Consider the following 288,358-nt stretch of genomic DNA (forward strand, 5'->3'; position numbering starts at 1 on the left):
ACATGATCTATCAGCTGTGAAGAAAATTTATGCAGTTTGGGAGATACTGTAACGTATTAGGACAAAATGGATGTGATTTGTAGAGTAACATACTGCCAGCAGCCGAGCAAGTTTGCAAAGTTGCTCCTTTTTGTTCTCCAGTAATTTCTGCAATAACCTGGATTTACTGAGTCCAAAAAACACAAAAAATGAAACATTTCTCCTTACGTATATGGTCTACCTTGCATAGAGACAACAAAAAGAAAAATATCAAGCCCGCTAAGTCTATCTTTGCTGCTCGTTCTCTGTGTTATACGATGTCCCAGTGCCATGAATACTCAGGATCATTTTATTGCTCGCTAACATTGTTATTGGTGCTTTGTGACAATAGCCACCATTGTCTGCGTGGCTCATAGACAGAGTTAATTACACTTGTTTATTGCAGCAAAATGATGGGGGCTTAGCGACAGCAGCTGCACAAAGACTTTTGTTTGAGGGGTTGTTACCTGACAGATGTAAAAATACACTGCACACATATGACGCACACCAGCGCCTGCGTCATTCAGAGGCATCTAGAAAACCATCAATCTTTTCCTCCTTAATGTTTTTGCCAGAACGCATTTGTTCAAAATTGCACCAAAACTCCATTCATACCTATTTGTTTTTCAAGAGGCCATCAGGAAGATGCCAAGAGGACATCTCAAACCAATTAAATGAGATTTCTCTCAAATAACAAATCCTATAGGTTTTTCCATTAAAACCTTTGAAACTAATCTCCCCCTCTGAGAACACTTGTCTCTCCTGGTGGCATGGCTACGAATCAGCAGTGAGAGATAAATAAATGGCCTTTAAAAAAACATTGCCCCTCTTGTCAGCACACATACCCACTCAAGAGAAGCAACAGTCCACATGTCAACTCATTCTCTTCCCATTTCCTCCAGTGTCTTTGGGAAGACACTTCTGTCTAATGAAGGAGAGGGATTGCAATCCCGGAGGGCTAAGCAGCGTTCTGTCATCCCTTAGTGCTGCTTCCCTCCGGACAGCCCAGTCATTGTCCACTATCAAAGATAATACTCACCAATCAAGATTCATTACAACAGCAAATCTATGAATGAGCTGCTCACCGCGGGCTCAACAAACACAGCAACTAACAGAGAAACTGCCCAGGAAAAGAAACAGGCCTCGCAGGGCCTCCCCCCCAAACTAAATTGGATTGCCAATACGGCCCACAGACGTTTGAGAAGTCAAGAAAAACAATGGAGCAGAAAATAAATACTCCAAAGCCACAATGATGACTCCACTTGGTAAACTAACACAGTATTGATCGTATTCTTTTTTGTTTGTTTAGAAAAGCCTCATCCCTGCTAATAGCTGTCTGAGAGTGTAATCTCTCCCTTGTCCTCCCCCTCCTCTCCTCCCCTCCACATTCCCTATTATGTGGCTCCTTTCAGTGTGCCTCAAATAGTTTAGGTTCAGTGTCGCACTGGGGTATGGGGCATGGGACTGGGGACCAATTGTTTGCTAATGTTGACACCTGCCAGAGCAGGCTTGGTCTATTTGGGGCCCGCCAAGCTGCAAACTGGATGCTCCCCCTCTTTAGCGAGATTAAGTGTGGGTTGCTGGGGTCACAAATCACTGGACTCCCTCTGATGTTGTGAGGCACAGAGCCAGAGACTGAGAGGACTAAAGAAAAAGCTGGAGAGAGGGACAGAGGAGGGAAGAGGGATAAAGAATGACAGTCCATTGTCTACTGAAAAGGAGGGGAATAATGTATCTTCTTGAGTGCATAACTTGTGTGCCCCATTCAAAAGTATATCAACAGTGAATCGACAGCCGCTTTCAAGTGTACAACAAAAATTCTTCCTTTCTGTCTCCTCTAAAGCACATAAATGATCTTTAAACTTTGAAACGCATTTGTCTGAAATTCATCATAAAGAGGAAAACTTCATGCTGCAGAGGCTCTTTAAATAACAGCTTTGTCAAATTCCATATCCAAAATATTAGTAGGAGTGAGAAATATGATGTAGTGCAATTGACCATCTTTTCTCATGAGGATTTACAGCAACAGACTTTGCGGACTTGAATTTCACCAAAGACATGGCTAGTGAAATGTCCTTTATTCACTGTGTCAATAAAGATAATTGGTGAAGATACACTGCATTCCTATATTGTGTAATTCTAAGTTACAATTTCCTCCGAGAACTGTCTAAGAACACAACACAGTGTTTCTTTATTTACCCTACATTATATCTTATCTTAAGTTCAACTAAATTGCTTTTAAGCGTGTAGTGTAAAAACCCAAGGGAAAACCACCATGGTCATGACAGACAGTGCCCAGCTCCACCCCCCCTTCCTTTGCAGATGTACATTAATGCAAAAAAGATCTGAGCTGCAGCAGAAGCACCCTCTCTCCCTTTAAAACTGCTGCTGTCCAGCCTGATCGTGTCAGTTTGAAGGCCCTATTCAAAAGTATTCATGCATCTGCCTTTGAGGCACAATGGCAGCTAGTTTATAAACTGTCTGCCCAGGCACCCAAAGGCTTTAGTTCTTATTGTTTTCAGCCCCTTAATAAACTTTTTGGAGGAGTTCATCAACTTGCCTGAATAGCCTATGCAGCGAGTCTCAAGACAGAAAATAACAGAAGGGCCTTTTCTCCTCCCTCTTCTTTCTCTCTTCCTTTTCTAGTGGCTGTTCTTCTAACAATGGCGAGAGTAGGCTGTCAGACATCACAGGGCTTTTTGTACCAATACAAGAAAAAAAAAAGTATTCAATAAAAAAAGAGAACGCTGTCTCTAAAAGTGGGAATTGAAGACAATTGCATTTTCGCATCTTAACCGAGGAAGGCATAATTTAAGCAGCACAATAACTTAAAAATTAGAAAAATATAAAAGCAAAACACATATGCAAACAAATAATATTTGCCTTGTGACGCACTGAAGTCATTATTACTGTAAAATGACTTTGACATTGCTGAGAATCCTGTATGTTCAAAAGATATAAATGCATATTTGAAAAAAGTGTTTGAACTTTTCCATTAAAATGCTATTTGAAGGAAGAGGGAGTGGGGGGGGAGGGGGGGGGACAGAACAAATTAATATGAAATAAATATTTTTTTTCACATCCAGAACTCTAAGATTGCTTGACACCTGTTAGACAGGCAGTACAAATGACCAGGATGCAATAAAAAGTAATATTGGCTATAAGCCATTAATCCACTGTTATACCTTTAAACTCTGTGGAAAAAAATTAGCCAAACTTAAAAGACTTTAATAGATGTCTGCTCTAATTAATTTCATACCCAATTAAAACAAGGCTACAGTCCATGCAGGCTGCCCTGTTTAGCCCGCTGGATGGCCATAATTGAAGTAATAGCGGAAAAAAAGCCTGGTTAGAAATAAAAGCCCACAGCGATCCAATTCAGCAACATCACCATCCAACCACGCTGCTCATCCCCCCATCTGACCCAAAAAGGCCTTATTGGCTGCCCCTGACCAACCACCTACTGTTTCCCACCGATGCACTTGGTGCGTTTTAACACCCTAATTAGATGTGACAAGTTCAACGAGCTGGTTTCAGAGGAGGAAAAGCTGGTCAGGTTATGATTTCCGAGTCAGACTCACAGGGGATCTCTGGACAGCTGATTCCTGTCAGGCTCATTCATCTTCTTCCAACCAATTAAACACTAGTGCTAACAAAGCAGCGCCTATTTAATCATTTAAATGCCTAAATGAAAATGGAAATATTCGAGCCATGTCAATAAGAGCCCAACAGCAATGGCAACAGCAGTACGAACAACATTGGTAATAATAATAATAATAATAATAATAATAATAATAATAATATGAGCGGCTTTTCCAGTAATAATTTACTTAGTACAATAAATTAAATTGCTCCAAATATTTCTTACTAATGTGCTTTTTCCTCTACAAATTCCGTAATTCCTTCCTCGCAATTGGACAAAAACGAACTCACTTCGTATAAAAACGCAATATTCATTTCTGTGAAAACATTTGTGAAGATCTAAACAAAAAAAAAAAAAAAAAAAAAAAAAAAAAAAGGAAAAAAAAGAAGGGCTCCAGCGCACTGGGGGCCCTGTGCTATTTGCAATAGTCACTTGAAATGTTTTTAGGAACTTCGCCTCTAAATTACACAGAGAACTAATCACAATAAAATTGGCATATGCAGCTCAAAAGACATGAGAAGTCAATCTTGTCTGGGGTCTATTACCGTGGACAATAAAAAATAAATTAAAACAACATAATAGCAAAGTTAGACTTCAAACTCTTGGGCTAACCCCCACCTGTTGATATGCGTGAATGTGTGATATGCGTGTCTGCGCGCCTGTGTGCGTGTGTGCGTGTGTGTGTGTGTGTGTGAGAGAGAGAGAGAGAGAGAGAGAGAGAGAGAGAGAGAGAGAGAGAGCGGGAGGGAGGGAGAGAGAAACGAACCTGAGTGTGCAACAAATGATGGGAAAAGGACATTTTCTGTTTATTTTCGACTACAGCCCCCAGGCTTATAGGGCCTATAGGATCCCAAAGTCCTATAGTGAAAATTGGCGGAATAAAACACAGACAGAAATGAGAGACGCAGTGAAACACCCTTCTGTTGTGACAGGATACCTGCAGGGCAATGCTTCCTCTTTAATTTGTCTCGTATGGTTTGAGACCCCCAGCCAGCCATTCAATCTTCAGAGTCTATGTAAGCCTACAGAATTAAATTCTCGATGGTGAAATTAAATGTTATAATTAAATATCACATCATTTAAAATGCTCGGTGGCACGGAGTATCTTATCAACTTTGTCCTCCTCGTCATCTTAATATCAGAAGTGGCGACAGCATCTGAAACGGGCTTCTCAGCAAAATAGCCTGCTAAACAAAGACACATATGGGCCTTCCCTGTGTTCTCATATTTTCGAGTAGGAAATGTTAACCTTCAAATGCTACTATCTGCGACTAACAATGTGTGATCATAACCCTATAAATGAGGGGGGAAATTGAATCCTTTTAAGTTATTAAGCAGGAAAGGATTATAAACTCGTCTTTATAAATGAGCTAGAAATCCCCATGTCTTCCTCTGTACACTTTTAAATTTCCCACAAGAAGCTGGAGAGGAAAGATTGTCCCTTTTCAAGAGCCCCACAAGAGATGGAAAAACCATTTTTGCGCCCAGATAGGGACTCGTCCCACATGGTAAGCAGCACTTTAATTAATAGACAGCCTTGAGAGGTAGCCTATCACTGTCAGCCCGGATAATGGTGCCATAACTGCACTGTTTGTGCCTCCTTGAGTATTTCTGACGTGACCAAAGTCAAATAGCCTACCAGCAAAATGAATTTAGGCCTACTCCAGTTATTTTACTTTATTTGTATTTTATTTATTTTTTATTGGATGCTTAAATTTGCAGTTTAAATGGCTGTTTGCCCCCTCAAGCTGCAGCTGCAACTTCTTACTTAAAAAGCATGCTAATGTATTAGGCTACTCATTAGGCCTAACTTCTTGCTTAGTAGGAATAGGTCTGTTTATTACCTTAGATGTGTTTTTTCCTCAGCAGAATAGATCTAGCTAATTTGTAACACTAGGTCTAATGTTACTCTTATAATTACTTTTCCGCTACACGGCCCACCGCGCAAAAAAACAGCAGCTGATGGGCTGCCAGCTGCGTTACTCACAGCTGCATTAGACTACCTGTAAACTTCCTTTATCAGCACCTCACTGGCCTCTCCTGTCATCAGACCAACGATTTCCAGTGTGGCTGTCACACTTTGAAGGTACACATTTCTGCCAGGACAGCTTGAGGACTAGTCAAAAATAAAGAAATAACTGGGATCTGGGTTAGTAGAATATGCCCAATTTCACGTCAATTTACAGGGGTGCTGACTAAAGCAGACTAACAACTTGTTTTGATGTATTGGTAACTGTATATTAGCCTAATAGTCTTGCATCCTACTGAGGCTGAAACTCCTCATAGGCTACTGGCGATTATAATATTGCTGCAAGTCGGCACCAAAGCACTGCTCCACCGGAGGAAGCTAAGCAGTGCCTACATGAAGATAATTTGCTAGCTATTTATCCATTTGACTTGTTATCACCAGAGGCTGAGCAGCTGTTGGGGCTGTAGGCTACTCATAAATCGCCCCTGAGGCAGATGCCATGTCATCCTGCCACAGTTCATTACAATCAAAAGGGGAAGAGGCAGAGGCATATGGAAACCAATGCCACATAAATCAACATTGTTTTGAGCTACAAGCAAAACAGAGTATATCCTCTGCATGTAGGAGAGGCGTGGTGTGATGGTGCACACGTCTGGTACAGTGGGCCTGTGAGCCCTACAGGCTGGGCTGCTGTCGAGGAAAACCACTAGGCTCCGGAGGTTATCCTTCTCACAGTCGCTGAGTATCAACACTGTTGTCCACAATTAGTCCATGAAATTCAGGGATTTAAACAAATTTTTTTTTTTAAATAAAATTTGAGTTATTAAGTTGTTATTGAGTCATTAACCGGTGCCACAGTATAACTAGACTTACAGACTTCTGTTTGGCCAAATATCAGTGAGAGATCTAGATAACTGAAGTTTATGTCGTCAAAGACCCTGTTCTGCCACTATTATTCATTTATGTCTATATAACATATTAAATATGAATGAATAAATGAATAAATAAATAAATAAATAAATAAATAACTACGATTAGGCCTATTATTATTAATAATAATATTAACATTATGAGTATTATTATTATTATTATTATTATTATTATTATCATTAGAAAACGCATATAATTTTTATTAGTTGTAATCTTATAGTAGTATGAGCATTATTATTAGCATTATTATTTATCAATCAAGTCGTCTCTTTCAGCTCCTGCCCCCTTTATAAGAAATGTAGGCCTACCGATGTAAATTCCAGTGAAATGTGGCTTGAGTGGCTGCGGGGACAGGGGAGGTTAATCCGAGTTTAATGCAGTGAAGCACAGCGCAGGGTCTGGGCTATGATGGGTATGTTATCTCTGCCCAACATTTGGGTCTCCCTCAATTTCCACCCAGCCAAATAGCTGCGAGAAAGTGCAGATGGAGTCACTCTCAATGCCTGAGGAAAAAACGTTATTAATAGCTAAATAACTTCCCCATACTTTCACTAAATCTCTCTCACACACTATTCCAGATGGATTTGTTTGAAGTGGTCTCTCGCTTCATTCCCCTGTCCTTCTCATTCAGCACGGCTTTAGACCCGAAATATAGCTACATTATATTACCATACACTTAGAAACTGTGTGTGTGTGTGTGTGTGTGTGTGTGTGTGTGTGCGCGCGCGCGCGCGCGCGTGTTTAGGTGACTTGGACAGCGTGGAGGAGGGCACATTTTCACACTTTCATTACTGTGGGTCGACTTTATCATCATTGAGAAAAAAAAAAAAAAAGATTTGTTTTGTGTCTTTGTTTCTGTGTGAAAACATGGTTGGATTTTTTTTAATTGACAACGAAGGATGAAGGGTAATATCGACCAGTTTTTAAACTGATGTAAATTCTTAATAGGCTTTTTACATAATAGTGAGATTAAAACTGATGCCCTAAATTGAGATGCATGAGGATGGGATCTTTTAAGGAAATATTTTTAAATAATGATTTTCTCAGAAATACTAGACTCCATGTATCTGTGGCGATCTGCCCATCACCAACTGGAGGTCAGGAGCCAAACCTCCTTTTATTTACCACTGCAACGCAGGTTACACGCGTAGTCATTAAACTGAATATGCACACAGAGCCTACCACCTGACCTGGAGCTTTGAATTGTCTGACTTCCATACACCTTTCCACTGCTCTGTCATTATCCCTCCCCAGTGCTGAGAAATAATCCCACCTGGCATCTGTTTAATTAGATTGAGGACCTCAGGTAATCCGGCGATTTGCTGAAGTGTCCGTCGCCTGTCGCCAGCTCATCTGACAGTCAGGTTGGTTGCTTCACTGTTGCAGATGGACTTCGGAAAGCACATTCACCTTTTCTGTCTCACCAGCACGCGAACCAAAAGAATGCCCAGGTTTGCGCAGATGCAGCGCAACCTTCCCCCTTTCTTGCTCGTAACAAACTTCAGTCAACAGCACACTGAGGATTGGGATGCTTTTTCACAATAATAATAATAGTAATAATTAAAAGATTTAAAGTGAGAGAGAATGATGGGTTAGCTATGACTTTTTGTGGGTGCTAGCCATAAGGTAAACAATCACTATCAAGAAAAAAAAATACACATTGCTGAAAATTACTCATTTGTGTTTTTCCTTAAAAGACCCTATCCTCAGATGACATACCAGTTCGATATTATTTACTGCAGTTTATCGTATGAATTTGCCAGAAACATTTATATCAGCCTAAAAAGGTCGTTCAACAGCATTCAGCAAATCAAACTGAGTTTATACCCTCAACTACATCTCTGTGAGAAACAGGAGATGCGATTCTAGTTGGACTATTGCATGCAATAAAATAAAATCCACAATATTGTAATATGGTTAGCAGTTTAAATACGTGTTTAATAAAGATAGATTAGAGCTCGGATAAATCCGTGATGTAACCTCTGAGAAAATCAAATACATAATACACAAATAAACAAATAGATAAATAAATAAAGTCTTAAAATCTGGATAAGTAAACGGAAAAAAAAATCTCATGAATTTTGTGCCCAGGGCGAGCCACTGTGAGCTCCGCTCTGAGATGAAAGTGAAAAGAAATAAAAGGCTCTATTTAATCTGCTTTAAAACCCCTCTCCACATAAGGGCTGTGCTTCAAACTCGGAGAGTGAGGGGCTGATTGGGGATAAATACATTTCTTACCATGCCTGCGAGCTATTACACCCTGCCTGAACACAGCCACCTATTCAGCAAACATCGTTTCCAGTACTTACTCTAATAAGTATTAACATTATTAAATGCCATCCGGATGCCGGTAGTCTAAACTGCATTAGGCAGGGGATGCGTCTCTTTTTATAGCAATGCAATTCAGTGCCAATTTGAGACACAAGCAGCACTAAAAATAAATAAATAAACAAATAAATAAAAAAAATAAATAAAACATGAGATGTAAAGACGATTAATGGCATCGTGGAGTCATGTACATTTTGTATCACCACTATAAAATCAATAAAAATGAAACGGCGAAGTGGCCTTAAGTTAACAGCTCGCAGCTCATCTGTGCTCAATTTCTCCCACAGTGATATATCACCCGGACACAGTGCGACTAAAGCGACAGGCTGTTCTGCAAACATGTTGGTCAAGAGGCTACAGCCAGCAGGGCAACAGAACCAAACCTCTACCTATGGAAAACACTGTATTTGTGGCAGAAACGGTGACATTTCCCTTATAACTGCATTAATGCGTGGTGGGGCCGCCAAATGGACAGAAAAAAGGACCGTTTCACACTATCAAATGCTTCTCCTCCAACAGACCATTATATAATATTACAAAACTATCTACCAGCGGGGCGTATTGAATAATTCATCTCCTTTTATGTCTATCCTTGCCCTTTGTCCAAAGTTTTTTTCCTCTCTTTTACGAGATTTTTGAATGAGAATGGACGGGCCTATATTCCCCCTTTTCGCCGCCCTGCTTTCCAGGATTTGCTTTTGTACCTCGGACTCTTCACTTTAGAAAAGCGTCAATGAAGGGGAGGTTTTGCTCGTGAAGTTCATCTTCAAGTTTGAAAAAGTTTGGCAGTGTCGTTTTAAGAAAAAAAGGGAGCTTTTGTGAACTCTTATCTAAACCCCATTCACACATGTTTGATCATCAAAAGGGCCAACCTTTATGTCGTTTGGAGGGGTTTGTAAGCTGTGCATTTTCCAGTCCCTTGCCAATGAACAGTAAATACTGCGCTAATAGCATAAAAAACAGGACACTTCTTAAAGCCAAAAGATTTTTTTCTTTACCAAAAAAGGACTTTGAAAAAAAGTATAGGTTTTCTTATTTAAAGTCAAACATCTCTGTTCTCAAGTTTCCCCGTGTGCTGTGATACCAAGAGCATTTGATTAGTAGTATTCTATTATCCTATTGATATTAAAACTACAAACTATGAAAAAGTGCCATATGATTATTATAGGAATAATATATTTACATTGGAGATAACAATACTTAGCACTGAGTCTCATGGGCACAGCCTGTCAATACCTGGTGTGCAACAGAGCTATAGTTGCCTTTACTAGTTAAAAAAAAAAAAAAATCTAACAGTATTAATAATAATGTGAACGCAGCTCTCCACTTAAACTGACAAGTGGTGAAATGTCACTAAACTGACATTGATTGTGAAATGGGTCAACTGTCAGCTGTCGTTTAGAGGTCGTTAAATGAATGAATGAAAAGGGAATTTGTTACACAAATTAATTTTCTGCAGTTAAATACCTTCTGCCAAGGCTCTCATAAATAATTGAGTGATTGAACAACTGCTGGCTCGGAGGTAAAAGCAGGAATAAATTCAGCAGACGTGCAGGCTCCTGCATTCAGACTATATACCTCGGATGCGTGAGAATTTCCCAAGAGAATGTAAAGTAGGAAGTATATTTAAAACATTTGCTTCCTGCTTACAGAGCTATTTATAGGTTGATACTAAAGTAAACATAGCCTAATAATAATAATAATAATAATAATAATAATAATAATGTTATTTCAGACACAAAAACTATTAACCGTTAAAAGAGGCAAAGGGCCCATAATTTATATCTTTAACTTACCCTTATCCCCGAGGATACCATCGATGCTATGCTTTGTTTTCTTTTCCCCATCTTCATCCTTTTTATCACAATCATCCTCGTCATCTTTTTTGCCAAATCGGGCCCTCAAAACGCGGCTGATGGAGCTCACTAATGGCAACAAAAAGGTAAATTGGTGATTAAGCCTAAAATCCTTGACGAAAAAGAACCATAGTAATCCTATAATAAATTGCAGAACGACACCTTGCAAATATCACAGGCAAACTTTTACATCAAGCAACTATCATGAGCTCAAATTTTTAACAAAAAAAAAAAAAAAAAAAACATCCTAGGCTGTGATAAATATCAGAGGGGATTTCATATATATATATATATATGTAAATGTATATCATAAAGTACAGTAATGTCATCATAAAGTCAGTGTTGAACACCACAGGTAATATCCCCATAGGATTTTTATGAGATGATTTCAGTGTTGTTGATTTTTTTTTTTTTTTTTTTTTTTTCCATTAGAGCACAACTGGGTCAGAATATGAGCAAAAGCTATAGGTCTACCTCTTGAAACAGTTAAGCATGAGCAGAGAGGTATTAATATATGTAAATCGATTCAAATTGACGTTCAGGGGTGGCTGCATTTTTCACTTGTAATAAGAAAAAAGGTGCTTACCAGATGAAGCCTCACCTGAAGGAACTGTGCTTCTGTCGCACACCCCGTCCTTCAGCAGCTTATCCCGGATCTCCCAGCTGAACATACCCGGGTTTTCTCTCTTGTACTCCTCGATCCTCTTCTCCACGTCGGGAGTTGCCACCTGCTTTAGGTTTGAAATTGGGCAAATATCAAAATCCAGGAGCAAAAAAAAAAAAAAAAAAAAAAAAAAAAAAGGACAAAGGGAAAAGAGAGGAAAATTAAACCATTTTATTTGGAGTATAAACGCTTTAAAAAAGAACTATTCTTATAATAAATACTCTTAGGATATTATACACATGTCGCAGCAAAATTATAAATTTTATGTAATTCACAGATTTTATAGGCTATACCATAACAGATAAAGAAGTGTACTGAAGAAAGGTAACGGCATTATAAATTCCATATACACAAATATAAATCGCACGGGAATGTTACAGTGCAAAAAGATAAAATAGGCTATTCCTATAAAGTAAAATTATTATTACGTAACACTGGCACGGTTGGCTGTAAGTTTCCACAGTAAATATAAAATTATTTTTCGTTGAGGATTTTTTAATGGAAATTCTGTGTGTGGATTGTTTATGTTGCACGTAAATAGGAGGCACAAAACATCGGCTACAAAGTTTATTGTGGCCAGTATGTTAGGCTACAGGTAGGCGACAAAAGGCCCAGGCTTAATGGCCAGTGAAAGTAGCACAGACTGACCCGATAGTATTATTTGTTCAGTGTGATAAATTATTAGACATAGGTCTCCAAATTATTTTGCACCGCCACAGCTCAGAGGGAACACTGCTGCTTCCCTGATGTGAATGTGAAATTTTGGAGTGTTATTTTGATTGATGGGATTTATTTCACATATGGCCTCCAAACAGATTCCTGGCATTTTTGGGGATCATATTTGGGTTGAGTCAGGTGACACAGGCTACCTCGTGCCACAGAGCTGCCAAGTGCAGCTCAGCCTGCAGTGCCCCACTGATGCCCATTGTCATGTTGTGAAACAAAAGCCATTCATGGACCCCACTCACCCTGGGCTTGCTGCCTCCTATGGCCCCTGGACGAATCGACCCTGTCTCTTGGTACCGACAGAGGATCTTGGAGACACAACCGTGAGAAACTCGAAGTTGTCGCGAGATTACGCAGGGTCGGATGCCGTGGTGGGCCATCTCTACTATCTTGTGTCGGATGTGATTTGGTAGGGGCCTCCCGTTGATGAACACTCCACCAAGCTGGTTCACCCGACCTTGGCCCAGAGGGGTCGATACTGTGCCACAATAAACAACAACAACATAAATAACATTCTGCAGATTTCTCTGAAAAGATTAATCAACATGATCTATCTCTTTAAGTGTAGCCTCTGCCATAGCTCACTATATGAGGCCCATGGCACTGACTTAAGGGGACACAATTTAGGTGTATTATCATATTTTACATTTTCAAGAGAGTGTCGTGCCAAATTCATTCACAGCCAGCCTGGCTGACAGGATGTATCCGAGGCACTTCACTATCCAATTTCGCATTCAAGAGACACTAAAGAGTGTGACACTTTACACCTTGATTATTCCTAGTCATGCTGTACAAATATTGATGTGATCCTTTGAGCCATCTCTTTGCTGTGTGTGTTATTGCCATTTCCAGCAGCGGGACACTTCAACAAATCCTGGAGCTTGAGTAACTTGCAAGCTACGTGGTTTTGTACATTTTAGTTTGGAGCACTTGAGCACGAGCCGGGTGTAATGGGAAAACTGTTTTCATAAAGGCATGCAAATACAAATTGATCTTTTTTCCGCGCATATGTTCAGACAACTTGAATGTCTCGGCACCAATCCGCATAAAAAATAGTTAGATTAATGCTTTTTGTTTGTAACAATGCTATAGGATAAAATAAAAATGTACCATAAGGGTAGATGATTTACATAATAAAAACATGTTCCTATTGTGCCATCTAAATTAATATGAAGGTAAATTATTGTCCCCCTTGTCATGTCGGCTTCAGCTCTACAAATAAGAAATTACAATGCCTAAGAGAGAAATAGCAAAGTTTTGTATTTCTCTCTCATGTGAAAGTCAAAGCTTTGTTTCTGATGAGACGGCCTTGGCCATAAAAAACAAATGGTCATTAGTGGTCCAAAAATGTTTCAGGTAAATGTAGAATAAACAGGGAGGGCAAACCCACCTAAACTCAGTTCGGCCACATTTATAGGCCAATATAAATAACTTAAATTCAATATAAATAAGTCAAATTCAAAGAAAGCACCACAGTGTCAAAGTGATGTCGGGATAGAGTATTTTAAGGGGTACAGTTATTTTAAAAGAAGGAAATGATGCTTTCTGAAAATATAATATTTATAGGCTATATATAAATTGTCAAGATTTAATGATGGTCACCTACTGGAGGTCAAATAGTTTGCCAACCTTTTATTTACCACTACATCTAGCAAACTATAATCTGTGTGACCAACAAACACAGGCTGAGGGAGTGGACTAGTGAGGATTATTGTCTCATGGGAAGTTAAAACAGATGATTTCTTACCTTCCAGGGGGAAGCCGGTGCGGGGATAGTTCTGGCCTGGCGCAGGGCGCATCATCCGAGGCACTGTTCCTGGTAAAGTAGCCATCCCAGCTACTCTGATATTTAACAACACCAAATGGACTCTAGTAGGACCTGGTGCTCTCACAAAGTCCAAGTCTCACAAAAGCGGAATGTTTTCAAATGCACACACACACATAAAAAAAATGCTCAACCTGCTATCAAATCCCAATCCCAGATGAGAGAAACTTGTGGATAAACCCCTCCACGGGAAGAAAAACAAAACTGGTGATGCTCTCCTTTTGTGCGATGAATTTACCAACATAAAAATAAAAAAAAACCTTCGATTATGTATGTAGTGCAAAATGGAAGAGTTGCACTTTACAGTAAATATGAGAGAATTAGAAAAGAGGTGTTTTTTACGCCTTTCCCTTGGTGTATTTTGTGGTCAGTAGTTAATGTCTGCTTGCTGGTTGGAAGTAGTTTAAGTGGCCAACTTTAGTGCATGTTGTAGGAGGAGACAGACGAGCGCTCCCATAGGCTCCCTGGCCTTTCTTTTATGTATGAAAGAGAGTGGGTTTAGCCAGGGACCGGCCAACCAATCAGAACAACACATTCCACTTTTAATTCATCGCTGCCTCCCTCGTAAGACCCAAGACACCCGAGCCAATTCAAAATGCATTTTATCGAAATATTATTCTAAATGTCTTTTTGAATCGATCCAAAAGTGCCTGCTTGTTCCCACGGCACCCGAACTTGTAGAATATAAACTATAATATAAATTATTGTGTTTACACTATGATAACCCAATTTGCAATCACAAAAGTTCTTTCTTTCTTTCTTTCTTTCTTTCTTTCTTTCTTTCTTTCTTTCTTTGTATTACTGACCAGTGCAACTCATGACATAAAAAGTATGCCATATTTTACAGCGCATCTGTCATTGCCATGGTAATGACACTTGCCGGAAAAAGTGGACTAACTTCGTTAAAAAGAGAAAGCCTCGTTCTAATTTGTTCCAAGAAAAAAATGTTTGAATTGCCTATGATACGGCAAATAATCCAAATCTGATTAACAAAAAAAAAAAAAAAAAAAAAAAAAGCATCATATATTTGGATGCTGAGGGGGGTCTGAACTGACATCAGTTTTAATGTCCCACCTGTGGATAGGGTTTCAAAACAAAAATGAAACTGATTTCATTGTAAGATATTAAGGTACAATGTCACTTTATATCCAGGTTCCCGACCCTCCAATTAAGGTGCTATTTTTTGTCTTCTCCACATTATCATTTCCTGAGAATGACACCGAGGCCCAAAACAACTCCTCAACAACAACATGGTTAGTTAGTGAACTAAGCTGCGCAAAAGCAGGCCTGCTTAGCCTGGCTTAGGCTAAAAGATGGCTTTTGGCATGTTAACCTTTCAATTAACTAAATTTCCGCATCAAGAATGTCAAAATCGCTTCTAGGATCTTTTCTGGTAATTACAACATTGACATTGACCCGCCTATTGCTGACAACAGGTTGCCTTGCCCCGGAGTATTCTGCTATACATTGAAGAGTAATTGCTTAAAGGTGATTGTTATAAAATAACGCACAACTATTAAAGTCGAATGAAAAGAACGCATATGGTAGAAAAGAAGAGGTGCATGTGTCAACTCTGTGGGCCCACCGTGCATATAAAATTGTGTGACAATTGCCGTGGAAAACACTCCTGGTGGAAGGCAATTTCACAAATAATTTTAGCAACAATTAGGGAGTGTGGAGGGGTGAAATGGCGATTTCACATGCAGATGTGCCGGTGGGGAGGACCTGGTACCCTGCCGAATAGCTATGACCCTCACTCTCCCGCTTTGGTTTGCTTCACATGGGACAGGGGAGCACAAAGAGACCGCCTCACCCTCCTGGGAAGGCGCAACGAGCATTGGATTAAGTCAAGCATCAATCATGTGAAATCCAAACAAAAGCAAATTTCTCTTACGGAAAGCGCACCACGTCCTTTTACAAATATATCACCTCTCTCTCTCTCTCTCTCTCTCTCTCTCTCTCTCTCTCTCTCTCTCTCTCTCTCTCTCTCTAGTAGTCTAGGCTATAAGCTACAACAGGTATCTTTAAAATCGCTCCTAGACACGCAAATAAAGCTAATAACCCTGCAAATATCACTGTCTTAGTGGAACCTCTATTACAGTAATCATCATCTATTAATCAGCCTGGTATTCATTTATTAATGCAGCTGTATGGAAAATTAGCCTACGTCCAGCCGGTGGCTTCATCCTCAAAACTGTTAAGCATGGCAGTGCTAAACAATTTCTCATAATTTACAGTATTATGGATTCAGATTTTAGGAAAATATTCAATTTACATTAGTTTTCCAGGCAAAAAGAAACAACTGATTTATTGACTTATGCCTGCACTTTACACCGCCTAATATTGTAGGCGGACATGTCTAGAAACTATATTTTCATGCGGTTTAAAGAATATACATCTCTGCTATTGAAGTATATAATAACCTTTGTGCAAGAAGTAACTGGTTTACACTGTTAAAAAAAAAAAAAAAAAACAACGACACAGATTTAAACTTAGCTTAGTTCAATTCAGATATTCTACAGAAAACGCAATAGTGTCCTCAGCTATAGCTTGTGAATATTCTGGGACATTTTTAAAGAAATAGAGTTATGATCTTAAAAAATTTAAAGTTGCAATATTAATTTGCATCCTACTTCTCTATCAAGTTTGATGAACTGAGTTCAATTTCTAGAGGCACTGAACTGAAAACCTGTTAATAATAGCCTCCTTTAAAAAAAAAAAATCATGCTTTTTATGCTGCAACTCAGCTTTACTTCACCAAAATGGGAGAACAGCATGTTTATAAAAATAGCTGAATTTTACCACACAAAGGCCTATAAACGGTCTTGATTTTTTCCATTTTTTTTTTTTTTAATTTTCCATTGACATACTTTTACTTATTTTGTATGTATGTTCATGTGTGTACACACACACACACACACACACACACACATGCATATACACACGTGTGTGTGTGTGTGTGTGTGTGTGTGTGTGTTCATGCTACAGAATTATGTTATAAATTTCAGAATGCTGGAATTATGGAGTCGCCCTACACAGAAATGGCACCATGTCCACTAGTGGGCGACTAGCCACCCTTTGATATGTCACCCTTTGCATTCCCACATTTCTGGCCGAAACAGCAGAAATGCTGCATCAGTATCTTTCTAGTGAGCCGCTGAATGCATGGATCTCGACAACAGAGATGTACATGTATGTGTTATGTCTCCCTGCAGTGAAACACTGTCTAAACCACGCCAGTGCCCTTCGTGCTCTAACCACCTGCATTTACTTAACTTGGCTGTGCTGAGTTCACTTGAGCATCTGGCTCCACAGAGTAACTCTGTCACTTCAGCTTCCTTTGCAGCTCCAGCAGACAGAAAACACTTCCCCTCCTGTGATACTGTCTCCAATCTTATCTTGATCACGACTGCTCTTCAAACACTTCCCTACATAGCCTCTCATTATTTGTGACATGGCAATTACCAAAGTTTCTTTCTTGCTTGTAGGTGAACACTGCTTCTTCTCTCCTATCTATTTTCTGAATCACTCCATACACAATGTTTAGTTATTCATATTGAGGTGCACAAAGAGAAGAAAACACCTTTGATGAGAAGCATTGCCAATTTAGACATTATCTTTCTCTGAGCTGAACAAAAGTGAGAAATATGGGCTTAAAGCGTGTTTAATATGATGTAAACATTATTTTTACTTAGATTCTAAAAGCACTCTAAACCATTCATCAAGCGAGGATGAAGTGATAAATAGAATTAAAGTACATGTTGTCTTTAGTTAACATTGTTGGGAAAAATAACCCAAAAAACAAGATTTTTAGTGCAATCACAAATAACTATAGATTCATGTGTTTTACCGATACAGCTGATAAAATCATAGCAAAACCTCTTTCTGAAAACTACCTCTCCTATATGTGCTGCATTCGTAGTTTGTGCAGACTGCATGTGTTCATTTCATTTTGACACAATAACCTAAATCAGTGCAGCCAAAACACAACGAGACAGGCCTCTTATTTTGTTTTGTGCCCTGTATTTGCTAAATAAAGAAAGAGAAATATTTAAAACATGAGCATTTACAAAACAAGACATTACAAAAACCAAGAATATTACACTGTTTGGATTTCAAACAAATAAAAAACACAATAAACATTCCACCATAGACTCTATCTCCTGCCATTTCCCTACTCCCTTCAAGCCTAAACTCAAAAAAAAAAAAAAAAAAAAAAAAAAAATCAAAGAACTGAAGAATCTCTTTGGACAGTTTGCTGAATAAATGAATAGAAGTTTGTTTCACTTGCTAGATACATTAAAGCCAAAGGCGAGTTCTATAATGTGTTAAGAAGCAGACATTCATAAATATTTGTAGTCTGCACTGTAATGCTCAGTACATAAACTATAACCAGCTGCTTTCTCCTCGGAGCTGAGAGGACCAGCCTAAATTTTGTTATAATGAAAAAGTGATGTAAGCAAAATCTGCTGAGTGTGTTGCGCCCTCATGGTCTCACACTGGCTGAGAAGTTTACAACTGACTGTTTTCCACTGTCACTTCCTTTGCCACGAGTTGGCTTGCCATCAGTTGGACTCAGTTTACTTTAGGTGTAGAGCCGTGCCGCTCCTCTGCCAGGCTCAAGGCTCTGGAGACTGACCCTCTCAATACCACAGCTCCCACTGCACTTCCACCACAAGCTTGTTAACTTGCTGAAGCATTTTCACATCTGCTCAGAATTATCCAAATGTGTAATCGCTTCCTTATGGGAATTATTTTATCAGGATGCAGAGAGCGTATAAAATGTGCTCTTAGAGAGAGGCTGGTGAACTGCTTACTTTGTGTTGTAACTTTAATTAAAGGAAGCTGATTTGAGATATTCATCTCATTATGTGTGGTATAGGGAGGAGCTTTGAACAGGCATGTAGGGTCTGACAAGGTGGTTTTTAGCTAATAAGGAGAGCAAGGGTGCAGCCAATCCTTACACTCATTTGGAACAAGTTAGCTATATACGACCTTGGTTTGAACCCTGCTTGAACTCCCGCTGTTGAGTTTCCACCTAGCTGTCTACATAGCAAAAGCATAAAAGTATAATAAAATAAAAACAGATAAATCCAAATAAAGAAGCATATGTTATTCTAAGGAAAGATTATTCTACTAGAACAGATTCGGAAAACGTCATGAATTCTCAAAAGTACAATAGAGAACGCTATTCCATACAGCCGTAAAGATTTCTGTTGAACTGCGATAGGACCCTTTTTAAAATGGTTCTCCAGAGCACACACAGCGGATATCATACAACCTTGTGCTCCCCTATATTATCATCTACCCTGTTCACACACAATGTGTGGTAGGGGGAGAGGAACAACAACATATGTTATGATGACATCTGAGTCTGGTGTCTGAGTTATGAGTCACGGAGACATCCATAACTCAGCCAGTGATCAAACACAGCCAAAGGCCACTCGAAGAGGGCAACTCTCTCTGGATCTCCAAAGAGGTCAGAGGTAGTACCAGCAGGCAGGAAGACTGGAAAATACCAAAATGCCAAAACTGGGGTAGAGATGTGCAGATGACAGTCGTATCAGACAGAGATGGAAAGAAGAGAGATGGTGTACGTTACATCTCCAACGTTACACCACCATCAACAGACTTGTTGGCTCTGTGGAGCGCACAGATCTGAGGAAAAGAGTGGGGTGTGAGGGTGACATCAGGCAAACAGGCAGACTCAGCTGGATGGGTGCAGGTGGGTGCAGGGGTGGTAGAAATGGGGTGGGGGTTGATCTATGGCAGATTGTGTGACATCCTGTCACTGCTCATTATAGTGTGAATTCTGTGTATCCTCAGTAACAGGTTCACTTGGCACAGTTTGTGCAAGCTAGTGAGGTGACACTGCAAAGAGGCCTGGGAAAGAAAGAGCCTGCAAATCTAGTTTGATCCCTAAAGGCCAGCTGGGAGACAATACAGATGGTGGACAATACACTGCGCCTGGACAATACAGCACACCATTTCAACTGAGAAAGTGAGATCTCTTGCTAACACTTTGAGGCCTGTTTGAAGAACTTTTAAATACCAGCTGGGCGCTGTGGTGCATTTTGAGGGAACAAATAGATGGCATGTGGCAACAAGAGAAGACAAGGCATATGACAAAGCACTGGTAAAGACTGGTGGATCCTCAGGCCCAGCCACTGGGGAAGAGCAACAGTGCCTCTTTATTCTCACCAAACAAACCGGTGATATGTTAAGAAACCTGCTCTGCGTACATCCCAAGGCTCTTATCACCCTGCGGCAGAGCTCACCTGTCCTCTTCCGTTTAACGCTACCGAAGCCCAATAACAGATGCCTCTCTGTTTTACTGTCACAAGAAATCACACTCTCACTTCCACTTCAAATGCACCACCAGTTTTGTTTCGGAGCTAACATTTGTGTATGTAATGGAGGCATTGGATGGTGGCGAGAGTTTTACATGATGCCTGTTCTCCTTAGTTCTGTGTAAACAAGGTACCATATCATAGCCAATCGCTGATCTCATGTCTTTGATGATTCGCTTCACACCGTAACAAAAACACTGAGACAATGGTACGTTTTAAATTGTGTATGCTGCTCCTACAGTGTTACGGGGAGGAAGGACGCCTACGATGTCCCTGAGATAACGCTGCTTTTGGTTTAGTGTCAGTATCCTTGGAAAAGGGCATGATTACAGTTTTACAAGGAGAAATCTGTTTTGCTACCAAGAGTTCATATTATGTTCCCAGAGTGACCCATCAGTAAATAAACAGATTTTTTTTTTTTTACCCCACTACTTTAAGAAAGCTGCTCCAGTTTTTTAGTGTGTAACATCAGAGAAAAACAAGAGATTTCACTATGAAGGCATGCATGGATGAATATTTCAAATAGTTTGACGACAAAATCATTGACAGAACTGACTGGAAGAAGTTATCTTCCTTGATATTTGTCCTCTCTGAACCCCTTTAAATAGTTGACTAGAATACACCCAGAAATGGCTTGTATTAATTAGTACTTTGTGTATTATTCAAATAAAAGTAAAACTTTTATCACAACTTAACCTGATTTTACGAGGGAGACAGGATGCAATCCAATATTTGGGGATTTACCAGAAAAGTAATAATAGGACATTTGCAAGAAATCACTGTTCCCAGGGAATAACAAATAAAGCAATAATACTACTACTTCTGAATTGAGTTTTCCATCAGTTTTGGACCAGCAAGACCAATACTGAGACCCAATTTCACAGCTATGTGTACTCCAGCAGGTCGGTGACATAGGAACAGATATTTGTACAGCTCCAATCCCACAGCTTGCAATATTATAAAGTGTTTAAAAGAGAAGGTTGAAGCCTTTCTCTGCTCAGGACCTAATTCTGAATACAATTAGAGTCACAATCAGCTTCAGACTTATACAGACACTCCTCCAATGTGGGTGCCCACCATTTAATAAATACAAACTCACCTGTAGTGTGCGCTCTTTACTGAACATAAGGAAGACCAAGTATGACTATACATCAAACTGCCATGCCCTTCTCCACTTGCAGCCTGTGCAGCACAACAAACACAAAGATTATTTCCATTAAAATCACTTTTTAAAAACACTTTCTCCAGCTTTAACATAACTGAAACTGGACACCGAAAACACTCTAAAACCTTTAGTGGGTTTATTTGTAAAGGAATACTGTGGGTTGCTGGCATCATTTCATTACAGTGGCCAGTGTTACAATCCATTTAACACAACCAAGAATGCCGTGCGTGTGTGTGCCTGAGTGTGTGCGTGTGTGCAACCCAGTGTGTGTGGCATGTGACAGAACCAAAATGCTGGGGTATCACGCTCTGATGTGCATGCCAAATCCACTTGTCCTCTCACACAACCTACCAGTCTGGCTCTGCCGTCTCAGCTCTGCCAGCAGAGGTCTGGGGACAGCGGGATAGGAGGCGGGTCGTGACCCCTTAGGAGAAATCACAATGAAATGTATAGAGGCCATTTGCCCAAATTTTACCTTTGACCAGCTGTGATTATCATGGGTGATCGTGCAAACAAGCGGGGCCTTATTGTTTCTTACTGTAAATGTGATATAATAGAAATTCGGGCTCTTCAAGCAAAGTAAATTCAAGTGTTTTTATCTGTGTTTATTAATATTTTAAAACAATGCAGCTGGGTGTAAGAGGGACCAATCTGGCGAGACCACAGCTTGCTTTGGTAAAATAACACAGGTCTGTATGTCTAATATCCAGTGACAAATGAAACACTTTTTGAAATAACAGTATTAGTGACCTCTAAACCCACAGCAGAAAGATGGATTTGATGAATATTTAGCTTTTGTATTATCCACAAAATGTAATAGTTTGTTTGACTGAGGTAGGCAACTGCATGGTTTTCAGTTCCATAAAGTATAGCGCTTTATGTGCTTTAATCAGTGACTACAAGGGTGCACAAATCTTGGGGAAAAATAATAAAAGGAAAAAGAAAAAGTCTGTTTGTTAATGAAGATAAAAGTAATGCCTCCATTTTGCATGCTACTGCAATTAGTCTCACCACAACCATCTGAAAGATCCTCCCAGAGAAGGGAGATCACTTGACCCCCCATGTGTGACCGAATCCCGTCTTCCCATTAGGTGCTCTCCAGAACCATAACGTCTATCTCTGCTGAGGCTGGACACAGACACTTAAAGCAGCATGGGACATCACAAAGAAGCCTCAGACTCAAAAGTCACACTACTTTAGCGATTGAAAAGATCCGTTATTCTAACAAGCCAAGCTGGGGATCTCGGACAGATGAATGTACTGATTCCCTCACAAACACATAAGACAACATTTTTAAAAAATGCCAAATGGTAGAAAAATGCATGAAATTAAAATGCCGATCCTCATGTGAATTTGTGTCCACTACTACCCGCAATCCAGCATGGGACTACACAAGCTCAACTCCACTCTAGTTTGACAAAACACATGACATTTTGTATCTGAATCTGTGCGGCCACGTCACTTTATAATAAGTCACAGACATATCCCTGATTGAACTTTGATTTACTCTTAAATTACCCCTTAAGTAGCTTATAATAAATATTTTTTCCATAATTTACAACAATGGCACATACATATTCTGTATCTGTTGGTTGCACTTCATTGAAGCTGCATAATACTAATATTGAGAGAAATATTAAAGACAGTAGTGCAGCCATTGTTTTATTCTTGCACCATTACTTGAAACAGTAAATATCTAGTGGTTTTGTGCATCATCTCACATTTTCCTGTATTTCAGCAGGACATATTTGGTATCTTTGGAAACTGAAGGAACTCAGCTAGAATTTAAAATAAAATTCTGCGGGTTTGAATAAAGCTCGGCCACACAGCAATGACAAACCCACCCGTGGGCGCAGCAGAGTTGAAAAGGTTAAAGTGGAGGAATAAAGAGTTTGAGCAAAGTATGGAAAAACTGTAACTTCTTCTTAAGGTTCCACAACTCAGTATGAAGGTTTCAGCAATGATGTGAGACAAAAATTTTACCAGAAAAGACAGCTGCATATTTAGTGCAGCAAAACAAAAGGGCAGCACGCCAGTTTGAACCCCGGTCTTTGCAGTGTGGTGTTTGCATGTTCTACCCGTGTTCATGTGGGCGTCCTATGGGTGCTCTGGTTTCCTCCCACATTCCAAAGATATGCAAGTCAGGTGGATTGGAGAGCCTAAAATTTCTGAAACTGTAGGTATGAAAGGGACAGGCACAAAAAAATTCACCACAGCCCAGAAGATGATTAATTGTCATTATTAATCATTTTGTGATTCATAAAATATCATGCCATCATGCTTACTTTAGATGCAGAGATGAAAAGGATGTATCATGTTATGTAGAATTCTATTAAAAAGCTACATGGCATATGACAAAAGTTGGAGATGTATAAAGGAGGAGAAAACATTATCCATTATCATAAAATCCCTCAGAAACAGGTTTTAGTGAGTTTACAGAGATACTGAGAGTTGTTGTTCTGTTAAAAAAGTAACAGCGAGTCCAGTATTTTACACTGTGCTGTTTTAAAGCTGAAGATGTTAGTAGTCCCCTCCACTTAATCATATTAAAGTCAAACATTTTTAAACACAATGTCTGGAGCAGGCCATGTCTTAAAGCTCCTTTTGCTTTTTTCCTAGTAGATTATCTGGTCATCTGAGCGTCTCTAACTGAACTGTCACAGATGATTAGAGTAGGAACAACTCGTCTTGGTATCCCAAAGAGCATGGGGTCCTCACGAGAGAGTGAGCCACAACTGGAATCAATGTCACCGTTCAGATAATCACGCATTGCAGATTCACCATGTAAGATGCATTTTGTTTGCTGCCTAACTGTGTAAAGCCTCTATTCATTTTCAGATTTTTCCACAGAAACGTGGTCAACGTAATAATGATGCTTTCCTCTTGAATTTCTTCTCGAGACATTGAGAAGAAATGTTTTGTGTTAGCTTGCAGGTCTGGTTGTATATTTCATGTCTGTGACAAACCAAAGTGACAAAGTTTTCAAATCTTCTTTAAAGTCATATCATTGTAATCTTGCTATTCATTATAATCTAGGTTCAATTGTAGATGGTGAGATACCTCAATTAGATTCATGATAAATAACGTACAGTGTAGCATACAACTGCTCATTTAGGTAATTTAAGCATTTATCTTTAGCTGTTCTTATATTTACGTTGAAAAATAATTAAATAATTGCTAGTTATTAATATCACAGCCGCAGCAGAGTGGTAAAATTTTGCTAGACTACGTCACAACAGGCATGGCATGCTTTGGAGCGGCAACCACTTAAAAAGCATACAAAATAAATTTGATACAAACAGGGACAAATTAATTCAATCAAAATTCTGTATTTTTGCCACTGTTTACAGATGATGTTTTAGCAGTGTTTAATCACTTGAGAATGTTATTAGTGACTTATCAAGAGTCACCCAGAGACACTAAGATATTCTCAGAACAAGAAACAAAAACAAGGGCTCATCTATTTTATGTGTTTTCAATGACCTCTCCTCACAGGAAACCATGTGCTTGTCACACACACAGAAAAACAAGCTTTACACAACAGGAGTGTGAAATCACCATGTTCCATGATGGGGAGGAGTTGGGTTCCCAGTGGGCAGAAATCTCTGTGCACCCGGACGACATCAGGCAAAGCGCTGACCCCTGAATTCATGGATCACTCTCAGGAAATCAGTGTTTTCATCTCTGCCAGGGTCATCGGTTGAAACTGATTTAAAAATCAAACCCATTGCTGGTGTATGAAATGTGGCACATCTAGAACAGAAATTATACAATGGAACCGTTGGACATGATTGACAGCACAAGTTGGAAACACTCAACCAGAATAATAGATAATACTATTAATATCATTTTTTTCTTAACATTGGCATAGTATAGTATAATTATTGTTACTATGTCTACTTTTCATTACAGACCAGCTGCATTACATTTATACTGAAAGCACTGATCTGATGTCCTTATTCAGAGGCACTTACAATGAGTGTGACAGTAGAATAGGTTTCATGTCCTGGGTCGTCTGAAATGACAAGCAACCAAAAATTAAGGGTGCAAAGGTCAGAGTGTAATGTCCTAAAATACAATTCAGGCAGCATTTTCTAACTGGCCCACATTAATAAAATAACAATAATGACGATCATAACATCAAAATAAATAAATAAAAATAGTCATCTTGGTCTAGCACACAGCATCAAGTCAGTAAACTTTGACTGAGAGGTTTCTTGCAGAATGGAGAGCAGTGCAACAGCTCCATCTAGCGTCTGTCAAGTGTACTGACGGGAAGGAACGCATGACGTAACGTCCTGTGTAAACATGGCTGCGCGCTGGCGAAAGTCACATTACTGCAAGTGCTGAATACCTCCATTTATTAATGTTCATTATTAACTGTCTGTCCAGCAACAAATTAGCTACATCTGGGAGTACTTTCTACACTTCGCAACTGCAGCAGTCCGGCAGGTATTTCGCTAAATTACAAGCTACGACAGAGCACGTAAACTTTGAAACAGACGATGCTCTGAGCTGTTAGCCGTTAGCATCGGTACCTCCTAACGTGTTGCCATTTAACAACAGCCTAAACGCTTAGCTGTCATCTATTCATTTTGCTGTGTTTGTTGATAACTAATCGTAGCTGTTGGTGTACATTTTCGTTTAAATTTGTCTTATTATCTGTTTCAGGATAATTCAGTCAGCATCATGGTCCATCTATGTAAGTAACTCAGTAACTCAAGTAACTCAGTTTGTTGCACCCAAACATTTTCCCTACAACAGATCGGATGGTTCAAGGACAGAGGCGGGACATGTAAAACTTAGAGAGAGGACTACATTATCTACACGTTTACACCTTTTTGTCAGAAGTATGGCAGCATCTAGAGCCGGTGTAGAAAGCTTGCTCAGATACAGTATGTGAACTGCCGGCTCTTGCTCACAAAATAATAATGTGAGGAAAGGGTTGACCCATATCAAACGTTTGTTTTATCCCAAAACTCATTGCTTTGGCTCCTTTCCCCACACTTTGTTCCCCTAATCTTGTACCATGAAGTTACCCTGAGATGAGGAAAGGAGTGGAGATGGAGAAGGGCAAAATAAAGACCGCTAACAACTTGAATTTATGTTGTGCACACAATGTAAAATCTGTTCCTGAGAAAAAATGATTGATTCCACTTTTTCATTCTGAACATTTTCCTTTGCTGATTTTTTTTATTTAGCTTCCTGATTTCTACCACTGCAAGAGCATTGATGCACAAAAAATAATCCTGTTATGAATCCATTTATCAAACATTCATCTCTTCAAACATATTTCTCTTGTAGTTGATGCCATAGCTAGCTGAACCTTCAAATATCAAGAAAGATCATTATAATAGTTATGATAACTCAACTAAGGAGATAATAAACACCGAATGGACAATTCAGCCATGTGAGCAGGTAAAGTCAATTCATTAAGCATTTAATTCGTCACAGATATATTCGTCACATTCAATAGAAGGAAATTTATAGAAGGAAAAAAAAACTATTTGTTCCTGTTCCGCCTCACTAGCATAAACTACAAGGAAGTAACCTGAAAAACATGACTGAAGCATAGGGGAAAGTACACGTACAGTTTTAGGTGTGTACCGTGACAAATCACCGAGACCCTGACACCCACTTTAAGTTTGAAAAATTCAGAGACTGAAGTTGTATTTTCACTGTTGTGTGAGAAAGAAACTTGATGTGAGCTATCTGGTAGTTGTTTTGGATTGCATGTTCGATATATTAATGACAAATCATATTTAATCAGAAAACTGTTTCCAAATGACACAATGTAGACATGCTCACAGCCCTCTCACAGTCAGTATTAGCTAACAAGTAAAAGCTAAAAATTTAGACCGGGTTGGGGTTATGCTACACCTGTTTTAGGTTAGGTGTTCATAATTTTACAGTTGTTGTTGTTGTTGTTGAAGAAGTATCTTCTCTCTCTGTCTCTCTCTAACACACCACATGCTGAGAAAGATCTTTTCTCACTTTTATGAAAATATGAGATAATAAATAATAATAAAAAGATGGTAACAGCAGAGAAAATGTTCCTTTTCCATTGGTCTCCATTGCTTTTGTTGTCTTTTTTGTGTAAAAAAAAAAAAAAAAAAAAGAATAGAGTATTGATAAAGTACATGTCGATAGAAATAGCACTACTGATAACATGCTAATGTCACTCATGCCTACTTCTGATAGTGTCAGCCAAGAGCTGACATGATGAGTGGCAAAGTCATGGTGTTTAGAAAAACTAGAAGATTAATGGTGTAGAAGAGAAACAAAGTCTATATGTGTCATCACAGTGAGGTTTGCATAGCTTGTGCCATTTTTCCTTCTTGTAGAATCACGTTGTCTCTCTGTTAAACTTCATCAAAATTCTGGAGTAAGTAGGACAGTTTTGCAGTAGCATTTGGCATAAAATGCAAGGCACACACTAGTACGACAGTAAACATTTACATCCTGGCATCCCATGAAATATATTTGCTCTCTTTCATTGAGGATGATACATCAGCTTTGAATGAACGGCCTACTTTGTGTTGTGCTTAGCTATAGCCTTCTCTTGGGTAGGAGAAGGCTATATAAGGCACAATTTTGGCAAATTTAAATGAAGTTCATGTCATTTCTCCACCTTACACTGAGAAATACGGCATTTCTAGAGTTCTGGACAGTTATTGTAAGCAACTCTTTCCTTGTCATTGTCCTCCTAAAAAATTCCTATTGTGTTAATTTCTCCCTGCAGCATCCCTCCTTCTAAAGAAGTACCACGGGGGGCACGTCGTCATCCGCTTGGCGCTCGCTGGCCACAAACAGGCCAACAGACCCTTCTATCGTATTGTGGCAGCTTACAACAAAAGGGCACGAGACAGTAAATATTTGGAACAGCTAGGTTCCTATGACCCCCTCCCAAACATCTACAATGAAAAGCTTGTCAGCTTCAATTTTGACCGAATCAAGTACTGGATGGGCTGTGGTGCACACCCCACAAAGCCAGTAGCCAAACTTCTAGGTGCGTATTCACTGCATGAAAGTACATTCTTTTCGGGTGGATCAGCTTTGCTCAGTCTTAATTCAGGAGATCCGAATGAGACATTTCTGTGCTCTTACTGATTGTTTAATCAAGGAGGTCCATTGACCTGTTGCTCTATTATCTCCACCCTTAGCACAGTCTCTACCTAACAATAAATGTGACTGTGTTTACAGTTCATTGGAAATCTTAAATTATTTGTTTCCATTACACTCTATCTTTTCAGATGATGAAATGTGCTGTCTAGTGCTGTAAGTGTAGTGTGTCCACTGTGACCTCAAAGACTTTAACCCCCCCCCCCCCCCACACACACACACACACACACGATTTAAAGAGAGGTACAGCTTGAATCGGCCTGTTATAGTTATGTATCCATAAAATATTTTCCCACATGGAAGAAATCACTTAAGTCTCCCAGAAATTGTCAAAAATGTGGGTCATGACATATTTTTCATAACACCACTGTAAACAGGCTAAATCTCTAAAATAAATATCTAAAACTGTACCAGGTAAATGTTGATGGCTTTTTGATGGCGCAGTGTTTCCCTCCAACTGTTCCTTGGAACTCTGCAGTGTGATTTCTTATCTCGTTTGTCTGCAGGGTTGGCAGGATTTTTCCCTCTGCATCCCATGACAATAACAGAGGCAGAGCGGTGCAAAGCTCTCGCACAAGTGACAGAAACAGTGACGTCAACAGAGGAAGGTGTGAAGGAGGAAGAAAAACATCCAGAAGTATGAGAGTTATAGCTGGGGACTGTGTGAGAGACTGACCAGTATCAACAGATGTCACAGTCATTTGCAAAGACAACAAATCAATTCATTTTATCACCTTTCGGATGGACTTCTCATGGCAACTTGTTATTACACAGTGCACTTCTAGTCACTTAAATCATGTCTATGAACCATGCACATAGAATTGTGATATCTCATAAAATTCAAGCATGGGGCATCATAACAGATGGATGTTTGAATTCACTGCTAATTAATTAAAGAATTACAATGACACTAGTTTTATTGTGTTCAGCTGCATATTTTTATTGACTTCTGCACAGATTGTCAAGCAATGAATCAATTTCCTTGTTTCTTTTTGACTGAACAGTGGTTGCATACTTTCGTTCTCTGTTTGTTTTTTACGACCCATGCCAGAAGGTAAGTTATGGAAATTACTTGCATGAGTAAACATTAAACACTGGTGACCTTTTCGGATTATCAAAAACACAGTGGCATAAAGAAATCTTAAGTGGGTGGGTTTGTTGAAATGATTGTTGGCAGGATTTAAAATGCTTTAGTTTCATTTTTGCACAATCTTAAGCTCCCCACCCTTCATTACACTATGGTGTGTTGCCACCACCCTCATAAACTGGAAAATTACAAAGATTTCTATCAGGATGGTGACATGGAGCAGGTTACTGTCATCGCAACTGAACATACATTAATGAGAGATTTTTCACAGTATGCCCCTCCAGTACAGGTGCATGCACTGAGGAATGTGTCACTGTGTTTTCAAGGTGTAGGACACCGAGTTGATGAAGAATTGGGGTACAGTGATTGTGTTTCTGTGATCCCTGTTTCCCTCAGACAGTCTTCACTTCCAGAACGAGTGTATTTGGTTTGTGGGGACAAGGCCTATAGTTGTATGCCTTAATCCTTTTTGCAGGGTGTTTGTTATTTAGCTTACCTTGCTCCTGTGATAAGGGAGGTGCAGACTGCTGAGCTCGCTCAGCTGCACGGCTCGTTGAAGAGAGTGAGGAGAGAGATCTCCCGGTTTCAACAGGTTGCAGTTATCTCCCGGTTAGCTAATGGCATATTAGGTTTCATCTCAACAACGAAACAAAAAATTTGATGGTTGAAATTTTTCTTGATGTGTAAGGTTTAATGATATTTTAGGAATCATGATGGAACAGTATCATATTTTCTGTTCATGTTTCATAGAAGGCTAACTTTTTTCCACAGTATGAGTGAACCATCACAGATCAAAATCATTGTGGGTTTATAAGAACATCATTTATGCTTAGGGTTCATAAATATTTGGACGGTGACACAATATTTATAATTTTGTCCTTATACACCACCACAGTGGATTTGAAATGGAGTAACCAAGATGTGATTTAAGTGTAGACTTTCAGCTTTACTGTGAGGGGTTGAACAAAAACATGGCATTACCCATTTACAGCCAGTTTTATGCATTGTCACCCCAGAGGCTCAAAAGTAATTGGACAAACTACATATAACATATATAACTATAATTATAAGGATTATATTCAGTATTTGGAGGAAAATCCTTCGCAACTCTATGACTGTCTGAAGTCTGCAGCCCATGGGCAACATCTTCCTTCCTTGAGACGTTCTGCCAAGCCTTTACTGCAGCTGCCTTCTGTTGCTGGCTGTTTGTGGGTCTTTCTGACTTCAGTTTGGCCTTCAGCAAGTGAAAAGTAGCTCAGTTAGGTTGAGGTCTGGTGACTGACTTGGTCATTGAAGAATATTCCATGTCTTTACTTTCAGTAACTCTCGGGTTGCTTTCGCAGTATGTTTGTGGTCATCTGCATTGTGAGGCACATGCATTTTTTCTATTTATGATAATTGTAGGATAATTTCATACTAGCGTGCAAGAAACTGCGCCAAGGTTTCAGGGGAAGTTCTATACTATGACATAATACTATTAAGACACATCATTGAAATAAAAAAAAAAAAATGTAAATGCAAATGTAAAACTGCAAGTTCCCTGTTGCAGAGCTGGTCACTTGAAGATTAGCACATGGATTAAAGGTAAAGTTTCTAATACTAAACGTTTCTGTATATGCCATATAAATTGTTTTTTGGGGTGTCTTTCACATGCCTATCCCTGTATTAGCTCATTAAGTGAATGTTGTGTTTGCTGTAATTCAGATGCTAAACCACAAGTGTGTACAGTGTGGCTTGTGTCAGTCAGAAACAAGTGATAAAATGTGCCAGTAAGCTGAGCCAAGATACACTTGTAACACCCAGCTGTACATTTGAAGTTCCACCATGTAAACACAAAAGAGCTTAAATTAGCTTTGCTCTTATCATTTCCTCATGTCAGTCAGTTAAATTTCTGAATTGATATATATATATATATATATATAGATAGATAGATAGATAGATAGATAGATAGATAGATAGATATAGATATATAGATATAGATATAGATAGATATAGATATATAGATAGATATAGATAGATAGATAGATAGATAGATAGATACATATACAAAGCATGTGCTTATGTACTGTGACTTACTTCTCCCGAGGGGTATTCAAGGCTAAAATAATAGACAAATAAAAGCTAAAACTGGAAAGCATGTTTTCTACAAGTGACTTCAATGCTTTTATAATAATAATTAAAAAAAAAAAATAGCATAAAGTAGTGGGTATATTCTGTTTTAGTAATGCCTGACTTTTCATAAATGCACCTCTAATATGCAAACAGAGGTGTGGAGAGCTCTGCCCAAACTTCTTGTGCATTCAAGATTAAAGTGTGTTTCTATTTAACTGCGTCATATTTAACCTTTTCCTGGTAAAGCTGAGACTGTATTGACCTCTTGTAAGATCATGTTCAACAGTGTGTTTATAGCATAATCCTTCAGCTGACTGCACTGTCATTAAGTTGAACAAGGTAACATTCCTTAAATCAGAGTTATAATATTCCCAACTGATTGCCACCATATGTAAATATGAGATTAAAAAAATATTAGAATGTCAACAACACAGCACACTGAATAATACACTTGTGCAGCAAGGCAATATACTTGTGCAGTTATATAACCATAATTGTTATTAATTACTATGAACTTTGAGGTATTTATTTTCAGATTTAAAGGATCAATAATGTGGTGACAGTTGGCCTGGTTTTGATTTCTAACTGCTTTTGACTTTATAACACAACTCTAATAAAAACATTACACTGACAGGTAATTGATGGGTGATAGCCATCATCAGGTTACAAGTTCAGGTTACAGGTTCAGTATGAAGTTAGGCCACCTGACACATCTGAGCCACAAAACTATAAGGTCATGCACATGGTCAACCTATGGTATGCAGTTAAATATCAATAAAGGTAATTACACTGGTGACTAATGTCAATAAGTCGAAATTGGTGTCATGTATGTTGGCAAAGTCAATGCTTGCAGAAAGGCAAATGCAGATCATTGTAGCCACAGATAGTAACACAGAATGACTTTTCAGCAAGTATAAAAATACAGTATTTTCACTTTCACTGATAATGGGCTAAGGACCAAATTCTTCACTAACAACTTAGTAGGTGGCCAATGTGGGTCAATTAAAGTTGATTTAAAATGTAAGTAAAATGATATTATTTAAAGTGTGAAGATGTTATTCAAAGTGGTCATAAAGGCCAGGAATTCAATTTTCAGCAAACTACAGGCCTAATTTGAGTAGTGTTAGGTGTATTCACTACTATGTGGGCCAAATTCTTCACTCCAGCTCCTACTCCTACTACTCAACTACAGAGTAGGACCATCAAAACAGTCAAATAGGCTAAAATTGGTTTGAGGTGCAAAAGTGCTAAGCATCATGGAAGACAGGGAGATCAGTTTTTGGCAAGAACAATATCCGTGCCCATGCTCTGTTAAGTAACAAAGTTGTACAAATTTTACTAAGTCTTCTCAGCTGCACAGTGGTCTTTTGTTTGTCAAGGTTTTCCTGCAACAGCCACTTAAAGCAAGTCATTCATCACCTTGAGAATGGTAAATGGACTGCATTTCTATAGCGCAGGGACGGTTTTTATGGGCAATGTGGGCAACCGCCCAGGGCGCAATCTACTTGGGGGCGCACAAGCGCCGTCCAAAAAAAAAAAAGTGCGTCCGCAAAAAAAAAAAAAAAAAAAAAAAAATCGTTTCTACACTAATATCGCTCATTTCCATGTCAAGTTGGTGCAGTGGGCGCTAAGGCGCCCCTACTATCACGTCAACTTGCTGCTGAGAGTCATGTATACAGGTCGTGTGTGTCAGAAGAAAAGGCAAGGGGGAGGGGGGCGCGGGGGATCAACTTGCGACTGCAGAGGCTGTGCGCAGGTTGTGAGTCTCAGGAAAAGCAAAGGGGAGGGGGGCGGGGGATAGACTAACCTCTGATATGAAAGATCCCAGGCCAAACAACACAAACTGCTGCTTCCAAATAAATTGTATTTCATTCATAAAATTAATATGGACCCCTTAAAGCTACATGTAATTTATTGGGTTATGTGAAAATGCCAAACAACAACAACAACAACAAAAAGTCAATGGAGTATCATGGACAAAAGGCCAAAAAAAAACCATCAGGTGCCCAGTTCAGAAAGAGAAGGAGAGAAGAAGAGGAGAAACGTTCAAAAGATAAAGGTATGCAAGTCTCTATGCGTGACGTTAATTGTGCATGTAATGAAACAGTAGCCTATACCCTATTTATTAGCCTCTTGCTAATATATTGCCACTTAGCCACAGAAGTTTTTTTTTTTGTTTGTTTGTTTGTTTTTTTGGTTTTTTTGGTTTTTAGTTTTGCTGAACTAGCAACTATTAGAATTTTAGGCATCATGCCATGGAATTAATTTCACCCATAGGCTAGTTTGTGTTTGCAACACAACAAGTGCAAGTTCACATTGGCCTGTTAGTCTGTGGATTTGGTAAACAATATGTCCTGACTGTGGAATTTTTAATTTTTTTTGCTATACGTGGGTCTATGGTAACCTAAATAACTTCCTATACACTGACATGACATTTTGTAAGCTATATGTGATATAGCTTTAGGAGTAATTTCTAGTGTGTTATTCTTAGTTAATACGATGTTAACAAATGATAGGCCTGATGTGGTGGGGGTGGGGGACGGTTCGCCCAGGGCGCAAAACTAGCCAGGACCGCCTCTGCTATAGCGCTTCTTGAGTCTGCTGACCACCCAAAGCACTTTTCAGTGTGTGCCTCACATTTACCCATTCACTCATACATTCACACACTGATGGTAGAGGCTGCCAAGCAAAGTGCCAAGCTGCCCATCAGGAGCGGTTTCGGGGTGCCTTGCACAAGGACACTTCAACACACACTCAGGAGGAGCCAGAGATCCAACCAGGAACTCTCTGACTACCAAAGGACCACTCTGAATCCTGAGCCACCCCGCCCCAGAAGAGCTGTCTCATTGTTCTAAAAAAAAAAAAAAGCTCTAAAACCACATTAAAACTTCTCAAGTGAAGTCACTTTATTGCCGTTCCATAATATATTAACTAACATACAGAGGAACGAAATATTGTTTCTGTGCAAAATGGAATGGATTTTAATTAAATCACTAAAAGAAAACAAATATATGTATATTAAAAACCAAGATATAGCAACAGATACATGAAATATGTCAACAGTAGATGACCATTACTGCAAATAAAAATTAACTGACTAGTTGGCTAAGCAACCTTGGATTGGAATGCCCGTTAAGAAGTTTGTAACTGTTTAAGCAATGACATTTCGAATATTAACTCAAAAAGGCAGGATGATAGATGGAGTGATAAGTAGGCTGTGTAGTAAATACAGTGGCATTCTTCAAAATGTGATTAATACATCTCTTTACACATTGTTGCATTTTATTGTGGATTGTTTAAGCAAGTCTCTTTGAGAGGGAATTTCACAAAATGAGGAAGAGCACCTACCACTTACAGAATTAAAAAGTTAATAACATGAAAATTCGGATTTTGACCAGATCTTTGAAAAACATACTGTTTAAAGTGTAAAATAGCAGAGAGTTCAAAATACATAATCATCCATCCATCACACCTTATTTTGTCTACTTCATTGTCACTATGCTTGGATCTTGGTGTGTGTGTGTGTGTGTGTGTGTGGGGGGGGGGGGGGGGGGGGGGGGGGGGGTCATTTGGGGGCATGTAGAGGGTGTGAGTGTATTTTGTGGAACTAAAAACCAATGCAATACCAAGCCACAATATCTGAAGTTTGCCTAAGGTGTGCGCTAGATCACTACAGTCTCCTGGTTGATCATTGGTGACACATAAAAGTAAATCTGATTCTGATAGTCAAGTGTTTATTTAACCGACAACTGCCAACAGGATAAAATTGTACTTACAATACACAGAGGATTATTATAACAGTCAAAGCTGGGCATCCACTGGAGATTCAGCACTGAACTGAAATCACAGAAAGTCTAAATGATCCTGGTTTAATATAATACGAGCAGAAGATGACATCAGTGTACATGAAAATGAACAAGTGGATTTATTCGGGATCCCTTAATTGGGGAAGACTTTCCATCATTGGTGTAGTCCTCACTGTGGTCATTGTGGTCATTTCATTGTGCGTATTCTTTGTAGAAAAAAAAGGTAAGTTTGTGACTCTATAATTGCTTATTACAAATCAAGTTGAGCCATGGTGTTTATATTACTCTTTTATCATATTATTTGAGAATAATTTAGCAAATTGCTCATTATATATAATGTACAGTCATTAGACATAAATATATTTATATTCATTACATGTGGATTTACACATTTTGACTCATTTGAGAAGTAGGATTGGGATTACTCTTGATAAATCTCCAGGGAAAAAATAGATGCAATTAGTGCTGGCACTCACTATAGCATAATAATATAAAATATATTCTCACTTAACAGGCATACCAATATCTTAACACAGTTCTGGAATAAACACACTAATTACAATGCTGGAAATTTCGTCATCCAATCATGTTACTATCATGTATTCCCACTGGGATTCAGGCATGTGGAGTAATGTGATATCAGATGGATTAGCCTACTCAACAATTATTTCAACACATTTGTATACATAATGTATAATCCAAATAGCCCTGTCTATCGCATCTTTTTTTTTTTTCAGGTGCATTACTTTGCCAATGTACCCTGATGTTGTTGAGTTCTCATGGTTTTCTGTAGTTTCTTTTTCACGTCTATACATTATCATTAGACAATCTCTGTGAATCTCTCAAAAGTGCAGAGCATTGTGAACACAGTGTATGACAAGAGAGAAATAGCTGATGATACATATTCAGTCAATGACTGCAAAGACTGAAAAAAAAAAAAACAAAGATGCCACAGACATTAGACCTAAATGCACACTTAACATGGAAGGAAGGGAAATAACTATACTTTTATGAAAACATAGCCATTATTTTATTAAAACAAGCCAATAATCCAGCCTTTGCATTTTTGAGGACCAAAAAGAGGGAGGACTGACAAGAAATCCTACAGTTGCGTTTCTATCAGAGGAACTTTCCTCAGGGAGTAGGAACCTTTTGAAGAACTCTCTGTGTTTCCACGACAGGGACCTGCATCTAACTTAAGTTCTGGGAACATTATTTTACTCCCCTAAAAGTCTGTGCTCAGGAAGTAGCACTTCCCAAAATTACAGAAACTTTGCAGGTGGAGCTGATTTCTGATTGATAGAGTACTCGCTGCATGTTACTTAAACTGCCATTTTTTTTTTTTTTTTTTTTTTTTTTTTTTGCAGCTGCAAGCCAGTTTTTTTTTTTTTTTTTTTGTTAATTGATAACTGATTTCATGTTATTGAAATCCAAAAGCGCCAAAAGCAAAAGTTAGCTATATGCTAACACCAACCACAAATGCTAACTGCTAATGGTGTAGAATTGTGGTGTTCTTAAGGCAATGGTTAGCTAAATTGATCGTATAAAATGATATAGTGTTAAGGTCCTCGTAGTGAGACAAAAAAAAAGTTTATTTTTTGTGTATTCAAATGAAATGGGCAGGCACACAGAACTGTAGGCTTCAAAGACTAGTGTGTACCCCTGTTTACCCAAATATACAAACGGACATATTTGTCTAATCTCCGCAGGTATGTAGACCGTGGACATGCAGACAACAACAGGCTTATAGTCCAGTAATTTTAGGCCAAAATTGGGGCTTTTAATTCACCTTTTAATTCACTGTTATGTAGTAACCTTTTAATTCAAGGTTACTATATATATAGTAACCTTTTAATTCACTGTTTAAATGTCTCTTCTGGCATTTATTCCTTATATTCCTATTAGTGCATATCAAATCAGATAATGTGTGATATGCATGTGTATACAGAATAATTCAAAGAACTTGTAATTGACTTTTTTTCTTGTCTTTGTGTGTGTAATCACCTTGTGAATTTTTATAGTGATATCTGAAAGTAAATTTTGAACCCCTTTCCCCTGTGTGTTAAAAACAGTGTTTTTGGTAATTTGTGGTCATAAATAGGTGATTTTCAAAACTTTCCACCAATGGGATTTCTTGGGACTGTTTTTCCCTCACTCAGGACAAACTGAGGATACAAAATCAGTTGAGTTTGCTTCTCTTGCAATTTGTCCTAGGTTTTTTCATAAAATGACTGGACTATTAAGGAACCTTTTAGTTCCTTGAAGTAGTCCCTTGAATTACATTCTGGATACTTTGGATAGAAGAATATGAGCTTATGGTTTAAAATTTAAAGCTCTGTATTCTATCCCAATGATATTTCTGCAGGCAACATCACAACAATAAAAAATGTGTAAATATATTAAAAAATATCCAAAAATTCATTAGAATTTCTTACCTATACCTATAACAACATTTCGTTGAAAGTGCATACTGGATATATAAGTTTCTGATTCCACCCTTCTTAAGCAGTGAAAAAGGCTGTGGTACAAAGTTTTTCTAGTACACCAAAGAACCTGTTGGAAATAGCTGCGCAATTTCACTTACTGGCACACATTTCAAGTCTCATGTATAAAAATTCTGTGATTCAACAGGAAAACAAAATGATGTTCAAGAGGCTCAAGAAGGAAATAATCTAAAACTTCAGGAAAACAAGACAACAGTAAATGAATTCTTGGATGTGCTCAGAGTCAGTGCAAAACTAAATTATTCAGAAGACCAAATAATATCAAGAGAAGTAAAAAGACACTCTACAAAAAATGAAACAGATGTGAAATCACAAAAATTAACTGAAGAAAAAAAAGACAGGAATATGACTACTGCAAATGGTACAACAATAAATGTATCCAGTGCAAGTTACTTTAGTAGCCCAGCGACATCTTCAACAAAATATTCAACTGTAAAAAAAAAAAGAAATAAATCGGAAGAAACTTCACGTTCAACGCAATCTTCAACCCTTCAAAGCAATGGCTCTGCACAAACCCCTGGGAAAAACACATCCTCTCCAAGTGTTTCCATGACGATCACGACATCAAATGTTACAACAGCAAAGGTGTCCAGTGCACCTTCCTTTAGCAGCCCACCAACATCTTCAACACAATTTTCTACAACAACAGAGCCACAATCTACATCATTTAGTACTGATGCAGCCACAGCAGTAACAGAAGCAGTGACAATTTCATCCACTCAACGAATCAAATCCACAAACTCTATTACCACTAGGACACAATATTTGACTGACACAACTCCATCAGCTCCATCTGAAAAAACACCACCTGCAGAGATCTTCTCCACACCAGAGACCACGACCGCACAGCAGAAAACAGAGAATGTGGTATCCACTCCCAGCTCCACAATCACCGCTAATGTACTGTCACCAGCGACCACTGAATCAACATCGACAGTCAACCCAATCTCAAGTGCCACAGTGACTATCGGTACAGCTTCTACAGTCTCTCCCAATGTCACACCGCTGACTCAATCGAATCCTGTTGCTTCAACAACTGGACCAACAACAAAGCTGATATTCAGCAGTTCACAAGTATCCTCAATAATCACACTTTCCCCTACAAAGGAGACACACTCTACTGCAACCACAGAAGCAAATCAGTCAGAAACAACTTCACCTTCAACACAGCCCTCAACCCCTCAAAGCAATGGCTCTGCACAAACCCGTGAGCAAACTACATCCTCTCCACATGTGTCCATGACAATCACGACATCAAATGTTACAACAGCAAAGGTGTCCAGTGCACCTTCCTTTAGCAGCCCACCAACATCTTCAACACAATTATCTACAACAACAGAGCCACAATCTACATCATTTAGTACTGATGCAGCCACAGCAGTAACAGAAGCAGTGACAATTTCATCCACTCAACGAATCAAATCCACAAACTCTATTACCACTAGGACACAATATTTGACTGACACAACTCCATCAGCTCCATCTGAAAAAACACCACCTGCAGAGATCTTCTCCACACCAGAGACCACCACCGCACAGCAGAAAACAGAGAATGTGGTATCCACCCCCAGCTCCACAATCACCGCTAATGTACTGTCACCAGCGACCACTGAATCAACATCGACAGTCAACCCAATCTCAAGTGCCACAGTGACTATCGGTACAGCTTCTACAGTCTCTCCCAATGTCACACCGCTGACTCAATCGAATCCTGTTGCTTCAACAACTGGACCAACAACAAAGCTGATATTCAGCAGTTCACAAGTATCCTCAATAATCACGCTTTCCCCTACAAAGGAGACACACTCTACTGCAACCACAGAAGCAAATCAGTCAGAAACAACTTCACCTTCAACACAGCCCTCAACCCCTCAAAGCAATGGCTCTGCACAAACCCGTGAGCAAACGACATCCTCTCCACATGTGTCCGTGACGATCACGACATCAAATGTTACAACAGCAAAGGTGTCCAGTGCACCTTCCTTTAGCAGCCCACCAACATCTTCAACACAATTTTCTACAACAACAGAGCCACAATCTACATCATTTAGTACTGATGCAGCCACAGCAGTAACAGAAGCAGTGACAATTTCATCCACTCAACGAATCAAATCCACAAACTCTATTACCACTAGGACACAATATTTGACTGACACAACTCCATCAGCTCCATCTGAAAAAACACCACCTGCAGAGATCTTCTCCACACCAGAGACCACCACCGCACAGCAGAAAACAGAGAATGTGGTATCCACTCCCATCTCCACAATCACCGCTAATGTACTGTCACCAGCGACCACTGAATCAACATCGACAGTCAACCCAATCTCAAGTGCCACAGTGACTATCGGTACAGCTTCTACAGTCTCTCCCAATGTCACACCGCTGACTCAATCGAATCCTGTTGCTTCAACAACTGGACCAACAACAAAGCTTATATTCAGCAGTTCACAAGTATCCTCAATAATCACGCTTTCCCCTACAAAGGAGACACACTCTACTGCAACCACAGAAGCAAATCAGTCAGAAACAACGTCACCTTCAACACAGCCCTCAACCCCTCAAAGCAATGGCTCTGCACAAACCCGTGAGCAAACGACATCCTCTCCACATGTGTCCGTGACGATCACGACATCAAATGTTACAACAGCAAAGGTGTCCAGTGCACCTTCCTTTAGCAGCCCACCAACATCTTCAACACAATTTTCTACAACAACAGAGCCACAATCTACATCATTTAGTACTGATGCAGCCACAGCAGTAACAGAAGCAGTGACAATTTCATCCACTCAACGAATCAAATCCACAAACTCTATTACCACTAGGACACAATATTTGACTGACACAACTCCATCAGCTCCATCTGAAAAAACATCACCTGCAGAGATCTTCTCCACACCAGAGACCACCACCGCACAGCAGAAAACAGAGAATGTGGTATCCACTCCCAGCTCCACAATCACCGCTAATGTACTGTCACCAGCGACCACTGAATCAACATCGACAGTCAACCCAATCTCAAGTGCCACAGTGACTATCGGTACAGCTTCTACAGTCTCTCCCAATGTCACACCGCTGACTCAATCGAATCCTGTTGCTTCAACAACTGGACCAACAACAAAGCTGATATTCAGCAGTTCACAAGTATCCTCAATAATCACGCTTTCCCCTACAAAGGAGACACACTCTACTGCAACCACAGAAGCAAATCAGTCAGAAACAACTTCACCTTCAACACAGCCCTCAACCCCTCAAAGCAATGGCTCTGCACAAACCCGTGAGCAAACTACATCCTCTCCACATGTGTCCGTGACGATCACGACATCAAATGTTACAACAGCAAAGGTGTCCAGTGCACCTTCCTTTAGCAGCCCACCAACATCTTCAACACAATTTTCTACAACAACAGAGCACAATCTACATCATTTAGTACTGATGCAGCCACAGCAGTAACAGAAGCAGTGACAATTTCATCCACTCAACGAATCAAATCCACAAACTCTATTACCACTAGGACACAACATTTGACTGACACAACTCCATCAGCTCCATCTGAAAAACACCACCTGCAGAGATCTTCTCCACACCAGAGACCACCACCGCACAGCAGAAAACAGAGAATGTGGTATCCACTCCCAGCTCCACAATCACCGCTAATGTACTGTCACCAGCGACCACTGAATCAACATCGACAGTCAACCCAATCTCAAGTGCCACAGTGACTATCGGTACAGCTTCTACAGTCTCTCCCAATGTCACACCGCTGACTCAATCGAATCCTGTTGCTTCAACAACTGGACCAACAACAAAGCTGATATTCAGCAGTTCACAAGTATCCTCAATAATCACGCTTTCCCCTACAAAGGAGACACACTCTACTGCAACCACAGAAGCAAATCAGTCAGAAACAACTTCACCTCAACACAGCCCTCAACCCCTCAAAGCAATGGCTCTGCACAAACCCGTGAGCAAACTACATCCTCTCCACATGTGTCCGTGACGATCACGACATCAAATGTTACAACAGCAAAGGTGTCCAGTGCACCTTCCTTTAGCAGCCCACCAACATCTTCAACACAATTTTCTACAACAGAGCCACAATCTACATCATTTAGTACTGATGCAGCCACAGCAGTAACAGAAGCAGTGACAATTTCATCCACTCAACGAATCAAATCCACAAACTCTATTACCACTAGGACACAATATTTGACTGACACAACTCCATCAGCTCCATCTGAAAAAACACACCTGCAGAGATCTTCTCCACACCAGAGACCACCACCGCACAGCAGAAAACAGAGAATGTGGTATCCACCCCCAGCTCCACAATCACCGCTAATGTACTGTCACCAGCGACCACTGAATCAACATCGACAGTCAACCCAATCTCAAGTGCCACAGTGACTATCGGTACAGCTTCTACAGTCTCTCCCAATGTCACACCGCTGACTCAATCGAATCCTGTTGCTTCAACAACTGGACCAACAACAAAGCTTATATTCAGCAGTTCACAAGTATCCTCAATAATCACGCTTTCCCCTACAAGGAGACACACTCTACTGCAACCACAGAAGCAAATCAGTCAGAAACAACTTCACCTTCAACACAGCCCTCAACCCCTCAAAGCAATGGCTCTGCACAAACCCGTGAGCAAACTACATCCTCTCCACATGTGTCCGTGACGATCACGACATCAAATGTTGCAACAGCAAAGGTGTCCAGTGCACCTTCCTTTAGCAGCCCACCAACATCTTCAACACAATTTTCTACAACAACAGAGCCACAATCTACATCATTTAGTACTGATGCAGCCACAGCAGTAACAGAAGCAGTGACAATTTCATCCACTCAACGAATCAAATCCACAAACTCTATTACCACTAGGACACAATATTTGACTGACACAACTCCATCAGCTCCATCTGAAAAAACACCACCTGCAGAGATCTTCTTCACACCAGAGACCACCACCGCACAGCAGAAAACAGAGAATGTGGTATCCACTCCCAGCTCCACAATCACCGCTAATGTACTGTCACCAGCGACCACTGAATCAACATCGACAGTCAACCCAATCTCAAGTGCCACAGTGACTATCGGTACAGCTTCTACAGTCTCTCCCAATGTCACACCGCTGACTCAATCGAATCCTGTTGCTTCAACAACTGGACCAACAACAAAGTGATATCAGCAGTTCACAAGTATCCTCAATAATCACGCTTTCCCCTACAAAGGAGACACACTCTACTGCAACCACAGAAGCAAATCAGTCAGAAACAACTTCACCTTCAACACAGCCCTCAACCCCTCAAAGCAATGGCTCTGCACAAACCCGTGAGCAAACTACATCCTCTCCACATGTGTCCGTGACGATCACGACATCAAATGTTACAACAGCAAAGGTGTCCAGTGCACCTTCCTTTAGCAGCCCACCAACATCTTCAACACAATTTTCTACAACAACAGAGCCACAATCTACATCATTTAGTACTGATGCAGCCACAGCAGTAACAGAAGCAGTGACAATTTCATCCACTCAACGAATCAAATCCACAAACTCTATTACCACTAGGACACAATATTTGACTGACACAACTCCATCAGCTCCATCTGAAAAACACCACCTGCAGAGATCTTCTCCACACCAGAGACCACCACCGCACAGCAGAAAACAGAGAATGTGGTATCCACTCCCAGCTCCACAATCACCGCTAATGTACTGTCACCAGCGACCACTGAATCAACATCGACAGTCAACCCAATCTCAAGTGCCACAGTGACTATCGGTACAGCTTCTACAGTCTCTCCCAATGTCACACCGCTGACTCAATCGAATCCTGTTGCTTCAACAACTGGACCAACAACAAAGCTGATATTCAGCAGTTCACAAGTATCCTCAATAATCACGCTTTCCCCTACAAAGGAGACACACTCTACTGCAACCACAGAAGCAAATCAGTCAGAAACAACTTCACCTTCAACACAGCCCTCAACCCCTCAAAGCAATGGCTCTGCACAAACCCGTGAGCAAACTACATCCTCTCCACATGTGTCCGTGACGATCACGACATCAAATGTTACAACAGCAAAGGTGTCCAGTGCACCTTCCTTTAGCAGCCCACCAACATCTTCAACACAATTTTCTACAACAGAGCCACAATCTACATCATTTAGTACTGATGCAGCCACAGCAGTAACAGAAGCAGTGACAATTTCATCCACTCAACGAATCAAATCCACAAACTCTATTACCACTAGGACACAATATTTGACTGACACAACTCCATCAGCTCCATCTGAAAAAACACCACCTGCAGAGATCTTCTCCACACCAGAGACCACGACCGCACAGCAGAAAACAGAGAATGTGGTATCCACCCCCAGCTCCACAATCACCGCTAATGTACTGTCACCAGCGACCACTGAATCAACATCGACAGTCAACCCAATCTCAAGTGCCACAGTGACTATCGGTACAGCTTCTACAGTCTCTCCCAATGTCACACCGCTGACTCAATCGAATCCTGTTGCTTCAACAACTGGACCAACAACAAAGCTTATATTCAGCAGTTCACAAGTATCCTCAATAATCACGCTTTCCCCTACAAAGGAGACACACTCTACTGCAACCACAGAAGCAAATCAGTCAGAAACAACTTCACCTTCAACACAGCCCTCAACCCCTCAAAGCAATGGCTCTGCACAAACCCGTGAGCAAACTACATCCTCTCCACATGTGTCCGTGACGATCACGACATCAAATGTTACAACAGCAAAGGTGTCCAGTGCACCTTCCTTTAGCAGCCCACCAACATCTTCAACACAATTTTCTACAACAACAGAGCCACAATCTACATCATTTAGTACTGATGCAGCCACAGCAGTAACAGAAGCAGTGACAATTTCATCCACTCAACGAATCAAATCCACAAACTCTATTACCACTAGGACACAATATTTGACTGACACAACTCCATCAGCTCCATCTGAAAAAACACCACCTGCAGAGATCTTCTTCACACCAGAGACCACCACCGCACAGCAGAAAACAGAGAATGTGGTATCCACTCCCAGCTCCACAATCACCGCTAATGTACTGTCACCAGCGACCACTGAATCAACATCGACAGTCAACCCAATCTCAAGTGCCACAGTGACTATCGGTACAGCTTCTACAGTCTCTCCCAATGTCACACCGCTGACTCAATCGAATCCTGTTGCTTCAACAACTGGACCAACAACAAAGCTGATATTCAGCAGTTCACAAGTATCCTCAATAATCACGCTTTCCCCTACAAAGGAGACACACTCTACTGCAACCACAGAAGCAAATCAGTCAGAAACAACTTCACCTTCAACACAGCCCTCAACCCCTCAAAGCAATGGCTCTGCACAAACCCGTGAGCAAACTACATCCTCTCCACATGTGTCCGTGACGATCACGACATCAAATGTTACAACAGCAAAGGTGTCCAGTGCACCTTCCTTTAGCAGCCCACCAACATCTTCAACACAATTTTCTACAACAACAGAGCCACAATCTACATCATTTAGTACTGATGCAGCCACAGCAGTAACAGAAGCAGTGACAATTTCATCCACTCAACGAATCAAATCCACAAACTCTATTACCACTAGGACACAATATTTGACTGACACAACTCCATCAGCTCCATCTGAAAAAACACCACCTGCAGAGATCTTCTCCACACCAGAGACCACCACCGCACAGCAGAAAACAGAGAATGTGGTATCCACCCCCAGCTCCACAATCACCGCTAATGTACTGTCACCAGCGACCACTGAATCAACATCGACAGTCAACCCAATCTCAAGTGCCACAGTGACTATCGGTACAGCTTCTACAGTCTCTCCCAATGTCACACCGCTGACTCAATCGAATCCTGTTGCTTCAACAACTGGACCAACAACAAAGCTGATATTCAGCAGTTCACAAGTATCCTCAATAATCACGCTTTCCCCTACAAAGGAGACACACTCTACTGCAACCACAGAAGCAAATCAGTCAGAAACAACTTCACCTTCAACACAGCCCTCAACCCCTCAAAGCAATGGCTCTGCACAAACCCGTGAGCAAACTACATCCTCTCCACATGTGTCCGTGACGATCACGACATCAAATGTTACAACAGCAAAGGTGTCCAGTGCACCTTCCTTTAGCAGCCACCAACATCTTCAACACAATTTTCTACAACAGAGCCACAATCTACATCATTTAGTACTGATGCAGCCACAGCAGTAACAGAAGCAGTGACAATTTCATCCACTCAACGAATCAAATCCACAAACTCTATTACCACTAGGACACAATATTTGACTGACACAACTCCATCAGCTCCATCTGAAAAACACCACCTGCAGAGATCTTCTCCACACCAGAGACCACCACCGCACAGCAGAAAACAGAGAATGTGGTATCCACCCCCAGCTCCACAATCACCGCTAATGTACTGTCACCAGCGACCACTGAATCAACATCGACAGTCAACCCAATCTCAAGTGCCACAGTGACTATCGGTACAGCTTCTACAGTCTCTCCCAATGTCACACCGCTGACTCAATCGAATCCTGTTGCTTCAACAACTGGACCAACAACAAAGCTTATATTCAGCAGTTCACAAGTATCCTCAATAATCACGCTTTCCCCTACAAAGGAGACACACTCTACTGCAACCACAGAAGCAAATCAGTCAGAAACAACTTCACCTTCAACACAGCCCTCAACCCCTCAAAGCAATGGCTCTGCACAAACCCGTGAGCAAACTACATCCTCTCCACATGTGTCCGTGACGATCACGACATCAAATGTTACAACAGCAAGGTGTCCAGTGCACCTTCCTTTAGCAGCCCACCAACATCTTCAACACAATTTTCTACAACAGAGCCACAATCTACATCATTTAGTACTGATGCAGCCACAGCAGTAACAGAAGCAGTGACAATTTCATCCACTCAACGAATCAAATCCACAAACTCTATTACCACTAGGACACAATATTTGACTGACACAACTCCATCAGCTCCATCTGAAAAAACACCACCTACAGAGATCTTCTCCACACCACAGACCACCACCGCACAGCAGAAAACAGAGAATGTGGTATCCACTCCCAGCTCCACAATCACCGCTAATGTACTGTCACCAGCGACCACTGAATCAACATCGACAGTCAACCCAATCTCAAGTGCCACAGTGACTATCGGTACAGCTTCTACAGTCTCTCCCAATGTCACACCGCTGACTCAATCGAATCCTGTTGCTTCAACAACTGGACCAACAACAAAGCTGATATTCAGCAGTTCACAAGTATCCTCAATAATCACGCTTTCCCCTACAAAGGAGACACACTCTACTGCAACCACAGAAGCAAATCAGTCAGAAACAACTTCACCTTCAACACAGCCCTCAACCCCTCAAAGCAATGGCTCTGCACAAACCCGTGAGCAAACTACATCCTCTCCACATGTGTCCGTGACGATCACGACATCAAATGTTACAACAGCAAAGGTGTCCAGTGCACCTTCCTTTAGCAGCCCACCAACATCTTCAACACAATTTTCTACAACAACAGAGCCACAATCTACATCATTTAGTACTGATGCAGCCACAGCAGTAACAGAAGCAGTGACAATTTCATCCACTCAACGAATCAAATCCACAAACTCTATTACCACTAGGACACAATATTTGACTGACACAACTCCATCAGCTCCATCTGAAAAAACACCACCTGCAGAGATCTTCTCCACACCAGAGACCACCACCGCACAGCAGAAAACAGAGAATGTGGTATCCACCCCAGCTCCACAATCACCGCTAATGTACTGTCACCAGCGACCACTGAATCAACATCGACAGTCAACCCAATCTCAAGTGCCACAGTGACTATCGGTACAGCTTCTACAGTCTCTCCCAATGTCACACCGCTGACTCAATCGAATCCTGTTGCTTCAACAACTGGACCAACAACAAAGCTGATATTCAGCAGTTCACAAGTATCCTCAATAATCACGCTTTCCCCTACAAAGGAGACACACTCTACTGCAACCACAGAAGCAAATCAGTCAGAAACAACTTCACCTTCAACACAGCCCTCAACCCCTCAAAGCAATGGCTCTGCACAAACCCGTGAGCAAACTACATCCTCTCCACATGTGTCCGTGACGATCACGACATCAAATGTTACAACAGCAAAGGTGTCCAGTGCACCTTCCTTTAGCAGCCCACCAACATCTTCAACACAATTTTCTACAACAGAGCCACAATCTACATCATTTAGTACTGATGCAGCCACAGCAGTAACAGAAGCAGTGACAATTTCATCCACTCAACGAATCAAATCCACAAACTCTATTACCACTAGGACACAATATTTGACTGACACAACTCCATCAGCTCCATCTGAAAAAACACCACCTGCAGAGATCTTCTCCACACCAGAGACCACCACCGCACAGCAGAAAACAGAGAATGTGGTATCCACCCCCAGCTCCACAATCACCGCTAATGTACTGTCACCAGCGACCACTGAATCAACATCGACAGTCAACCCAATCTCAAGTGCCACAGTGACTATCGGTACAGCTTCTACAGTCTCTCCCAATGTCACACCGCTGACTCAATCGAATCCTGTTGCTTCAACAACTGGACCAACAACAAAGCTTATATTCAGCAGTTCACAAGTATCCTCAATAATCACGCTTTCCCCTACAAAGGAGACACACTCTACTGCAACCACAGAAGCAAATCAGTCAGAAACAACTTCACCTTCAACACAGCCCTCAACCCCTCAAAGCAATGGCTCTGCACAAACCCGTGAGCAAACTACATCCTCTCCACATGTGTCCGTGACGATCACGACATCAAATGTTACAACAGCAAAGGTGTCCAGTGCACCTTCCTTTAGCAGCCCACCAACATCTTCAACACAATTTTCTACAACAGAGCCACAATCTACATCATTTAGTACTGATGCAGCCACAGCAGTAACAGAAGCAGTGACAATTTCATCCACTCAACGAATCAAATCCACAAACTCTATTACCACTAGGACACAATATTTGACTGACACAACTCCATCAGCTCCATCTGAAAAAACACCACCTACAGAGATCTTCTCCACACCACAGACCACCACCGCACAGCAGAAAACAGAGAATGTGGTATCCACTCCCAGCTCCACAATCACCGCTAATGTACTGTCACCAGCGACCACTGAATCAACATCGACAGTCAACCCAATCTCAAGTGCCACAGTGACTATCGGTACAGCTTCTACAGTCTCTCCCAATGTCACACCGCTGACTCAATCGAATCCTGTTGCTTCAACAACTGGACCAACAACAAAGCTGATATTCAGCAGTTCACAAGTATCCTCAATAATCACGCTTTCCCCTACAAAGGAGACACACTCTACTGCAACCACAGAAGCAAATCAGTCAGAAACAACTTCACCTTCAACACAGCCCTCAACCCCTCAAAGCAATGGCTCTGCACAAACCCGTGAGCAAACTACATCCTCTCCACATGTGTCCGTGACGATCACGACATCAAATGTTACAACAGCAAAGGTGTCCAGTGCACCTTCCTTTAGCAGCCCACCAACATCTTCAACACAATTTTCTACAACAACAGAGCCACAATCTACATCATTTAGTACTGATGCAGCCACAGCAGTAACAGAAGCAGTGACAATTTCATCCACTCAACGAATCAAATCCACAAACTCTATTACCACTAGGACACAATATTTGACTGACACAACTCCATCAGCTCCATCTGAAAAAACACCACCTACAGAGATCTTCTCCACACCACAGACCACCACCGCACAGCAGAAAACAGAGAATGTGGTATCCACTCCCAGCTCCACAATCACCGCTAATGTACTGTCACCAGCGACCACTGAATCAACATCGACAGTCAACCCAATCTCAAGTGCCACAGTGACTATCGGTACAGCTTCTACAGTCTCTCCCAATGTCACACCGCTGACTCAATCGAATCCTGTTGCTTCAACAACTGGATCAACAACAAAGCTTATATTCAGCAGTTCACAAGTATCCTCAATAATCACGCTTTCCCCTACAAAGGAGACACACTCTACTGCAACCACAGAAGCAAATCAGTCAGAAACAACTTCACCTTCAACACAGCCCTCAACCCCTCAAAGCAATGGCTCTGCACAAACCCGTGAGCAAACAACATCCTCTCCACATGTGTCCGTGACGATCACGACATCAAATGTTACAACAGCAAAGGTGTCCAGTGCACCTTCCTTTAGCAGCCCACCAACATCTTCAACACAATTTTCTACAACAACAGAGCCACAATCTACATCATTTAGTACTGATGCAGCCACAGCAGTAACAGAAGCAGTGACAATTTCATCCACTCAACGAATCAAATCCACAAACTCTATTACCACTAGGACACAATATTTGACTGACACAACTCCATCAGCTCCATCTGAAAAAACACCACCTGCAGAGATCTTCTCCACACCAGAGACCACGACCGCACAGCAGAAAACAGAGAATGTGGTATCCACCCCCAGCTCCACAATCACCGCTAATGTACTGTCACCAGCGACCACTGAATCAACATCGACAGTCAACCCAATCTCAAGTGCCACAGTGACTATCGGTACAGCTTCTACAGTCTCTCCCAATGTCACACCGCTGACTCAATCGAATCCTGTTGCTTCAACAACTGGACCAACAACAAAGCTGATATTCAGCAGTTCACAAGTATCCTCAATAATCACGCTTCCCCTACAAAGGAGACACACTCTACTGCAACCACAGAAGCAAATCAGTCAGAAACAACTTCACCTTCAACACAGCCCTCAACCCCTCAAAGCAATGGCTCTGCACAAACCCGTGAGCAAACTACATCCTCTCCACATGTGTCCGTGACGATCACGACATCAAATGTTACAACAGCAAAGGTGTCCAGTGCACCTTCCTTTAGCAGCCCACCAACATCTTCAACACAATTTTCTACAACAACAGAGCCACAATCTACATCATTTAGTACTGATGCAGCCACAGCAGTAACAGAAGCAGTGACAATTTCATCCACTCAACGAATCAAATCCACAAACTCTATTACCACTAGGACACAATATTTGACTGACACAACTCCATCAGCTCCATCTGAAAAAACACCACCTGCAGAGATCTTCTCCACACCAGAGACCACCACCGCACAGCAGAAAACAGAGAATGTGGTATCCACCCCCAGCTCCACAATCACCGCTAATGTACTGTCACCAGCGACCACTGAATCAACATCGACAGTCAACCCAATCTCAAGTGCCACAGTGACTATCGGTACAGCTTCTACAGTCTCTCCCAATGTCACACCGCTGACTCAATCGAATCCTGTTGCTTCAACAACTGGACCAACAACAAAGCTTATATTCAGCAGTTCACAAGTATCCTCAATAATCACGCTTTCCCCTACAAAGGAGACACACTCTACTGCAACCACAGAAGCAAATCAGTCAGAAACAACTTCACCTTCAACACAGCCCTCAACCCCTCAAAGCAATGGCTCTGCACAAACCCGTGAGCAAACTACATCCTCTCCACATGTGTCCGTGACGATCACGACATCAAATGTTACAACAGCAAAGGTGTCCAGTGCACCTTCCTTTAGCAGCCCACCAACATCTTCAACACAATTTTCTACAACAACAGAGCCACAATCTACATCATTTAGTACTGATGCAGCCACAGCAGTAACAGAAGCAGTGACAATTTCATCCACTCAACGAATCAAATCCACAAACTCTATTACCACTAGGACACAATATTTGACTGACACAACTCCATCAGCTCCATCTGAAAAAACACCACCTGCAGAGATCTTCTCCACACCAGAGACCACCACCGCACAGCAGAAAACAGAGAATGTGGTATCCACTCCCAGCTCCACAATCACCGCTAATGTACTGTCACCAGCGACCACTGAATCAACATCGACAGTCAACCCAATCTCAAGTGCCACAGTGACTATCGGTACAGCTTCTACAGTCTCTCCCAATGTCACACCGCTGACTCAATCGAATCCTGTTGCTTCAACAACTGGACCAACAACAAAGCTGATATTCAGCAGTTCACAAGTATCCTCAATAATCACGCTTTCCCCTACAAAGGAGACACACTCTACTGCAACCACAGAAGCAAATCAGTCAGAAACAACTTCACCTTCAACACAGCCCTCAACCCCTCAAAGCAATGGCTCTGCACAAACCCGTGAGCAAACGACATCCTCTCCACATGTGTCCGTGACGATCACGACATCAAATGTTACAACAGCAAAGGTGTCCAGTGCACCTTCCTTAGCAGCCCACCAACATCTTCAACACAATTTTTCTACAACAACAGAGCCACAATCTACATCATTTAGTACTGATGCAGCCACAGCAGTAACAGAAGCAGTGACAATTTCATCCACTCAACGAATCAAATCCACAAACTCTATTACCACTAGGACACAATATTTGACTGACACAACTCCATCAGCTCCATCTGAAAAAACACCACCTGCAGAGATCTTCTCCACACCAGAGACCACGACCGCACAGCAGAAAACAGAGAATGTGGTATCCACTCCCAGCTCCACAATCACCGCTAATGTACTGTCACCAGCGACCACTGAATCAACATCGACAGTCAACCCAATCTCAAGTGCCACAGTGACTATCGGTACAGCTTCTACAGTCTCTCCCAATGTCACACCGCTGACTCAATCGAATCCTGTTGCTTCAACAACTGGACCAACAACAAAGCTGATATTCAGCAGTTCACAAGTATCCTCAATAATCACGCTTTCCCCTACAAAGGAGACACACTCTACTGCAACCACAGAAGCAAATCAGTCAGAAACAACTTCACCTTCAACACAGCCCTCAACCCCTCAAAGCAATGGCTCTGCACAAACCCGTGAGCAAACTACATCCTCTCCACATGTGTCCGTGACGATCACGACATCAAATGTTACAACAGCAAAGGTGTCCAGTGCACCTTCCTTTAGCAGCCCACCAACATCTTCAACACAATTTTCTACAACAACAGAGCCACAATCTACATCATTTAGTACTGATGCAGCCACAGCAGTAACAGAAGCAGTGACAATTTCATCCACTCAACGAATCAAATCCACAAACTCTATTACCACTAGGACACAATATTTGACTGACACAACTCCATCAGCTCCATCTGAAAAAACACCACCTGCAGAGATCTTCTCCACACCAGAGACCACCACCGCACAGCAGAAAACAGAGAATGTGGTATCCACTCCCAGCTCCACAATCACCGCTAATGTACTGTCACCAGCGACCACTGAATCAACATCGACAGTCAACCCAATCTCAAGTGCCACAGTGACTATCGGTACAGCTTCTACAGTCTCTCCCAATGTCACACCGCTGACTCAATCGAATCCTGTTGCTTCAACAACTGGACCAACAACAAAGCTGATATTCAGCAGTTCACAAGTATCCTCAATAATCACGCTTTCCCCTACAAAGGAGACACACTCTACTGCAACCACAGAAGCAAATCAGTCAGAAACAACTTCACCTTCAACACAGCCCTCAACCCCTCAAAGCAATGGCTCTGCACAAACCCGTGAGCAAACGACATCCTCTCCACATGTGTCCGTGACGATCACGACATCAAATGTTACAACAGCAAAGGTGTCCAGTGCACCTTCCTTTAGCAGCCCACCAACATCTTCAACACAATTTTCTACAACAACAGAGCCACAATCTACATCATTTAGTACTGATGCAGCCACAGCAGTAACAGAAGCAGTGACAATTTCATCCACTCAACGAATCAAATCCACAAACTCTATTACCACTAGGACACAATATTTGACTGACACAACTCCATCAGCTCCATCTGAAAAAACACCACCTGCAGAGATCTTCTCCACACCAGAGACCACCACCGCACAGCAGAAAACAGAGAATGTGGTATCCACTCCCAGCTCCACAATCACCGCTAATGTACTGTCACCAGCGACCACTGAATCAACATCGACAGTCAACCCAATCTCAAGTGCCACAGTGACTATCGGTACAGCTTCTACAGTCTCTCCCAATGTCACACCGCTGACTCAATCGAATCCTGTTGCTTCAACAACTGGACCAACAACAAAGCTGATATTCAGCAGTTCACAAGTATCCTCAATAATCACGCTTTCCCCTACAAAGGAGACACACTCTACTGCAACCACAGAAGCAAATCAGTCAGAAACAACTTCACCTTCAACACAGCCCTCAACCCCTCAAAGCAATGGCTCTGCACAAACCCGTGAGCAAACGACATCCTCTCCACATGTGTCCGTGACGATCACGACATCAAATGTTACAACAGCAAAGGTGTCCAGTGCACCTTCCTTTAGCAGCCCACCAACATCTTCAACACAATTTTCTACAACAACAGAGCCACAATCTACATCATTTAGTACTGATGCAGCCACAGCAGTAACAGAAGCAGTGACAATTTCATCCACTCAACGAATCAAATCCACAAACTCTATTACCACTAGGACACAATATTTGACTGACACAACTCCATCAGCTCCATCTGAAAAAACACCACCTGCAGAGATCTTCTCCACACCAGAGACCACCACCGCACAGCAGAAAACAGAGAATGTGGTATCCACTCCCAGCTCCCACAATCACCGCTAATGTACTGTCACCAGCGACCACTGAATCAACAGCGACAGTCAACCCAATCTCAAGTGCCACAGTGACTATCGGTACAGCTTCTACAGTCTCTCCCAATGTCACACCGCTGACTCAATCGAATCCTGTTGCTTCAACAAACTGGACCAACAACAAAGCTGATATTCAGCAGTTCACAAGTATCCTCAATAATCACGCTTTCCCCTACAAAGGAGACACACTCTACTGCAACCACAGAAGCAAATCAGTCAGAAACAACTTCACCTTCAACACAGCCCTCAACCCTCAAAGCAATGGCTCTGCACAAACCCGTGAGCAAACTACATCCTCTCCACATGTGTCCGTGACGATCACAACATCAAATGTTACAACAGCAAAGGTGTCCAGTGCACCTTCCTTTAGCAGCCCACCAATATCTTCAACACAATTTTCTACAACAACAGAGCCACAATCTACATCATTTAGTACTGATGCAGCCACAGCAGTAACAGAAGCAGTGACAATTTCATCCACTCAACGAATCAAATCCACAAACTCTATTACCACTAGGACACAATATTTGACTGACACAACTCCATCAGCTCCATCTGAAAAAACACCACCTGCAGAGATCTTCTCCACACCAGAGACCACCACCGCACAGCAGAAAACAGAGAATGTGGTATCCACTCCCAGCTCCACAATCACCGCTAATGTACTGTCACCAGCGACCACTGAATCAACAGCGACAGTCAACCCAATCTCAAGTGCCACAGTGACTATCGGTAAAGCTTCTACAGTCTCTCCCAATGTCACACCGCTGACTCAATCGAATCCTGTTGCTTCAACAACTGGACCAACAACAAAGCTGATATTCAGCAGTTCACAAGTATCCTCAATAATCACGCTTTCCCCTACAAAGGAGACACACCCTACTGCAACCACAGAAGCAAATCAGTCAGAAACAACTTCACCTTCAACACAGCCCTCAACCCCTCAAAGCAATGGCTCTGCACAAACCCGTGAGCAAACTACATCCTCTCCACATGTGTCCGTGACGATCACGACATCAAATGTTACAACAGCAAAGGTGTCCAGTGCACCTTCCTTTAGCAGCCCACCAATATCTTCAACACAATTTTCTACAACAACAGAGCCACAATCTACATCATTTAGTACTGATGCAGCCACAGCAGTAACAGAAGCAGTGACAATTTCATCCACTCAACGAATCAAATCCACAAACTCTATTACCACTAGGACACAATATTTGACTGACACAACTCCATCAGCTCCATCTGAAAAAACACCACCTGCAGAGATCTTCTCCACACCAGAGACCACCACCGCACAGCAGAAAACAGAGAATGTGGTATCCACTCCCAGCTCCACAATCACCGCTAATGTACTGTCACCAGCGACCACTGAATCAACAGCGACAGTCAACCCAATCTCAAGTGCCACAGTGACTATCGGTAAAGCTTCTACAGTCTCTCCCAATGTCACACCGCTGACTCAATCGAATCCTGTTGCTTCAACAACTGGACCAACAACAAAGCTGATATTCAGCAGTTCACAAGTATCCTCAATAATCACGCTTTCCCCTACAAAGGAGACACACCCTACTGCAACCACAGAAGCAAATCAGTCAGAAACAACTTCACCTTCAACACAGCCCTCAACCCCTCAAAGCAATGGCTCTGCACAAACCCGTGAGCAAACTACATCCTCTCCACATGTGTCCGTGACGATCACGACATCAAATGTTACAACAGCAAAGGTGTCCAGTGCACCTTCCTTTAGCAGCCCACCAACATCTTCAACACAATTTTCTACAACAACAGAGCCACAATCTACATCATTTAGTACTGATGCAGCCACAGCAGTAACAGAAGCAGTGACAATTTCATCCACTCAACGAATCAAATCCACAAACTCTATTACCACTAGGACACAATATTTGACTGACACAACTCCATCAGCTCCATCTGAAAAAACACCACCTGCAGAGATCTTCTCCACACCAGAGACCACCACCGCACAGCAGAAAACAGAGAATGTGGTATCCACTCCCAGCTCCACAATCACCGCTAATGTACTGTCACCAGCGACCACTGAATCAACAGCGACAGTCAACCCAATCTCAAGTGCCACAGTGACTATCGGTACAGCTTCTACAGTCTCTCCCAATGTCACACCGCTGACTCAATCGAATCCTGTTGCTTCAACAACTGGACCAACAACAAAGCTGATATTCAGCAGTTCACAAGTATCCTCAATAATCACGCTTTCCCCTACAAAGGAGACACACTCTACTGCAACCACAGAAGCAAATCAGTCAGAAACAACTTCACCTTCAACACAGCCCTCAACCCCTCAAAGCAATGGCTCTGCACAAACCCGTGAGCAAACTACATCCTCTCCACATGTGTCCGTGACGATCACGACATCAAATGTTACAACAGCAAAGGTGTCCAGTGCACCTTCCTTTAGCAGCCCACCAACATCTTCAACACAATTTTCTACAACAACAGAGCCACAATCTACATCATTTAGTACTGATGCAGCCACAGCAGTAACAGAAGCAGTGACAATTTCATCCACTCAACAAATCAAATCCACAAACTCTATTACCACTAGGACACAATATTTGACTGACACAACTCCATCAGCTCCATCTGAAAAAACACCACCTGCAGAGATCTTCTCCACACCAGAGACCACCACCGCACAGCAGAAAACAGAGAATGTGGTATCCACTCCCAGCTCCACAATCACCGCTAATGTACTATCACCAGCGACCACTGAATCAACATCAACAGTCAACCCAATCTCAAGTGCCACAGTGACTATCGGTACAGCTTCTACAGTCTCTCCCAATGTCACACCGCTGACTCAATCGAATCCTGTTGCTTCAACAACTGGACCAACAACAAAGCTTATATTCAGCAGTTCACAATTATCTTCAATAATTACGCGTTCCTCTACAAAGGAGACACACTCTACAGCACCCAGGGGGACCAGTGAAACAGAATCTCCACCTTCTTCCATGCCAACCATTGGGACACACCTTTCAACACTTCAAAGCAGTGTCTCATTACCAACCACTGGGAAAACTCTTACTACTACATCATTATCAGCTAGGACTAGAGTTACATCATCTATCAGTTTTTCTACAACAAAGATGTCCCAGTCTACATCATTTAATATTCACTCTACATGGCCATTGTCCACCCCAGAATTCAAATCCACACCCTCTATTGCCACTCAAACCTACCATTCACCAAAAACAATGCATTCTTTTACAACTGGGCAAATACATGAAACCAAATTAACTACCGAACCGACTGCTGCTACCATAAATACAGTGGCTGCGACATCGGTGGCAACACCCAGTACAAATACACTTACACCTGTGATCATTCAATCAGCATCTACTCTAAGGCCTTTCTCTAACACTACCATGACAGTCACATCATTTACAACTCTTCAGTGTCAAGATTCCACCTATGGAGAGAAATGCTTGTATGGAGTCAATGAGACAGAACCTGTTATTGGTGAGGCTTTTTTCATCTCCAAATATCATTCTTCATTCTTGTCACCACTGAAAATCATGCAGAATGTAGACTTACCTTCCATGATTGTTGTCTTACTTCTTAATAAATTGGTTTGTGCAATGATGATTCCCCTGACTATATTAATATTGAATGAAAAATGTTATTACTGTATTAAAATAATGTTGTAATTCTTTGCAGATAGTGGGGCAATACCAACAAGAAAAGCAAATATTTCTTTGGAAATTATGGTAACATTTGAGGATGCTTTTGATAATTTAAGCTCCCCTGACGCACAGCATTTCATTCAAAAATTGATGAATGAGGTACAGTATGTTTTATGTCAGTGTTGCATGCGTTATTTACTCATTCATTCATTTAGCATTTCATTTTTGCTCTGTTTCAATTTAAATGTCCAGAAATCTGCATTTTATTGCCCTAAACCGTGTTATATTAAGAGCTGTCATGTTGTCTTGTTTCCAGCTTAATGCCCTATGCAAACAGGCAGATCCACTCAACTTCAAAACTGTTCAAGTGATCAAATTAATGTATGTTTTCATCAAGTTCATTCACTATTTTGAGTGTTCATTGACTGCAAAATAGATCAATGTACTGCTTCATAAGGTGCAAGCAGTTCTTATGTGGGAATATTAATATCTATTTATTTTGTCTTTTCTTGCTGTAGACCAGGAAGTGTCATTGCAGAGACTGTAGCAGAGTACAACTACACAAACAACGAAACTCAAATTAATTTTGTCAACAATGGACTAGAGACCAAACTGAATAATATATTGAATGACACAAAGAACCTGGAGAAAATTGGTCATGCTTTTGGTACAACAGGTGCGCAGCTTAATGGATTTAACTTCCAGCCAACTGACATTAAAAGTGAGTATATCATGTGTCAAAGATAAATGTGCATTATTACCTTTTTTATGCATCTTAAATTTCTTAGTTTGGCATAATGGTGGCATGGTATTCATAGAAAATTATGTATTTGTACATAATTATGTAAACTTCTACATTTTTTAACCAAACAGATATCTCAGACCTTGAGAATTTCATCAACTGCAGTCAGTTTGCCAATTACTCTGCTGAGCTCATTAATGGCAGCTGGAAGTGTGTTGGACCTTGTCAAACAAATCCTGACTACTGTCATCAACATGGAGAATGCTTAAATGAAATTTCACTTGGGCCTATCTGTAGGTAAGCCACAAGCTAAATCTGATTATTATTACAATTCTGCTTACCTTCATTATGTTTGACTCCTGTTGATTCAATGCACCCATGTGCCCCTCAAACACAGGTGCTACGAGTCTAGCCTGGAGCAGTATTATGGCCAACGCTGTGACTTCTTCCGCCGGGGTCCAGGTTTCTATGGAGCATTATTTGGGTCGCTGGCTGGAGCCCTACTCCTCATTATTATTGTCACCACGGTCATTGTGGTCAAAAGGAAATACATGGGCATTTGGTGAGTTACAACGTCTAAAATACATTGTCTTAAACAATGGTATGCAAATGGTCAGAAAATTATATTTTGCTTTGCTTACAATGATTAAATTACAAAAACAGCCAATGTTTATTTGACATTTTAGGAAAACAGACAACTCCCATGGCAGACTGACTGATTTTGAGGAAGACTTTTTTGACTTCTCAGATATAGGTTGGTCCTCATCTGCTTTTCAGTAATACTTAATCATTTCTCCGCAGTGATTTTAATATTCACTATCTGGCATCTTTTCAGCAGGCCTGGACTGGGGGCACAGCAGCAATCCTAACTTGGGAGTGGAAGGCCATTTCACGTCAGAAGGTTTTAAGCCACGTCTAGAGAATGTAGACACTGGGTTGCAGGTATTCTTCTGCTTTTACATAATCACAATGCATGTAGCACAAAAACGACAAATAAAGTACTTTGCATTTACCATCTTATTTGCCATGAAATACTCAGAGATCAAAGACTGATACCTTAAATGTTCAGTGCTACTAAAATAACAATAAAACTACTGTCAATATTGTTAACATAATGATGTCATAATAATGTGCTTTTTGTCCTGTATTTCTCCAGGTCAGAACCAAACGCCCAGAGGTGCTGGCTACCAACCTGAGATGAAGACTACACACTGGAGAGTTTTGTTTTCATGATAAAGTTTCTCATGTCAAAGTGAGTTTACAGATCAGTTTGTTGTTGGAACCAGCAATAAAATGTTGTATATAATCCAGTTTACAAATATTTATTCACTGTTAATCACCACAGTCTACTGTACCCTTATATTAAATGATCATGTAACTTCAAATCCAGACTGTTGTCACTTAATTAAAGCAACAGCCATCCATATTTACAATAAATGTTTGGAGTGCTTTACTTTTAATCACAATTTACGATTTTATGACAAGCAATGAGCAACACTACTGTGTAGCACAGTGCAACACAAGGTGAGAACTGTTCAAACAATCTATCTATTCTGTCTCTATATAGACATCCTATTGCCACATTTGAAAAGATTAAATTTTGCTTCAAGCATTGCCCAAAATGTTTGTCACCATCTCTGAGATACACTAATTCATGTTTAATAATGTAAAAAACTGATTTAGATGAGAGTATTGGTGATCAGTAATAGGTGAGTGTGGGCTTAACTTACTGTTAAATCTGGAAGTGGTTCAGCTAAATGTGATGGAAGGTGCCCACACTCTTAACCCCATGCTTTACCTCTGCTATGACTGTAATATATTGCAATTTATCATATACAGTGTGTAGTTTTGTTTTGATACAGTGGTACAGAGACAAACACGCGTGGGAGGGGGAAAAGAGAGGAGCTGACCAGGAGTTTTACCTGTAGAGTTCAGGTGGGGTCAGGTGAACGACACGTGGCAAACCGGATGTTATTAGGTCTACTGTGGATGAGAGCAGAGTGGTAAAATCACACCAGACCGGCAGAATATGCCGGCAAAGGCAACAGTGCACAGAGCCATGGTCCAATAGAAATGTTTGAACTTTTAGCCGTCTTCCGCGACGGAAATTACAAGTACAAAGTGTTATAGCACGTCAAAAAACAGAAAACAAAGCGAATTTGGACAATTACAACATGATAATCCAGGTGCAACGACATCCTTAAGTGGCTATGCTAGATATATCACGTCTGAAGCCATATCGAGGTAGAAACACCTAAATTCTCAACGGCTGGCTACGCTATAGCCTACATGTTGTTATTATTATTTTGCAATATGAGTCACTAGTATTACTGAATTACATGAAACAAACTCATACCATTTTGTACATTTTTTTTTTCTGTAAACAACGCAACATCACCATAGCAACCACCATAGCACCATAGCATCTCGTAGTGTTCTTTTTTTTTTTTTTTTCGTTCTGTTGTTGATTTGTGCAGTTTGTTGATTCGTGTCTATATTTTTCCCTAGGATGGCGAAGTCACAACTTAATTGACTTATGTTCATTCTCTACAGCCTTATTCTAATCTTAGCCAAAAGCAGTTCATGCCTACCTCTAACCCTAAAACTCACCTTAACTTAACGCCAATTTGACCTTAACCCTAACCTTGACCAATAAGCAAATGTCACCGCTGAAATGACTTCGCCATCCTGGGAAGGAGGGAAAAAAAAAAAAAAAAAAAAAAAAAAAACTTATCAGTGTCCTGAAACCCCCCCTATGGTGACAGAATTTAGCACTACGTCTGCCCACACATGGCCGTTAATGGCGTTAAGCAATGGAATGGTATCAATGCTACCAACCTAAAATCCAGTATTAAATTGTGTTTGTACTGACTTTCAGTCCGTCGCTCTGCTCTGTCACTAGATGGCGTACGTGCTCTCATATTAATAACATGCTGCTTTTGCCATTTGAGTGAAAGAGGGAAAGAGCAGACCATGGCAAGAGAACATGATGTGTCTGTGTAATGAGGGGATATAGAGAGTGCTGCTTGGCTGCATTACAGTATCTGTTCCTAAGTGTGCCTTAGCCTTAAGTGGTAAACAGGCTGATTTACTTTTAAAATCAGAGAACACACAAAAATGGATCACACTTAAAGGAAAAAAAAAAAAAAAACATCCATTTATGCTCTCTTAAAATACCAAGAAGAAAAAGAAGATGACACTGTTTACTGCGTAGGTCCAATGCCCCCAACCCTGGTCCTGCTGCAGGTGCAAACCAGATAAACTGCAAAATTCTACCTTAAAATGTAGAAAACTCTGTTTAAGTGGATGTTTTTCTGATCTATATCTAAATCTATAAAGTGACAGGCAGCCTCAGGTCTGCAGCTGAAACTCTTTGGACCATTTCAAACTTCAGACCAAAGGTAATTGTTAACTTGTCATCAGGGTTTAGTTTCAAACTCCTGCTTTGAGTTGTTATTGAAAGCAAGTTGCATTTAACTTAAGTTGCACTTTCTTTTTGGTTCCTGTACACCTGGATGAACACACTCCTGAATATCTGAATTGAATAACTTGATACTCAAATCCACTTTTCAAATCCCTGACACGGTCTGGGTGATATATCATTGATATGACACTATTTATCATTTGGGACTTTGGATATTGTAATAGCCTCTTCTTTTCTAAACTTATTCAACTGATCTAGATGTGCTGTTATTTGCCTCCACCTGCCTGGTCATCATATCCACATTATTAGTTATTTTTAATCCATGGTGCAGATATCTCGTCAAAGCACCAGTTATCATTAATACAACAGCATCAGTATAATGGTATCCAGAAAATCAGTCAGAGATGTCATGATTTTTGATTGTGTCATTATCATACTGCCCATTTCAGAGAGTGACCTGTAATGGAGCCAATAATGTCAGTCATATCTACAAACACTATAAATAGTTTATTTATGACTAACCTTATTCAATCAGTGGTTGTTGCATTTGATATGTTTATTTTTAATTTTGATTTTTTTTTAAAGTTTATTTTTGACTACTGTTTTATTTGTGTTATTATTTTGTGCATTACCTTGTGAAAAAATTGCATTTCAGTGTTATTTACATCTTCACACAGTGTAGATTTATGCAGCACTGAGTTCTGTAAAAGCCAAACATAGAAAGCAGACGTGCTTTCTATGTCTGGCTTTTCCACTGACATCTGCAGACTAAATAGCACAGGTTACATAACATTTACTGAGGCAGTAACTATAATGAGCATTATAATTCCTATCATTAAGAAAGGAGTTCATTCCACTCATAATCCTTCAGCGAAACAGCCAAGGACCCCTGTCTAATTATGTGATACCAAAAACATAATTTATTTGTGTTGTACCTGAGCCACTAAACCTGGAATTCAACTTTTATCTTATGTCCTTGGTGGTTGAGCCCAAGTTGAATCCACATCCCGAGCAGAAATGTTCAGTGCAAGGCTCAAAATGTGTTTACAAGAACAGACAGTCAAGTCATTATCATGTAACTCTCTGTTCAGGAATCAAAAGTAATTCAAAAGTTCCAGCACAATACAAAGAGAGAGGGAAAAAGTACAGAATATAGCAAAGTGCCAGCTAGATCAGAAAACAAGGGAGTTTATTTGCAATTACTCAGTGCTTGTACAGTTATTGGACAAGTGGGCCTTCAGGAGGGAGAAAGAGAGAGAATAGAGGGAAAAGCAGAGAAAGACAGCAAGACAAAGACAGATTAGGGCACAAGGAGTGAAATTTGCCAATACACAGGATGTGGTGTAACAGTCCCTTGTACCACCTTGGTCAAATGCTGTCACATTTCAAGTCAAAAGTTTTGAAAATGGTGGAAAAAGTCAAGTCACAAGCCTAAGCCTTACAACAGCACACCAAACAATATATGTTGCCTTTATTTGCAAGTACACCTCACGTAAGGTACCTTTTTGATTCATTTGGCACTTGATCTTTTCTGCCATCATCAGACCACATTATGTGTAGCTTTTGTTACAGTTGCCATAGTCACCACCCCTGCCTTCACCTAGCAGCTCACCCAAGAGTGAACGAGGTGAAAGGGTTTGCAGTTGGCCTACATGATAGCTCACGCTGTCACCTTTTGTTCCACTGAGAGGATAGTACGTAATCAATTATTATCAGCACGCCATACCTACAAAAGTGATTACTGCCTTTCAAGAGATTATGGTGATAATGCAACTGCAGCTGAATACACCCTATTTAGGTAATTATTTTACCCATACAGCAGTTCACTGTGGTTTCAGCTCTGTGCCTAACCACTTGGACAAAAGTCAAGAGTGCAACAAAGTTGAACACACAAAACCTGAGGCATGAAGCTGGCTGCCACCGAGCACCCGAGCTGTCAAACAGTAAGAGGAGCTGTAACCAGGAAGAGGAATGGAATATACCTGTTGATCTGTGTAAGTCACTCTTCTCTATCTGGATGGAGGCCAGTCACAATAGGGCACAGCATGAGGGTGTGTGGGTGATAAAACAGGCCAAACTGCTGAGCTAGAGTTCACTTGTCACATTCAAAAAGTATAAGACTGAGGCAGAGTCATAAATAAGTCATTTTATTTTGTTTTCTTTTTAAAGACTATAGAGCGATCAGCTATTCATAACAACAAATGGAATTGTTAAAAAATACTGTACACAGCATACTGTACTCTCCCAGTGCATGTCTTCACCACAGCAGAGAACGTCAGTTATTTCTTGATGAACTAGTGTTCATTTGGTTTTGTTATTCCTACTAAGACATACGAATACGTTAAGATTAAATAATATCAGTGTGTAATGTAAACATTTTTCAGACATTTAAGTCAAAACAACATTTGTGTTGGCAAGGTTTGTGAGCAGGAGGGAGAGAAAAAGCATACTTCAATGACCGGTTGACCTTAGTGCTTATCTGCTTCCCAAACTGAACACCATGTTCTACACTAAGGGTTACTTCAATGCATGTGCTACATGTACTATATCATCCTTACTGTTCCTGAATCATCTATAAACAATAAAATTCATATATTTCCTTGGCTGCCAGCAGCCAAAGTCTCTCGGACCACACCCACTGCAATCATGTAAGACAGGAATGCATGAGCAGAACAGGAAAGTCTGTGTCAGGTAGGTAGGCCCTGCACTGTCTTTGTAATGCGTCTGTGTTAACAGGTTAGCCTAGCATCTCTATCATCTAAGATCTAATTGTAGACAAGACACCCCATGTTGGATCTCACTGTGTATTACTCTTTTAAAATACCTATTTCACTCAGGACATGTGTAACTTGTAATCACACACTTGACTGAACTGAAAATATTTCAGTCCACCTATTCATATGCAGCTGGTAACCTCATCTCATCTGGGGAATTTATATTCAGAATGTGACACTGGACACTATTCTAAATGTGGGGGAATATATATTGTAATATCAAGGGAGGTAGGACTTGAGGCAAAATAGTTCCAAGCAATGAGTCACAGCTTGACCAACAATGAACCCCTCCTGTTTGACATAATTCTGTAAGAATAGCATACATTCACATATGTTCAACAGGCCAGTTTCTGTGCAATAAAACAGACCTTGACACTGAAAGAAAGTAATATAAGTGTGCACTTTAGAGGGCTGTACTTAAGAGCAGGTGCTGCAGACAAGCAGAGCACGGTAACAAATATTGTTAAAAAAATTCTACTAATTGTAGAAAGTCATTCTATATAGTATCAACAGAACACTTTTTTTCTGCTGCGGTTCACATGCTTGTATGCACAATCACACACACATACACACACACACACACACACACAGACAAACATACATTACACACACCAACAAACAAGTACACCAACATAAGCTGCACAAGGCATTCCATGGGAAACATGCATAGCTACCAGTAGTGCATCCACCCTCTAGTACAAAATGTACATGCCATGTGGGAAACACCAAGTAATGCAGATATAGTGGCCTGGGTAAGACAGGACCTTCATCAGCACGGGAAACTATATCAATCTTGGCATGCATACTTTATAGCATATGCATGCATACACAATGGCAATTAGGATGGGGGCTTGCATGATAGCATCCTTCATTTCATCAAAAACAGATTGGCCTTTTATTTAAACTTCATATATTAAGTGATATATGGTTACTTTACTGACCTTTTGTCCCTTGTGAGATACATAACCCATGTCAAACAAATCTAATGCATCTCACAAAACATCGTCAACATTCCAGACACAAAACACTGAGCACGAGGTTAAAGTCCTGCTTGTACCTTTTGACTGCACCACAACATTAGCAAAACAGTATGATGTCAAATATCATGAAATAATAATCATATCAAAAATAATCTCTACAATGTTGAATTTTACCCACAATCTATAGTCAGAGACGCAGCATTTAAGAGAGGCATCTCTCTGTTGTGAAAGCCATTCAAACATTTCCAGTAACTACATACAGTGCACACATACCTAGTGTTTTCAGAATAAAGAGGGGGTAAATAAGAACTAATAACAATAAAACGGTAAAAGCAGCAGTTTGAGGGGAGTTAATGTGTAGTTTCACTGTTTTGCCAAGTGGTTTTTGCTCATGTACCGTAGAGTCCTGTCCTACCTTGACATTTCTGGACTATAATTTTTCAAACTACGGATGCCTCTGCATTACGACCTGAGGGGCTGTCCACATCCTGAAGTAACCTCTCTACACAAGGGTTGTCCACAAAAGCAGGCCGCTGAGGCAGAAGATAGTAGTGCGTGGTGCTGGCCTTCCTGCCATGCTCAAAAACGGGGATTATGCAGGGTGAGCCCTCACTGTTCTGTCTCTGTAAACCCCGACAGCTCACATACTTAGGATCCGGGGCAAAGCTTTGGGTGGGAGGCATCACCCCGTTGATGTACATGGGGAGGCTCTTGGGACTCGGGGTACGGGAGCTGCCTCTGGACAAAGGTTCCCTTGGGGGCACCTTGGGGGGTTTGTCTTCATCGCTATAAGCCCCTGACGAGACTTCTGCTGACCAGCGGCGGTAGTCTACTGTCTTGATGGGCCGTGGAGGGACAGGGGGTGGCACCTCTGGTTTATCCATGCCGTGGGCATGGCGTTGGTGGCATGTGAGGCGCAGTGACGTGGGCTTGTTAAAGGAACCAGCTGGTCCAGAGTGAGAACGTCGCAGTTTCCTCTGAGCTCTGTCCTGCGGTCTCGGACAAACCACCACCGGAGGCTCAGGAGGTTCTGGCAGCTGCTGCTCAGGTGGTTCAGGTGGCTGCGGCTGCTGCGGGCTCTGATGCCCAGTTGGACCCTCAAAGTACGCATAATTGATCTGCCCACAGTCCCTGAAGCTCCGTCGGCTCAGGACTCCGTAGCGAAAGGGAGAGGATTTGGAACAATGATCAGGCACCAAGCAGCGGCTGTCGTCTGAACTCGTGAAAAATTCTACCTCGTTGTCCATTGCCTGCTCAGGGGAGATGTCTATTTGTGTGGGAAGTGGGGGCAGAGGCTTTGAACATCTGCCTGGCGTCTGCGGTGGACTGCTACACTCGTAGACAGACAGCTTCTGGAATGAGGGGACCACCTGGTCGTCATCAGCAGGGCTTGGGGTGGACGGTTCAGCGCTGCAGGACAGGGACAGATGGGTGGGCCTGGATTTCTTGGGAGGTAATCTCTGTGTGCTGAGGCTATGTTTTTGTCCTGTGAGAGAGAAAAAATAAAGGCAGAGAAAGAGAGAGGGAATAATTATCACATAAAGTACAAGTTGACTAAAGATGAGGATTTCTTAAACAACAATGATTTACAACTTCAACTCCATTGTATCCTGTACAGAAAGTGAAATTCTGGCAGCTGACTCAAAAGCACAATTCAAGGTCTCCATTTCTAGCATGAGATTATGGCAGAAGACAAATGCACTATGGGGATGACTGACAGATCGTACAGTGGACCACATACTTACTATCATAAGTTAAAGATGGTGTAGGTGGCACCTGTTGCTGGGCACGGGAGGAGTGATCCATGTTTGTAGGATCCATACTGAAGTAGAAGCTGATTAAAAGAAAAATTACAATATCATTAATATCAGCTGCACTGCTAATCTTAACATTTTGGAGATGAATGGCAGTTCAAGCATGAGTTACATTACTTTTCATTACAAAGTCCAAGACATCATGGAAGAATGCCACAATCTCTGAGAATGTCATGCAGATTTCTAACATCTTCCATTTCTAGCAATGACCTGTGGGTACTGACACTTCAGTACTCACTTGTCCAGCTCATGGCGATAGGTCCATGAGGGTTTGGATCTAGCCATGCCGTGACAATAGCTGCCCCGCAGGAAGGGGCTTTCTCTGGGAAAACAGATCTCCTGGGCAGTCAGGCCCGCTGTGGACATGCTCCAGGCACACTCGGGTCGCATCAAAGCCAGGAAACACTCAGATCGCCCGGCTGGCTGCCACTGCTTCTGGTGTACCTGTAACACAGCCAAGAAACCGACATGAATGACAGTGAAAGGGGGTTGCAGGCAGGAGTTGATGTAGAGACACAAAACATTCTTTATTATAAAACCAGAGCCAATAACCTCTTGCCAAGTTTTGAATTTTTTTAACACACTTAAGAATGGAGGAAAAGCTTGATGTTAGAACAGAGGCCAGCTTTCCTTCTTGACAGCTGCACACCTAGCCCCCCTCTTCAGTCAGAGTCATGATGCAATTTTCTTTTTTACTTTACTGAGGAATGAAAAACGCCCAGAGTGATGGTTCGTTCGGACAGGGGTACCCCCAAAAAGACCTGGTGACCTGTGTTCTGTCACATATGACACTCTGTATAAGACACTAACAGAAGTTTTTTTTTAACGTGATAATGTGGACACATTGGCAGTACAAATATTGGGAAACTAGACATATAGACCTTCCTCACACTTGTAAGAGAAATCGAGGGCTAAATGAGTTCAACAGTATGGAAAAAGTGAGTGAAATGAGCATCTTTATTTTAACTTTTTTGTTTCTGTATACTGAAAAATGTAGGCTAATCATTCTTGCAAAACACAACAACTGTGTTCATACTCCAATAAATCACAAACAATGGTGCATCTACTGGCATTTTACAATCCATACACCTCGCCAGAGTCCTTGTTGTTGTTTCTGTATAAAAAGCTTAAAGGTTGCTGATTTCTGTATAGCTTTGCTGCTAAAGTTAACAAGTTTCTTCATTCAATTCTTCAATTCAGCATGTATGCTCCGGAACAGCAGAGGAAAGGGCTGCTGCAATCAGAGATATACCTGCTGTTGCAAGACCTCCTCATGTCAAATGACCTGGATGAGTGTATCATGTCAAGTCTGTGTCAGTGCTGAGTAAACAATGCACAGAACATTCAGGGGCAGGAAATTGAGCAGCACACGGATACTGTGTGGACAGCAATACGCTGAAAAAAAAAAAACTGATTTTGGCTGCTTACTAGATGAACTTGTTGCCCATGACACCATTTGTAACGCTTACATAAAGAAGATTTACTTTCTTTGTGCTGTGAGTTGGAATGAGTTTGGGAGGTCCCAAAATGTAAACTTTACGTAAGCTAAGTCTTATGCGGCAATTTCTATTAAGACTGGCCTATATATCAGAATAACTAGTGTGTGTATAATATGCATGTATAAGTAACTGTGAAACCAGCCATGAATCATGTCATCAGGCCTTCTGGCAACTTATCATGCACTAGCATTATTTTCAACACTATTAATCCCACTTTTCAGAATGCAGGAGAACAGGTGCACCAATAATCTTAATGGCCATCCCTTCTGGAGATCACAAATGAGCTGTGTGCGCACCCAGAGACATGCTGTCCTCCACATAATGAAGAAGTGATGACTGAGAGGAACATGGCCCCCTCGTTCCTTGTCTCCTAGGAACAAATGACTAGAGAAGGGACATATTTATGTGATGCCCAGACAGCTGGTGAGAAACAAAGCTCTACAACAACAACAGGAAGCTTGGGACATCAGCCTGAGCCAAACTGCCCAACAAGGCATCCAATCTCTCTACCCACGGCCGCTGATTCGGTTCGGCGGGGATGGGAAGCAACCTGATCCTTGATAATGAACCCCCAGGGGCCAGCGCTTCCTCTTGCAACAGGTGCAAAGACAGTTCACCCTGGCAGTTAACCACAGGGGCATTTACAGGCAACAGGATTAAACAAATGGTTCGTAGTCATGCAGAACATTAACCCTCTTTGGAAGGAATTTGTGAGCCACTCTTTTCAGAGCATTTGGGCAGAAAATGTTGGGTTTGTGTTCTTAATGCCTGACCTCTCTATCACCACATGGGTTATAGATTAAGTGGACAGCATCCTCCAGCAATTTCAAAATACAGAGCTTATGGGGGGCATGATGAGGAGTACACAGGGTCCAGGAGTCCTGGGGTGGGGGCGCTAGGGCCCCAAAACATCAGCAGATTGCTTGCTTTTTGATGGGACCTTAGGTACACACAACCCTTGCAGGAAGGAGTTCACACCCCGCTTATGACACCCCTGCAGCGGTTTCCGAGCAACCATACCCGCTCTACCTGTGCGGCAAGCAAACAGCGCGCACACCCCCTCACTTTACCGGATTGAGATAATAGTGGTTAAAAGCCCTCTAGCAGGCAGGTGACTCACACCACAACACACAAGTCAGCTATTTGACAAGTCTAGGAAACGATGAGTTAAGAGTGGACTTTTTGTTATGGCTCCAAGTGAAAAATATCACAATACAACATACAACACAATACAACAATGTAATATGAATACAATATGATGTTAGAGCCTGGAAAACATCATACGCGGTTGGTGGCTTGTATTTAACCATAAGGCAATGAAACAATTGGGAGAAATCAACTCATTTTTGGAAAGTAGTTCATAGATATAGGCACAATAAACGTTGCCAATGTTGACACATGCATTTCTTCTTTCTGTTGAATTATCTTGGGTTTAAAGAGGAAAAAATGCCTCCCCCAAAAGGCTACAGAACTCTCGCTCTCTGCGCAAAAGGTATCAAACAAACTACAACATATAAAATAAAATAAAAGAAGCTGCATCAGTCATAAGGCTGCTGTTGACACCTACACACAAAACAATCTGAGAAGACAAGATACGGGGCAGGCATTTCAAATTATTTTCTGAACTCACCTAAATAACTTGGCAATTTCCCTCCGCTGGCACAACCCTAGAGTCCTCTTCGGCAACAACAAATATAGCTCCTTTGTGTCTGTGGTGATTTGCTACAGTTCTGTAAGTAAAGTGTTTCTATTGCATCAGGCTCAGGTCGTCAGCGCAGCGGTAATACTCTCACTAGAGTGTGACACTTTGAAATAGTCCAGCATTATAGTGAGCGTTGTTGCACACTACAAAAACGCAGTCGCTCCGCCTCACAGCCCACAGCCTTAAAGATACAGCCTTGATTTTTTTTTTTTTTTTTTTTTTTTTTACAAGCCTGCCCCGAGCTGTGCAGCCTCCCTCAGCAGTGCATGAGCAAAGACAGTCTGAGTTGGAGCCATGCATGCCGATTGCAGAATCAACCTTGACCATGCACAGCTCATTTTAAGAGCGTAAGTTAACTTGATATGTTCAAAGTCTGTTGTACTTCTCTGCTTTTAACAGGTGTGGGCAAAATGATGCAGTCAAGTGATAAACTAATCCAGTGGCTCGGAGACATATTTCAGTAAGAATCAGTCATGCTGCTGCTCAGTGAACATTAAACATTAAACATTACAATCCAAGATCAGGTGAACTTCATTGGTTTTCATTCATTTTTCATTTTTTTCATATTCCTAGATAATTTCAAGTAAAGCAGGTTGCCCAAACTGCATGCTGTAATAATGTGTGTTGCTGGTTGCAGACCCTTAACTGAAGTATTACAGCAATAATCAGTAATAAGGCCATGAGTTATAGCTGCCATGACAACCTGTAGTTTTGTTTTTATTCCAACAATGTATGCTATTAGTAACACATTCAAAGAGTTTTCTAAAAGGCTTCATAAACAAAAGCAGGGCATAGACAACATGAGAAACAATTGCACAAGTCTGGGGGGAGACAGAGGCAGTAATGGGGATGGCTCCAGGAAAGATAAGAAGGCAGGCACAGCAACACAGCCAGAAACACTCTTATCTCCCCTGTGTTCGCCTGCTAACTGAATGGAGGAGCCCATATTGTTTAGCAGCTAGCTTATCAGATCGCTGTGGGCATTTTCTTAAGCTGGACCTGTTCTCTGTTTACTTGACTAAATGCTAATTTTCGTCTGAAATGCAGATTCAGGTTTGAAACATGGAGTTAGGTCACCTAAGGCTCTAAGATCCATACCAGACAAATTCTATTTTTTCCAATTTAGGTTAATAATAAGTTGAGAATTATCTGGGACATGCGATCCCATGCAAGCTCCATTTTCCAGTCATGGATCCTACCTGGATTTTTACGAGGTGTTGTATTAACTGTGTCCCCTAACCTATCCAGGCTAAACAACCCCCCCCCCCCCACCCCCCACCCCCCCCCCAGTGACATACATGCTATCCAAACACAGCAATACAATAGCTACAAACAACTAGAGTGCTGAATCAATAGTGGCAGAAAGCAGAGGTGTGTGGTAGAGAACACAGTGTTCTTGTGCTTGTGTAAGTAAATCCCCTTGGCTTGCCTTGGCCCCCAAACCTAACAGGCTTATCATTACATATTTGGCCCTTGCATGGACCAGGCTCCCTCTAATCCCCCTTTATAATTTCAAGAAAATTTTTGACATTCCTCTAGGCCAGTTGTGACCAGCGGGAGACAGAGGTATCTGTGAAACACTGTTAGGTGCGTTTCACTGTTTTTCAGTGTGTGTGTGTGTGTGTGTTAACCTGAATGTCTACAAGAATATCAAAGTCAGAGCAAAATTTATGGACCAATCTGTTACCAGGAATTTGATCTGGTGGATGGCACAGACAACACTCACCCATCTGCAGAAAAGTGAAAATTCAAAGGTAAATATAAGCTTAAATATAATGAAATTCAATGAGATGTTATGTGTTTGCATGGCATGCAAGAGTCACGAGTAATATTCAGTTTTCCTCACTGAATCTGTTATGAACAGTGTATTTGTACACTGAACAGGAATAGCAAATTAAGTCGACAGCACTCACAAATATGTATAGAACTCTTTTTTAATACAGCATATGCAGCAGAAGGAACAAGACATGTTTCAGCCCTAGGCTTTCCTCAGCGTTTCTCTCATTTGTACACTGAACAGAAACATTTGGAGGGATAAACAGACTCTGCCTCCAAACTGTCTCTCCTCCCACCTCAGCACCCCACCCGTCTGAGATGTCATCACTCACAGGAAGATCCATATAAAGTTAGTCAGAGGGAAAGGTGAGCAGGCACACACAAATGAAGCTCTTGAGAATACGAGATGGCACATGAAAGAAAACCTGTCATAGTGGATATCCTTCTCTGGAAAAATGACTTTGACTTTGCTTTGGTTATGTGTGGTGAGTCACGCTGAGCTTTGTCCACCACATCCGGCAAGCCCCCCTCCCCTCCCCTCCCAAAAAATACGACACCTCTCTTTAGTTTCTTTTCAGCTGCACTTATCCTTAAGGAATTCCCCTTTGTGGCTCACACAACCAACACAAGGGTATACTTATAGTATGACGCTACAGTCTATCAGCTGATCGCTATGAATCCTTCACCAACAGGAAGGGTGGAGTTTTTTCAACACAGGGCAAAACTCCATCGTCAGTGTAAATGATTTATTGGCTATAGAGGTCACAGGGTTGATGGCCTCTGCCTGTTGAGGTAATTAAGTTACATGCATATCAAGCCAGTGATCAAAGTTCACAAAGATATAAACAAGGAGCACAAGGTTTAGTGTTGTAGTAAGGTGACGTCAAAGTGACGTTAAGGAGGAAGAAAAAAGACCCCAGTGAATATTTGTTATTCGAACTTGCTATGCTTTGCCATTTTTTCTGTTTTTTTATTCAGCAAAGGGATGTTAAATGTGATGAATAATGGCAATCAATGTCCTCCTGTCCTCAGTGATACACAACAGTAACCAACAGGATGAACACACTTGTCACTTCAACGTGATTGTATCCCGTTCTCAAGAGTCATATTGAAGACAAGCTGTGTATCCAGTCAGGCCAGCTGTGAGGCTGCAGCTTACGCTTGAACTGACACATCACCGTGTATTATGGCTGGACAGTGGCTCTGTCTGGCAGACCCACACACACTTGGCTCCTGCTGTGGAAACAAAACACGAATCCCCAGGCAACAGGCTGTCATCTCTCGCTAAAATGTAAATATGACCATATTACAACACCTCGTGCTATTAACCATACTGCACTAAGAGTGTTCCAGCTGCCTCACTTATTAATCACTTCCTCCATTGATTCTAAGACTTCTGGGAAATGGAGAGATTTTAGGGTAAATTGCACACAGGTACTTTCTATTTTGGTATGCAATATAATCAAAAGCAGCAATAGCGAGTCACCATTGCATCACTCCTCAATGTTATTATGTTGAGTGGTTCAAATCGAGCCACAGGCTGCTGTTAGTAATGGGTGGAGCGAGCCAATCCTCCTCCTCCTCGATGATGACAGGGTGTGTTTAGTCTCCAGGACCCAAAGATCACTTGTGTCTGGGGGAGTTATTGGCAAGTTCATCCTATGACTGTCTCAGGGATTCAATAGAAATTATGGTCATAACTCTGATGACGTTGATTATTAGTGGCTTTATTACTATTAAAGCCACAAAATGAAAAACAAAACCTTTGATGGAAATGCTTTGTAGATTTTGAGAAATAGTAAAGAGAATGAGGATGGTACATTCACAGTCTCACACACAGAGCTATCCACAAAACACACACACACACACATCTGTGTCTGATGTTTGGGGAGAAGCTGTGAAATAGACAGCTGTGGTCTGATGGAGAATGTCATGCTGGACCGACTCCCTCCGGCTGCTGGTCCAGAGCCAACTCTGCTCACAGGCAACACCAGTGGGATTCAATAGGACTGACTGACACAGATGGAAGCTGCTTCCTAATATCCCTTGTTTCCGGGGGATTTGGCCCTACAGCTAACTCTTTGTGTGCTGTATATGTTATCTTTTGCCTGTACATCCTAATTTTCTTATATTGCTGTGTTATTCAGCATTGAATCCTAAAGGGTATCACAAAGAAATACTTAAACAGTTCCCTCAGTGTATTGCGTGTACTGCATTTCACACAGTCAAAACAGGAGTTTCTGGCTTTTGGCCGATGAGTATCCCAGGTTTTTCCGGTGTCTCTGATGGCAGCCTATAGAGGACGAGGTCAAGGCTTCACTTAATGTAACAATCTATTAATCTTAAGTAAAAACTGATTGCTGGGGGATTTCACTCCTCCCCGCTTTCCTGGTTCTGCCCCACTCATGGGAGATATTGCAAACACAGACACACACCAGGACCCAAACCCCCAGTTCTGCTGATAAAGATTTCAGATGTTGCGTGCACTCAGGAGATGAGGAGCCTTACCTTCAAAGGAGGGCACTGCTAATGGACTGAGGTATAGATCAATATCCACAAGGTTAAGAAAGCACGGCTCTGTAGGTACACCGCAAAGAGAGGAAAAAACACATGTTCAATGAGGAAGACAGTGGAAGCCCACAGATGAACTGCAGTCAGTGAGGTGAACGATGCCTGCTTCTCATTTGGATTTGTGTGTGTGCATGCGTCCATGTCTGTGCGCATTTTGCAATGCCTGATGACAAGGACTGACTCATCCGGGGTAGAGTATGTGCTTTGTCAGGACGCCTTTGTTCCATTCACACATGGATTTAGGGCCTCTGATGAACTCATCCTGGATACCTGATCTGCGGCTGGGCAGCAGCCACATTAATTCCTCACACCAGAAACGCTCTGGATCACTGCTCACACAAGCCTCTTAATGAGTGAGCCTACGGGTTCCCGAGAATGCAGATGAGGTCCAACTCCAATTTTCCATCTCCTACATACAGGTCGGCTGTGTAGACGCATTTGTTGAGGGCAAAATATGGTGCTCCAGGGAGAGATCAGTGCGTGGGTGGAAATGCACAGTCTCGTTCTGAACCCAATCATAAGGCTATGAGGACTACAAGAGCCTTGGGGCTACGTGCTAAGAGCCGAGCCAGATGAATAACCAAACTGCTGTCTGCGCCACAGCATTTGTATCTTCCCTTGCATTAATTAATGCAAAGTCACACACTACAGTACAACTCACGGACAGCTTTATATTGAAAGGCCATGATTTTAGAATGTGTCCAGGAAAGACATAGCCTTACCCATGTATTTACGGAAGGTGCTTGACAGTTATTTTTCCGGTGTAGTACACAGTTGTATTCCCATTACTGAGTCATTATTATTATATGTAATAATATATAAACCTACATAGCCATATTTTATTAGGTTATTTATTAGCAAAATATGCTCAAAAAGAGCTCAAACGATGACGTTTTCTCTACTATGGCATTACCAAGAACCCAAAATAGAGACTTAAGTTGACCCACAATCCTAACACCGGCAGTGCAACTGGCAAATTTAGCCCTGGATGGAAAGAACATTCAGAGTCGAGTTTAAATAAGGACTGTAATTATCTTTGAGCCAGTGGATTATTCTCAGCACTGAAGAAAAATAATGGGTTATTGTTGCTAAACACGTTCCTCTTAAATTACATTACAAGCAAAGCCAGAAGACAAAGTGAAACGCTCTGTCTTTGTTATAAGGGAGCTATCATTGCTTGTGTACTAAAAGGCTACCAGTCTGACTCTGACTTACTTCAGTGTCTTGAACATAGATAATGCTTTGTTCAGATCCTTCTCTGGAGTTAATGTATCTCTGTGGTATGCACTGTATAGCAGAGGAGGCCTGTTGGCTTTGCAGTCACTATGATGAGGACCCTCCGTTTGAAGCTGAAATGAAATCTTAAATTGACGGTTGTCAGGTCTTGTAAATTAAACAAAATTCTCAGTTTATCCTTGCCTTCTTTGCAGCTTCCAGCAAACCCCAGAGACGCTGTCCTCCCCACACTCCTGTGGTCCCTGGCAGGAAGTAAATCAGCCAGGGAGCCGCCCCAGACCAAACACTGCACGGGCCTCTGGAGCCTCAAGGTGTAGGCGTGTGGGAGGTGTGCACACAGCTCACAGGGCACAATGTGCTTGTTACTTACCCGACAAGTAAAAGAACAGACTGCTGTATACACAGACATGTACATAAACTCATGGTAACTCGTGCCAGAATTATACACACGCATAGAGGCATGTGTACATACACTCACGCACAGACACATACGCACAGACAGGCACACACACACACAGTCCTGAATCTCCTTACTCAAAAATGTTCAGGAAAACATTTAAGTGTTCAGATACACACTACATGGGACAAGGGGGTCATTTCACACTCTTCTAAGAGATATCACACTCACACACATGTCCCTCTCACCTCAGGTTGCCTTAGTTGCAGGGCCTGCTTTAAATAGGGGATCATGTCAAGGTGGTTAAGACACATTATGACATTCTGCCCATCCAGAAGAGCCATGCGGGTTATCTCTCATGACCCGGCCCTGGATCTCTGTGTGACAGCCCTCACAACACCTTTTCAGAAGAACAGAAGCAGTGGTATAATGTACATATGATTTCTTCAGTTTTCTACAGAAACAAATGCCATCTTCCTTTCTATAGGTTAGCAGACTATTTCTATAATAGCAGTTTCTTATTCACAGAACATGACGTTAAAAAACACCTGATGCCACAGAATAACTATGAAATGACTAAACTTCAGGACAAAAGATTAAGAAATATGTCGGTAATTATCTGTGAGCATGTGTGTTTGTGACATTTGAGACATCGGTATCAGTATCCTTCATTTGTAGGCGACAATTGCCAGCTGTCCAATTACCAATCACATTTCCTTGACTTGGATAAGCCACGCCATCCTGACAACCGATGATAGCCCAGTCCCATCTGTTCCTCAGCTCATTATTGAACTATGATATCCAGCTCTTATCCACATGCAGGACCTGAGGGCTGAAGGAAGAGGAGCTTAATGTTTACATTCTGCCTCACCACACACATAGAGCCGGCTTTTCCCACAGGCGGACTCTCTCAGGCCACCACTATGTCATAAATGAAAGAGAGAGGGACAGACAGACAGACAGATGGGCAGATGGGGAGACAGGCTGTCTCCAAATGTTTGCTCAGATTAGATGTTAAACTGACAATAAGCATTTTAAAATGGGCCAGAAGTAGACATTAGAACAATATGGAAAACTTTGCCATGTTGAAGTGTTTGACTTGAGGGGAAAAAAAGGAATGCATGGCAAAAGTAATTTCACACCAAACTGACCATGACCAGAAAGACAGAGCAAGTTGGGGTGAAGATTAATTCTCTTGACTAACAAACAGCTCTAGCTGGTATGTGTAAAGACACTTTGTATGAAATAACATCCGCTTTGAAACAGATACTTGACAGCTGAACATCATGGAATTTTACAGGCTTCTGTTTGCATGAAACCAAACTTTGCTGTACAATGTGTGCTTTGAGCCTCTCCTGATTACTTGAAATATTTTTTTAGGATAGCTTCTGTGAAATGTTCCCACCAGCAGCAGCTAATTAAGGCCAGGCTGATTACAGTGTCTAAACTAACTCCTTTGAAATACTGGTCGGAATGCTGCAAACACCAAATAAAGCAATCTTGCAGAGTTTTTAAGATTTTGGATTAAAAGTCACACAATTAAAGGTTAAATGTCTGTTGTTTGAGTGAGCCATAAACATCAGGATGTTAAGGCGTTTTCATACACTTTGATATGACATACAGTAATCTTCAGTACTTCATTGTGTTTACTATTAGTTGTGCAGAGGCTCTAACACGTTCTCTGAAACCATGGTGAGCACTAACTAGTGGATGCATACCAAACTCGAGCCAGATAAGATTGTAAGTCATTGAAAGGGGTCCAAAATCGCCCAGCTATTCCTCCCTGCTCCAACATCTCCTTTCAGGGCTATCGCCTCTTGGCGCTCTATCAGGACAGGAAGCACCAAGCCAAGAGAGACAACCACAGCTCTGCTTCCCCTGGCTTTTCTCTGCCCTGGGATATTGCGTTAATAGGAAGTAGATAAAGCATCTTGGAAATTTGAGGGTGTTGAGTCTGTGTGTGTGTGAGTGTGAGTGTGAGTGTGCATGTCCCTGTGTGTTAGGTGAAAGAGTAACGGCAGGACAAATAACGTCAGCGGACGACGGACAACAGAGCTCAGAGAACAGGCAGCACTTCATGGGAGCATGTCAGCGCACTGTTGGCACTCAGTATGAGAAGAAGCAGGCTCTTAAGGAGACACAGCACTAGAAGTGTTTTCACAGTCCCCGGTTGCCTGTTACTCAGAACAACCAGCAGACGCCCAGGAGAGGAATGGATTTTGTAATGGGAACGACAGTCATAATTCTGATGGACGTGCAGACCTGGACCCAACACCTCGCTAGCACAACAGCACACTCGCACCACTCCCTGCTGCCTACATGGCCTTTGTGTGCACTGGAACGTTTGCACAAGCACATGTGTCTAGGTGACGCAATGTGGCACTCTCATGTGACCCGGCCGCACTTGGCAAACAGAACTGTGTCATATTGCTCCGAGTCAGTGTAGTATTGGTGATATTTACACGTTCAATCAAAACATGGTCAAGAAGTGTAGAAGAAATCGTTGCCTCTCCCGTGATGATTCAAGTGGAAAGAGGGAGTTAGAGAGAAAAAGAGTGAGGGAATTTGAGAGAACATTGGTCAGGGAGTAGTCACAGGGAAAAGCCACCCACACTTACCACAAAGGCTTGACTCATGCTGTAGTTTGGCGGGCACATGGCTGTGGGACAAGGACACAAGCCTGGGTCTCCTCTCCTGGATGCACTGGCTGAGCCTCCCCAGAGGAGACTTTCCAAATCACAAACAGCAGCAGGCAAATCAAGGTTGGAGCAGTCCGCCACAGTGACTTGCAGCTGATTGGAGTGGACACACATTATCCAAATCATGACATATGACCCAGAACAGAAAACACTGTCATTACTTCTAGTCACGCACGTTGTCATTAGTGTCACTCCTAATAGTGTCTCAGCGAGGGTGTGTAGCATGTTTTACCAATGAATAATGAACAACCTCTGAGATAAAACTGTTTTTGTTTTGTTTTGGTCCAATCATTTCTTTTATATGTAATTGAAATCTCTGACTTAATGTTGTTCCAGTTGCAGAAATATCAACAGTGGCTGTTTGCAGGTGGATTTAACAGGGCTACACGGTTTGGCACATTGTGTGCTTGTTATTGCACTTCACCTGCTGTCCCTAATCAGTTGTATCCATGTTGCATAACACGGCCATTCACTTTAGAGCTCTTTAAGTGGGACCAACTTTCTTAGTCAAAGGGATGTCGCTTTTCTCACATGGCAAAATAATACCAAAATAACAACATACTGGGCTGCAGTGCAAGATAGTGCATCCCAAGAGCATTAATCATTTAGGTCCCAAATGAGCTGTCAACCTCTTCCCGTGTGGTGAGCACTAAACAGGATAGTTACATTTTTCCACTCTGGGTTTTAACCCGTCACTGGGCCAAAGGTATTTGATTTCCACACCTGTTCTGCTCAAATGTGTCAAAAACACATCATAATCTTTGTTTTGTTTCTGCTGGTGGCCGTCCCTTTCCTGTTTACATCTCACTGTGTCCCCAGTGTATTGACTGTGACTCAGTACACTCTGTTTTCTTCCAGTTTGTACAGTATAGCCTAGGTGATAATATCCTCCCTCCATAGACACTGAGATAAGAGCTGTTGATTACACCTGGGTAGAATATTGAATGTGTGCTCTTACCGAGACAAAACACACATGAGGTGTATGCATTTCTTCTTACCAGCTCTGTCAGGGCTTAAAAGGGTGTTTACAGATTCAATGTGCTGAAATCTCCTCTAGCTACAGAGGCCACACAGTGATGCAGAGAGTCTTGGAGCACTGAATGTATAAGAAATGACTACTCAACAGCCCAGGGGCCAAGTTGTGTTTGTCACCACAATATTATATCAAGTGCAGGTACCAATTTTGTCATGAATCAGATAGACCAGATGTGGACATTAGTAAACGATGAATCGGAACAGTACAGCACTTGGGGCTTCGTCATCTTTTGAACTGAATTGGCTTTGCAAAAATGTTGTTTTAAAAATGTTTGTTTTAAAAAATAGTGGCCAGCAGTATAAAAAAAAAATTGAGAAAATGAATTGCTGGCTGAAATGATGGTGGCCTAGCTGTCATCATTCTGAGCAACAGTGTTCCCAGAGGCATGGGAAAAGTTAAACAGTTAGAGGCCAACTCATCACAGAGTCAAACTAGCTCTTCGTTGGAGAGCGATGGGAAGCTAGTGAGCCCACCAGCTTGCTGGAATAATGTTGTGGCGACTCCTGTGTTTACAGAGCTTGCCGTTTTAATAAACATGGATAAAAAGTCATCTTTCATAGCTGCCTTCAAACTCACACCACCCACACTGTCTCATGAAGGCTGGACGTGGCCTCCGGCTTGAGCTGGGAGCTAAAGTCTCTCCATTCCCACTAACTGCATATTGTGTGGCGGACTCATTTGGGTCTAGTGTTTCATACACATACAAAACCCACACACTGTTTGTTTTACTTGTTGCCCTAGTGATAGTGGCATCCCTCAGTAGCGAAGCTGAATAGATGTAGTGGGGGTAGTGTTGGGCACAGCTTAGTATATAATTTATAGATTTCCGTGGTGCTTACTTTACGTGCCTCTGCTGACCTGCGAGAGGAGCAGTGGGCAAGACATAGTTAACTATTTCTGAAGGGAGCTCTGTCCTGGAATATAAATTACACAGGTTTATTTTTGGGGCCTTGGCAGTATCAGGTATACACAGTGTCTTCTTTGTTAAGATGAATTGTCAGACACACATATACAGTTTGGTGTGTACAGTGTTGCCCTTGGAGGGGAGGCAGTGTGTATTGTTTGTTTCTTCTCTCCACAGGGCTCAGCGGGTTGATCCCTTCCTGCTCTGTGAGCTGTTTGTTAGGCAGAGGGATATACTGCCTCATTATGATTGCTTTACAACCCCTTGGCACCAGACCGTCTGCCTCAGGTAGGATGTGCACCTGTGCAACAGGATTGATGTGGCACAGACACAAACTACACAGAGCTGCAGACGGCCTCCCAGCCCTCCACAGTCTGACAGTCTCCTGACTCACAATGTTTCAGATACTTTAAGAACAACGCATGCATGTAGACTCAGAAGCAAAACCACCATACACAGTATTGTGTAAGCTCGCGAAATTGACACCACTGTACTGACAGTATGAACATAAGCATTCTCCATATCCATAAGAGTTTGCTGGCAAAAAGTGGAATTACACAAGCGCGGTTTCATTTCAAAAAATAGGTTTCATGCTGTAGGCACAGAAATGTCTCCTCTGGACAAACTATGTTACAGGACTACACAATGGATTCTCATAAGGCTGATCTTTTCAGAGAATTTGTGTGTGAAAATTTTGGTTTTGATTTTGAAAGGGCTTCAAAGCATGACTCTTGCTGAGGGCTCACTCTTCTGTCAGATAGTCTTGGGGCAATACTGAGGGTTTGTCATCTGTGACTGGTTGGACCTGATTTGTCACATGTATCCATGTCCTTTCTTCGAGCACAGAGGGTGGGGTTTACCCCTGGTCTGTCTGTGCAGACGAGTTAAAAAAAATTATTTACACTGAAAGTCTCTGTCCACATAACTGAGTATTTTCTGTGTTTTGAAAAGCACATATTTCTCCCAGTATGAATAGGTGAAAAGTTAACCTTAGCTCCATCAGCTGTTTCGCTGATAAATTTAAGTTTAAAGTCAACGTACAGAACAGGCTAAGTCGTGATGCCACCACAACCTTCATATCAACACACTTCTAGGGAAGGAGGGTTGACTCTTGTTTTGATGCTGTGAGAAAATTGTGAAATAGTTTATAAAGTGTCAAGTATATCTCTAGCAGCTGTGGTACACCTAATCTTCACCATCTTCAGTGCATGACTTAGATCCCCACTGCATACATTTACTGAAGAGGAAAGGAAGATAAAGCAGGTCAGCAAATTGTGCAACCTTTTGGCACTGAGATTGACATGTGTTTGAGGGCACGCAAGAGAACGTGTGCAGAAATCTGTACAAAAATGCATTTGTAAACCGCATGTGCATGCATGTGCATCATTGAATCTGTGTCCGCTCACATGCAAGAATTCGTTCTCAGCAGAATTCACCCAGCAGTTTGATGCTGACAGATTTTGCAGATGATGTTCAAACTGAATGACTCAGTCATGGCCTCCCTCAGTACCAAGCATGTATTTAAACAAAAAGAAAAAAAACTTGAAATGTCAAACAGGTAAGTCAGGAACTATGAAAGCAGAAAAATGTGTGGCTACAAGGTTAACGAAGTGTCGTACAAGACAAAACGTACGCACTGATCTCAAACTTCGCACCCCCCTCCTCTCATCTTGCCCCTCATCACCCCCCTCCTTTCTTTCTGAACATGAATACATGTGCTTCTATAAGCTGTGGGTCTGTGCATGTACATGTGCAATGCAGGCTGTGTGTGTATCATGTGGCCATGGTTTACAAACAGAGTTTGTCTCCCGTCATCGGACACCAGAGCTATTCTGGCCTCCTCCTCCCATGCACCCCATCCTAATGTCCGCTCTCCATGTGGAAGTCTGCAAGCCAAGGTCACCGGGTCACATTCCACCAACTCTCTGGCACTCTGCCCCAGGGTTAAAGTAGTGTGGAAGGGTATGCTAGTGTTGAACAGCATGCATGTGTGTGTGTGTGTGTGTGTGTGTGCACGCGCATGGGCGTGCAAGTTGTTTGTCTTACATCCGTATGTTTGTGCTAGAGAAGAGTGTGCCACAAAGTGCATTCTGTTAGAGGAGACACATTACAGCCAGGTCTTTCTGTAGTGACAGACAGAAGTGAACAAGCATGCACCCACCCACCCACACACACACACACACACACACACATTAGGTTATATTTTGAAATGTAGAGCTTTTAAAGACTGGGTTCAACAGGTATGAAAGTTTAGTCTTGATTTCTAAAACAAGAAAAAAAATGTTTGTTGCTGTTGTATTTGATGGTCAGGCTCTTTCAATGGCTATGTGCTTTCAACAGTCCTTGCTGGCTGAGAGGTGAATGCAGTGAGAAACTGTGCTTTGCTTGAGGGGGTGAATGGCGATCCTTGACGATCAGTTGCAGGAGGACTTAGACAGCTCAATCGATTCAGGTTTTCTTGACACTTGAGCACCCTGACGGAAGCGGAGGAAGTCACTGATACAGCACTCGCCTGTGAGAAATACAGAACATGCAGACAAACCCAAACTGTTTTTCATTGGGAGCACATAGTTGAAAAGAACCCAGCTGACCAACTTCAGAGAAAGCTGCTGCTTGTTTTGAATCCAATTCATCATTTCCAACCATCAAATTTAATACAAATCTGACCACATTTGTTCAAACCGCAACACTTGAATTAGCATATTTGTTCTGACAGCTCATTGAGGGGGAGGAGGCTCAGGTAATCCCAAGATGAAAGACACCCTGTTCTGTTCTGGCCAGCATCTGGAAAGGGAGGGGCGCTGTGATGAGGCCACAGAGGAGGACACACAGCACATCTCTGTCTGTCTGGAGTGGGTGGGACGAGGGGTGTGGGACACCAAGACAAAGGCTTTTCTCCTGGAACAACAGTGATTATATCACAACATCAGCCACTCACTGATTTGAGACAAGTCTGATGGCAAAGACTTCTGGTATCTGAAAGTTAGAGGTTAAAGAACCATTTATTTGAGTGGAAGGATCTGTCTTTGACAAAATATGTGCCGATCTTCAAATTAAGTGGCAAGCTAAATCTTACTCTTGTTATTTTGTGTCAGTTCTTTTTTATATCAATGTTCACTCCAATAAGACTGATAGATCTCCCCAAAATTATAGAAAGATTGACTAGAAATTAGAATAAAATTTGAAAAAAAAAAAAAAAAATTAGTGGAAATTAAATGAAACAGAATAACAGCACTTTCTCACTGTTAGGCCACAAGTTTGCTCCTCAGCCTTATGAACAACTGACTAGTCCTGTCACATTTAAATTACGTTTTAGCAGATGATGTTATTCACCTATTCAGACATGCCAAAACAACATCAACAAGCTAGTGTGTTTGATCCATATATAATTTAATCTGATGACTCATGATCATGACCGGCTCTGGCCCTGTGATGATTGGCAACTTTGGGGTTTGACCTGGGCCATGTCCCCGCACAAATGACATCATATAATAATAACCTTTGTGATGTGATATCACACTTACCCATGCAGATTGCACACACGTCATCATAATTAAAAACTATCTCGGTTCAAATGAAACAATAAATTTAACCGCTGACAACATGACAGGTTGAAAAACACTGTAATTTTTCAACCCTCAAGCCCGTCATGCACACACCTTTTGGCTTCACTGAACTTTACTGAAGAACTCTGAAGGTTCAACAGTGTAGAATCAACAGGCTTCATACTGACAACCTCTTTAAGGGTGTAGAGTGTTTGATATATGCTTTTAACTTTACCGGCCAAATGAAGAAGAAACTTAATACATGTGTTTTTAAAAAAAATAGACTGGATTATTTGCGTGATATATTACGGGGGAGTTTAGTCTGAAAGCTGAAAAAAGGCAGTATTCCAGAACTTCCTGGAGTTCTGTTCCCTGAAATTCCAGGAGTCTTACCGGAAATCCAGCATGAGGCAACACGCAGCCCCCACTTCCCGCCCCCCCAACCCCCCTTAAAAGGGTCGCAGAGTGTGAATGAGTCCACAGAGTGAACATGGCCGTGGCTGACAGACGGACTGAGTCAGCGCTGCATTCCACTGGAGTCAACCATCCACTTTACCCTCGGCACACACTCCCTTCTACACACACATACACACACACACACACACATAGACACACAAAGTCCACATCACTTTTGCTACACTCTCTTCCTTTTGCTCTCCCTGCTCACACACACACACACACACACACACACACACACATACAGGTGTTCCAGATGTATACCATTCACATTACTCTAAGCATTTTTCATTTGTTCTCATCCAAAACACATACTGCACATGGTCCAGTTTACCTCTGTGTACAAACATAGATTTTGCCCTACAGTTACATACATCACACATACATCACTGTCCCTATATCTGACACTGGCTAACAAACGGCCAATGCAATCCTAAACAAACAGGATTTGAGACAGATGTTAAGTTGAGTACTATTTCCCTCTTCTTAAAAGGAGAATCCAATGCTGTGGGCAAAATAGCCTTTCTCCAACTTACCGAGGCTGAGAAAGGATGTTCAAAACCATTTTCACCCCTATACATCCAGTGGTTCGGTTCCTATGGGTAGTATTTCATGTTAGCCTAGCATAAAGACTTGATGCCATTAGCCTTTTTCCGTCAAAATGAATAAACTAAACAAAAACTGAATTTTTTTTAAGGGAAGTTTGATGGCGGAACTATAGAGAATGTGAAGATGACGTCACGGCGGGGTGCGCGCTGGATCGCATCCACCATCTTCCGAGGAACATCTTCAGTTTGTTTACAACCCGTTAACTAGAACATGTCACTTTCATGGAAAGAAAAAAAAAGTTGAATGGCTTACATGTGACAAGAGGGGAATAAATGGATAAACAGAAGGAAAATGAAAAAGGACCCTACTGGCAAAAACTACATTTCAGCGCAAAACAAAGATATAGAGAGGAATTGGATTGAGTTAGCAGCTCAGGACTGGACCTGATGATCTACCACCACTCACATATCCAGACTACCCAGTGTTTGTATTAAGTGCACACACTTTGCATGAGTTCAGAAATTATAAATCATTGGAAGTGCATGAACAGTTTTGCAGCGGATGGGTGCAACATCTGCAAATTCACAAGCCGGAGAACTCCATTCTGTGTGGGGTTTGCATGTTCTCCCCGTGTTTGCATGGGTTTCCTCTGGGTGCTCCGGCCTCCCATAGACTCCCATAGACTTCAAGTGTTTATGCCAAGCTAACACAAAATGCTACCCATACGAACAGAATCACAGGATTACAGAGGTGAAAATGGTATTAAACATGTCCTCTCAGTCTGGGTAAGTTGGAAAAGGGCGATTATGCCCAAAACGTTGGAGTATTCCTTTAACCTCTTTTGTTTTTGTTTTGTTTTCTTTGTTTTGTTTTTTTTTTGTTGTCGTTTTTTTTACCTAAAAGAAGTTCTAGCAAAGTAAGAATTTCATTATACGGTGTAACCATATGTTTTACTGTGCACATGACAATAAAACCGTTGAATCTTGGATCTTGGTTTGCTCACTCAGCCTTTTCTATTTAACGAATGCTGAAAAACTCCCACCTGCACTGCTCAAACCAGCGGCCAATGGCATGGACTAGAGCAGTGTCACATGACAATGCCTGATGATGAACAGCTGATTGCTGCCTCACACTCTGACAAACACCAGTTGGGCAGGTCCAGGCAAACAGGGGCTCAGTGCTCACCTCTGACTGTAATTTGAAGTGCATCTCTCAGTGGGCATGACAGTCAGTACACTATATCCCAAGCAGCTGCTAATGGATGTCTGGATCCTGGGCAGCCAACCATCCTACCCGGATTGATGTACTTGCAGACTAATCCGCTGCTATTCTTCCAGTCAGTGCTACTTTACATGCATTACTTTATACCAGAAAGTGACAACTGCAGAAACTCTAGCAATGATTATGTGAATGGTTTCATTAGTTGTGTGCATTTTTAATTCAGCTGTGTTCAAATGAAGCGACTTAAATGTTTCTCTCTCTCTCCCTCTCTTTCTTTCTCTCTCTCTCTCTCTCTGTGTAAGTGTGTGTGGGGCAGAGGACTCTGTTGTGCTGTGAAGGGGTGTGATTAGTCCTGTGTGAGTCAGATACAGGTGTTTTGCAATTTTAAGGAAGGCCTTTAACACCCCCGCCCCCCCTCCTCTGTTTTAGGCTTTTATTGTGAGGCAGTCTGCATCTTCACACGCAAAGCCTCCTGTCAGTCAGGAGGAGACAGGGCACACAGGTTATCATTCATCACACTGGAGACAGTTGGAGGGTCTGCAGCTGGAGCGTCTGTGTTTACACGATGACAGATTTACGCGGGGCTTACTTATGACTGATCTCTCTCACTGGGGATACACTGATAACAGGAACATTTGCTGTAGTTTACGATAACAACCACTGATAAAGGTCCTATTAAGGACCACATCACTCACACACAGATTTAGAACAGATAAGATACACAGGGATTTTTGGAGACCAGATGTTCCACCTGATTCAGACGTAGAGTTTTGTGGGACTCTAGGGTCTTAATTCAGTTCAGTCCAGAAACCTGCCCCGTATCGTACGGGTGTCATCATCAGGGCCATTTCCAGTGCATGATAATGGTGATGACTGCTATTGTCATCTACCTGGAGTAATGCAATGTGGATTTTCCTGTAAGGTCACCATAGTGACGCAAACCCCTGTGTCTCAAGAGCACAAACTGAGTCATCTATTTGAATAAAAAGCATTATACCTGGGAAGGAAATAGCACTGTTTCAAAAAGTAAGTGAAGTTCTTTGCATCTGAAACACTGATTTATATCAAAACATGTGTCAACATGAAGCAGTGGCCTCATTTTCATAAATTCTTAATTTGTGTGTGTTTAGTAACAGGTTTTGTTCCATTTTGTAATATCAGTCTAACAACATGACCACGGACTAAACATAACAAGGTTCATATGTAAACATTCATCAACAATGTATCATAAATATCCCACCATTGTCACTGAAGTACCTCTCTCCCATTTGATGGCAATTTAATGGAATAAATTACAGAATTTTTAGTATCTCTTCTGATACAGTAATTTTACAACCCTGATTCTTCGCCTCTAATGAAATGAGCAGATCTTTTTTGCTTCCTATTTCCCTTTTTCATCCCTCTCTCTCCTTCCTCTCACCCACACGGCTGCCCTTGGGCTGACGGTGCTAAAAATAATTGAAATAGTGATACACTGTCAAGCAGTCTTAATGAGCAGCAGGAAACTGCAGAAATACTGCCTTCATTCCAGCCTCATCAGTGAACTCTGGAAAATTTGTTCCAGTGATGAAGTGATAACATTAATGATTGGACTGCTCCACTGGACTTGCAAATGAAGTTTGATAGTGATGGTTATAGGGTCAGACTGCTTTACATTTTATCTTGCCATTGTACATGAAAGGAGATTCTGGATTATTTTTTTCTTTTATACATTAAGTGTAATGAACAATTTCAATATGACGGTATTCTTTTTGACTCACATAAAATCCAAATTTCACTTAAGAATGATCAAAGTTTAGAAAACATAAATTAAAAGGCAGAGCTGATAGTAACAAAAAGCACAGCATCTAGTGATTAAGAAATACACAGAAACATGTGTTTAATAACTTTGTGGTGCAAAGCATGACAAGGGCTATGACTGGTGACTGGAGGAGTCAGGTTCCCTGAAATGACTGGGCGTGTGGCTCAGGCAGCTCCTAACCTGCGCTGAGGAGGACAGACACCCTGAGGGTCAGACTGCGGCAGCTGGCATGTTTCTAAAAACAGGACAACCACCCTCCCCCCTTCTCCTCCCCGCCTTTATTCTTCACAGCAGATGCTGGGTTCTGTCTGTCTTCAGAGGAGAGCAATTATTTGAGTCAGAGAGGAAGACGCACCTCACTTTAATAAACCAACATAAAATCATCCGCTGAGTGACAGCCTCCGAGGGTGACTCACACATGGAGGGAAATGGAGAGTGAAAAGGTTCAACAATGGGAGAGAGAAAAATGAATTACAGACTTAGAGAGGCAGAGTCATGCAGTTAGGGCAGAGCTTCTGGCTCCAGACAGCCTTTTTTCAGATTCTGCACTGCCTTTTTTCTGCCATTCAGTCTTCCCCTTCACCTCTCTGTCGGCAGGTTAGGCTCTCTAGCTCATTATTACTATCTCCTCTCTTTCTAGCCACACTTCTCTCTCTCTCTCTCTCTCTCTCTCTCTCTCTCTCTCTCTCTCTCTCTCTCTCTCTCTCTCTCTCTCTCTATGACTCTTATCCTGTCTTCCATGGTAACTCAACCTCTTACATAAGGCTGACCTGGTAAAATTCCACAGTGCTCGCCTGCTCCGGGCTTCCCTACTTCCATGGGTTTTAACCCTGTGGCGGCAACAATTTCTCTCTGTTCAAATCCAGCCGCCCACTTGCGGGATGTTTTCCCAGCTGCTAACAAACAGGCTACCTCGGTTTAAATGAGGTCTGGATGGAGGTGGTTCCTGAGACAAAGAGAAGCTTCACCTACTACTGAAAACACTGCATGTCATTGTTTGAACTGGTTGCGCCTCCTCCTCTGGAGCCTCTCCTGAAGCTACTCATGTGAATTGGGGATGCTTTGGCTGCCACTGTTCTGGAGGATGTGAAACAGATGAGAGGTACCAGCTGTTTTATCATCACACTACCATCTACAGCCTCTTTTTTATTCTCTAGGAATGGAAATGCTGTTTGCCCTTGTTATTGCATCATAAATACTGACCACATGATTCAATACTGTTGTGTCCTTGTTTTTCTCTTCATTTTTTTTTTAACTTGTTTGAACTTGAAATTACACATTACTCCTCTTGGAGGATATCAGTCTCTTCCAGTGATGGAGATTAGCCTTGGCAAAACACATAAGGTATGCATGTAGTATGTAGCATTTGATATGCTGTTTTCTATCTTTACTATCTATGTTTAATCCCTTAACAAAAAAAAAAAAAAAAAAAAAAAAAAAAAAGATACGATACCTACATGTGAAATATTCCAAATAGAAAAAAAGAGAAAGGCTCTTCTTGAGATGTGTTTTTTGAAAGCTGCTATGCAAACAAAGCTTAACATTTATTTATTCATTTATCAATTTATTTATTTAATAAGGAAGTGCTACTCAGCACAGTAGCAGTTCCAAAAGGTAAAAACCACAGGAGGAAAGCAGATGTATGAAGAGATCACAGATAACTCCTCTGATGAGTCATCAACCAGAGGATGGCAGGTGAGGGCTATCAGCTAGCTATGGGATGTAACAAGACACCACAATATACACCCACCCGCCCACACACACACACACACACACACATACAAAATCAAACATGATGGATGTGAAGTGCTTTGTGCTTACTAGCCCACATTTATCCTGGAATCGATAGGCCTAAATAGTACACCACCATGAAAATTCATTAGCTGTGTGCATCCTGTTTAAGGTGATTCACTAACAGAAAATGTTTCCTCAAGGCAGTGAAAAACAGAAGGACAAAAACATTTAAACAACACTTAAATTGACAAACTCCATTCATATTTTTTCTTCAAGTTGTCAGAAAAATGATAAATGATATAACACGCTTGTATACCAGTGATGGAAATGATGATAGCTTTGATTGGGATCGCATGTGTACTGTAAGATAACACAAATCATAAAGATTCAAACTATATGTTTGTGTATTCCACTGCTGTTTTGCACAGGTCTGGTATAAATTGTACAACACAGGTCATAAGAACAGCAGTTTTCTCCAGTTTGTTCGTAATCATGTCACCAGAGTTTACACAGCTGTCACAACCTGGATCTGTCAGCACTGCACATTCACACAAACTGAAAGATAACCAATGTAATCATTACACCAATGAAAAAAAAAGGTCTACATTCAACTCTGCATCAACTCTCTACTGTCATACTAACACTCTCTCCTCACAGTCGGAAGAAATGATGCTACTCTTTTCATGTTACAGTGTAGCCCCAGCTTCCTGCACAAGATAAAACTGCTCTTACTCAGATTATTCACTGTGCTCACATAATTCCCTCTATAGCTCAGTGTGAGCCAGACAGCCTTGACTGTGTGAGCAGCAGAGGAGCCTGGCAGAGATGGAGTCAAACACACTTGTCCCTGATTTGTACTGTAAACGCTTTTCAGAGCTGAACAGCAGAGGCTGATTTTCCCCTGACCTGCAGGTTAGTCACTCTGCAATGTAAACATCATGTGTTCCAGTCCTTGGACATTGCTTACACAGTTCTAAGAATTGGGTTAATTAGTAGGTGTTTTTATTGAATTTTGTCAACATTCAATTCTGTTCTGTTATTGCTATGTAAACAAAATATCTTGGATAATGGATTAGCTTCCACAGTAAGCCGTCATGAGTTTTAGCACAGGCCCATGTGAAACGCAGCAGAGGCATGCTGAATGCTAAACTAATAATAAGTTGAACGAAACAATACACAACATTTTTTTCAGTCTTTTATGAATTTGTGAACATGCGTGTACAAACACAAGTTGCAAAACATGAATGTGAGGGGCACAAGCGCTCACACACACACACACACACACACACACACACACACACACACACACACACACACACACACACACACATACACACACACACACAGAGGCTAAAGACACGAAGAAGAACAAGTTTTACAGCTGGGAGTAGAGGAGGACGAATCCTTTATTTAACCCTTTGAGGTGAAGTAAAAACACCTCGACAGTACGCATGTGGTTAAGCTGCGATAGCATGTATAACAACATGCACAGAGTGTTCAGCATGCATGGTGCAATGTTGATTGAATGGTGTATTACATCACAGCTGGTTCAACCTTGGCCAACCTCCCCCGCTGTGGCACGGCAAGATCTCCTCGTTCCCACGTTTCCTCCAGCGTCGTTGCCACAGAGCTGATTGAGACAGATGGCCTCGTGTCCAGAAGCACAGTTTAGTATTCTCCTGCCTGGCTGCACTGAGTGGCTGGCTGGCTGTCCTCTCTCTGCACAGAGAGGCTGGCTAATAATTTGTCAGCCCCTGTGGGGTATGAGGCCAGCATGTCAACAACAGGCCCAGTGTTCCTCAGGCCAACGATGGAGATTAGAGAGCAAGGCTGATCCGGCCACTCTGCAGGCCAGGGGGGGAGTAGTGGGAGGGAAGGAGGGCAGAGGAAGCAGTGGAGAGAAGGCTGTGTTCCTGGGACTCTCTCAGGGGAGGGAATGTAGCTGAGACCGTGTTTTGCAACAGTGAGAGCCATCGGGGGACGAATAGAAGGGGCACCAGTAGCACATTATCTGTTTTCCAGCCAAGGAAAGTTGATATTGGCACAAATGCACAAACATATTCTAATGTGTAAGCCTATCTTATTCGTCACATCAAGTGGTGCATGACTTCCTTCAGATGCACAGGAGGCAAAGAGTGTCTGTTTTCTGAATCTGCGTGGTGTTGCGCAACAATGTTCCATCCTATGCAGGTCATAAAGAGAACCCACGAAAAATACAGCGGCCAACACAGAGAAAAATGTTTTGCGTTTGCAGGATGCAACATGTCTGTTCAGATTCAGGACAAAACGTAACACTTGGACCAAGAAATTCATGTACACATTTACGTAGGTAAACTCCCCTCTGTTATCACTTGTCCAAACAGCCCTTTGCGACACAATGTGCCTGCTGCCCACACAGCTGCATGCAGCCTCACCCTCACTCCATCACCAGCCGCATGGCTCTTCCCGATCCTTCTCACCGCAGTTCTCCAACTCCTCATAACATAAAAATTGTACATATCATATGTACAAAAGAACACTGAACATGCATATATCAGTGGACCAACAGATAGCACTGTGGGAGTCCAGTGGGTGGGGAAAAAACACACACACCTGACATCTAGTGGTCAAACTGTGCAAATAACATGTATCGCTACACTGATGGATTTCTGGAGCTCATATTTATGGATGTCAATAAAACGAGCATATACAGCTATATGGTCAGTATTAAATATGCATTTTTTATGGGAGAAGCCACAGTATGCAGCGGCACAGTGAGTAGGGAGACTTTTCTGAGCAATGTGAACACAAAAGTTTGATCTTTTCACATCAGATTTGGGCAACTATCCCATGCAGATTTAAATCAGATGTGTATCTGATGCTTGCACTCCTCCTGGCTTTTCTCTATGAAGATAAAACCTGCAATGCCAACTTGAGGTAAAGAGATGAACTGAAGATAAGAGAAAGAGGGAGGCTGGGCATGTTGTATTAAAGGAGTTTCATCAGCAGTGTTGCCTGCCTACGTCAAGATGCCAAACAAGATAAAATACCTGCTTCATGTGTCTAAACAGACCTTAATTGTGGCTGATACATCTACACATCAAACTGGTTCACCTCAAGTGAATGTGAAAGCTGTGACAGAAAAGAAAATGGTGATAAGAGTACAGAAAAGTTGCAATCGCAGATGAAATTGCAACGAGCCAAAGCAGAATGCACTGAAAGTTTGTGGTTCAAATGCAATACACTCAGTAGCTCATGGAGAAACAACATCACATGCAAATTTCATACCAAATATGAGAATCAACTAACAATGCAGGTTCAAAATGTATCATCAACTAATAATTGAGCTGAAGAGAACGTTCACACACCTAGAAAGACTTTTCAGTCTGACAGGTGGAAAGGATAAAAACCCAGAAGGTTAATACTGGAAAAACAAGGGAGATCCCACACACTGTCTGTACATGCAGAGAAGACTTTTTTGCACCATTTCCGTCATTCAGACTTTCATCAGACAAAAGTGATGATAATCTGAATGGCTGAACCATCACAAAACAGTCTTCTTGGCAAGTACAGGCAGCACATGGAACATCAGAGATAAAACCAAAATATCCACATTGCTTTTTCACAAACACAGTACCACTTGATATATATTCTTTGATAATGAACTAAGGGACCTCCATCAAACATTGACCACATAATTTAAAATGTCATTTTCACAACAACCATTAGCTTGCCTAATGACGCATAACACCATAAACAAATGTCAGGAAAATGCCCCGGAAAACCAAATGCCACGTGCCCACAACCAGGGGTTAAAAAGCAACCCTGGTTCACCACTAACAACGTGAACAGTCACAAACCTAATGTAATTTGAAATCAGGATGAAATCACTGATGAATTATCACTGAAAGTTAGTCAGTAATTTAAAGGTTAAGTTTGGGGAGGTGCAGCAGGTTAACTGCTTCGTGTGGAAGAATTGTCATTTTAGCTCACTGGTCAAATCATCATCACATATGATACCCTCACATGTGAACCAGAATAAGGAATAATGCTTTCTGAGTTGTGTGGCAAATAACTTAAGGTAGTCCTGTGTAGCATCAGCTGTGTTGAGTCTATCAGCACTGTGGCAGAAAGATAGGAAATCACTATTTGCTCTCTCACTCCCTTCCAGTTTTGTAGACAACAAAGTGTTTTTTGGTAATAAAGATGACTAAATTCAATACATCCCTGAAATCTAATACTATAAATATTTATCACTCACATTACTGTCCTTGCCTCTTATCCTCTCAGCGAGGCTTTGTTTTTCAAAGTTGCTTATAGTTTGAGTCTTCATGATTCCATAAAATTTCAGCTTATCTCTTCAGTTTCTTGATTTGTGTGTAGATTTAGTTTGAAGCACTCAACCAGCTCATCAACGACCAGTGTCAGACAATAAACAATGTGTGTGTAATGCATGAAATATACTATAAGTGCCAACTAAATGCTATTTCCATGTGTAATGCATGAAATATACTATAAGTGCCAACTAAATGCTATTTCCATGCACTGATCTGGCTATGAGTTTGTGTTGTCACTGTTATGTCTTCCTGACTGAAGACATAAGCCATGAATTCACCATAAAGTGCAACTACACTGATATGTGGCAGCTTTCTTCAGTCCCTGTTCCTCAGAGAAGATCTCAGTCAGTGGAAAACTAGAGCTCGTTTTCATCCCCACAGCTGACACAATTAAAAGTTAAAATATTAATATAACAAATACAATGAGATTTAACTATATCTCTCCAGCTGAAATTCCTAAAAAAAAAAAAAAAAAAAAAAACAATTATGACAGATTAAAACTTTTCAGATTAAAGATTAAAACACTTCCAAAAAAAGAAAAGACAAAACATAGCAGCTAAAATACTCCAAAGGGGAGTAATTGTGCACTACCGTCAGTTAATACACCACGTCTGTTTTTGCCTCAGATTTACTTCATAGAATAGTAAAAGATAATTCCAATGTCTAAGAGCAGCATACTTTGATGGAATCCCTGTGCAATTTCAGTAGTTTTCCTCTGTCCTCAGAAAGTGACAAGTGTTTCTACCCATCATTTCCCCACATGGCCCCTACTGACAAATGTTAAGTTGATGCCATGATGTAGGAGTTGGACTGGATGATGGTGGTGAGCAGTGAGATTGAATGTGAATGCCAAGGTGTGTGTGAATTCTCCACTATGGCAACAGATACATCCATGTGGGACCTATGAGGGCTTAACCGTAAGGGTAAAGCTGGTATAGAATTCTCACTTAAATATAGATTTTGACTATTTATCTAGTCTTTTAGTCTTTTTGGATTATTTGCTGATTATTTAAGGGAACGTAGAAAGGCCAGGTGTGCTGTGTTAAAGCCACACCAGCCATGAAAACATGAACAAGCAGAAGTTGAAGATTTGTTATCCGCATTCACTCACAAAATCCACACTACATGTGGATTTTAATGTTATCAGTCTCATTCACCAAATACATGGATAAAATGTACATATGTGTACATTTATGCAAAAACCGTGGGGAGAAATGTGTCAATTTGCTTGTATGAATGGACAACATAGCATGCAAACGTCCATGCAAAATCCTCTAACAACCAACAACACTGAGGTGAAATGCAAATCATGACAAGAAAACAAAAACATGCCACCAAAAAATTCTTAATATGCGTTATTCTGTAATGCAAACACTAACAACATAAGGAATGAACAGCTAATACTTACTACTGATTTCTACACCAGTCCATTGTAAAAACTGTCAATCATCCATGAAAACAGGATAACGAGGAGGCCACAAAATTAATAACATAATTGCATTTACACAGTAACAAATATGAGGCTTTACTGTGATAACAAGCCAGTGTGAGTTGGCAAAAAGGGGATTAACTATGTGCGCTCATCTCCTGCCAGATAGTTAAACCACAAAGACTTAAAGACAAAACCACAAGCAAATGTCAGGAAAATGCTCCGGAAAGCTACCACCAGCTGCATAACGCACGAAAGCAAGTCTTACCTCCATTTGTTTTATCCCCCTGAAGCTGAGAGAAAAGCATGATGCCATTAAATAAGATGGCACCCTAATTATGACGCCATACTAAGGGTTTATCATTCTAGATACAAATAAAAATATTACCCACATTACTACTGCTGATTTTCTTGTATTTTAAAAAATATTAACAATAATCATTGAAAGCAACAGCTTGTCATTATAAGATATATCAAAAGTCGTGTGCTGATGTTTTATTTAATCTCTTTGAACATGCCAAATGTAGATCTGGGTCAGTATTACAGCAATACAGTGTTCTCACAGGAGCTACACCAAGTCATTTGGTTTAGCTCATTAACAGCGAGGGGGGGCTGTGGGGGTGAGTTTGCATATAACAACCATCCATCATGAAGTGATGACAGAAGTGTGCTTGTGCTCATCCTTCCATCGTCAGCGTCCTGCTCTCCTGCAGCATGGCTGTGACTTTCAAACTGCTGGCCCTGTGCTGCCTCGTTGGACTGAGCTGCAGCTCACCTGAATGGTTTGAGAATATTTCTACTAATCTCTTCAATTTGCCAGGGGATATTATGCTTGGAGGACTTTTTCCCATCAACCTGCTCACCAGCAACCTGAGTCTGAGAGTGGAGCCCGGAGAGATCAGCTGTAAAAGGTACTGAAATAAGATGTGTTGAATAGTTTGTCAGGGATTTTGCTGAGCAACTTGACAAATTTTGGATCTGTTACCTTTGTCAGCATATCAACAATGTGTGCCTATCCTAACCACCTAGGCTTCATTTCTCTTTTTTGTCTGACTCAACAGCTTAAATGAGTATGGATTGGGTCTCGCTCTAACAATGAAATATACAGTGGATGAGATCAACGCCAACCAAACCCTTCTCCCTGGGATCAAGCTGGGTTATGAAATCTTTGACACATGCTTACAATCTGCCATCATCGTGACACCAACATTCTTCTTCCTCACTGAAAAATCCACCAGCAAGCTGGATGTCAAGTGTAATTACACAAACTATGAGACCAGGATTGCAGCTGTAATTGGTCCTTATAGCTCAGAGATGGTCTCAATCATAGGAAAACTCCTAGGATTCTTCCTAATGCCACAGGTTTGGTTGCAAAGATATTTAGTCACATGCATTTCAGTTTAGAATAGGGAGATTTTCTCAAACAATGAATGTTTACGTTTAAAGTTAAATTTAAAGCAGAATAATGTCTACTGCAATGTCACAGTCACAAGAAGCTGTTTTTTTCCTCCCTTAAACATTTCATAAAAAGTGATTCGTGCAGAAAAATGAAGCTTAGTATTTAGACAAACATATCCATAATAACTTAGCTAGTCACAACATTCGCTAAAACTGGAATTTGAACCATGTAGAATTCCCTGTAATACAATTACATACAATATTGAGATAATTTTCCAGTCCAGACGTCTTGCAAAATGAGAACAGTGCAAACCTGTTCGATTTGCATGATGGTCTGCACTCCAATCTCAGTGAATGTTAATTTAATAAATGTGAGAAATTAATGTACTGTAATCAATGTATAAATCAAACTTACCACTTACACATTCATTTGTACCATAACTAAAATAAATGGAGTCCAATATATATTTTCATGAGGATTATGCAGTCTGAGTAACATCATCGTTTGCAGAAAAAGCAGTATAATTTTCAAATAACGTCTAATATTTTTTTTTTCTCTTTAGATCAGCTATGGTGCCACCAGTGACAAATTCAGTGACAAACTTCTCTATCCGTCTTTCCTGCGTACGGCACCCAGTGACAAATGGCAAGCAGAGGCCATGGTGCGCCTGCTAAGGGAGTTTAATTGGAACTGGGTGGCAGTGGTGGGCAGTGAGGATGAGTATGGACAGGAGGGTCAGCGTGAGTTCTCCAAAATAGCAGCAAAGATGTCCATCTGTGTGGCTTATGAGGGGCTGATCCCTATATACAGAAATGCTACACCAGCAGTCAAAGCCATCTTAGATAATATCAACGCAACCAAAGTTGGAGTGGTAGTGATCTTTTCCCTCGCAGAACCTGCTGTAGCCTTCTTCAAAGAGGTTAGTAAAGCATTATGCATGGTTTGTTTAAAAAGAAGTTTAAAAAGATATAGCTCAGTGGGATTGTGAAATGGATTAAATTCTGCTTTGCTAATCATCCAATCCAATCCAATATCATGGCCAGGTAATCAGGAGGAATATAACTGGTGTATGGATTGCCAGCACAGCCTGGGCCATCCATAATCATCTGATTTCCCTCCCTGACATTCACACAGTCGGCACAATCATCGGATTCACTGACAACTATCAGAAACTGGACCTGTTCACCAGCTACACACAGGTGCTCTTCACCAGACTTAGTGAGGAGAGGACAAAGCCTAACCCGGGAACTACTGATCCCGACAGCCCCTGCCCACAGTGTTGGAACTTGTCACCTGATAATATTAGTCTGGTGACACAGCCTGTAGTGCAGAACAATGCTTACAGTGTTTATGCTGCCATCTACAGTGTGGCACAGGCCCTGCACAACATGCTGGGATGCAACTCAACCACTTGTGTGTGGACACCTGACAGCAAAATCTATCCTTGGCAGGTGAATTTATAATTGTTTCTTTTGAATATGGGGCGGCTGATGACAATTTTGAAATTCACAAAAAAAATTATTCAAACATCAGTCTTATTTGAGAATGAATACAATTTTCTGTTGCAGCTGCTGCAAGTATTGAAGAATGTGTCTTTAGACATAAATGGAATACATTTAGCTTTTGACAGCAATGGCAACCCAAACATAGGATACAACATAGTGGAGTGGGTCTGGGAAAACTCAAATACCCATTTCATACAAGTTGGGACCTTTAATAAGAAACTTTCCATCAACAAAAACCTTTTCAAGTGGCACACTCCAAATTCAGAGGTAATTTCAGAATTTTATTTCAAAAACACAAGTTCATACACCTGTATGGGCGAAACACACTTTGTGATTAAATCATATGTAACCACACTTAGATTCCTGAAATAATATATGTTTAGCAATAAAAATCCTCATGCACTTCATGCACTTCCTCATGCACTTGCGTGGACACTCCTTTTGCAGCTCCCTCTGTCTACCTGTTCAGCAGCATGTGTGGCAGGCCAAGTGCGCAGAGTCAAAGGCTTCCATTCTTGCTGTTTTGACTGCATTGACTGTAAAGCAGGCACTTTCCAAGCAAACAAAGGTCAGTGACCGTGTTGCCATTCATGGAATACTTGACACCTTTGTAATGATGACAAGATTCAATGTTCCATATTCAAATGTGTTTTAATTTCATTTCAGTGATTTCATTTTCATTTTCACAATGTTGTGTGTCCTATCGCACTTGTGGATGATGCCAACCCCCCCCCAAAATATTCATGGGGTGGCAAGAGGGTGGCATGGAGACTCTAAGGGGTGGCAGAAATAGGCTATATATGCTGATTTAATACCAAACGATCACATATATCAGTATTTGCTTGGAAAACCCCCAAATGAGGATATTTTAACTCAAAAACATGAGTAAAGCATTGAATAGAAAAGCAAAAGGTGGCATTAGAAATATTTATTTATTTATTTATCAACCCCTTAAATAGTGGGAGTGTCATCTTTTGCTGCATTTACTTGCACTCGTACATTTGAGTCTCGTAACAGCGAGTTTCCGAACAGCCACAATTAAAAAATAAATAAATAAATAGTCTAAAATTGGGGTGGCAACTAGGGTGGCAAGGCATTTTTCTTCCCTCTTTCCCCTGCCACCCCCTAGAACCGCCTATGGTTCCACTGTAGAATTCATGTAACATGTCTGTCTATCTTAAATAATTTGTTATGTATTTGTCTTGCTTCATCAATAAATATTGATGTTAGATGCCAAAACTGTTATTTAAAGCTAATTCTCTGCTGTCCCTCCTGCCCCACAGATGACTTTGAGTGTACTCAGTGCCCTGACAGACAGTGGTCCTTGATTCGCAGCACCAATTGTACTGACCCTACCTTTGACTTTTTGTTCTGGAGCAACCCTGAGTCCCTGGTAATGATGCTGGCTGGGGGAGTGCTGCTGGTGTGTCAGATATCAGTGGGGGTCGTGTTCATGAAACACCGAGGGACTCCGCTCATCAGCACCTCTGGAGGAGCCCTGAGTGGTGTGGCTTTGCTTGGCCTCATGGGAAGCTGCCTCAGTCTGCTGCTCTTCCTGGGGCAGCCAACGGACCTAAAGTGTAAACTGCAGCTGCCCCTCATCTCTATTTCCCAAACAGTCTGCATGTCCATCATCATGGCCGTCGCACTACAGGTGAGGAAGGACAGCTAGATCACAGTGGGACAGCTGAGCAAAATGAAGAGTATACAAATAACCAAGTTGCAAAATCTTATTTTCACGCAGATATTCTTGGTGACTGAGTTCCCTGCAAAGGCCGTCTCTCACTTGGACACAATCAAAGGTCGTGGACGCTGGCTGCTTGTGCTGGCTTGCTGTTGTGTTCAGGCTGGTATCTGTGGCTGGGCTGTTCAGACAGAGCCCTCGCTGTCTGAGTACCTGGCCACACTGAATATAAACTTTGTGAGGAGGTTTCTGTCATGTCCAATGAAGTCCTTTGTGGGAATAGTTCTAATGCAAGGGTTTAATGGTGCCTTAGCACTTACATCATTCATGTGCACATTCATGTCAGTGAAGCCTGTCAGACAATATAACCTCGCTAGGGACATTACCTTTTCCAGCCTGATCTACTCTGTGATTTGGGTGATCTTTATTCCCATCTATACTGGCTTGGATGACAAGCCCAAGTGCATTACCCACTTGTCTTTCAGCCTGGCCAGCAACATGGGACTTGTGGCAGCTTACTACTTCCCAAAATGCCATCTGCTGTTGAAGAAACCTGAGCTCAATACCCCTGACCACTTCCGTACCTTCCTGGAGGGAGTCCCACCAACACCTGAGGAGGCGCCACAGCCAGACCCGCAGCCACAACCAGGGCAATAATCTGAGACACTGAGGCTCTCTGGTCTGCAGCTCATATTTCAATGTAGGCCTTGCTGACATTATTGATGTACATAGATCATTGTACAAATAACAATAAAAATGCTTTGAAATAGATTTCTGTTTCTCTTCCGACTAGCCTCTGAATGATAGCTATTGATCACTTTCCTGGTAAATGTAAAAGATAACGTTTTAGATTCACCAAGGCATTAATGACAGACTGTTGCTCAATACATTTATACAAATTTAGACCAGCCACACATCAAGCTACTGGGTGATTGGTACTGAACATGATAACAGGGTACCTTTGTCAGCTTGTGAACTTGAATGCTGTAATGTAATAACATAAATCTTAGAAATTAAAGCAAAACTGTAGATTTGTAGGCTAATCAACACTAAGTAGCAAACACCAGCAAACAAGCTGGTATTACCATTACAGTGTTTTGCATAATATGTAGCCTAGTTAAGTACTATATGGACTTTTGGTGCAATTAAAGATTACTTTACTTACACTACACAGTTTCCTTCTATTTTTAATATTAGTGTCCTTTTTTCTGCTGACCTATCCTGGATGATGGTAGCTAACAGAGGTGGGACAATGTCAGTGTTCTGCAAGTCCAAGTCAAGATGCAAGACCTAAATTTTAAGGTTCAAGTCTTTTGCACTCACCAAACTTGAATCCTCACCAAACCTGATTGGTGAGGATTCAAGTCATCAAATTTGTGACTTGAGTCCAAGTCGAGTCCAAGTCATGTGTCGACTCCACACCTATGACAGCTAATGCCTTGCATCTCACTATTACATGAGATGTTAAAGACTAGCAAACTAAACCTCAAATCCAAATGTGTGTGAAGTCTGAAATGTAGGAGTGAAAAATAGGACACCTGATTTTGGTTCCAGATGATGTCATCATCCATAGAAACCGGCAAGTGGTGACATCACCTACCACCAAAGACCAGGCACCCTACATCTCACCATCTCAGGTCAGTCACGGAGACTTGAGTTTGGGAATTAGTCACTCTTCACTGTTACATCCTGCTTCTTCATTTCTACTTTATCTTTTTCTTTTATAAATTTATCTAACACTCTCCTCCAGAATAATTATGGCACAGCACAATATGATTAAATTTGCAGTTCCAAAATTAAAAGCGTCCAGCAGTTTGCACAAAGGCAAGGCACTTCGAGCCCTTATAATATTCCTTTGACCTAAGACTAATCATGAAATAGCAAAGTGCTAAGAAAAGAAATAAGCACTAAGGAGAGAGGTATAATTTATTTTGAGAGCAATTAGACTGGATAAAGAGGAGGGAATATTATTCACTGGAGAAAGAGTTTGTTCATCCACATCCAGCATCGTATTTCTGATAAAATGTGTCTGTATGCAGAACTAAATTTGGCCGGACGGTTTACAACACGAGCAAGATCATCAGTCAACGCCGAGACACACTGATGAGCATAAGAAAGAAACAAGAGTCCCATGCTGGGGAGTGTGAAAAACAAGGCGGTGTTTGGGAACAATATCCTGGACCAGATTAAAACAGATTAAAGAGCTGTTGCAGCACCTTTTCTAAAATGGAGTGACTGGTCAGTGAGGGAAGATAAGCTGGGCTCCTCTGCAGAGATCAGCAGGAGCAACAAATTTCCTACCTAGGTCTCTAGCCACTGGGTTGGTTGTTTTCTAACTCTGATTTAAATATATTTGAAATCAAATTCATATAGAGTTTTTAACACTGTCGGCACTCGGGTTAGCACTTGGTTTGTGTGTGCTCAGGGAGGACCATGGCACAGAGGAGTTTCTTCTCACCGATGTAGAAGAATCATCAAAGAGGTAAGTGAAATAAAAAGTGCAAAGGCCATACTTTTGCTACTATTTTCTAGTCTTATCAAAAAAGGTTCCCAGGTTCTGCTGAAAAAAAAGGTCCAGTCTGCAAGCAGAAGAGGGTATCCAAGATCAATCAGCAGTTCTCCAGGAGACAGCGCTCCCTGGAGGCCTTAATGATTTAACACAGTTGCCTGAACTCATCACTCACTCAACATAAGACAATGACAACTGATAGGGGGACTTTCCTTGGCTCGAAATGTTGCAGCTGTCACACATGATGATTTACACTGTAAAAATACTATGTGTACATCACCTTTTATGATGTATCATGGTCGTGGTCTGTTACGATTTCGGTGTGATTTGTTTAGTTGGAGCTAATTAGGTTAGGAGCTCTAAAGATGCCTTTTCAGACTCGGGTAACCAGCTGTCCTTTTGATCTGTGACTCTCCATCTGGCTTTGACTATACAATCTGGTCTCAGTACAACCAAGCTCCCTCACTGGCAGCGCTTCATTACATGATACTCACTGCTATGCTCAAACAAAAAGGTTGGGGGCAGCAAAACCTTTTGTAATTCTAATCAGCATGCTAAGACCTTGATTGTTGGTTCCAAAAAAGAGGCTGAAGCGCTTTAAACACTTCACTGTACCCAACGATTTAAGGCATTTTCTACATATATTCTCTGGCTAATGGTCTTTTGAGGACCAGCCATCCAATATATTTTTTTTTTTTTCCAGATGGTAATTCATGAATCAGCCTTATTCATGCTCATTCTGAATTCTGTTAGGAAAACAGCATCAGTCCAAAGTGTTATAGTGTATTAATGATGCTGTATGTTTTGTTTATTGGACATCATAAAATCTCTTCCTCAGAATTCATTCCTAGGAATTCTGTCCTGGTATTTCACAATAAAACATTATCAGTGTTCTACATTTATGCGTTGTGGAAGTTACCTGTTCCTGCAGTCATACCAGGTAGATTTCCATATTTCATGTCTATGAATTAATTCAGACTCATGTTTAATATGTTGTCATGATTTGGAATTAATATGCATACATTAGTGTGTGTGTGTGTGTGTGTGTGTGTGTTTTGTACTGTACAGGCCTAAAAAAAAAAAAAAAAAAAAAAAAAACTTCATAATCTTGCAGAGTTTCAAATGTTTCAGTCATCTTATCCAAACATCCTGGAGCCGGTGTTACCTTTGGGCATACACAGTATTCACTTCTGCAGAAAGCAACTTCCTCTGCACAAAAGAGAAAATCAGGATGGGAGAACTTATTTTAAGAAACATATTTTTACCAAAGGCATTCGGCTCAATGAAACAATTAACAAAGAGTGTTACTATATTTAGGTTTGAAAGGTCACAAGATTACATACTGCTTTCTTTCTTTCTTTTTTTTTTGCGCGGGCTAAACAAGGGAATTGTGCGACTTGCAAAAGGTGCACTTTGCATTGTGTCTTTCTAAATAAGGAAGAAACTTATTCAGATCTTTGTGCCAGTCATGTACTGAGTTTTGTGGCTGTAATTAGCCTGTTTGTTGGAGGATTTTCGTATGTTTGTCCAGAGATCGTTTGACAGCAGCGAATTAGGGAAGTGAAACTGCTACTCTGTAAACATTTATGACTGGATGACCAATGACTTGCTTTTGCTGAGATAATCCTCTCACAGTCTCAACTGTGTGGCTATGAAAACAGATTATCAAAGATAAAAGGGTGCTATGAAAAAACAGTCGTGGTGGTGGGAGGGCGGGAGGGGGGGCAGATGAAATGGAGGAGGCTGTTTTCTTTGAAATTCTACTCTCACTTAGCCCCCTCCTCTCCCAACAAATTCTCTGTGCACACGGCTCTCTGCATTGCCATAGAAACCTTCCCTTTAATCACAACAGAACCTCATTTCCTGTTCCCAACAAAGACGCCTCATTGCCTGTGGAGACCGCCTGCATCAGCCAGCTCCAAGGCCCACCTCCTTCTGCAGGCCGCACCTACCAGCAGCATGCAGGCCCCCACCACTCGTCCTCTTTACCCCTCCTCTCCATATAAGCACATTTTCCACCTTTTCTGTTCCTCTGTTTAATTTTCTTTCCATTTTTTGCTGCACTTTCTGTTTCTCTCCTCACAGCCTCTTGTCGCGTCAGTCCTTGTAGTCCACAGTTTGCTTTTGTATCCACTGCAGGCAGCAGAGTGTAATGTATGAGGCTTTACTCAAGCCCTCATCAAAGCAGTGTCTTTGGCAGTGGGGATTTTGCACCGGCACACCTACACGCCAAACCTGTGAACAAACAAACAGACAGTCAGGCAGACAAGCACAGTTAACATGTCTGTGCACTTCTTATCTGTCTTCTACAAACTTGTCTGTGCCCCGCTCATCTGGTCCTTGTCATACTGATGCATCTTTTCAACTGCAACAGTCCATGTCCTGTCATGCCAAATTCAGCATTTGTGTTTCCCTTCACACATACACCCTCTGCGAGCACTAATTCTTATGTCCACAGTTAAATGCTGAGGTACAAATGCAGCATGCAGTTCTCTGATTGTGTTCCAAAGGGTCTCAGCTCACTTTCAACAAAATGGACTCTACTTCCTGTACTTCACTGTTCTGGTGAGCTTCTGAAACAAAATGTGTGTGTCACTGGCACAAAAACATTTGTAAAAAAGCCTTGGCCCCTTAATCTCCAACAACACTGTTATCTCTTCACTGTCTGGACCCAGAAAGACCTCTCTCTCTCTCTCTCTCTCTCTCTCTCTCTCTCTCTCTCTCTCTCTCTCTCTCTCTCACTTTCTCTCTTGTTCTTCCTCATTCTCTCTCTCTCTCTCTTTCTCTCTTTCTCTCTCTCTCGTCCCCTCCTCTGTTTGTTTATTTGGGAATTTTGCCAGGTATTTCCCTAGTCTGCCTGCACCCAGAGCACTCCCTCCCCTCGAAGACCCCCCACCCACCAATGTATGTTGCTTAGCAACCACCCGCCATGAGATCTGGAGCGTTTTCCAGCCAATCACAGTGCTGAATTCATTTTCAAACAGTCCCGAGGAAGGATAGAGAACATATCTTTCTCTTATTAATTTGCCTTTCCATATATTTTTTGGCTGTCTTTCAAATGAATGCATTGTAGCTCACACGTGCTTTTGAGAAGTGAGCCTTTGATCGTTCTGGACACCGGCTCAACCTCATCGGCAGGTACCACTGGTCCACCACTGGGCGGCAGCATGACCAGTGTTTCCTGCTACCACACATGCTGCAAGAATTTTTTTACTGCTGTTGCTAAGCAATCTCTGACTCTCATCTCTTACCTGTGCAACATTTGTAATTTTTACAGATGTCCATGACACCATTTTGTCTCTATTTTCACCATTTTGAAATGCACCCTATTGCCTATTGAAATTTTAAAAATGGTTGCCCTTTGCATCCCCTACCTACCAAAATATGAGCCTTAAGAAGGAAACCAACTCATCACAATTTAGACCAATGTTCTCACAGCCACAAAGCTTGTAAGATTCTGTTGGCTGCCCAGCTGAATGAGTGAGATATCGCTTGTTTGAGATCCAGTGTTGGGTTAAACATTAGCCTTGAGCAGCCAGCCTAAGTTTCAGTTGACTCCATCTTATCATGCAGCAGGCAGGAAATGTGCTCTTGAATGATTAGGCGAGTAGCCGTCTTCCATTATCGTGCAGAGATCCATATACTGTGTTGCTGGGTACATATATTGTTCTCCCTCTCGTTTCCTTTGTGCAGAGAGCACTGAAAGGCTTCTGCTTTACACAAGTGACAGTTCTGAAGGTCAGTGCTCAGCCTATAATCAACACCATAATCCCTTTGATCAAGTCTTGTCACTTGAAATTTTCTTTACCTCTGATTTGTCTTCATCTTTTCTTTCTTACACTCTCCAGGTCCCTATATGTCCCTCCCCCACCCGATTCCCCTGTGTGTGTGTGAGTCCCTCATCTCAGCTTTGGTTGCTGCGCAGATGGCTCTTTGTTGGTGCTTCACAATGGGACTAAGGTCAGTGTGCCTCATACCATCAACACACCCAAAGTTCTCCACTCCAGCTGTCTCGATGGTGTTATCTGTAGTTTATCTAAAACACTTCCCCATCCAGCCCCAGGCGCACACTGCACGTATGTGAAACAGTCTCATTCACGAGGAGGAAGTCGTAAAACCACAGACGTACAGTAGAGATAGTCTGAACCTCTTAGGCTGTAAATCAGTGAAAGGCACCATCGTTCGTTTTCCAACCTGAGCCACACCCCAGCCTCCCCACTCTCCAAAGCGCTGGTCTGATTTCTTGAATCCTGAGTCTGAGATGTTACAGTAGTAGGCATGGCATGGTGTGGGCGATATCTCCAAACCAGAAACCAGAATATCAGATCAGCTAGGGAAATGCAAATCCACCATCTGTTCTGTGATCTCATACCAGCCCTTGTTTTAAGAGCTAATGTCCTAGTCATACTGGGCTATACCCCTTTCCGTTTATTCATTAGTTAACAAGATACTCTATAATTTGAAAATGGTAAAATAAAAGAAAGATTGGTCAGCTTCTCTCAGAATAGAGCATGGATGGATGAAAAGTAACGGGTAAGGCAAACTGGAAAACCACCTCCTAATGTCTGACCTGGCTGTTACCCCTACAGAATTAAGCAATTAGGCATTCTAATCTTCAACAAGCATCTTAAGTACAAAGTTAATTGTTACCATGAAGGTAAACAGAAAACCACAAGGTCTGTGTGATCAAGTCAGAAATTTAAAAAAAAAAAAAAAAAAAAGAAAGAAAGAAAAGAAAAAAAAAGATATATATTGGCCCGGTGAGAAACTGTCCAGTCTGCAACATAAAGTGCTTGACGTGAGAAGGTTGTACAGCAGAGGGCTTTGAGCTCCTGTTGAGTTTTCAGGGCAGCAGGGAGCAGGAGAAAGCAGGTAGAATGAAAGGCGGGAAACCAGAAGGAGGAGGAGCAATTCTTAAGAAGCACCAGGATTACTGGAAATTTCCACTTTCCTCTGGCAAGACAGTGGTGGAGGTGGAGCTAAGAGGTGAAATAAATAAGGTGGTAGAGCACAAGTTGAAGAAGAGGAAAATCCTTTGCTACCCCCCCTTTTCTTTAACTACTGTGTCACCATCTGTATCTTACACATGAGGTTTCTGAAGCTTAACATATTCTTCACACCTTCCAGATTCTCTGTGATCTCTTGTGGGAGAAAAAAATGCCTGGAGTATAGTATAAACACTTTACTTTTTATTAGCATGTTCTCAGCTGTTATAGCTTTATTTTATTGGAAGCCCTTTTCCTGTGCTGCAGCTATAATTACTCAACATGGTCTCTGATATCTACCATAAATATAGTTTGTCATGATGTGTGCATGGTGTATTTCCAAGAGTGAAACAGCACAATTTAAGCAAAACGTGCCAAGGTTTCCTGCTGTTTTGTTACTCAAACTATATGATCTCTACTATGGTTTGTCTAAGTGCGAATGCTTTCGGTCATAAGAGAGATGGCTCATTATTAGACATCACAAAAACCAGTTGGACCAACATTTTCTGTGCCGTTTTGTTGACTGAATAATGCTCATATTTTCAAGCTGTGTTGATTTTGGGACAAGAAACCAGCAGGAAGTCCTGGCACATCACACAGCACCACACTTACAGTGCTGCATGGCTCCTTATGCTAAAATTGCATTTTTGTGTACTTAAGATAATCAGGATAATACACTGGAATAAATCAAAGCAATAAATACGTCAAACAGTGTGGAAAGCATGTAAGACAATGTACATTGTATTATTAAAAAGTGCATTGTAAGATAAAATAAGATAAAAATGGGATTTTGCAGCAGCAATTCATTAAAAAGCAAAATACAGTAAGAAATTGCAGTAGAAGAGAATAGAAAATACATAAGCATATAGCAGAGGTTGGTTTGTTTGTGTTTTTTAAGGTAACTCGATTATCAGTTTCAATACTTGAAAATGTATGAACAAAGGAATAGGGAAGAAAAAACTACAGCATTATCAGACAAAATCATGGTACAACAACATACCAAAATGACAAATAAAAAAACATATATGTACATGTATCATATGAGAATATAACAGAATTGAATGCAGTATGACAAGAGTGGAAAAATAACAAAATATCAAGACACAGTACATGAAACGCAGCCATTATATAATGTTTATATGCAACATTACCACATGATGATGAAACTGAATGACTCAGCTCATGTTGCATGCACTGCAGTATGTAACAGCTAAAATGATTTTATATCTTTTAAATTATTCAGATGTTTTGTATACAAATTCATATATGATGAATTTATACTGTTATAAATATTCGATCAAAATGTTTTTCAGGTAAATTTAGGATAAATGTGCATTTGTACACATTTTGGGTCATAGTCATTGCTAATTAGTTTTAATATGAAAAAAAAAATGGCTGTACATCCATACAGCTAGTGGCTACTGAAGGTTCAATTCGATGTAAGTTGTGCTGGTGAATGGAGGCACAGTCACATACCGTGCACATGTTTGAGTAATTTCTGTTTTGGATTCCCTTTATTGGATAGTCAATAAAGGGACCATTTTATTTTATTTTATTTTATTTTATTTTATTTTATTTTACTTTATTTTATCGGCTGAGGCCTCAACTAGTAATTGGACTAAACTGTTATGATTCCCATGATGTAAATATTACATTCTTTATTTTTTTAATTGTTTAATTAATTAATTAATTAATTTGCGATTTGTGAAGGGACCACTATTCCTGCATTCTTCATACACTCTGTCCTCACCATCATGGTACACCAGCATTACCACAGCCACAGCTCCTAACATGGATCTTACAGCCCTTTTTGCTCGTGAGGCCTAACGTGAATGCGTCCAAAGACCCCAGGATATCTAAACTCTTCCACTTGGGACGGTTATTTACCTCCCACCTGGTTGGGACAGGTCACCACTTTCTAGTGGAGAACTGTGGCCTTCGTGTTTGTAGGTACTGATGCTCATCCCAACACATGACAGCTGCACACGGCTCCAGTCCCACCTTTAACCAGCTTGACTCAATGACAAAAATGCAAACAAGGCTCTCACCCTGAACATAAAGGGTCCAGTTAAGCTGCACAATTATTAAAAAAAAAAAAAAAAAAAAAAAAAATGTTGTTTAATGAGCAGCAGATCTAAGCTAGTCATTTTGCATAAATGAATTAGCACACAGTGGAGCCATAATACAGGAAACAAAATTATTTGATTAGTCAGTAGAATAGAGTGACTATTAGTTATCTAGTAGTTTCTTCAAGTGGGAACATCCCTGCAGTTTTGATTATTAAATATAAGCCTCATAGAATTCGAACTGGGGCCATTCCTATAATTTTTCATTATTTTTGGTGTTTGAAGATAATTATCTATATAAGCACACTTTGTCTCTCGCTACGCCTTCTATTAAAGAATATAATTTTGCATTATTTTCTTGGTTTTGTTCGTTAATTATTTTGATTCCACATAAATAATGTTAATCCCATGCAAGCACGCTTTCTCTTTCACCATGCACTCTGTTAACGAATCTCTGCAAGAGTCAACTTTATGTTGTCCCCGCTCTCTGCTGGATCTGCCTGAGAACCCGAGAAAGCCAGCCAGACCATGCAGGACACCGCTGTTCAAAACAAAAGAGCTCAGTTTGCCCCCACAAATTTCTCCAATTATGGGGTCCCTTCCCCCGCCTAATCCTGACCTCTGCTCTTTGATGGCCCCCACTCTGCTGCATTGACATTCCACAAGTCAGGTCGAGTCCTTTGTCTCTCAGTGCTTAAGGTGCTGGTTTAGCTCACTGTCTTTAATGTCATACATTGACCTGAATTGTTAGTACTTAGCAGCGAACAGTGACATGAAGTTTGATGCTTAAAGAAATTATACCCCAGGCAATGGAAACTGTTGCAAAACATTTCAGCTTCTTTCGAATACGGATCATTCTGAGCACAAAGAGTCTCTTGTCCTGTGCTGCTTCTGTGGCACCGTAACTGTGTATAACATAAAACAGTTTTCCAGGCTCTAGTTGTGGAAAGGGTGGGGGATGCTCCGGTTGGAGGGGTATAAAAAGTTTACAAAATCACTTCATAAATTGCATTTTTTTTAAAGGTTTCTCTTGCCTGCCCTACTTGCAGCAGCTGCGAAAATCACTAGTTTTACCTGAATTTGAATAAAGAGGTTTTTTTTTTTTTTGTAAGAGATCTGAGGCACATGGAAACATGTTGAGGTGGTAGGCAAACAAGAAAAAAAAAAGACAGGAAATGATCTCACAAACACTCCCCCTCTCTGATTGCGCCCATTTTCCAGTTACAGAAAAAGAGTGAGTAATGCTGTATGCTGTTTTTTAGCCTGCTTGACTGTTCCTCCCATGGATATAGGTTATGCACACACACTGAGGCCATTAGATTGTGGACGTCTGTGTCGATGCTCTGTGGGCTCCACATGGTCTTCATTTCCTAAATGAAAAGGCAGCGCTGTTGTTTTATGCAATACCACATCGAGTCCCTGCCTTCAAGTGTACTGACATGACTGATGTCTTTCATTTGTTGCTGTATGTCCATTAACATCTATTGCAGATATGTTCAACCACAGTATAAAAAATTTATATTGTGGAAACGCAGTAGTCTGGCCTTGGCATTCGCTGTTCAGCATGACTTATTTTTGACTGTTACGAGATGCATCATAAGCTTTGACATGAAAAAATAAATATCTCTCACAATCTGATATCTAGACAAGACAGTGAGGGAAAAGATATTTTTCCCCGTATGAAACAGAAAAAAACATCAAGCCCATCAGCTCAGGGTAACTGACTACCACACTGACACACAGCCCTTTGATCTTTGCATGTAATTACAGTCTTCATAATTATATTTCAGTTGAATGTGAGGTGAATATCTAAATGGAGCCTGGAGGCTTTATAAAATTCAGGGGCTTGAATCCTGGTGTGGCGAGGAGATGATAACTGAAGGTTAGGATTAAGTCCTTAGAAGGCCTAAAATTAGAGGCTGAGGAAAATACTCATATCATTTATGGTGATATTTTGTTTTGTTATGGATGTATTGTGGACTAGTTGAGGATAAGAACATGTGTAAGTCTATCTAGAAATGCTTGAAATCCAGCCCCAGGTGAATCTTACCATCATTTTGTGGACATGTAAAGATATATTGTTTCGCTTATGTTTACCTAGTAGATTTTACACCACTGTCCTCACTGTCTGATAACTACTGGCAAAGGTTTTAAGAAAAAGATTGATGACTCTGCGAAGGCAAAAGATGGTACGCATGCCAAAGAGGGCTGTTCAAGTGGTTTTGTCCAAACTTGAGGAATTCAAGAGTAGGCCAAATCCAACCCTAAGGGTGTCATGACCCACTAAAATATCCTGTGTAGCTTTTACCTGGGGAACAGGACATGAAAATATTCTGCCCTCTGTGTAACTGAGAGTGAAACACTGTTCAGGTGCTGCAGGCTACAATGCAAAGTTGTGCGTGGCCACACCTAAACATTTCACAGCTGTATGAGTAAGCAGTGCAACATAAAGGCGGAGATAACTGTAGTTCACCTCCTAACTCCTCAGGGAGAGGAAACGCTGTTTGGCTGTGACATCAAACACCATCTACCACCATTTATCAAACAAAGCCACCATAATTAACAGGGAAAGAAGGAGAATTTAATTTGTAAGCACTGCAGAATTATCACGTTTGATCACAGCTACACCTGAAATGTGAATCACAAGCAACATCGGAGCAGTAACTGAGCAATACTTAATCACTGTGATGGTCTGGAAAAAATCACTTGTTCCATTTACCCCCATATGGTCACAGACAAAGACTTATAGCCAGCACTGTTTGTCAAGGCTATGTTTGCATGCATTGATTTGTCACCGCGTGTGTGTGTGTTTGTGTGTGTGTTCAAATGTATGCATGCATGAATGCTTAGCTAGGTTACTCATCGTTCCAAACTACAGTATATAATGGTTTCTATTGTGTGCAATTCAGATTTCAGTATAGGGTTTTATTTGGGGAACGCATGATATCCTTATGTCAGCACCTCCTCAGATGCATTGAGTGAAATGTTAGTTTCTCAATTTAAAAAAAAAAAAAAAAAAAAAAAATCATTAAGTAATCAGATCAAATATGTAATCTGATAGGTGGTATGAAAAAGAGAAGAAAAAATGACCGTAATGTAATATATGCCGTACAAGTTTTACACATAACCATGCAGGCACATGCACTGCACACACAAATAAACACACCACACCCTACTGCAGTCTTTGTTAGGCTAACAAATCACAAAGCAACAGATTACTTGCACAGACTTTCCCCAGTCAGTGCAGAAACTCTCCTGGGCTGGTATGAGTTGTGAGAAACAGACCACTCATTTTGTGAACAGTCCTTTGCATATGTGCAATGACAGCCAAAATGCATTTAATACTTGTCATGTCCTTATGATCATTTCAGTAAGACACAAGTGGAATTTATCAGTTCATAAACATAGGCCACAAATAAATATTTTTGTCGATTTTAAACAAATGTGCAGTATTAGTGACATTAAAAAATGAAATAAAGTTAAAAAAAAAAAAAAAAAAAACATAGTTAAGGAAAAGTATTTTTTAATTGTCAAGCTGTGCAGGCCTGTTATAGATAATATGTATAATTCTAAATTGCCTACTTGGTTAATGTGTGTCTCCTGAAGATAAGCCTATTTAAATTGCATAATTGCCGCTTTTATTCAGATGAACAGGTCATTTCAAAAAGTGAAAGCGTAAAGGAACTGCACATTTGACCTGGCACACCACACATTTTGTTTCGGGTTAAATATAGAAAGGAGGAGTGGTAGCGTGGTTTTCACATCGTCACTCATTATTCCGTTTTACTTGTAACTTGACACCTCATCTTGTAAGAAAAAAAGAGCGCTCCTAAGACAAAAGATACCTCGTGTGGCTGTGTGTTGTTAAACTTCTCACAGACCAGAGGTTGATTTATTAATATGGTCTGATAGATTATTACAACACTGAACACAAAGTACTTGTTTCTCGTTTTAAATTTAGTTTAATATACCAAAAAATCAAACAGCAAGCTGATGGTTGGTAAGAAAAAAAAAGCTGTTGGCTAGCGTAGTACAGAGCTTTAAAACAGTTGACCAATGAAAAACGAGACAATTGGTAGGCGGGACGAGATCGTATGATTGACTACCTATTTCTCCAATGGTATGCCCCTCTTATTTCCATTGTCCAATCACATTCGGCCATAACCCGCTGTATCCAACGAGTGGATTTTCAACCAGCTCCAGAGAAAAGCGGAGACAAGCAGTCATCATTTCTCTCTCAGCTTCTTCCTACTAACCTACACGGAGGCGACGAGCCAAGATTAAAAATCTTCTTCACTTAAAAGGAAAACATATCAAACTTAAAATTCAGAAAATCATGGCTGACACAGCAGTTGACACGACCGCAACCGCAGAGGTTACAGCTAAGGTGCGTTTCATTCATTTCTGTCTTTTTTTTTTTTCGGTTGAAAAAAGAAAAGTCGCCATATGCTAACTTGGCAAACTTTGAATTATTTGTGTTAACGGTTCGTGGTGCGGACTGGGTCGTTGGTCCTAATAAACGTCCTTACTTCATGTTAAGTTACCAGTAACAAAAAAAAAAAGGTATTTGAGGCAAACGTCGCTTCCCACATCCATATAACGTCAGTTTGGTTGATTTTATAATGTTCGGCATCGACGAGTGATTATTTGAGTTGAAAGAGCGACCAAATTTTGACGTGTTTAGCTTAAAAATGTGTGTTTGGGTTAACGTTAAAAATGTCTGAGCACACAAAGCGGTCGAGATGATACAGCTGGTGGAGCGGTGCTGTTGTGGGCGGGAAGTCACAGTACGCGCCGACTGACATTAAAATGTGAAACACTGCCGATTTGAGAAGGTGATTTAAAAAAAAAAAAAAAAAAAACAACAACAGAGCCTTCCTTGAATGACAAACTTGGAAGTAGTAAAGTTGGATGTGGTAACCTATGGTGCTTGAGAATAACTGTCTTGAATGGCCTTTTTATTCAATGCATTTTTTTTCTTTTTCTTTTTTTTTTTTTTTTGCAGGAGCTGAAAGAGAAGAAAGAAGTGGAAGTGGAAGATAAGGAGAATGGCAGCGGGGAAGCACCTGCCAATGGCACAGTGAGTTGAGGCGCACACTCCTTGACAAGGAGCCTCATGGCCTTTTGTCTTAGCACCCTCATCATGCAGGTGTCGCTAGACCCGCCCCCTGTTCAGCTGCTCTCCAGACTGCTATCCCACCGCGCTTTGTTTGGGTTGTGAAATGGCACAGATGTTAGTTAGCGAGCTTTTTTGGACGCCTCGATTGGTCCTCTGACTTGGTTCCCAGAGCTTGGTAGCTAATCCTCTGGGGAGGCAATAAGAGCTCCGCACACATGCTTCTTTTTAACCATCCCCGAAGGAGTACAATGCACAAGACTCTGGGAGGATTATTCCTACCATGTTTTGGGATTGTCTAATTTGATTCTTGGACTGGGCCATAATCCTGTATTGTTTACATATTAAAGCCCAGGCATGACATTGAGTCTCCAGACTGACATTTCCTCTCCTCTTCATTCAGAATGGTGCTGATCACAGTGACAAAGTGGACAAGGCTGCAGAGGAGGAACACAAGAATGGAGATGGTATGTTTATAATAAATTAATATTTTCATGAATGGAATTTGTAACCACCCTATTTATTCGTGGTTTCCAGATTTGCTGATTTTAGTTTTGCCTTAATTGTGTGAATATGTTTCTCTTTTTTTGTTTTTGTTTAAAGTTCCGTTGTGGCATTTGATCCTGAGAACTGAGCGTGTATCATGAGTGGTCTGCATTACTCACAAAGTAAATGGCTGCTTTTCTGAAGTAATGTAAACTGTCCTTACAGGGAATGCAGAGGAGGCTCCCCCTGCTGAGGAAGTTGATGCACAGCCTGTGAAGCGTGCAGCTGAAGAAGAGGAGGTGGGTTCTCTTCTCAGTGCTAACTGCATTGAACACTTCAGCTTTGATCTTCACAAACCTATCCTTAAACTGCTGTTTTCCTTTCTCTTCCAGGAAAATGTGGAGACAAAAAAGCAGAAGACGGAAGAAAACGGAGATTCAAAAGAAGCAGAAGTGGAGGCTTAAGAGTTCTCCTCTGCTACTTGTTTGCAGCACTGTCTTAACAGCTTGGTCAACATTGTGTTGTAGAGCTTGTGCTTTCTGTATCTTTGAGAGATTTTTTTTTTGTTTGGTCCTATGTTATCATGTTGCACTGGAGTCCTGAAACATAGTGGCCCTGCCTCCTTTTTTTACGAGATGTTATTTATTGGTCTATAAAATGAACTTTTTTTTGTACTTGTACAAATCGGGCCACATTATGAGATCGGTTTTCTTTAATATCTGTGTTGTAAGCACATTCTCTACTATGTTACTGCTGACCAGCTGATTGATACATTTAGGCAGCTGCCCCCCTCCACCAAGGCTCATGTTGACCTCTCAGATTCACTTAAAGGACCAAAGATAAGTTTTAAGCAGGGGCTAATGGACAGTTGTCAGCATTATTAGTTAAGGCATAGTTTTGTGTTGAGCTGCTAGTACTTAATCCTTTGCCTGGCTGCCCTGTTAACATAACAGATGGCACAAATGAATGAAGGGGTCTCTGTCTTGAACCTCCATGATAAGATTGCTTGACCCTGTTTTATGGAGGCATGCTTTTGCAATGTTAATTAACCCCTCTTAAATCTTAAAGCTTTGGTCATTTGTTCTGTATGCATTCCACGCAAATTTGTACCATTTACACTCTACTGTGTTTTTTTTTTTTTTTTTTTTTTTTTTTTTTTCCCTGGGTTTTCAATGAGTTTGTTATGTTATGGCTGGGTAGCCCAGTTTTGTGTCCAAGACTGCCTTTCTCAGAACCAGAATGACATTCGGTTACTTCAGCCACTGCTTTGTATATTCTGATTAACAAATAAATTGTCTTTTTACTTAACATATTGTATCTAGTTTTGTGCACATTACCTGTTTATAGATCATTGGTGCCTCTCTTACAGCTGTGGCTTTGTAAGTCGATGATGTCACTTGACCTAATTTTCCTTAACATGGAGAATGGTTGGCTTAGATGTAGGAAGGAACAGGAATGATTTTCCCTGTCACTTGGTAATGGAAAAGATGCATGAATCAAAGGTTTTCCGTCTCATGTCTTCTAGCTCCACCATGTGGTCTATTCTAAGGTTGCACATAATTATTCAGGTCAACGGGGGTGAAATTTCAGTTGGATGTACAACCATAAATAGTGATGAAATTGGTGCAATAACTGACACAGGAGTCCAAAATGGCAAAATGATCATTTTAGTTTCAACCCTGAAGTAAAGTAGCTGTTACAGTAACACTGCTAATATTGAGCAATAGGTGGCACCATAGAACACATATACTCAAAATGTGTGTGTGTTTTTTTTTAAGCAAGCTGCAACAGCATGATCCATACAGTTTCCGTTTCCTTAGAAACATGAGCATGGCATGTGTCCAGTCAGCTATGGAGGTTTAATGGTAGGCGATGGTTAACATTCTACTGAGGCACCACCAGTTCTAAATGATTGGCATGATAAGGTTGGCATGCTTGAAGTGGGATCCAGTAGGTGAAACCAATAAAATTAAAGTTGTATACGGATGATTAACTTGTACAAACCCTGAAATATGAGGCTGTGTGCCAGTCATGTTGAAGATGCTCAGGCAATTCAAAGCAAGCTTGTTTGACATGGCACAACAGATCCAAAAGTAAATCATTTGCATCAGCAGCGACCAGACAGAGATGAAATGTCCAGGATGGAAGGGAAATGGATGTTCACCGCTTCCTGTGAGGAAGTTGGATAGCTAACCCAAATTTGAGAGGTTCGCACCACAGCGTGAGCCTCAGTGGGTCAAGAGTGTAGTGACAGAAGCCTACAACCTACAGCATGCGCCCTATTGGTGAAGATAAGCACTTGCTGCTGGCAATGTGAACCCCAAAGTCTTTCATCTCAGTGTTGTCCACCTTCACGGTTACCCATAGTTCACATCAATCTTCTGAGAATTCTTGCCAGCCAAACAACTTGTTTGTTTGTTTGTTGTTCTTCTGTTTTGTTCGGTTTCCGACTGAATGATGAATCACACCCCAGTTTCAACTTCTCCTCTTCCTGATAATGACAAGAATCACTGTCATTACAACGGTTTGGCCAGGAGTAGGGTGACAGCTCACAGTGCTGTCCATGGCTTAGAGAGGGCGCAGACATAATTTGCCACCAGTACACAGTTCTGTTTTTGAATGTTGGTGTGTGTGTGTGTGTGTGTGTGTGTGTGTGTGTGATTGTATGTATGGTGTGTGTGTGTATGTCTTCATATTAGTCATGGCTCAATTGGCATTGTATTTGGCATTGTACTCTTACTGGGGACGTGAATAAGAGTCTCCCAGCATAAATCTGTCAAGCGAGAACACATAGGTAAATCTAATGGTCGTGGCTGGTGAATGGATGGTGTGAAGCATGTTGTTTTCACTTATTCTTTGATAAGGTGGGTATTATGAAGCCCTTTGAGACCATAACAGTGATTAAGGGCTTAACAAATAAACTCGACTAGAATATTAAATATGTGTTTGCAGCCTTCTACAATCAGAGTTTCTGAATTAAAGATTTAACATAGCTGTGCGTGAGTGCTGTCGTGATGTTCAAGGCTTGAAAACAAAGGTCAGTGGCAGCACATTCAGTTAGTCACAAAATCCTGCTTCAAGTGGGGGGGGGGGGCTAATATGCTAACTCAGAGAAACAGGCAGGTAGACATTACTTTGGCCTTATGACCAAAACAAAACATTAACACAAGGCATTGAGAGACTGTATTGTAGCTCATGCAGACGTTAGGCAACTGATAAAAGGAAGAAAAAGAGGGAAAAGCTGTAGTTAGCCTGTTGTGATCAAAATTCTATCCTGAACATCAACAAAGAAGGAAAGATGATGAAAGGTTCAACTTACAGCAAATAAATCAGACACATAATAGCCTAGACTATCCTTAAGTCACAAACACACTCATAGAGGTCACTCCTTACACAGTGTAACTGTCACACACACACACACACACACACACACACACACACACACACTCACACACACTCACATACACGCACCCAAATCTTGCATACAAAAAGTCACACATTTGGAAAAGTTAGGAAAAAATGCATGGGCACACACACTGTATGAAACACACTGGTCATGTACACATATTAGAGCAGTGGCCAATGTCTGTCTGTCTGTCTGTCTAGCTCTGAGAAGAGCAGTGCTGAGTAGTATGAGCTAGTAAATGGAGTTGTGCTGTACAGTGTGCAGCAGGGTGTACAGTATGGTGTCCTATCGGTGCTGTGAAGGTCAAATTAGACATAGAAGCGAGTGCGTGTGTTTGGTGAGTGTGTGAGGTAAAGTAAATTAAGACGCTTTTCTAAATGTGCACCAGTAGTGGCTGGGTCTCGCTTTCGGGGGGCTCACCCTCAGGGGGGGGCAGCTGGTACACCACGCAGAGAGAGGAGTACAGGCAGCCCACGAATGACATCAGGCTTGCAAAGTACATCACTCCCTGGGCCCCACCCACCAGTGAGGTCAGAGGTCCCATCGCCACGGAGACCAGGATCTGAGCCAGAAAATACTGGCAGCTGAGCAGAGAGATGTCCACTCCCATCCCTCGTCTGGTCCCTTCTTCAGATGAGCCACAAAACTAAAACATATTTAAACATTGATTGGTTGTATGCTCTATCAAGGTGGCTCCCCACAAATCAATACCAAGTTTTTTTTTCCTTGAAAGAATCACCAAGCAGTCATTAATGATGCACTGTAAAACAATGCTGTAACTACATGCAGTGTCTCACCTGAGGGCTCTGGTAGTATTCACACAGCAGAGAGTAAGGCAGCGTACATAGAGAGGAGAAGAGCACCCCGTATGTGACACAGAGAGAGAGTACCACATAGAGGTTGGTGGAGAGTGTGGCCAGGCCTGTTCCCAAACCAAACGCCAGGTAGGCAAAAAAATACAGAGTGCGGAGAGAGAAACGCTCCTCCAGTTTCTCCAATATGGCTAGAGGCAGAAAGACAACAAGGATGGAAGAAGCAAAAGAGAAACAGAAAGATCAAAATGTATGCTGCGCACATGAAGAAAGATGAAAGCACTCTGTGCTGGTGAGAGCTGCACTGACGCTAGGTCTGCACAGTGAATCAAAATACTGGCAAAATCACAATATGGCCAAGTGCAATATCCAAATCACAGCTGCAATTTTTTGATGAAGGTAAAATGTATGACAAAAATTGTTCTAAACAGTATTATGGTACCATAAACACACCCTGGCCTATACAAACTGTATTTTACAGATGTACGAAAACATATTTCTATGTACAGAACTCAGAAAAAAAATCACACCATCACCATTTTAATTGCGTTTTCACTGAGAATAAAAAAATATAATGCAAAAATGATAATTCCTACTAGAATTGTGAATCATGTTGCAATCACAATATCTGTAAAATTAATCACAATAGGATTTTCTTTTGCCATATCATTCAACCCTAACTGAAACCCAAGCCACAATGCGAGAGTGTTTTGCTTGCAGTTTACCTGAGTAGAAAGCAGCACTGAATGCATAGATGCACATGCCCCAGCAGCCCATGCTGACCCCAGCATTATAGCGTTGGTAAGCCTCAGAGTCGTGGGGTGCTTTGGGGTCTCCTTCAAACACCACCTCCCCCATGAAGTCAGTGTAGAACAGCAACATGCCCTCAAAGGAAAGCCAGCCTAGGTCATAGAAAGACCCAAGAACAACATAAAACAACATAAATCATATACAAAAGGCCTCGCTTTTAATATGGTGTAGCAACGCTGTCAGACACATACTTGCGAATACATAACTATATTCAAATGAAAGTGCTTTTCTCACCCAAAAAATGATTTGTGCATAAGCTTCGCAGGGAGGGAGGCATCCTGTATATGGCCACACACAGCAGCTTCATTGACATCTGGGATTCTGCTGTCTCCACATTCTCACTCAGATCGCTTTCATAGCGCACCCCATTCAGCAAAATGTTTGCAACCTTCGTTAGACAAAAGCAAAGGGACAAAAATGCATTGCAACTGAAGATCTAAACCATTTGCACATGTAAAATGAACATTATTATTTTTAGTTTTGTTTTTCTTTTTCAATACATGGCTGACCTGCTGGCTGAAGGTCACTGTCCTTCTGCGTCCATTCTCCAGCCCAATAATCTGGGTTGCCATGGGCTCCTCCATTAGTGCAAGACTCTGAGGGCGCTTCAGAATGCCAGCAGATGAGCCACGATGTGACCCTGCACCAGGATGAGCCCCAGCTCCAGTCTGAGGTGCAGCTTCTCCTCCAGCCTGGGGCCCTTCTGCATGCTGAGCCTCTCCAGCTGCGTGAGCCTCCGCTTCAAGCTGGGGCTTTCCGGGAGGATGGGGCTCCGACCCTTGTGTAGACTCCTCAGGAGGTGGAGAGTTCCCTGGAGGCAGAGCCCTGGCTGTGGAGTCAGGGTCTGGGGGCTGTGGTGTCTGCTGGCCTGTGTAGCAGTCTATGAGCACGCTATCTATATAGGAGGTTCCCAGGGAGGAAGCAAATTCGTTGATGCCAGTGAGAGAGCTGTCCCTACTTAGAAAGCTGCCATATTTAGGAGTGAGGGGGCTTAGGGGCGATATGGGGCTAGTGAGGCCCGCACAGAGACGTGCATTGGCACTGCAAGAATGGGCCAAGGGGTCAGGGTTGTGTGGGTGTTGCTCTGAGAATTTGTAGCTGTAAAGACCTTCCTCCTCTTCTTCCTCATCCAATCCCAAAGCTGATCCTGGGGGAACCGGGGGAGATGGAGGGAGAGGGAGGCTGGGGCTTTTCAGATTGCTTTTGCTGGAGTTTTTGTTGGGCTGAGTCTTTGGTAGGGGCCGTTCAGGGATACTGGTCAGAGTCATGGCTGTGGTGACCACCAACGTGACACTTGTGAAGAGGTATATGACCCGCAGCTGACCTCCCATCGACCTTCCAAATTCTGTCTGATCCCAGTTGATTCCACCCACAATGTAGCCAAAACCACCGCCTAGTCCTGTAGGGCATGATTAAGACAAACACAACCGCAGATCATGAATGACATTAAACTGATAAAATATTGTGTTTAACCTTTTTTATTGGTAAATGACACTTTGACATCTAAATTTCACCAGTCTTTTGCAAATTATGTTGAGAAAATGTAGCTTTAAGTTGCCACATGCCATGTCACTACTGTCATGACAAAGCAAACTTAAGCTGGTGACCTTGTAGCACGAGTTCAAACCTGCTAACAGCGCATGGATGTTCAGGCCCCGGTCCTGGTCTTCTGGGCTGCATACATCCATCATGTAAGCATGGCTGGGGTTGTCGGCTGAGTCAGCACTGAAGTCCATCAGAACCACTCCACATACTGTCAGGACTATTCCCCACTTGTGATTGGATGCCGTGTCAGCCAGTGCACCACCGATGTCCCGCCCATTCAGCACCAGAGTCAGACCAACCAAAGCTCCTGTGAGGAAAGAAGCAGAAGAAGCAAAGTTTTGAATTTCAACACTAAACTAACATTTCTCAGTTAATATTTCTCTGCTAAAGTAAACTAGAAGAATCATATTTGCACATTATTAACATCTTACCTATGGCCAGGGCAAAAATGAAGGGTCTCCTTCGCCCAAACCGGGATGTACAACGATCACTCCATGCTCCAAGGAGAGGCTGAACAAGGAATCCTTGATGCCAATGAGAGGGGATACAGAGTTAAAAAATATTCATACACAAAATACAATGGATCATGTGTCTTTGTGCAACACTGGATAGTTCACATCAGTGCTATTTAATTGCCCACCAGTTTGTCATCTTGGCTTGCCCTTTACCTACCCAGTATGGGGCTGATGAACCACACCAGGCTGTAGAACTGGTCAGGCAGACCCATTTGTAGAAGCACGGGGGTCACATAAGCTGTTTCCATGGCATAGCTAAACTCGATACCAAACAGGATGCAGCCATTGAAGAGCAACTCAGGGAAGGTGCGTCTTGGAGGAAGCTCACTGAGGTCCAGTTGGTCCAGGGGGCAGGGGGTATTTGGCGGTGGCGGCGGAGAAGGTCTAATCAGCTTCCGACGTTTCGGGTGTCTTTGGAAGTTGTTGGCACGGTGGCTGAGGTGCCGAGTGGTGGATGTTGGGAAGCTGGCAGTTTTGGGGAGCGAGCTCCTCCAGATACCTTCCTGAGCCGAAGCTGACCTCCCCCCCGGACTGGCCAAGAGGGGGTCACTAGGGGTGCCCATGCCTGGAGATGACATCGCTCTCAACCCAGGTTGCTCTGCAGCACACAAAAGGGTGATTAGCAACATCAAGAAAAAAAAAAACTCAATTAGGATTAAAAATGTGTTTTTGGTCAATACGAACAGGCAATGTTGGATTCTAGAGGGCATGGAAGATAATCACATGATGTCATATTAATCATGTGATTCACTTGGTGTTAATTATGTAGGTATCAGTGCTTACAAGAGGACACTGCAGTCATCACCAGACAGTAATGATGGCACTCCTCGTGGGCACGACGCACTGCAACCAATGCGCATGTTGGTAGTGATGTGCGCAAAGCCCATGTGCTCGGTGTGGCTGAATACAGCAGTATGGTATGCGGCATCGCGTTCATGGAGCCTGTTTCCATTTTAATTTTTCATGGGCGAGGAGCAAATCAGACACAACGGAGCTGCTGGGGGAGAATGTCGTATTGGCTTTCCACACAATTACAATGATAGAAATTTCAAATGATTGCACAGATTCAAACTGAAGCATTTATTTGAACAGCAGACCCTATGCAGCCAAATAGCCAATCGATTGCCTTTTCATGCTATTTGGTTAACGATCCTCGTTATTTTCCTCGACTTGACATTTGCTTCTCAAGGTGAAGCGCCTACAATGGAACTAAGACTTGTGTTAGAGGATGAGGCAGGCGTGCAAACTGAAACGTGAAAGACGATAATTACCTTATCGGGGTGGCTCGTCATTTAATGCGGCATACTGTGTAGGTAAACAGATCAACCATTATTTATGCTTTATAAAAGATAGGATAAATTACAGGATTCATGTTTTTTTTCCTTTGATGCAGTCATGCCCCCGCTCTCTCCTCCGTCCCTTCTCCTTCCCCCTCTTCTTTTCTCCCCCTCCGCTCCTTCCTCCCGGTCTCTCCCGTGACGTCACGCCCCTCCCTGCAACATCAGTACCACGGATAGGTCCTACCTACAGATCATATCAGATAAACTGGCCGGATAAAGTAAACAAAATATGAAAATATGGGGGAAAAAATAGTCTCTTGTATTTTAAGCATCAAGCCACCGATTTAGAAGGATACAAACTGCTTTTTTCAGTATTTTAGATTTTAAAGGGAAAAAAAAGGAAAAAAGATGTGGCTACTTAACATGTGCCTAATTTTCACTTGAAAGCATTTTTTTTATATATATATAAATAATGCGCAATCTAATTTATATGTGCGAAATACCACAGTAGCTGGGTTCACTTGGACCACCCACCACTCTGATAAATACTTGGAGCCCCTCACCACACACACACATTAACTGTGCAACCCCAGCTAAAAACATAAGTACTTATAGGACTAATATTATTGTAGCTAATATCATATGAGATTAAACGTATAAGGTCACTAAACGCTTGCTAGGCCTATTAAGTGCAGCAGACACAAGTCTCCACAGGAACATTATGGGAATATTATGATTTTTTAATTAGAGCCATCTCTGACAGCTGCTTGGTCCAGGCCAGTCATATCATGGCTTGGTGTAACAGTCCGGCCTGGGCTCACCGGCTTGATAAAAGCAGAGGTGGAAACAGTGTCTGCCTTGTCCCAGGACACAGCTGCACCGGGGCATCACAGATCCTTGTTGTATGGAAAAGCCAAGCCTGTGCTGTTAAGGCAGTGGTGTTGAAGCATGTGCCATGGACATGCCAGGGCCAAGAGGCTGCAGGTTTTCAGTCTAACCAAAAACATCATTCACCGATTACCTTCAAGCAGAGAGGAGGGGCTGATCAGTGAAATAACCTGCTGGAGTTTTTGCTGGAGTGAAAACCTGCAACCTCATGGCCCTCCATGGCACATGGTTCGACACCCCTGTATTAATGGATAGCTGGACTGACTCTTAACCATATATACATCATCAAAACAATCATATGTCCTCTTTAAAACATGCTGCCAAAAATGGGAATCAAAATGTAAGGGGTGGGGCAACAGCTGTATTATCTCGCTCTCTCACTCTGTCTGATAAGAAATGGGCCCCTACAGTGAAACCTGACAGCCACTACAGGCCACGAGGACAAACACTGGCCATGCCATAAATCCCATCACCTATAAGCTCACCTGCTGCACCTTATGCAACCAGTTTTTCATAAACACAATATTGCCATGCATAAGGCAGGGTTCAGTCAGTGTACATTCAGCTCACTTTAGACGAGAGAGAGCCAAGTGATAATGCGTCATGCAGAGAGAAATTTGGACAACAAACAACAAAAACACTAAACTGAGATCCTCGCTGTATTACTTAGAGTCGACATGCACGTGCTCACAATTGTCTTGAGTTAGCCCCGCCTGTATTCAATAAACCTTGCACTGTGATTGGTGGTTATCTAGCGGCATCAGAATTATGATTGGACGGTCAGAAGTGGGCGTATGAGGATGCAGTTGTTTTGCAACTACGGGGCGGGCGTGTACTTCGAAATTACTACTGTAAACTGTAAACGTAACATTAGTAATATTGTTGCCTTGTAGGTCGTGTAGTGCCGAGAAAATGACAAATATCGACCTCGTCAAAGTTGGAAAGAACCTGCTGAAGAGTGCCGACACTGGGGAGGTAAGGAGTTGATCAACAAGCCAGTATGAAGCCTGTGGTACCGTTTTTATCCCCTGTCGTCTGCTGTTGGCTCTATAGATATTCGTTTCCGTACTGTATTGTTAAAAATGCCTTCACTTGACATAATGTGGCTCATTTTGTCGTCCCCTGCGAGGCTTAATGTATGCTGAGATCTCAGACCTGCTATTATCTCACAGTATGGCTTAATTACAGTAAATTGCCCCTCCAGGGTGTAGATCTGAGGGGAGTCGTGAATAGCAGCATAATATTGTGCTGGAGACCATATGTATGATTTCACAACAGATATATCAGTGCATACCACACTCATTTCCCTCATGCAGTTGATAATGTTATCTGCTTTTCCACTGGTTGACAGCCCCCCCTTGTCTGTGTTTCCAGCATGTGGAGCTCCAGGCTCTGTGGCAGGAGAGGCCAGTGGTCCTGCTGTTCCTGCGCAGGTTTGGCTGTCAGGTGTGTCGGTGGATGGCCTCAGAGACCAGCAAGATTGAGGCAGACCTGAGAGCCAGTGGTGTCCAGCTGGTCGGCATCGGACCGGAAGAGACAGGGCTGAAGGAGTTCATGGAAGGAGGATTTTTTAAAGGATGTAAGAAGCACAAAACACTCCTCACTGGGGCCTTTTGTAGCTCAGTTTTGTGTGGAACTGAAGTAATAGACCACAGAAGTCATCTTGACATGAAATAGGTAAAGACAGGTGTTACTGATGACATTAATGAAGGTACTATTCTACTGAAGTGTAGCAGAGCCAGGGTCCTGGTGTTATATGTGCTATTTCACTCGAATGACTCTGCTACACCTAAATGATACAGTACCTTCATTAATGTGATCAGTAACACCTGTGTTTACCTGCTATCTCATGTAAGAATGACTGTTGTTAAAAGGCCTAATGCACATACATTTCACACGAGTCTTGAGTGAAATATATGTGCAGATTTTTTTTTTTTTTTTTTTTAACTTTAGGAAAAAGGTATCCTTAAAACGCAGGACTTAATTAATGCCCATCTCCATTCTGTTCATGTAAGCTGTGTTCCAGCTGCAGGTCCAATTCTCAATTCTGTTCACTTTCATTTTTCCAAGTTCAGTTTGTGCACCTCTCAGCCATTCTCTTTTCATTTTGAACACTGGTCAACTTCAATATGTCCTGTGTTTTTCATCTCCTTTGTTATGACTCTGTTTAAAACCTTGTTGTCACTGTCCTCCATGGTTTTCCTGTTAGATGGACCCAGAGTTATGACAACATTGGTCTGTCCAGTTAACGAAAACACAAAAATCACCTTAAATTGGACATGTTCATTGAGACAACAGACATGCATCAGATATGTATCAGGTTTACAACCAAAAAATCAGAACTGGGATTCTTTCAACTGCAGTGTAGCTGTAACAACCCCTGTTTGTCTTCTCATAATTTTTAAATATCTGCATTGTCACCCTTGCACAACGTAACTTATGTAACACAAAGTGTGGGTGTGTCACAAGGGTCCATTACTGTCGATGTAGGATTATAAAGTTTGTTTGTCTTCCCTTGCAGCCCTTTATATTGATGAAAAAAAGAAAACCTACAAGGACTTGGGCTTTAAAAGGTAAGCGTGGAAGACCTGTGGTCCCAACTCGTAACAGAGAGGCTTTTCATTTGTTATGAATACAAGAACACCTTGACCTTGAATATAATTGCTTTAATTTGTCAAAGCAGGTCTGTCATGAGCCTAATTCTTCACTGGGAGATTTGGGTTTGACCAGTTAGACTAATTAGCTTCCTTTGCAAAAGATTAAGTGATGTGTAATTCAAGGACAATATTGTTTTCCCACTTAGGTACTCTGCCTTAAACGTGATTCCAGCTGCATTAGGGAAAAAAGTGCGAGATGTAATTGCAAAGGTAGGTAACGTCATTACACTGTTGATTATATTAGTGTTAATGTCAGTGGTGAGGGAGTGTTCATATGTCAGACATCACCAGCGACCTGGCAGCTGGGTGCCAGGAGCAAAATTGCTGAAGGACATGAGAGATCCATAGACTGACTTGTGATGGACTGTTCTCTGCTGTTGTTCAGGCCAATGCTGAAGGCATCCAGGGGAACTTCACAGGAGATCTGCTACAGAGTGGAGGCATGCTCATTGTGGCCAAAGGTAGGCCCAGACTTAGTGAGGAGAAAATGTTGACATATATATGTTGGTAGGATCTGTCTTGTGAGCGGGAACAGTATTGATTGCTCAATGAATTGGGGGTGAGAACAGCTGCCAACCTTTGAGCTCGTTGCACAGCACAGATAAAAGTAAAGTTTGCTCAGTCATTTTATTGCTGGTCACTTTATCTTTGAAAATGTCATTTTTTTCAGTCGTCAGTCTGAATGAGGATAGCAGATACGCTATCCTCCTTGAGATGCATTTTTGTAGTTTCTCCTCTAGAGGGCATTGCTGCATCACATTATTTCAAAGCTGAGAGGAAAAACAGATTTTAGAGTGGAGCGAGCTTACTTTTTGACAATGCCTCCTCCTGTGCTCTTCAAAGGTGGAGAAAAGGTCCTCCTGCACTTTGTCCAGGACTCACCAGGGGACTACGTACGTTTGGAGGACATTGTTAAGGCTGTGGGTGTCTCAGCCAATGCACAAGCAGGACAGATGCCGGTGGTAAGATATCCTAGAAATACAACAGTCCTCACAGGACTCGAGCTATATGAAATACTTGGTAACACATTAACCTACTGTCGAAGATACTGCTCAATTATAGCCACCTTAGGTTATTATTTAAACTCTGCATTCATTTCCCCACTGCTCCTCTTCAACTTCAGATTAATTGCTTGGCGACTGAGTGAACTGAAGGGGTATACTGAAGGATTAACAGAATGTAGATAGTATCACTGTGTTTTTAAGCCTAGTGCTGTGTGAGCCAGCAGGCCCTGTCGCACATCAGAAGAAACACTGTCAACACATCCAAGTCTTACACATTTTACTCAATATACATTGGCTGTTTATTTTTCTGCTTCAGACATAGGCCCTGTGTCATGGCCATTTGAATCTTCACTAATGTCATTTCTACATTTGCAAATGCTCTATTAGCTGAGTGACTTCAACAATTGTGGAATGAGAGAGAAAAGATTACCTTGTATAACTAAACTAGTGCTGGCAGTGTTTCTCCGGGATTGATCAAACACTTAAATTTTTCTAATTAAGGCTGCTAATGCAGCTCCAGCCGCGTAATGAGTGAAAAGTCAAACTTTGTGCATGACAGTTGTACATCAGCAGCCAGCATTTTGAGTCATTATGTTGGGATCTGAGGTAGAAGGTGTTGATACAAATACCAAAAAGCTCACAAGACATTGTAAATGTAGAATTTGCAATTTAAAAAAGTAAGCTTGGAGTCTGTGTACATTACCTGAGGGCAAATTGCTTTATAAGCTCATAAACATAGTATCATAGGTTGAGATGGATGGTGGTGATCCTGTGATTTATCAGGGCTTCAACATGCACGTGGCATCCAGCATGTTGGTCCCAAAAATGAAATCGCCCTGGGACTGTGATGCATTACGAAGAAAACCCAGCACCTCAGAGTTATGCAGCATGTACACTTCCCCGTGACATATCTTAAGACAAATGTCATCTCTGCAGCCCGGGATGACAATAGACTCAGTATTCTTCAGGGAGCCAGGAAGTGGTGGAAACAACTGCAGGTCACAAGCCTGTAACTGAAAGAGGCCATTAAAAAGTTTGCCGACATAGCAGTCAGAAATTTTGGGGACAGGGTGAGGTCATTTGTTGATCAGGGTAAATCCGGACTTGTCAGTGATTCAGCTTTAGATTCAGGAGTGATGACATGTTTTTTTTGTTTTTTCTTTTAAATAAAATTCCTCAAGATTTGCCTGAGTCATTCACTCAAACTCAACCTCAGCCTGGACATTAGCAGGCGATCCTCACAGAGAGACTACAGAACAGGTTCTTATACAAAAGAGGAATTAAACTCACAAGATTTTGTGTAGGCCAATTCTACTGCTGTAGCCTTGGACACTAGAAACACTTAAAAAAAAAAAAAAAAAAGCTAGAAGCCAGAGAAGCCAGCATTTAGTCTGCCATATCTCACTAAAGTAAAGCCATGAGCTGCTCTAATGATAAGAAGTGGGAGTCTGAGTTTCTGATTCAGTGAACGGTTTATCATTGTAGCGCCAATAGCTCTGAACCAGCTAATGTACATCGTCTCCTAGAGAATCATTTTCCAGTTTTATCGACTGTTTTTCCAAGTGAATAATTGAGTAATAATTAATTTAATTAAAATTCAAAATTATTTCACCTCACCTTTGGAATATAAGATACTGACATCTTCATTATGTTATATGGGATGTGTAAACTTTGATGCGTAATATCTCAAAACTGCTCAGAATGCAGACAGAACCTTCTAATTCCCAGGCAAGTCGATTTTGGTGATTTATCGTCTAGTGCCACTCTCCCACCTTAAAGTCAGACTGTTTTGGGCACAGTGAGTGATTTTCCTACCTTGCAGGCACCCAGGGTCATTAAAGTAAACGGTGCGTGGCAGCCTGGCAGGCCCTCAGTTGTTTACAGAGTTGTCCTATTTGGATATGTTGCAGTGGCGATGTGGGATGTCACTGAAGTATGTTTAATGTTTAAGTCTGCATAAACACTACAGTAAGTGATGCAACACAAAAATGCACAGTGTGCACATGGGACAGGCCCACTGCTGGCAGCTTTGGAGGAGGCGGCCGCCTTCCAGTCGACGCTCGAGGAACAAAAGTCCCTTGTGCCTGATTTTTTGGGGGCGTTTCTAGCAGCCAGGCAGAGCCTCTGCTCTGATTTGTCAGCAGTTCTTGAAGGTTTGCCTCTTCCTCCTGCCTCAAATGTAAGATAATTCATTGAGTCCTGTCAAGTCAGCTTTCTACATAGAGATGTTCTGATGGGTCCATGTTTTTTTTTTTCTTAATACAACTTTGGCAATGCATCCTCCAATAGAATTTATTTATTTATTTATTTATTTATCATAAATAAGCAACATCCAAGAGTAAAGATCCATGAAAAACAGTAGCCAATCGATCCAGATATCTCTCACACTCTTTTATAGTGGCATTAAAACAAATGTGAACTTTGGTCTTCAATACTGTATGTCTATCTCTCCCTTTTTTGAGGAAATTAAACAACCCTTTTCATATTATTTTCCTGTTTGAATTGTAAAGTAGATCTCTACAGTTGGACAATATTGCATTATACTTATATTGTACCTTCTCCTGCAGTGCCACGATGACGTCTGTACTCTATGATGGCCTCACTCTCTGCCTGAACGACACCTACACTTGGGAAGGTCACACGGACAATAAGGCATGGAGCTCTGTTAAAACAGAAAGTAATCAGTCAAACAAGCCTTTACAAAATGCTACAAAAGTAAAATTTTACATTCTTAACCTTAGTGTGATTGTGAACATAAGACAAGCAATATTCATATTACTTTTATATTACCTTTATATTGCAAATGTATAAAAGGCTTTATGTCGCAAAAACACTCACAGTCTTAATTGTATTGTAAATCCTGAATTCCAGTTACCTCAGTTGACTTGAATGTTGACCAGTGTGTTTGTCTTGTCTCGTCTTTAGGTTGATGTGTATATCGATTTACATTTTGTCATTGTCATGTCAAATAATTTTATACTAAATTAATTGCTTTTGTATGCACTGAATAGTTTAAAATCAGTAGATGGCTTCATTCATGCTGTCTCACAGCAGCTGTGGCGGTGAGGATGTTTTCTAATCCCTGGACATGAGAAGCAGCCAGTCTGCTCATGCCAGGTTGTTTGATCGCTTGATTAATAATACTTGATTAAAAACTCTGTCTGGCACCATCACAGGATCACAGCAGCATTATTGTGGTTTCCTTGTTGTCATTTTCAGCAGCGAGCAAAGACTTTATATCTAACAATGATTTATCTAGTCACTTCTTGTTCATTTAAAATTGCATCTTATGTCACTCTCGTATTAAATACTTGATGTGAGTTTGTCTCTGGAATTTAAATATGAGTGAGGGGAGCACTGGAGGCAGAGTAGGACAAGTTGGATGTCGGAGTAGAATGATTAGAGCATTATTAGAAGGAATTGCAGTTTGAGAATTACTAGGAGAAACGTGCAGTAGGAATATGTGCAAGCAAGCAGGTTTATTTGTATTGCACAACTTCTACACAGTGTGCTTTATGTAAGTAAAAGCAAATAGCAACATCTATATATAAAATGTGATTATAAGAAAGTATGAAGTGCATAAAAATTATTTTGTATGGAGTAAGTCTAGCAGGAGGTGAAGAATGAATGTATTTATAGAAGTAGTTGGAAGGTAAAAAGAGTGGAAGCAGGAAGAGGGGGCGCCCCGGTGGCTCACCATGTAGAGCGTGTACCACTGAGGCTAATTTAACCACAGCGGCCTGGGCCCGAATCTGCATGTCATCCCCTCTCTCTATCCTGTCTTTCCTGTCTCTCTCTGCTGTGCCTGTCTAATAAAGCAGAGATGTCCCAAAAAATACTCTTAAAAAACCAAAAAATGGGTGGAAGCAGGAAGTGTAGGAGCACTAATAAAAGCAGCAGCACTGGAGGTCTGAGTGACATGAATAGAACAGGTCCAGCTACAGTGAACTGTTACAGCCAGCTCGCTGATGATGCCAGTGTTTATGAATATTCCACTATTTACCATCTAAGGGAAAAATAAAGTAAATATCTCTCAAAAAGTGCACAGACAAACGTCATCTTGCATGTATCCACTCATCTCCTAAATTATGCGAGGGTAAAAAAATATTAGGACTAACATGACTAACAGTGTGTGATGCTGGCATGTAGTGTGTGCAAGCATATACTGTGAGGGCTCTTGACTGTATTTTAAATCCACTTTTGAATGGTAGAACATCTTAGATATTACAGTCTGACTCTTGATTACTGATTACGGAATGACAGCAATGTCATGGAGTATTGAGTAATGTATAAAATCCTTATTTGAAAAAATATATATGTATAAAATATATTTTAAAAAAACACATTAAACATGAAGCACGGGCAGTGTGAAGAGAACCCTAAACCTCACAGTGTTACGCTCTACCCATTCAGCTGAAATATGAGGGGAAAAAATACAAACGCAAAAAGCTTATGAAGATTAGAATAACCTTTAATCCTCTGTATTAGATGACAGTAAATCCTACATATTTTATGCCATGATGCATCTCCACAAATTGCATATCACATATGCAATATCTGGCGTTTTATCACAAAACACAGTATAGATTCTGAAAATTTTGTATAATTACGTTTTTTTTTTCTTCCTTACAATTATATAAGATTACAAGGAGATATTTGAGACCGTACAAGTAGGGACAGTCACTTCAAAGTCACAAAAATAGCAGTTAGTCTACATAATTACATAGCAGCATGAACATTCATAAGACATCTTTTACATCAGTTATTGTTTCAATGCAACAATGTTATTTTACAAATATTCATGTAGATAAATAAATTCCTCTGGATTGGTGGGTATGTAGCTGCTGTGACAATGTCAGAAACTGTTTTTCATATATAGCAAAAAAATATGTTGACAAAAGTCATTGCACTGGCTGCTAATTCAGAATGACAAATTTCACCACTGAAATGTAAAGCTAGAACTCAGGTAAGAAATTTGTGCTTTATTTCTTACCTGATCTGAACTGTTTATGTGTGAATACGGCAGTATAGGACATTTATCAATTATCTACAAAACCACATTGTGTATTATGTTTCCATTGCACTGTGTTTGTTAAGTTATTTTGAACAGTTTCCTCCTTTAGGAAAACAAGACAAGATTTACAAAAGACTAAGCTGTAATTCTTCAAATATTGTAGCCCAATGTATGCTGAATGTCTTGTTAAATGTGTATTTGTTTTAGATGACAACACACAACTATCAGTACTTATATAGTTTAACAGTCCCTAGTTACAAATGTAGCCTATTCCCCTGCTCAGTGCAACAGTATTCACCAATATGTCAAGTTAACAGACTAAGAGTGAGTATAAAGCTTCAATATTCACATTCAATTCAGCAGTCTCTGATGAGACCTAACAGTCATGTTCAGTTTACCAAGGCATCCTGAATGTGACCAATGACAGGCGAACATTCACAACTAGCCTTTTTGTTTGTCCTCCTGCTGCTTTTCAAAGCTCTCTTCAACACAAAACAGTGGCTTCCTGCAGCCTGACTGATCATTTAATCAGCTCAGTTCCTCCATCCTCTCTTGCAGGCTCTGCTCTTCCGTTCTGCTGTCATTACTTGTTAATAAAAGGTAGAAAATAACAGTCCTGGCCATGGCCAGCTCTTTAATGACAAGCCTGTTCCTCGGTGCGTCTACCTGCAGGCTCCTGGTTCAGCTGCAGCGGTCAGCACGCTCCAGTACACCACATCTCAGCCTTTTCATCTACACTACACTGATCAATGAGACATCAGAAGGCATACCACTTCATTGGTTACCTGTCCGAGTGTGTGTCTGTGTATTTGCTTCTCACCTATTCATCCCTAACCTTAGTGTCTAATTGGCTATGTCCAGAGGCTAAAGGTCTTGTAATTATGTTTCAGCTCCCAACATTTGTCTCCCCTCGGATGGAAAAAAAAACAACTCTTCCTCCACATATAGATTACCTTTAAATGTAAACTAACCAGTTTATTTGTTTATTTATTTTTTGATACCCACACATCAGCTATTAAAAGAAATGAGCTACAAGCATGTAGGAGCCCGGATCCCTTGAGCGTTGTGTGGAAGGTGTGGAATGTGTGGAAGCAGGAAGGGGAGAGGGGAGCAGGCTCGGCTCCCAACACAGAGCTGTTTAGGGATGTTCATATGGATGTATAATCTGCCTGTTTCTAGACTGCACATTACTTTGTGTAACACACTGTATGACATAAGCATGGTATCTCAGGCCCCTATGCACATGGTAACACCGGAATCAATGACCACTAATGCTCTGTAGTACTTCCATCACATGATGCCTTTTCTCTCACTTCTTCTCATAAAATGTAGCAAGCCACTGAGGTTTTCTGTATCTCTGAAATGTTTTCTCACAGCATGCGAGTACTGAGAATCCCATGAGTGGCAGAGCATGATGAATAAATTAAAAAAAAAAAAAAAAAACACTGTCATCTTTAAAAAATACTCAATAGCTTTGTAAATTTCAAATATTTATCCATTCTGTGGCTGTAAAAATATTATAAGCTGCCACTTTTTTTTCTTTTCAAAATGTTAATTTAAGGTTAAAGCTGCAAAGATTTAACAGTCTTAAAGTCTTCAGGTAATTTGTTTCATTAAACAGTGAATGACCAAAGCCTCAGAGTGTGACTAATTCTATTCTATTGTACCTCTTCCTTCAGCAAAGCTCTGAGCTTTCCTTTTATTTCATACTGATGCTTCAAGTCAGATTAAGACAGTTTACCATTGTTTCTTTTCAAGCGGAACAATGTCTCGAAAACAATAAAAAAAGAGAAAACATACCGAGTCAAACCAGTGCCAAATGTTTATGGATAATCACTAAGATCTGCACAAGATTTCAAGGATTAATTCAAGAAAGGCTGGTAAAGCATGTAAGCCAGCTATAGGCTTTAACCCTTTCACGAGCTCTTAATTTTCTATACAGCCTTTTCATTCATGTACCCACTCATCACCCACCGTGAGACACAGCAAAACCACTTGTATGTAAGAACAAATGACCTATTCATCAACACACAACACTTCAAACATGAGAAGCTATAGATACTCAAGCAAGTTTTGTTTTCATATCATATGTGCTTCAAAGTTTGAAACTAGAGCGTAATCCTTCCATATACAAATACATCTGTATGTAATTATCTTCTGCCATGTAAGTAAACTGGAGTTAGTCTTAAGCAGGATGTCTCTGTGATTTTAAGATGTCAACATTTTGAGTTGAGTTGTCCTGGTCATTAAATAAATATCTCCAATAAAGCTTTCTTTTTCTTTTCTTTTCTTTCTTTCTTCCTTTCTTCTTCTTCTTTTTTTTTTTTTTTTTTTTTTTTTACCACACTCGACATTTCAGCTCAGGGTTCATTGGACTACCTTTTTTGCACTGGAATGCTTCAGAGAATGCTTCAAAATTCTGGAGTGACCCCAGAACCCTAAAAACAAGAGATAAACAAAATATGAGGATTGAGGCGAAATGTTTTTATGCATGTTAGAGGTACACAGATCTCTGATTATTGGAATCGGTGGTAATCCAGCTTGCTACATGCTAAGATCAGCATATGAGGCCATTCTGATACAGATACTTAAATGAGCGGTGCTTTGCCGCAATGAAAATGTCTGCAGTGTGACCATTCTTTGATCTCAGTGAAGCAAAGTGCCAGCTGTGCCAAGCTACGGTGTCTGGCAGTGATGAGAGTGGAGGGGAGGCAAAGCAGCTCGCTGAAGCCAGCCGGAGACAGTCTGAATGCTTCTGTCTTGCAAATTAAATCTACAAACTGTGACTATCACTTTTGGAAAAGAGAATAATTGAGTTATGTTGGTGCGAGTATATGCTGTGAATAAGAGTTCTTTCGGGAAAAAAACATTCACCATCTATCAAATCCTTGTTTTACTTCACTTTGGTACTGCAACATATGTTCATCAATACAGCTTTCATTTTGGCCAGAGGGTATTATTTTTTTAATTCAGCTCATTTTGTGTTTTATTGTTTATGTTGTTTTTTAACCTTCAATTCTGTTTTAATAGGATAATACTAGGTGGCAGAACTGTACTTGTGACGGAACTTGGTAATCAATTATGAAAAACTGATTATTGTTTTATAATTGATAATAAAAAAAGAAAACCAGGTATCAGTGCACCTCTAATGTTTACTGATCACACTAACAGGTCCTCACCTGTATTCTAAGGGACTGTGTGAGTCAGTCTTGATGGACTGGCTGGCATATTCAGGCCGATAGGCACCACACCATACCTAGGAAAAAAATGGATTAGTTTAATAATTTATTTTGAAAAGAAGTCATTCTATGTATATACACTATTCGGCACCACTCACTCATTTTCTATAGTATTTCGAACTTGAACATTTTTGCAAGTAATATCTGGTAATTCTTCAACAGCTTTAATATATGATTTAGATGGAATACAAACCTTGAAATGTCAAAGACAGAAATAGTAAAAAGTAAAAGTAAAAGTAGCGTGTTTGGTATGAATAAATGAACTAGATCACCAATTGACTTTTCAGTGCTAGCAGGGAGAAAGAGGGGCTTTTATACAGATTTGTAATGGATGTTTGACCTGTTTTGTCTTTTTTTTGGTTGATGACTGTAAAATAGCCTGTTCAGCTTACACTTTATTTTCTCTGGCACCACAGTGGTCTTTACTTTGGCAGCTACTCCGAACCCTAGTCGGACATATGTGGCCTGGGACTGTTTTAACTTTTCACCTCCTCACCCCCTCTCTTTATCTCATTGTTCACTTCTGAACAACCATTCAATAATAAAAAAAATCCTCTTGGGCTTTTAGTTCTCGGCAATTACAGATAGAGAAATAGATTCAATCCACACTGCTTCTTCTGAAAAACATAAATTTAGCATTTAGCAATTACATTTTCCTCATTTATGTTACTCACTTGTGCAAAGTTGAGAAAGAAAAGTTGTTTGTGATCCATGTCCAGACCAGGTAAGCGGGGTTCTTCCCCCTCTCTCTCCACCCACTTCAGATAAGCCTGGAAATGTGCACAAAAAATGTATGTGTAGAAACTTTATCACAAGCTTTTTGAAAGAAATCACAACTAGCATTTGATTTTGTGATTTTTTTTTTTGCAAACATCCAACCTTATAAGCTTGGCGAACCCCTCCATTGTCTGCAATATTCTCCCCCAGCGTGCTGATTCCACTGACCTGAGGTCATAAAGTTAAAACTGTGAACACTCAAACGTGACAATACTCATTATGATGGCCACTTAGTTCACAGCTTCCACAGTCAGGCATTACAGCCAAGACAAACATCTAATTTTACACACAACACTTATTTGTGCATTCCACACAGAGTATGCTTACATTTTGTCCACCTGCTAGCTTCCAGTTGAAGTTGCCATATTGTTGCACCATGCACTGAGACTGGTCTTTAAAATGTTCAGCAGAGTAATTACTCCACCAGTTTAGCATATTACCATCCTTGTCAAAATTACGCCCTGCAACCAAACATAATGCAACAAGTAAAGTACCGTTTCCCAAACATGATGCAGTACCTCCACATTTTAAATTGGTAACCTATTACAATAAATTACTGGTCACAGTTACATGACAATAAATAATTATAAGGAAATTAAAAGAATAAGTATGTAATTATCAATTCTGTTTTCCCAAAATACCCAGTATGAATCAGCAGTGCCTCACCATTGTCATCAAATCCATGTGTGATCTCATGTCCAATAACCATTCCTATTCCTCCAAAGTTGAGGGCCTGGAGCTGATGCTTACTAAAGAAAGGAGGCTGCAGTATTCCTGCAGGAAAAACTGGACAGACAAAACAAGTAGGATCAATCTGCTTGGATGAATGTGAACATAAAAATGAGAACTCTGTGGCATTAGAATGATTGGGATTTAGTTACTTTAGTTTATTTGGCAATTGGACAAACAGTTGTGAACTAAATTAAAAACATATTTTTAGTGCGGTCCTTGCTGGTAAAAGGTTTTAGTGTCAAGATGGCAAACAGCACACAGAGACGTCAATAAAACTGAAGAAAGGTCATCTTAAAATCAATAGTTGTGTGATGTACTGAAAGAGAGCAGCAATTTACAGCAATTGATGCAGGCACTTGTTCTAACAGCCAGGTCATTAGATCCATCTCAGATGTCTGGACTAATGCCACTCCTGATATCAAGAGGCACCTTACTTAGCAGCCCCAGGGCACAAAATGACCCAGCTAGGTTGTACATCTTCAGAGACCTTGCTCTAATCTTCTGACTGTGCCCATCTCCAACTTTCTTGAAGTGCTTCCATAGATATTTGAGCAGCTCTGTTATTAATTATTCCGTGAACAGCACTGAGCTGAAGTTTCACTGCCACAGTTTTAAAGGGAAGAACATTTATTTTCCTGAAGTGTTCCCTCCCTAAATGGGCCTTCCAAGTAAAGTCCTAATATCACTTTAATCTGTTTGCTTAGGGATATTTGTTTCAGCTCCTTTGTGAAGCCTCCATACTAGGCACTGTTTGCATACTCAAAACGGCACACACGAGTGCAATCCTCATCCAGAAGCTTAGCCTTTTTTTTTTTTTTTTTTTTTTTACAAGAAACTCTAATCTTGTTGTTAAGCACTTGCAAGGCCATACTGCTGCTGCCCAGGTCATTATCCAGTAAGCAACCTATGGAGCTGACGGATATTTGATTCATTACAGGCTCTCCATCAAGCAGAATGTCTAACTGGGAAATACTGTTTAAACATGGCTTTATATCAATTACACTGATTTACTGTGTTACCATAAATAAATGTATGAGCTGATGTGCACTTCTGTGAGTCTGAAAATATTCTTAATGATCTTAATTCTTGACACCAGGCAGAGGGTGTTACTGTTACATTCAATGAGGTCACCTTATGGCAGGGGGGTCCTACACATAAGAAAATGAAACATAAATTTGTCAGTTGGTGGTTTAAAGGATTATTATAAAGTGGAAAGCTCCTACCTATCTGGTTTCTGTTAGGTGAGTAGAATGCATTCACTACAGCTGCACCGATGATCCACCTTAGAAAAGATTGAGAAATATGTTACAACCGATAAAAGAGCTCTACTCTGAATGTCCCTTACTAGCTAGCTGAAAGACTTAACCGTACAATCCAAACATCAAATATTTATTATATCTGCCTATCAGCAAAGGTCTAGGCTAGGCTACAAGGTCTAGGTACAAGAAATCCTTCTTGTACAGGTGTTTCTGCTTCTTCTGCTGCTGACTGCAACGTTTTCTTAGGCTAATTTCTTAATAAGATTGAGTGTATTAGATCTAAGACTACAGCCCCTTTCATCAGGTAGTATTCAGTCTGCAGTGTTGGAAATAGGTGCCAGCTTACAGGTCAGGGTCAACTGGTTCTCTGAGTTTCTTCAAACTCTTGTGAGCCTCAGCCTTAAGATTCTCAAGGATGTTTTCAAAGTAGTTCTCCTCACTAAAATTTAACTGAAAGGAGAAAAAAGAGAAAGCCTGATCAGAGATAACTGCAACATGAGCATATGCAGCTTTCAGTCATTTACTGCATCGTTGGGAGTGGAACAAGACTCAGTTCTTACGTACATGTGCATATTCCTGATCTAGCTTCTGGTTATTTTCTTCCAGAATGTGGTCTGGATAGCCAATATGCTCCTTGATTGCCATGGCCTGAAAGAAATGCATAACAATCAGTGTACACATAGCACATAGTGCACATAGCACCTGCAAAAGATAATATCTTGACTTATTTTCTCACACAAGTGAAAGAATATTTTTGCTTTGCTGTGCACTGCACCTTTTCTCTTGCCTTCTCCTTTGATGGAGCGTCCATCCAACTTAGCTCCTCTAGTGTTTCCACATATGCTTCCTGGATCTTACTGATGAGGTTGCTGACCTGCCAATATATGGTACAAAACAAAGTCTGAGTGTAAACACAATCCCGCACATAAACACACTTTTATATTGACTCATTGAACAGTCTGTGGAGGGCTGCTGTCTTGTGGCAGCTGGCTCTAAACTTCTCTTGTGGCAGTCATTTATTTTCATGCCCTGAAGGAGATTATTTTCTGTTTTGTCCAGGTGTGGTTTTAGAGAAAGGGCTCACCATTCGTTTACTTTCTCCAGCGAAGGTTTCACGCACATACAGAGCCCCAACGGCGTTCTCCATGCTGCTCTGGACATAACGGACGCAGTCTCGCCACCAGGCCTCTTCCACAGTGGTTCCATATAGAGCCTGACCCCACACACATGCAAAAAACACAACACACAAACACTGTGATGTTGTTTTTACGCTGGCATATTTTTTGTGTTATTCTATTGTGTCACTGACATCACACCTTTCTGTATTGGGCTCTGGCATCTTTGAAACGGCGGCTCAAACTATTAACTCTGTCAATGATGAGCTGCCAGGTGAGGTAGTTCTGCATAGTTCTGGAAGAATAAATTGAAAGTGGAAGTGATTGTATTTGCGCTGCATTGTAATTACTCTGCACCATTTTAGTCTCTATGGACTTTGCTTTGCACAGTGCTTTGGCAGTATGAGATGATCATCATGGGCTGACCTGACACTGTGTTTGGAGAGAACGTCATTCATCTTTTCAAGGTAGGGAGAGCTGTAGACCACCACCTCCTCCTCTACATGAACCTCAATGGAGACGCTGGACAACACACCTTGTATAAATCGAGTCCAGTTAAAACCCTGGAGAGCAAAAGGGAACAGACATTTTTACATTTAGGCTTGATGAGCATTCGTGCATTTTAGAAACACTGTGCTTCACAGTCATACATTCATACGCAGGAGGCATTAGCCCTGTGCACGAGCGCCTCATGTTTACAAAGAGGCAACCATCCTTATCCACTCATTCACTGGTACTCCCATGCAAATTTTCCGAGAAAGTTCCGGGACTTGAACGAGTGAAAGTGACCTGCTTATGTTCTGGTCAAGTAACACACAAAGATGTAAAGGATCAGCTCTTTCAAAATTTAAAGTTCTCATGAGTTTGAGAACTGTTGGGAGTTCTCAAACTAAGGCTGAACTCTCATGTACGTCTGTGTTTATACTGCTTTGCTGTGCATAGGATGACCACAAACAAACTCAATAAGTGTTTGGTCTATTGCCAAGCTGTTTTAGCTTTACTCCCTAGTGCTGATATTTTGAAAACCAACTTTTGCAAGCTCTTGTGGAGCAGAACATGGAGGGATGAGGCTTGGCTGCATGTTAGCATGAACTGTTTTCTTATCAAAGGCTATGGTGAAGATATGTGCCAAATAACAATGTAAATGACACAATCGTTTGGCTTCAAAAGACTCATGCTGCATGAATGAACTGGGTAAATGGGTAATTTTTCTTGTCATTTTTTGCCCCTTTTGAAATCTAAAAAGCAGAATCCATTGATTTCAGTTGTTTTTGGGAAGGCTGTACAGAGCTAACCTAGCTACTTCCCTTTGTGTGTTGTATACACAAACACAACCCACCTGTGTTTCAATGGGATCAAGTTGAGAAGATAATGGGAAAAAATCATTTTGGGTGAACTATTTCTTTAAGCTTCATATAATCTAAAAAGTGGAAGCACACTTACGTTAAGACTGAATGTGTCCTGTAGTTCACCGAGTGTCATCTTGTTATAGAGAACGGTGACATCTTGGCGCTCCTCTGCTGGGGATGTGGCCTGTTGAGCATCAACAAATAAAATAAATCCTTAAACTCATTCACATTTTGTACTCATTTTATTAGCCTATTTGTCATGATCTTGACAGGCACAAAAAAAAAAAAAAAAAAAAAAAAAAAAAAAAGATCAAGCGCTCGGTTGATTTCCTGAGTCTACACTAAACCGTGCCTGTTCTCTAAATTAATGGGAGTAGAGGGGATGGACTCATTTTTCATCTTGTCATCCATAATTCTCCTTCACCCCCCGTCCCACAATTCCATTTCCTGTTGTGGCTGGTACTCACATTGGCAATGTCTGTCTCCAGCTCCAGCAATTGCATCATTTCCTCCCACACACGGTCATCATCCTGAGTCAAGTTCCTGTCCTCTCGCGCTATCTTTGCAATAGCAACCATGAAATGGAGGTAGGCCTCCCGGACCTGTGGTACAATCATAAAATATAAACGTTGTTTTGTACAACAAAATCAACCTCAGATCACCGTCATGGGTTTTTTAATGCATTACCTTTTTGTAGTTTCCACCATTAAAGTAATAGTCTCTTGATGGCATTCCAAGTCCTGGCTGGTCAATCTGTTAATAACCAGAATAAACCAGCAAAGCACAGCATATCATGTTTGTGAATCAACACTTTCATTGTTTAATCATGTTTATATTGAACAATTGATGCTGTGTAGTGGCTGTAAGCTATTATTTGTGTTCTTACATAAATGATATGGCGTCTGGAGTCACGGTCATCTGTCCACACGTACATGTCCAACAGGGCCTTCTTATGGAAACGAGCAGTCAGTGTTGCCAGCGTGTCCTCGAGGCTCCATGCTTCCTCTGTGGCATCAGGTAGAAACAAGAGGTCAGTCAGTACAGCACTGACCTCCCCCAAGGTCGCAGCTTGAACCTACAGTCCTGTTTGTGCAAAGCCTCGCATCCTTTTGGCAATGCTGTTGTCACAGGACACGCCCCTTTCAGCTAATTAGTGGGTAAAGTTGGTCAGTGTCACCTTGACTTATGACCAACCATCCCACTGGGCTTCAAGGACGTTTTTGGAAATTTCGGCTCCGTTTCTGCTAAGTCCTGCCACTGCCATGTCCACTTGAGGCCAACTGGCCCAAAAAGTTAATCACTTCTTTGTTCGCCCATCACCAACCTCCCTGACGAGTTATAGAGTGTTATGGCCCTGTTTGAGCTTAGTATAGCCCTGTTTGTGCTGCATTCTAACCATTGCCACAACTCTTTGAGGCCAATTTGCACAAAAAGTTCATCACTTTTTTGCTGGCCCATAACCAACTTTTGGTACTTTTTGTGCAGTACTTTTTGAGTTTTCTTGAGTTATCTTGCAGGCAGACTGACAGAAGATGGACGGGGGTGATCACATAACCCTCTGCCAGACGTTTCAGCTCTTTAGTGGGGGTAATTGTCCCCTAAACACAGTGGTGTACGTTTATGAAGCTACCAGGTGATAAAAAACAGGCAGAGACATAAGCATTACTGCTGCACATTTAAAGGGATAGCCAGAAAGCTGTTTGTGCAGATGCAGTTATGCGTGCTTAATTCTGTTTGAACCACCGTCCTTGATTACATTTAATTAACGTGGCAGCAGTCAGGAGCTTGGGGAAGAGCAGAGTAGTCTATTTAAAGAATCAGTCACAGTCCTGATTGAGGACCTGCTTCTCTACCCACTCACTGCACTCCTAATCACAACACCTGACTGCTCAGCTGAAGAGCCACAATGTGCTTCTTGATCATGCCAACAAAGCTAGTGCTGCCCAACATTTCATTATGTGCAAATACAGTTAGATGGATATTTGCGTGAGTATGTGCATCTGAATAGGAGCACACGGGAGTGACTGCTGTGCAATGCTTGTGTGCCCCCATATGTGAGTATTTGTATGTTGATATGTTTATGTGTATGCGGATGTACTTGTATTTTACATGCACAGTGCTTATGCTGTGTATGCTAATCAAAGGGTGGCTCAGAGGTATTTTTACACTACCTGTAGTGGTGTTCCAATCATCTGAGGCAACAGGCCAATCTCCAATAGTGTCAATGAGCTTTAGAATGGGCTGGGAGTCACGATGCTCTATGAGGCCTGCAGGTCAAACAATACAAATCATCAAATATAATAGCACTACAGTCCCTCTACCATTTGGTCATTGCTCCCCTGCCTCCTTTTTAATCTAATACACACTGAATAATGTGTGTTTGAATTAAGAGAACCTTACTTTCATTCATGCAGGAGCTGTAAAGGATTTTGGCCTTCTTGATTGCATCCCTGTCCTGTTCATTCTCCGTCTCAAGAACACCTGCACAAACAAAAATTATTTGGGGGAATTTCTTCCTTATTAGACAGTCACAGTGGAGAGAGAGAGAGGAAGGATGGGGGATGACATGCAGCGAAGGGTCTAGGCTGGATTCGAACTCATGCCTTTATATTATGTGGTACACACTTTACACAGTGAGCCATGGGAGCACCCCCAGACATGAATAATTTGAATGAAACTCAAAGGCAGTGCAGTAAGACTGCTACTGATATGTGATATTCTTCCGGCTCACTGGCAAGCACCATTGAATTCCAGATAATGCAGCTCACTGACCAATGAAGATTAAAACCCTGACCCTTATACTGTATGACTGTGGAAACATGCCAACTGACCTTTGAGGACAATCTCCAGCTTGTCCCTCAGAATGTCAAAGACACTGTGACGGGAGCTGGTCTCTGGGATGACATGGCGCTCCAGCCAACCCCCGCAGGCGTACTGGTAGAAATTCTCACAAGGCTTCACAGACGCATCCATGTTCTGCAAGAGCCGGGCGGCTTCGGGTACCACAAGCGTGACAGGAAAGAGAGGCGGCATGGGGGCAGGATTCATAATGCAGTTAGAAAGTTCTGTTTTTGAATAAAATATTGGTGCATTTGAATTTGTTGAATTTGTTTGAAGGGTAAAGGAGCAGTAGTTATCACCTGCAGTAACACACTCCGCAGCTGTACACACATTGTTAAGGTTGGAGCGGTATTGTCCTGGAAAAAATCCAAAAAGTGCCAACAGTTATTAGTTAAACACACTGATCGCTTCATGATTAAAATCCCCACTGAGACAGGGAACTTTGGCATGTTGTTGTGTTGTGTGTTTTTAGAAATGACTGGTGTAGGTCTCGTCTCTGCATCTGACAGACAATGGCTTTGTCAGCAGTGACTCTGTTCTTTCACTGGTGTATGACACTGCTGATTAGGCAGTAAAGGGAATTAAAGGGGCGATCAGACATGGGCCTGTCCAGCTCTAACATGACACACACCCAACCTACTACCCCACAATATCTTGTGTTCAGGTTACAAGACTCACCCTCACTTGTTGAGCTCCTTGACACACTCGACCTATTAGACTGCTCTGAATTGGTTGAAACACAGATTTCAGACAGCATTAGATACACACAATTTAACTTCATGAATTTTATTCAAATTCAAATGCATTTGCTGTAGGCTACTAATAACTTAACACCAGGAGAAATTGATCTAGTCATGTGAACTCTTCCTTTAACTATTTTCTTTTTGGTTACCTAAAAATAAAATGCCATTTTACTTCTTGTATAGTCTGGGTAGCATTCTAGCTTTTCTAAAACTTTAATTATTTTATTTTATTTTATTTTTTAATTCTGACAGTCTTGCTTGTGCAATTTCATGCTTTAAGATACTGCAAAGGTTTGCTCCTCTTTTGATATGTAAACACACTGTAGGCTTTAAACAACCTACATAAAAAACTACATAAAAATGCAAAATAACATTGCCATGTGTGGCAAAACGCTAATGCAAAAGTTGTGAAAATCAAATCTACGGTGATTTTTCTGTTAGTACTGCTGGGGTCAGGATCATCTCAGGTGACAATGGCAGATGTCACACTAGCATTAAAAAAAAAAAAAACACTTATCTGTGCAGCTGCGTTCTCCCAGTGAGCTTACCTCTCAGCACCGATGTGTAGAGGACTATGAGCCCGGCCAAGGCACAGCTGACCAACAACAACAGGACAGACAGACCGATCTCTGCAACGGTCCAGCGACGCTTCCCCGGTTTGGTAGATTTCTCCATGATATCCATTTGGCTTTCGGATTTGCCCATTCTCCTGTCTGCCGGCTCTCTGGGAAAGGTACGGTGGAGTGGGAAGGTCCAGGCAGAAGAGAGCTCCCGGCCACCAGTGAGTGTGTGTGGGCTGTGCTGTGCGATGCAGCGCTCTGCCAAACTGACCTGCAATGAGTGAGCGCATTATGATGTGCACCGCTAGCTAACACCTACAACTTGTTCACAGTTAAGAGTTGTTAACCGCGCGAAGCTCGTCTCTGGAAAAAAAAAAAAAAAAAAAAAAAAAAAAAAGTAATGCGTTACTCGTTACTTCGGAAGAAACGTTACAGGGTTTGGTGTTACTCCACGGGAGCAGTGAGCCGTTACAGTTTCTGACGTTACTTTTCCGTCCAAGCCACGGAGTCGACGGTTAGGCGCTATAACGTTACCGTGAAAAATCGCGATAACTTCAGCAAAAGTTAATATGCTGTTAGCCAAAAATAAATAAATAAACTGAAGTATGCCTACTTGAAGAAAATGTAAGTAACCCTACAGTTAGACTATGTTTTTCTCTAACTCGATCAATGTTAGCTTACTCTGACAGTAGGATTTATGAGGAAATATATTTAGCAGAAATGACAACAAAAGTTATACTATTACAACTTTTTGGTGCTTAAAAATGTGTGTTGCCAACAGTGACAACTCACTGAGCAATGCCCGACCCCAGTCCAGGTTGATATATTGATTATTTTTCAATTGCTTTGTTAATTATACATGCGGTTGAATGGGCGACCAATAGCTATATCAATGCATGACATCTCTAAATAATAATATAGTCTAGGACAGAAACTCCTTGTGTTTATGTGTTAGTATTATGGGTAGAGATTAAATTAACTGTGAAGTTGACCTCCATTATCAGTTTGAAATGCTTGTGCAAGAGCTGGAAATTTCTCCTCCCACCACACACACACACACTTAGATGCACATGCACTCTCCAGGCCTATATCCTACTTCAAGAGAGCTAATTTCTATGCATAATAACTATGTATGTGTGAACACAATATTGCAAATGAGCATTTGTGCAAGGAACAAAATGACAATCACCGATGGCTTTCAGCAGCATTGCTTTGCATCTATTCACTCCCCAGCACCTGTTCCTCAGTAACCAGCCTGTTGCCCTATCATTAGGCCTGACAGAGGATGGGGCTGTAAATCAGAGGTTCACGCTGCTGTGCCCTATTAGCTGTTCCTGATGAATACTCATGGGCACACAGTATCTGGCACTGCAATGATGGAGTGCGGGCAGGGGCTTGTTAGAGCTCCACTGCCATCTTCAGCATGAGACTGTCAGAGCAGAAACTGCCTCCGCATCATGGTCCTTGTCGCCCAAACTTGCTCCCCTTCATGGGAAATTATGCCATAATGTGTACTGTAATGAGGCAAACAAGTTGAAACAAACAAGTTCAGTACCACAAAGGAAACATTATGGGCATATTTAAATGTTCTCAGATAGCTTATCAGCTTTTTTTTGTCTATCATCCCATACTTTGTCAGCATCCATATTATATTTCATATATTGTTTTCCTCTATTTCTGCAAAGTTGATACTATGCACATACAAGGTTTTGGTTGGATGGCCGTGATATTTAACTTAACCATGTAAGTCCCATTGAAATTTAAAATCTATTTTCCTGTCAAGGTGGCAGCAGTACAGAAAGTTACAGTATGTAGAAAGCATAATATGTTTTGGAGTAAAGCTTAAGATGCCAATGACCACATGATGCAGTCTAATGGGTTAGGTGCTCAGTTTGTCAAAACAAAAATCTTTTGACAGAAACTAATCTATTATAGGCTAAATCGTTTTAATGTTGCATGGTTTTAAGCGTATTTTCCAGGTAAGATTACATGTGACTTTGTTTGGTGACTGGTACTGTACTTCTGGAAACTCAGTATTTCAGACACAAGCAAGGATTAATTCACAGGTTAGGCTCAGTCAGCAATATGCACAAGGTTATTCTCTGTTACTCACTTTGCAACTGACTATTATCAACTCTATTATTGAGACATCAACATTTTCTTTGTGTAAAAAATTTCCACACGATCCAAACTTGTCATTTTAAAGTGCATGCACAATTGCAAATCTGTCCTGTGACTGCTGAAAATCTGACATCAGTGGTACCTCACAGGCTGCAATATCAGGTGGCAAACTTTTTCTACCTTGTTACCAACCTTCACTTTGGCTACAAGTGTTTGACAGTATACAGTAATCTAATCTAAGTGGCAGAACTTACCTCTTTACGTGGACGGTAGAAGTCCCTGAGCCGCCCCCCACAGCACGCTAATATCTCAAACACCCCCACTGAGCTTCCACTCAGAGCTGGTGTGTGGAGAAATGAGTCTGTGCCGCGGGATGAAGGAAACGTTATCCACTCTGCTGTGCCGTTCAGGGAATGAGTGAGACAACAGAGAGAGAGAGAGGGAGAGGGAGAGTGGGAGGAGAAAGGAGGAAGGTGGGGAGGTGACAGCATCAGGCTGCTCACTCTAGACTGTTTTGGATTACAAGATCGGTGATTAAAAAAGTATAGTTTGCGTGTGAATGTTGGAGGGGATGAGCTGATAAAAGGAGGTGTGGGATGTGCTTCAGTGGGCATCCATTTCTCGGGTGTTTTAAGTGCAGCTTTGAAAAATCTGGGAGGAGAAAAGCTTGCAGTGAGGCTAAATAAAACAAACTGGGCTTAAAGGACTCTGCAGACTAGTGCTACTATAACACTGCATTTCTCAGCCACGCAGGGGGGTATTCCAGAAAAACCAGGGTTACAAATTAAACCAGTTTACTTTGGGAAAGATTTTGCTATGTCCTGGTGATACTGATGTGAATTTGCAAAACATAAGAAAATGATTCCATCATCCATGTTGATGATTATAATAATAACCACAATTTCAGGAGATACCCTTTAACACTAATCATCTAATCCTGTTTTGTGGCAGCGAACCCCCCAGGTCTGTACCAGCTGTCTTTTTGCTCCAACTGCCAGGAAGGTATGGATTTGCTACCTGCAGGGATTGTTTCCATCAGAGGACTTAGCACTTGTGCCTTTCTCATGCCCCTCTCTCTCCTCTTGTGGCCAGAGAGGCTCTTCTTCGGGGAGAGCTTGGACGCCCATGGTGCAGCTGATGGAGATATGAACCCTGGCCTGGTGTCAGATTGAAATGGCATGGAGCCCAGGCTCATTATCAGCCTGATTAACCACACTAATTAGCTGATATTACGGCAAGAGTGCATAGCCACTGCGGTTGGCTAACAGCACTCCTTGCCACCCCGTTGTCCTTGATGCTCAGGTGCTGTCGCTGCTGAAGTTATGATGAGAGATAATGTTCAAAGGGGTAAACAGATTTAGCAGGGAGCAATCTTAATCAAACCCAAAATAGAACAGGTATTTGAGCCCCACCAATATGTTAAAGACCATTTTTAGGCCCCTGATAGAGACTGTGCAAAATCAAGACATTCAGTCTTTTCACTAGAATAATGAAATCAATAATATATTCCATATGATAAGTATTTTTTTGCAAAAGTGCCATTAACTTATTTTCATGTTCAATGTTTGCAGTCTTTATTAAGGCTTATGAGGAAAGTAAAGAGTCAGAGATTGTTAATGTGGTGGATGGGTGAATCTTGAGGTCGCGATGACAAAAAGAACAAACCATTCTGTTATTCAAAAGATATTCAACAACAAGTCATACAGAGTTTAGATTTTATTGTTTTGAACACCTCCAGTTTAATACAGAGGCTAAAAGATACATTTGACAATTTTTGCAATCTTAGGTCAAACCCCTTTTTCCCTCGTAGGTCAAAAAAATATAATTTTGTGGGTCCGCATGACAATCCAAGCGATATTAGATAAGAAAGCCCCAAGATATTGCTACATGTACAGTGCAGGCTTGAATGAATTGGCAAGGAATGAACTTCCTCCTTCAGGGGAAATGCTGAGATAGATTATTCACAGAAATCAGAAAAGGCCAGGAGAGAATAATCGGGCATGAAATTGTTAGGTCATCCTCCCAGCCCTCGTCTGAACTGTGAAGTCATCCCACAGGGACGCTGGTGTAGATGAAAATGAGAAAAGTCATAAATCTGTTCCAGGCCTCTTTATGATAGTATGGTTATAAAAAAGGCAATAAAATGCCTTTATATGGAAAAAGGTGAAATTTATACTACTGGGTCTTTTAAAAGAGAACTATTCTTAGTCCTAGTTTGCTGAAATGTCCCAGCTCATATTAATGCTTCTGTCTGCTCATTTCAGATATATGAAAGTCAAGTCTTTTTGGCTACTGGTTTGTTATGGTCGAGCCCTGTGTTTTTTGAACCAGAATTATGTTATCTTGGCAAGATTTTTCTCACATTTCCTGCCTGTAAACATAGTCAGCTGCATCTGTGTTTACTCTGTGTTGCTGTACACTTGTTCCACTTTGTCATGATCACTACCTGACTTAGAGCAAGCTGTTTACTGACATCGTTTGTCAAATTGTTATTATCTCAGTATTTTTCATTTATTTATTTATTTGTTTTTGCTTGAGCTGAGCAGAGACTGTATTCAAAGCTTAGCAAAAACAAGCCTAATTATATTTTAATACAGAATCTCAAATTCAATTATCGGAGATGTATTTGCTGTATTAAATGTAAGGCAGTGTATCTTTGCACTCACACAGGCCATAAATAAATACTTGACTGTCTTGGTGATTAGTGGATCTGAGAAACAAGCTTGAAAGCTTTTTAATTAGGCTGTTGTAGATTAATGCTATGTATTTGATAGAGAAGGTTCCACAATTTTGCTAAAAGCCTGTGCCAGAAAATCTGGTATGTTCTTGGAAACACTCTAAGTAAAAAGATGGGAGAGGGTTGTCGCGGTCACAGTATGACAGTTTGTATAGTTTTGAAAAATTTGCCTCAGATCTAAAAATGATAGAAATTACATTGCAGGTTGCGTAATTTGGACCAAACATTAATTCTCATTTCTGTTGTTATTATAGCAGGCCCAGATAAGAAAACAGTGTGTTCTTATTCGTTGCCAAATGAATTAATCACCATTTTAATATTCAATTTCTCAATTTTCCCTGTTTTTTGGTTCTGCTTGAAACCGGTATTTCAAACGCTTGCAGCTTGACAATAGTAGTAATCACAGCTGCAGATTTTCTGCTGTCTGTTAATTATGTCCCCTGTGAAATATTGTTGGATTAGGCCAGCGCTCAAAATATGCTCATCCAACCCAGCACATTTGTGTCTGTAATAGTGTAGCTCCCATTTGTATCACTTTGGGTAGGAATCCTATTAACACTACTTCATGATGAGGTGATTCTATCTTACATCAAAGGAAATGCATTCAATTTAAACTTAATCTGTCCCTATTTACAAATCAGAGCATACATTTATTCTTGGTTATGTAAGGAAGATTTGCTGAAAGTGGTAAAGACCTGATGAAATAGTGGCATTGATTCTTGTTTGACACAGGTGGCTGTTGAGGCAGTCTGTCTGATTAGTATGACAGCATTAGTCGTCCCTACAGACCGTCTGTCAGCTTGGTGGCAGTCGCTAGATTGATTGCCTGCACTTAGCTTGACACCAAGGCCGTGATTAACCGATATGTTCCTCCTCTGTTGATATACTGCATGTGTTTAATAGGCCTGACAGAAGCACATATATACAGGCCATTAAGCACAGCAGTGAAATAAAAGCCCCAGTACAAGGTCCTGTTGCTGGGAAAACTCGAAGCTAACAAACTTTAAGCAAACCTAATGGTCTTTGTCCTCGTCTCATCAATCAGCGACCATTAAATCACTGTTTCTGTGTATAATCTGTTGAAATATGGTTTACCACAGCATGATTACTTGGATCACTGTGGACATATTCACTGGTGTCTCCTCTCTTTGCTCTCACTCAAACAAAACCTGAGCATGGTTTTGCATAATTGCTTTGAGGATAAATTCTTTGAAAAAAAAAAAAAAAAAAAAAAAAAAAACGTGTAAAGAAAGTAATCTACTTAAGGAGAGCTTGCTAAACAAAAAATGTTAAGTGCGCCTCAGTCTCTCTTTCTTTATGCTTATGTGTGCGTGTGTGTGTGTGTGTGTGTGTGTGTCTGTGTCTGTGTCTGTGTATGTATGTGTGTGCATGTATACTGTGTGTGTGTGTGCACCTGCAGCTCTTTGGTGTGGCTGCTGTATATTGCTTAATCAAACACACTGTATTATTGCACACTAATTTCCATTTAAAAAAAAAAAAAAAAAAAAAAGATATTGCTATGCTTTAGGACAGCTCAGTCTCTATTAGTGAACATCAGCAGCAGTCTCCCTGAGACGCAAGAACAAAGACTTTTTCCCCTCCATATTTTTTTTTTCAAAACTTTGCTGAGAGAAAAAAAGAAAAAGGAAAAGATGAAAAAAATGGCAGTGAGTGTCCAGCATAATTTCCTGGGGATTGTCACAAAATTCATGCTTAGAAGTGATAACACTACTGAAGGATTTTGCATAGGAATTTGAAATGAAACTTCAGACACACATTGTTCTGTCCGTCTCTCAGTCATTCTCTGTGGAACAGCTCAAGGCCATACATCCATATGGTTCACTAATTAAGGTTCACTTGTCTGGAATTGCTCCAGGCTTTACATAAGTACAGCATCACATGTTAGAGTATTGGATGTTTCTTTTCTGAAGTTAGGAGAGAGATGTCCATGCTGACAAAATACTGCCTGAACTGCTCTAAATCATACCACTCACATTTGAATCCATGAGCTGTATTCCCATTTAAGCCAATCTGATAGAGTCTGTCTCTTTGTGCTCCTCAGACATCTGTGGCTGTTGAACTGCAGAGTGAAAACAGAGCTCCTTGCCGGGCTCTTTCACTCCCAGAATGTGATCTCTCCACCTGTCCCTCAGGTCTGTTGCAGCTTGGACACAGCTTTGGCCACGGCACTCTAATCCTCCTTATCTTAATGGCATCCACTGCTATCGCTAGAGCACCAGGGACAATCGACCCTTTCCGTCTTTTTATCTGAAAAACCTCCTCCCTTCCCAATACCAGCCTACCACCCACCCTGTCAGACACCCCCCCCCCCCTCCATCTGATCCCTCCACTGATCCATCACTCTCCATTATTATCTCATTTCATGGCTTTGTATTGCTAGAATCTTACCTGATCAATATTTACTTTGGAGATTTTTGTTAAAGAAACTATATGCGTGGCTCTTGGCCAAGATCAAAACTGATGTGTTATCTGCTGCAATTGGCGTAGCTAAGGAAAAGACAAGTGGCCTGTTTTTTTCAATGGCCCATCATGTGCACATGCATGTGCAACCCCAAGGAGAGCGTGCAGAGATGGATGTGGCTGTGGATGTGTATCTTGGCTTCGGTTTATTTTCCTTTGCCCTCCCATACTCCCACTGTGACGACGGCAAACTCTGAAACAGGGGAGTCAAGAAAGGCTTCTTAGATCAGATAAAAAAAGCAGAGATAGCTGCCAAACAACAGACCATATGGTAATATCAAGTTTCCCTTTCACTGGCCCTCACACAATGTTTCTCTTTAAAACAAACTCTGGATTCCCTGGACAATTGCTCAACATGACATTATATAAATTACATTACAATTACAATACTTGTCAAAGTCATGCAAAACTTTATTTGTATACCACAGATGCAAACAAGACACTTCCAAAGACACAGTGTGCTTTAGTTTAAAACAGCTGCAGTTTGTGATTACGGAGGGATTTAGACTGCTTCTCTTGAGGGAAATAAGACCAATAGCTAAACCTAAATGCAGCTTTCCTGCTTATTTGTTTGACATTTTGCTGTATTATGCTTCCCCACTCCCTTCTCTTCCCTTTCCTCCACTAGAAATCGGTGATACCTAAGTTGTTTGAGGCAAATGCGCTACCTCTGTCCTCAGTACAGTGTCATTTTCAGCCAACAGACATTAATCTGACAGGTCCTGCCGAGGGTACTGATAATCCAGGCTCTATTTTTAGACTGTGACTATCTCTGCTGTAGGTATGATTTAAACATCAGGGGTTAGATCATTTTGTGTCATGTGCTATGCAGTGTCTTCTTGTGTATAATTTAGTGTCATGTCCCATGTAATTAGGGTGCTGTACCATTAGGTGGCTGCTGTGTCTTACCCTGTCCTTGTGTCTTGGCCTGTGTAATGTAGGTGGCTATTGTCTTGTCATGCCACATCTTTAGCGCAGCCACACTTTTACTGGAATGACATCAGTGTTTGTTCATTTAGTGGTGAGCAAAGGCCACAACAAAGAGAGGGGGACACACGCCAAGCTTAACAATAAACTCAAATTTATTGAAGTAAATATCAAAAAATATAAATGCAATGAGGTGAGGACGTCAGTGTCAGTGATGTTTGGAGGTGTGTGATTGTAATGCATGACTGGCCAGGTGTTTCCAGTTAGCACTTGGCACCTCAGATCCACCCCTCCCAGGACCTGCAACACAACACACCCACACAGGACCAGAGGGAACACACTGGAGCCGTAACAGCAGGAAATGCATTACAGAAAACTCCAAATTTTGTAAACGTGGCCCTGTCTGTACCGCCTGCAACTAACTTTTCAAAGTTGCATGTGGTGTGACAGAACAAAGCGCCAACTGTTGGTCTGAATCCCTTTGCCTTTTGATCACCATTTGACACAAACATTTCTGGACATATACAGCACTGAGAACAATGGCACAATAACAACATACGTGACAAGAGGAAGACTGTAGTGTACAGCGATGTGGGAGAGGCATGAGTATGAATGTCAGCTTTTCACAATATGTTTCATTTAAAGGAACGTTTTTGTTTCTCTCAAATAGAATTTAGCGGTGTATTTACAGTTGATGCAAGTTGGAGCATCTGATGTACTTAAATGGTTATTTATCAATTCAGTTTGTTCTCCTTGAGTCCACAGCGGTGTTCACTCTTACTCTTACCTATTCCTGCAAACCTGCCAAACAAAAAGCCTATTGGGGGCTGCATTGTGTTTAAAATAACAACAAAAAGCAAGTGAGATTTGAGCCCACATCTCCCATGTGGCAATCGCTGACATTACATACAAACTATGCTGCCCTGCTCATGTGAACATGTAGGCGATTATGTAACTGTTCCCAATATATATCCCAGTCTTTGATGTTTTCCAAGCACCTCATGTTGGATTAATTGATTATTCTGTATGTAGATCTCTTCTGGGGGGAAAAAATGGCGATCAAAAGACATAGGGGGATTTAGACTGTCAGCTGGTGTGTCGCTCTGGCAGACCACATGCAATTTTGAAATGGTAGCTATGGGCTGCATAGGCTGCAGATTGGACTGTATTTTTGGAAAAGTTTTTACAAAGTGGCAGTTCTTTTCCATATGTATAAATAATACTGCCATTCCAATAAGAGTTTGTTTGTGCTTAATGTACTCAAAGATAGAGTGTGACAGTAACACAATCATAAATTTTAGCCTTTTTATATGGCACCCTGCAGTTTACAGCTTTACCAGTTAAAACAACATGAAAACAGCACAAACAGTAACATTTACCACACAAAACAAGAATAAAACATAGGTAAGAGGTAAAAATAGCAAGCAAAAATAAGCAAAGTGTGCTAAATATGAAAAAGGCTACTCTAAAAAAGTGAATCTGACTTAGCAAGCCTGATCTCCTCAAGGGTCTTGGAGCCCTGACACCAAAACCGCAGTTACCCTTTGACTGCGGTCTGGACTCTGAAACAGCCAGCAGGGTGGAGTCAGAGGAGAGTAAAGAGTGAGGCCGGCTTATGAAGGATTAGAAGGTCAGAGATGTAGCTAGGAGTCCGACCCATCTGACGATTAAATGTTATCAATAACATTTTAAAATCTATTGTAAAACTCAACGGTAGCCAGTGGAGAGATGCAAGTACCGGAGTGAAGTGCCAGTTAACAGTCCAGCTGCTGAATCCTGGACAAGCGGAGGAGCAGTGAAATGTATTGGTTGTGCCTGAGGAAAAAGAGTCACAGTGATCTAATGAACGCGTACATGACTGCATCTAGAGTCTTTTTGGAGATGAACAATGTAATTTTCGAAATTTGCCAAAATTGAAGAAACGATGACTAAACAAGTGATTTAAAGTGTATCTATGGTGAAATGATTGTAAAAAAAAAAAAAAAAAAAAAAAGTGAAAGTGAAACCGGCACAAGAATCTTTGTTTTTGGTGTTTAGCTGCAAAAAGTAGCCACCTAATTGGACAGGGCGAACATGATACAGTACAAGGGACAACAATGAAAAGGTAGGATGCAAAGGAGACAGGAGAGCAGGACCCAGATGGTTTCCTACTGAAGGCCATGTGGTTGTGTGGTTTTAATATTCTTAGCCACGTATTATTATTTGTAAAGAGATGGTGCACCATGGGATGTTTTTTGGAGTGATTCCCCGTTTTTAATGACCTCTATGTAGCCTCTAAGTATATTTCCCCTGTATTGTTTGCTTCCTACCGTATTAGCACCCACGTACAAAGAGCACCTATCCACTCCATGCTACGACCCTCTGTAGCACTCCTTACCTCCTGTAGTTGCTCAAGAATCTATGTATTTGTTGTTCAGTTGCAAAAGCAGCCACCTAATTTCCCACAGAATATATTATATGGGACAAGAGACTAAAAAATGAATAGGACAGGGCACAAGAATACAGGTACAAGCCTCTCATTATCCCAGGACATGGTACTAAATTACCAAATAGACCTCGACACTGCAGAGGTTGGGAAACAAAATTAAATGAACCTCAATCTAAAAAACTCTGTAAAGTGACATGTCCCTGTCTAAAATTTATCAAAATATTAAGAGAACAATAAAGATGTCAATCAACATACTGCTGCCAGGTTTTCTCATGGTGATACCTGGTGTTGGTGCTGTAGATCCCGAGGATTTTAAGCACACTTTTTACATCCTTATGATGATGACATGAAAAATAAACACAGGGTCAATTTTCTGCTCAACAGCTAATAATGACATGTTTGTAAATCTGGAGTAATTCCCCTTTTTTGTTGTTGTTGTTGCTATGATGTGCGTTATCTGTCCCTAATGAACAATGAAGCATTCCGGCAACAGGCAGTAATTGCCTGGAGCCCAACAGTGGGAGAGTAATTAGAGAGACAGAGAGGAGTATATGACTTCATGACTGGCACCGTTTAATGATAATGGGGTGCAACTCTACACAACTGTGGTCAACTAATCACACTGGACTGGCTTGGACACCTCTTGATGCAAACGAGCCGTGACTGGAATACTGAACACGAGCTCGCCCACGCAGTTCTGCACCATTCCCTCCACAGGGGATCATGCATGTCATTATGGCTCTGACCCTCTGCCACCTGCAGTACTATGATTAGTGCCACCACGGATGGACAGGTTTAATGTAAATAAACTAATGCCATCAAGCCACACAGCAGAGGAAGAACACGTGAAAATATCTCCGCTTTAACGGGAACTGACTGTCCTGGGAGAGTGATACAATGGGCAAAAAAACAACATCAGCAATCACAAAAACACTGTCATCAGTTGTGAACACATTGAAGAAAATAATTGTTTCCATCACGCACATTTGGCTGACAGTTAACACTGGCATGTAACAACTCAGATTAATTGGGGTTATCGAAATCGAATGGTAAATTAAGCCGCATACCTTGTGAAGGTGTTACTTGTTTTGGCGGTACAAGATTAAAAAATCATTACGCAAAGGAAAATGATTCAGTCTGGCATTGATAGGAATGACAGGCCAAATGTAGTAAGTGCTGAGGAATTAATAAAACGTGGCCAAAAAAACAAGGCTTCAAGTCATATGTTTATAGAATTATAACTGTTTAATAAGTTGGTAAATGTTGATTTCATCTCTAGTGTTTTTACAGCTTGGCCTGGTTTATTAGCACCCATCAACATGACTGAATCAGTCCTAGACCTGATGTTCAAGTTTGATTTTACCGTTTTAATCCAGTATCACCAGAAAACAGAATCTTTTTCACTGTTTCACAATAATTTTACTTGCTGTACATACTAGGTGAGTGTCTGCAGAAGCATGGCCAGGTTTTGTTGAGAAACGATGGATGACACTTGTAGGTGGTGCTGACAGGCCAACAATCCCGCCATCAAATAAAGGTGTGCAGCCCATTAAAGTGCTTTTGAATAATTGTTATTCTACTTCATATACTTTTGAAAAGGCACATTGCATTCTTTTGCTGCACAACGATAATAGCAAAAGGGCAGGTGCTCTGAAACATTTTGGTGTTTAAATGCCTGCCTTAAATGCCTGTTGTTTTTACTGATTTTTATTTGCTCTGTTATGAAGCACTTTGAGCTGCATTCCATTGCATTGGCTGTGCTAATAAAATAATAAAAAGAAATCTTGTTATTGTAAAATCATAAGTTTTGTAAATAAAGATTCTTATTCTTATTTTATTGCATCTCTGAACTAGACCCACAAAAGCCAGTGAACAACATTCAATAAGATTTGCTCCATGGCAATAATTTTGTACAGAACTAAATGACTGTTTATACTACCAGCAGGGAGATGATGAGTTTTCTAACTCGATATATAAATATAATAACATTGTCCTAACTTCAAATGGAAGAAATAGAGAAATTAAATTATTCTGTATTTCGCTCGGAACACACTGAAACCTCATCAAGGACCCCTGGCCTTGATAAAACTTTAATTATCTGACTTAAATGATGGTGTAACTTCAATTTTTCCCAGCGGGAATTTGGGGTTTTTCAACAGATACAGTAACAGAATATGAATGAGAATATAGACATAAACATAAGCATTCTCTGACAATTACAATTTCAGCACCTTCCAGCTCCTTCAATGAGGAAAATATAAATACAATTTGTATGAAATCAAACCAAGACAGGCAAAATAGAATATTAAAAAAAAAAAAAAAAAAAAAATAGTGACACTTTCGTAAGATTAAGTTCATAATCAACATCAACAGATCTTAACAGATCTTTAAAATCCTATAACTTTTCTGCTGCTCTTGATGTAGGCTGTATCTCTTGTTTTATCATTCTATATGTTCAGTCTACATACAGTAAGAAATGACAAGAAACCTAATAATGAAATACGTGATATTACTTCATATATATGAGTAAAAAATATGGTTGTACTCACAGAAAGTGTCTGGTTGTAGGGTGTGGGACATGCCTTGGACATGGCATCACCAGCTGTCCACCCTATCAAAAACAGAGAAAACATAATGGAAGAGTGACAACAAAATAGGAAAAAGAGCAGCACATGTGCCTGTCCTGGTTATTATCATAATCATAGCACATAGTATGGCTCTATATGGATGGCAGTATATTGTATGTACAGAAGCATTTCCAGAGATATATTCATATACTGAAACGTTGTAAACAGAGAAGGCAAATGCTGTAGGATCATTATATTGTTGGATTATTCTGACCAGGAAAATACAAAAATGAGTCCAAGAGAATTTGTATTAGTAGTTCAGTCTCTGTGCTTCAGGAGCCGTCTAGCTGGCTGTGGCTTTCATGCCCGTCAGGTAGCAAGAAATGTGCAGTCTGATGGCTTTCAGTGCAGAAGGCCAGCTAAGATGCTCCCTTGTCCCCGTCAAGAGATGAGCCACAACCTGAAGATGCTCTGGAGCTACCAATTTGTCACCAGAGAGGGGTGAGTGATGGTTGTTGCTGGGATTTAGTTCAGTTTGGTCTTCCTCGGTCACTTTGCTGCTGACCCCAGTGCGACGAGGCTCAAGCCAGCAACACAGTCAGCTCTTTCACCAGCTTGTTGTTGATAGAGGCTGATGGATCGATGAAGTCACATGTTTCACACACTCAAGGACCTGAGCCTCTTCCTCCTGCCTCCTGAAGGGGGAGACTGACAACCCAGAGCCCCGGTCTGAGGGAGAGGCCCTCAATCTCTGGACTGGAATGCTTGTTGCAGCCCTCAAGTCTATATAAATATTTTATAGTTTTACCTCACACTGCTCTGGTTCTGAAAGTGTCTCAAATCCTCAGAACTGAAAACAAAACTTTTTTTCCTCAAAAATATGACAGAGCAGTTTTTATGTTACTTAAAACAAACTGGATCCAGCAAGAATAATATTTGGCTAGGGTTTTCCTGTGCAGACATTTAAACAAAGCTGCCTCCTCTCCTCCCCTCCCCTAGAACGGCTTTGATCGGGGGAATAGCCCACTCAAGTGCTTTCATCATGTTCAAAAAAAAAAAAAAAAATCCAATTTCCAGAATGAACAGGAACTGTATTGAGAAACACATTGAAATGAAAAAAAAAAGCCTGTATCAACCACAGACTCCTTCAAAATCCCATGGGTCTTTTGAGTGGCTGATTTTGGCTGTGATCCGGAATTGTATCTGAGCAGAAAAATGGTAACATGGTATAGTTGCCTTTACCAGTTAAAGTATGTTAATCCCAGCCAATTACTCGTGTCAGAGTAACACCCAACACCCAGAAATTATGATAGGAATATGTCAAATAATTGATGAGTGTGTGTTGGTGTGTTTTGCTTTTGAGTGAGTAGACACAGATATTTTGATTGAATACCGGCGATTGTAGACAGGAGGAAAGTGGAGGTCGACTCAGTATCAGGATATGAAAGGTAGCCAGATAACTTCAAAACATGTTATATAACTTATGAAATTATTGTTTATTATTCCTGGTTGCTGGTTTTATCACATGTAACCAGCAACATGACTGACTCATATTCCTAGACCTGATATTCAAGTTTGTTTTTTTTTACAGAATCAAATGAGTATCACCAGGGAAAAAAATAACATAATTCTTTTCACTTCAAGCCAATTTTCTAATCCTGCTTTGTAAAATACCCCTGGGATAGACTGAGGAGGAAGTTGTATTCTCTCCTATATATTTCAGTTGGTGGTTATAATATAAATGGTCAGAAATATAGATGCACATACTTTGTATTCATATACCCTCCACTACACCACTCCTGCATCACTTATGCTTGGGCAATTCAACAGTAATCTGTTTGGACTAGGGAGATACAGATGTCTTAATTTAAGGATACACAGAGATTTTTTTCCAAAGAGACACATGCCATCCGTTTTATATGATCTCAAAGTGGTTCTCCTCATCTTCAAAGCAGTCAATTAAGCTGTTCAGAGTGTGAACCACAGTGAATGACACTCCCTGCTGTTCAGTGCCGTGCCCTGCACTCCGAGCCGAGCCGCGCGCCTGTCGCTTTAAACAGCCCCGCACTGCGCCAAGGCGTTATGGGTAAACGACTCGCAGCCAATCAGATCAATGTTGTGAACGCGTTGTTATGGAGGTGGTAAAGTCAAGTTTGGAAGACAAAAGCGTCTGAAACTTCTCGATGTTTGTGAAGTAGGCACTGGTAAATGCATGTAAAATGTCCTCGACCGACAGGCTGGGTGTTTTGCGAGAGCGCAACAAGGATTTACTGACGCAGCTGAGGCGGCAGAGTGAAAGACTGCAGGGAGTGAGCCGCAGCCGAAACAGCAAGGAGAGAGGAGGCGAAGAGAAGGAGAGAGGAGAAGCCGAGGAGCTTTTCAGCCTGACTGATGGACACTGTGGCTCTGCCAGGGCGGCCCTCGCCAGGCCCTCTGTGTCCTGTGCCGGTAATACAGCTTGTGGCATCTGAGTCAACATGCGGTTAAGCATCTGAAACTATTGGCACTTTTCCAGTTTTATTTTTGTTACATTCTCCGATTAAAGCAGCTTCAACAGTGCTGAAATTCGTCCGAACGACAACCACAAGCACCGTAACAGAAAAGTCCTAGCTAATTAGTTGTAGTTCTAGAAAAATAGTGGTAGGTTTTGCTGAAAATTTTAAATAATATCGAGCTGAGCGTTTTCATATCAATGCGCGCATTAGCTACACCATGCTCACTGTCAGTCGGATTCCCACAGGGAGAACTTAAAGGTCTGCATCAGGAAATAGTCCCTCAGCTTGTCAGCCCACATGACAAACTTGCAAACTTTATCATTATGTCCATGTCTTCTTATTGGAGAAGTCATTGTTAGCCATGGTGGTTAGTCATGGTGGTTAATTTTTAAGTTAGGTTTGGTTCTCTAAAAAACATTCAGCATTCGTTGTTTGCTAAATAAATTAGAGGAATTTAAATAGTCTTTGTGACACACTATAGTTAATTTCAAGTTAGGTATGTTTCCCTAAAAAAAACATACAGCAGACATTGCTTGCTAAATAAATTAGAGGAATTTAAAATAAACAGACAAAATTCTGACGTGACACTTGTCTTGTTTTTAAAATGAAATCATGATGTTGTGGTTCCTCCCTGTCATCATCAGATCCGCATGAGAGACAGACAGACGACCGATGCATTATTTCAGTACCATCTTCGACCTCAAAGCACAGCAGAGAAACTGCAGATCGCACTGTGGCATCAGACCTGTCCACACACAGCCGCAGACACACCCGGCTGGATCAGGACAGACAGCAGGTGTGCACAAGAAACATGGGCTCTGCTCGGTTTCATTTCCTACTTTATGAACAGTAGATTGTTTTGACCTTTCTCTGTGAATGTCGGCTTACCCACAGAGTAAGTTGTGTCATCCAAATTGGTGTGTCACCATTTCAGTGGTAACTCCACTGAAGTTCATCAGAATCCCAAACACAACAAATTAACCCCTGCTGTTCCCACTCAGTCCTCTCCCCAGCTACTGAAGTACCAGAACCATACCACAACACTGGTTGCATACACTCACTGCAGAGCTACTTCAAGGACCATACCAATGATTTTGCGTGATTAGCTTAAATCTACAGCTGTATGTTCTATGTTTCTGCTAGATTTTAACCATCTTTTTGTATTTTAGAACTCCAGTATGTGTTCCTACCTTTTATCCAGCCATTGGTTTCCATTCATGCCACAATGATATGAAAATTAACTTTCAGAGATGTCAAACTTTCTTCAAACCAGTATTCCATCGCCATAACAAAGTTGCCCTTAATAGTTTTTGTAAAAGTAGCAGCACTGTTTGTGTTTTGGACTTGAAATTGGGTGAAACAAAGTGATCCCTCCACCAGAAAAAAGTCCCTGGGGAAACGTTTGCTTTACACAGTCAATTATCAGTTCTGTTTTATGAATGGAGATGACCTGGTTTGCTGTGGAAGCAGAACATTATATGGTGGATGTTTCAACCAAAAAATCACTTTTGTAAATCAAGGGATTTTGATGATATGTTTAGTAATCTTTAGTACCACAACATGATTTGCAAAATGTTTTGTTGCAGGGTAAAATGTGGTTAAATTGTAGTAAACGTTCATAATTGCTGGTATGATCCTTCAAGGTGGGGGCTTTTTTGCCAAAATGAATCACATTGGTATATGCTGGTGATTAATACTTAGCATGTTTTCTCTGCAGAAGGAGGTGGGAAGCCGAGTCACATTCCAGTCTAATGAATGGGAAGAGACGCCTGCCCCAGATAGGCATCATCTCCAGCCCTTACTTGGATATGACTGGATAGCAGGTACTCATTATTGGTCTCTCTTGCATGCTCTGTCTCCCTCACTCGTACGACAGACCCCATGAAATGGACTTAAGTTGATGCATTTCCTGTCGAAACAGGATGTTTGGGTGGGACATGGTGCAGGGGAGGATCATCCACAAGTGCAAACCTATAATGTCAGTTTGGGAGAGAAACACAATTTTATTTGAAGGGAGAGGCCAATGAGAGAGGATGTTTAAAGATTTGTTGAAGTTTTATTGGTTGAAACTTTAATGTAAATCCACTAGTGCAGGATGATGTCACTATTTAATTTGCTCTGTTTTAAAGAAGTAGAATTCATGTGAGGTCATTTCATGGTGACTTTAAAACACATTTCCAGTAATAGTAGTACCAGCAGGTGCTCTGATAGGTCTGTTTCCTCCCTGTAAGGAGTCCTGGACGTGGAGAGCTCCGTGATCGAGCGCTCTGAGGAGTTCTTCAGTGACCTACACACATTTCGATTACTCAATAAAGATGAATGTGTTTATAGCCAACAAACAGGGTGAGTGCTTTTCACTTTATTGGCTGATCATTTGTGTCAAGCCTACTTGTTATTGATGATGGTTTCATTGAATGACTATTAATTGGCTCTTGTCATAGATTTTCTGAGGAGAACCATTCGGTCCCTCCGCTGCTAGCAGACAAGGACCGCCCAGAGGCAAACATGGATACTCATCAATGTAAGAGGTGTAATTTACCAGAGCAGCATATTCTCATTAATTACTTCTTTCAAGACATCTCAAGTAATCCTGTGCTCTGCCTGCTCTCCTTTTGTGCAGGTACCTTCTCTTACAGGATTAACAGCAGACTATTCCCTGTCCCACTTCATTCTCAGGAGTGTTGCCCTGTGTGCAAAAAGCCAAAATCCACGCACCCTCACACTGCTGCTGAGCCAGCTTTTATCAGGTGATTGTGATGTTCAGGCACATGCTGTGTGTTCCTTCAGCAACATTTAACTCTTCTGGATTCTTGTGAACAACCAGTAACTACAACTACAAATGTCCGTAATCTTATATAATGTACATCTTTCATTCCTGTCCAATAAATGCAAAAGACAGTAGGGTTTCTGAATACCATTTTGCCCTTGATAATTTACCTTATCTTTGACTAGAAACATGATTTTTCCAGCATTTACAAATATCTCCACAAATATAACTAAGAAACAATCTCAGCTATAGGAAACTCAAATGACTCTTAACACTTAAATGCAGGATAACAGGATTATGAACTGTGGCAGAGGTTGTTTAAATGGGGTTTGGGGACAGCCAGGGCCGCTTGAGATGCTTCCAGGTGGTGCCTAGCAAAATGAACAATTCTTTCATTTAGTTAGAATTTAATTTACTGAAAATTAGCACCATTGAAGAATTGTACAAATGACTATTCTAATCATAGGCTTTGGTGTTTATCACTGTTACCTCTCCATGTGATAGTGTTCAAGATTGAATCATAAACATTAAATATCTTTTCAAATGTGACAAAATCCTCTCAGCAGCACAGGAGCATACACCCTGTCTACAGCATCAAATGTTTGGTGGCCTGTGGCATAAAAATGTTTGAGAAGCCATGCACTTAGACATGAACTTTAAGCAGTATTATTATTTGTGAAGCTAAAAAGCTGAAGCTGACCAAACAAATGAACCTGCAGTTGTACGTCCTGACTTTGTGTATGTCTCTGATGTTGAAATGTGATCCCTCAAAATCTTTCTTAATTAAATGATCAAATGATGACCATTGTGGTTGTTCTATCTATCTATCTATCTATCTATCTATCTACATACATATGTGTGTGTATGTGTATATATCTATATCTATATATATATGTGTGTGTGTGTGTGTGTGTGTGTGTGTGTGTGTGTGTGTGTGTGTATGTGTGTATGTGTCTATATATATATTTCCACATGACCTTTCTTCCTTCCTTTTTTTTCCCCTCAGAGTCAGCATTCCTCGTACCACTCTCTTGCCAGCTTACAAGTACCAACCCCATCGGCGATGCAGTTTTGACCCTTCTAATACTTTGGGGTTACCATCGGTGAGTGTGGCCCAGGTCTTTGAATGTGCAAAGTTCCTTGACTGCACAATGACTTTTGATTTTCAACTCGAACAATTGTGGTAATGAATTGTGCCGTTTTCAGCTGCTTAGTGTGTTGACTCCTGTATTTTTAAATTCACTTGTGTTTTTTTTTTTTCATACATTGTTGTTTTGGTCATTTTTATGGCTCTCACAGTGTGCCTTGCTTGATATTTTCTAGCACTGTCTGTCAGGCTGGTCAAACACCTGTCAGAGCAGCCCGTCACAGCCCAGCAGCCTCGACCTGCGCAGCAGTCTGAGCAGAAAGACCTGCACTGGACTCCCGCTGGCACAGCCGCAGGACAAGGAGCAGACAGTAAGACACTGAAGGCTTTCTGTTTTGTTTTAAACAAAAAACAGCACTTTAAGTATATTGCTGGTCTTAGAAAAAGAAGAAAACATGATTCGATATGCAGTGTAAAAACAGGAAGAAACAAGATCAGTGCTGAGTCTTATATGGAAATAACATGGTCTGATGCTCTATTAATTCTGTTTTTTTTACAAAAATCATTTTTCAGGATTTCTTTGTGTCCAGAGTGCCCGGGAATCCTCTCTCCGGCCAGACTTTAAACGTGTCTCGTCTGCCTCGCTATCATTTCCAGCACTTTTCTCCCAGACGAAAACTAGAAAACACATCTAGGTAACGTGTACAAGCTGTGATAAACCACTGGAGCTCTGGTTTCGAATGATCATTGTAATTCCAAAGACAAACATTTGATAATGCAATTAAAATTGTTGCTGTTGCTGTTTTTCTGTTCACATTTTAAGAATCTGTTTGTATGTCTTGATCTTTATGAATATATTTTCTGAAATTTAATGGTTTTCTCTTATAAATTTGTACTCTTTACATAAAGATTTTGAATTTGAAACAAAGATAATGTCTGCTCTTGCCAAATTACTGGACTCACTGGACAAAAAGATATTGCATCACCCTTTTGCAGCTGACTAACACCACATGCACACATCCTAATTAGATTATTGTTTTCAAAACCTAATTGGGTTAGAAGATTTTGACGTGTACTGGTTGACTTAGTTTTGCTATTTTTTAAGAGATAATGTGAGTCAGAACACATGCAGATTTGATAATATAGTCATTAGCAAAGTCATTTGAGGTCAAAACCAGCGCACTGACCAAAAACTCAAGCTTCAAAAGAGGTTAAGGGTCTGTACTCAAAAATCTCTTTGTAATCTTTAATAAAACATTCAGGGAAAAGAGACAAGACAATGTTTTATTTAAGCATACAAAGAGATTTTGTGTGCGTGTGGGCCACTCTTGAAATTTGATGAGATAGAAGTAATGTACAAGATGGAGCAGCCTGTCTGTGCCCATTTCACCTCATGCAGAATTAAATTTCACATTTATTACACTTGATAAATATCCGTTTGAGTTGAAACCAGCACCGATTTGAAGTGCACATGTGGATGTCAGCAGCATGTGTGATGTTAGGCAACAGATCATAACTTTACGCCACTGACAACAAGGGGAGCAGGCTAACAGAGTAGGTGGCAGATGTAGTACACACTGTTTCAGAATTATACTCTAAGTGTTCATCTGTATAAATATACAAAAAGTACATTTAAATGTAATCTGACACACCCCATGTGTGGTTTCGTGTACATTTTATAGCTTTTAGGAAGTGACTTTGAGTAAGCTTGCTGGTGCTAACAGATTGCTTCACATCTCCCTCTCCAGTTTCCAAACTGACACATACTTCTGTTTTTAACTTCCTTGAGGCTCACCATACCGTGGGACTGTGTGCTCTACAGCGAGGGCAGAGGGCCGATATACAGTAGCTGCATTTCACAGGAAACCACAGCCACACAGCTACTTAATGTCAAATAATGTCCCACCTATCACATCTAAACAGAGGCACGGCAAGTAGAGTTTTTCCGACTCCTCTGTGTGTGCACCCTGTCTTGTAGGCAGCGTTATTTATCAGAGCTTGTGTTGATAAAGCTGAAGAGGCTCAATCACAACTCGAGTAAAATGAAATGAAACTTAATTCTGTCGTACAACAACTTATTTGATTTGGCCAAAGGTTCAAGATAAAAATATGAGCGTGCATTTTTTGAGTTTCTGTTGTGCTGATTTGATGGTAAACACCGGCTTGTGCTTGATTGTTTTGCGGCATAAACAGCTTCGACACTAAATGTCCACAATCTGTTATTTCCTGGCAGACCTCCTGCCGATAACTATCTTAGAGCTTGGGTGCATGTACTAGAGAGTTATGATTTGTGTTTGACTTTTTTGGTACTCATAAAAGACGTGTCAAGGGAAAACACTGCTGCTCATGTAGTGTCTTGGTTTGAGACACCGAGATGTCTGTCTCGCCATTTGCATGTTTCATTAAATAACTTATGTAATGCAAAGTTGCCATCATCCCATTTAGATTCGAATTGTTGCCACCCGTTGACACTAATCTTTGTAAATAAATAAAGCCCTAATCCATCATTGGGGATTTTGAATTTTTGACAGGTATATTGCACAGTAATACTGTAATTTGTAAAAGTGTTGTTAGGGGAGAGGAACTAAAAACTGGAAAGCACAGGTATTTTCCAGGCCCACTCTATAGAAAACAATTCCTGTAAACCCTGAAAGTACAGGAGAATGCCTCAAAATGACGTTTAAATGTTGAGCACAACAAATTAGCATGGTACGCTATAAATGGCTCTAATATAGTAGATAAAACATACAAAAACTACAGTGGACGATGTGAGCGTATCAAGAGAACAATGATAGCAATGTACTTGAGTAGTCAATCAGGATGTGGGAGGGGGAACTTCATGGTGAAATGTCATCGCCACACACAGAACGGAGCAGAGGGAAGTACAGTGGTATTCAACTCGGGGCACAGCATTACAACTTGTCTTCTTTTCATTTTTCTTTCATTTTTCTTTTTCTTTTTTTTTTTTTTTTTTTTTTAAATTCTTTTAGCATCTTGTATCCACAGCCTGTATGGACTTGTGAGAAATTATCAGGAAAGCAATCTCTAAGGGCTGCAGGGCTGCGTTCAGCATGAGTCAGTGTGTGTGTTTGTGAGTGAGAGTGTCCCTTAAGGTAAAAAAAAAACAAAAACAAAAAAAAAACAACAGGTTTCTGCTTTCCAATTCCACCGCAGGGAGGTCAGAGGGCAAGGTTAGAGATAGCAGGGCTTCAGTGACTGGACATGAACCTGGGTTGCCTGGCTGAAGGATGTCCTCCCTGTCACAAATGAACAAATGTGATGTTTCTCATTCATCAGTCTTTAAACCTGGTATTTAGCCGTAATAGTGGGTTGGCCTGATGGAGCTTGAAGTTGGTAAGGAGTGCTTTGTAGATCTATGAATCCAGCTCAAAACTAGGTCACTGAATTGATCTCATCGAAATCAGAACGGGAATAAAAGTAGTATCCGCGTAAGATAAGCTGTAGCTGATTCACAGTGAATAAACAAGACGCTAATTGACTTGCTCGGGCTTCCACATCCTCACTGCCTTCGTCAGTTCAGACGGAGCGCATCTGCCTATCGCTTCCTGCTGAGAAGCTCTCGCCTCGCTTCAAGGAAGCCACTCCTGACTTCACCCTAACGGACCGCCCTTTTAAATGGAAGTACACTCATAAAAAAAAAGTCACTTCCATGGTGCACCCTAGTTGTAGCTGTGTATAATTTGCTCTAGAGGCGAAATGAAGGACGCAATTGCACTGCTGTTGATTCTGCTGAATGTCCAAATTGCCAAGGTAGGGTGATCTTTCTCTTCTTCTGTATGGAGGAAATGTGTAGGAGCACCTGTAGCAGGTAGCAGATCAGTGGGATGCGGTCTCGGATTACAGCACTAGCCACAGTGCGGGATTGAGTCCGCGTGGGAATGTTCCTGCAGGAAGATCAGACCAGTAATAACCTGCTGATAGACGCTCACGCATATCCACACAAGCGGCGCGCTTGAACATCAGTAAATTTCAATTCCACATCTCCCAGACCAAGATCAAGACCGTTTACCTCACGTTTCACCGGCCTCCTTAATGTAATGTGTTAACCTGTAAGTGTAATCCTCTAAACTGTGAGCGCCATGAGGACAGAGAGCTATACCACGGGAATGCGGAAAGGGACTGTCAGCCAAGCGCAACATGCCATGTTTGAAACAGTCCACCAACTTTTTTAAGACTTTCAAGGACAAACTCCCCAAAGCGATTTATTCCCGCTCAGTGCGTGCCTTCAAACCCACCATACCCTTATGTGTTTATTTTAAATACTCTACGGCACATTATATTTGGTCATTTATCCATAAGGGATTTTTCATTTCTAAGGATGAACACTTTAGTTAAGTTAACTCTGTTTTCACCCTCCAAAATGTCCACTCTCCTTTCAAAATGTCCACTCAATATGGCCAGAGTCACCACGTTGGCTCATTTTCTTTCATTTTCTCTCATTTTCCTAAATAGCCCGATCTGCCACCTCTCTCTCTCTCTCTCTCTCTCTCTCTCTCTCTCTCTCTCTCTCTCTCTGTACCTCTCTGTTTCTCTGTCACAGAAAGCTGAGAAGAGGCTTGAGCAATCATGGCAACAACTTGGCACAAAGCCAGTGGAATTTGTGGAATTTGTCAACAGTTTTAAAATATTAAGGCAACTCTGTGACAATAATTAAAAAAAAAAAAAAATGTCCCGTTGCCAATGCTGTAAAGATATTAAAACGTTAGGGTGGGGTCAGCCTGTATGAATATTGAGTTTCATTCTCATTGCATGTAAAGCAGTATCAGAATGAGTCAATCCAAGTGTGAAATAACACAGGGACGTTTATTGCTGTTTTCCTGTTTCATTGTTTCACCGTACACTTGCATTTTATCTCTAAGAAAAATGATGCTTGTTTGGGCTTGCAGCCAGGGGAAAAAGGAATAACAGGATGTCCCTCCAGAAAGTTTTTGGGGTTGATTCAAGCTTGGCAGAGGTGTATCTTTACCGTCAGGCCCAATGCTATCAGTGGTCAGACCACATACAGTACAAAAGAATTCAGCTACTACATTCGAAGGGATTCTCAGAAGAGTCCTTGGCTGCCACCTCCATTTCCTGTTACAGAAGAAATAGGCCGCTGTTGTCAGCAGAAGTTATTTTTGCATGTCATTGGAGGGCATTGTTACTAGCTGTCAGCAAGGTAATGTCATGTCCTCAAGGCTACGTTCAGACAGCCAGCATAAAGTGGCCAGATCTGATCTTTTATGCCAGTGAGTGAACACCAAAAAACCACATTGGATATGACATTTTCAGTTCTGATTTGAGACACTTCATATGTAGTCCTAAATCAGAAACGGATCTGATTCCTGCTGATGTGGTGGCTTTGTGAATGTTCAGATCATTAGTCATGTGGTTTTTCTACTGCTGAGCACATTCACATCTCGGTCAGAGTGACATTATTCACTGATTGTCAGCAGTGACAGACAAAAACAAATTTCAAGGATCGCTGTAACAAGGACAGCGTGTTACAGATTTATATATATATATATATATATAATAGATACATGGAGATTAAAGCCCCTTTTCTGCCTTCCTGCCACCAGACCACTGTCACTGCAGCAAACTGTTCATGCCTGCACTATTATTATTTTTTTTTTTGTCTTGCAAATCATGCTCAGCTGCATGCTTGCTGTAAATGTGGGTCATGGTACAGATCTGTTCACACTGATGTCTGATACAGGTCGCATACAAAGATGAAAGTGAACAGTCAAGGAAAAAAGATCAGATCTGAGGAAAAAATCATTTTCAACTGCTGTGTGAACGTAATCCTTTTAGGCCTCAGTGCACAACATTAATACCTTAACGCTGTTCAGCAGCCAAATGAGTGTATGTGTGTGAGAAAGTTTGAGTCTGAGTATATAGATGAATATGTCTCAGAGGGTTATGACGAAAAGCATATTTCATTGTATGTGTCTTCACTGTGTTCATCTGAACTGCTCCAGATGGGATGCTCCTTGTGACAGTCTCTCCTCTCCCATAGATGCACCCACTGCCATATCAGGCTGACTCAAATCGACAATGTCAGGACCCCAAGACAGAATATCTATTAGATGACGGCTCTAACTTGTGCTGCAAAAAGTGCGCCCCTGGTAAGGGTTGCGAATATTACCAACACATTTTCAAAGATTTATAAATTTCACACTCTATCGTAGTCATGCTCTGAAACCAAGCGGAAAGATGTCACTGCTTCAGTTTATGATCAAAGGACAGAGAAATTTGATGACACAAGCTGCATGTTTATGTGACAAGGTGAGGTAAGAAAAGCGGCTGACGAATCTTGGGGTGTGATGGAGTCTAACCACAGAGGAGCCTTGAGACGAGACTTCAAGACGCTTATCAGCAGGATCTAGTTGCGTTATGAGAGAGAAAGATAGAGAGAGCACTATGCTCCTGTATGCTTGCAAGTGCCTTCATTTATTATGAGCCCTGTTCTACTTGACACTACTGATTTGATTTCAGACTTTCTCATCATGTCTGTCCTCCCAGTTTCATCTCCACCTGGGACTGTGTTTATTCTCAAGGCTCTCTGCGGTTTAACTGTATAGTCTGATAATGGCTGATATTCAAGTCATAACTTGACCTGATCTGACTGCCTGCTGGCCTCCTCTCACCCCTCAGTACCTTGTTATGCAACCCTTTTTCACTATGAGTGAAGTGAGCACGGCAGTGTCCGTGTTTGTTTAATTGCATGGCCCAGTTGCCAAAGAGGAAAGCTAAGACTCCCAGCGGCATCCAAATTAAATGGGCGGATTTATTGTCTCTTGAAATGAAGGAATTAGTCCTCACGCATCTCACTTTTTTTTAAAATACTTTTTTCCTCTTGACCGTAACTGATGGCTGTAAATGAACAACATTGTTCCCCACATGTAGAAAAAAGGTTACACGTTAACCTGTAAGTGTCTAATTTTTTCAGTTAGTGAAATGTTAACATTTTGGAGGTACACGGCCTCTGCATTCCACTATAAAATTCATTTGAATAAATGAGTGTGTAAGTTGTGGATTTGTTCATCTGTTATTACAGGACATCGGCTGGTAGAGCAGTGTTCTGACACTACCAATAGTGTGTGTGAACCGTGTCCGAGCGACCAGTATCTCGTGGACTGGAACTTCTCTCCAAACTGCTTTTCCTGTCCCAGATGCAAAGCAAGTGGGTGGCTGAGGTTACAGTAAAAAATAAACAAATGAATATGGGCCCTAAAGCGGTCAAAATATGTTGAATCATAAGAAGTGTGAGGTTGTAAAATAACCACAACATGACTTTCACTTTACTGTAGTGACTTGCACACAAATTCGCAAATGCATACTCCAGTCTGCAAAATTGAGGCAAAAGGCTGTTAGTGCTGCAAGGTTACAGCACAATCTGCAAACTTGTGATAGATTTTATAGCTTTGAGTACCTGAAAATGTTCCGGACACATTTTGCAAACCTGGGGCCAGGATATAATCAATGCTCCCCTTTGTGCATCAGTGAAAACATTTGCAGCCATATTGGCAGGGTCCACCTGCAGAGGAGGCTTGAAAGCTTTAGTCCTGGCACCTCTTGCCCACTCAGCCGTCACAGTGTGGGATCCTTCATGGACTTGGCCCTCCAAGGTCTCATATCTTTTTTCCTAAAAAGGTTTTCTTGGGGGTTTTTCTCTTTATACACTGAGAATCTAAGGGCAGTGATGCCAGGGAGGCAAGACTGTGCAGGTTAGGTTTGCTGTGTCCAACTAGAGAGACTTATTGTTTGTGCTTATGCCTAGATTTAATACTGGCTTAAGTGAATTGATATAATAGATATAATGCAGAAAGATGTGTGTGTGTGTGTGTGTGTGTGTGTGTGTGTGTGTGTGTGTGTGTGTGTGTGTGTGCATATTTGTGTATAATATACCAGATCAATTCAGGTGCAAAGTTGAGTTCCACTGTGGATATTTTATTCCGGGATATCTAACTTTAATGACCGCCTTATTGATAACAGCTTCAATTTGATTGTCAAAATAAATATTTAACTCACTGGGTTGGCAAGGAGGAGTTTGATCTCTTATAAAATCCAGTCCTCTCCAGCATAAACACTCGTGATCTGCAGCTCTGAATGAGAATGTAAGTTCCAGTGCAATATTACAAAATTAAAAAGTCATAATATTCTAAAAGCTGAATACCAGCCAAAAAAAGACTTTGGTTATTCTCAGGAATTTAGTAATGAGCTACAAAGAAAATTGCAAATCAACTGTGGGAGGACTCTGCCAATGTGGCCGCAGATGATTGAGTGATTCACAAACTGAAACTGGTTCTGTCTTCCACAGGTTTGAGACAATGTGGTGAGCACGACTATGACTCGGCAGGGTTATTATAATTTTGTATTCTTTCCAGACAGGGTTTTCTTGTTCAGTTAAGTTTTTATTATTTAAAAATGTTTAGTTTTAGTTTCACTATTTAGCTTTTTTAATTACAGTGGCGGGTGTTTGTCAGGGGGAAAATGTAAGAAGTTCAGAATCGGTTTTACAACACAAACACAACATGCTGTGAGGGGAGTTGACTCACAGTCATGTCGGCGTCCCAGTCTCAATAAACATCAGCACCAACGCCTCCTCATGCCGGTTTGACTACAGAGACATTTGACTACACTGACAGACTAAAACTAAAGACATTTTCTGGATACTTTATTAAAATTATTATTATTAGTTTGGACATGAGTACACTATATCGTTTCAGTTAGTTTAGTTTTTTCTGAAGTCTAGTTTTCATTTTTATTTCAGCTAACAAAAATATTTTCTCACACCTAGTTTTGGTTTATAATTTAATTATAGACAACTATAATAACCTTGGAAAGTCAGAAATTACAGCCTTACAGGACACGATACACACACATGGATTTTGCTCTTCATTATACAGAATGGGCTTCATATATGAGCATTTAGCACAGTTTGTAGTGTGATTTGCTGTGGTAGTACACTGTCAACATAACTCCAAATATTTTTTAATTCACTACAAAACAAAATATCAATTACTGCTCATAATATTAACTACAGTAGTTTGTGAAGTGTATTTCACACATTTACAAATAGCTCTTTACAACCACAAAATGCATCACAAGTTTGCAAGTTTGGTTACAACCTCATGAATTTTGTGATAGAGGCACAATTTATTTTGGCATGCTAGGCCCATTAAGTGAATTTTATGTCAGTGTTCCTTTATGTAAAACATTTTTTTTTTTTTTTTTTTTAAATTTATGACCAGAAAAAGGTCTGCAGTATGCCCAGAACTGTTCCAGTAGCACCAAGTCCAAATGTGTGTGCCTGCCTGGAATGTATTGCATGCTGGATTATAATGCTCCGTACTGCTCCGAGTGCGCAAAATACACAACCTGCAAGCCTGGCACTGGAGTCTCCATACAAGGTACTGTGCTTTTTACCACAAGGCCAAAACAGCAGCTTTACAGCCAGAAAAGTGTCTATTTGATACATGTATTTCTTAAGGCAAGTTTATTTTAAATGACAAATGTGTGATTTGTTATGGTTTGAAAGTTTTATTCCATATTCCAAAAACTACAAAATATTATTTTTTTTCCCCACCAGAAAATATTCTTAGCTGAAAAGACTCTGAAGTGGCATTTAGATCATGGTGGGCTGAAAAAATTAGTTGAACAATCTATCATTTTATCAACATGAAATTAATCCATTGTAATTCTAATCCTCAGTTAATCATTTAAATTATTTGTCACTTAAAAATCTCAAACTTTTGCTTTGCTGATTACAGCTTCATATAGATCATCATGACATTTTTTTTTATCTACTCAGATCACTGTAATATCAGTATTGTGGGTTTGTTTTGGATGCTGGTCAGGTTGCAATTTGAAGACATTACTTTGGCTTCTGGTAACAAGAACAGCAATGAATATATCTGTGTAATCCAGTTAAAATGGTCGATCATATAATAAATAGGTAATCAGGCCAGCAGCCTTAAAATGTATACAGAAGGTCAGACAGAAACATCAATAGAAACATCATATCTTATCTTACTTTACATCCATCATATCAGAGGTGGACCACAGTGATACAATGATGAAAAGATAAGATAAAATAAAATTAGCAGGGAATTGTGACATAGTATTGCCTACAAACCTCAAGGGACCCTCAAGGGGCAGTATATCACTGGAAAAAATTCAGCAGTGACATATACACAATTTGTATGTGTCATACCAATAATTTTAAAAAGGTAAAAGAAAAAAAAAAGAAAAAAAATGTAGCCTAGCACTTGACAGCAATGCATCCCAGAAATACCCATCTGTTACGCAAGTATAATGAATTAAGTCATAGACACAGAGTATACACTTGTGATATGGGTGATCATGAGTTAAGTATGAGTTTCCATAAGACAAGAAAGTTAAAACAAAATAAGCACAAACAGTTGGGGAAAAAAAAGATAGAGAAAGGGAAAAAACAGGCAAAAAAGGCAGCATACATAATAAACCTTTGGATGCATCTTAAACAGGTAGTCCATGTGGAAAATATTGATTAGTCAGGAGAAGTGATTTCAGGGGACTTTTAAACTGCTGTGAAGACAATTTCAAGAAAGGTAAAGGCAGGGATTTCCATATTTTTGACCCTCAGTAAAATTATATGCAAAAATGTCATGAGAAATCGTGGAAAGGGTTCTTTTTATTAAGGAGTTATGAACAAATAAACCAGTCTGGGAATGGCTCTCCTGATAAACACAGAGGACACCTACCTGAAAGGATGTTTTTGCTGTGCATAACTTATTATTCTTAGTGCTTGTTTCTGAAGATGGTATATGGGCTCAACTGAAGACAGTGTTTGGGTGTGGTTTTCAGGGACACCTAACTCCAATGTGAAGTGTGCACAATGCAAGGAAGGAACATTCTCCAACAAAGCCTCCTCCACTAACGCCTGTCAGCCTCATACAAAGTGAGTGAAGCACAGTCACACAGGCTTGCAGGTATTCTGTGTGTATGGTCTCAGATCTCTGACTTCTCTCCCTCTCTCTCTGTGTCTCTGCAGCTGTCAGGGGAGGGCTGTTCTGAGAAAGGGCAATGCCACCTCAGACACTGTGTGTGAGCCAGAGCCGCTTTCATCCACCATCCTGCCTCAAAGCCCACCAGCTGAGCCTCGGGGCAATTTTGTGACCTCAAATGGAAGTCCACTGACCACCGCCGCCTCACCAACCTCAGACCCCAGATTGCCTGTCACTTCATCTTTTTCAGGTGTTATGATCTACCATTCAACAAAAGCCCCGCTACCAGACACTAACATGAAAACAGGTAGGGACACTGCACTGCCTCTGTGTTTTTAAGGTATACTGAGGAAGCACTGAGGTCTCCCCAATGTTTTAACATGCACCCCCCCCCTTCTCTTTTGCCCGCGTGTGTGTGTTTGATGTGTGTGTGGGTGTGTGTGCATATGTTTACCTTTCTAGTAGTTGCAGCCATTGCCAGTGCCATTGGACTTATTTTGCTTTTCATCATTGTCTCAATTCTGCTATTCCGATGTAATGCGAGGAAGAGGAGAGGTAAATATAGCCTGCAAAAAGCTTCTTATGTGGAAGGTTCTAATGTTTTCACAACTTTATTGTGTGAATTGATCATGAGCATTGTTTATTCAGCGTTATTTGAGATGAGAGTTATCTGTATATTTCAAGTTCAAGTTTATTTGGAGCCCCATATCACTGTTCACAGTCTCAAAGGGCTTTAAAGGCCCACAGTTTAAAACAAACAAAACAGGGGGATTCCCAGCTGATGAACCCTGGGAGTGGGCAAGACAAAATTCCCCCCTAAAAAACCCAAAGATACTAGGTAAAAAGGGAAGCAATCTTGAGACCCTCCCTGGCCAGCCAGAAGTGCAATAGGTGGCGACCAAGTGGGCACATCAAATTAAATTAGCCAATTAGACCAAAACGAATTTGAATGCAAAAGGTACAAAATGTAGACTTAAATAACAAATTAAATCAGCCAGTTACACAAGAACAGAACAAGGATCGATTTACACAAGATATACAATATTTGACATCTTCACCATCTTACTGTCTGCCTCTGTGTGTTCATTGTGCTTTGCTCTCCAGGGGCTGAAGATTTTCATCCTAAAACCGATGCAAATGGGAATTGTGAGAGGGATGTTAAAGTGAGTCTCCTTTGGTTAATGTGCATCATATTTGAATATAGTTCTACACATGCATGATACACAGAATATAACTTCCCTGTTCTTTTTTCTTTTTTCTTTTTTCTTTCTTTTTTTTTTTTTTTTTTTTTTTTACAGCAGATCAGTCAGAATTATTCAGCTGACACTCATCTCACTTCATTCACTGTTACGTCTCCGGAACAACAGTGTCTGCTGGAAAAAGGCGAGACCTGCAGTCCTATCTGTCAGTCTAGTGACGACACTGAAATTTCAACAAAGATGGAGGGCTGTAGCAACCAGGGCTGCGAGTCCATCAGCACTTCCCTGTACACCACAGCACCGCATGACCCACACTCGATGCTGTCAGAACCGATGTCCTTACTTTCCAATAGCGAGCCCATCAGCTCCCAGCCCAGCATCCCGCCTCAGTCGTCCTCTCAGCCCACCAGCCCCCAGCTCATCAGTCCTGTGGCCGCCAGTCCCCACGTCAATGTCAACATCACTTTCCACATAGGGAACGGGTCCTGTGGGACGCCACCCGTCATACCCACAAACTCAGTGCAGACGGACAGTGACCTCCCCGTCGGAGAGGAGGAGGAGTGCTTCAGTGTCCCACAGCAAGAGGCCGGCAAGCAGTTGCTGACATCGGTGGCTGAGTCTCTCGGTCTGTCAGATGTATGAACTCTAGATAAACCAGTATATAGACATATATGTATGTATGTATATATGTATGTATGTGTATATATATATATATATATATATATATACACACACACTACTCACAAAAAGTTAGGGATATTTGGCTTTTGGGTGAAATTTATGGAAAATGTAAAAAGTTCACGCTACAGTGATAATATATCATGAAAGTAGGGCATTTAAGTAGAAGCATACACTGGTGATTTCCTCATCTCAAACAATTTCTTGAAAAAAAAGCCAACAACAGTGGTGGATATACCACAACAAAAAATGTCAGTGTCTCAATAACTTGTCATGTGCATCAATTACAGCTTGACAACGACGTCTCGAGTTATTGTCTGCTGAGGCATGGCATCCCACTCTTCTTGAAGGGCGGCCCTCAGGTCATTGAGGTTCTGGGGTACAGAGCTCCGAGCCTCTACACGGCAACTCAGTTGATCCCATAGGTCTTCTATGGGATGCAGGTCTGGAGAAAGTGCAGGCCACTCCATCTGAGGTACCCCAGTCTCCAGCAACCGTTCCCTAATGATGCAACCTCGATGAGCTGGAGCATTGTCGTCCATGAAGATGAAATTAGGTCTGTGTTGTTCATGCAGGGGCACAATTACTGGATTTATGATGTTATTCAGGTAGCATGGGCTTGTCACTGTACCATTCACTAAAGTGTAGGGCAGTTCTGTACTGATGTGTTGTCTTGGTCTCATGATGTCAAGATGTGAACAGCATGATGAGGAGGACTGTTTAAATGCCAATTCTAATTGAACCAGGAAATTTATTGGTTGATTCATGGATCAAACACTTGATGTGAATTTTGCCGTTAAGCTCCTTGTTAGAGAACAGCAACTTGTGCAAAAAGTACTGAAACATTGAACAGTTGGACATGTGCATTCAAAAGTTTACAGAAGGTCACATTAAGTTCACCTGTAAAGGTTATAATGCATTTTAGATTCATCCTGAAATTTCACCCGAAAGCTGAATATCCCTAACTTTTTGTGAGTAGTGTATATATATGTGTGTGTGTGTGTGTGTGTGTGTGTGTGTGTGTGTGTGTGTGTGTGTGTGTGTGTGTGTGTGTGTGTGTATTTCTTCAATCACGCCACAGCCTTGAAATGAGTGTAACTGACTGGAAAAAAGCACTATTTGTTTACAAGGACAGCAGCAGCATTGCTTTAAGCTTATTCCTTACCCCTTATCAAAGTCATGGCAGTGAGTGTTTTCCATGTGTATTTACTGTAAATGTGTATTTACTGTAAATAAAGCAAATGTGTATATTGTGTTGTCGTCAGTGATGTAGAGGTGAATAAACAGGTGGGTAAATCCTCTGACCTCTGAAATCAAGTCAGAGATCATCACAAGGCAGCAATAAATGTTCAAAAACAAAGCTCAGGTACATTTTATAAAAACATTAACAGAAGCAAACAATAGAGGGAAATAGGGAAGCAGTGAGATTTAAACAATTTTGATTATGATTTATTATCTAGAAATCTTATTTATGTACAGTGGTTTCCTCCCTCTTCTGATTTTTTTTTTTCTTGGCTTGTTTGCAATTCCTGTTTCTCTGCACAGTTTTGAGCGGAAACATTACAACATCTACTCATGCCCTCTCACCCTCCCCAAGTTAATGAAATCCCATTTAGAGAGCATCTTGTTTCCTTAATGTAATGTGTTTCTATTTCCTGTTGAAACAGGGATAATTGGAGCAGGACATAACAGGATCATTCAAAAGTGTAATCAAACAAAATGGATATGAGTTAGGGAGGAGAAGGGCACTTTTATCTAGGGACAGAAAGATACACAGCACTGGTACACAATTAAATCACCACCACCATACATACATACATACATGTACACACAGATAGATAGATAGATAGATAGATAGATAGATAGATAGATAGATAGTTTTGCAAAACCTTTTATTTATTCTTTATTTTGGCCAAAACTGTGTAGGGTAAACAGTTACAATGCACTCATAAAATCAATAAGTCATTTACATTTCATTGTGTGATTTTACATTTCCCTATTTTGCTTACTTACAGGCCTATCAGTTAAAAAATATTTGCCAAGCTGTCTTGCGTGAAATAAATGTAGACATCGCTAATATTTTAGTATGACTTTTTTAAAATTATTATTATTATTATTATTATTATTATTATTATTATTATATTTTATTTTATTATTATTATTTTTTTTGCTGTAAATGTCTGTGTATTAGGCAGGACTGCAGGTCTTTCTGTGGAGGCTCCTGCCCCCTGCTGGTTGAAAACGGGCACAACGGGTAATGTCAGCCTCTGTCATTCAGCTGACAAATACGCCAGAAACAAAATGTGTCAGCGCGATTTGATATCCGTTTGTCGATTAATCGGTGAAGTTAGTCGTTTTCTTATTCATATTTGACAGTACTTTGGTGTCTCTAATGTAGTCGACTATACATCCGATCCGAGCAGCTCGAGCAGAGGGGACCAGGAGGCGGGAGCTCGTCATCGGCCGGGGTGGGGGGGGTGAAGGAAGTCTAAGCCACTCCATGACTGAAGGGGGAGTCGATGTTGTATATCAAAGATAATCTGTTTCGAAATGATTATTCAGCCGTTTAAGTTTCTGTGTCAGGCGGGACTAAATATTAAAATGTAAATGAATTTATTTGAGGATAAATTGTCAACGTCTTGGCTAATAATTGGAAATATGTTTTCCTGAACCCCCCCCCCCCCCCATCGCTCTTACAGGTGGTATCTTCGGCTTTCCCTGTGTGTTCTTCCTGGACTCGCACTGGAGCTGCTGATGTCGCTTGTTGGTGAGCTGGTGAGTTGGGGGCTTTTTTCCCCCTCTGTCTTTCTGCCTTTTCGACAAATTGTGAATTGTCACAGTAAGATGCCTATATTGGCGTTGTGTTACAGGCTTAACCAGGTAGCTACCGCTGCGTTCACCTTTTTAACATGCAGGTTATGTAGTTAGTGGTATGCTTTCTTTTCCTACCCTGGCTCTCACATCTTCCTGTCGTGGTGGTGTCGTGGTCCGGGGTTGGATGTGTTTACAAATCCGGCTGTAGCCAGCAAGGTGGAGCAAGCCAATTAAACAGCAAGCCGGGCTGAGCTGCAGCACAGATGTTGGCTCGATAGATAGGTGAGAAAAACTCAGCCTTGCTGCTGAGATACTCCTCAGAGGAAATCAAGGAGTCATGTTAGTGGTCGAGAGGGAGAAGACAGCGGTGCTGCTGCAGGTGTTTTCCTCAGGCTAGAGGCTGGTGGAGACAGCTGTGGAGATGAACACATCTTTCACCAACTGGGGAAAAAACGGGAACACAGAGTAGTAGTAGTAGTAGTATGATAAACGCAAAGGCTGTCCATTCAGAAGTACTCGACTCCATTGCATAAATCATTTTGATATCCTGGGGATTCACGGGTCAGAGAGCACTCTTTAACTTCAAGACAAAACTGGATTTGGTGTGTTTTTGCCGTTTGGTGATAGCCATACAAATGGCATCAAAAATTAGTTTACTGTTTTGATGAATAGGGCTCTAAGAGGCATCCGGGGCATGTTTCAGAATTTGTCCGGTAACATCATTATGTAGCATTACATGGTGGTGAGGGTCGGTAATAGTACTGTGTGAGGCAGTGTGACAGCCAGCTATGAAAAAAGACTGAAATCTGTATTAGTAAGATGTAATGGTCATTGGATTCTCATTGAAGTCTATTTTGTTAATATGTAACTTATCCATTCACAGCTGTGAGTGATTTTCCTGTAGCCTATTAGAATTCTAATTGTTTTTAACCATATTTTCAACAGAGATCAAATCTCAAGACCCTGAAGCCGTTGCCGATCTGTAGTTCTACACCCACATGACAGTGAGCCCTCTGCAAACTAAAAACTGAGCTGAAGAATAAACCAAGTACATTCCACGACAGAGCATTGTCCTCTTAGATGCAGCTCACTCTTTGTTTTTGCAAATGGCTTGCTGTCTGAAGGACGAGCTCCTCTGTTCCATCTGCCTGAGCATCTACCAGGACCCTGTCAGCTTTGGTTGCGAGCACTACTTCTGCCGCAAGTGCATCACTGAACACTGGAGCAGACAGGAGCCCCACGGAACGCGGGACTGTCCCGAGTGCCGGAGAACCTTCACTGATCCGCTTCTCTCCCCGAGTCTCAAGTTATCCAACATCGTGGAGCGCTACTCAGCCTTCCCACTTGACGCCATCCTCAACGCGCAAAGGAGCTCGTATCCCTGCAAGGACCACGAAAAGGTCAAGCTCTTCTGCCTGAGCGACAAAAGTCTGGTGTGTTTCTTCTGTGATGAGCCGGCGCTGCATGAACAGCACCAGGTGACCACCATTGACGAGGCTTACGAGGAGATACAGGTCAGTTACATCACAAGTCTGACAGCTGATTTTATCCACAGGAAATAAACGGAGCAAACATGCTCTGTTCCAGCAACACATTACTTCACTTTCATGCTTTTGCTCTCTGACATCTGGGATCTGTGCAGTAAAGTTAGAGTCTTCGAATACTGGCCACCGAGCAGCACTACACCAACAGTTTGGAGTTAAATGCCATGCTTAAGGAGGCCTTAGAAGTAGTTGTTTAAGGTTGGGAGAGACTTACTCATTCACTCTTCCCTTCTCGGTACCCACCTTTTCTCAGTTGGTCTATACTTGGCCATCCTTATTGAATAGTGAGGTTTCTGCTCTCATGCATCACACAGGGAGAAATGTTAAACCTGAGACTCACTTCATCAGCATTAACATTCATTTTCACCAAGTCTAATTTTGAAAATGATCGAGAAATAACATCATTGTGATCACTTGGACAAACATCCGTGTGTGATAGATGTCCTTTCGAGGGATTAGATGAAATGTGGGCGGTCAATTTCAGTAGAGAGTTCTTGACACTGAATGAAACCTGCATGCATCAGTAGATTTAAAGTGTTAAAAAGAAGAAGAAAAAACTCTTATGCCTATATGATACATGAATTTCTATACGTTTAATACACTATGCCATTGAACTTGAGCATATCAGCTTCTTTATTAAGGTTGTGTACGTTTATGGCAATTTGACATTTATTTAGATTGAGTCATATTTTCCACATTTACATAAATGGCTCAAATTTTGCCTTCTTCTCAGTGTGTGGATAATTCCATTTAACCGCAGAGGTGAAATCCCATAACTGCGAAACAAAGCTGCTAATCCTGTTCTTTCTTTGTTCCAGTATGCATCAGAATAAAATCCTCTCCAGTTTTATGTAGTTTGCTATACTCCCGTGCCTGCCGTATACCAACATAGATATTGTCTGAATCGGTTTTGACTCAAGCTATAATACAGTCTGGGTAACATAACATTTGCTTTCCAGTTTTCCTGGCAGGCAGCAGAGTGGAAATTCAGATAAGAATCAGGCCAAAGAGTTTGTTAACACTTGACTGTGCTGCTGACTCCACTGAGGAAAGGCTTGGAAAGGGCTTATACCTCCTCACTGCTGCTCACACCGCCACATGGGACACTTTGAGTGTCACATTATCAGTCTATTATTATACCTGTTTGATAGTTTTGGTGATATATAACTTGCACAGCTAGATGCTAGGTGTTTATCATCATGTTGCTGTGCGTCTTCATTGAAAAAAATGCTGTAATCACTGTAAGAAGATGGTTAAAAAACAGAACAGTATCATTTTAGGTAGAATATTGGTATTTTATATATTCCTCTGTCCTTTCTTGTTTTTCCAAAGGTGGTATCAGTGAGACTGGCTCAGTCTTACAGTTTTGACTATCTCATTCTGAGCGTGTATCCTTGAGACAGTCCTCTCATTGTCCCGAATCAGTAACTGTGTTTATATTTAGGCTACAACTGAATTATTCAACACACCTGACTGAAAGTTGTGAAATGAAACTGCTGCTTTTATTGTCTTCTTTTTATCTGCGAACTGGTCTGGGGAGAAGCTCACCTTGACATTTCATGATTTGTAACCAGCTAGTCCTGTTGAGATGTTTGTGAGAAAGAAAAAAAAATACATGGAATAAGCACCATTAGCTTGATTATGATTACATCAGTTAATAGGCTGCTTGCAAACATAGTCAGGAGTGAGTTGTATTATATAAAATTAACAGCACTTTGAACATCAAGGTTGTCCTCCTTAATTTCATATTGGGCTTTGTACTGGAAGCATGGGAAAGGTCAAACTGTGTAATCTTGGTGCAGAAGTAATTAGGCCCAGTACAAGATGTTGCTCTTTTCTTGGACACTGTCTTGTCCCTCTGCTTGAAGCTCTTTTCAAAGCAGTGATCTGGCATTTCGAATTCTGGCAGGAGGTTTGGAGGCTTCCCAGATCTACAATACTAAAAGGGAGGAAGAATACACAGAGGCCCCTTCTGAAACAATCATGTCCCATGATGAGCTTGGCATACTTGCCTTTTCAGATCTACAAGTGGGGTAGTTTGTTATGTAACTTCTCATCCTTCCCAGACACACACAAACTTAAAAAAAGGAAACAGATGGTGTTAGAATTACTTTTTTATATCTAAAATTACAAAGTAAATGGATAGAAACGTGTCTTCTACAGCTGTAAACTATATTCCCTAAATTAGTTCCATATGTAGGACTAGGGCTATGACGATTATCGCAATACCGCAGTTATGTCATGACTAATCTGGGGTGGAGCTCATTACCATTGTGGCTGCAATCTTTAATGGGCCAGGAGTCAATAAGAGATGTGAAATTTTTCAAAGTGTCAAAATTTTATATATCTGTAACGCAAGGTTGTAGAGACACGGGATAGAGACCAGCATGTTCAGAGACCTCAAAACCCCCCAGGAGGACCTTGGTTCTGAGTCGATAGGAGGTTTTTTGCTTTTTCACTGCAGTAAGAGACAATCCTTATCTACAAAGCCCTATGTAGGACAGAACCCACATGTTAAGTAATGCCCTATTAGTCAATTAGTTCTTTTAGTTTCATTATATGTTGTTCTTTCTTTTCAGTGAGCAGATGGGAGTTGTGTGTGAGATAGAAACAGATGTGTGCGGATTGCGCCTGCGGGCACAAACATAATTTTTAGCACTAGTCCTGATAATGTTTAACCAAAGTGCCAAAGTATGATGAGGATGTGTTAAAGGGCTCCAGTGTTTTGACTCTCTAAGCCAGAGGGACACTCGCTGTGCCAGCTTGGTGGCCTCTGAAATAATAGACCTTTAATAATAGAGTATTATGCAAGATGGGAAAGTTTGTCCATATGGAGAAATGGTTGTCAGGTTTGTTAGAGCCAAAGGTTGGCCACTTCGATTTGGGATTTGGAGTTGGCTAAAACTGTGCTTGGTCTTTTATCTGCCTATATGTTGTTCTCTTTGCTGCCCTTTTCCGCATGTAATGACTCCTCATCTGTGTGATTCTGGAGAATCATGTAGAAGGAGCTCACACAGAGTGGGAGGAGAACAGCTGCAGTGTGACTCCTCCATCAGTTTGAAATTACCTAATATACTGTGAAGAGACACGACTTTTTCTTAGCGACACTGATGCCTGAGTCGTAATGGCTGGGCCTGTCAATTTGCTCAGCAGAGTTTGCTTTTAGGTTATGTCATCCTTGCGCCCCATCACCCATTAGAGGAGCGAGATGACACGGAAATGTCCTCCATCACCTTGTTGTTTACCCATCTATCCTCAGACAGCAGAGCAGAGCAAGGATGACTGGTGTGTTTCATAATCAACACCACCAAATGCCAAAATCAACTTTCAGTATCTCCTTTAGACACTTGGTAATCCAAAACTCAGACCTACAAAATAACCTGATGTACAAGCCTAATGAGCACAAGAAACAAGACCTAAAGATGTTCTATTCATTGGCCAAATTGTGGCATTTTCCTTGGTGACACATTGAACTCTCTAGTATTTATTCAACTCTGAGTACTGAAAATATGACTATTTACAGTGTTTCAGCATATGTGTGGCTTCATGGTTTATGTTTTAAATAATCTTTAGGCCAGTGTTACAGTAAATTATAATTTAGAACAGTTGACATTTTTAAACATCCTCTGTTCCCAAAGGACTCAGATAAATACTGGTTCTCTCATGTCAGGTCCAGCCCATGTCATGCCACCATTGCCTTAAGTATGTGTTGACACTGTTTTTGGCTGGCCGCTGATGAGGGCAGCCTTTGGTTGGTCTATGGCAGGGTGTAATCTCCTTAGCTTGGCATGTCACTTCCCCTGACCTCAGGCCTCAACTCTTTTGGGAGGGCTTTACTTCCTGCTGATTTGCATCCTTTTCTCTCATGGATGCTGCTGCAGTCAAATTTATAATGCACAATCACGTATAACACTCATGCAGGGTGACACACACACACACACACATCTGGCAGGCATTCACGCAACACAAAACTGCTTGCCTGCGTGCATTTCCCAACATAAAGGACATTAAGGTAGGATCGAGGAGGATTTGTCTGTGGCTCTGCCATTTGCTTCAGGGAGCAGAGATTTCAGAGGAAACTAATGCATTCTGATTAGGAGGGGCTTTATTCCACTGATCGCATTGGATGGCATAAAACACTATGCAAACCCAAAGTACAAGAGCAGAAACTAGCCTCATGACAAATTATTGTTTGTATCAAACTTTGTGCAGAATGCTTTCCTCTAATTATGACCTGAAAAACCTAAACTGAGCCAAGATCAGCTTTAGAAATCTTAAGATTCTTAACACTCAAAAGCATTCTCCTCTTATTAATCCATTGTTAGATTTTTTTTAAATTTTCCACTGTCAATTGTACTTTGTGCTCATTAAAAGAGGATATCCTAACCAGGAAACCAAACATTATCCACCAAGCCCCATATTTTACTGTGTGCTTTTTATTTTTGGGAAGTAATAACTTTATTTCAGGAAGCATTAATGGTGATAAGATTAGTGTTCCCAACCTTGGTCATGCCACTCTTGGAGCCTTGGTGCCATTGAAAATAAATTAGGTGGGTTGCTGTATCCTGCACTGGATGTTCTGCACATGTTCCCAGATGATTGTGGCTTGACACTGGCGATGTAATCCTATGGAAGACAAAGTACGAGCCACAGTGGACGTTACTAATGATCAAGACTCTCAGTGGGCTGCCTGAGACCACAGTGTTACAAGGCTAGACAGACTTTCCCAGCCTTCCAGTCGCCTCAGGGAGGTCTTTATGCTCCACTTGTCATTAGCAAGTCGTGTAGGACCAGATAAGAATGGAAAGGGGTGCTGCAGCCCCTGGTTATCCATGCATTCTGGTTAGTATTTGGGACTTAACTGGGCTCTGCAGATTGAGGATACATGGTTCGGGCAGAGGGGATTGCATCAGGCAGTGGTGATGTGACGTTAGTGTGAGTTAGACTACAACCCATACTGCTGAAGAGTCAAAACTATCAGTGTTAGTCACTCACCGAGACCTGTCAATCAAAGTGGCTTGCTGTAGCTGTGTATTGTTTCCCATTAACACCATCCTTTTACTTCCTTATTCCCTCCTTATCAGAGCTCAGACAAGGAGGTTAAGCATGTGAATGTATTAGCATTTTTCTCATCTGCTCCACTATAATGCAGTGTGGTATTTGAAATGAGAGAATAAGAGGAGCATGCCAGCCTTTGAAGTGTTCCTCTAGGGGTTAAAAACAGGGCTGTCTTTCACTCTCTGACTGTCAGAGCCCAGCCGAGGGTTCTCTCTGAGCCTGCCATCACCACGCATGGCCGTTGCTGCTGCAGTAATGAGTCAGGCAATTTCAAGGGCACCCACGGCTGCCATCTCCCCTGTGGCTCGCCTCAGTCTGCTCTCCCTCCCTCTTGCAGCTCCATCTCTCTCTCATTTACTCTCTTGAGCTGTCTACTCTCCGCTCAATCTTCTCCTCATTCCCAAGGTATGTGCTTTATTAAATGCCAGGGATCTAGTTTAACTAATTCTTTTGAGAAAGGCCCCCCCCCCACTCACCCACCACCTCCTCCACCCAAACAAATGAGCTTGTCCAGCTTGGCGGTCAGTCAGGGTGGTGTGGCAGAGAGGTTGCGCTCATGCGGAAATGGAGCCATGGGGAAAGGCAGAACAGTCATGTTCTATTAGAGGAGTGCAGGCATAATATCCTCGTCCAGGGAGAGGCAGTAGCTTGTACTGCACTTGCTACTGCAGCCGCTGACGCTGCTGGAGGCAGGACGCGGTCGAGCTGGCCATTTATTGAGGCCCACGTTTTTGGTATATCGGCACGTGCTACCTGTACAACATCAACCGCTGCACTCATTTGAGAAAAGTAACGCTCATACTGTGCCCACCAAACTGTACGTTTTGCCTTGTTTAGATGATTACTTTGACTCATCCTTAAATTTAGTGCGTCGTTGTGGTGCATCTGTTGTGCATTACATTTGATATTTCCCAGGAGAATTGTTTACATCATTGCCATTTCTCATTTACCTAAGCCTCCTGTGCAAAGGACATACGCTTTCCAGTGTGTAAAAGGACTCATTGTAATGGAAATCAGGATACAACAGGCTATAGATGGATGATCTTGAGATAGATGATTCTATCTGATTGTGATTGCTTTCCTTTGCATTGTCTGCATTATTTTGTGAGGTTTCCATAATACATCTTACATAATACACTCTTTTCTCTGTTTGTTAGCAAGTTGGCAAGTATGCTTTTTTATGTGTATTATTATTATTATTATTATTAATATTATTATTATTATTATTATTATTATTATTATTGTTGTTGTTGTTGTTGTCATTACTTCTGGTAGTTTTTCTTATTGTCTGCATCTGTTCCTTAGTGTCCAGGCTTGCCTTCTCTCTTTCCGTTCTTGGCTTTTGTTATAAGATTATCACTGCAAATTGAGTTAAACCCTACAGGCACAGGCAGGCAGGAATTGTATAGCCCTGTCCAAACACCAAAATATAGATCATGTCTGAAGATGACTCATTTCCATGAGAATGTATCACACCTTCTGTTTACGGTTGCCGTTTCGGTTGTTGGACTCCAGAGTGCTGGGCTTACGAAGGAACTGGTCTGGCAGGTCAGGGAAGTAGAGGCAGGATCACTGGAGTGGGGAAATTTTCCGGTCATCCTGGTCGATGAAAGGGGAAGTGCTGTCTTTAAAGTTTTGCAGCTTACAGTAAGGCTTAATGCTGAGCCCTGGCCTTCCCAGTGTTTGACAGATCAGCAGGGAAAGGACCTACACACCAGTGACACTGCTAGGATTAGATTAAACAAAAAAAGACCAAGTAATGAAAGGTGTTGTATGTTTTGTTGATTTGTTTTCCAGTCCTTGTAATCAATGTGGCGTATAGCAAGTTGTAAAAATGAGAATTTAAGAAACATTTGTTTTATGAAGACGCTAGTAAATGTCAGTTGCAAAAATACCTAGAGCGGTGAATGCAATTAGTATCGAGTACCTTCTGTCTCATCGTTCTGTCTGACTATTCTTTAGTGTAAATTTGATGTTTGTTTGTGACCTACTAAACCCCCCCCGCCCCAGCCATGAGTCTCTTGAGCCCTGCATTCCTTGATTAGCTGGGGAATTAAGGCAGATTACGGGTCATTGTTACAGGGGGGCTGGGCTGGGCCGGACTGGGCCATAATCTCTTGTAATTCTGTGTGTCTGTGATGTGCTGCAGATGATTTAATTAGACATGCTGCTGATCGGAGTGCTCGTTTACACCTTCCCATCAGCCAGACTCAGATCTGACCCTGTTCAGGGAAACCATGTGATGGGAACGAGAGAAAAGAAGCCTGAAGATGTTTACTCGTTAAATGTCTCTTTTGTCTGGCTTGCAGAATCCAGCCATACTCCTGTTTACCTACTGACTGGTGTTTCTCACCAGTCCAGGTGCACAGGGAAAGGAGGAGACGACTGATAGGCATGCAGGTGCTGGGAAATCCCTCACATGCTCAGTCTGTCTAGTTCTACCTGTGGGTTTAGGGCTATGTGTTAGCCTAAATGAAGCAACAGCTCTTGAGAAAACCAGAGAAATGATTTCTGAGTTGAGAAAGTAAAGCTGGTATCGAATAATGCTAAAGGGAAAAACACAAGATGCAGGGGCATAAAAATGGCAGTGTTGTAGCAAGTATGTTGTACCTAGATAATGTGTTTTGCATGATTGGTCTGGTTCCTTGGTCTTATTGTGTGTTTTAATTCATATCCCCATTAGCAATTTAAAGACCATAACTCCGTAGTTGCCTGTTGAGATGATGCATGGCCCGGTCCCATTTCTCTGGCCAAGTACTCTGGGTTTGTTTGTTTCCCAAAATGCATTTGGATGTAGGGTTAGACTAATCACTGGGGAGCAGCCAGCCAGGCTGCCCTATGTGGCCTCCCCCTGGGTTTTCTAGCTGGCACCGCTCTCCGATGGAAGTCCACACATTAGCAGAGGTTTCCCCACTACAGCGGTCCCTGTCCTCAGGCCACATCTATTTAATGGATTCTGCTTGGGCGTTCTGACCTGCTTTTTTACTCAGGAGTTTCTAAGATGTGTACTAAAAGGTAAGCCTATTTTTTAAAAATAAACCTGTTTTGTGGGAGTTTGAGGGTATATGTGAACAGATCACTTGCTATGCTGCTGTACTTTTGAGCACTTCACTTATATATATGGTAGCTGAGGCCGCATTATATCAAAGTTATTGTAAATAGCTACAGAATTGGACATCAGGCAGACCTGAAGAGATTACTTCTATATCGTATATACCTATGTTTTGAAAGGAAGCTGAAATGATGTGGCGTTTAACAGTGTGGTGAATTGACAAAGGAGGCATGCTTCCCAAATCTTGATCTCAAGGGATTCGGTGAAAGAGAAGCAGGCCCACACTTTATTTGGTCAGATAGAGATGCTGGCAAGCTGCGGCAATCAAAGTCTGCATAGTGCACACACAACAGCTCCAACAGAATAGCTCACAGCTGCGTCCACGCCGCCAAGATGAAGTAGAGGCAAACAAATCTGTTTGTTATCCCTGCTGTGTCTCCCCTGCATGCAGCGACATCATGTTTTTGCGCAAGGTGATTTGTGAGCCTCACGCATATTACATGGGTTTTAACTAAACAACATGCTGACTATCAGAGTTTTTACTAATCCTAAGAAGGTTTTTTTTTTTTAAGATGACATGGCCATGGTGTTGGATGTGGTGATAATCCCCTGCCATCAAACACATTATGAGTGATTTTTAGGGTGTCGTTATTCCGCATGTCCCCAGGGTGAAGGCACTCAGCAGCTGGAAATGGTTAGCAGGAAATGCTGCTCTTTAAAATCATGTTGTCATGCTTGCGTTGGCAAGAGTGTGGCTGAGCTTGTTTTGCATGGCCAGGTGGAGCCTATAAATATAGTTTTATGAATCTGAGTTACTAATGGCCTCTTTCTTTGGAAGTAATTAGGAAAATGATTCATGAGAAAAGCTAGCTGCTCAATAGGACATGTAATGCCAGAGGCAGAAAACTAATTTTTGTATACGTTCATGTTTTTTTGCCCCTCCTTCATCATGTTGAAATGATGTATGGCCCTCTCCCAGGTTAGTGCCTCTCTTGTGACATGTTTGATTGATGGCTCTTCAGAAATGGGAACTGGTAGCTGTAGGTAGGACTCTGACTGCATGACTTCCATACTAAACCAGCATCTATAAGCACTGGAAGTTATATATTGCCCTCTGTTAAATAACTTGGAATGTAAATATTGCCTAGGTACCTTGGAATCATGATTTAAGTAGCTCTGTAGATGCTTGTTCTGGTCTGTAGTCAGAAAAGGATTGGCTTTAATGGCCACAGGATTCAAGGTGTCTGCTTCGAGTAGCTCTTATGAATGTGGCTCTGCCCAATCAGCTGGCCTTATCATCTGCCACCGCTCAGACTTCCACTCCAGTGCCAACCCCCTAATTAATGACTTGTCCTGTCTTGATTATCAAAGTTAACATTTGGAGCTCTGAGACCAGGGTGTCTTACTAATGACCCTCTTTTAGCTCAAAACATTCACCTACTTTGCTGGCCCAGTAATGCTGCACACTCCGTTCTCACTGCCTCCTGTGCTTAGTTCTTACTGGAAAGACCTGTAGACCCTTGTCAGCAGTTTAAATAATATGAATCTGGTTTATTTTAAGCATAAAAAAATGATTAGAAGTGACATATCGTGTTGGATTTTTTTTTTTTGCTCCTCAGCTATCCATGTTTTGAGTAATACATTTGCATACCTTGTGCCCTTCCTCACTCTAGGAAGTGGAACAGCGAGCTCTGAACATTCATCATTTACATGACGTGCCCTACATTCTAAGGACCGGAGGAGGCCGGCAGCATCAGCCCATCCACTCATCTGTGCCTCTTTTAATCAGAGTTTCCTGTGGATTTTTTTTTGTGTGTGTGTATGTGCATGCGGGGTGTAATTTTGCGTCTGATACTCAAGTTCACTCCTGGGTCCCCTCTAGTATCAGTTTTAGTAGCTTTTACAATTTAGAAACGGTTCTTATTGGATATTTATTTGTTAGCAATTGTGCTGGCAAATATAAGTTGTTTAGAGCAATAAATGAACACAAATATAGGCTTGGTTTAGCAGCTACTCAGTCACAAAATGTTTGAAGCTGTTCCTGAGGCAGGATGCTGCCTCAGGAACTGCACCAAGAGCTTCCTGAAGCCGCTTCCTGCCAAGTTCTTGTTTTGGGCATTGTAAAGTTTTCCACCTTTCCATATAACTTACTGGGACCCACTGGGAACAGATTTTTCCCCTTCCTTTTTATGTGGATTGTTATCTGAATATTCACCTCAACTATATGGGCACTTGTGCTACAATTGCCATTGAAGAGTTTTCATCCAAAATAAGATATCACCATTAGGAAGAAGGGACAGCTCTTCTTGTAAAACAATTTAAAGCAAAAACAGTTATAAATTATGGTACTTTTTAAAAGGATTGCAGATAACTTGCATCCTCCCTTGAAAAAATAGTCACATTTTTACTGACTGGATGCTCTTTATTTTAAAATACTGTGGGTTGAACCTCAGCTGTTGTTTTTCCTGGGCATTTAAGCATTGTGGAATGATAGGAATGATAGTCTTGTTGTATTTATATTCTAGTTGCATTTATATTCTAGTTGCCAGGGTAATTTCTCAGCTGTAAGGAATTATTGCAGCTAAATGAAGAACTTTCAGAGGAATAGAAAATGTAACCCACACTTCAATATTGCAGAATTACAACATTATTAATTGCAATATTGTCTGAAATGAATTGTGCAGCCCTAATCACAAGAGAAGCAGACCAGTACCACAACCGAGTGAGGGAGGGAGCTTTGAGGGAGGATTGTTGGGATGGAAGGTGAAGGAGGAAACTCTGGTCTGTCAGTGGGTGATCCTGCCATTGCCCGTCTATGCTGCTGCCAGGCCTGTAAAACACAACAGGCCAGCATGCCAAAGACTGTCTGTGACCCTGTTCCCACCTGGTATTAACGTCCTGAGAAATCCAACACCTCTAATTGCAGGTGTAAACAGCAGCAATGCGTCCTCAATGTGTCTTGAGAGTTGATCACTCAGGCCGTATTCAGAGGTGGCCTGGGACACTTTTGTCCACATCAACTTAGAAGTGTAAATGGACATGTGTCCCAGGACACACTGAAGGGCCACCTACTCACCTGACGTCCTCTTCGTCTTAAGCTCTGGTCCAGCCCAACAGCCCCGACACTGGCCTGACTGTCACTTTTCCTATAGAAAAATCTCCTACCTGACTCAGCCTAGCACAGCTGAACTGTCAGCTGATGGGCAGGTCGGCTATAAAGCAGCTGTTTAATGAATAAAAACACAAGCTGCCTACTTGCACGGTGGGAACTTCAGGGAAGCCTGGAGGGGCTCAGTTTTTCTTTATAAGACATGAGCTGCCCCAAAAATATGATGCATACAATTTTGGGGGGTCTCTAAAATATGTTTTGACTACATGCATGACAACATTCTTTCTAACCCTAGATGTGAGAGTTACTATAGGAATACTACAGTTGCAGTTACTACAGAAATATTACAGATTGATTTATTGACATAAGCAGAGAACCCGACCCACTCAGACCCACTGGAATAATTAAATAATCTGAGCCTGAACGTGATCGGGTCGAGCCTGTAAAAGATGTGAAATGCATTTCAAGTAATTGTCAGTGCATTAAAATGAGGCTGGAATGACCGAGGATGTCTCCTTTTGTTAAATACCTGCTACCTGTTAAATGCCATTTGATTTTTATTTTTTGCATGGAGGGAGGACTAGCAAAGTAAGAATTTAATTGTACATGGAACCTGTGACATGGCAATGTCTGTCTCGGTCTGTCTCCCTCTGAAATGATACATGTTTATTTACATATAGAGCAGGAAAGTGATATCCAATCACAGGTGAGCAGGCAAGATGCATGTAGAGATGCATTTTAATGTTAAGTGTGAACAGACTGACTGCAAGCTGCCCACTTGTGTTCGGAACACCAAGGACGCATTTTAATACCAGGTGGGAACAGAGCCTGTCTGTCAGGCTGCCTTTCTCATTTCTCATGTCAGGCCAGTACAATGAGTTTGACTAAACCACAGCCAGGCCTGTGCGGGAGACACCCACAAAAGCCCAAACTGTGCATGTTTCAAGCTGCCTGTGTCTCATTAGCGCCGATCATGGAGGTGTGGATGCTGTGGTTCCATCCTGCAGCTTTCTCAGCCTGTCCTGCTCAGTCAGCTCAGCTGGCCTCTGCCTGCTCTGCTCTGCTGGCTGATCGCAAGCTGCAGGGACGGGAGCCTCCCCCTGGAGAGGCTGCAGGCTCTGCTGATGCTAGGGGAAACAAGGCACTGGGATACAAGGCACAGCGTGAGCACAACTTGATGTCTTGGAATAAACACACTGGACTTAACAGCCTGAGATAGCAGTTTTGCTGCCCTCTTTTTTTTTTTTTTTTTTGTTATTTTATTTTATATTTTCTTTTCTTTTGGTCATGGTCTCAAGGGCCGCAGGAGGTCATCATCATAGCAGCAGACAGACAAATAACAGTGTGATCTGTGAGCATCTTTGCCTTCTTTGGTTCACAGTGGAGCATAACTCTGCACATAATCAAATAATACAGTTGCTATGGTGGCTAAAATGGTGGCCTGTACAATATTTAAAACAGATTTTAGAAAGCTCCATTGTAGTCCCAATAATCAGTGGTTTGCATTTTGACATTGCAATGAGTATTACTCGACAAATGAGTCAGTCGTGAGCATATCCAAAAAGCATTTTCTCCATCATCCCTCTTGGTACACAGAGCTCATGTAACTACACGAGCCTATTGCTGTGATTCTCATTTGATCTCCTTCTAGAGATCTGATGTTAGTTCCTGCACAGCAGCATGTGTTGGTGTCTTCAGGCTGTGCTTGCTGTGGCATTGAGCGTTTTGAAAGGGTTCTTGCGCTGTGTGAAAGCATGCCCACACACAGGCTATAGTTGCCACTGCATCACTTTTCGTCATGTTTTGTCAGGGCAAACTACTGACGAAGGGGGGTGCAAGTTCAAGTTTATTTAAAGTGCAATATTACTGTTTACTGTCTCAAAGGCCTTTACATGCCACAAGTTTACAACAAACAAAATAGGACAACACCGCTGCCTTAATCCTTATAATGAGCAAGAAAAAACTCCCACCCAAAAATCCAGATGAACAGGGAAAAAACTGGAGGAATTCTTTCAGGACCACAGAGAGAGAGGAGACCCCTTCATGGCCAGACAGGTGTGCAATAGGTGCCAACCCTGTGGCAAATTAAAAAAAAAAAAAAAAAACAATACATTCATAATGCAAAGGAAGACACACTAGGAGACAAAACAAGACAACAAAAACAGCAGGGAGACTCAACTGAGGCCGTCATTAAGCCACAGCAGCACAGGACAAGGATCAGCCACAGAGCTGCTGCAACAGCGAAGAGAACGGGGAATGATGAAGATGACAGTCAGGGATGAAGAGGATGGGGGAGCATTGACCGATGGAGGCAGTTGGGGACATCTAGGAAGAAGACAGCCACACACACACCCAGATGGAGTATGTAGATGGAGAATAGGAGAGGGCCAAGGACCGACCCCTGAGGAACACCTTAGTTAAGCTCTTCGGACTCAGAGGTCAAATTATTGTACGCTTTCTCTATGAGAGGTAGGATTTAAACCAAAACAGCGCCATGCCATAAATACCAGTTTTATTTTCCAAGTGCTTTAACAAGATGGCGTGATCGACCGTGCTGACGCTGCACTCAGATCAAGTAGAATAAGAATAATAGCAGCAGCGTCCATGGCTGGTAAGAGATCATTTGTATCTCTAGTGAGTGCAGTTTCAGTAAAATGAAAACACCTGAAATCTGATTGACACATTTCAAACAGATTGTTGGAGGACATATGGTCTAGAAGGTGAGCAGCTACAAGTTTTTAAAGTATTTTTTAAACAAACGGGAGATTAGAGATTGTCCTAGAATTATTTAAGGCTTCAAGGATAGTTTTTTTTTTTTTTTTTTATGCAGAGGCTTGATCAAGGCCATTTTAAAAGCAGAGTAAAACACAAATTGTGTGTGTGTGTGTTTGTGTTTGTATGGATAGTAGCACCTTGTACCCCTAACTACTTCATCCCAATTAGAAAATGCCCTACTGTATACAGTTCCAGGAAATTTTAGTCTGTCAGCAGATTATTAATCCTGCTTCCCTCCTCTCTACTGTTTGTGGTTTGTTTATTCCCAATTCTACTTGCCTGTGCCATGTTTACTTTCAGTTGAATTTAGTAATAACTTGAAGCCTTGGTGTTCTTCATAACAGAACCTTAAGTGAACCCTCTCCCTTCTGTCCTCCTTCTCCTTGTCATTGATCAGTCCTTTCCTGTATCAAGGAGTGATTGAATTTCCATCTGTGGTTGAGCAGGAGCCATAGCATTGAAGAAAATGATCCGCACACAGTGTTCCATTATAGAAATCCTGCATGGTGCACCAACGTAGACTAATTGTGCATGTGTTTGTGCATGCTCCATATGCTCTTTCCCTCGTAACATCCAAGCTGATGACAAGGTACGTCTTTGCTCTTGTGACTCTGTGCCTGTGTGTGAGCACTGACTGGGTGTGGATAGCATATTTCTGACCCAGTCCACGGTGAATTACAATAAGCCCATAAAGCTGGCCTGACTGTAACGGCTGCTGTGTTGTGCTGTGCTGTTGGCTGGCATCCTATTTACCCACCCTGTCTGCTACCTGACAGAATTATGCCCTGGGCTTGTGGAAGGTTATGCTAAACTGTCCTTGTAAAAATCACTCGCACAGTGTTGAGTTGCTATGGGTTGTGGTGGGCCGTGCACATGTAGCTTAATGATAAGCAGATGAAAGGGATTCCAATGTTTTCAGTGGAAAATGAATTATGAGCCTAAGCAACACATTTCCTATGCATACTGTATGCCTTTCAGGAGGGCTTTGAGTCACCACTTTTTGCTGATTATTTATTTATTTTTTGCATGGCATCAGTGGATGTGAATGATATCAGAGGCAGCTATTCTTCTGTGTGTGTGTGTGTGTGTGTGTGTGTGTGTGTGTGTGTGTGTGTGTGTGTGTGTGTGTGTGTGTGTGTGTGTGTGTGTGTGTGTTTACATATGTGTGTATGTGTGTCAAAGGAAGTTCTCCATCCTGTAGGCTTTTCATTATTCATGCTGCGACACTGCATGTTGTTTTGTTCCTGTCTTTATTGGGGCTGGCAGTTTGAAGCTGGTAACAAGTTGAATTTAATAAAGCCAGCAGCTGTACGGAAAGTTTGTGGAATTTTAAGCTCTGTATATGTATCTTGAAAAAAATGTGCACCTATGGTCTATTGTTGTTTCTATTTATACATTTTTTTAACTGTACCTGGGAGCTGCTAATGTGACAGGAGAAGAGACGGGATGACAGAATGAAATGGGTTTTAGATTTATAATCCCGCAGCCATGACCCTCGTTTCCTGCAGTGTGGTGTCCTGGGGAAATGTCATGTCAGACTTTGGTTGGCCAGATGAGATAGACGCAAAGAGACGCCTCCACACACAAGAGAAGTACACACTAACACACTCCACACATGCACAGACATCTCTGATAACATGGTTGTTATTAATACCAGCATTCTTCTTTGTTTTTGACACAAAAAGGCAGTGCTGCTTGCTATCATGCACACTTTTTCATGCTTAACTGCACACAGTTGCAAAGCATTCCTCAAGCTCCAGGTCTATGTTGAGAGACTAGATGCCTGTGGACAACATCCAACCCCCACATACCTGAAAATACAGCAATCAGCTCCAGTTTCTTGCCCTTATGTGTAGTAATCGACGGTACAGCCGTGGCCTTTCAGTGACTGCAAGAAATGTCATCAAGGAAAATCTCCATCTGCGGGACACTTTAAGGACCTTTTTGCTTCCAAGCAGATTTAAGAGGATTATGTAATCAGATGTTATGGAGGTGGTTTGGAGCCTTGAAGTGTATGAGGATAACTTTAACTTTGATTTTTGCTGTTTTCACGCATGAAATTGTAGCTTGTCTACATAATATAGTGCCCTTTAACACATTTAACTTTAGCTACAACTGCTATTTAATAATATGAAAGTGGTAGATATTTCCACTTTTCTCTGTCATGGTTGTTAGCTTCCTGTACACTATAGTGCAAAGGGTGATATAGATTTCTCAGATAACAGGAATCCTCTGCAAGCAAACTAATATTACCCCAAGGTTATGGATTAATATTGTCTTTCATAAGAAAGAATTGTGCTGTTTTTCCAGTTGTTTGTTGGGTTTCAGAATCGTGTGCACTTGTCTTCACTCCGTCAATCTACTGTAGTAACAGTAACCACAATCAAAGTTACCCTCCTCTGAGCCAGTCAGTCAGACAATGTGCAACAAAAGTGAAGAGGAGCATGTTTTCTCTGCCAGTCTGTCAGAACCGGGCTTCCTTAGCCTGTGGGATCGTCCTTTGACCTGCTGCAGACAAGAGCCTGGCCGTGAGGCAGCGAGCCTGCTGATCCTGCTGCACTCTGATCATTAACATGGAGAGTCACGTTCCCCCTCTGCAGCAGCAATTGTTTTCTTCTGCTTCTGTCCTTGAGAAGAAAAATGCTTCTTCTCCAACAACCCACGTTTGTCCCTGTAATTTTTAGCTCATAATCAAGGTCAAGGATTTTTGAATACATCATAAATTGAGGCGGGGGTGTTTTTTTTTTTTTTTTTTTTTTTTTTTACTTCCCAGCCCTATTATAGCCTTTTTTCATTCAAACGAGATGGTTGCCTCATTATATATTTTCCTGACATTGGCGATCCAGTTTGGTATTCGTTTCAGCCCACTGGCTGAGTGACGGTTGTTTTAATGGCCTTGCTAAACTGACAGTTCCATTTGGAGGATTTCCTGCTGCAGCCAGTGTTCAGGGGAGGTGTTGACTGTCTGGATCACAGAAGGTGACACACAGGCTGCAGGAGTGAAGGGTCCTTGCAGCAGGGTGGCCCAGTAGCTGGTAAGACTGTTCTGTAACCCAAAAGGTCACAAATTTGCTTCCTAGATCTGTTATTGTGTGTCCTAGTAAATATTAAATTGAACCAGACAACTGGTGACAGTATGTCTTGTCAAAATGTCCTTGAGCAAAACATAGAATCTCATCTCTGCTTAATCTCCACCTGCTCATTCATTGTCAGGCACTCCGCATAATCTAAATATCACAAATTTAAATCAGCAATACAAAACAAAGTGCAGAGCTGCACCTCAAGTCATGTCCTTCCTTAGCACTGTTGTTTATTCTTCCATACAAGGTTCTACCAAAGTAAGTTCGAGTGCTGTACCGCTTCTGTCCCGAAACTTAAAGTCACAGCGCATCAGTGCTGGCACATCATGGGACCTGTGTTAAACTCTGCACCATTTGTGACAGCAGCCGTCTCCGCCAGCTCTCTTTAGTGCCTTCCTCTTGCCTTAGGGAAACTTGGAGGTGGCGGAGAGTGCCGGTTCTGCCAGGTTTTGCCTGATTAGAGATGAGACCCAGTTTCTCAAACGCAGCCAACCGTCCTCCCTGGAGACCGTGTTTTCTCTGACTGAACCCACTCCGCTTCATATCTCCTCTTCTGTCTGCTTAGCACTTTTGTAGCCTAGGTTTAACCTTTTGCACCCTTTTGCTCTTGGCACCCAAGCATGGGGAGCAGTTTTGTAAATACCGTCCGCCTTATTCATCAATTCATGAAATTTAATTCAAGGCATAACCAGAAATAATAAAATTGTGTTTGTTGTGTTGTGTTTTAAAAATGTATAATCCAGTATTTGGGTGATATATAAGTATTTATCAATATCATGACATGAATCTCATCACCTGGGATTGGGAGCTAACATAATATTGTGATGTTAAATTAAAGGCTGCATTACAGTAACAGAATGTAATTTTCTGAGCTTATTAGACTCTTCTATCTGTTTTATTATTTGCTTCTACTATCCACATTAGTAATGATTGTTTATGAGAAATCGCTTGTGTGAAAATATGGAATGAAAGCAGCAATAGTCATCATTATGGTGTCATCACAATATTGATATTAAGGTAACTGGTCAAAGATGTTATGATATTTGATTTTGTCAAAATCATCCAGCCCTATTTGAAAAACCGAGTCAAGTCAAGTGAAATGTATTTAATAAATATGTAGCTATGTAAAACTATCTCTTAAACAAATGCTACATTTTTTGCATAATTTAATTAGAGACAGTTTTAGTCACTGGTTTATGTTCTTCAAGTCAACAGTGTGTGTGTAGTATTTTAAGATGAAGGCTGTGTTACACAGCATTTTAAAATGCATTTTATTTTGCCTGATTAAAAACATTTCTACCATTCTGTATTCGTATTAAATTGCATGAGTGACTTACATGAAGCCTTTCCACCATGTACTGACCTTTGATTTATTTTGTTGTTTTGTTGTGTTGCAGAGGGAGATGAAGGAGCAGCTGGCCACCCTGCAGGACAGTGAGAAGGGACACACTGAGGCCCTGCAGCTACTGCAGAGACAGCTCACTGAGACTAAGGTGCCATAATACACTGTACCTTATAAAAACCCAAGAGAGAAAAGTAGCCATGTCATAGTTAAATTAATAGAGCAACATATTTTTTGTAGCGCAACTGTCATAACTACTTTTCCTCTCTAATGATCCATTTTTGTCAACAGCACCATGTTTTCTATACTGTTTGAGCCTAGACTTTTTTTTAATCCATTGTGCCTTGAAAAAAAAACACTCATTCACAGAGGTATGCCGCCAGCAATAGCTCTCACTTACATGAACTTAACTATAGTGTTACGCTTCCCAGTGGCAATATTTTGCTTTTATTTAAAGAATAATAATAAAACAACAACAAAAAATAGCATAAACAAAGCAGCAGAAACACTGTGGGTATTTCCAGAAACAAGGCATTTCTACTTTACATCTCAAGCATCTATCTCAGACCAAACTGAGACAGTAAAACTCACTTAGCAGAGGCAGTTAACACACAAAAAAGTGCAAGAGGGTGGTATGTATCTTCCTGCCTAACTGTCTTAGATTGACAGTGAAGTTCCAGCAAGCAAATGTGTTTATTGAGCAGCTCTTTAATCTGGACACCTTGTTTTAATCAGTGGACCGTGAGCGCCCAGTCGATATGTCAGTCCCTCAGCCCACACCGCCGCATGTCTCATCTCTCCCCTGCAGCAACGCTGAAGCTATTGAACAGGGAGGCTTTCTGACTGAGATGGTGTCACTGCCGTCAGCGATATTTGTCATTTAGGAGTGCATCCCTCTTTTTCCTGTTTTTGTGCTGCTGTCCAATGTCACAGCCACACTCATCTCACTGTCCAAATTCTGCACTGCAGGACCTTCGACTGCCAGCTCCCAGACAGAGCCAGGGCTGTCCATATCGGTTCTGCCACTGACTCAGTCTGACTGCGAGTTGCAAGTCTTTGAGCCAAGCTCCACTCCTCGTTGTAAATCAGCTGATCTCATTAGGTTTACATCCATTTGTACAGAGTGCACTCCTTGGAAGAGGGCCACAGTGTGACTCAAATTGATCCCTCCATCTCTGATGCATTTAGAGAGCTGACAATGAAACATCTCCCCACCTCCATGTCCATTTTGATATATCTCCCTGATGAACACTGCAGTGACACACTGCAGTATTAAGAACATGAGCCAAAAAACAAAATTCTGTTCTTTGAACAGATTCTAGGTAAGGTTTCTTTATCATAGTTTTTTCCTGAAAGGTTCACCTGTTCCTCTAGCTTTCTCCTTGCTAAATATGAGTTAGCTGTAGTCCTCTCTATTACTCTGACTCCTTGCTGTGCCCTTCAACTTAAGTTTGTCTGTTGTTTTAATAATAGGGTGGGCTGTGTCCCAGTCCTCCTGCCCTGTGAAAGGTGAGGAGAAAGAGGTGCAGCAGGTGAGGCGCCGCTACCGCCTAGCTCCCGTTTTCACTGAATGTGCCTGCTTTGCTCTCTAGTTTACGTTGTGGGCTCATGTGTGCTTGGGAAGGTCTCAGACTGAAGGACAGACATTGTCCCATTCCCATGCCCATGGGGGACTGTCTTGACAAGCACATGCTTCCCTGAAAGCCAGCCAGCCTTCCTGTCTCCAAGGGCTGCAAATATCCTCCCAGCACCATCGTAGCCTGCTGCGCCAGACAAGCAGCCCTGTCAGCTGGAGTGATAGTTGAGCTGCTGCAGTCCTCCTCCCGGTCTTCTTCTCCCTCCTCCACACCATCAGTTTCCAACTTTAACTAGGTAGGAGGACTGGGACACGGCCCACCTTAATGTCATAGCACTCATGCCTGCAGAGAAAAAGTGATCCTAATAGGTTCCCACTGGCACAGAGAGAGAAAACCCACCCTTGGTCTCTGAAAGAACAAGGGAAACAGGCCTGTTGTTTGATGGGGATTGATCGATTTTAGGGCAGGTGTAATGGAACCTCATATCACACAGCTCTGAATCCAACACCTCCCGTGACTAAGGGGATCAAAGAGCAGAATTTCAAACTCCTGACACTGAAGCCCCCTCCCCATTCATCACAGGTTCAGACAAACACATTTGATCTCAAATGCTTGTCAAGAGCGTTATCACTGCCATTCAGTAGTCCTTTATTTTCCTTTGTTTAAAATTGCTCTTTGATGTACAAATGTTTCTGTTTTTTTTTTTTTTTTTTTTTTTAAACTAGACTTACGAATCTTGAGTATAGTAACTTTTGATTGAAACAAATCACAGTTAAATGGTGATTATGGATGACTAAGGGCAGATAATAAAAGTTTAAGAAATTGTCTGTGAATGAGTCTCGGGTTTTCCTTTGTTGAGAAGCCCCAGAGTAAGAGGCTCATGCTACTCTCTGTGCGGTTATTATAGGGCTCTCACATCACACCCCTTTGTTGCTAACTCTCTTAACTGCTCGTAGTCAGATGTTTCATTCCCTTTGATGTCCAGCTTCCCATTTTTCTCCCTCAACTACAAATCAATTTCCTCAACTCATCCACTCTCTTCACCTTCCAGTCTAGTGCCCCCTGCGAACTGCTTGGCTGTGTTTGTAATAGCATCAGCTTATCTGGCTGTTGGCTGGTCTTGTAATCACCCAACTTCACACACAGGATGTCCTTGGCAGCCCCTACCTGATCAGCCTTATAAGCAGTTTCACTTACTGAAATGTACACACTTTTTTTTTCCTCCCTCAACATAATGGTGAGATGTACCTTATTTTGTCCATGAAAGGGAATGCATACACTGCTCTCAGCGGCCTACTTAAAATCAATACACAGAAGTTGAATCAATGAATAAATGTTTACATAATGTTTAGCAGTTAGAGCACTCTGTAAGCCTTGGGGACACTGACCCGTGTCCAATTAAAAGTCAAGAAATTGTGACTGAAACACTCAACAAAGCCTACTCAACGTAGCTTTAGCTGAGAATGGTTTGCAGTCTTCTGCCTCTTTTTTCTAGTCCTCAGCTAAGAGTCTGCGTGCGACCATTGGTGACGCGTTTGAGCGCCTTCACCGGTTCCTGCGTGAGCGTCAGAAGAGCATGCTGGAAGAGCTGGAGATGGATACAGCCCGCAAGCTCGCTGACATCGAGCACAAGATCCAACGCTACAGCCAGCAGCTGCGTGATGTCAAGGAGGGCATCCAGATCCTGCAAGAGCGACTCAATGAGACAGGACGACACGACTTCCTGGAGGGAGTGGCCATCACTTCTGAGAGGTGATCCACTCACCCTGCACTCACAAACGCAGTCCAGTCCTCATTGGGGTTGTTCTTTATTAAAAAAAAAAAAAAAAAAAAAAGAGGCCAAGTGAAAAATGGGGGTATTTGTTAAACAAATATGTTTCGTCGCTTTAAATCCTGGAGCTACACTTAGTACAGATTAGCACAGGAAAAACTATTTTGAAATTATATTGATGGTGACGCCTTACAACACGTCCAATGTGTGTTTGACTCACTCTGTTAAAAGTAAGGCTGCTGATTTTTGGAGAAAGCACAGATTTGAGCAACAGGATTAGCTAATCCCCGAGCAGATGGCATATTAGGCCTGATATAAACCAGCTGTAATGTTTAATCTGGGAAGGGGGGCTTGAGGGCGATTTAATTGAGTAGTTTTATATCTTAAAGGGGCTTAGTAAGGTGGACTTAATAAGTCAGACTGTGGAAGCTCCATTATTATGGCTTAGAGCAACACAACTTAAATAACACTGTGGCGCATGAAAACAACAAACAAGGGCTCTTCCATTCAAATTCATTCTAAAACAGAGAGAAACTTGGAAGAATCAGGAAATCGGCTCAAAAAGGTTGTCTTTTATTGCAGCACACTATGATTAGCCTCATTTATACAAGATGTTTATAAGCCCCCCTTTCACATATTTGTATATGTTGCTTTGAGGATTTTTGTTAGTAGCTGACTCCCTCTCTTGCCTCAACTTTGGGCATCATCAGGACTGGAGAGAGTACTAAAACCTATTCATCCTATTCAAGTAGAAGCACTGTTCAGATTGCTGATATTTTACGTGAATAAAAGTACAATTACTGGTGTGAAAATGTACTTAAGGGAAAGTAAAAAGTAATTGATTCAAAATGTTGTCAGAATGAAAGTCACTGATTCACTTCTTAGAAAACAGAACATTGTGATATGTTGCAATTCTAAAAGCACAGGATCACATGGTTCAAATTGGATTTTTTTTAATAGGAAAAATGAGAAATGACAAAATCTAGCGCACAAAGGAACGCCAGATTACTCTTTTCCTCTTTGCTGTTCACTGTGAACGGAAGCCCATATTTGTTGCTCCTGTTTCTGATGCTCGTGGAGGAATTACAAAATGTGTAATCTGTAATGGGTGTGATGTAAACTGTAAGAGTAATACTTGCAGAAAAGAGGCTAAACAGTTACCGTAAGAGGAGTAAATGTAATCAGTTACTTCCACCCTTGGGTTTCATGTAGGAGTGCAGTGAATGATTCATGTGGAGGTTGATGCTGTAATAGCAGAAGAGCTGACCCCCCCACTGATACTAACCTCTGCTGCTGTGGGAAGATGGCCATGGGCAGTTATGAAGCAGTTGTCAGTTAAATGTCAATAAAGACACATTCAAAAGACACAAATTAGTTCATTAACTCGAGGCAATGCTATGGGGTGAGAGAGGCAGCATCTGGCAAAAAACAAGAAATGGATTGAGAATGACATTGATCTGTTTTCTGTCATAGGATTAAGGGGAAGATACATGAGACCAATCTGACGTATGAAGACTTCCCGACATCCAAGTACATGGGGCCCTTACAGTACACAATATGGAAGTCTCTCTTCCAGGATATTTCACCAGGTATGTTGATGTATGTAGCTCAAATGTGCAGGTTGATGGATTTAAACACAAACTAGCAAAGATTATACAGCATGGAAGCCAGTGTGCAGTGCCGCAGACACTGAAATGAGGCCGATAAGCAAATTTTCCTCAGAAGAAAGAATGTTTGACCTGGAAATATGCCGGGTAAGAACTAATCCTGGCCTGCATTAAGATTGCTGGGACGCTTTGGAGCTTATTCTTTGATGAGAAATGGTGGTTGGACCTGGAGGGCTGTGATGCCCTTTTGTGTTTGAGAGTGCTGAGAGGAGCTGCACTCCCTCCGCCTGCAGCCATCACTCACTCACTCACTCCCTCACAGGAGATTATTGAAAATATTGTGCCAAGGAATACTGTATTTCACTCCCTCAATTAATTCTCCCATTTTAGCCTGCTCCTGGCTGAGGACAGGCAGGGCAGGGTTTTTTTTTTTTTTGGCCTCACTTGACTAGCTGCCAAATGGAACAATTGGTTACGATCCATCACCAGAAGCTGCCAGGGAGACGGGAGACGGGACAAAGACATTCCTCCCATCATCCCTCATCCCTCTCTGTTACTGATGGGCTATGGAGGATAACTAGCAGTGCCTGTGATTTCCTTCTCTCATCCAGCAGAAAAAATGGTTGTCCGCTGATGTGTGTGTCTGTGTGTGTGCGCCTGTGTTTTTCGTATGACACGAAGATGCACTCAGAGTATGAAATTTTAATGAATACATTGTAACACACACTAGGGATGTCATTGAATGGAGAAGACATTGTCCTGCCCGCTGGCCAGCCGCCAGGCATTTCACCTCCATTTATGCCCACTGATATAAATACACTGATATAAATACAGCGGAAGTGGAAATCCAATAAAATTCCTCTCCCACTCTATGCCAAGCCTGCTCTTTGCATGACACAGTGAGGGGAACAAGCCGTTATTGTTTAGCGTGATATGGCTCCATAATGACTGGATTGAGTGCTGTGCTTCACAGAGGTAGAGCAGGCATGGGTGCAGAGGCTCCCTCCCCAAGCCACAGAACTGCACAGAGAGGCCGCCTCCTACCAGCTTGGGGCCTTTGGAAGCTGTGCTCCTCCCACAGCTGCAATTACTGCTCTCTGCTCCGGCGCTGCTTGCACTCTTTGCATGGTGTGATACTGCACAAATTGAGCTATCCTATCAGGCTCTGGAGAACATTTGACTTTGAAGACTATAGTTTATGCATGAAGTTAAAAACAGATCATGAAAAATAGATAACGCGCGACTCACAGTCACCCTTATTGCACGATTCTTTGTTTTATTTTCTTGAAGTAGGACAAGAGCTGCAGCTTGGTTTGCCATAATAGCAAGCCATCAGTCATCTTTTACCACAGGGTATGGCTTTTATCACCTGCTTATGCTCAGGCATTAGTGGGATACGCTTTAATGAGTCCTCCAGTCAGTCTTTAGCCCTTTGAGTCACCTCCTCGGTCAAAATATAGATCCCCCAGTGGACACATTCAGCGGTGTTTTTCAGCAGCTGCCTGTGATAAATCGTTTTCAGGGCCAGTGTTTTGTAGATCAGTTCATAACCTTGACTCCACTACCTGCGTCTCCTGTACTGTGGCTGAGCAGCACAGATGCATTTCCCTGCTGCCTCAGCATAAAACACTTCACTCAGCAACTGCAACGATAAAGAAAAACAGTGATAAGAATGACACTGCAATTCTAACTACTCTGTCTGGCTGAGCTCCCACATGACATTGATGTTTGTTTTTCTTGGACACCACCTTATCTTCACACCTGTAACTGTCCTTATCACGACCAGCTGTTGTCTTTTCATAGCATATGTGTACAAAATCTTCTTATGGCCGCCACGCACTGAATTTTGATGCTGTATTCAATGTGTTAGATCACAATGTGTGAAATGGAGTCGCTCGATGTTTATGCCTCTTGAGTGATTAGAATGTGAGAAATAAAACATTCAAGAGGAATGAACCTTTGACTCTGTTTTACACATTGTGCTTTCCACAGCTTTTACCCCTCTAAGGTAAGTGAAATAAATTCACCGTGTCCATTGCTAAATCTCTGTTTTTGTGCCTCTCTGTCTCCCTTTCACTCTCTGAACCAGTGCCAGCAGCTTTGACCCTTGACCCCATCACAGCCCACCAAAGACTCATCCTGTCAGATGACTGCACTATCGTGGCCTACGGGAATCTCCATCCCCAGCCGCTGCAGGACTCTCCACGCCGCTTTGATGTGGAGGTGTCCGTTCTGGGCGCCGAGGGCTTCGGCTCGGGTGTCCATTACTGGGAGGTGATGGTGTCGGAGAAGACCCAGTGGATGATCGGTGTGGCCAACGAGACGGTCAGCCGCAAGGGCAGCATCCAGATCCAGCCCAGCCGCGGGTTCTACTGCATCGTGATGCACGACGGCAACCAGTACAGCGCCTGCACTGAGCCCTGGACCCGTCTGAACGTCAAGAGCAAGCTGGAGAAGGTCGGGGTGTACCTGGACTACCCCAAAGGCCTGCTCGTCTTCTACAACGCGGACGACATGTCCTGGCTCTACACCTACAGGGAGAAGTTCCCCGCCAAGCTCTACCCTTACTTCAGCCCCGGCCAGAGTCACGCCAACGGCAAGAACGTGCAGCCGTTGAGAATCAACACTGTGCGCCTATAAGTACACACACCTGTGGTTGTGATTGTCCAAGGGGGTGTATCTTTCACCATCACAGGTGAATTCACAAGACTACCACCGTTTAAAAAAAGTTAAAGCAAACGGTTCTTAAAAAAAAAAAAAAAAAAAGTTTAATGAGGTGTTTGAAATGTTTGTTTCTTTCAATTTGGTGTTAAGAATTGTGCGTGCCACTGCTCTTATCACCTGCACCGTGAATTTTTTGGGGACTTTTGGATTGACCGTACAATATGGCCTGCACTTGAGCCTCATTCTGCTTCTTCAATTAAAAAAAAAAAAAAAAGATGATGAGACTAATGGAAAGAGAGAGAGAGGCTTGGCTTTTTGGAGTCGGTGTCAGTGATGTAACCCCTGAAGTGATTTCCCCTCTTTAGTGACTGGCCCACCTCGCACAGTCCCAGGGGGCACTGCTCTCCTTATCAAGCTCCTGGCTTGTCAGACTCTTGTCCCCTCTCTGTCCCAGTAAGTGGATGCCGAAAACCGGTCACTTATCTTCTCTGTGCTGTATAGTTGGCCTAGCTGTGTTTGTGGAATGTGTTTGAGAGCACTTGACTCCTTTTTGCTTTTCTGTGGCCACCATTTCCAGAGATGGGACCAAGTCATTGTTTTCCAAGTCACAAGTAAGTCTCAAGTCTTGGCATTCAAGCCCGAGTCAAGTCACAAGTCAAGACTTAAGTCTGTAAGTCAAGTCCTAAACTTTGAGGTTTGAGTCCTTAACAAATAATAATGTGCTCTTTACCAATCACAGTTTGATAATTAATTTAAGTTATGCCTGCCCTGTATATGCAAATTATTGCACATGGCCCATTAGCACCGCCTATTTCAACTAACTAGTCTGTCTTAACTGTTATTCAATTTGGGAATAACAGTGGTCCTAAAATGACAAGGCACCTCTTCATTCAGTTAATTCCAAAGAATGGCAGGACCAGCTTCTTGTGCAAGTATTTTTTCCTCCCACATCTGGCGCACCAAGACTGTTCCTCACATTCTTTGGACGTTGCACTGTTGTATCACACGTTTCACAAGAAATCTGCTGGTGAAGTGCAACTGTTAACAAAGAGAATGTCATGTTCCGGTGTAAACAAATGACAATGTTGGCAGATTTGGACAAGAATCTGGCTGAATTAATTAATATCAAGGATTTCAAAGTCAGATGGCTAAAATCCAAGTGAAGTCTTGAGCCACTGGTTTTGAAGTCAAACTCGAGCCACAAGACTTTCTTGATTTTTGGCAAGTTTATAGTAATCAGATTTGTGACATAAAGCCCGGTCAAGTGTCGAGTCCACACCTATGACAGTTTCAGCAATCCACTCTGAACGGATCAAGCCTGTTGACACTTTTCACTTCTGTCTGTTACCATCTACCAGTTTGGGGTGTGTGGTGTCCCGTGTTCCTGCAGGTCACATCCAAGTGTGTCCATTGAAAGTCTCCATTATTGCAGAGAAGGCTCTTGTTCCATATCCTCAAGTGGTTCTCTGTGTCACTTAGAGCAAATTAAATGAATGAATAAGTGGTTGATAGATCAGCCATCCCTGTCCACACCCCAATCCCATCTACATGTAAGGTCTGAAGGTATGTATGGAAGTTATCTGAGAATATGCTGCTATTCTGGGAATGGGGACGTGCATGTTTACATGTGGGGGGGGGGGGCACAAGTAATCTAGCATTCCACATAGACATTGGTATTGTATCCACTTTAGCATTAACACTAATTTTTGACCCCATTCTTTTGCCTCCTGTTACAACAATATATCATTTTATTCTAATGTAAAATGGCTCAATCAGAATGATAAATCGTTCCATCTAAATAGCCAAAAAAGCCAGATATCACTGGCCTGTAGCAGGAAAGGTTAAGATGAGATATTGCTTAAAACAAAATCTGTTGAAAATCAAAAATGCTGTGGAGACCAACTTTTTTTTTTTTTTTTTTTAAATCATATCTATACAAATGAATTAAAGCTGTATGTTGAGAAAACTGTAATTAGCAAGGGAAGGAGTGATGGATGGACAATAGCTTTGTTATGTCATTCCCGTGCACTTGGCCTTCACAGAAATGTCGCATTATTATGTAACAATACAATCACTGACAATTCCTCTGAGGCTCAGTCATGTTTGCTACTTTGCCCATGTGTCTCAAGTGCTCTTGTCATTCATTGGTTGTACACACAAGCCCTCCAGAATCAGCTCTAAGAGGCCCTTGTCCCCTAGCCAAGCGCAGCATACTGAGAGATGTGTGTCTGTCAGTGGGTGGGCATATGTGTGGGTGTGTTGTCCAGCCGGGGTCAAACACAAGTTTAAATTCTACCAGCTTTAGCTGTGCTTCATAAAACCCATCTGGCCCTCCAAGTGTGCTCATGCAATAGCTAAATGTATTTACTATAAATTACTTTTGGACCAGATGTGACTTGAGAGATTTTTCTTTGAATTACAAAAGAGTAAAAAAAAAGAAAAGAAAAGAAAAGAAAAAAATCACCTCACATCCTTTGCCTCTCTACACCTTCGTGTGTGTATGTATGTTGTCTGTGTTATTCATTTAAAAGAGTTGGGGCAGTGCCCCTGTTTAGTTGGATGTATTCGTGTGATGTGATTCCAGTATGTGCAGTATGATGCAAACCATGGTCAAACTGTGTGTTTTCCAATCATTTTTAGCATTTGTTTTAGCGTGCATGGAGTAGCAGTGTGTGGATTTCCATATGGAATATTATAACAAGTACCAGAAGGTGCAGACAATCAGGGCAGCGTATGAAAGTCACTTTGCTCTGTGACTGACACGGTCTGTATTGTCCTGATGAAGTAAATCCCAATCACCTGATGTTTAATGTGGGCTACAACAAATGCTAAAAATGTGAAATACTTTTTGACCCTTGTCTGGTGTGCTGCAGACCTCTGTGGGGCCTGCTTTAAGAGAGACTGTTTCCATTAGGATATGAAGAAGGAGATTATTATTGTGAGACGGTGGCGGGTTACTGGTGGTGGTGGTGATGATGGTAAAAATGATATCTATGACACTTTTAATGATTATAATGATTGTGTGTTTTGATGATGGCCGCTGTGCACCCATCATTGTGTGAACACACTCTAGTGTGCTTTTGCTGCTAGAGGTTTGTGAGAAATGTTTTAATGTACAACAATAAATTACTGCTAAATCCAGTCTGTCTGTCTAAATCTGTCCTGGGTTGCATGTGCACAAATACTCATGCTGCACTGGATAGTGTATCAGCACTGGCGTCTGCTTAATGTTTGTGTCTTTAGAGAGCAAATATAATCTCTCCCATTATTCTGAGACCTCGCAGTATCAACCCAGCTCAGATGGAAAACCCTAACAGGAATGATATCTCAGGCAGAGGAATCCTGTTTGAAATGTAGCAGGGCTTTGCTCCTGCTTGTCAATACCTGCTCCATTTTAGTGCGCGCTTCATGCCAGAAATTTTAGTTGACATGTGCCAAACTCCCAGCCCTGCAAAGCTATCCAACAGTGAGGTGGGAGGTTGTGCACCATCTTTGTTCTGGTTTCCTATTCTCACACTGAGGCACTTCTGAATTTGATGAATAAAAAGCAAAGATGTTTGCCTGGGTTCAGTGTTTCCTCACTGAGAGCTACAGTGAGCCAGCTCCACATCATTTGCCATTTCTGCTAGGTTTGAGAGTGATCGCTACACTCGGGGCTAATTAATTATACATTTTTAATTAAGCCATTGTTGAAAATTAAACAGCCCTGAATTTTATACAGCATCAAATAAGACACAAGTCAATTCAAGCTACTGTTAACTGTATATGTAACAGTAGAGCTGTTTTTTGTGTAACACCATACCCATTTTTTTTTTCCATTAACTCACACCCCAATGCAATTGACTCTTGTTGCATCATGATTACATCTGTTTTACTGCAAACTGTGCAGTTTGAAGCAGAGCCCAGACCCCCAGGACAAGTGGCTTCTTCTTCTCAGCTTTGATTTGGTGTGGCTTTCCTCCCTCACTCAGCCTTCTCCTGTAATAGACATTTTTACCTCTGGAGAAAGTGTCCATTAAAGAGTCACTGACCCTCGTTTGTGAGACCTCCTATCTCTTTCCAGTAAGATGCAGCTCTCCTGAGGCGGTAGTGTAAGGATTTGATCTTGTAGGTGATTGAGAAAAACAGAAATGACAGTTCACCTTTGTCATATCTTAATTTGTACTATATCCATTATTGCACTTGTTTAGCGGCAGGATTATATGAGATTAAAATGTCCGTGAGCCAGTGATTTTATAAAATAAAACACCAACACTGAGGATTCCCACCTGGAGGCTGGATATTAATAATTTAGGAATTTATTAAACGATACTCTGCATTATTTAGTCCCACACAGGCTGTGCTTGTGCTTGTTTTAGATTTAGAGTTCTTAGATTTGTTGGCATTTAAATTTATGTCCAACTTTGACCATAATGACACCTTGAGCCTTTGCGGTGCCTGCATAGCCATGTGTTGGCTCTTGTGTTGTGAGCCGGTCTTCTTCTGGCAATCTCTTTTGAAACCAAAATAGCCTCTAAATATCTCTTCTTATGTGAAGCTGAGGACTCTTTAAGATGCTGGATGTGGTTGTTAGCTTGCCTCAGAAACTGTCATTTGAGAAAGCAGTGCACAGAGAACAAGTCACATGTAGGTGAATCATGCGCTTACTCATTTGCCTGGGAGTAGCTAAATTACTTATGGATGTACTATTTAAGCCATAGAAAAAAATCCCTGAGGAAAGACAATTATCTTCATTTCTGTAGTGATTTTTATGCCATTTGAAGACAGACCAGATTCCTGCGCTGATTAGAACCAATATCTTGATTGAAGAAACTGACAGCAGCTGACATTTTCCCTTTGATTTCATCATCCCTCATTTTTTGAAAAACAAAAATAAAAACACAGCTCACTCATTCAGCTCTTCTGCTTGTTCATTCACATGCCCACCTTGTCATTTTACACCGGTTGAAAAGACGCTGCACAGCCCTGTGATGTTGCCAGTCTGACGCAATGGCATGCCTGTGGACGCAGAAGGGCATTACCAGGATCTTCATCTGTTTTAATGCAAGCAGAACAATACAAACACACACGCTGAGGATATTGGACCTCTCCCTTGATCTCAGTTGAGGCAGTACACCATGGTATTTGTCTGTACAAGTCTGAATACTTTGGCAGGAGAGGTGGTGTATATGCCTCTGTTAACTCAGCATTCACCCTCTGGGAAGACAACCTAAAAATGTATTCTTTTGTTCCCAGAATCCCCTTCATCCCTCTCCTGTTTCACCCTAAAGCATATCTATCATGCATCCTGAGAGACTCATGGTCTTAGTTGTCGGGGTTGTTGTTATACCACAGTGCCCTCTGGTGTTGCTCTGTGACATCAGTGTCCCTGTTCACCTTCCAGCTCCATGTGCTTCCTCACAGTGTAGATCACTCTCCTATATGTGACTGTGCAGCAGCTCTTTGGTTGTTTTACTGTGTTCAGTTTCTCTTGCTACACTCCATCTCGCTGTACTATCCTGCAGTGATAGCACACTCCTTTGATTCCAGGATCTAAGCACAGGAACAAACTACAAAGACAAAACTACAAAACAAAAATCTGTGGCACAACTTCGAAGTCACCTTTATTTATTTATCTATCGGTTTATGCGCGGTTTATTTGACGCAGTGTACTTCGATATTCAAAATGGTGCAGGCTCCAGCATTGGGCTTGAACTCCTTGCACTCTGATTTTCCCTAAAATTTCCCCTTAAGTAGCTTCAAAGTTTAAAACCACATTTTTTTCCCCATTGCACAACAATGCAACTTACATATTTTGGATCTGCTGGTTTCAGTTCTTCGCTGAAACAACGTCATGCTTACAATGAGTGAAATACTGAAAGCCAAGATGCCATTGTTTTATGGCTGCTGCATTACATTAAACAGAAAATATCTAGATGTCTTGTGCCTTTTATACACATTTCCCTGTAATCCAGCAGGGCATATTTGGTGCCTCTGGAAACCTTGGGATCTCTACTGGAATTTAAATTAAGGTTAGAACAAAGCTCAGCCACGCAGCAAGTGACAAACACACCCACAGATCTGAAGAGGATAATTCAACTGAAGAAACGTGTTCTGTAACCCATTCTTTAAAGACAGAAAGATACTCAGATGTGCTGATTTGTAATAGGGCGAATAAATGTAGTTAAAATGAATATCCTTCCAAAACTATTACACCTGTTTCAAAATATAAACCCTTGTCCCTGCCAATATCCTACGTGTCTAAATGAAGAAAAACATGTTTGAATTTCATTTGGAATAACAGACAACACCGGTTATGTTTGACATTATTATATTTGCCGTATGACAGAGTGGGGGCTTAAACTTCCAAGTTTCCAGTGGTATTGCTGGGCCACACAGTTGCGCACTAGAATGTATTACTTCTCCTCAGAGCCTTCCCCAGCCTGGGCAGACACTGAATCATTGTCACTTACACCTAAAATAGCACTTAACACATACATGTACTCTGCAAAATCTTAAAAAGCTTAGGGAACAAACGACTAACCGCCCTCACAGCCCTAAGGGGGACTGCACATGCTCACTGGCTTTTCCTCATTCTTCACCAGTTATAATGTATGTCTAGGTTTAATTCCTAATAAATAATGAATAATAAGTAGGTAAATTTTATAATTCGAAAATGAAAAAGACATGAGTTGGACATTTTGCCAGTGACCACCTGTGGGCTTTATTTATATTTGGTCATATTGTAACCTTCTATAGGGAGTTGGATCAAACATTTCCTTGTGGAAATTCTAAGAAGGCTATAAGAAGGTGCTTGGGAGCGCCTCTATAAAGGCCTAGACTGTGTATGTTTGTTGGACTGTATGTTTGTTTGTTTGTTGGTGCACATCACTGTTTGCATTGCTTGGAGAAATTACAGTAAGACTGACAAATACCCAGGAGTCAGGCATGGAAGGAAACACTCTACATTTTACGTTCATTCGCCGGCAGTATGACATAAGTGATAGCTCTGGACTCTCGCTGAGTGATTGTTTATTTATTAATTTATTCGTTCATTTATTTTATTTATTTATTTTTTTAAATTTCTGTCACTACTATTCTCAGTGTTGTCTTGTCTTCTCTATGCCTCTGTTACCGTTACCTGTACTTTTGTCTATGTGGATAAAAGAAAATAAACACACTGAAGCACCATTGTTTAATGACAAAACAATGCAGATCAGATGTGCACCACCTCTAACTACACAGTGTTATGGCTGTTCAGTCAGGTTGAGTGTCTGTGTTTCTGGTATAAGCACGCCTCAACCTGCCTTTTCAGCACCTTTCAGCTTCTTTCCCCATGTTATTCCACACGAGAGCAGTCGCTGGGGATGGGCTATTTACACTATTAAACCACTATTGATAGAAAGTGCAGCTGTCTGCATGCATGCAATATTAATTTGGTGATCCAGTCACATGGAAAAAAAAAAAAAAGGCTTCCAATCATCATCCACCATTCTTCACAGCTCTGGCTTCACATCAGTGTCATTTTATGAGAGACTGGCTGCTCTCATGTATTTGCTGCTGAGGTACTAAAGATTTAATACACAATTCCAGCAGCGTCTCTAATGTACGGATCAGGAGAATGTTCACACTGAGGTTCAGAGGCAGTACAAAGACAGAGAGCACACCCACCAGCCCTGTCATTATATTCACCCCCAGGCAGGGAAAGCCCCATTGTCGCCACCCACACAGGCTCCTGCATTGTGAGTCCATGCGTTCCAACGTGATAAATGCCAGAGGTATACCTCTCTTTGTCCTGTCGCACTCCTGTCTCCCCCAGTCTGCAGGCAAACACTTTGGGGAAAGGAGGACAAAGTCTCCATGGTGATGCGGCGACATCTGTATGCTGTTCCAGGAATATGCTGTGTGAACAGTGCAGCTGCTCTGTGTTTTCTCTGGGTCAACATGCTGCGCTGGCTCTGACACCCACATCCCAGGGTTCACAGTTTTGGATGGCACAGAAAGTGCTGGGACGAGGTGTTGCCAGCCACTGTTGCTGTTACTGTCAGCTCCATGTTTCTTCCTGTGTGTCCTCGCAGTGTGTGCGGGGGCCTGGTGTCGCCTGTGTAGGCCCATAACCATAGAAAGGAACAGGAGGAGGGATACGAACGCCACGACCCAGCAGGGATCCAGAGTGCTGGGCATGGGGCCTGGTAAACATCCAACGAGGGAGCCGGTTGTGTGCATGCAGGCAGCAGCCCACACCTCTTCCAGCTTCCATCCACGCCTGACACTGAGGCCAACCACAATCCACACCGACAGGCAGCACAGGTAGCCGATGACATGGGACAGCCCCTGCCCTTTTTCGGGGTCAGAGTCCATGTCATTCCCATCATTCCTATTCCCCTTGACCTCTAAATCGCAATAATGCTGGTCCACAGCACCCTCACAGCCCTCATCACCCACTCCCCTGTCAGTGTCAGTGTGCGGCCACAGCAGCCTAGTTACCGTCTCCGCACCAATCAGAGGCGTGATCAGGAGCAACACTGCCCCGTATGTATGGCTAAGAAAGAGGAGAAAGCGCAGGGCGATGACATCACTGAGCACAGACAGCTGGGGTAGCCAGGACTCGGCAATCCACACAAAAGTTAGAAACACTGCAGGGAAAAAGAGACAAATGTCAGTGAGTGTGCAAACTCAAGCCTGGGAAACAGTGCAACAGGTTCAGAGCGCTCTAACGGACCAGTCGACAGTCCCATCTTGATGTTGTGTGAGTTGATTTGTACCTGTGACGAGGAGGTCAGTGAAGATCAGCAGGCTGCAGCAGCAGAAGGCAACAGCGCTAAAGGAGGCAGTCACTGAAGGCAGGAAGGGAAGACTGCAGGCTAGTTTGCATGCACACAACACAGCAGCTCCCTCCAACACGCCATCCATGGCTCGGACAAAACAAGTTAAACTGAGGACAAAATATCAACATGATTCCGTTAAGTTTTTAGGCAGGAGACTACTGGAATGCCAACTGACTGTAAACTCCCCACTATGGTAGCATGTTATAAATTTACTTTTAAAAAAAAACATACCACGCTTGATCATTTTACTCTTAGTCTGTTAAATTTAAATATTTTTGACCCATTGCCGCAGATCAATATTTCACTGTGTACATTAGAGGTGGACCCTGGACTGTGAGTCTGTCCTACAGCTTTTTTAGCCCTCAAAAATGAAAACACTCAGGAATAACATCTGTCAGAACATACGAGAACATTTTCAATCATTTACCAATACCAGTACATTTCATCAGCAAATACAGTGAAACACTTAAACATGTAAATCCAGTTGCAAATTTGGATAAGTATCGTGCGCGCAGATTCTGCTGCTATCGGCTCAGTACAGATTTATCTTACTCATGCAAACCAACACCCCTAACACTGCCACAACATCCTGAAGTCTAATTAACTACAGACTGGTTCGACCTGTAAAACACATTTCTATAGCCCTGTAGAATTTGTATGTATAGAGCTGAAACAGTGAGTGTTAAGCGCTGTCAGGTTGTTAGTTAGGTAAGATTTGTAAGGTTGTTCTAGTCCCTTACCTGTCCTAACAGGAGCCTTCAGAGCAGCATGTCAATATGAGTCTCAATCGTTTCATCCTCTTTCTTCACCTCCACTTTGCCCCGCCCCTCGGGGGATAATGACTGCCCTCCACCCCATCCCCTCCCAATACTCCCTGCACCTGGCCTATGTGGAGGTGAGCACATGTGCCGAGGGTGTGGTCCTGTTTGTATAGATCACTGGAAAGAAAACCTGTCCAACAACCGTCTAACTAACAGAGTTGTGTGAAGTACATGTCTGCATGTGTGTGTGTGTGTGTGTGTGTGTGTACGTCTATGGGAACATATGCATCTGGCTACCTTTGAGTACAAACACCAGGTGCAGTACAAGCTAGATAAGTGTGTATGCAGGATTGGAGACTTAAAGATTACAGCTGTAACCGTACAAGACACTAATGACTGTGAACTGCTATACTACAGTGAAAATACTCAATCCTTTGATTATATGGACTTTGGAGGAAAGGCACACGTTTGAAGGACGGAAACACATTATGATTTCAGACACAAAAGCACTTTAGACAGTGAGGAAATTAATGAAAAAGGGGTCTGTTGATGAGGATCACACTTAATTAGGATAAACTGTCTCTTTAATGTCACATTGCAATCCATTTTTGGCAGCAGCGTAATCCAAAAGTGGTAATTAGACTGTGTTTTGTGTGTGTTCAAGCACCATGTGTGGTTAAGTGATAGTTCCTACTTGGCAGCATCCACTGATTAGCAACTCGTTTCAGCCAACAGGAACCTCTTTGCCATTATTTCCCAGTTGAGGCTCTCAAATAGTCGCAGCTAATACACTAGTGCCATCTCCTGCTGAGCTAAGCACAGAGCATATTAGCAGCATGTCACGGAGCTCCTGAGAGGATTAAATTTCATATTTTCTGTAGATGTAGACTGTGCTCTGGCAGAGGCATGTTGTATACTTGAGGGGAAAAAAAGTGAATGGGATGGCAAACTTGTAACACCGCAAGCTTTTAATATTATTTCCATCATTTTATCATTTGAATAATATAAAATTAGTTTTCTTTATAACCTCTGGGATCTGTAACTGCAACCATAACATTATTACTTATATGCTCACAAGCCTGTATAGAGAGTTAACCTGTTAATAACATGTTAATAAACAGGGAAAAGCTGTTTCAGTGCACACGGAAAAGATTTAATATATTTCCCCTGCAGTGTGCACAGTTTATTCTAAGATCACAGCCAGCCGATTACAGTGTCTCGAGAAAAAATACAGGCGGCAGGCTAATTATTGTCCTCTGAAACCACAAAATGGGTTAAAAACGGTCTCGGCTCTGTATTTTACAGCGAACAATTCCTCGCCTGCAGCACCCAGAAGTGAACAGTAGGCGACCCGGAAGGTTTGAACTCCGACTGAGAGCAAGCAGAAAGAACAATCTAACCCTTTATAAAACATTTCTTCTGTCCCAGGTTCAGGTATGTAGGCAACTCGATGCAATTATGTGCCTCCCTTTTTTGTTAAAAAAAAAAAAAATCGTTTGTGTGATTTCGCAGCTGTCCCGGTGCCGCTTCGCGATCCGCTTCCATTGAAGTCATACAAAAGTTGTAATAAAAAAAGACTATTTGCAGTGGATGTGTGCTAAAGACAGTTTTTTCCTGTGTACCGTGCAGATATAACGTGTCATTACGCGCCAGTGAAAGCATCGGCACGAAGTGAATAGGACTCTGGTAGTTGTAATTGTCATAACGCCATGCATTCAGCAAGGCATGATGATTGTTGTAGGAAGTGTCTAGGTTTTTTTTTTCTTCCTCGAGCCGGGCTATTCAAAACTGCAAATCAAAGTAAACAATCATTCGTACACTTAATGCAAATAAACGCACGGCGCGTTCCGGTGCACCGCGACCATCTGAATACACCAGGCGAATAATGCCGCTTATATTTTTTCGGATCTGCAGAATATGGCGTCCTGTCCTTATAAAAATAAGACAGGGCTGCCATTTTTGTTTTCCTTTTGTCTGAAATTTTTTAATAAACTGTCTGAGAATGTGGGAGAGGCTGTGGAGGAGATGGGCGCTGCGGAGGAGATCGTCTCTCCGTGTCGATGATGCTCCCGGTTTTAGGATGACTTACATTTAGCACATCTTTACACCGTCCGGCCCTTGTTCTTCTAATAAACGCAGCTCAGCGCAAAAAAGGAAAAGTTAACCCTAACTTTTTTTTTTTTCCACGGCGCTTTCTATCCATTCCACTAACGCAAATGTTTCTAAAGACGGCAGGCAATGCAGGTTTCTCTTAATGCAACTACTGCTGTGATTTGCCATACATTCAAAGTGTTTTCTTGATTCTGTTCCACTATGTTAGCCTTTATTATTTAAATAGGCTACTACGATTTTAAAATAGATTCACACCAGGAAAGGAAGTGTTACTCTTACCATGTCAGTCTTAATCCTTATGGGCTCAGTGTATTCGTAAATCTGGCCATCTGTCAGACATTATAATACTTTATCAGCCACTGGGATGTTGTAACTCAGAAGTTATTATAGGCTACAGTTCACACAGCAAGTAGCCATTGTAGGCTGGGCCGAAATTATTGTGAGTTTAATTACAAGATCTAGTGTTGAACATTTACTAACCCTAAGCTTTTACTTGTAAATCAAAATAGACTGCTTGAACATTCTTAATGTAGTATTTGTTTAAAAAACACAGAAATATAACATTGTGGCACTAACGGTGCATGCAGTCCTGTGCCAAAGTAATTGAGATTGAGTTCAGTAAATTAGAGGTGTGCAGTCTAAATTAATCTGTTCATGGGCAGGAGGTGTTGGATTGCCAAATTAAGGTGTAGAGTTGACATCTCACATCCAGGAGACAGAGTGAGAAAAAAGAGCTCCACAACACAGAGCAATACACAGTAATCCACAGCAACTGTTTCATCCTGCTGTGAAATACCTTGCCGGCACAAAATGTTGTTTTCTCAGTGAAATGTGTCATGTCAAAAAGTGAGACAAAGCTGTCAAACACTCAGCTCCTCTGGCCTCTTCGGCCTGTTTCCCCCTGAGGCAGACAGCCTCCAGGAAGTGAAACTGATACCCACTGGCATCATTATAGAAATATTTTGTGGGGTTTACTGTACGTTCATACCCCTGGACATATCATTTTTGTTTCTCTTGGCTCCTAGATGTGGACTGTGCTATGCTTTTGCTAAGTCAAACAGACTTCGGAATGGCGAAGTGTGCCAAAGCACGCAATGCAAAATGTCGTATAAAGACTTCATAAGGCTCGAGAAGAGAAGCTATGGAAAGAAAGGCCTTAAGATCACAACTTTGTGAGCAAGCAGCTCTCTCCGCCTTGAAGTGTAGTACTTTTCTGTCCCTCTAGCCAGAGAGAGAGAGTGCGGAAAAACATATACAGTCTTTGATCGAACTTGATTGTATCCAATGAAAATAAACTTCTTCTCTCCTCTAGATTTTTTAAATAGATTCCAGATTAATACATCTAATCTCTTTTGGTGTTTGGAGCTACTTGAATCCGGTTACAGTCACAGATGTAAAATGTACAGTACAGTGTCTGTGTCCACTGCACTACCATGCCACTTACCCATCAGTGTAGCATGGGGGCTTTTGTTCAGTATCTTTAGTTTAGTTATTCAATGTGAATGATAGTTAAATGGATTACTGACCTCTCAGCATTTGAGATACGCTACGTCTGGTCGGCGCTGTGTTCTGAGGTGACTCTACAATGTGTCTCCTGTTTCCCATCAGGCGACCTGTTGGGGCCAATACACCAAGGAGGAGACAGGCAGGAGCAGATAGGATCTGAGCCACACTGGTTCAGCATTTCTGTTTTCTCTGATAACAGTTTTCAAGTGTTCCCTAACTAGCTGTTGTAATCATGTGATGTTGTATCTCTCGGCAAAATGCCCATGCTGCAGTCGTGTGGTTGGAAATCCTAAGAAAAAGTTGCCAAACTGGGAGGGAGTGTAAACAAGCCCCCCTCCTCACCTCCAGTCCATTCTGTCTTCATGTCACTCTTTGTCTCACTTTAAAGTCTTGTCTTTTAAGAAATTCTTGCTGACTTCAGACACCATGGCAACTCCAGAAAAAAAAAACTTAATGAGAAGTGTGAGGAAAGTGTTCTGTAGTTAGACATTCAGTGTTTGTGGAAATGAGGATTTCTCATGCCCTCGAAAAAAAACAAAAAACAGAAAAGGAGGGAAACCAGTACAGAATGTCTTTCAAAAATACAGTGTCACAAGACTGGAACAAGTTATCCCAAATTATCACATCAAGCAGTCAGCTGCTGCATGGGTGGGGATCTAGTGATGCAAGGCAATTTTTAACCACTGTGTGCTTTTGGTAACATTAAATCTACACATCAATCTGCACAGGCGTCAAGAATATCTTAGAAATATGTTCTCAATGCACACTCGCCACTGGGCAGGAGCACACAAATCATCTTAGATATACTTTATTAGTTGTTTTATTTCAAGGTTATATATGTTGGTGTCATTTCCTGGCTGTTCAGACTGCGACGAAGACGCTGATTATGTGGAAACAATAGTCTTTGTATATTTGCACCTAATAAAATATATCTAAGCTGATCCGTGTACGCCGTTACCCTCCCTTTGCTCATGCTACAGTCTTGCCCTGAGAAGACCCAGGCTGTCATCTTTATAAACAGGTTGAAGCACACAGAGTCAACTCTCAGTTTGGACATATTGGGGATATATATATATATATATATATATATATATGTGTGTGTGTGTGTGTGTGTTTGTGTGTGTGTGTGTATGTACAGTTGCCCTCATGATCCTGTTTATGACCCCTGTTTCTTCATTTCAGGATGGCTGAGCCTCGCTTTAACAATCCATATTTCTGGCCTCCACCACCTACCATGCCAGGCCAGGTGAGTCTGGTGTCTCCATTTAGTTTGTGCTCAGGGCATTGTTAGGCAGGAAGTGTACTGCATTATAAACGTGCCAGGAATTCCATGAAAAATTTGCTTTTGTTTTGTCTGTACATTTAAACACAAACAGGGAGATTCATCAGTTATGGGTACAATGTCATGTAGCATCCATTAGAGGGAACCCACGCAGCATAAAGTGCCACTGACTGAACTGATGAATGTTCTCCTGTCACAAATGTTGTTTCCTGGCTGTCAGCTGGATAACCTAGTCTTGATCAATAAAATCAAGGAGCAGCTGATGGCAGAGAAGATCAGACCGCCACATCTGCCCCCTGCCTCAGTCCCCTCCCAGCAACCCTTGCTGGTTCCTCCCACCCAGACGGAAGGTGGCCAGCACGGGATGCACATTCCCAAAGCTCAGCAGATGCAGGCTCTGCACACCCATAGTCCATCTCAGCCGGATATCGCCCTGCACGCCCGCCCCGCCTCCAGCTCGGTCGCAGGTACGGTTCCTCTAACTTTCACTCATCACCAGCCTCCCCTTTGAGCAACCTCAGTTGACTCCACTCACCCCTTGTGACTGTGATTTGCTTAGTGATGTGCATGAAATTTACCCATCCCTCATCGTCAGAGGTGGTCCAGTTGTCCATCAGTGCCATCTCATTACTTTCCCCTCTCATTTTACAGCATAAATATTATGTTTCATTTGCTATATGATTATCTGCTGTTAATAATTTTTTTATTGACTGTTACTGAATTTTTAATCAATGTCATGTTGACCGTGAGGAATGAGGGGATGAAGTGTGTTGTTTGTAAAAGTGTGAATTTTCTGCACATCTCTAACAGGGCGCATTCTGGGGGACGTAAACTTGAATCTGGATGATAAGGCAGCTATAAAAGCTAGAGGATTGTGGGAAGACTGGCATTTGCGTCAAATCATAGAACAACCCTCTAGAACAAACCACGTATCAGGTAACAACACAGTTGTCATTACAAAGCTCTCAACTGCAGAAGGCCAATGGGGCAAAAACCATCTTCCAAAACACTTGTCAACAGCAGACATTTATTAGCTCTCAGCATATAACAGGCCAGCAGTGACCCCGATGTCCCCTACAATTCATGTAAGTTGGGTGTTTTTTTATGTGTGATGTGTGGTGTCTGAAACATGGCTGCTTGGCTCTTGGAGACGATTTGTGATGAGCCAAGCACTTTCATCGTGTAGATGCTGGATATCGATGTAATAATGCATCGTTCCCTAGTGGGCCACTAGATTTGGCTCAGTGTCTGAGACACTGGGCATGATGCTTAGGGCCCTGTTGGCCTGCAGGTGGCGCTGTGATGGGTCAATCAGGTTTCTACACAAAACACTGGACCCCAGTATCAAAATCCAACATTCCCTAAACTCTTATCCAAAATGGGCAGCAGAGGCTCAGAAATCAGAGACCAATCAGAGACCAATCGATGGACTCTTCCTCAATATTTGATTGTGAGGGGCAAAAATCCACAGTGAAGCGTCTTTTTCCCCTGTGTCATCACATCTTCAAGCACTTAAGCTAGGGATCTTCTTTATATTTGCATTTCTTTTTTTAGCATGCCGCCTTGACCTTCCAGATGACATCAGGCTTTAGTCACTAACTACACCATGGTGCTTACCATGTCAGTGACTATGGAAAGAAATGCAAATATAAGGAACATCATCATTTGAGATGCTGAAGATGCGAAGACACAGGGAAAACACCAGCTTCAGTTTGTGTCTTTACACGGTGTTCACTGATAATGGCTGTGTTGACAAGTATTTTATAAGACAGTTCTTTTGGCCTATTGGCCTTCTGTATTCAGCCCCTGATGATGTACAAAAAGAGAAACAAAGATTGTTTTCCTGCTTTGGCCTAAAATGTATTTCATCCAGAATTGAAGCGAGGACATATATGTTCCTCAATATGATGTAATATTAAGTTCAGTGTGAATAGCTTTCACTCTGCTTGTAATTTTTTATATTCTGTCGTATTCCAATAAAAATTTAAAGTCATTTAGAAATGTAACCCATCATTCAGAATGTACTCCAGTCTTTTCCTCCTTGTTTCCTGTGTTCAGGCGTGGCACTGGCATCCAGAACAGGTAACCTCAACACCTCAGATGTCATCACCCCGACCACACCCACCTCAAGCAGCCAGAGTCGGCTGGGTGGAGCCCCCACGCCTCACCTCATCTCAGGGTTAGCCAGCGGCCATGGGATGGAGCCACTAAAAAACACTGGGGGCTTGGCTGGACTCCTTGGGCCCCCTCCCAAGATGGAACGTGGGCGTAAGAAGATCAAGGCAGAGAACGGGACGTCTTCTCTTTTGGTGGTGCCCTACCCCATCCTCGCCTCAGGCAACGACCAATCCTGTGTCACCATCACTGCCAAAGAGGGAAAAACTTACAGGTAAGGAAGCAGATTTTTTTTAGTTGTTCCTCTTACTTGGTGATAAATGACGCTAGAGCTTGGTGTACAAATTGTTCCCAAATAATTAGGGGTCGCAACACCTTTTGGCGTTTAAAAGACCATACTGGCATTTTTGATGTTTTAGTCAGGTTACTCACATGTGTATATTTTTGATTCCCACTGACCATTTCCAAAACAGATCGTAATGTTTTATATATTTGTATTTGTATTTCCCTTCCCATCACCTATAGGGATCATGTTATTTAAATGCATTTTAATACAGAAATTTGTTTGAGATAAATAATCCATCACAGTGGTCCAGTCCAGATTGGATGGTCAAAGCTAGAATCACCATTTGTCAGAAAATGAAACCCAGAAAACAAGTGCTAATCAAACATGGACATCTTTAAAAGGGTAATGTGAATTTGGTTTGTTGTTGCTTTAAAAAAAAAGTTATGACAGGCTATGTAATCAATTTCTATTCATTAACAGTACACGACTACACAGAAACTCACAGAAACAAATGTCCACCTCCGTCAGAAAATAAATTGCTTTCTAAACTAAATTGAATTGTCTGTGATTTCTAAACTCAGGCACAACTGTTCATCAGAGCAGCAGAGAATTTTAAGGCTGGGTTATCACCTGAACATCTGAATTTCTAAAAGTCAGAAAATCATCAGAGAAAGTTTGGTGCACTTGGTTGGAGAATTATCTGTAGTAAGATATGGGATGCATGCATTGTGGTAAATGGGCAAAAACCTGTACAGCAGTGCATGGCACATTTACCATACATTTACCATACATTTACCTGCGATCTCAAACTGAGATCGCAGGTCCAAGAGTCACCAAATTTGGTACATGGATTTCAAATCTCACCAGATACTACAACCTTGATTCAAATCTATTGCAAATACCAGCTTTCATGTCTGTCACTGTTCATTCTACTGTTCTGAATTTAATGCAAAGGCTGTTCAAATCTCTACTTTTTCTATAATTTTTCAGTCAGAATATTCTGACTTCCTAGATTACAGCTGATTCAAAGTGTTTTAAAAATCTAAACTGTCTGGACATGACACACAAAGTTGATGGGAAAAAAAACTTGCAAACAGGAAATGAGACATTATTCCTAATCTCTTTATGATGCAATAACTAAACTTCAAAGACAGGCACCAAATCCGAGTGCAGCAGACCCTGGCAGACCACATTCGACCCTGCTCTTTAGCAGCACCATCAGGCCAGCATTGCAATAGCACTTTTTAATTTATTTTTTTTTTTGTTACCAGTTCCCATGAAGTTGACTCAATTTCCATGAGCTTTTACTCACAGCATACGTCACCAGCCTTCATCATGGCTATTCCAGAGAATTCTGACACACATAATCATTTGACGTCCGATGACGCTGACAGAGAGAACTGTCGTGAGTTGAGACAGCTCAGGCATCTGGGAGTGTTGTAAGCTAGCCACATCTGGCTATATTTTCTGCATGGCTGGGTGACATAGCCTATTAATAATATCACAATATTTTACAGCTATATCACAACACACAATATATACTTTGATATTCTGAAATCTTCTCTAAAGCACTTCATAAATGCTCAATTTAACCCTTTGATGCATACAGTCACATCAGCCTGATGATTCTAGTACAGCGGGGCAATGTGGACAGAATCAAATGTCATGATATTTTTGACCAAAAACCTCAATATTTTTTTTTCTATTTTATTGCAGGTTTTCACATCATCATTTATTGCTTTCATCAATTATGTCATTCATCCTGCTACCTCAATATTAATGTTGTGACAATGTTGTGGGGGTCATTGTTGGTGCTTTCACAAAATATTTACACAATGACATTTTGATAATAATAGAACAGCAAGAGCAGTTTGGTAACCTCAGAAAATATATTACTTTAAAGTAATGCAGCTTTTAAAACCAGGAGAAGACAACATTTAGGCCATATCGTGATCATATCCAAAATCCCAGACAATGTCCAGGATTTTTTTCATAATATCACTATAATATATATTGTGATTTGTTGTGTGTCTGTCCATCTATCCTTTTGTCTTTGCTGATGTGTGCAGTCCATCTGTGTCTCTGTTTTCTTGATACAGGTGTAAAGTTTGTCCCCTGACCTTCTTCTCCAAGTCAGACATGCAGATCCACTCTAAAACCCACACAGAGGCAAAGGCTCACAAGTGTCCCCACTGCACTAAGTCCTTTGCAAACGCGTCCTACCTGGCCCAGCACCTCCGCATCCACCTGGGGGTCAAACCTTATCATTGCACCTACTGTGAGAAATGCTTTCGCCAGCTCTCCCACCTGCAGCAGCACACCAGGTCTGATCTGCACACACACACACACACACACACACACACACACACATTCCAATGTGTTCATGGCACACTTTGTGTAACACCCAGCTTCACAGTCACACCCCTCCATACATGATATTTGTCCACTATTCTCATACTGTTTGCATTTGTGCAGCACACAGTCAAGAATTTGTGGCGAAATATGACTGCCATCAAAAAGAACGATGTGACTCGGAGCATTGTGTATTTTCTTTTTAAAATCACTAACCTTCCAATCTGAAGACAAACTGACAGATTAAACATGTAACCTTGGAATCAAACTCCCGGCGCGGGGCCTGCAGCTCGCTAAGAAATGTCAATCAAAATGTCATCACCCCAAGAGCAGCATGACTCATCAAAACAGTGCACCGAAGGAAGAGGACACAAACTTCTCGGGGTTGTTTTGAGGGCAAATGTAGAGTAAGCAGGTTATTTTTTGTGACATGTTGGCGTGTTAAGCAGATCGGTTCTTACTGCAATTCAATCAAGTGCTGGAGTTTTTGCGCTGTCTTTCTGACGTGCTTGAAAAGGCCTCAGATTGGGTTATTTTGTCTCATCATGCCTTTCTGTTCAATTTCTTTCAGAATCCACACGGGCGATCGGCCCTATAAATGTGCCCATCCAGGATGTGAAAAGGCCTTCACGCAGCTATCGAATCTGCAGGTAGAGCTTTGAAACAACCACTCCATCTTTTTCATCTTTTTCTCCTCTCCCCCTGCTTGATTTTTCACTGCTTAAATGGATTCGTGACTTGGGTGACAGTGGTAGCTCCTGTTAGGGGAAAAAACCTGAGACATGCTGCAGACACTTTAGAGAGCTGTGTTGACAACTTGGTGTAATTAACAACTTTTTTTTTTTTAAACGTTTTTGTCTCCGCTCCAGTCTCACCAGAGGCAGCACAACAAAGACAAGCCCTTCAAGTGTTCCAACTGTTACCGTGCCTACTCAGACTCGGCCTCGCTGCAGATCCACCTGTCGGCCCACGCCATCAAGAACGCCAAGGCCTACTGCTGCAGCATGTGTGGCCGGGCGTACACCTCAGTGAGTTCCACATCCCAGTCTCTCACTCCACAGATGTGGACACTGAACAGACGGTTTTTTCAACACCTCGGCACTGTAAAGTCACACTGAAATGAAAAAAAGAAACACTTTGTTGCCAGTTTTTTCTGTTTCTTGGCATAAACAAATAGACATGAAACTGAGAAAAACAGAACATTTTTTACGGTTCACCTCTCAGCTTAACGAACTGTAGCACAACGTAAAGCTGCACAACATATCTGTACATTTAATACCATTCAGAGCAGCCATAACAAACACAATCTGCTGTTATCGGAGTCTTCAATATTGATGTTTTTGGCCTTTTTTTAGTACATTTTATTCTACCATACACCCATCTGACCCCTTACTTATGCAAAACAAATCACAAACATGCACAAAATTCAAATTTATTCTACATGGAAATTGCATTGCTTTAAATTGCCAATAGTTGATTTAAGTGAGGACCTGTGGAAAATGTGGATTAGGACCTCATTTATCAGTGAGTGATGAGAATCATGTAGACTCAGCCAGATTACAAGGTTATTCCATGTTTTTGGTCAGTTCTAAACATCCTCGCTTAAATCAGCACTCAGTTTTTAGTTGTGCACTTTTAATTACGCTAAAATGAAAAATGACTGTTTTTCCCCCTAAACTTTTTTTTAGTTTTTGTTTACATAAAGTTGTTTACCTACAGAGCGTAGCGAGACAAAAGCAAAAATCACAGCACACCCACTGTCAGCAAACATCACATAATAGTAACAAACCCACTTTACAGTAATTTGAGTTTTCACTTACTTTTTTCCATTTACTTTTTTTTTTTTTTCAATGGCTGAAATTTTAATTTACAGCCACTAGTGCAGGGTGATGTCACCATTTATGAGACTCTGTTTTACAGGAAACAGAGGTCATGTCGGGTCTTTTCATGGGCTTGTAAACCGTAAAATCTGAAGGTTGATTTCCTTTGTTTATGGGTGTGTAAGTGTTGACAGCGGCTCTCTTGTGTTGCAGGAGACCTACCTTATGAAGCACATGTCCAAACACACGATGGTGGAGCACCTGGTGACCCACCACTCCCCACAGCACAGGACAGAGTCCCCCTCCATCCCTATACGGATCTCCCTCATCTGAGCCTCTCCTCAGCCGCTCTGCCGTCAGAGACTGTCTCTCCTCCACCGGCTCCTGCTCCCTCATCAAAGGGTTCCAAAAATGTGCCAGATTGTATTTGTATCTTGTGAAGAGGTACTCTGTTAACGAGTATATCCTCCTTTCCTTTTCTTGCTGACCAGATAGTATTATCGGGGACATCCAAAGATGATCTTACAGCACTTTCAAGCCTAGAAATGATAGGCCAAAAAAGTTTTTTTTTTTTAAGTCTGACTTCATAGAAAAAAAGGTATCGCTCCAGGCAGCTACATGAAAACTTTTCACGTTAAAATGGATTATTTTGTCTTTTTATATGGTCCTTTTCTTTCTTTAACTCAAGTCTTTGCAAAAAAAAAAAAAAAAAAAATTGCATCAGAAACCTTGTCTTCCTTTAGCTAGGCCAAGTGACCATAAAGGTGAACGCTTATATAAAGTGTATTCATGTGTCTTGTGCCACTTTTTTTTATTTTACATCAGTGTTTGCAAGATTTTGCTGATCAAGTCTGTCTGAATATAACTCACGCGCATAATTTCTGCGTCTGTTTTTTACTCCATAGATTTTCTTTTACATATATATTTTTTTAGTGTTATGAAAAACACTCAAGAACATCGTTAGGAGTCCAAATTTTGATCTGGACACATTTGAAAAGTGTTTGGGCTCACTTTTAATCGTAAGCACTGCCATGTAGTGTCAATGAAAGACTCCAGCTTATTGGTTTGGCACTCACACACATTTAAAGATTAAAGTAAAAAGGTGTTGAGGGTGAGAGCATCTTCTTTTCCTTTAAGTGCTACCAAGAATTGTATGATTTATTTTGTTTGTTTTTGTATTGTGATTTTTTAAAAAAAAATATCTTTATATGCAGGTCAAGACTCCCTGAGAATGTAATTTTTTTTAAATAATGTTTTTCCTTTCCAAATTAACCACAATATTTATGTTAACTGTTATTATTACATTGAATGATGCACTTAATGTACTTTTGCCCACTTTATATTTAATTGGGTTCGCCAAAAATAAATAAATAAATAAATAAATAAATAAAGTAATGGCAAGACTAAAGTGTTACATGAATATTTGAGGTCTGCCCAGCAAGCAGATTCATTTCTGCCCCCAGAAACTGAGCGATAAAGTTCCTCCTCTGAGTGTTGCGTTATTCTGTGTAGGTGCACTACCGTTATGTAAAGACGACCTTGTTTTGAGTATTATTTTGACATCATATTAATAATCAGCATCATGCATTTAAGCCTTAACTTTATTACAATTTTAGGGTCCACTTTTTGTTTTTTTTTTATCACTTTGCATTTGCCTTTTATGTCACAGCATGATATATACTGTAAATAAACTATATTAACTGTTAACCCCTTTTATAATAAATAATTCTATAATAACAGTCATTTTTTTGGGTGTGTTTTTGTTTGTTTGTTTGTTTGTTTGTTTGTTTAGCCCATGATGTGGACAGAGTTGCACTTCACAAGGTTTGGGCAGCACAGGAACGCCCATGATGCCTTGCTTCTTGTTTAGTTTATTGGTTTATTTGACAGTTTCATTAATAATTTAAGTGCAGCTGAATGCCTATGAAAGCAAATGGCATAAGTGACTGAAAGGGAAGGGCTAAGATAACACGATAAAGCCCTGAGGTGTGTTTCAATTGTGCTTCCTTTTTTCCTTTCATGCAAATTTTGATGACCGTTACGCAGTTATTTTTATCAAGTAAAAGAAATCCGCAAAAATACATTACTGCTCCATGTTTACTTCATATTTGTCTTATCAGCTGTCGTAAAATGGAGATGCTGTACGATTTTATTGCGGAAACAGTTTCGGGAAATGCTGATGAGTCAGAGGCCATACAGTTCCTACTGGGTGGATTTAGGTATTTGTGTGAAAAACTTGAATAGTGTCACTTTGTGTTTTAACTCAAATGAAAACAGTATCCAGTTATACAAGATGAAGCTTGCGCAGGGAAAGGTTATCCAGAGGCTTGCCGGACTGGACCGTTAAGATAAGATAAGATAAGATATTCCTTTATTGGTCCCACAGTGGGGAAATTTCCAGCATTACAGCAGCAAAGTGGATAGCAAAATATGAAGCATCAGTAAAAATAGACAATAAATAGTAAACAAGCAATATAAGCAATATAAACAAGTAATATAGAAAATATAGGAAAATATGAACAATTTAAACAATGGAAACACAGTAAAGTGAACAACAGTTGCGTCTCACCTTACTGTCTGGGTAGGATTACGGTATTAGACATATTATCGAGTCCTCTGTGTTTACATGCAGCACCCAGGTAAAACAAATGTGAAGACATTGAAACACTGAAAACAAAAATTAGGACGTTATTTTAAGTATTGCTGACTATTCCTCAGAAATCCTGATTCCTCAAGTCTCAGTGGATTTGTGACCAAGTTGCACACAGCCTGTCATTCGGTATAGATAGATAGAAAGAAAGAAAGAGTACTTTACTGATTCCCATAGGGAGAAATTGTGTTTACCGTTTACTATTTATCATATCACTGACAGTAATAGACTTTATGTTCACTTGGCAGATTGCCAATCAGATAACACACATTTCTATGTTCCCAGTTTACTGAGGCAGGACCATAAAGGCCATGTGCACATCATATACACCTGTAAGTGAACCTCCTATATCCTAGATCAGAGTTAGTTCTTACTGTGATGCGTCAGGTAAAAATGTGTGCATGCTGAGTTTATATGTGACACACAGAAAAACATGTCACTTACAAGTTGGACTGTTACTGGTGATCATGGCATTCACGCAAGCATTTTATATTTTCAGTGTGGTGGTTTTATATGTAGCCGACAGTCGCCTGTGTTATTTGCTCACTGGGTCGATGCCTGTTGCACACCTGTCTGGCCAAGATTGGAATCTCCTCTCTTTGTGGTCCTTTGTGCTCCTCCCTTTGAAACTGTTAACAGTGATATTGAATGAACTAAATGAACTTGAACTTGAACTGTTGACCCAAGTAAGTCCACGAGTGACAGAGAACATCTAAAATCACTGGCTCTCTCACTGTATGAAATGATTAAAGCTGACCTGCAGTAATGTACACAAAAGGAGCTGAGCCTGAAATTTGAAAATTAAGATAAAAAAGAAAAAAGACTGATCTTAAATTTACTGTGGGATATTGTGATAAAAACTAATAATGACTTACTAATGTAGTGGTGAATCCTGGTAGATTTATGGATTTGAAATGGAAAACTTGCGTACAATTCATCTGAGGCGGCTGCATGACATGTAGCACACAACCGTCCCAAAAGTGTGCTCTCCTGAAGACGGTACATGTGTTCACAATGCACACCCTTGAAAAAATCAGATGATATTTTAAATATTTAAGATATTTTAAATTTTGCTACTTATTCCCTGCAAGGTCTTCTGCAAGTAGGTTTGCAATGAAGCTGCACACATCCTGTCTGACAGTATGGAAATCAGATAACTGATAACATCAGTAAATGCAATAATTTGCAATTATGCAAATCAAAATTTGAATAAAAGGTTTTTGTAGTGGCACAAATATTTTGTGTATAAATAAAATCATTGTGGGTGTTTTCTCTTTAGTGTAAATGATGGTTAGTTAAGCAGATATCTTTTGTGTTTTAATGGTATTCATGTACAACACCTCATACTTAAAAACATACGTCTTTACTTGGATAACCCACCTCATACTTAAAACCACACCGAACGAGGGCGCTGAGCTTGTAGCTAATCTTAGCCACGAGATGTAAAGTACTTGCAAATGACACATGCCTCATTATCCAGTATCCAGCAAATTAGCTTTCCGATCCACCCTCATCTCAATTGTGATAAATGATAGTACAATAAAAAAGTGTGTTTATCACATCAGCCATATTCTTCAGGAAACTACAGCATCATTAGGATGTTTTGTTAAGCATGCCTTCATTTTTAAAGCTCTCTGCTTCCAAATGTCTTCATGTGGCGTTATATTCGGAAACTCTTTGCAGCACAAAACAATCTGCCAGAGAGGGCAGGCAGAGCCTCGACCCCTGCACTGCCATGGCCCACCAAATTACTTTCTATGCCCCTGTGAGTACCACCAGACCTGGACTCACCTTGTTACTAAAATTCTGAGATCACCTCCTGACAAAGGAGACAGACAACGCCCAGTTGAGTAGTAAATTTTTACTTGCAAGGAGTGAGTAGCTTACCCCGTTGGGCAGCGACCTCTCACTGAGGCACTTGTTCACACATCAACAGTTATCTCTTCTATTCTAACAGGAAATGAATCCTTATATGGTAATATTCAACAATCCAGCTACAATACAAGGATACAAGGTCATATTACACTCTCACTTGGGTGAAGAGTGGAAAACTACTGTCTACACACTTCTATATAGTGTCATGGAAATAATGGTAATATAATGTAATTTTATAAGATTAAAATGCAATTTTTATAACATTTCCCTCCTGTTTATCATTATTTACATACAAATAGAAAAATATGCATGCGATCATCAAGTCGGTCAGTTACAACTTCTCTCGATTTTTTGTAATGATATCATAGAGATCAACACATAAATTTCAAACAGCTGCGTCTTCAGTGTTGTTAGAAATGCTGCTGTTGTCTCCTCCGACGAGCAGCCGGACGTACACCTCCCCGTGCTCGGTATACAGTGTGTCTTTGACTATTCCGCTGACTAGCCTCCGGATCAGCGCCTGGAAACAAGGTATACAACAGACAACAAAGAGAAACAGCAAAGCCAAGACCAGCAAAACAGGTGTAAGCACCTTCACGGCCACAGAGAACCATGAACCACCAGTAAGCCACTTCCACAAGTTAAATCCCCCTCCTGTATCAGTCTGATCTTGCATACGTTTTCGTAGGGCTGCAAGATGTGTGTGTAGGGAAGTTAGATTATTCGTACCGTCAGGGATCCATGTACAACAATGCTCACCAATCAATTGACAGACACCTCCTTTTTCAGCCATTACCAAGTCAAGAGCCATTCTATTTTGCAAAGCCATGGCCCTGAGGGCAGACAACTCTGGACTAACAGTTTGTACAATGCCATCAACTAAGGCTGTTAGGTTTTCTAGCTCAAATGCAACTTCATTTAATCAGTGTGTGACATTAGCCGCCCCATAAAAGGGAATATTGTGCCTAGGATGCCCTTGAAGTCAGAGATGCGTTGGCCACGCCTTTGCCTCTGTAGGTCGGTTTGAGTGGTGTGATGAGAAGCGAAGGTCTTGAATACCTGCACAGATGAGAGCAGATATGACAAATGACAGCAACCAGACCACCCAGTCGGAAGGTATATATAGGATTTGTGCCCACATGTCCAGACCATGGACTGAGGACATGCGTATCCCCAGCCACATGGAGCTGTATTAGACACAAAGGAGCTGTTAGCACCTTTTCCCAAGGAAAGTTGACAATGGGAGATAATGCAGTCAGGTTAAAAGTGACCAGGCATCCCGAATGTGTTGTACCATAAACATTTCGTCCAGTCGCATTATTCAATGAATCATTTTTACCAACACGCACTATGACCTTACAGTTAGTGGCATTGCCCAAAAAAGTGTCATCATCAAAGCGGGGTCTGTAAAAACAGAGGGGAGCATTGGGCATTGAATCTCCATACCTATGAGACATCACCCCTTTAGAAATTGTAGCATTAGTCACATTAGAAAATGTTGAAGGGTCACGATAGATAAAAGTTGAAGTGACATTCAGGGCTGGGAAGTAAGACACCCATGTGGAGCGACTCCCTCCCACAGTTACATCCTGCAATACAGCAAACACATCCGCGATATAGGCTGGATGGGGGACCAGAATAGGGCTTTCTGCCACCCCATGCGGCCATATGGAACAAACATAACAACTACTGCCATTTGTGAGTCGGTTAGAGATCAACATTACAGACTTATACCAAGAATTGTCCATAGGTTCATGATGATCAATATGATAACGTTTATTTCTTACCACCAATGGAGGAGTTATAATTGCTAGTGAAGCAAAAAATGTCAAAAGAAACAAAAACAACCACTTCATCTTGACCAGCCTGGTGTGACCTAAATTGCTGAGTGTACCGTTGGTTTCTTCACTGGCATTGAGACGGCTAGTTCCTAATGATTCTAACCCCCTTTGTAGCCAGACTTATCACACTCAGCAGGTTGTCACCTAGGTTTTAGTCAGACAAAAGATGTTGTTTCTTACAGTGAGATTGGTGTATCTAGCTGGGTCTTTCAGCTATCTTTACTGTCGTGGGTGTGGTCAGCAGCACTTGATATGGACCTTCCCACCGCGGGGATGACCAAGCCTTCTTTTGATGACTTTGATCAGAATCCAATCTCCTGGCTTCAGCCTTGAGTCAGCTTCTGTAGGGATAAAATCAACAGGAGAGACTGGCAAACGATTAGCAATCTCAACCTCTTTCTGCTGCAGCATTTTCCTCATATAATCAGCTATTGACTGTTCTTGATTTTGTTCTGTTGTAAGCACACTCCATTATGGTAATCTAAATTGTCTACCATACAGTATCTCAGTATACAATTTTACTCAATTCAAACAATAAATCCAGTTTTGTTTTGTTTTTCTGATTCAGCCCTACATTTCCTAAGTTAATTTTTTTTTGTTCCATTATATATCTCTACCAGCCCTGCACTTTGAGGATGGTAGGCACAATGATTCTTTAAATCTATCTGTAGTCTTGTTCCCACATGTTCTATGATTTTGTTTACAAAGTGTGCTCCATTGTCACTATATAGCGTTCTGGGGATGCCATATCTAGGAATAATTTCTCTACACAATGCTTTGGCAACTGTCAGGGCGTCTGGATTTTTTGTGGGGAATATCTCTACCCATTGACTAAACATATCTATCATTACAAGGCAATATTCTTTCCCTTCACATTTATTAAGTTGTATAAAATCTATTGCCATAGCTTCAAATGGTTCTGTGGGCATTGGGAAAGCTCCTCGTTTTGGTCTCAGCCTTCCCTGGGTATTGAATTCTGCACATATGTGTCATCTTGCTACAAAATTCTTTGAAAAATTTGTGAAACCGTATGCTGTGAATTTACTTAATGTAAGGGTATTCATCCCTCCTGTCGAACCATGGCAAGGACTGTGGCTAAAAATACACGCCCATCTATATAGATTTTTAGGGAGAAGTTTTTTTTTTTTTTTGAGTAGTAAATACCATGAACAATTGAAGCACCATGAGACAACCAAAAAGATCGTCCAGATTCAATGAAATCTGTGTCAGAAAAGGCTATACTGTAAGGGGGTGAAAGTGAACAATACTAGAAGATGCCTGAACGGCCATTGAAGCAGCAATAACAGCCTGGACACATACTGGGAACGCTAAGGTGACAGAATCTAATTTAGAAGAATAGTATGCCAAGGGTCTCAACTTGTCACCATAAGACTGCAACAGTACTGATGACATGTGACCATTTTTACAATACACCATTTGAACAACAATTGTTGAACAGTTGTTTGGTGCATGGTTTAGGTGCATTAAGAATGACTTGTTTACGTTTAGGATCTATGGCTTTTCCGTCCGCACTAATGTTGTGACCCAAATATTTAACTGTAGGACGCTAGAGCTGCAATTTTGCTTTATTGACTTTGTGCCCATTATCAGCTAAGAATTTTAGCAAGGCTTTCGTGTCAATTTGACATGCTTTTTCTGTAGGGGAAGCTAACAATATGTCATCAACATACAGCAGTAATTGACTAACACAGAGTGGTGAAAATTTAGCTAGATTAGATGACATCCATTGTGAGAAAATGGTGGGAGATTCACAGTAACCTTGGGCTGAACATGTGAACGTCCACTTCTTTCGTTTATGAAGGCAAACCAGAATTGGCTGTCGGGATTCACTGGGATGGCTGCTTTCTTTACAGGGAACAATGGAGTATTAACAGGTGAATCAGGGCAAGGAACTATAACACCTGCCTTTCCCAACGCATCTATAGTATCTTATATGCCTTCTTCAGCATCTCTCTTTAGGGGATATTGTTTAACACATGGCCTAAAAGAAGTCTTTGGTGTAATTTGTACCGGTGTTGCACCTTTTATCAAACCAACATCAGCGGGTCCAGAGGACCACAGGTTTGGATTTATCTCAGTCAATTGCTCTTCCTCCTCAGAGGACAAAATCACTTCTCAACTTTCTGATATCAAGTGGGTTGCAGTTTCCACTCGCGTGCGCCAATTGAGGCGTTGTTTGTACAGTCCATATGTGGGACTGTAGAAAATGTGAGTCTCCACAGGGTGCCAATCAGTGGCAATTTTTGTCTGACACAGGAGACGGTAAAGGTCTCTCCATTCTGCGTTGGGGTTACAAGTAAGAGACACATGTGGAGGTGCATGTCCTCTGTACAGGAGCTGCTGTGCGTTAGTTAGTGAAACTGCAACCACAGAGTTTCTGTGTTTGTCCCACACCATGTCTGTTAAACTGAGTTGTAGATCTGTCAGCTGACCAAGTTTAGCTTATATTTTTTATCTGGTTCACCAGAATGAGGGAAGTACATTGTACAGTGTAAGTCTGTGTAGCTGTGTTTTTCTGACATGGATGGAACACATGCATCTGCCATTTCTATCAATGTGCCTGGGATGTCACTGACTGCCGAAGCACACAAGTCCAAAGTGTAAAAATATTGGGGCTGCCCTCGCCCTTCCATAACAAAAACGTCTTCACCGTTGTTTACTCATTTAACTATCAGGCCCTTGAGTGTGGGAAGCAGGGCCAAGCTCAGTTCGCACATTGTTTGTCTGCTCAAAAGATTAACCGGGCAGCTGCTAGAATAAAGTTGTGTCTTTGTGCTTGACCAGTAAGGTCATTCTTCACAAACATGTTATGTGTCAGAAATTCCTTTGACATCAGACCATTTGCTGATCTGTCCCAGACAAAATCATTTGACAGTTTATCTGAGAACCAGGGATCATTCACCACTATTTTATCAGCTCCAGAATCACAAAGAAAGGTGATCAGCTTATCCATTACATAGAGGTCAATAGTGTTTTTTTGTTTTGTTTTGTTTGTTTTTTATTATCAATGCACTTCAGATAAACCTCCAGTTCAAACACTTCCATGCTCTCCTCATTTTTTCTTCCCTGCATTTCCATTCTTTCCTTTCCTTTCCACCTACAGCACCTTTAAGCGCATCCAGCTCTGCCTGTGCTGCCGCAAAAGGTGGTGGCGAGGCAGTATGGGGGAGACGTGGCACGTCTCTGTCCTGCCTGTTGTTGTTGTGCTTGTTGTGACGGTGCTGAAGAATTACAACCATAATCTTCATCATACTGCTTCCTCTTTCCACATTTGTGCATATTTTAGTCCATACTTTTTGCTTCTTTCATCTGTCTACTCCCTCTGTATATTGTCATATTCATTACCATCTGTATATTTCACATCTCATATCTCTTTTTCTTAGGTTAGCCCTTATTGTATGTTTTAGTTTTTAGTCTTTATAGACTTTACTGTATATAATTAGCCTTTATTCTTTTTTATTTAACTTTATTGTATGTTTCTACTGTTGCTGCTGGAACACCAGAATTTCCCTGGTTGGGATCAATATATCTATCTATCTATTTTACATAGTCCAGCTATGCTTAAAGGTCACTTGAGTTCAGACCAACCATATTTTTTTGCGCCCAATCTTTTTTTTCTTTTTTCTTTTTTTACCAACAGAGTACAAGCAGTTACTCCGAGTTTCATTGAAATCATATTTCTTTTGCCACATGCGCAATTGTTCACAAGAGCCAGGGTAACATTTATGCATGTATTTTGCATCAGCCATCAGCTGAGGTTCAATCTTTTTACTGCCACTACTTCTCATATTTGCCAATGGAACGCCAACAGCCTACTTCAACAGTCAGCAGAGTCAGTTGACACCGATCAGGTTTACCCTCTGCCCGCTGCTTCGGCTGTCGCGAACCCAATCACTCATCAATCACACATCACTCACACCGTTCTTTGCTAGCTTTATCTTTAACGTGCATGCGCGAGGTTTGTCTTTAGAGACCTCCCTAATCAGGTCTTTACTAGGAGTGAGTAGCTTACCCCTCTGGGCAGCGACCTCTCACTGAAGAACGGTTCACCCAAGAACGGTTCATGCGCGCGACCTCACAAACACACTCATACTCACTCAACTGGTGTCTCCTTAGGCAGGCAGGGTCTCGTTCACTTTTGTTCGGATCCCGTCACCCCACTGTTGGACGGAGGTGTCCTGGTTCAGCTGGCCTCTTTTTTCACCGAACTCTGCGGCGGAGGTCTTTCAGGTCCCAGACCAGACTGTGCACAGGTTTTTCAGCTTCACCAGTTCCTCCCCGTCCTCCAGTTAGAGATGTTGGGATCCGGCTCGAAGGACCAAGTTGTTACTAAAATTCTGAGATCACCTCCTGACAAAGGAGACAGACAACGCCCAGTTGAGTAGTAAATTTTTACTTGCAAGGAGTGAGTAGCTTACCCCGTTGGGCAGCGACCTCTCACTGAGGCACTTGTTCACACATCAACAGTTATCTATTCTATTCTAACAGGAAATGAATCCTTATATGGTAATATTCAACAATCCAGCTACAATACAAGGATACAAGGTCATATTACACTCTCACTTGGGTGAAGAGTGGAAAACTACTGTCTACACACTTCTATATAGTGTCATGGAAATAATGGTAATATAATGTAATTTTATAAGATTAAAATGCAATTTTTATAACACACCTGGCCAGTCATAAACTGAAGTCAGTGAGGCGACTGTATGTGCAACCACACATCTGTTTTTTTATAGACTGTAGGTAAAGATTTACTTGAACAACCATTTTTATCACCTTTTAGTCTATGTAATATACAGTTGCAGTCTGGGCTGTGATGGGAAGAGAGGCCCTGACGGCTCCACACACTGCAGCTTAGGAAAACACATGCAAATAGACAAAAACAAACAACAGTTTGACGACGTGTGCAGCATATAGGAAATGCACTGCAACACTTACTGTCAACACTGACACGGTTTTTGTACAGTATTTCATTATTAAATGAACTTCTGAATTTTTGAGGTGAGAAATCAACTTGTTGATTTCAAATATTGGCAGTTTTATGACAAATGACAACAAATCAAAAATCTGCTCCAGTGTCAGTCACACTCACTGCCACCACTCTCAAGATACTGGTCTTACAAAACCGGCTTTTATTTACTTGCTGACAGGTGGTTTGTCGCAAATATCCATAAAATGAACAGGTATGTGTGATTAGATAATTATTATTACTATTATTCAACCTGTGTCTGATAGATACATCTCTTGCCAAGACAACTGGCAGCCTAATAATTAAGAAGTTATGGTAATATGTAAATAAAATATGCATGACCATTATAAAATGACTGGGAACTGGACATTTGTGTTATGATATTATGATTAAGTTGGGGCAGAGGTGTTTTCGCGGGACTGTAGTTACATCCAGGTACGACCTTTTACTCCAATAATATCACTTCATCTTTATTTACACAAAATGCAAAACAATTTGTCCTGAGGTGACACAGGGCATCCACAGTGAACTGGTACTTCACTGCATACAAACTTTGTGGGAATTCAGATGCACACAGGGTACAACAAAACAACAATGATAATGATAATAATAATAATAATAATAATAATAATAAAACTTGATTTGTATAGCACCTTTTATACAAGAATTGCACCTCAAAGTGCTTCACAATAAAAAGAAGAACATTTGAAAACATTAAAATAAAACATTAAAAACAGCACAGGGTGGAATTAAAAAGAAAAGGCTAAAAACGAGAACTTTGAAATAAAACAAAAGATGCAAGTAAAACAATAAAAGACAACAGTGTGGAATAAAATAGGAGTTAGTTAAAGGCTAGAGTGAAAAGGTAGGTTTTTAGTCTTCTTTTAAAGATATCTAGTGAGCTGGCTTCCCTGATGTCTAAAGGTAGTGTGTTCCAAAGTTTGGGGGCGTAAGTAACAAAAGCATCCCCAATTTTCTTTCGACTGTTGTAGGGAACCAATAAGCCAGCAGCTGATGATCGCAGTGCTCTTTGGGGTGCATAGAAAATAAAGGAGTTGGCAATGTAGCTGGGTCCTAGCCCATGAAGTGCTTTATATACAAGTAGGAGAACCTTAAAGTCAATTCTAAATGTTACAGGGAGCCAGTGTAGGGCAGCTAAGACCGGACTAATATGCTCTCTCTTCCTGGTTCTGGTTAATAAGCGAGCAGCAGAGTTTTGGATGAGCTGAAGTCTGCCAGTGGTTTTCTTTGGAAGGCCAGTAAAAAGTACATTACAGTAGTCAAGTCTGCTAGAGATAAAAGCATGTATCAGTTTTTCAGCATCTTTTTGATTTATAAATGGTTGCACTTTAGCGATGTTTCTAAGGTGGAAGAATGATGTCTTCGTCACCTTGATAATGTGGGACTTGAAACAAAGATATGGATCCAATACAATGCCAAGACTTGCAACCTCAGATTTAATCCTGGGTGCCAGTTTCCCCAAGTTAATGGACAGCATATCTCTTTTTGTTTTGGTTTGTTTTGGTATTGTATCTCCTCCCTGTCTCAGGGAGGAGATGCTTATTTATTTCACTCCCCCTCATCCATGTTCTTGCTTGGCCCCCTCTGATTGGATGGCGTTCAGGTCTGTGCCCAGGGCCCCTCCACACAGAGCGAGATAAACCCCAGACATCACCACCAAATTTGCACCAATCACCTGTCAAGCATGTCCAATATCTATGTTTGGCAGCTCTTCTCTGCAGAGACCTCTACTTGCCCACATTGGACAGGCTGACCTCCTCTAATTGGTCAGTAAAACCCGCCCTCCGACAGGCTAGTGAGCGGGCGGGGTGCTGATTGGCTAATCAGCGCAGATGTAAAAACAGGGTCAAAATCGCTGCTTGTCTTTTGTCACTGGTAACTTCAGTGTCGCACACGAAGGTAAGAAATTTGTGCGTTCCTCTCTTTCACTTTGCGAAACCTCACTGCTGAAAATATTCCTGCTCACATTTCAGTCAGGCATACACAAAATATTCACAGCCACAAAACGATTTTTTTTTTTTTTTTTTTGTTTAACACATACAAATGGTCTGTGCGCACACAGTTGTGTCGCACATGCACTGTTTCTGCAGCTACAAAATTGTACACATTCACACACTTGGCTTTGGAAGATTTTTTTCCCCCTCAATTTCACTTTCAGATACGTGCACGCTTTTTTCACATGCACACGAAAGTTGGAGTACAAGACAAGTGCAGGCTGTTAAATTAGTTGTGAGCATCATTTCACACAAGCTGATATGATTGGCCTGTGTGTGCCTCCATGTGTCCTGCCCCGCAGCTCGCAGGCGGGGCAGGTGGATGACAATTAAATGCCGAGCGCATCGCCGGTGAAAGTCTTACTTACTTCTTGACAAAAGCCACTCCTCTGTTTTGTTTTTGTGCTCTTTTTCCTCGAGGCCACGAGGCATATAGGCATGTCTGTACTGAAGTGTGTGTGTGTGTGTGTGTGTGTGTGTGTGTGTGTCATCAGCAGAGGAACAGTGCTGGACGTGCTGTGGATTCGTGAAGGACACGCTGATCTCCAGGTGGGTAGATTAAGGCAACTCGCGTTTCTCTTCTTTTACAGTCTGTGCTGAGCAGCGCCTGTTAGACTGACGTTTCATTTGGTCAAATTTACACGGAGGCTTTTTCATTTCGACAAGAGTGGCGGAACCCGGCCGCTGCTTTATCACACATGACCGAGATGTAACTGGAGGGTGTCTTATGATCTGACATCTTGTGATCTTATGATCAACATTTACCAATATAAATCTTTCTTATAATTAATTATGGCCAACATTATGACCAATAGAGTTACAAGAAATAAAATTCAATGAAAATCAATGGACTACTCCAGGAGCCATACTGAAACTTAATGGGTCACCACACACCTTTTAGTCTCTTAACTACTCACCGGTTGGCTGAGGAAGTGCTGGAAAATGATTGACAGGTCTGAGGGTTAGAACTCCATGTATTTTCCACAGTGAAAGTAATTAGACATGTTTTTATGTCCTCTACATATTTTTCTTCATATCTTCAGCTACTGCTGTCCGTACAAGGTGCCACAGTAACAAAACTGTAAGTAATTTACATGGAAATAGAAGGAAGCCTTCATTATTTAACAGTTGGGAGCCTGGTTCACGAAGGAAGAAGAAATGTATTTGTCTGTCTTTTCTTCTCAGGATGTATTGGTGTATGTGGTGGTGGTGATATTGGGGGAGCGGATTTCCATGTTATTTTCATTTATATATAATTCAAATCGGTTTAATTCGACAGCCTGTCTGTCAAATGTCTGTCAGTTGATGTAGGGGCAGCAGAATGACAAATGTGTCAAGTACAAAGTGGAGTTTCATGGGTCTCTTGTGTGGATAAGTAAGCAGCAGCTTGTGGGTAGAGTTCTCATCGGGCCTGAAAATTAAGACCCGACCCGACCCGGGTTTGACTGGGCCAGCCCGAGGCCCGACCCGACCCGACTAATTAGCCGAACTTTAGGCCCGACAGCCCGATAAAGCCCGAAAAAAAAAAAAAAAAAAATCGCCAAATTCGCCATTATTTAACAGAGCCGGTCGGCACCAGGCAGCTCACCTGTCAGATCCGGCAGACCTGACCGGTGGGCGCGGTACCGGACGGTGCCGCGGCTGGCCCGCCTGATACCGACTGATGGTGCCGCGGCATGTGCGGGTCAATACGGTAGTCTGGCAGAAACCGTCCCTGCTGCCGAGTCTGCCAGCACAGCGGGATACTGCTGCAACTCTCTCTCACTTGTTTGCGCTGCGCTCACACAGCTGGTTGTCTGTCTGTCACTGAAAGTTTAGCCTCCAAATCCAATCCAGTCTCTCACTCTCTCCACCAGTCACATAAAAATGAAACGTCATAATCAATAACAGAACACATAATTCTATTTTTTTATTTAAAAAAAAAAAAAAAAAAAAAAATCCCCCACAGAACCCGAAGCCCGACCCGACCCGCCCAATTCACGTAAATTTTAGGCCCGACCCGACCCGAAAATGTCGGGTCGGGTCGGGTCGGGTCGGGTTCGGGCAGAATATGAGAACTCTACTTGTGGGTGACAGCATGCAGGTTTTGAGCTGCAGCCGACGCCTACACAAATCACTTTATTAGTTCTGTGAACTTCAATAAACTTTTTGAGCCCACAGGAAAATGTAGTTAGGCCCATGTTGCTTGGTGACCATGGCGGCGGGGGTCAGATAAAACAAAAACAGAAAAAAACAAGTGAATAAAATAAAAGATAATAGTGCAATGCAGGCATTCTGCTGGTGCTATCTTTAATAAGTGTTATTTTTGATTTTTTTGATTTATTTATTTATTTGAGTGTCATGCACCTTCTGGTGCCCAGCCCATATGGGCTTACAAGACACTAGATAACACAGAAACAAAGACAAAGATGACCATATAACACATACTATTGTGGATACAATGTTCTCTGTCTTCGATGCCAGGCATCTTCCACAAAATTCGCCAAAGCAAAAATCTCCACATTAAAAAACCAACTCATCATATCAGCTTCAGACAGCCAAAACAAATCAGGATTTTTCATCTGGGTCCTTTCGAACAAAACATTTCTCAGATCACAGTATAAAGGGCAATGAAATACAAAATGAAATTCATCCTCAACAACACTGAGATCACATAAAACACACAAACATTGCTCCTCGGGCACACCTTTATATCTGCCTACCTCAATTGCCAGTGGTAAAGTCCCGGTTCTCAACTGAGCACACAGGGATCTTTGCCTTCTTTGTAAATTTACTTTTACATATAATTCTGTGTGATAGTCATCTTTAATTTGAATATAGTTCCTAAGTTTTGGTTTCATACAAATTTCGTTCTTCCATTGCTCCTTATAAATCTCAAATAGTTTTTGTTTTACTGTATTTATATTACACTGTAAATTATTCCTATAAATATAATTCAAATCAGAGAGAGAAAATATTTCAGCAACCTCTCTCGACCAGGGATAGCTGTGTGCTTGGTCCCAGTTAAAGATCTTTTTGGTCAGTCTCTCCTCTGGCAATTGAACAAGGTGGTTCCATAGTCTCAACATCTCACATCTCTGTTTTATCAAACATGGCTCCCATCCCATGTCCCCCTCAACAGCTAGCTTAGCAGTAAATTTATGCACCCCAAGAAAACACCTCATGGCTCGATTCTGGATGGCATTACTATCAGGAGCATCCTTAAAACCCCACACTCCTGCAGCATAAAATAAAATCGGGTTTACCATTGAATCATAAAGCTTAGTGAAGGGTAAGAAACTGAGATCAGGGCATAGTTTCAATTTGTTCAATATAGACCCCAATGCTCTTCCTGCTGATTCTGACAGTATTTTAGTTCCTTCAGTAAAGCACATCTTTTCGTTAAAAACCAAACCAAGATATGTATAGGAATTAGTATAATTTAGAGGCATTGATCCAAACTTAAATATATAATTGCTCTGCTGTACACATTGCTTTCTGAAATGCATAATCAATGTTTTGTCACTATTAATAGTCTCCATTTGCTACACCATAAACTCAAAATATTTAACATTTTTTGTAAATGTATTTCCGATTCTGCTGCCAGAACCATATCATCTGCATATAACAAAACACTTAAATTCAAATTATCAATCATTATACCAAGTGTTATATGGTCTTCAGAAATGTATGCACAAGGTGATAATCAGGTGTTTCAGTCCCTGCCCAGCACCCAACTCTCCACTTTCACTCCCTTTTGATTTTCTTATCTGTTGTGTTTGGGCTCAAATTAGAGGGCAGACAGGTTTGCATGTCTTTCAGGGTCGATGGGTGGGCTGAAATTACGGCACGCCAAAGCACACTACTTTGACAGGTTTACACCAGAGGTCACCATGTGTTTCGCTATAGGTTTATGTAACGTTTACATGGTCAAACAAAGAAATCAGGCCATGGAAAATATTTCATTGGTCATAGTTAATCTTTGTTTCTGTTTTATCATTAACAAGCACTGTACTCGGCTCCAGAGGCACCAACTGGAAAAATTTGGCAATGTTTTTCTTTTTTTTTTTTTTTTTTTGCTCCCCCCATTACTTTTTCTTAGAGCAAGGCCACAGATTTACACTGGTGGTAAACTCTGAACTGTAGTCAGTGTCCTTCAAGGCATTTGACCTCAGACACAGCAGATAAGAAAATCAAAAGGCAGTGAAAATAAGTGACAATGGATTTTTGGAGGCAAGAGAAAAAAGGGCACAGAGAGATTGGCAACAGAGTAAGGATATAGTAGCTAAAAAAAACAAAAACATTTCACACAAGCTGATATGATTGAAAAAAAAAAACACAATTTGGGGGAAATTCTAGATTTGTAAATCTAGAGTGGAATGTCATAAAATTGAAAAGACTGAGTTGTTACAAGAGGTCAGAAGCTTTAAAGCGGCTGTCTAGTTTGCTGACATGATGATTTTGCTCAAAGTCACTGTAGTTCAGTTTAGTTTGGAATTTACTTTATCAAGGCACATAAAGGCGTCAACCAACAAAATGTCTGTGTATTGCTGTATTTATTTTCACAGAATGAAACATGACATTGTTTTAACCACAGACCTTATGTGAATGAATTTTAAAGCTTCATTAAGCAATATTATCAAATCAAATCAAACTTTATAGCACCTTTCATACATAAAAGAAATGCAACACAAAGTGCTTTACATTAAAAGACATACACCCCCAGTCCCCCACCCCCTCATACGCAGTCACCCACGCACACACCCCCCCCCACACACACACACACAATTACATGTAGTTTTTTTTTTCCAACAAGTGAAGTGATTGTGTTTTCTGTGTTAGTGGAGGAGTTTTTTTTTTTTTTTTTCATGACAACTGCAAACAGGAGATAGTGAAATCTTAATGTCACATTGAATCTTTCTCTTTCTCTATTTCCAAAGGGCTCACTTCCCCTTTCCTGTGCTAAACAACCAGCTCCTGTATTCGGTGAGTGATTTAAAAATAATAATAATAATAATCATAATAGTAGAGGCAAGAGAGACAGTCAGAGTAAAGACTAAGGAAAAGGGAGAGAATAAATCTGGTAACGGGAAGAATCAGCAGAATGATACCGTAAGTCACAAAAGGGTAACGCGATGAGAAATGGTAACAATGGCGATCAACTTGATTATCCTGCAGGGTCACTGTCAGTGATGATGGAAAAAAAGAAGGAAATTTGCATGTGATACCATTCTCAACTGTCATGTATGGATAGATGGGAAGTGAGTGTCTATTACTTCTCTTTTTTGAAACAGAAAAAGATGTGGATTTTGAAAGAGTGCGTGTTGGCAGGGGAAGGATCCAGAATGGGATCGTGATTGTTGCAAGGAATGTTTGACAGCTTGGGAATGCTGTGCTGCACGTCACCCGCCAACATCCCTTTCTGCTCCTGCTCCCCCTCCCCACTCCTCCTCAAATAGCAGTGTTTCAGGGAAGGGAGAGTACAAATGGTCAAAAGAATTGAGAGTTGTTTGGAGCATGAGTGAAAGATCTTTGCCATCATTACCGGCAGCCGAGCCATATTTTTGGGCTTTTAACCAAAACGTCATTTCAAAATGTAATGCCGAGGGAACCCAGGCTCCAAAATGTTCCATCACTTCTGGGTTTTAAGACTCAAAGCTGGACCACAGCTGTAAAAGATTTGCTACCAGGAGTTAGCTATCACCTAACCAGTTAGCTAGTGGGCAAGTAGGGCACTGTTTACTCTGTGTAGTGCCAGCCAGGTTTTTGTTTACACCTACAGTATGGCTGAATGACTGCCTGCTCAGATTAGGGCAAGAGACTGTGCTTTCTTTGACCTTGGATGTGGGTGTGCTTGTCCTTGTCAAACACAATGAAAGCACTGCAGAGTCTGTAGCCTCCCACAGTGGGATGTGGGAGGCTACAGCCTTGCAGACTGCACTACCTTATACATTCCTATCTGGGATGTCCAACCCAAAGTCCAAAGTTCACAAGAGCAGACTACACCCATGGTTGACTCACATCTGGACACGGATGGCAGAGACTCAGCGCTAGTAGACACATGGTTGAGCTTTATCACTTCTGTGGTGATCTAATTCAGTGTATTTTGAGGGTTAGGGTTATTCCACCGTTTGGCTGCTGTTACATTCATGATCATTTATGATCGCAAGAGTCGAGTCCACAGTCAAACCCTGGACACTGACTTTGAACCTACTAATGCATTAGTCCAGAAGCCCTAGCATCTTGTCTGTTTCCTCTGCAAGACACAACTGTTTTTTTCTAATTGCATGAGTGACATACACTGCATTTGGTCATACTGTCATGTCAATTAAGAACAGAGTATAAAGAACAAAAATATTAAACATCAAGTGGCTGTGTCGCTGTGCAATCTAAAATAATCTTCTAACATGATGATGATGATGATAATAATGATTATAATAATAACAATAACAATAATAACATAAACCAAATACTAATAATATAATAAAATAATAATACTCAAGAGAAGAAATAAAAAAGAAATACATAAATACATAAAAAAGAGGGAAAAAACAAAAACAAAAGCTGTGTCAACCGTCAGCGCTATTTATACAGCTTCATCTTTATACCTTTCAAAAATCATATTTTTATACTTTTTTTTTTTTTTTTTAAACTGCTCTATGTTTGGACTTTGTTTCAGTTCATCATGCAGACTGTTCCAAATTTTTACCCCATAAACAGACACACACAAGCTTTTCCTGGTAGTTCTCACTTTTATGTTCTTAAAATAAAACAACCTTCTTAAGTTATATTTTCCCTCTCTGGCTGAACATTCCCTGAATATTTCCTGGTAGTTATATCCTCTCTTGGAGGGCATTTGTTTATTAATAAACCCTGAACATAACCCTAACTCTGAGCTGATCAAGCCTGATGTGCCACACCCCAGGTTTCTGATTTTGTGATTGATTTGATTGGGATACTGTCGGCTAACAAATATCTCAACTTTTCAGACCCTCATTGGCAACTTTATTTCTCAAACGATTGTCGAATAAATCGTTCTTCCTCTTCCAGTGATCACAATTATATTTAATGTGTTTCACCGCTTTACATGTTTCTGAGCGTGCAAAAAAGAATATCCAGTACCACACTTATTTATTTATTTATGTATGTATGTATGTATGTATGTATGTATGTATGTATGTTACTCCTGTCATGTACACACATACTCCAATCAGCTAAATCAAACAAGTTCAGCACATTCTTTGGGTGTTGTTGAAAAGCATTTCTGGAAAATGAAGGAAATTAACTAAAACAGAAACTGGGTGGTTGCCAGGGAGGCGCGCATAGACGCAGCGGCTTACAGCTCTCCACTCTCGGTGCCGTATTATATGTTTTTGTATGTGTGAACGGTTGTGTTTTTAGCTGAAAACACCACTATATGTTGGGCAATGTACGCGTACAGTCGTCAGGACCTTTTGAGCTTTGGATTACGCTGCGAAATACACTATATTACCAAAAGTATTCGCTCACCTGCCTTTACTCATACTATGAACTGAAGTGCCATCCCATTCCTAACCCATAGAGTTCAATATGATGTCGGTCCACCTTTTGCAGCTATTACAGCTTCAACTCTTCTGGGAAGACTGTCCACAAGGTTGAGGAGAGTGTTTATAGGAATTTTTGACCATTCTTCCAAAAGCGCATTGGTGAGGTCACACACTGATGTTGGTCGAGAAGGCCTGGCTCTCAGTCTCCGCTCTAATTCATCCCAAAGGTGTTCTATCGGGTTCAGGTCAGGACTCTGTGCAGGCCAGTCAAGTTCATCCACACCAGACTCTGTCATCCATGTCTTTATGGACCTTGCTTTGTGCACTGGTGCACAGTCATGTTGGAAGAGGAAGGGGCCCGCTCCAAACTGTTCCCACAAGGTTGGGAGCATGGAATTGTCCAAAATGTTTTGGTATCCTGAAGCATTCAAAGTTCCTTTCACTGGAACTAAGGGGCCAAGCCCAGCTCCTGAAAAACAACCCCACACCATAATTCCTCCTCCACCAAATTTCACAGTCGGCACAATGCAGTCTGACATGTACCGTTCTCCTGGCAACCTCCAAACCCAGACTCGTCCATCAGATTGCCAGATGGAAAAGCGTGATTCATCACTCCAGAGAACGCGTCTCCACTGCTCTAGAGGCCAGTGGCGGCGTGCTTTACACCATTGCATCCGACGCTTTGCATTGCACTTGGTGATGTGTGGCTTTGCTGCAGCTGCTCGGCCATGGAAACCCATTCCATGAAGCTCTCTGCGTACTGTACTTGGGCGAATCTGAAGGTCACATGAAGTTTGTAGCTCTGTAGCAATTGACTGTGCAGAAAGTCGGCGACCTCTTTGCACTATGCGCTTCAGCATCCGCTGACCCCTCTCCGTCACTTTACGTGGCCTACCACTTTGTGGCTGAGTTGCTGTTGTTCCCAAACGCTTCCATTTTGTTATAATAGAGCTGACAGTTGACTGTGGAATATTTAGGAGCGAGGAAATTTCACGACTGGATTTGTTGCACAGGTGGCATCCTATGACAGTTCCACGCTGGAATTCACTGAGCTCCTGAGAGCGGCCCATTCTTTCACAAATGTCTTGTTTCACAGTCTGCATGCCTGAGTGCTTGATTTTATACACCTGTGGCCAGGCCAAGTGATTAGGACACCTGATTCTGATCATTTGAATGGGTGAGCGAATACTTTTGATAATATAGTGTACCAATTCCACCGGACTTTCATCACTACCAGAACATTTCGAAGGACACCAAAACAAAACAAAAGCGAGGCTGCAGGGCCGGTGCGTTAGCACGGCTGAAAAGACAACCCTTTAAGCCGCCGCCTCCCGGCGTTTTCCAACGCCAGGTCCATAACTAACAAAATCGACGAACTGCGCCTGCACATCGCATCCAACAAGTGTTTCCGTGACTGTTGCATTTTTCTGATATCAGAGACTCGGCTATTCAACTTGCAGGTTGCACGATGCTTTCTATTCTGCCCTGCACCGAATGTACTGAGCCCTAATTTCGTTGCATTATTATACCGTATATGATTGTGCAATGACAATATCTATCTATCTATCTATCTATCTATCTATCTATCTATCTATCTATCTATCTATCTATCTATCTATCTATCTATCTATGTTAGGGAAAAGTGGGCACAGAAAAATAGTGCACACAAAATAAGTCAAAGAAGGTGTTTTACATCACAGGTTGATTTATCAGTACAAAGGTATTCAAGTGAAAAGGCCTGAAAATCATCCAAACCTTTATTATATCTTCAATTCAGTAACAGTTTCCCCATGTACATTTCTTTTTATTGGTCATGTCATTGATTTGAATGTGGTGTTTTTGTGCATATTGCGTGATGTAAATTGATTTTTTTTTTTTTTTTTTTTTTTTTTTTTTTTAGGGAAAGATTGTTTAAAAAAAGCTCACAGTATACTGCTGTAATGTTGATGATGAAGAATATGAAGTTTGTGAGGAGGCATGCTTTCTATAGGTGCTGCTCCAGTTGCTGTTGGGTGTGCAGCACAAGTTTCCATGCTGGTGTGCCAAGAGTGCACCGCTGTGGCTAGAGCAAAAAGCCAGCATGAAACTCAGAGTTAATGTGTTAACTCACTAGTCTGGCATCATGACACAGACCCCTGCATTTGCCTAGCAGCTGGTGGGGGAAAAAAAAATTCAAAATGGAGCTGACAAACTGCATTTGAAACATTTGAAATTTGACAGACAACAGTTTAGCTGCATAAGATGATTTTCCTTCAGTTTAATAACCCTTGAAATTGAAAGCATCAAAGCCAATCATTTCTGGTTAACATAATATCTTATGTTAACCATAAGAAATTAAAAAAAAAAAAAAAAATACAGTATTGGTATTTACAGTGAGAGTTGCTTTGATTTTATTTGAGCCATGCACATTGTTAATTTCAATCAGTCATCTTGAGGGTGAGATAATTTTTTGTGACTAATCCAAGAACACCATTACTTTACATGACATGGAGCCAGAATTCTCTTTATGTGGCTCTATTTGTTGTAACTCAAAACTGCTTAAATGCACAATATCTTCTTTTTATTACTTAGAGATTCCTTTTGACGATCAGTAAATTTTCATCAAATCAAATGCAAAGAGTGATGCTTTCCTTTTCATCACTGCTTCTATGAACCTTGAATTTTAGATCACGTGCAAGTTGGTAAGCATGTGGAATACTAGACGATGCTCTGAACAGGTTGAAATTATCCCAGGATACAAGCTAAAACTCCTGTCGGTCCTGAGTTAAAAATTAACAACCACCAGACCCTCCATGGTAATACTAATGTTGTCTGCTCAGGGGGAAATCCAGGAGCAATTCTTGGGACATTTCAGGCTGGAAATAACACACCAAATCAATTGACTGTACCCCAAAATTGCGAATCATCATTTGTCTTCTCTGTCCAACTTTAACCAGCTCATCGTTTTTATCATCACTTCTTATTTCAATAGAAGCCATGCATTCAAAAACTACACTGTCCCTCTCACTGCAGTATATATGTGGGTGTGTATATGTGTGTGTGTGCACGTATTGCTGTACAATAAATGCACCTGTCCCACCAGTCACTGTCAGCCCATCCATCTGCCCCAGCGACTCTTCCCCTTGGAGAGTTCTAGTCAATTGTCATGTGGCAGCAGCTCATTTTTGCTTCCTGTTTCCTTCACAAGCAACGGCATTGTGCTTTGTGGTTCATACAAGAGTGGCTGAAGCATTTTCAAATAAGCAGAGTTCACCAAGTAACTGGGTAATGTGCTGTGCTAGCCTAACTTTTTGTGTTTTGTTTTGTGTGTGTATATATACACTGCCTGGCCAAAAAAAAAAAGTCGCCACCAAAAAAAAAAAAGGTCACACACTCTAATATTTCGTTGGACCGCCTTTAGCTTTGAATTCGGCACGCATTCGCTGTGGCATTGTTTCGATAAGCTTCTGCAGTGTCACAAGATTTATTTCCGTCCAGTGTTGCATTCATTTTTCACCAAGATCTTGTATTGATGATGGGAGAGTCAGACCACAGCGCAAAGCGTTCTCCAGCCCATCCCAAAGATTCTCAATGGGGTTAAGGTCTGGACTCTGTGGTGGCCAATCCATGTGTGAAAATGGTGTCTCATGCTCCCTGAACCACTCTTTCACAGTTTGAGCCTGATGAATCCTGGCATTGTCATCTTGGAATATGCCCGTGCCATCACGGAAGAAAAAATCCACTGATGGAATCACCTGGTCATTCAGTATATTCAGGTAGTCAGCTGACCTCATTCTTTGGGTACATAATGTTGCTGAACCTAGACCTGACCAACTGCAGCAACCCCAGATCATAGCACTGCCCCCACAGGCTTGTACATTAGGCACTAGGCATGATGGGTGCATCACTTCATCTGCCTGTCTTCTTACCCTGATGCGCCCATCACTCTGGAACTGGGTAACAACCATTAAATTGAAATAGGCTGTTCATCAGCTGATCAAAAGTTTAAGACCACTGCCTTTAAAAGCCCAAATCTTCGCAAAAATGTGGATTCAGTGTCATTTTCTGTCAGGTATCCACACTGTCATGACCTCATGCTGATGAACAGCCTATTTCAGTTTAATGGTTGTTTGCAATAAATTGCTTACTCAATTTTTTTTTTTTTTGTCTCACTCCTATTTCTTCTTTTTGCATTTTGAAGCTCTACTTAGAACCTTCTTAAGATCCAACAGTGCAAAATGTAAATTCTTGCAATTTCTCAACTGGTCTTAAAATTTTGATCAGGAGTGTATCTATATCCATATGTATCTATCTGTCACACACCATATAAATTCCACTTGCAATAATACCACTTACAGTTGATGGTGTTATATCTAGGAGGGAAGAAATTTCACCAACTGACTTTTTGCAACGGTGGTATCCTGGTAAAATTAAAATCAACACTCACAATAAAATTGTCTTTGTTTTGCAGTGCATTTAAACTTGCAAATCAGTGAAGGCATTTGCAAATTATTGCAAATCATGACATAGCTTTATATTTTACATGACCTATGTAATATGATTATTTCTTTGTGTGGATTAATCAGTGAGGGAAACACCTCAGTTTTACAATGAAGTAAGAAAATATGATTGTAGGAATGTACAGAAAAAATAAAGAGGTAGAGGTTTTCTGAGGAATATTAGCAGTATAATATGAACCCAATCAGTAACCAAATCAGTAATGTCACTGACACAGTTCCAACCTCAGCAAAGGTACACAGGTAGCATGGAGCAATTTGATCACTGTCATTAAAAAATGTGGCATCTCTCTGGACCTCGTGTGTATAATCATTAAGCCAGACACATTTCCGCTTTTTCTCAAGGTGTCATTTTCCCATGAGCTACACAGCAATCTTCACTCCACCTCAAGAATTCCCAGTCAAGAAGATTCAGACGGCAGCATCTGTCAGCCATGAGGTATCGCTCACCTCTGTAACAAAGAAAATCTTTGTGTATGCAAAATGGCCACAGAGATTTGAATTCTCAGTAGCCCTAACCTGATGCTCTCCTCGCTACCTGCTTCCCAGCGTGTTGTTATCACATCATTGTCTTTGTTGTTGTCCATTTTATTCTTTTGACCTGACACCTTTTTGCTTTCTTGCCTTACCTGGTGGGGGATCCCTCTACAAATGGCAGCTGTGTCATGTCTTTCAGCATACTCCTTATTTTGTTTCCTTGTGTTTCCACACTGTATTTCACCATTTTGCTTTGTGAGTAAGACCTGAGTTAGATCAAAAAAAGGTTTATGATTTCAAAGTTCTTCACAGAGATGCCTTTGTGATAAATGGCTGTGTACTTTAACCAGTATATATAGATTTGATGTTCCTTTTTTTTTTCCTTTACTGTTTTGGCATTGTTTCAGTGGATTCATTTACAAGCCAAAGACTGTCATGAAATGGACTCTCTGCCTCCCTCTCCTGTTCTGCATTGTCCATTTCTCTTCCACCTCTTTCAAGTGAGCACCAAATTTCCTTATTACTTCATTATTAAATGTTATAATTCCATTTAGATGCATAAATGAAATATTATTGAAAAAAAAAATACATCTTTGTGATTTTGCTGATTTTTGAACATTAACATGCTTTGGGTATCAGACTTTTAGTGGGGCTGATCCCTATGACCAAGTGCTCTGTGGCCCCCGGAGAGAAGCTGAATCTAGACAACAGTGCAGATGCCACCCTAGACCTTTGGTAAGACCTCTAATGACTTCATGCAATCATAAAATACAGAGACTCCTTAAGCAGAGGAGCTGAATTGCTTACTATAAATTGGCATGTGGGTGTGTTTTGTGCCTGTGGTAGAGTGGCAACCTGTTCAGGATGTTTCCCCGCCTTCTGCCCAGTGCATTCTGGGATAGACTGCGATGACTATTTTATTGCAGTGACAGTGAAATCAGACGTAGCTCATGGTATGCCACTTTTATTGCCCCAGCACATATTGCCTCTCACCTGCAGCAGCCATTCTTCGTTCATACCAGCAGGGGGCACCATTCCCATGAATGTAGAAGCATCCTCTCTTCAGCCACATTTCATTGTGATTGCCACCCTCGTGATTTAAAAGCATTTTTCTAAATATTCAATAAAGAATAAGGTTAATGAGTACAGAGCACAGAACAAGAGTTCAAACTGAAAGAGGCACTTAGTGAAATGTTTGTTTCATGCTTTTACTTTACCACCACAGTCAGAAAATCACTAAGCTCCTTTTCCACACACCAACCTAGACTCCTGACATCTGTCATACTGTCTGGGGTACAAGTGCACATTGTATTTTCCTTGTGCAGTGCTCTCTGCAGGCTGCACCATCTAAACAGGGGATACAATAATTCACCCTAAACAATGAACGTAGCTTGTCACACAGTAAATGAATGGATGCCGATCTATTGCCAAAATAATTTCAACAGATGCAAGAAAATTGCAGTATGACCCTCCAGGCTATAGTATCTGACTTCAGTTATTACACAGTGCATGTAACCCAAATATGGGCAAAATACAGCCTGGGGGCCAGATCCACGAGACAATTTGATCTGGCCCTTGGACATAAATCATGATTTATAGTTGAATCCATCAAGTTTCATGCTGGCTCACAAAATCACAGAGAGCGCAGTGACGCACTCTGGGGAACGACAGGCATTGCATGTGCAGTTTTCACAGCGTTTTGCTTATTTTGTGATAAGATGTGTGCCATACTGAGGATTTCCATTTTAAAAATACTACTAGACTTGAATAAACTGAAAAGGAGGAGAACTTGATCGTTCCCACTCAGATGTAGCACCACGTGTGGGTGATGAGGTCTGAATATATGGAATAGTAATAATTAATCAACTCCTTTAAAAAAGGAATTTGAAAAGGAAAAGTGTTGTGATATAATTGTGTTTATTGAAACAAAACGCACTGGGTTAGAAATTTGATTAGAATAAATTTAAAACTTGAAATGCAGCCCTTCGCCCAGCCATCAACTCTATCAGGCCCTTGAAACAAAGTGTGACTGTGCCCAACACCAAAGAGAAAGCTGGACCTGACCCAGAATGTGTAATGTGTAAGTGAGAGCTGCATGAAATACCTCGGTAACCGTCTTATGCCACAAGTCCTCCACCACCTGTGTGCGAGGTGTACATGGAAGTGGGGCTGTCAAAGGTAAACTGTGTGCTTCAGGTGAGGGAGAACCACAAAAAAATCTGCGTAAAGTGCTGGGTAAATGGAAATTGTATTTCAGTCCAAACTACAGAGTTCAAGATGTTAGTATCCCTCACTTTCAGATGTGCTACAGGTCATTTGTACTTTGATCCTTTCAGTCTTTGTGAGAATCCCATTTATTCTAACATCCCTGACAAATTGTCCCAAATTCAGACCAATAGGTTACTGGTGTTTTTCAGGCCAGTAACCTTCCAGGCCAGTTTTTTTGTTTTTGTTTTTTTGTTTTTGTTTATTGGCACATAGTTGGTAACACAAGCCAAAAAGTTGGAGCTCAAGTTGGAGAAACAACTGCTTACTTTTCACCATTAGAGGTCAGCCTTCATTGAGATTTGGGTTTCACCCTTTGAGTAAAATAATTAAAGTCAAAAGTCAAATGCAGAGGGATAATCTGACCTGTTATCTATACCAGAATGTGCCTGTCCACTTTTATAGTAGACACAGGAAAATATTCTACAGGGTGTCCATAAAGTCTCTTTACAGTTTAACAAATTTATTACAAAAGCAAATGAATAGAGAAATCTGTGGAAATTATTACAAAATGAGGAGTAGATGTTGAAGGTTTTTTTTTTTTTTTGCCTCATTTAATACACCTCTATATAGGCACCATTAGTTGCACGAAGCACATCAAGACAGTACTCGATTTCTTGCCATGTTCGTTGTAGCAGAGCCTCATCAACGGTGGCAATGGCATCAGTGATCTTTTGCTTCAGGTCGTTGCTGTCCAATGTGATTAAAAACTTTGATAACCACTGAGTACATAGAATAAATCTGATTAACATATCTCATCAATTGCTTTTGTAATAGATTTTTTTAAATTGTAAAGGGACTTTGTGGACACGCTGTATATTTTTACAGAAATCCAAAACACCAAGACTTACATAAATGTTACTTAAACTTTACTCATCGCAGACTTCATCAAATGAGGTCTCCCAATTCATACTGATGTAGCACAGATAAAATCGTTTTCTACATACAGTATTTGCTGGGCGTGTCCCTCAGACTGTCTGAAATTATTGGCACGAGTGTCACCTTATAGTCACAGGTATTACAGTTAAAGGATAACAGAACTGGCTTTAAGCTTTCCATGTCCAGACAAGATGATCATGTGCAGATGGAAATCACCTCACACTGTCCAAGCGAGAGCGGCTGTCTCATCCCCAGAGGGCTGCACAGCCAAAGCCAAAAATATATCCTTTTCTGACATTGTGGCGTCCAAAGAAGAACTCTACACCCATATTACCTCATAGTCTTGGGGAGAAGAGGCGGTGAAGGGCATATGGATTAGACAGTGGGTGATGGACTGTGTAGGGACACTGTATATTTTTGTCTAGGCTCACATGTTTTTACAGTAAGTCAGCCTGTATATGTGCACATGGTCATGTGAGTTTGTTTATGATGGATTTCTGAAATGCTACATAACTGTTTTTGAAAAATGCTCACCTGAAATTAGGCTATATATGAAAAGCAAAAATGATTCTGTCCTCAAAACCAAAATAATGTATAAACAAATGTCTTAAAATGAGCCCCCCTAACTTCTATCTCATGATGAGCTTTACTTTCACGCCAGCATTCAACGTAAGAGATCGGTCTCATAGAAGATATTTTATTTTGGAATATCTGCTCACACAGTATATTTTCTCTTCATAATGGGCAGCTGCTCTCTTTTGTTGCTCTTTCTGATGCCATCCTATATTTTTACATTTAATTGAGGTTTTTTTTTTTTTTTTTTTCCAATAAATTAATGCCAACTTTTTTTTTCCACAGAGTTAGTATTAACTTTGAAGCAGGGTGTATTTATGAGGACTATCCTCTGTCTGTATTTTCATAAAATGTGTGAGTGGGACTATGCAACTTGTCAATGTGTTTGTAACAAGAAAGGTAACTGCAGGTGCATTCTTGTATTTCAATTTTGTTCACTTAAATTTGACTTAAAAACACAAAATCTTGAGCCTTGGTGAGCAAATATTCAAAGGTGTATATATATATATATATATATATATTAGAGACATTTTTGAGAAGTCATAACAGACTGCTGAAACTCACCAGCTGTTAGATAGTCCTCCCTGCAGAGATATTATTGAAAAATAGTTCTTAAATCCATTTTTTGTCTTCGTAAGACAATAATTTATTTTCACCATATTAAGATGAAAGCGAGCATAATGGGCACCTGACACTAACAATTATTATGGAGACTTCCAAAGATCAAAGGCAGCACAAGAGGACATTAGCTCACTGTCCCATTTTGACATATAAACAAGTAATTAGATAACTCAGTCACTCCTTATGTGCCCACCATACATATGAGTTATTTTAACCTTAAAATCTTCTCACATCTGCTTCTATCATCTGTGAGGGGACGTTTAGCAGAACTGATAAATGACCATGTACATGAAATCAAGACAAAATATCAGGCTCTACCATCATGAAATTGAAGTGCCATAAGCAAAACAGCAACAAGCATTGGTAACATTGTTGCCAAGTCTGCTGATTAAAGGCAACTTTGGCCTTTTTTTCTGTAAAGTCATGTACAAATATTAGTAGTTAGTAGCCATTGCGTATTATTTTGACTGAGCTCCATCTCAGTTGTCAAATATCACTGCCTGCTGCCAGGTTGCTGCTCACTTAAAATTTATTGCATAAATAATGTTTGAGATCTGTCCATCCTTGTTATCAAAGAATCCAGGGATTATTCTCAACAGAGTTATGGTGGAAACTAAAATCCATTACCTTTGCATTTGATTAAGAGGTTAATTTTTTGTAGCATTATGATGCAAACTATAAGAATATGCACTTGACACCCATGTAAGAATTACAGTTATGTTACTTTAGCACACCATGTCACATTTATGTACCTGCTAGGTGACGTTACTGTCAGTATTATAGACCTTTTAAACATTTTGTCCCATACCAGGTCCAGAGCTGATGTTCAGACATGCACATCTTGGAACGCTCCAATCATCTGGGATGGGATGTTTGACCCAGACGTTTTTGACCAGAGGCACAAGCAAGACCAGTCGACTGTGGCTCTCACTGTGTTTGCTGTGGGCAGGTTTGTTTCTGTACAAAAACTGGGATTGTTAAGATACAAGCTCAGCAGACCCAATGTTTGAAATATTAAAATGAACAAAATCTTTGACTGTATTTTCGTCTAATCGAGTGCGCTTTGTCCACATTTCCCTCCAAGGTACCTGGATGCTTACCTTGGGACTTTCCTCAACAGTTCAGAACAGTATTTCATGGTGGGTTTACCAGTGACGTTTTACGTGTTTACAGATGTACCAGAGAAGGTACCAAACATGAAACTTGCTCCTCAGCGAAGCTTGAAGGTCATCAAAGTGGAAAGGCACTCCAGATGGCAGGACATTTCTATGATGCGCATGAAGACGATATCAGATGTCATAGAATCAGACATTCGTCACCACAGCACTTACGTCTTCTGCTTTGATGTGGACCAGGTGTTTACGGGGAGATTTGGCTCTGAGGCTCTGGGGGAATCTGTTGCTCTGCTCCACGCTCACTACTACCGCCTTCCAAAGTTTTTGTTTAGTTATGACTATAACCCCAAGTCCAGAGCCTACATGGAGACTGGGGATTTCTACTACCACGCTGCTGTGTTTGGAGGTACGTGGCAGAGTGTGAAGGCCATGGCTGATGCCTGCTACCAGAGCATCATGGAGGACAAGCAAAACAACGTGGAGGCTCTGTGGCACGATGAGAGTCACCTCAACAAGTATCTGTGGCTCCATAAACCCAGCAGGGTGCTCTCTCCTGAGTACTGCTGGGACAGAAGTATTGGCTACCGGAAAGACATTCGGGTCACCCGCCTAATATGGGCACCCAAAAATTATGACACACTGCGGATATCATAGTGTGGCTAAAGGAGCCACAATGTGGGGATTTTTTCTACTAAAGACTTAAAGTATTGAATTAATAGCTTGAAGAGTATGCAATGTTATATGCGTCATACTATCAGGTTGCATTGACTCTTACTTCTTTTGTGATCTCGCCTAATTTGCACTTGTCCGTAGGCAGGGTTTTTCATGATGGCATGAAAAAATCCCTCAAAAGAGGAAGTATCCTTCTAATAATATAATGAAAGTAACCTTCCTTAACAGAGACAAGGCAGGAACCAGATCTCAGGTAAATCTATGCCAGTGGTTGTCACTGTGCATTTACCAGAGTGCTTGAATGTTAAACGTGGTTTTCTTGCTAACTGTATGTGCTGAACAGGCCTTGTAGAAAAATCCCAAATTTGTATCTTTCAATATTTATTTTTGCAGTTTTCATGGCTTTTCAAATGGATGTTTTAGCACCTTTTTAATTGAATGGAAAACTAAAATGTGTATTTTTTCATTGAAATATTATTTTTCTTATTCGGTATAGAAAAAAATATCATGAAACTGAAAATTTGAAGTTTTATAGAGAGATCCATTGATTGTGCTGGGGATTGAAAGCTACTTTCCACTTATAATAGTGAAGTGATCCAATCAGAGCATGACCTCAGTTTTTATTCCTCTAGTATTCAAGGATAATACTATAGAAAATCCCTGTTTGTAACTGGGTTTGCCATTCCTTTAAGAAATTCATATTACATGTACAGTAAAATGCTTCATGTTTCTTGTGGACTTGAGTGAATTGTTTATTGTTTGCTGTCATAGAAGCCCACCAACCCTGTCCTGAGTGGCTAGTTTGATCCTACAGGTAGAGATGTAGATGCACACGGCTGTGTGCTGATTCCAAAGTCACATTCACAATGACATTAGCTTGTCACGCTGCACTGCAGCTCAATTTGTGTTTTGTACTATTGATTATGATGTCCTTCAAGCCCCTTTCCCTGATTGGCTGGTTTTTGAAGTATTATATTAATTGATTCCAAAGTTGCACTGATGTGAGTGATGGGTCAGTGGCCTCACTTCAGGATATTTTCCTCTAGGGCGTCCTGGTGGCTCACTGTGTAGAGCGCACAACATACACTACTGAGGCTAACTTAGCTGCAGCGGCTTGGTTTCAAATCAAGCCCAGACCCTTTGCTGCTTGTCATTCCCTCTCTCTGCCCGGTCCGTCCTGTCTCTCTCCACTGTGCCTGTCTAAGAAAGCAGAAATGCCCCCTTCTTATCCAGTGGTGATGTCACTTAAGCCGCTCCCTCTTTTTCTCATGGGTTTACCATCAGGCTCACAGAACTGCTGATTCATAATAATAAAAGTGTATGGGGGGTCTCTTTTGTGCGATCAGCCATCAGAATCTACAGCACCCAGTAACTTACTCCTCTGAGACTCACAACCACAAACCACTCACAGATAAACTACTACAGGTGTTGCACATGTATCTGCAAAGAGATATAATGTATGTATATGTACTGTATGCATATTTTAGAAACACTATCAGAGTCCCGATTTGAAGTACAAAGTGCAATACATGGTACAATACATGGACGTGCCTGAGCTACAGCTTCTTGGCCTTATACATACAGTACATACACACAATCCTTGCACGTGGACATAATATACTATAGTCACACAGACTCTGCAAATGTTTATATACAAATGAATCTATTGCGTCCTATTCCTATTTTATCTTATTCTACCTTTTTGTATTTCTTGCTTTGAAGTCAACCACTGCTACTGCTGCTGTGTCATTTTGAATTTCCCCTTCAGGGGATCAGTAAAGATAAATCTAATCTAAACCTAATTTAAAACGTAAATGGTTCATTACCAATTTTAGGTTTCTTGGTTGCATAGATAGATTCTATTGTCCATATGGGAAGCATCATGGGCTCACAGCACTACTGATTCATAATAAGTAGGTTGTAGCAATAAAAAAACATACACAATTGTCATAAAATTATAACAAAACACATAAGTTAAATACATTATTATCAATGTGCGCACCCCTAAAACATATTCCATCCATCATTAATCCCTGATCAAGTCACTTGCACTGACCCTGAAACTGATTGGACAACAATTAATTATCTGTTGATCCAAGTGTTACAGTGGTATGTGTGATGGGTTTTCTGACTTGAGAAAGAATACCCAATTTATTTCTGATGATATGAAAGCTCTTCTTTCTTTCCTAATTGCATGTTGTTTGGTTGTCTTTCTGCAGGTTCCAAGGTCACATTTGGCATGAATGATGACTCCTTGGACTCTGGACAAAGCCCTGTGTGTTCCACAAGCACCAGCCTGATTAATAACTAATCACTGACTCATTCTCAACTGGCCAATTTTTAACAGTATTTTTTGTTTTTAATTCAGACTGCGCCTTACTCTAGTCACCTTACCAATTTCCCATGCATACAACCCCATTCGATTGCACTGCACTTACGCCTCTCTTTATTAATAATATATTATTATTATAAGAGCAGAGGGGGCACTGCAAATGTATTACAGTATTACAGTTTTTGCCATTTACAGTTATAAAGGACGTAAATTAACTGTAGCCTATATACGCGAAGACACACGCATGCACACCAAGGTTATTACAGTTAACTAAAACTAAACTAAAAATTAAAACTAGGTATGAAAAAATATATATTTTAGCTAACTGAAATAAAAATAAAAACTAGACTTTAGGAAAAAATGAAGACTGACTGAAATGATATTGTGTGCTTACAAAACTAAATAAAATAAAATTAAAATATACAGAATATTTTGTTAGTTTTAGTCTGTCAATTTGGTCAAATTTATTAACGAGGAGGTGCTGATGTTTACTGAGACTGGGACTTCGATATAACTGAGAGTCAACAGCCCTCACTGAGTGTCAAACACACCCTATATTATATAAAAAACAAAACCAAACAAACAATAATAATAATAATAAAAAACTTAGACTGAAACTAATAAAAACTAAACTAAAACTAAACATTTCTAAACAATAAAAGCTAAAGTGAAATGAGCAAACCCACTCTGGAGACTAACTGAATTTAAATTGAATTGAAAACAAAACGTAGACACCAAATAAAAATTAAAAGCTGATGAACAGTGCAAAAGTATAACAGCACACACACACAACATACACACCTAATAAGTAAACAATACAGCTTGCCTTTCCCTTGGTTGTAACAGCACAGCCAGTCATCTTTGTTGGTCCAGGGCCCCCAGGTGAGCAAGGTAAAATAAACCTTATGGTAAAGTAGCAGGGTTATTCCCTGTGAGGAACCTTTGCCAGTCCACTGACATAATTTTGCCATGTTTTCCTCTTCCATATTAATGCCAGACTACTGTTTTGCCTGACCTGATTTTGCTGTTTGGCCATTGTGTTTGAGTGTCAGCAAAAGCCAAAGTATGTCAATGTGACCTGACGTGCAGGAATACTTGGTGATGCTGGGATTTAAAAAATCTGAACTCTAACTTAAAAAATTATTTAAAAACCAAATCCAAAATACACGCTGAGTCTCTTTTACTGACCGGGTATATCTACACTTTTACTTTTTATTTATTTTTTTGCGGTTACCACGGATGCAGTTTTGGATTTGCGGATTTGTATGGTTAATATGTTATCAGGTAGCATCATTTTTTAAACAGGCAAACTTACTGGTTTGAATAAACAGTTTGATAATACCTTCCATCTTTGCTGAGCCAGAGTTTTGTCACCTGTCCCAAATACAGACCGCTTGTATTCAGTGACTGAGGCTAATAAAAGCCCAGGCTGTTAGTTGTAGTTTAAAGGTATGTACTGCATGATTCAGGCTTTGAGCAGCCAGAACAGAGGGAGCTGTTATTCTACTGAAAACTGTTTTAACAGACATATAGGCTAGCTCTCCCTCACATTCACAATGCCTGATGTTTGCATGCAAGAGAGAGTAGTGAAAACTCCTTTCATCTTATCCAAACCGGCGCGTATTTCAGCACCATGGACAGAGAGTGGAGGTCTAATTATAGTATCATTAGTCATTTGTTTAAATAGCAAAAAAAAAAAAAAAAAAAAAAAAAGAAAAAGAAAAAAAAGAAATGCATTGAATTACATGCTCATTTCTGGTAGGTAACCAAGGGGTGCTGTGCAAGGAAAATACACATTTTACCCGCTAATGACTTTGCTTCTCTAATCATGTGGCTCTCCTACAAGAAACTGCTGATGTGAAGGAGCAGAAGTCATGGTTTTCTCATGGTTGTAAATATGTAAATAATGTTTGGGTCCACAATAGTGTTGCAAAATTCCCGGAATTTTCAAAGTTGGAAAATTTCAATGGGAATGGGAATAAACGGGAATTTTGGGGGAATTTTCGGGAATTTATATTCACTGCATTCACCTGGTCATATACATATACAAACATTTTGGTTTGTTATAAGCAGATATGCATGCAAACATGTTACATTATAATGAATTTCCAGGGAATTTTCGGGAATTTTCCCTAGCTGAGTCAAACTGTCGTGAATATCGTCATAACCAGTGTGCAAAATAAGGGGGAGCAAAGGTGAGCACAGCTCACCTGGTGGTGACATGTGCTCCCCTGGCTGGAAACATTGTGAAATTTTGGGGGAGCGGTGCCTGCTTGGTGCTGGCCAGCACCGCACGGTTTGCGTGGCCACCCGGTCAGGTCTGCTGGATCTGGTTGATTATTATTATCAGTTGATTATTGATTGTGCAATGCCGCGATTCGCAGTTAATCGCGCTGCGCGCATTAAACAATTTTGTGGAAGCAGGAGGACGGCATGATTTACATCATATCCAGTGACAGTGTATGTGCTCGTGCATGTAAATGATGTCATAAGCATATTTTTATTTTATTCTGTTTATTTGAAACCTGTTAACCTGGATGTTGTTGTCCACTAGGGGGAGACAGTCACGCACGCAAGGTGAGGAGTTAGAGTAGAGAGACACGAGTAAGAGTAGAGACTTGAGAGAGAAAGAGAAAGCAGAGCAGGAGAAAGGAACGAACTATTCTACAACTGGTCAAGGGCGCACACGGTAATTACTTTCTCTTGTTCTGTACTGACCCTTTTGTTCATAAAATAACACTCGGTGATTTGAAATGTTAATGTTTATTTGCATAACAATACTTTGTTTGCATTTCATTATTGTGTATGAGCTAGCTAGCTTGTATTTGGCTACTGGCTATTCACAGTTAGCTTAGTAGGCTCACAGTGCTTGTGCTTACAGTTCGAGTCTTTGACATGATATTCTTAGATGGGAACATTTGCTATCCGTCATGGAAAATGTTCACTGAAATTGTTTATCTCCTTTTTGTTTTAGTTTTCACGGTGTTTAATGAAGGCATTACATCAATGTGTCCTGGAAAATAAATGCACTTTATTACATCAGTAAGAAGCGTGGACTCAATGACTGACCAGGGAATAGTTACAGTGAAAACGTAGCCTAATCTCCATCCTGCTGAGGTGCAACATTTGCTATAACGTCAGACCCGTCAGCGTGCAGCGCGCAGCACTGCTTCATCGCCTGCAGCCCGTGGACTTCAGGATTCAGCGCGCAGCACTGCTTCATCGCCTGCAGCCCGTGGACTTCAGGATTCAGCGCGCAGCACTGCTTCATCGCCTGCAGCCCGTGGACTTCAGGATTCAGCGCGCAGTACTGCGCGCTGAATCCTGAAGACCTACATTTAAAGTGTTTCATAGAGATTTAAGATCTACATTTAAAGTGTTTTAAGACCTACATTTAAAGTGTTTTCATAGAGATTTAGAATTCACCTTTTGAAGCGTCATCTCAGAGTGTTATCTCTTTACACATTTGATGTTTTGTCACAGTGTTGTTATTTCATTTGTGGTCAAGTGGTTAATGTAATCAAAAAAAAAAAAAAATGTCATTGAACAGTGACCCACAAATTCATGATAAGCTAGTTAAAGAGCCTGAACCTTTGCAGTTAGGCCTACTAAAGGAGCCAGATGATCAGACTAACAACCTACATGAAGAGGTAGAGCAGTCAGAGGTGTCAGACAATGAGCTTATGCCAAACGAGCAAGGTGCAGCTGCACCACAGGCAGAAATAAGGAAGTCCTCACGTGAGAAACGTTTGACACCAAAGATGCTAGAGTTGACAGAACAGCAAATTGCTCAAAGAGAAAGGAAGTTCTACGCAGCATATGAGAAATGGAAAGTCCATGTTAGAAATATCCGTTCGAGTCTAAAATATGAATGCTCTGATCATGACCTATGTGAGATGATGGACTCTCTTGAAAGGCTTGAGGCTATAGCCAAAGTAGAATATGACAACCTACGAGGAAAGTCAACTCCCTCTCAGGAAGTAAGGCGAAAAATAGATGCCTGCTCAGCGGTGACAGGAGATTTAACACAATTAATGAAAGTACGCTTGTCTGAAGTAGGGGAGGATTTTGATGAGGAAGCTGAAAAGCCAAGGCTGCGATTGTTACTGGATAAGGATTATGCCAAATCCATATACGGATCCACAGCCTCCGGATCATCTGATGCCAGCATCTCCAAGCCTGTCTCAGAGACAGTAAGTATAGCAGCCAAGAGAGCTGAGACGGCTGCTCAGTTAGCTGCAAAAAAGGTTGAATTTGAAAAAGAAATCCTCATCAATGCACAGCGTCAAGAATTAAAACGACTTGAACATCAAAGGGATCTTGAGGCTATGGAAGCCAAGCTTAAAGTGTACACTGAGGAAGAGTCACGGGAAAATAGTCAAAGATGTAGCCCAGCATGCAGCAACGTGATGGGTCCTCATTCCGCAGACTCCTGCAAGGCAGGTCAGGAAGCTCCAAAAAATGAAACATCAATACTGCAAGCTCTGAATGATTCAGTTGTACTTACTCGACTCCCAGTTCCAGAACCTGGAGTATTTTCTGGTGACCCATTAAAGTTCATACAGTGGAGCACTAGTTTCAGAGCTCTCATAGATCAGCGCTGCCCTAATCCTGCTGACAAGCTGTTCTACCTGCAAAAGTACGTTGTTGGAGAGGCAAGGTCAGTTCTGGAAGGGAATTTCTACAGAACAGATAAAGAGGCCTATCAGCAAGCTTGGGAGAAGCTGAATGCCAGATATGGCCATTCCTTTGTAGTACAGCGTGCTTATAGAGAGAAGCTCAATGGGTGGCCCAAGATCGGAGCAAAGGACTACATAAGGCTGAGAGAATTCAGTGACTTCCTACAAGCATGTGACAGTGCTATACCTCATGTCAAAGGTCTGCAGGTACTTAACGACTGCGAAGAGAACCAGAAGATGTTAGTCAAACTCCCCGAGTGGGTAACTTCAAGGTGGAATCGCCATGTTACTGAGCAGCTAGATCAGGCCAAAGACTACCCCAGCTTTAAGGAGTTCGCTTCCTTCATTGCAAAAGAGGCACGTATAGCGTGCAACCCAGTCTCTTCGCTGTATGCTCTGAAGCCCACTGAAGAAAAGCCTGTAAGAGAAACAAAGCGTCCAAAGGCAAACACTTTTGCCACCAATGTGCAGACCTCAGACTCTTCAAGCACCGCAGTCAAATCCCACACTAATGATGAAGCTAAGTCAAAAGATTTCTACAAACCCAAGAAAGAGAACACAACCACACAGAACTCAGGCCCAGTGAAATGTATGTACTGTGAAGAAAGTCATTCCATACATAGATGCCAAAAGCTAATGGCAATCTCTGCAGAGGAAAAGAGAAAGTTTGTCAGAGACAATAATCTGTGCTTTGCGTGCCTGAGGAAAGGTCATAACTCAAAAGACTGTCAAAAGAAAGCCATGTGTGGCAAATGTAAAAGGAGCCATCCCACTCCATTACACGAAGACCGTCCGCCTGTGGAGAAGTCACCTTCACACGGAGCTCAGGACAAACCGCCTGTGCAGGGAACTCAGAACACGGAAGGAAATACTTCTGCACTATCATGCAGTGTGAATGGAGGTGAGGACGGCAGCACATCAATGATAGTCCCAGTACGGATCTCATCATCAACCACCTCTGGATCAGAGACCCTAGCTTATGCTTTATTGGATACTCAGAGTAGTAAAACATTTGTTGACCAGGAGGTGTGTGAGAGGCTGCAAGCAGCAGGAGAGCCAGTGAAACTCAAGCTCTCCACTATGATGGGAAAGGACTCAACCATAAAAAGTCAGAGAGTCAGTGGACTTAAAGTTCGAGGCTATTCCTCAGAGACCACCATCAGCCTACCTCCCGTCTACTCCAGGGACTTCATTCCACTCGAACGAGCACACATTCCCACCCGTGAAACTGCCAACAAGTGGAATCACCTTGCAGCCATAGCCCATGTAATGCCCCCACTGATGGATTGTGGGGTTGGATTGCTGATCGGCTATGACTGCTCCAGAGCACTAGCTCCACGCCAAGTTATTACAGGAGGTGACAGTGAGCCTTATGCCATAAGGACTGATCTGGGTTGGAGTATCGTTGGGAGTGTGCCCCAGAGTGTGAACTCCAAGGACGTGACAGGACTGTGCAATCGCATATGCGTCAGAGAGCTGCCTCCTGTGACACCAGCTGCTGTGATTAGAGCACTCGAGTCTGATTTTGCAGACACCAACCCAGGAGAAAAGAGCATATCTCAGGAAGACATCCAGTTTCTCCAAATCCTTAAAGGAAGAATCCAGCAGAATGACCGTAACCACCTTGAGATGCCATTGCCTTTCAAGGCACGTCCATGTCTCCCAGACAACAAGAAGCTCGCCTTAGTCCGACTGAGGCACCTGAAACGCAAGTTTGACAAAGATCCCAAGTTCAAGAATGACTATGTGAACTTCGTGGAAGGTGTCTTTAAGGATGGTGATGCAGAGGAGGCTGACAACAAACCAGAGCTAGGCAACGTGTGGTATATACCACATCAGGGTGTCTATCACCCCAGAAAACCTGACAAGATCAGAGTGGTTTTTGATTGCTCTGCGAAGTATGAAGGCACTGCCTTGAATGATCATCTTCTCATTGGACCTGACCTTACCAACGGACTGAATGGAGTGCTATGTCGATTTCGCAAGCATCCGACTGCTGTAATGTGCGACGTTGAAAAGATGTTTCACAGATTCCATGTCAGCAAGGAGGACCGAGACTACTTGCGGTTCTTGTGGTGGGAAGGTGGAGACACGGAGTCCGAGCCCAAAGAGTACCGCATGAGGGTTCACCTCTTTGGAGCAGCCTCATCTCCAGGGTGCGCCAATTATGGCATGAAGTATCTCGCTAACCAAAATGAGAGAGAGTACCCTTTAGCAGCAGACTTCATCAGAAAGAACTTTTATGTCGACGATGGCATCGTAAGCCTTGAGTCTGTGGACATGGCCATCAAGCTGGTAAAAGAAGCCCAAGCTGTCTGTGCTAAAGGACAACTACGTCTCCACAAATTCATCTCCAATGATCGAGTGGTTCTGGAATCAATCTGTGAGAGTGAACGAGCCAAAGGAGTGAAGGACGTAGATCTCAGCCACGATAATCTCCCAGTCCAGACAGTACTTGGAGTGCGATGGAATGTAGAGAGGGACACCTTCTTTTTCAAGGTCTCACTGGATGAGAAACCAATGACCCGGCGTGGGATTCTCTCAACCGTAGCCTCTGTGTATGACCCACTGGGGTTCTTGGCCCCATTCCTCCTATCAGGAAAGCAAGTGCTCCAGGAGATGTGTCAGAAAGGCGTTGGCTGGGATGAATTACTTCCAGATGAGTTGAAGCCAAGGTGGGAGAGCTGGGTCGATGATCTTAAAAACCTGGAAAAAATTCAAATCCCAAGATGTTATTCTCCTGAGAACTTTGGAAAGATCCTGAGAACTGAGCTGCATTACTTCTCAGATGCCAGCAGTCAAGGCTATGGTCAGTGCACGTACATCAGATTGGTGAGTGAAGACAAGGTACATTGCACCCTGATAATGGGCAAGGCAAGGGTCGCACCCACAAAGGTAGTCACAATACCAAGACTTGAGTTAACTGCCGCAGTGATCTCTGCTGCCGTGAGCAGTATGCTGAAGGAGGAGTTAGAGCTCAGGGTTGATGAAGAGTACTTTTGGACAGACTCGCAAGTGGTTCTGGGTTATGTCAGCAATGAGGCTCGACGTTTCCACGTCTTTGTAGCAAACCGAGTCCAGAGAATCCGCGAAACAACCGACCCACAACAGTGGCATTATGTCGATACAAGTGAGAACCCTGCCGATCACGCCTCAAGAGGCCTCAGAGTATCAGAGTTGATCGACTCTAATTGGTTTCAAGGACCCAAGTTCCTATGGGAAAGAGAGCTTGATATCAAGCAAGGAACAACAGAGCTGTTGGTGGGAGACCCAGAGGTCAAGGCAGCACAGGTGCTGAACACGCTGGCTGAGAAGCAGGACAGTTTTCTGGAGCGACTGTCGCGATTCTCAAAATGGACCACTGCTGTAAATGTTGTGGCACGTATTCACCGACAGGCTGAGAGATCTAAGAAGACGGAACCTTTAAATGTAGAAGAGAGAAGGAGCGCTTCACTTACTCTCATCAAGCTCGTGCAACAAGAAGCTTTCAAAGAAGAGATGCTCATCCTGAGCCAGGAATCTGGAAGGCTCTCACACAGTCACCCACTCTACCAGCTTGACCCAGAGATCCATGATGGCATACTTAGAGTAGGAGGACGATTGAGGAAGGCATCCTCGCCCTTCGATGTGAGACACCCAGTAATCTTACCAAGTGATGGTGATGTGACACGCCTCATCCTTGGCTACTGTCATGAGAAGACCCAGCACCAAGGAAGAGGGCAAACCCTCAATGAAATCAGAGCCAATGGGTACTGGATCATTGGAGGAAGTAAAGCAGTCGCCAGTTATATAAGGCAGTGTGTCACCTGCAGAAAAGCTAGAAGGCCCACAGAGCAGCAAAGGATGGCAGATCTTCCAACAGATCGCATCGAGCCTGCACTGCCATTCTCATTCTGTGGTATGGATTGTTTTGGGCCCTTTCACACCAGGCAGGGCCGCAAGGAGCAAAAGCGGTATGGTCTGCTCTTCACGTGTCTCTGCTCCAGAGCAATACACATAGAGATACTGGAAGACATGACAACAGATACATTCATCAACGCTTTGAGATGTTTCATAGCCATCCGAGGAGCAGTGAGACAAATAAGATCAGATCGTGGATCCAACTTCGTTGGCGCAAAGTATGAACTAGAAAGAGCCCTTAAAGAACTGGATGAAGAGAGAGTGGCATCATTTCTGGCGGAACGTCAGTGCGATTTCTGCATGAATGTTCCAGACGCAAGTCATGTTGGAGGTGTCTGGGAGAGGCAGATACGTACAGTGAGGAGTGTGTTGAGTTCAGTTCTTGCACAGAGCACTGGGAGATTGGATGATGCCTCTCTCAGGACCTTCTTTTACGAGGCCATGTCCATCGTAAACAATCGCCCTCTCACTGTGGACAGTATCAACAATCCCACAAGCCTAGAACCACTGACACCAAACCATCTGCTCACAATGAAATCCTCCATTCCCCTGCCCCCACCAGGCAGATTTGTCAAAGAGGACTTATACGCCAGGAAAAGGTGGAGGCGGGTGCAGTATTTGTCAGAGCAATTTTGGTGCAGATGGAGGAAAGAATATCTAGCTGGGATTACTCTCAGGCAAAAGTGGCACACCCCAAGACGGAATGTGCATGTCAATGACATTGTCATCGTCCAAGAAGATGCTCCTCGCAATGAGTGGAAGCTTGGCAGGGTTCTGGACGTATGCAAGGATGATGATGGATTTGTCCGCAAAGCTACCATACAGATAGGTGAGCGTAAACTAGGAGAAGGAGGTGAACGCCTCAGCAAGCCATCTGTAGTTGAACGCCCCATCCAGAAGTTAGTTGTTTTAGTAGAAAGCAGTACAACTCCTTATGTCTCATGATATATGTTTTATAATTTGACATGTCATTGAAATTACCAATGATTTATAAGCTAAGTGTGTGGCATGCTCAATATTTGTGTGTTTATGCCATAAATCAAGGGTAATTTGGTGGGAGTGTAAATGATGTCATAAGCATATTTTTATTTTATTCTGTTTATTTGAAACCTGTTAACCTGGATGTTGTTGTCCACTAGGGGGAGACAGTCACGCACGCAAGGTGAGGAGTTAGAGTAGAGAGACACGAGTAAGAGTAGAGACTTGAGAGAGAAAGAGAAAGCAGAGCAGGAGAAAGGAACGAACTATTCTACAACTGGTCAAGGGCGCACACGGTAATTACTTTCTCTTGTTCTGTACTGACCCTTTTGTTCATAAAATAACACTCGGTGGTTTGAAATGTTAATGTTTATTTGCATAACAATACTTTGTTTGCATTTCATTATTGTGTATGAGCTAGCTAGCTTGTATTTGGCTACTGGCTATTCACAGTTAGCTTAGTAGGCTCACAGTGCTTGTGCTTACAGTTCGAGTCTTTGACATGATATTCTTAGATGGGAACATTTGCTATCTGTCATGGAAAATGTTCACTGAAATTGTTTATCTCCTTTTTGTTTTAGTTTTCACGGTGTTTAATGAAGGCATTACATCAATGTGTCCTGGAAAATAAATGCACTTTATTACATCAGTAAGAAGCGTGGACTCAATGACTGACCAGGGAATAGTTACAGTGCATGAGCGCCCTACTGGAGCACACCCCCTCCAACCGTGCCAGAGTAATTTTAAGTTGATTTAATTAAACAGTCAAAAGTTACTTTGGTGGTCTGTGGATTAATTTTTATCATGTGGATTGAAGTTTGCGTAGCCCATATAAATGCTCGGGAAATGTGTTGTTCAAATGAAATTAACCTGATCCATTGGGCCGTTTTATGTAAATATCCTACATTAAGATATTAATGCTATCACCCGTGTGCAACAAATTTTCTCTCTATAACAATCCTATGTCTGTTCTGTTGTAGGATATTAATACAACGACCGGCAGTTATACAGCGTTAGTAAGAGGTCTAGGCAATAGAGTTCTCATATTCTGCCCGAACCCGACCCGACCCGACCCGACCCGACATTTTCGGGTCGGGTCGGGCCTAAAATTTACGTGAATTGGGCGGGTCGGGTCGGGCTTCGGGTTCTGTGGGGGATTTTTTTTTTTTTTTAATAAAAAAAATAGAATTAGGCTATGTGTTCTGTTATTGATTATGACGTTTCATTTTTATGTGACCGGTGGAGAGAGTGAGAGACTGGATTGGATTTGGAGGCTAAACTTTCAGTGACAGACAGCGAGCTGTGCGAGCGCAGCGCAAACAAGTGAGAGAGAGTTGCAGCAGTATCCCGCTGTGCTGGCAGACTCAGCAGGAGGGACGGTTTTTGCTATGGGCAGTGCAACTGCCCAGGGCGCAATCTACTTGGGGGCGCACGAGAAAAAAAAAAAAATCTCCAGTTTTCTAGACTACCGTATTGACCCGCACATGCCGTGGCACCATCAGTCGGCATCAGGCGGGCCAGCCGCGGCACCTTCAGTCAGCATCAGGCGGGCCGGCCGCGGCACCGTCCGATAGCCTACCGTACGCACCCGTCAGGTCTGCCGGATCTGACAGGTGAGCTGCCTGATACCGACTGATGGTGCCCCGGTGCCACGGCCGACCGGCTCTGCTAAATAATGGCGAATTTGGCGATTTTTTTTTTTTTTTTTTTTTTTTTTTATCGGGCTGTCGGGCCTAAAGTTCGGCTAATTAGTCGGGTCGGATGGGGCCTCGGGCTGGCCCAGTCCGGCCCGGGGCGGGTCGGGTCTTAATTTTCAGGCCCGATGAGAACTCTACTAGGCAATTAATTCAGGCATAGGACTGTGTGCAGTACTATTGTTAAGGTGTGCATATGAAGTGGTTCAAACTACCCATTAAAATGCATAGAAATGCAGGAAATTGAATCGTGATGCTGATGTGATGATTGTCTGTCTCAGTGGAAGTGCTGTAGCCTAGTGGAGTATAGGCTACTGATTGATGATGATCAAATGTGTTTGAAATTATTTGCATATGTGAATCACGGTGCACAGTTGAATTTGCATTGAATCATGCAACATATTTGTTTCCACCAAAATGCAAAGTTAACTGTTTATATTTAAGTTTTATATTTAAGTTTTATTTCACACACTTGGGTATGGGGATGATGATTTTACAGTATGCTGGCATTGTGGCCTTTGGCTTAGAGGTGTGTCCTGAGTTCAGGAGATTAGGGTTTCCATTTCCAAAATGGTGATATTGATGTTGACATTCATTTTATTGATTATTGTTCATTTTTGCCGCATTCATCTTAAGTTAACAACAACAAAAACAAAATTCTTAATTTCTTAATTTATTAAAAGCTTAAATTTCCATGGAAACTTTTTAAAAACCTCATTCAAATTGATGACAATAAAAAAAACGAAAATTCCCCAAATTCCTGAGCCGAATTTTCCCAGGAATTTTCGGAAACATTTTTTAAAAAGTGACTGAATCAGTCAGGGAATTTTCAGAAACTTTCCACCCCTTTGCAACACTAGTCCACAACGACGGCCGCGTTGTGGCACCCAAGTCCTTGTACCCGTGGCTAGCACGCATGTCACATGGTTTGTCACATATGAGCAAAGGGGGGATGTGTCAAACAGTGTTGAAAGACTGGTATGTTCCAGGATTTACATCCTATGCAAAACAATACTGTAAACAATGCCTAATCTGCCAACAGCACAACCCAGGGAAACCAGTATAGACCACAATGTCGACACACCCCCCCCCCCCCCCCGGGACCTTTTGAAGCTTTGCAAATAGACTTTATTCAAATGCCAAAATGTGATGGATATGATAATATTCTTGTATGTGTTGATATGTTTTCAAACTGGCCCGAAGCATAAGCTTGCAAGAAGGCTGACTCCGCATCGGTAGTGAAATGCCTGCTGAAAGACATTGTCCCAAGATTTGGCATTCCTCAGAGCATCAATTCAGACAGAGTGACAAATCGTACCACGACATCCAGCCAGGGGACTGGGTCTGTGTCCGAGAGCTCTGACGGAAGAACGCCCTGAAACCCCGGTGGTCCAAGCCACAAGACGTCTTGCTTACCACCAAACCAGCAATCAAGTGTGAGGATCATCCCACTTGGATCCACACATCTCACTGTAAGAAGACACCTCCTCCGTCATGTACCAAAAATCAGCAGGGTCCCTCCTTGTGTGGTGGATCCTCTTCATCACCATCTACAGAACCATAGAATGTTGGCCTCATTCCTGGGATGGACTTCCTCCCCTGGGGAGCAGCGCAGGCACCGGAGTCCCAGAATTAGAGGTCCATCATACCCACTCACAGACATCAGGGGAGCAGAGCAGATATTACAAAGCGGATTTTGCAGGGTACCATGAAAGGAAGGTGACTGATGCACGTGAAACACAACCCTCAACTAGCACATATCTTCAACTGGCAAAACTGGTAGCTGATAATAGCCCAAACCCCAGAAACTGTTATGTGGATTCATTCTGCACAGTACAACAGGACTCCCATTGATGGCTTTGCCTATTTCGCCCTGTGACTCTTGCCACATATTACACTTTAACTCCCCCTATAAAAACTGTTCCTGTTCTAACCCACCACAAACCAGACAACTGTACTGTGATCAACTTTATGTCGACTGTTATTCCTGCAACACCCTTACCCCTCTCACCCTCACAAGAGTTCCAAGAACATTAAAATGGTGCATTGAAGGGAAACATCCACTTGGGAACATCCAAATGTGACTCCATATACGCTTTATCCAGACCATATTCATCACCCAGCCCTATTGATGACTTTGCCACCAAGATCAATCATTGTTCTATACCACTACCAAAAGGCATATACTGGATTTGTGGTATGAAGGCTTATGAATATCTGCCAAAAGGGATGGTCTGGAATATGTGGCCTGAGCCACGTAATAACAGCCATGAGAGTCCTTACAGCGCCACCCGAGGTTCATATTGTCAAAAGAGACCTCTACACACATACACAAACACCATGGACAAGAGTTTTGGGGCTCTCATTTCAAGCTACGGAGTCATGGCATCCTTGGACCAAATAAGAGACCTCTCCCATGCAGTTGAAGATCTTGCAAATTCTACTGCAAAGGGCATATCTATGCTCTCGCAAGAAATGACTGAAATGATGACTCTACAAAATCGTGCTGCACTGGATTATATACTATTCCCAAGCGCCATCATTGTGTCAGAACTATGACTAACGGGGATAGAACCCAATTGCACGACTCAAACAAGAGTTCAACTAAACAGTCTTTTAATAATAAAGTAACAACTTAAATATCAATATAAAGTGACAAAAGAAATATACTATGACAAAAGTATCAACGGAAAATCTCTCTTAACGAGGAATAACAAACAAAGGCAAGACAAAGTATCAAAAAGAACATGAAAACAAAACTATGGCAAACAAAGTAGCAAAAGAAATACAAAACCTGACTTGACTTGGTTAGACTTGACGTGACAAGGAACATGCAGGACGAAGCAGGACCAAACAAGACGAAGCAGGACCAAACAAGACGAAGCAGGGAACCATGGACGAGGAGGTGCTCTGGCGGACGGCCAGAGTGCTGGCGGTCAAGGTGGACCCACCCTGGATGGCTGCAGTGTGGATGGGACCACACTGCAGAGCGACCATAATGTCCTGCAGTGCAGACAGGCAGCGGAAGCAGCAGGGTGAACTCTGGACCACCGGACAGCGGCGACGTGGACTCGGGGCCGCAGGACAGCGGCAACGTGGACTCGGGGCCGCAGGGCAGCGGCAGCAGAAACGTGGACTTGGGACCGCCGGGCAGCGGCCACGTGGACTTGGGACCGCCGGGCAGCGGCAGCAGAAACGTGGACTCTGGACCGCCGGGCAGCGGCGGCAGAAACGTGGACTCTGGACCGCCGGGCAGCGGCGACGTGGACTCTGGACCGCAGGGCAGCGGCGACGTGGACCCTGGACCGCAGGGCAGCGGCGGCAGAAACGTGGACTCAGGACCGCCGGGCAGCGGCAACGTCCACTCCAGGCCGCCGGGCAGCGGCAACGTCCACTCCAGGCCGCCGGGCAGCGGCAACGTCCACTCCAGGAACTTGAACAGGGACTGGGGTCTGGGCAGCCAGTCGGGCTCGGGGAACTGTGACATGGACTGGGGCTGGGACAGCCAGTCGGACTCGAGGTACTGTGACTGTGACATGGACTGGGGCAGTGGGTCCGGCTTGGGGAACTGTGACAGGAACCTGGGCAGCCAGTCTGGTACGGGGAACTGGGACAAGGGCAGTGGCTGGAACACCCAGTCTGGCTCGGGTTACTGGGACAGGGGCAGCCAGTCTGGTTCGGGGTACTGGGGCAGGAACCAAGACCGGGTCCGGAACAGCCGGTCGGGCTTGGCAAACTGTGACATGGACTGGGGCAGCCAGTCTGGACCTGGGAACTGGGACCGGGGCAGCCACTTGGGTTCGAGGTTCTGTGACAGTGACATGGACCGGAGCAACCTGTCTGACCCTGGGAACTGGGACTGGGGCAGCCAATCTGGTTCTGGGAACTGGGACAGGTACTGCTCGGCTGCTAAGGCTAGTAGCTGGGCCTGCTAGGTCGCAGAGGCTAATAGCTGGACCTGCTAGACTGCAGGGGCCGGTAGCTGGAATAGCTAGGCTGCTTGGGCTGCTAGGACTGGTAGCTGGTCCAGCTAGACTGCTAGAACTACTATGACTGGCAGCTGGGCTGGTAGGGCTGGTTGCTTGGCTGCTTGGACTCATGGGACCGGTAGCTGGGCTAGCTAGACTGCTTGGACTGGTAGGGCTGGTAGCCTGGCTGCTTGGACTGGTAGCTAAGCTAGCTAGGCTGCTAGGGCTGCTATGGCTGGTAGCTGGGCTAGCTAGGCTGCTTGGACTGGTAGAGCTGGTAGCCTGGCTGCTTGGGCTCGTGGCTTGACTCAATTGACTGCTGGGGCTCGTGGCTTGACTCAATTGACTGCTGGGGCTCGTGGCTTGACACACTGGGCTGCTTGGGCTCCGGGCTAAGCTTGCCAGGGTGCCGAGGCTGATGGCTGGGCTGCGACTAGCACGCTGTAGACCCGCAAGCCGGCGCCTGGCCAGCTGGTGGCTACGAGGGCCCCCAAAGGCCAGTCGGGTTCCCTGAAATGGGCTCTGGAACGGAGCAGCAGGACAGGCAACAGGGAGCTGCTGTGGCACATGAGACTGGGGTGCAGGTCGGGAGGACATATCAGTCCACAGCCTCTGACAAAACATAAAGACTTCAGCTGGTGTCATTTCCTGCTTGTTCATTCTGTCAGCTGTTCTGAGTCGGCTGGGTTCTGGCTGGCGAGTTCGTTCTGTCAGGACTATGGCTATGACTGCGAGGATAGAACCCAATTGCACGACTCCTAGACGAGAGTTTCAACTAAATAGTCTTTAATAACAAAGTATCAACTAAAATTCACTGACAAAGGAAGTAACAAGGAAAAGTATCAACTCAAAACTCAATACAAAGTAACAACTGAAATCCACAATACAAAGTAACAACCGAAAATCACTCTTGACGAGAATACTAGAAAACAAAGGCAAGACAAAAATCAAAGACTTGAGAACAAAACTATGACCAAACAAAGTAACAAAGCAAAATACATAACCTGCTTCGTCTTGTTTGTCCTGCTTTGTCACACCAAGTCAAGTCAAGTTTCGTCAAGTCTTGTCAGGTTATGTATTTTGCTTTGTTACTTTGTTTGGTCATAGTTTTGTTCTCAAGTCTTTGATTTTTGTCTTGCCTTTGTTTTCTAGTATTCTCGTCAAGAGTGATTTTCGGTTGTTACTTTGTATTGTGGATTTCAGTTGTTACTTTGTAGAGTTTTGAGTTGATACTTTTCCTTGTTACTTCCTTTGTCAGTGAATTTTAGTTGATGCGGCGGTTATTAAAGACTATTTAGTTGAAACTCTCGTCTAGGAGTCGTGCAATTGGGTTCTATCCTCGCAGTCATAGCCATAGTCCTGACACATTGGAACTGAATGTTGACCTTTATACCAGACCATAATGCCACTATACAAGAAATAACCAATCATATGTCAAATATTGCAAAGACATTACATAACCCTTCCACCACTAGTTTGTTTGACTGGGTCAAGGGAAAATTAGGGGCTTTGGGTTATGTAATTTTTGAATTTGTGATATTTGGTTGTAGAATCCTGGTTGTCATTAGTCTTCTAATCACCTGTCTCAAGAGCATTTGTAACTCCTCCACTACAATACGATCAGTCCCTCAAATGGAAAAGGAAACTTCAGATTTCCTGTCCAAAACTGAGATTGATTTTGACTAAGCAGTTTTCTTTAGTTCTCTGTTATGATTATGGTATTGTCTTTTTATTATTTATTTATTTATTTATTTATTTTGAACATGTTGTATAAAAGGGCAACAGACAATGCAACAACAGGGCAACAGAAGAAAAGTACAAAATAAATAAATTCAACGCTATTTCCGGCTGGCCAGCACATGTTCAAAAGGGAGTAGGAAGAAGTTAAGAACTTATAGGATCCTACCCCTTGAGTTCCTACTTATTACATATATATTGTATTATACCTAAGTAATTATCATCAAGTTATATATTAATCTATTAACATCAATATTGCATTACTAATATATCAACATACAGAGAAATGTAAAGTCTAATTCAACGCTGCATTACCTGTAGTACCACTTACAATGCACTTATATTTAGTCATTTACACCCAAATATATACATATATACATTCACACATACACATATACACATATGCCTATGTACATACACATATATACACACATATATGCGTATATATGTACTTACACACATACATATACATACCCACATATTCATACATATACACCTAGTTCATTATTCAATCTTAGATTGCATACAACACACATTTATACACATTTATTTCATTCATCCATGATCCTGTATCTGTTGAATATGTCCTCCTTATATTTCTTCTTAAACTGACTTATACTTTGGCTTTGTTTTAGCCCTTCATTTAAGCTGTTCCACAGTTTTACACCATAACTTGAGATACAGAAGCTCTTTTTCGTTGTGGTTATACTTCGTACTTCGTACTAATTCGAAGTTGCTGTGTCCCCTTAGGTTATAGCCACCCTCTCTTTCAGAAAACATTTTCTGTATGGGTCCAGGTAAAAGCTTGTTACTTGCTTTAAACATTATTTGTGCAGTTTTTAGTTCTACCAGATCATGTAGTTTAAGAATTTTTGACTGCAAAAATAAATGATTAGTGTGATCATAAAAACTGACATTATGGATAATTCTGATGGCTCGTTTTTGAAGTATGCACAGCGGATATAAAGAGGTTCTGTATGTGTTTCCCCAGATTTCTGAACAGTAAGTTAGATATGGTAGGAGTAGTGAGTTATAGAGAATAAGGAGTGATTTATTGTTCAAGATATGTTTTGCTTTGGCAAGGACTGAAATACTTCTAGATAGTTTTGTTTGTACATGTCTAATGTGAGGTTTCCAGCAAATTCTGTCATCAATTATTACACCTAGGAATTTGTTTTCGTGTACCTTTTCTAAAGATACACCTTCTATCTCCACTTGTATTTGAGCATTTTTGTTGTAATTTCCAAATATCATGATTTTTGTCTTGCTCAAATTCAATGTTAACTTGTTATTATCAAACCATTTTTTTATTTCTTTGATTTCCGAGGTGATTAAGGACAGAAGTTGCTGTAGGTTCTCACCAGTAGCCAAGATGTTTGTGTCATCTGCGAACAGAACAAATTTAACACGATTCGTTATTTTACAGATGTCATTAATATATATATTAAATAATACTGGACCTAGCACTGACCCCTGGGGGACACCACACTCAATGTAATGGTAATCAGATTCATTATTTCCAATCTTTACAAATTGTTGCCTGCTCTTGAGGTAATTCCTTACCCAATTCAAGGTAACACCTCGAATCCCATAGCGATCTAACTTCTCGATCAGTAATTCATGATTCAATGTGTCAAAAGCTTTTTTTAAGTCTATGAAAACCCCAATGGCTATTTTTTTATTGTCTATGGAACTGGTAATTTCTTCTATGAGGTCGGTTAAGGCTAGTGAAGTTGAACGGTTTGGTCTGAATCCATATTGGCTATCAGTAAGTAGTTGGTGTTTATCTATGAATTTGCTTAATCTATCATTAAATAACTTTTCTAGGATTTTGGAGAATTGTGGGAGTAGTGAGACAGGCCTGTAATTTGTAAAGAGGTGGTTATTGCCAGTTTTGTACATAGGTATGATCTTTGCTGTTTTCATTTTTGTAGGAAATTGTCCAACTTGGAATGATAGGTTACAGATATGAGTTAGTGGTTTAGAAATACCCTCAATTACCCATTTTACTGTTTTCATGTCAATGTCATCGCAATCAGTAGATGTTTTATTTTTACAATTATTAACTATGTCTATGATTTCTTTCTCCTCTGTGGGATTGAGGTACATGGTGTTCGCATTCCTCTCTATGAGTATGTCACTTGCTTTTGTGACATGTATTTTTTCTGCAAGGTTTGGACCAACCATTGCGAAGTAACTATTAAATTTGTTTACTATTTCCTTCATGTCAGTTATGTTTTGGTTGTTTTCTGTAAAATACTGAGGATAACTAGCTTGTCTAGCGGTATTTCTAATGACACTATTTAATATGTTCCATGTATTCTTAATATTATTTTTGTTATTATTTAATAATTTATGGTAATATTCTTTTTTATATACTCTCATAATATTTGTTAATTTGTTTTTATATTTCTTATATCTATTTTCTGCTTCTACAGTTCTTTGTTTTACAAATACTCGATATAGTGTGTTTTTCTTTTTACATGCATTTTGTAGACCTTTTGTCATCCACTGATTATCCTTGTGTCGGTTTTTTCCCCTATATTCCTTAATTGGACAGTTTCTATCATATAATAGTATAAATGTTCTTAGAAATTCATCGTATGCTTTATCCACATCATTTCCTTTATATATTAATTCCCAGTCATACGCCATCAGGTCTTCTTTTAGTCTATTCAAGCGCTCATCTGTCCTAACCCGTCTAAGCTGTGGTCTATTGTCTTGCTGTGTTTTTGTGAAGTTGCAGTCATAAACTATGAACACTGGTAAGTGATCAGTAATGTCGTTAATTAACAGTCCACTGCTTAAGTTGTTCTCTAAAACGTTTGTGAAGATATTGTCAATTAATGTTGCACTGTGAGAAGTGATCCGGCTTGGTCTGGTGATTTGGGGATGTAGACTTATACTGTACATAGTGCTGATGAATTCCTCTGTCATTCTGTGCTTGTTCGGATTTAAGAGATCTATGTTGAAATCCCCACAGATGAACATGATTTTTTGGTTAATTTTTGTGAGGTTTTCCTCAATCCAGTTGTTGAACACATTTATTTTAGATCCTGGTGTTCTGTAAATGCAACTCACAATGATGTTTTTCTTTTTTTCCATAATTAGTTCTATTGAGACACATTCCAAGACATCCTCTACAACAGCAGACATTTTCTCTGCCACTTTATAATTAAGATTCTTGTCCACAAAGAGAGCCACTCCACCTCCATTTTTGTTTTCTCTGCTTTTACAGATCATTTCATATCCTTCGATTTCAATGTCTATGCCTTTTTCACTGTTGAACCAAGTTTCTGATATTGCAATAATGTTAAAAGACTGTGACAATTGAAGAAGGTACTGTTTGATGTTGTGGAAGTTGGCATGTAGGCTCCTGCTATTGAAATGAATTATTGATAGTTTGTGCTCAGTTTTGATGGTGTTGTTAAACTGATCGTCTGTGTAATAGTGGCAGTTGGTGCTGCTGCCATTGAAGAAGTTGATTTCAGGATCAATGTCATTTTCAAAGTCTTGCTGATGATAGTCATTGTATTGACATGTAGTAAGTTCCATGTCTTCAAAATCCGCAATACATTGTCTGGGGTGTGTGTGATTTGTGATTGTTGTCATGGTGAGGTTTGCATGTCTGGATGGTGATTATGTAACTCTTAAGTGTGAATTGGCATGCCAAGGTGTCAGTTATGTCAGTTATGTCTTGTCTTTGAAAAGGATGTAACCCTAATGTGGTCACAAAAAAAAAAAAAAAAAAAAAAAAAAAAAGTGTGAATTGTGGAAGGAAAATACACATTTTGGGTGGCTCAGACTTCCTGATTGATTCAGACTTGCTAATTGACGGGCCCATCCTGTCGTCTGGGCCTGGCCTTTAATCCTGTGGGCGTGCACATGACCACTGCCTTACAACACCTTGATCACTGTCTTACAATACCTTCCCTCACCTTTTGTTCTCTGCCTATTTACATACCGTCTGTACTCACTATATAAAGGTCTTCCCCTGACATTGCTCTTGGTCAGCTCACCGCAACAGATAGGGGAGAGTGGGGTAAGTAGTGCCAATATTTACTTAAAGTGCCTTTAAAGCGAGGGGATTACAGTAATGCCTCCAACTAAAATATGCACATATAGTTTAGGATGTTGTGCATCCCTGGGAACAATCACTTTGGATCTTATATATAACTGTTTGAGAAATATAGCTTTTGAAAAAAAAAAGTTATTTTGTGGCACTACTTGCCCCCGGGTTGGGGTGAATTGTGCCATTAGAGAGAATACACTGGGGTAAATTGTGCCATTGATAATTGAAGTAAAACAGATCATTTTAATCTCACAAATGATAATGCTATATAAAAGCAAAACAAATTCAATACAAAATTATTTATTCAATGTTTATTTATTATTTTAACAAGATCACAGGCCACTTTTCTATAACAAGGCCTAGCGCCACATGAACACATACCCAGAACAAAATAAAAATTCCAAAATGAGCACCTGCAAATCATCTTCATCTGAATCTGAATAGTTTTAGTGATCAAAGGTAAGAAGACAATGTACAATAACAATAAAATACAATAAAGTAATATATAATATATAACAGGGGCGAGCGGTCATAATAAGCTATAAATGCAGCGCATGCCCAAACCCTTCAGTTCAGTTTCGCAGACCTGGCGAGGCGCGGGCGCAGCGCAGCTGTGCTGCGCCAACTGGGTGTGGCCAAGTGGATTTTGCAAGTTTGGCATGCCGTGCACCTTGGCGCAACTACTGCGCCGTTCCTCCTACCGGCGCAAGGGAGGAGAGAAGGCGTGGTGTGGGTTTGACACAGCCGATTCACTTTAAACCAATCAAATGAGCCCCTGTCCTCGCCTTTAAAATGCACTGTGCGAAGGCGTAGTGGTAGTCTACACATTTGACATGGATGAAGAGAGCAGCCGCATCACGCACTCAGAACAGTGAGGCCAGTCTTGGCTGCTGCAATGTTGCTGGAGCTACCTGCCATCCATCTATCCACCCATCCATCAAACCACCCATCCATCCATCCATGCATCTATCCTTAAATTCCTGAGTCCCCTGTCTTTCCATTACCTTCCTGCCTCGCATCTCTCTTTTTCCAGCTCTGTCACCGTCTGTTAAAGTTATTGATTTTTACGAGCAAATATAAATTTTACTGTGAAGCCCCCATTTTTCATGAATGTTTTTACCTCAAAGGATAATCCTAGCCATATTCATATAAATAGCCTACATGTTTGTTTTGCAACTTTCGACTCCATCACTTACTGATGCAACAACACACTAGAGATTAAAACAAAATCCGGTTCATGAAAGCTTTTACATTTGCTGTTCTAAACACCCAGTGTCTGGCAAGGAACCGATGCATTTTACATTTTTGATTTGTGTGGAATCAGAGTTTCCGTTAGAAAAAATTGGCACCGGACAACATGACCGGCAGGTTTTCAATTTACCGGACAAATGTTTGAAATTCCGGTCAAATATTATCTGAATTTACTGAGCTTAAAATTATATGCAGGCTATGTAAGAATGATATCAAGGCATGTCAATTTATAGCGTAATCTTTTTACTGAAAAGCAGGCTGTATCAAATTAAATAAGTGCCGTCAATTGACTCACGCGCGTAACGTCTAAAATAAATAAATAAATATTGCAAAGCCTGTGCTCTTTTAACATGAACATTGCATAAAATTGCAAACAATTGCAACTACAATTTGCAAACAAAAAAACAGGCTCATAC

At 41.4% G+C, this 288,358-nt stretch overlaps 15 protein-coding genes across 20 annotated transcripts in view; 10 read left to right on the top strand and 5 right to left on the bottom strand.

Moving 5' to 3' along the window:
- Nucleotides 1-13,966, bottom strand: part of pax7a (paired box 7a) — a 46,037-nt gene extending 32,071 nt beyond the window's left edge. For 2 of the 3 annotated variants that reach the window (XM_030051650.1, XM_030051649.1), the window contains exons 1-4: nucleotides 13,882-13,966; nucleotides 12,377-12,612; nucleotides 11,346-11,475; nucleotides 10,685-10,813 (exon numbers count right to left, since the gene is read on the bottom strand). In XM_030051650.1, the coding sequence (XP_029907510.1) occupies nucleotides 10,685-10,813; nucleotides 11,346-11,475; nucleotides 12,377-12,612; nucleotides 13,882-13,966 (580 nt within the window). Of the gene's footprint in view, nucleotides 1-10,684; nucleotides 10,814-11,330; nucleotides 11,476-12,376; nucleotides 12,613-13,881 lie in introns of all 3 variants that reach the window. The other variant, XM_030051648.1, reaches the window with a different exon arrangement.
- Nucleotides 13,967-25,743: 11,777 nt separating this feature from the next.
- Nucleotides 25,744-29,683, top strand: mrps16 (mitochondrial ribosomal protein S16). The gene is made up of 4 exons (XM_030052650.1): nucleotides 25,744-25,926; nucleotides 26,146-26,176; nucleotides 28,217-28,483; nucleotides 29,103-29,683. The coding sequence occupies exons 2-4, from the start codon at nucleotides 26,164-26,166 to the stop codon at nucleotides 29,237-29,239; spliced, it is 417 nt and encodes a 138-aa protein (XP_029908510.1). The 5' UTR covers nucleotides 25,744-25,926; nucleotides 26,146-26,163; the 3' UTR covers nucleotides 29,240-29,683.
- On the top strand, nucleotides 29,641-54,465 carry LOC115359226 (flocculation protein FLO11). The gene is made up of 23 exons (XM_030051584.1): nucleotides 29,641-29,650; nucleotides 39,610-39,765; nucleotides 40,300-40,455; nucleotides 40,990-41,145; nucleotides 41,678-41,833; nucleotides 42,363-42,518; nucleotides 43,052-43,207; nucleotides 43,739-43,894; nucleotides 44,426-44,818; nucleotides 45,089-45,271; nucleotides 45,806-45,961; nucleotides 46,491-46,646; nucleotides 47,150-47,332; nucleotides 48,553-48,734; nucleotides 49,260-49,395; nucleotides 49,903-50,085; nucleotides 50,620-50,775; nucleotides 51,309-51,464; nucleotides 51,999-52,154; nucleotides 52,689-52,844; nucleotides 53,379-53,534; nucleotides 54,069-54,224; nucleotides 54,362-54,465. Exons 1-23 carry the CDS (start codon nucleotides 29,641-29,643, stop codon nucleotides 54,463-54,465), a joined length of 3,714 nt encoding a protein of 1,237 aa, XP_029907444.1.
- Nucleotides 54,466-64,838: 10,373 nt separating this feature from the next.
- On the bottom strand, nucleotides 64,839-71,590 carry errfi1a (ERBB receptor feedback inhibitor 1a). The gene is made up of 4 exons (XM_030052153.1): nucleotides 71,405-71,590; nucleotides 68,514-68,719; nucleotides 68,207-68,295; nucleotides 64,839-67,947 (listed from the first exon to the last, which is right to left on the bottom strand). Exons 2-4 carry the CDS (start codon nucleotides 68,663-68,665, stop codon nucleotides 66,902-66,904), a joined length of 1,287 nt encoding a protein of 428 aa, XP_029908013.1. The 5' UTR covers nucleotides 68,666-68,719; nucleotides 71,405-71,590; the 3' UTR covers nucleotides 64,839-66,901.
- Nucleotides 71,591-97,860: 26,270 nt separating this feature from the next.
- Nucleotides 97,861-102,391, top strand: tas1r3 (taste receptor, type 1, member 3). The gene is made up of 8 exons (XM_030052145.1): nucleotides 97,861-98,057; nucleotides 98,208-98,508; nucleotides 99,108-99,464; nucleotides 99,589-99,996; nucleotides 100,114-100,317; nucleotides 100,498-100,618; nucleotides 101,334-101,704; nucleotides 101,795-102,391. The coding sequence occupies exons 1-8, from the start codon at nucleotides 97,861-97,863 to the stop codon at nucleotides 102,389-102,391; spliced, it is 2,556 nt and encodes an 851-aa protein (XP_029908005.1).
- A 13,090-nt stretch (nucleotides 102,392-115,481) lies between these two features.
- On the top strand, nucleotides 115,482-118,204 carry LOC115359601 (prothymosin alpha). Its single transcript, XM_030052156.1, has 5 exons — nucleotides 115,482-115,681; nucleotides 116,300-116,374; nucleotides 116,814-116,877; nucleotides 117,122-117,195; nucleotides 117,289-118,204. Exons 1-5 carry the CDS (start codon nucleotides 115,631-115,633, stop codon nucleotides 117,358-117,360), a joined length of 336 nt encoding a protein of 111 aa, XP_029908016.1. The 5' UTR covers nucleotides 115,482-115,630; the 3' UTR covers nucleotides 117,361-118,204.
- A 343-nt stretch (nucleotides 118,205-118,547) lies between these two features.
- On the bottom strand, nucleotides 118,548-125,382 carry slc45a1 (solute carrier family 45 member 1). Its single transcript, XM_030052146.1, has 10 exons — nucleotides 125,256-125,382; nucleotides 124,142-124,582; nucleotides 123,901-123,993; nucleotides 123,552-123,776; nucleotides 122,434-123,323; nucleotides 122,159-122,312; nucleotides 121,840-122,016; nucleotides 121,100-121,305; nucleotides 120,723-120,948; nucleotides 118,548-119,387 (listed from the first exon to the last, which is right to left on the bottom strand). The coding sequence occupies exons 2-10, from the start codon at nucleotides 124,560-124,562 to the stop codon at nucleotides 119,359-119,361; spliced, it is 2,421 nt and encodes an 806-aa protein (XP_029908006.1). The 5' UTR covers nucleotides 124,563-124,582; nucleotides 125,256-125,382; the 3' UTR covers nucleotides 118,548-119,358.
- Nucleotides 125,383-126,944: 1,562 nt separating this feature from the next.
- Nucleotides 126,945-133,016, top strand: prxl2b (peroxiredoxin like 2B). Its single transcript, XM_030052155.1, has 7 exons — nucleotides 126,945-127,127; nucleotides 127,527-127,731; nucleotides 128,674-128,725; nucleotides 128,956-129,019; nucleotides 129,195-129,270; nucleotides 129,653-129,771; nucleotides 132,381-133,016. The coding sequence occupies exons 1-7, from the start codon at nucleotides 127,065-127,067 to the stop codon at nucleotides 132,405-132,407; spliced, it is 606 nt and encodes a 201-aa protein (XP_029908015.1). The 5' UTR covers nucleotides 126,945-127,064; the 3' UTR covers nucleotides 132,408-133,016.
- A 1,423-nt stretch (nucleotides 133,017-134,439) lies between these two features.
- Nucleotides 134,440-149,951, bottom strand: mmel1 (membrane metallo-endopeptidase-like 1). Its single transcript, XM_030052147.1, has 24 exons — nucleotides 149,818-149,951; nucleotides 147,431-147,713; nucleotides 146,818-146,862; nucleotides 146,439-146,495; nucleotides 146,130-146,291; nucleotides 145,699-145,779; nucleotides 145,470-145,565; nucleotides 144,185-144,303; nucleotides 143,986-144,051; nucleotides 143,766-143,900; nucleotides 143,393-143,482; nucleotides 142,376-142,512; nucleotides 142,151-142,244; nucleotides 141,919-142,047; nucleotides 141,610-141,708; nucleotides 141,399-141,482; nucleotides 141,181-141,284; nucleotides 140,799-140,857; nucleotides 139,510-139,629; nucleotides 139,171-139,304; nucleotides 138,946-139,011; nucleotides 138,741-138,836; nucleotides 138,007-138,083; nucleotides 134,440-137,265 (listed from the first exon to the last, which is right to left on the bottom strand). The coding sequence occupies exons 2-24, from the start codon at nucleotides 147,585-147,587 to the stop codon at nucleotides 137,166-137,168; spliced, it is 2,307 nt and encodes a 768-aa protein (XP_029908007.1). The 5' UTR covers nucleotides 147,588-147,713; nucleotides 149,818-149,951; the 3' UTR covers nucleotides 134,440-137,165.
- Nucleotides 149,952-162,790: 12,839 nt separating this feature from the next.
- Nucleotides 162,791-167,980, top strand: miip (migration and invasion inhibitory protein). The gene is made up of 9 exons (XM_030052154.1): nucleotides 162,791-163,151; nucleotides 163,843-163,994; nucleotides 164,916-165,021; nucleotides 165,430-165,541; nucleotides 165,640-165,719; nucleotides 165,819-165,945; nucleotides 166,972-167,068; nucleotides 167,289-167,423; nucleotides 167,626-167,980. Exons 1-9 carry the CDS (start codon nucleotides 162,923-162,925, stop codon nucleotides 167,749-167,751), a joined length of 1,164 nt encoding a protein of 387 aa, XP_029908014.1. The 5' UTR covers nucleotides 162,791-162,922; the 3' UTR covers nucleotides 167,752-167,980.
- A 2,745-nt stretch (nucleotides 167,981-170,725) lies between these two features.
- Nucleotides 170,726-179,943, top strand: tnfrsf1b (tumor necrosis factor receptor superfamily, member 1B). Of its 3 annotated transcripts, none has more exons than XM_030052148.1 (9): nucleotides 170,726-170,823; nucleotides 173,072-173,180; nucleotides 174,113-174,238; nucleotides 176,310-176,468; nucleotides 177,904-177,997; nucleotides 178,091-178,350; nucleotides 178,506-178,598; nucleotides 179,148-179,206; nucleotides 179,342-179,943. In XM_030052148.1, exons 1-9 carry the CDS (start codon nucleotides 170,770-170,772, stop codon nucleotides 179,882-179,884), a joined length of 1,497 nt encoding a protein of 498 aa, XP_029908008.1. In that variant the 5' UTR covers nucleotides 170,726-170,769; the 3' UTR covers nucleotides 179,885-179,943. The 3 variants fall into 3 exon arrangements, with proteins under 3 accessions (XP_029908008.1, XP_029908011.1, XP_029908009.1); XM_030052151.1 differs by having other exon boundaries at nucleotides 179,345-179,943; XM_030052149.1 differs by having other exon boundaries at nucleotides 178,509-178,598.
- Nucleotides 179,944-182,646: 2,703 nt separating this feature from the next.
- On the top strand, nucleotides 182,647-213,454 carry trim62.1 (tripartite motif containing 62, tandem duplicate 1). Its single transcript, XM_030052152.1, has 6 exons — nucleotides 182,647-182,695; nucleotides 183,680-184,248; nucleotides 202,750-202,845; nucleotides 205,767-206,023; nucleotides 207,516-207,631; nucleotides 209,739-213,454. The coding sequence occupies exons 2-6, from the start codon at nucleotides 183,841-183,843 to the stop codon at nucleotides 210,287-210,289; spliced, it is 1,428 nt and encodes a 475-aa protein (XP_029908012.1). The 5' UTR covers nucleotides 182,647-182,695; nucleotides 183,680-183,840; the 3' UTR covers nucleotides 210,290-213,454.
- A 2,449-nt stretch (nucleotides 213,455-215,903) lies between these two features.
- On the bottom strand, nucleotides 215,904-219,917 carry LOC115359411 (uncharacterized). Its single transcript, XM_030051894.1, has 3 exons — nucleotides 219,861-219,917; nucleotides 219,058-219,227; nucleotides 215,904-218,928 (listed from the first exon to the last, which is right to left on the bottom strand). Exons 2-3 carry the CDS (start codon nucleotides 219,203-219,205, stop codon nucleotides 217,814-217,816), a joined length of 1,263 nt encoding a protein of 420 aa, XP_029907754.1. The 5' UTR covers nucleotides 219,206-219,227; nucleotides 219,861-219,917; the 3' UTR covers nucleotides 215,904-217,813.
- A 1,286-nt stretch (nucleotides 219,918-221,203) lies between these two features.
- On the top strand, nucleotides 221,204-232,714 carry znf362a (zinc finger protein 362a). Of its 2 annotated transcripts, none has more exons than XM_030051892.1 (9): nucleotides 221,204-221,315; nucleotides 224,682-224,745; nucleotides 225,002-225,248; nucleotides 225,592-225,717; nucleotides 226,840-227,170; nucleotides 229,282-229,506; nucleotides 230,106-230,184; nucleotides 230,404-230,562; nucleotides 231,568-232,714. In XM_030051892.1, the coding sequence occupies exons 2-9, from the start codon at nucleotides 224,683-224,685 to the stop codon at nucleotides 231,685-231,687; spliced, it is 1,350 nt and encodes a 449-aa protein (XP_029907752.1). In that variant the 5' UTR covers nucleotides 221,204-221,315; nucleotide 224,682; the 3' UTR covers nucleotides 231,688-232,714. The 2 variants fall into 2 exon arrangements, with proteins under 2 accessions (XP_029907752.1, XP_029907753.1); XM_030051893.1 differs by having other exon boundaries at nucleotides 225,035-225,248.
- A 12,456-nt stretch (nucleotides 232,715-245,170) lies between these two features.
- On the top strand, nucleotides 245,171-263,422 carry LOC115359605 (alpha-1,3-galactosyltransferase 2-like). Its single transcript, XM_030052159.1, has 7 exons — nucleotides 245,171-245,277; nucleotides 249,648-249,693; nucleotides 257,075-257,168; nucleotides 257,614-257,706; nucleotides 257,846-257,941; nucleotides 262,356-262,493; nucleotides 262,629-263,422. The coding sequence occupies exons 3-7, from the start codon at nucleotides 257,164-257,166 to the stop codon at nucleotides 263,311-263,313; spliced, it is 1,017 nt and encodes a 338-aa protein (XP_029908019.1). The 5' UTR covers nucleotides 245,171-245,277; nucleotides 249,648-249,693; nucleotides 257,075-257,163; the 3' UTR covers nucleotides 263,314-263,422.
- Nucleotides 263,423-288,358: the final 24,936 nt, after the last annotated feature.

The sequence above is a fragment of the Myripristis murdjan genome, chromosome 5, assembly GCF_902150065.1.
Source record: "Myripristis murdjan chromosome 5, fMyrMur1.1, whole genome shotgun sequence".
In the NCBI taxonomy this organism is placed as follows: domain Eukaryota; kingdom Metazoa; phylum Chordata; class Actinopteri; order Holocentriformes; family Holocentridae; genus Myripristis; species Myripristis murdjan.

Excerpts from the sequence above, each read along its gene's own strand:
- mmel1 (XM_030052147.1), bottom strand. The coding sequence starts at position 147,587 with ATGGGCAAATCCGAAAGCCAAATGGATATCATGGAGAAATCTACCAAA. Across the intron at positions 145,566-145,698 it reads CAGCTCCTGCATGAATGAAA|GCCTCATAGAGCATCGTGAC; the intron begins GTAAGGTTCTCT and ends TTTGACCTGCAG. Across the intron at positions 144,052-144,184 it reads CCAGACGCCATATCATTTAT|ATTGACCAGCCAGGACTTGG; the intron begins GTAAGAACACAA and ends GGTTATTAACAG.
- mrps16 (XM_030052650.1), top strand. Across the intron at positions 28,484-29,102 it reads GCCAGTAGCCAAACTTCTAG|GGTTGGCAGGATTTTTCCCT; the intron begins GTGCGTATTCAC and ends GTTTGTCTGCAG.
- trim62.1 (XM_030052152.1), top strand. The coding sequence starts at position 183,841 with ATGGCTTGCTGTCTGAAGGACGAGCTCCTCTGTTCCATCTGCCTGAGC. Across the intron at positions 202,846-205,766 it reads GACAGCTCACTGAGACTAAG|TCCTCAGCTAAGAGTCTGCG; the intron begins GTGCCATAATAC and ends TCTTTTTTCTAG. Across the intron at positions 206,024-207,515 it reads GTGGCCATCACTTCTGAGAG|GATTAAGGGGAAGATACATG; the intron begins GTGATCCACTCA and ends TTTCTGTCATAG.
- LOC115359411 (XM_030051894.1), bottom strand. The coding sequence starts at position 219,205 with ATGGATGGCGTGTTGGAGGGAGCTGCTGTGTTGTGTGCATGCAAACTA. Across the intron at positions 218,929-219,057 it reads CACTGACCTCCTCGTCACAG|TGTTTCTAACTTTTGTGTGG; the intron begins GTACAAATCAAC and ends TTTTCCCTGCAG.
- errfi1a (XM_030052153.1), bottom strand. The coding sequence starts at position 68,665 with ATGCGACCCGAGTGTGCCTGGAGCATGTCCACAGCGGGCCTGACTGCC. Across the intron at positions 68,296-68,513 it reads TATCGCCATGAGCTGGACAA|CTTCTACTTCAGTATGGATC; the intron begins GTGAGTACTGAA and ends TCTTTTAATCAG. Across the intron at positions 67,948-68,206 it reads ACCATCTTTAACTTATGATA|GACAAAAACATAGCCTCAGC; the intron begins GTAAGTATGTGG and ends TCTCTCTCACAG.
- LOC115359605 (XM_030052159.1), top strand. Across the intron at positions 257,942-262,355 it reads GATGCCACCCTAGACCTTTG|GTCCAGAGCTGATGTTCAGA; the intron begins GTAAGACCTCTA and ends GTCCCATACCAG. Across the intron at positions 262,494-262,628 it reads ACTGTGTTTGCTGTGGGCAG|GTACCTGGATGCTTACCTTG; the intron begins GTTTGTTTCTGT and ends TTTCCCTCCAAG.
- tnfrsf1b (XM_030052148.1), top strand. The coding sequence starts at position 170,770 with ATGAAGGACGCAATTGCACTGCTGTTGATTCTGCTGAATGTCCAAATT. Across the intron at positions 174,239-176,309 it reads CTGTCCCAGATGCAAAGCAA|AAAAAGGTCTGCAGTATGCC; the intron begins GTGGGTGGCTGA and ends ATTTATGACCAG. Across the intron at positions 176,469-177,903 it reads CACTGGAGTCTCCATACAAG|GGACACCTAACTCCAATGTG; the intron begins GTACTGTGCTTT and ends TGTGGTTTTCAG.
- slc45a1 (XM_030052146.1), bottom strand. The coding sequence starts at position 124,562 with ATGTCATCTCCAGGCATGGGCACCCCTAGTGACCCCCTCTTGGCCAGT. Across the intron at positions 123,324-123,551 it reads CATCCATGCGCTGTTAGCAG|GACTAGGCGGTGGTTTTGGC; the intron begins GTTTGAACTCGT and ends CATGCCCTACAG. Across the intron at positions 119,388-120,722 it reads CCAGCTGCCCCCCCCTGAGG|GAAGAGGAGAAGTTGAAACT; the intron begins GTGAGCCCCCCG and ends TGTCATTATCAG.
- znf362a (XM_030051892.1), top strand. The coding sequence starts at position 224,683 with ATGGCTGAGCCTCGCTTTAACAATCCATATTTCTGGCCTCCACCACCT. Across the intron at positions 230,185-230,403 it reads CGCAGCTATCGAATCTGCAG|TCTCACCAGAGGCAGCACAA; the intron begins GTAGAGCTTTGA and ends TCTCCGCTCCAG. Across the intron at positions 230,563-231,567 it reads GTGGCCGGGCGTACACCTCA|GAGACCTACCTTATGAAGCA; the intron begins GTGAGTTCCACA and ends CTTGTGTTGCAG.
- LOC115359601 (XM_030052156.1), top strand. The coding sequence starts at position 115,631 with ATGGCTGACACAGCAGTTGACACGACCGCAACCGCAGAGGTTACAGCT. Across the intron at positions 115,682-116,299 it reads CCGCAGAGGTTACAGCTAAG|GAGCTGAAAGAGAAGAAAGA; the intron begins GTGCGTTTCATT and ends TTTTTTTTGCAG. Across the intron at positions 117,196-117,288 it reads GTGCAGCTGAAGAAGAGGAG|GAAAATGTGGAGACAAAAAA; the intron begins GTGGGTTCTCTT and ends TTTCTCTTCCAG.
- prxl2b (XM_030052155.1), top strand. The coding sequence starts at position 127,065 with ATGACAAATATCGACCTCGTCAAAGTTGGAAAGAACCTGCTGAAGAGT. Across the intron at positions 127,128-127,526 it reads AGAGTGCCGACACTGGGGAG|CATGTGGAGCTCCAGGCTCT; the intron begins GTAAGGAGTTGA and ends CTGTGTTTCCAG. Across the intron at positions 129,271-129,652 it reads CATGCTCATTGTGGCCAAAG|GTGGAGAAAAGGTCCTCCTG; the intron begins GTAGGCCCAGAC and ends TGCTCTTCAAAG.
- miip (XM_030052154.1), top strand. The coding sequence starts at position 162,923 with ATGTCCTCGACCGACAGGCTGGGTGTTTTGCGAGAGCGCAACAAGGAT. Across the intron at positions 163,152-163,842 it reads GCCCTCTGTGTCCTGTGCCG|ATCCGCATGAGAGACAGACA; the intron begins GTAATACAGCTT and ends TGTCATCATCAG. Across the intron at positions 167,069-167,288 it reads ATACTTTGGGGTTACCATCG|CACTGTCTGTCAGGCTGGTC; the intron begins GTGAGTGTGGCC and ends GATATTTTCTAG.
- LOC115359226 (XM_030051584.1), top strand. Across the intron at positions 45,962-46,490 it reads AAGTGCCACAGTGACTATCG|AGATCTTCTCCACACCAGAG; the intron begins GTACAGCTTCTA and ends CACCACCTGCAG. Across the intron at positions 52,155-52,688 it reads AAGTGCCACAGTGACTATCG|AGATCTTCTCCACACCAGAG; the intron begins GTACAGCTTCTA and ends CACCACCTGCAG.
- tas1r3 (XM_030052145.1), top strand. The coding sequence starts at position 97,861 with ATGGCTGTGACTTTCAAACTGCTGGCCCTGTGCTGCCTCGTTGGACTG. Across the intron at positions 98,058-98,207 it reads GGAGAGATCAGCTGTAAAAG|CTTAAATGAGTATGGATTGG; the intron begins GTACTGAAATAA and ends CTGACTCAACAG. Across the intron at positions 100,619-101,333 it reads CACTTTCCAAGCAAACAAAG|ATGACTTTGAGTGTACTCAG; the intron begins GTCAGTGACCGT and ends CCTGCCCCACAG.